Below are 235,112 nucleotides of genomic sequence, written 5' to 3' on the forward strand. Positions count from 1 at the left end.
CTCTGGAGCTTTGGGGAGACCATGGGGTGTGGAATGAGTAGCCAGAGTACAGCTCCCAGAAAGCACGGTCAGGACTTGGGGCCAGCATGGAACCTGGCCCAGAATTGATACTCAGAGCTTCAGAAAATTAATGTGGCCTGCAGCAGGACCAGAAAAGGGGACCAGTGCCTGATATGCTGTCAGGTCCTCATGACCCTAGGAAGCAAATCAAACCACCCCCAGGAACAGTCTGAGTAGCAGTGGGTATAAACACAGTGTCTGAGAGGAAAGCACAGATATAAATTCGGGTTTCAGAAACCAAACAAAAAGAAATGATAGTACCACCCTGGCCCTTTAATGAAAAATGTTCTAATGAGAAAAAAAAATGCTAATGGCACAGGTCAAGCGAAGCTTTCCTGCTCTATAAAAATAATGATGACGGTATAATTTGTTAACAATTAACATTTATGAACACCATGCACATGTGATATACAAGCATTGTTGAACATTGCATGATTAAATAAAATCTTACAGCCTTATGATGATGGTCCATTTTTTTTTTTGATAGTTGGTAGAGCTAGCTGAGGTTTTATTTTGGGGGAAAAAATGGAATTGTTTTGTAGCTGGAGATATGGGCAAAGGGGGTGCCCCAGGCAGTAAACTCCCCTGCAGGTGGGCTGAGGGCTAGGGCTCAGCCTCAGGTGGGTCTCCCATTCCCTGTGCTCCCCTGCACAGTGGCCTCCCTCCGGGGCTCTGGGGCAGCTGCAGAAGGGGCAGGCTGGGAGGGGCTGCCACAGCTGTTCACTTGGGCAGGACATCAGAGGACTCAAACACCAGCTTCCTATTTCCCATTGCGGGTCTCGATCTTCCCAACCACGGCCCTGGTGGAGCTGGTGCGGCTGAAGGAGCTGGAGCCCGTGCCAGAGCCAAAGCTGGAGCCCAGGCTGTAGCTGAGGCCGAGGGCTTGTGAGGCCCCCATAGGCTGAGCTCAGACCACCTGCATAGCCACTGGTGGTCTTCATATGGATACTCATGTTCTGCATCCCAGATTCCAGACGGCTCTCCTCGCCCTCCAGCAGCTTCCTGTAGGTGGCGATCTCGATGTCCAGGGCCAGCTTCTGGTACTCACCCAGCTGTGCGCCAGGTCCTGCTTGGCCCGCTGCAGGGCGGCCTCCAGCTCAGACAGCTTGGTGTTGGCATCCTTAATGGCCAGCTCCCTGCACTGCTTGGCATCTGCGATGGTGTCCTCCAGGGAAGCCCTCTGGCCTTTGAGGCCCTCAGTCTCAGCCTGGAGCCTGCTGATGTTCCAGTTCATCTTGGAGATCTGTCTTTGTACAACACAGGTCATCCCCATGCTTCCCAGCCAGTGTCTGCAGCTCGTCATACTTGATCTGGTACATGCTCTCAGCCTCAGCCGGGCTGTGGTTGGTGATCTCCTCCTACTGCGCCTTGGATGGTCCACTTTTATAGACCTCAGAAGAATTAAGAAACTTGCCCCAAGGGCCCCAGGTCATAAGTGGAGGGGCTGGATTTGAACATAGACCGAATGACCTCAGAACCCACATAGGAGACCCTGCACTGTCTGTCCCTCTTAAGGTAACAAACATTTTTTGTGCGACTTGTGAATGAGTGAGATTTCTTCTTTGCCCCTCCCTCTGCTGATAAAGGCAGCTGAGAAGGCTGGGTGAGGTGGCTCATACCTATAATCCTATCACTTTGAGGCTGAGGTGGGCAGATTGCTTGAGCCCAAGAGTTAGAGACCAGCCTGGGCAGCATGGTGAAACTCCATCTCTACAAAAAGTACAAAAATTAGCCAGGCCTGGTGATGCATGCCTGTGGTCCGAACTACTTGGGAGGCTGAGGTGGGAGGATCCCTTGAGCCCAGGAATGAGTGAAGATCATGCCACTGAATTTTAGCCTGGGCAAAAGAGTGAGACTTTGTCTCAGAAAAAAAAAAAAAAAAAGATGTGGGGAGGGATCTGGGTCAGCGAGCCCCTTGTTCTGGCCCAAAGGAGGCCTGGACTCCAGGGTTCAGCCGCTTTCAGGAGGCAGCTTCTGAAACTCTAGGGCCCCTGAGTGACTCCTGTAAATCAAGATAAGAAAGGCCTTCATGGTGGTGAATACAGTCTGGGGACTGAGTACCATGCAGGGGTTGTTGGGGGCAGATAAAAGAAGAGGGCCTTGGGGCAGAGAGGAGAGGGCTGTGTTCCACTCCAGGGAGCATCTGAGCTAGAGTTCTCAAAGGCCCTTCTTTCCCCCCAGAGCCTCCAGTGAGGTTTGCACACCTTCCTGGGGCTACACCTGATAGGCAGAGGAAACCTTCCACCCAGGGCACAAGGGTGGGAAGGCTGGACTCTCAGAGGGTCTGTGTTCATAGACGAAATCAAGATAGAGGAGGAAGGGACAGGATAAGGGATATGGAACTAGATGAAGACCCAGTCACAGTGGCAGTTTCTGGCAGCCACCTGCCTGGTTGAGATGGAAACGCTGATTCCAGCTCCAGCCCCCAGACAGGCTAAGAATATCCCAGAAAAGCAACAGCTACCACCCCCACCCTTCTTGATCTGCTCCTACATCTGTAGTGCTATGCTGGGCGCCAGTGGGGCCTGGGAGGAGAAGGAGTGGGGGACGAAAGGGAGGAGGCGAAAAGGGGGCTTGGTGGAGGCAGAAGGTGAACCAAGACTTAAAGCTTCTGGTGAGTGCTGGGAGGACTGGACAGAGAGAGCTGTTCTCAGGGGACAGTAAAGGAGGTGAAGGCAGGAGCCAGGGAGTTGGAGGGAGATCAGGACAGAGGATGGGAAAGGAAGAAATGCCCCCCCTTCCATCAAGGAAAGCAGCAGAGCTTATGGCAGGGAAAAGGAGTCATCAGCTCACCCCTGTCCTCTCTGTCCCCTTCACCCTGGGCCCTCCAGCATCTCAGCATTGGTCCCTTCTCTCCCAAGCCCAGAGCATCACATTCCTCATCTGTGCTCCCAGCCCTATTCACTGTTCAAAAGAAAGTATATTTGGGCTCCTTAATTAAGTCCTTCTAGCAAACAGCCTGTGAAATGGGAAAGACATGAGAATTCGGGTCTCCTTCCTGACAGCTAGCAGCACCTCCTCTGTCAATTCCTCTCTTCTCTCTGCTCACCCCCTCCCTCCTCCACTGTTATCTGTAGAGGGGTTCTGCTCCACTCCTTTGTTTTAGCCACCCACTTCTCCCCTGGGGTAAGGTCCTCAGGAGAGGGAGGGAAGGCTGGGCTGGTGCATATCCACCCCCTCTGCACACCTCAGGAGCTGAGACTGATAAGCAAGGGAGTTGGGGGTGCCGCGGGGGGGAGCAGCAGGATCCAGGCATTCAGATGCCCAGGCTGGGTCTCCATCCTGGCTGTTTTAAGAACCTGTGTCATCATTAGCCTCTTTGTAGGGGCCCCTTGGAGACAGGGAGGTGCAATGATCTTGGTTTCTGGGACCTTTGATGTTTACTGGGGATATCCGGGGCCTCAGCCATCTTGCCCTCCTCTTCTTTGCCTTCTCACCTTTCAGGGGCCCTTCTAAAGCTTGGAGGGACCTAGGGAGATTTACATTGCTGAGAGCCTAAGCTCCCCTCCCTTTCATCTCCTGGGCTGAACCGCAGAAGTGCAGGCCTCACATGGATGCTGTGCACACAAAGACTGAGCCCATCAGACAGAAACAGATTAGGGAGAAGCAGACAGGGCTGGAGCTGGAGAGTGAAACAGATTCACAGGACAGATTTTGTTTAGAATCACAACTGTGGAGTTGAAAGAGGCTTTAGGAATCCTCTTCTAGTCCAGTTCCTAAAATGTTATCTTATTCTTTTAATATTCATTTTTATCTGATAATAGGAGTCAAATCCATAGAATCCCTGCATTTTAATATGATGAAACCGAGTCCCAGAGAGCTGAAATTACTTCCCCAAGGTCATACAACTGGCAGCCATAGACTAGGACTCCTGTGTGCTGCCTCCCAGACTATGGCTTCTCAGAAGGGAGATAAGAAGAGCCAAAGGGAGGCAAAGTGTGAGCAGCATTGTCTGGAGATGTTCTCTTAAAAGATGTGGCCCGCCTGCCCAGGTGGGGTGAGTGAGAGGAGCATCTACGGTGAATCTGATGGTGATGCACTCATCAATAAGGCCAGATCCTACCCAGGCTAAAACCTCAGTCTAGGCCCTCCACTTCTTGGCTTGGGCCTAGAGTATTTGCCTTAGAGAGCCTTCAGGAATAACCAGTTATCTGAATAGGCACTGTTCTAGGTAACCTACAGAGCAATAAAGACAGACAAGGAGCCTGGCCTCAGGGGCTTTCCCATCTAAAGGAGTCTGATACAACCAGCACTGCCCCAGAGGAACGTAAGGGAGATGGACAGACGAGAAGCAACACAGAGATAATATTATAATGAAGATAGATGAATCTCAGAATATGAACCCAAACATAACCTAACCAGAAGAGTACACTTGCAAATGTGGGAAAGCCACCAACCTTCTATGAGCCCACCTCCTCCATGAAGTCTTTCTGGTCTCATAGGCTTATTCCCCTTGGTCTCCCTCTGCAAAAACATAATAACCCTCCCTCTCAGCTCTCAATGCCACCGGCTTATACACAACAGCAAAGTTGTTACTCTTTCTGGATCTCTTTGATTAGCTTGTCTGCTTGTCTTTAAGATTCCATCCATATCCATCTTGCACATCTTAGACCCAGAGCCCAGACCTTAACCAAGTTGTTATGTAGCCACTGTTGCTGATGGGAAGAGGCTGGGGAGGCTGAAGTCAGAAAGAGTATTAGGTCCCTTCCAATCTATCAAAAAAGCTTCTTGGAGGAAGTGGGATTTCAAGAGCTTGATATTCTGAGAGAGGGTTCCGGCCCAGTGGAAGGAGCTCAGAGATTCCGGAGAGATAACCAGAGCAGGAGGGTGGGGAGCATGTGAGCCAGAAAAAGGGTTGGAGGCAGAGCAAGGTGGAAAGTGAGGAGGGGGAGTAGGACCCTCTGAGGCACCTGGTTTGGGGTCCCTGAAGCAGAGGAGGAAATTCTTGGTTCTGACCAAGAGGACAATAGGAGGTCAGAGCTGGGCTGAGAATAGGGTACCACAGTGGTGACACTCTGTGGGTGCTGCTTAGAAGACGTGGTCCTAAATGACCTTAACAATAGGCCTTATGCCAGTGAGGGACTCCTGGGAGCAGCGCTGGAAGGACTCATGTGCCATTTAGATCCACATGCCCAGTGTTTCCGCCAGCGCAATTCAGTCTCTACAGGGCTTGTCCTTAACTACCCGTGAACTGACTATTCCTTGGTTGGCAGATAAAGAGTGACTCAGAACACCTTGTAGGAGGAAGTGGGGCCAATTGCAGGAGCTGTAAAGAGGGAACACTTTCCACAACTATGGGGAGAATGAGAGTTTGGGAAGGTCAGTTTGGGCTGCAAGAAAATAAAGATCAGATCCTAGGGAGCATAGACACCCTGTTGAAAAAGCACATATTGGGTGCTAAGTTAGGGAGAAGGTACAAGGCTGCATGCGCACGGTGGTAAAGAGGAGGGGAATGCAGACAGGCAGACCATAGGCCTCCAAGAGGGTGTGAGTGAGCAGGGGCTGTGGAATGGCTGGGAAATGCTGGTAGCTCTGGTAGCTGGAACTGCAGCCCAAGTGGATTCTAGAACAGCCTATCTGCAGTGACACACACACACATATATGCACAAACCAACCCTGACAGCAGTGGATCCTTGGAGCTATGTTTGTGGTCTGTTAGGAGCATGGAGGTGACTCCAAGGGCAATCCTGAGAATTTACTGAAATACATAGGCAGGGGTTTGTCTCCACATCGAACCCATGTGCACCTACAAGGTCCACTTAAGAAGCCTGAAGACTCTTGTGCTGGGGGAGCCATAGAGAGCAGGCTCCAAGAAGGGTGGACATGATCTAACAAGGCAGATAGAATAGATCCAGAACTAGCTGTGCTCAAGACCTGCAGGCAAGGCCTGGGGAGTCCAAAATCCAGGGCAAAGGGCTGATGGGTACTCAGGAGGGAACAGACAGACCCAGAGAGAAGTGGACAGGACTCAGACTAACAGCTTGCTCCTGGGAGTGGGGACAGCTGGAACCTGACGTGCAGGAAGCATTTAATGATGAAACCCACCTCAACCTGGACCCAGGGCTGGGCTGGAGGTTGGTCCAACCCTCTTGGGCTTCCGTCCACACCGGAGGCTTCGTTCACTATACAAGATTGGGTAGATCAAGTGATCCAATTTCCAGCGTTTCCCCAGGGACCAACCTTATCCATCATCCACCCAAGTATGAGATCTGTGTGTGTTAGTGGGGACAACCAACCGAGAGGAGCTGCCCAGGGACCAGAGCCAAGGGTCTGCCCCACAGGCTCAGTTGCAGAGAATCAGGACGGCAAGCAGAGGCCTCAGGGGCATATTTGAGACCTTGCTGCTCCCCCCTCCCCCTCAAGCTGGAACCCCCAAGGAGGCGGGTTGTGACCTGCAAGAAGGCTCTGCCAGGACTCCCAAACAGGCAGGGCAGAAATGTGCCTGCTGCAGCCCCCCTAGCGACCTGGGGGGTGGGGGGCGAGGTGGGGTCGCGAAGAGAAAACAGACCTGACAGTCACATTGGAGGAGCCAGTGCAACGCGACCCAGCTGGGACCTGGGCATCCGGTGAGGGCACTCACTGCTCACACTGGCCCCCCACACAAATTCAAAGGCAGAGGGAAGGAGAGCTGTTCCCATGGTTTATCTGCTACCGCGACCCAGTGCATCAGAACAAGCTGACCCAGGCCCTAGGATCCGGAGGAGGTAGGAGCAGCCACCACCCCTCAACTCTGACCCTGAGGAGGCCACTCGAACGACGACCACCGCCTTCCCCTTCCTCCGTTCGGGGGAAGGGAAAAGACCCAGGGCAGAGGGTGGGGATTGGGGCGGGACTTGAAATTGACGTGCGTGAGTCTATTGGTCATAGGAGCTGCCCATCAAGAGTGCAACTCGGGAGCGGATTGGCCGCGTGAGGCGGGGCACGGCGCGGCGAAAAAAGGGGCCCAAGGGGTGGGGCTGACGCTGCAGCTGGCGCAGCTCAGGCTCAGAGCAGCGGAGCCGCCTAGCAGCCACCTTCCCCCGCCAGTCCGTGCGCCCGGGCCGGGGCTAGGCCCCCCACCGCCGGGTCCCCCGGGGCTGCAGTAGCAGCGGCGCCGCCCGCGGCTCCCGCTGGGGCCTGGGCGCCGGCCCCGCTCTGCAGGATGGGCACGGTGCTGTCTCTTTCCCCTGCCTCCTCGGCCAAGGGCCGGAGGCCCGGCGGGCTGCCCGAGGAGAAGAAGAAGGCGCCGCCCGCGGGGGACGAGGCGCTGGGGGGCTACGGGGCGCCGCCAGTGGGCAAGGGCGGCAAAGGCGAGAGCCGACTCAAGCGGCCGTCCGTGCTCATCTCGGCGCTCACCTGGAAGCGCCTGGTGGCCGCGTCCGCCAAGAAGAAGAAAGGCAGCAAGAAGGTGACACCCAAGCCGGCATCCACGGGCCCAGACCCCCTGGTCCAGCAACGCAACCGCGAGAACCTTCTCCGCAAGGGCCGGGATCCCCCCGACGGCGGCATCACCGCCAAGCCCCTGGCGGTGCCAGTGCCCACCGTGCCCGCGGCCGCCGCCACCTGCGAGCCACCGTCGGGGGGCAGCGCGGCCGCTCAGCCGCCGGGCTCGGGCGGGGGAAAGCCTCCGCCGCCGCCTCCCCCAGCCCCTCAGGCTGCACCGCCGGTGCCTGGCGGCTCGCCGCGGCGGGTCATCGTGCAGGCGTCCACCGGCGAGCTGCTGCGCTGTCTGGGCGACTTCGTGTGCCGACGCTGCTACCGCCTCAAGGAGCTGAGCCCGGGCGAGCTGGTGGGCTGGTTCCGCGGTGTGGACCGCTCGCTGCTGCTGCAGGGCTGGCAAGACCAGGCCTTCATTACGCCTGCAAACCTGGTGTTCGTGTACCTGCTGTGCCGCGAGTCGCTGCGTGGGGACGAGCTGGCGTCGGCCGCCGAGCTGCAGGCCGCCTTCCTCACCTGCCTCTACCTCGCCTACTCCTACATGGGCAACGAGATCTCCTACCCACTCAAGCCCTTCCTCGTGGAGCCCGACAAGGAGCGCTTCTGGCAGCGCTGCCTGCGCCTCATTCAGCGGCTCAGCCCGCAGATGCTGCGGCTCAACGCCGACCCCCACTTCTTCACGCAGGTCTTTCAAGACCTCAAGAACGAGGGCGAGGCCGCCGCCAGCGGCGGGGGCCCACCGAGCGGGGGCGCGCCCGCCGCCTCCTCGGCCGCCAGGGACAGCTGCGCGGCCGGAACCAAGCACTGGACTATGAACCTGGACCGCTAGGGATACCCAGGGGCCGCGCCCATCCCCCGCCCCAGTCCCCGACACACACTCGGACCCCCCGGGACCACCAAGCCACCGCCGCTGTTACCGCCGCTCAGCGCCCCGGCTGGGCGGAGGAGGAGCCGCCCATGCCCCTCAGGGGAAAGTGGAGGCCGGGACACCAGAGGCCGCGGTGTTTGGATTTGCTGGGCGTGGAGTGGGGACGGAAGATGAGCGCGGGAAGGGCACTCCAACCTTACTCTTCCCGTCTGTCTGCGCCCCGATTTCTCCATTTCTGCCCCGGTCTTCCCCTTCCCTTCAGTCCATTCTCCCTCGGTTTTGTCCATTTCCTTGCCTCCTTTTTGTGTCTTCATTTTTCCTCCTGTCTTCATTCCTCTCTCTCTCTCCCTCTCTCTCCTGTTCCTCTCTTTCTTCCTCCCTCTCCCTGCCTTTCCATTTTCCGCTCCTTGGGTTTGTGTGTCTGCATCTCCATCTTACCCCTTGCCGACTGTACCCCGTAGACCCCCGTTTCTCCTCCTGCACCTGTGTCCCCATCTCCCCTTCTTGTTGCTCCTGTCGTGTGTCACCATCTTTCCTCCTGTCTGCCTTCTTCCTTCACTTGTGTCAGGTTGCATTTTTTATTCCTGACTGAGTCCCCACACCCCTCTCCCCTGATCAAAGGGAATATTAGTTTTTAATTTGGATCGACTGAGGTGCCAGGAGAAACTGCAGCCCCAGGCATCCAGACAGCCACCAGGATGGTCCCTCACCCCACCCCCACCGCCTCTCCCCACCTTTTCCAACGTGTTGCATGCTGGGAGCTGGGGGGTGTGGGGGAAGGGGCTGCCGGCTTCTTTCAGGAGGCTGAGGTTTGGAGGCAAAATCAACCTGGGAGACCACCCCGGCCGCGGCGCCTCAGTGGACAGGTGGGAGGAAAAGAAAACTTCTTACCTTGGAGGAGGGACATCCTGCTTCCTTATCCTTAGCTTTTTTGTCCCCCGCCCCACTGCCCCTTTTAATTTATTTGGTTGTTTGCGGGGGGAGGGGGGAGGGGGGAGGCTGGGCCGGGAACTGTCCGAGGTGCTGAGCTGGGGCGGGACCGGAATCCTCCCTGTAGAGTACCAGGGACTGGGTTGGGCCTGGGGCCGTGTCCAAGGTGCCAATGATGCGGGCCGACAGAGCGGGCCGCACTGTCTGTCTGTCCGTCTGTCCCGGAAAGAACTATAAAGCGCTGGAAGCGCCTGCAGATGGTTTTGCGCCGGTCTTTCTTTGGGCCCCGGGAGGGAGGGAGAGGGAGTGGTAGTGGAACTGTCACAGACAGGGCAGGAAGGCAAGAGATGGGGCTCTAGTAGGGAAGATCAAGTACCTGAGAACGTCTCCTCCTCTCCATCCCCACCCCCGCCATCGGCTTCCATTTTACAGAGGGTAAAGAGTAAAGCGAGGTAGCTGAGGGTGAGGCCTGGTGATAAAGCTGAATCCATCCCCCCACTTCCTCCTCCATCTTGTCTGACCTAGGTCCTCATCAATGCCCAGGCCACTTAGAGACCGAATGATGGGGACAGAGGAGTTGTGCCTTTTCTGTGATGAGATCCATTGAGGCAGAACTAGCTAGTCCTTATTGCTATTTTTCCCTTCCTCCCCATCTCTCCCCACCATATATCGGTCAAGAGTACAGTCGGGCCTAAGTCTGTGTTCACCACTCCCAAGTGGGGCCTGTCTGCCACACTTCTCTCCTCATCCCCCAGCCTCCATGGGGCTGCTTCAATGATGCCCTGGTCGCACGCCCACTCAGGAGTCTTGGGAGGTCCATCCCTGCTTGAGACTCAGACACTTGCCCTTTATCCCCAAGAAGGAGCAAACACGGGCAGCTGGGGAGAAGGAAGCCATTCTCTGAGATTGAAACAAGAGGGAAAATGGGCTATTTAGCCTGAGATCCCTGCTCGGTCCCCATTGCCTTCTTAGCCACGTGGCTAAGCGCCCTGTTCACTGTTTCATTGGCCCAAAGAGGCCTGGCTTCAACAGAGTGCCCGCAGCTCCAACCCTAGTCCGGCCGTGGCGGAGAAGATCCGGAAAGAACCCGGGGGGACCTGCCAAGACTAGGCCCGGGTTCGCTGTCCGTGGTGCTGAATGGCGCGCTCGGGCGGGGTCGGGGCTTGTAGGGGCAGGAAGAGTTGCAGACTCGGCCTCAACTAGGTCTTCCGGATAATTTGGGAATAGGGAGTCATCTATTCTGGCGGCGAGTTACAGAAGTCTGGCTCCAGAACCCAAGAATGTCGGTCCCCACTTGCCCTCCCGGGACGACAGGACTCGATTCCCCTAGCCTCAGCCCAGCGCCCTTGTAACCTGCCTGGAGCCGGAAATCCCCAGTCCAGATTTGTGAATCGAGTTCCCGGAGGGAGGGGGAGAGCTGGCGGAAGGGAAGGCTGGAGCAGCCGCTCATTGGCTGGAATTTGGCGCAGTCAGCGCGGTGCCGTCATCTCTCTTGGTTTGGGAGGAGGGAGGGAGGATCACTTGGGTCACCCCGCGGCTGTCGGCTGTCGCCATAGTAACCAGACCGAGCAGGCGGGGCAGCCGCTCTACTCTCCCACCTCTGGCTGGGGAAACAATCCTGGTCCACCTTATTTGGAACTAGCTAGTGAGACTAGCTATTTGATTAGAATTTCTGAATTAGAGGAGCCTAAAGGGGATGGGAAAGAGAGCAGAGACCCTACAGAGACGCCCCCCCTCAACCCCCAACAAACATGCTGCCTTTGGATACTGCCCCTGAACTCTTAGACACAGCACCCACCCTTTACTGCACACACACACCCCTCCAGGAACTTGTGGTCTGGCACCTGGAGACGTAGAATGAGAAAAAGGCCACAGTGAATAACATTTAGTTAAATCTCACTTTTGACATGCCCCAAGGCATGAAACACTGCCATAATCCGATTAGGAGGGGAGGGACTGGAGAAGGATCAACAAGAATACATGGAAGAATTAGCCTCCTGGGTCAGACTTATCAGAGTCCTGTTTTCTCAGGGATTGAGTGGGAGAAGTTGTAAGGAGAAGGACCCAGAACAGTCTTCTGAGAAGGCAAAGGGAGGAGGGAGTAAGTGCAGAAACAGAATAAGGTAACTTCTTTCCTGACCGAGAGTTAACCTGGGAAAACTGAGCCCAAGCTGCTGATAAGGTGATGAAGGGGGACCAGAGTTTTAGAGAGAAACCAGAAAGGAAGAGGGGTGGACTAAGGAAAAGACGGAGGTGGAGGAAAGGAGACAGAAACCCAGCTGGAGCAATGACTCAGCACTTCCCCTAAGCAAAGGGCTGGAGTGACTCTCCCAGCACAGGAGCAGCTGTGAGGGCAGGAAAGCAAATGGACAGATAACCGGTAATTCACCCCTTCACATGACACATGTTGATGCATACATTGACGCATAACCAAAGGCATACATTTTAACCCAGAAGTGGACACAAATGCATTTATACTGGTGAATCATAACATATACACACCTCTACTCCTTTCCTCCCTGTCCCCCTTCCTGGAACAGAGGACATTCTGTTTTGGAGCCATGTTCCCCTGTCCCTGGAATACCTTGCTACTTATTAGAAAAGCAGAAATGCAAAAAATCACAGACATGTGGGGGGAGTTGTCATGGTAACTGCTTTGCCTGCCAGGCGGGGTGCCCAGCAACCAGAGCATCTAACAGTATTCAAGAGGACATCCTGTGGTCTCCACTTACTGGGATCCTACCCCAGGCAACCAGATGGGCACCTTTTGAAGATGTCTGCAACAGAGGCTGCTGAAGAAGCCCCTCCAGTCACATCATCATGATCAGGGACAGCTGGAAGCCAGGTGTATGGGCCTGATCTTCTTTAGGTACCCCACTTTAAGTAGCATTTCTTGTCTCATTAAATATAGACGTTTGCTGTGAGTGGCTTCAAGACAGCAGGATTGACACTTCGAAGGCCTTTATTTAAGAACATGACCTGACTGGGAGTGGTGGTTCACACCTGTAATCCCAGCACTTTGGGAGGCCGAGGTGGGTGGATCACTTGAGGCCAGGAGTTTGAGACTAGCCTGGCCAACATGGTGAAACCCTGTCTCTACTAAAAATACAAAAATTAGCTGGGTGTGGTGTTGCGTGCCTGTACTCCCAGCTACTGGGGACTCAGGAGGTTGAGGCAGGAGAGTCTCTTAAACCCAGGAGGTGGAGGGTGCAGTGATCTGGGATCACGCCACTGCACTCCAGCCTGGGAAACAGAATGAGATCCTGTCAAAAAAAAAAAAAAAGTATGAGCTTCCCTCTCAGCATCTTGCCACAAACCCTACAAAGAAGGTCATATCTACACACACAGGATACGAGTGTATTTGAGGGGTAGAAAAGTTGCTTAGTTGGCCGGGCGCAGTGGCTCATGCCTGTAATCCCAACACTTTGGTAGACCAAGGTGGGCAGATCACTTGAAGTCAGGAGTTCGAGACCAGCTTGGCCAACATGGTAAAACCCCGTCTCTATTAAAAATATGAAAATTGGCCAGGTGTGGTGGCACATACCTGTAATACCAGCTACTCGGGAGGCTAAGGCAGGAGAATCACTTGAATCTGGGAGGTGGAGGTTGCAGTGAGCTGAGATCATGCCACTGCACTCCAGCCTGGGCAACAGAGCAAGACTCAATCTCAAAACAATAAGTAAGTAAATAAATAAATGCAAAAAATAAACAATTAGCTAAGCATGGTGGCACATATCTGTAGTCTTAACTACTTGGGAGACTGAGGCGGGAGGATCACTTGAGCCCAGGAATTTGAGGCTGTAGTGAGCTATGATCACACAATGGCACTCCAGGCTTGGTGACAGAGTGAGACCCTAATTCCAAAAAAGGAAACAAAACACCTGGAGAAAATATGGATTATTTATTGTTATTATTATTATTATATTGCATCTTGGGGTGGGTGGAGAATGTCTTTTTAGCAGTAAAAAGACCTTAAAGGAACAGATTGATTCATCTGAGACTCCATTTAAGCTTTTGAATGTCAGAGACATAGAGAAGAAAAAAGAAAAAAGTTCATCACATAACCCAATTTATTTTCTTCATAGCATTTGTTCCCACCTGATAATTTTTTTGTTATTGACTTATTTTGTATCCTTTTAATAAAAACAAGGTTGAAACACCAGTGACAAATGGAGAGAATGTATTTGCAACACAATATATTTTTCAATAAAAAAATAGCTAAAACCGGAAACAACTAATTCACAAAAAGAAACGTAAGCAGGCCAGGCACGGTGGCTCACGCCTGTAATCCCAGCACTTTGAGAGGCCAAGGTGGGCACATCAAAAGGTCAGGAGTTCAACACCAGCCTGGCCAACATGGTGAAACCCCGTCTCTACTAAAAATATAAAAAATTGGCTGGGCTTTGTGGCATGTGCCTGTAATCCCAGATACTTGGGAGGCTGAGGCAGGAGAACTGCTTGAACCTGGGAGTTGCAGTGAGCTGAGACTGCGCCACTGCACTCCAGCCTGGGCAATAGAGCAAGACTCCGTTTCTGGAAAAAAAAAAAGAAAGAAAGAAAAGAAATGTAAGCAAATGATTAACAAATAAAAAGATACTTACCTTTACTATTGACCAAAGAAATTCAAGTCGAAGCGGCAATGAGATATTACATCTCTTACACTGACACAGATTATCAAAATGGAAAAGTCCAACCATAGGGAAAGCATGGGAAAATGAACATGTTAGTTAATCTTTTGAGGAGATTTTCTGGATCAAAATGTGAAAGGCAGCATGCTCTTTGATCTAGCTACCACATTTCCAGAAATTTGCCCTAAGGAGATAAGTGGGAAAAGATCTGACGCATAGATGCCTGTCATACCATTGTTTATCATAACAAAAAATTGGATACAACCTAAATGAACATTAGAAGGAGATTAAGTAAATTGTGATAAAGTGATATTCACTGGGATATTATGGACCATTAAAAACTGTACATCAGGCCGGGCATGGTGGCTCAAGCCTGTAATCCCAGCACTTTGGGAGGCCGAGGAAGGCGGATCACGAGGTCAGGAGATTAAGATCATCCTGGCCAACATGGTGAAACCCCGTCTCTACTAAAATACAAAAAATTAGCCAGGCATGGTGGTGCACGCCTGTAGTCCCAGCTACTCGGGAGGCTGAGGGAGAGGAGTCGCTTGAACTCGGAAAGCGGAGTTTGCAGTGAGCCGAGACCACGCCACTGCACTCCAGCCTGGCCACAGAGCAAGACTCCGTCTCAAAAAAAAAAAAAAATTGTACATCAGTCTGGACATGGTGGCTCAAACCTGCAATCCCAGCACTTTGGGAGGCCGAGGCAGGTGTATCACCTGAGCTCAGGAGTTTGAGACGAGCCTCATGGTGAAACCTCGTCTCTACTAAAAATACAAAAATTAGTTGAGCATGGTGGCTGTGCCTGTAGTCTCAGCTACTGGGGGGCTGAGGAAGGAGGATCGCTTGAGCCCGGGAAGTGAAGGTTGCAGTGAGCTAAGATTGAGCCACTACACTCCAGCCTAGGCAGCAGAGTGAGACTCTGTCTAAAAAAAAAAAAAAAATTTACATCAATATATATTTATCGACATGACAAAAATGGCACGATGAAGTGGAAATAGGATATTGAAAACATTGTCATATCATCCTATTTCTGAGAGAGAGAGAGAGATTTAAACAGCTGTCTCCTTCTTGTCATTTAGATTTTGTCTTAATAGCCTCCTCCTTATCATCATCATCTCCTGAATTCATCTCAGTTTGTCCCACAGTTACCCTCAATCACATGGCCCTAATTGATTTTCTTCATAGCATTTATCTTCCTGAAAATATATTATTATAACCTAAAAAAGAAGAGAATTATAAGGAAAGAAAGAAAAAGAGAAAAATAGAGAGGGAGCAAGAGAGAGAGAGAAAGAGAGAGAGAGAAGGAAGAGAGAAAGAGAAAGAGATAAGGAAGTAGGAACAGGAAAAAAGTGACACAGGACAGTGTCTGGAAAAGGAGAAACACATTTCTGCAACCATGTCCCCCACTCCCCTCTCACACATCTCCAAAATCCCTTTGCTCCTTCCCCCAACCTCAGGCTGTTTCCAAATCCCTAGGGTTTAACAATGTCCGTTGTTGGATAAGGGGAGTTAAGCACCTATCCAGCCTGGCAGCCACGTCTATTACACACAAAGCACATATAAGGTGCATGCCCACACACAGAGCATGGACACACATATGTGCACACTCTTACAAGGATCCATCCAAGCGCATTTAAAAAACACTTCTCTATCTTTTTCATAAGTGCCATAGAAGATCCACTGTCCTTTATTCAAATAATAAAGCTAGTGGAAATTTTGCTCTTCACATTAACTTGTTCATATCCTTTGAATAACGAGAATTAGCACAGTGCCTGGCATGAGGTAGGCTCTCAATAAATAAGAGCTGATGTTTATTCAGGTAATAGCCATTTTTTATTATGATAAATGTTATGATAAGCTTTTGTGTGTCAGGTCTTTTCCCACTTATCTCCTTAGAACAAGGGATAAATAATAAATGGACTAAAAAGGGTGACAGCCTGCATGTTTACCTTTGGTTGCCAATAAGCGTGCCACCAAATACACATTTTTAGAACACAACTATGGTAACTAACTTCTCCTACATGTTTTATCTTTTCTTTTCTTTTCTTTCTTTTTTTTTTTTTTTTTGAGATGGAGTCTCGCTCTGTCGCCCAGGCTGGAGTGCAGTAGCGCGATCTCCGCTTACTGCACGCTCCGCCTCCTGGGTTTACGCCATTCTCCTGCCTCAGCCTCCCGAGTAGCTGGGACTACGGGCACCCACCACCATGCCCGGCTAACTTTTTGTATTTTTTAGTAGAGGCGGGGTTTCACCATGTTAGCCAGGATGGTCTCGAACTCCTGACCTCAGGTGATCCGCCCGCCTCAGCCTCCCAAAGTGCTGGGATTACAGGTGTCAGCCACCTCTCCCGGCCTCTCTTCTCTTTTCAATTGTTCTTGATTTATGCTAGGTTTTTGGTTGGCTTTACTTTGCATTTTAAAACACTTTGAATTTTATTCTGGTGCTTTTATAGTGTCTTCATTTCATTCTTTAATCTATTTTGGAATTCAGCTTTGTATGTGGTGAGAGGTAGAGATAGAATTATTTTCCCCAAATGACTACTAAGTTGTGCCAATCTTTGAACAGTCTTCCTTTACCCCCAGTAAATACCATCTTATTATTTATGAAATTCCCACACATATGAATCTATTTCAAGGCTTTACTCTGTTCCATTAGTCTACTTAATTATTGCTGTTTCAAACCACTTCTTTAATAACTAGTTTTGCAGCATGCTCATTCTTTTGCTAAAATTGTCTTTTTTTTTTTTTTTTTTTTTTTTTTTTTTTTTTTTTGAGATGGAGTCTCACTCTGTCACCCAGGCTGGAGTGCAGTGATGCAATCCTGGCTCACTGCAACTTCCACCTCCCAGGTACAAGTGATTGTCCTGCCTCAGCCTCCTGAGTACTGGAACTACAGGCATGTACCACTGTGCCTAGTTAATTTTTGTATTTTTAGTAAAGACAGGGTTTCACCATGTTGGCCAGGCTGGTCTCAAACTCCTGACCTCAAAAGATCCACCCACCTCAGCCTCCTGAATGCTGGGATTACAGGTGTGAGCCACAGTACCTGGTCGTGTCTTGTCTATTCTTAATCATAATACAGAAGAACTTGAGAACCAAGCCTGTCAAGTTCCATAAAATCCCTTTGTGATTTGAATTGGGACTGCATCACTTTTATAGATCAATCTAGAGATTTGGCAATTTTGCAATATTGAGTCATTCCACCCGGGAACGTGCTCAGTCTCTTCATTTACTCAAGTCTTCTTACTTCATTTCCTTAGTGAATATTTATAGTTTTCTTTATTTAGATGTTTCTCATGTTTTCATTAGGTTGATCTGGGAGCATATTTGTATTGCTGTTGTAAGCCTGTAATTCTCAATTCCTTTTCTTCTTTTTACAGGGTTATAGGGGAGCCGTATATATATTTTTTTTTTGGTATGTTGATCTTATACCTTACTGGAATTTTATTAGTTCTAATTGTGTTCTAGTTGAATCTCTTGGATTTTATAGGTAGGCAGTCATATCATCTGTAAACAAGGACATTTTAACATCGTCCATCTCAATATTTATACAGTGTATATCTTTTCCTGTCTTGTTGCATTGTCTAGGCTCTCCAGTACAATGTTGAGTGGTAGCAGTGATGACAAAATTAAAAGGGATAAAAAAGACATCTTTCCTTTTCCCTAACTTTTATAAGAATGCTTCTCATATTTTACCAAAGGCTTTTTAAATTTGTCTTTTAAATTTGAATATCTTCTTTTATGTACATTTTGATATGGTAAGTCATGTAAAATCATTTTCTGGAAGTTGATACAATTTTAATCAAAATAATTATTCAAATTGTCTGTCCTGTATAGAGCACCAGCTGAGCCATGCTGGACTACATGGTCCAGGGCATGTGCAATTTGGGGATATAGGAGTGGGAGGTGGCTGAATGTTCCCCTGGGGATCCTTTCTCCTCCCTGACATTCAAAGGTAGTGTGATGTGATGCACGGAACAAAAGACTATGAGTCAGAGGTTTGAGTCTCTCCTCTACCATATATTAGCTACTAATCTAAGACAGCAATCCAATCTCTTTGAATTTCAGTTTTCTCATCTATCAGATCGGAACAAGATCTTGGGTTAGTGTCTATCAGGTGCCTATGATAAGAGTGACATATTACTGTTGGTAGGGTAACAACGATTGCTATAGTAGTCAGCCCTATTAATAACTATTAACAGGGACTAAACAATGACCAGGACAGGGACAGAGTCCAGAATGGGGCCCTGGCGTGCTCTAACCAGCTTTGCTGGCCCCTGAGGTAGTGGGGAGCCCTGAAGGCCTGGGCCTCCCATGAGCTATCCTGTGACCTGGATGACTGTGTTTACTCCTTGCTGCCAGGCCTTGGTCCCAGTGTGACCCACATGCCTCTCTTTAGAATGCCAGCCAGGGGACTTGCTTCTGCTGTCAGTATGTAGATACTTTTGTCAGCCTGGCCTAGCATAGAAACACTCTTGAGTCTAGGTCTTTGGGCCAGCAGGCCAGGCCCCTTTTGGGACTCCCCACTCCAGGGATCCCCCCAGGCTGGTTGGAACCAACAGGGAAGAACAGCTGAGTCCTTCCTTCACAATTCACCTGCTGATCAGGGGTAAGAGGAGATGCATCTTGGGACACTAGGCCCTAAGAATGGCATGCACACATGTTGCTAATGCCTGCACTAATGTTCATGCATCAGGGTGTAGTAGAACTATCTTGAGATTTGCAGCAAATCTGGACTCTGCTATTTCCTCACTGTGGGATCTTGGGACTTTGTTTTCCTCATCTGTTATATAGGAATCATGATCATCTTCCCACTATATATATATATATATATAAAATATATTAATACATAATATATATAATAATATATAATATACAATAATATATATAATAATATATAATATACAATAATATATATTATATATATTTTTTGAGATGGAGTCTTGCTCTGTTGCTCAGGCTGGAGTTCAGTGGCATGATCTGGGCTCACTGCAACCTCCGCCTCCTGGGTTCAAGCGATTCCCCTGCCTCAGCCTCCCAAGTAACTGGAATTACAGGCACCTGCCACCATGACCAGCTAATTTTTGTATTTTTAGTAAAGACAGGGTTTCGCCATGTTGGCCAGGCTAGTCTTGAACTTCTGACCTCAGCTTATCTGCCCACCTTGGTCTCCCATAGTGCTGGGACTATAGGCATGAGCCACATGCCTGGCCTTTCCCCATGATTAATGAGGCTGCTGCAAGTATCATTTGAAATTGTGTCTATGATGTGATCTGTAAGTTGTAAAGCATAGAATAAATACAAGGTGGTCCTGAGTCTGGCCCTCATGTTGATGGTCATAGACATGGCCATTGCACAAATATGTGTGCAAGATGCCCTAGAACTGTGTGTCAAAAGTAGAAAACCAGGGGGAAAGGTTGGGGGATTGGGAAGGTGATCATAGGAAAGTAGTCTGAACCCAAGAGATTATCACTGGAGCCTGGGATCTTTCGTCACTTCTCCCATCCATCTCCCTATCTTGTGTTGCTCCAAATCTCTCCATGCTGCAGGATAAAAATGGACAGTGCTGCCTGAAGCCTCCCTGGCAACCTCCTGCTGTGTTGCTAAGCAACTTGACCTCCTCTTCCAAAAACGGAACCTAATGCTCAAGGTCTGGCCTTCCAGCCTCCTTTAGTTACTTCCTTCTTCTCCGACCTCAAGGAAGGAAGGAATCTCAATGAAAGAGCATCTCTGCCTCATGGAGGGAGAACTGGGTGTAGAATTGGAGGATTAGACTGGTGGGAAATGGGATGAACTTGCAAGGCAGGTCTTTGCTTCTGGGCTAATCAGTGTGGGGGATGACAGTTATAGAGCAGCTTTCTGTGCTGGACTCTCTAGGCACAGGCTCCATCCTTGCAGCAAACCAGTAAGGCAGGTATGATCAGTGTTTCCATTTTATGAGGTCACTGAGCCTCACAGAGAATAAGCAGCCTTCTCAGTCTCACAGGGAATAGGCAGAGGATGAGTCTGAAGCCATGCCCATCTGGGTTCCTTCTACTCCACCATGCTGTTCAAGATATTTGCAAGGGTCACGGTAGACCACAAGACTTCTAAAATGCATTTCTCACTTTGCTATTTGTCTGGAACCCCTGGTGAATGCTGGAATAGAGCACCTGGCTTGAGGTTGAGCTGGGGTTTGGGCATATAGTTCTGCTACTTCCTTGGCCTCTCAGAATCTCAGAATCTGCTCATTCTTCCAGTGGTGAAGATCAGAGAACAAGGGGTGGGGATAGAGTGAAAACTGGGCTGCCCAGGCTTGAAATGCATCTCTACCACTTGGCAGCTCTGCAATCCCGTGCAAGTTATTTGACATTTTGTGCCTCAATTTTCCTAATTTGTAGAATGGGAATAACACTAGAGCCAACTCCAGAGGGTTGTAAGAATTAAATGAATGTAAAGCTCTTTGAATAGTGCCTGGCACATAAAGATTCAGTAAGTATCAGCCCTTATTATTATTATTTCTAGGAGGCTTTAGCATATAAACCTCTTTCACATCCTTAGTGGTTAAGAGAATTCACTGCCACTGAAATCAAACTAGGTCCACATCCTGCACTACCCTTTCTCACTGTGTGACTTTAGACGAGTTTCTTAATCCTCTGTGGCTCAGTTTTCTAATCTATAAAATGAAGAAAATAATAATGTGTACTTCAGGGTATTATTGTAAAGATCAAATATAATATGGGTATCAGTTATGGTAATGTTAGTTGTTGTAACAAGAAAACTTCCCACTTCCAAATTTCATGTAATAGTCTACACAGAATCATGGGAAGTAAGCATTACTATTATCTACATTTTAGAGGAGAAAACTAAGTGTCAGAACGGTGTAGACATATTCCTAAAGTCACATAGCTAGTAGCTAGCTGAGATCTTATAATTTGAAATTCAATACATTCTTTTGTTACTTCATAAAGAAATGGAGGATGTTCTGAGTATAGGAGGCCAACCCATGTGATAGTGGTTGCAGAGCCATAGCCAGTCAAGAGGCTTGTTCTTGGTGAAGCTCACCATGTGGGCCCAGGACAAGGACTGGGCTGGCATGGAAAAGTAAGCCCAGGTTCCTTTCCAGGGCATGTGGAGGGCATCCGATGGGGATGAGAGGGAGAGGAGGCGGGTGCTTGCTTGGTTTTGGATTGTTTTGTCTGCTTGTTTAATAGAAAGCACTGATATATGTAGCAAGGTACTTAAATCATTATTTAATCTTTATAGCAACTCTATGAGGTAGGTTAAATGGATATTATCATTTTACAGATGAGGTAATTGAAGCACAAAGAAGTAAAGTAACTTGAATAACGTCACATAGCTTGCAAGTGTCAGAGCTTTCAAACCCTGGAAGTCCAGCCCAAAGCTCCAAACCACTAAGCTCTGTTGCCTTTTGTTTTCAAAGAAGGGTATGCTAGGAAAGAAACAGCAAACAGGACCCAGTGGGAGAGAATTCTCAGAAAGGGAAGAAGTCAGCTGGGGCCAGGCACAGTGGCTCATGCCTGTAATCCCAGCAATTTGGGAGGTCAAGGTGGGAGGATCACTTGAGTCAGGAGTTCAAGACAAGCCTTGCCGACATGGTGAAAATCCATCTCTACTAAAAATACAAAAATTAGCCGGGCATGGTGATGGGTGCCTGTAATTCCAGCTACATGGGAGGCTGAGGCAGGAGAATCACTTGAACCCGGGAGGTGGAGGTTGCAGAGAGCCAAGATTGCACCACAGCACTAGCCTGGACGACAGAGCAAGGCTCTGTCTCAAAAAAAAAAAAAGAAAAAGAAAAAAAGAAAAATTCATCCAGGCACAGTGTCTCATGCCTGTAATCCAAGCACTTTGGGAGGCCAAGGTGGGAGAATCATTTGCGGCTAGGAGTTTGAGACCAGCCGGGGCAACACAGTGAGACCCCTATCTCTACAAAAGCAAAATAAGATTAAAACAAGCTGGGCATGCTGGTGGATGCCTATAGTTTCAGTTACATGGGAGGCTGAGATGGGAAGATCTCTTGAGCCCAGGAGTTCAAGGCTGCAGTGAGCTGTGATCATGTCACTGTCCTCCAGCCTGGGCAACAGAGTGAGACTCTATCTCTAAATAAAGAAAACAAAAGAAATAGGAAACATCACAGTCAATGGGACATTGAACCATTCACCTCTAGACATGACATGTGTCATCCCAAGATGGAGGAGTGTCATGGAGAAATCCTGCTGACCAAACCAAAGTAGGAAATGCCACTTGAGTCAATATATAATCAGAGCCCCACCCCACCTCAGAGTACAGTGATCTCCAAGCCTGTAGCGCCTCAGTTAGGATAGTAAAAGCTTGCAAAAGGCATTGGGGCAACAAAACAGTCTCTATTTCTTATCAGGGACAAAATGTACTTCCTTATCAAACAGAGACCTCACCAAGGACACTCATAAGGCAAGCTGTCAGTTTGTCCTTTATAACCAATTGTAGGCGGTGTACTGGGCAAGCAGCAGGTCATGTTTACATGAGGAAGAAGCTATCCAGGAAGGCCAGCAAGAGGGGATCTAGCGGGATGGTAAGGATTTCAGTTGTCAGGTCATGGGCTGGCCCAGCCACTTCACTTCTCCAAGGCTTGGGTCCCTCGTTTGAAAATAGAGGTAACCATCCCCATCTGGCAAGGTTGTAGCCAGGTCAAAGGAAATACCACCTTAAAACATGAGCATAGGGCAGAGCCTGGCAGAGTCATGTTCAGTGAGTGGTAAGGCCTACTTTTATCATCAGCAGATCCACTTGACGTGGATTATAAACAGCTAAAGAAACAAGTTCATTGTGGTGCATTTCAAGGACATATTAAAGGAAAGGTGAAGGCCAGAAGAGCAGAAGGCTCTGAGAAAAGTGCACCACAGTGGCCCATTATGATGCCTGTCTATAGTCACATGAGCTGGCATATGGGAGTGCTCTGTGAGCCTCAGTGCCTTCAGTGGCATCATTGCACTGTGACTGTGCAGGTCCCAAACAGTATGGACATGAATGTCCTCAAGCTGCATGTTAGCAGGGCTTCTAATTCCATCTGCAAGTGATAGTGCATGGAGCTTAGTCGCACAGAGTGCCTGCTACATGGGTCTGTGTCATCCTGCATGGGAATGATCCTAAAAACAAAATGAACAGTGACTGCTCAGGGCTGTGGAAAGGTCACTTGGAGCAGTGAGAAAAGGTCTGGCGGAAGAATAAGAAGATACAGGTCTTAGAACAAGCCCTGGGACTTCAACCAAGTCATTTAACATCTGGGGCCTTGGTTTATTTATCCTCTCAGCAGATAAAGCAATACCTGCCCTGTCTTCCTAACCTTGGAGGAGTCAAAAAAGTGATGGGTGTGACAGCATTTTGTAAACTGTAGTGCAAGCATATGGCAGGGGAGTGAACCATACTTTCACTAGTGACTTGAATGAGGTGATAAAGAAAAGGCTCAGAACTTCAGAAAATGCGAGAGGGGCTTGACCCTGGATTGGGAGAGGAAAGCAATGGTGGGATCAATACCTTGGAGGGCCAAGGGCCAAGGGGTTAAGGGTCCATGAGGACAGGCCTGGATCATTAGGAAGCTGAGTGTGGTAAGAGTGTGGCTTCTTCAGGGATTGGGTGGAGTACAGTCCTGCCAAGACCACAGTAACTCAGGGCTTGGAGACATCACAAAGGCAGGGGCTCCCAGAGCTGAGATAATCTAGAGAACAGGATACCCATCTACTGCATTCTGAGGTCGGGTTCGACCTTGTAGGTCATCTTGGATAGACGTTTTCCAGCTCTTCTTTTTTTTTTTGGAACAGAGAGAACCTAATTGTCCTTAAAGTTCCACAGAGCAGAGTTTGCAAATCTCTGGTTCAGCCTTATTATTTTAATGAGAGGAGAATGAAATCCCAGAAAAGAGATGTGATTATGTGAAGGTCACACAGCAAGTTAGTTGCCAAGCTGCAACTGGAACTCAGATTTTCTGGTTCCCAGTTCTATATCTTAGCCTCCCAAACTGGCTATGTGGACAGGAAAGAACAGAGGCATGGGGTGAGCTTTAAGGATGCAATTTCATAGGTAAGAAGATCCCTTAATCTAACAATATCTCCCCCAGCTGCCCAACAATGACTAAAACCCCCCTTTATTGACTCCTTCACAGGATTCCAAGAGTCTCAAGGTTTGAGAAGTCGCCTAGTCCACCACCCCTCTCTGCTTCTCACAGAAGGGTCTGCTGAACACTCTGGTGACAGAGAACTCACCCAACCTGTTCCATGGCAGAGGCTCTTCATTAGATCAAGGTGAGGTCTGTTTTACTGGAGCTTCCAACCACGTGTCCCAGTACTGCCCTTAGTCACATGCATCCAGGTCCTCTCTCTCAGGACAGCACTTTGAATAAATGAGGACAGCTCCCATCCCCCTTTCTCCCAGTTGACTTTCCAGATACATCTCATATTGTTGTTGGCTTTCCACCGCTTTTCCTCTTCACTTCCTGGGCCTGCTACACTGTGTGTCCTCCACTTGGTTTCCTCCTGAAAGCAACACTGTGCACAATGTTCCTGGGGGAAGACTATTAAACCAAGTGGACCACTTCCTTCATCTTAGGTGTCATAGCTTCATCAATGCATCCTCAAATTACAATGATTTTTCTGCACTTCACCCTACAGGTTCCCATTTAACGTTGCATTGGCTAGGACATTACTCATTTACACACAGGCTCTGCTGAGCCCCACCTTTGCCAAGACTCTGACTTCTGTTGTTTCATTTAAAGATGTAAGAGCAGGGCCTCACAGTCCTTCCTAAGGAATTTTACTTTGTGGCTGGGTGCGGTGGCTCACACCTGTAATTCCAGCACTTTGGGAGGCCAAGTCAGGTGGATGACTTGAGGTCAGGAGTTCGAGACTAGCCTGGCCATCATAACGAAACCCCACCTCTACTAAAAATACAAAAATTAGCCGGGTGTGGTGGCAAGCGCCTATATCCCAGCTACTCGACAGGTTGAGGCAGGAGAATTGCTTGAGCCCGGGAGGCAGAAGTTGCAGTGAGCTGAGAACACTGCATTCCAGCCTGGGCAACAGAGTGAGACTCCATCTCAAAAAAACAAACGAACAACAACCAAAAAAACAAAAACAAAACAAAACAACAACAACAAAAAGAAAACCCAGAAATTTTCCTTTGTTACATTCAGCCCACAATTTTTAGCAACCCAGATCTTTCTGGATCCTGGCTGTATCTCCTCAGTGTGTTTCTTCTTCCTCCCAGCTTCCTGACCCCTGCAAATAGGGCTGTAAAGGGGCTCTCTGACGCTGCACCCCCTCCCTCACTGCCACCACGCAAATCACAGAGGACCCCCACCAGGCCAGACTGGCTCACCTGCTTGATGAATGCACCAGCCCACTCTCCCATCCCGGGAGGCATGTCGGGCATAATGATGTGGAACATACTAATTTTCTATTCAGCTACGAAAGCAGGGTATTTTCAAATTTTAAAGGCATCAGCCAGGCACCGTGGCGCATGCCTGTAATCCCAGGCACTTTGGGAGGCCGAAATGGGTGGATCGCTTGAGCCCAGGAGTTCAAGACCAGCCTGGGCAACATGGCAAAACCCCGTCCCCTCTACAAAACACATAAAAATTAGGCGGGGATGGTGGCACAGGCCTGTAGTCTCAGTTTCTCGAGAAGCTGAAGTGGAAAGATCAATTGAGCCCGGGAGGTGGAGGTTGCAGTGAGCTGAAATCCCACCACTGCACTTGGCCTGGCAGCCTGGGCAACAGAGAGAGACCCTGCCTCAAAAATAAATAAATAAATAAAAGGCATTGAGAAAAGAAAGGGAGGTTTTTGACAAAAAATTATCAATAGTAACAGTGGCGTCTGTGTAACAGGACTATAGGTTTGGCTTTTTTTTTTTTTTTTTTTTTTTTTTATGGAATCTTGCTGTGTCACCCAGGCTGGAGTGCAGTGGTGCGATCTCGGCTCACTGCAACCTCTGCCTCCCGATTCAAGCGATTCTCCTGCCTCAGCCTCCCAAGTAGCTGGGACTACAGGCGCCTGCCACCACGCTCGGCTAATTTTTTGTATTTTTAGTAGAGACGGGGTTTCCCTGTGTTAGCCAGGATGGTCTCAATCTCCTGACCTCCTGATCCGCCTGCCTCGGCCTCCCAAAGTGCTGGGATTACAGGCGTGAGCCACCGCGCCCGGCCCCTTCACGCGTCTTTACACGCTTCATCCAACCAATAGTTCATGGAGGAGGCCTTAGGTGTGTGTTTCCAAATTTTCTATGCTGAGTGTGTGTTCTTTGGAAAACTAGAAAAAAATAAAGCGAAAAATAAAATGAAAATGAATAAAGACTCTTTCCCTGGCTAAATTCTTTGGGAAGGGGCGTCAGGCCCACCCCACACCCCCAATTGCCCAGCCTCCCGCCTGCATTGCCCCTTCCTGTGCCCAAGAAGAGGTGTGCGCGTGGAAAAGAACAGCCAGGACGGTGGGGAAAAGGGGAGCCAGGGGCTTGCCTTGAGGAGCAGTTGCCTTGAGGTTGGGGACTGTCCCTTTAGGCACCTTCCCCAGTGTTGTTTTCCTCTAAGCGAAGGCGTTTAAGGCAGCTTTCCTGCCAACAGGTTTTGGAAAAGGTAGGAATAGAACTTAAGGGCAGTGGCCCTGGTGGGAGGGCGCAGTATTCAGAAGGGCCTCTAGGTGGTGAGTAAAGGGGCCCAGCCAGGAGAATAATCCACTCTACCTGCTTCCCGGGCTTCCAGAGGTCAGACCTGGGATGCAGAGTTCCCCTTTTCACCCTCCTCTCTGAAGACCGAAGGAGTACTGGAGACGACTGGGTCCTGCAGTCCTCAGTCTGGCCAGGCACATGGGGTTTGCACTGCGCGGCGCACAAAATCCTCTCCGGCTTAGGTACAAAGCTCTCCCCGGGGTACCCTCCTCCGACCAGCAGAGGGCGCGCACCGCCCGCGAGAAGGAGGTGCAGCAGCTAGACTCGGAGGGGAGGCTGCGAGCCGCGAGCGCAGGAGCCGGGTGGGAGACAGACCCCTCTTCTGCAAATGAGGAGGCCGAGCGGAAGAAAGACGGCGACAGATGTTGGGGGGAGGGGATGGTTTGTGAGGGATAGGGAGAGAAAGTCTAAGTGAGAGTAGGATGAGGAGGGGAGGGTGGTTGGGGAAGGGGATGAAATAAAGTGGCTGAGGGAAGGCTGAGGTGGGGTGAAGCTCAGCCAGGAGGGATGAAGGTTGGGAAGAGTTGAAGGGCGAGTGAAAGGATGGGCGAGAGGGGGAAGATGTGATATGAGTGCCTATTAGGATGGGGAGGGGTGAGGGGCGGGTGGAAGGATGGGTGAGATGGGGGGGTGGGGTGCGGGTGCCTATTGGGATAAGATGGCGTGAGGGGAGGGTGGAAGGATGGGTGAGAGGGGGAAGATGTGATGTGGGTGCCTGTTAGGATGGGGTGAGGTGAGGGGAGGGTGGAAGGGTGGGTGAGATGGGGAGGGTTGGGTGGGGTGGGGGTGGGGGTTGGGTGCCTACTGGGATGGGGTGGGGTGAGGGGTGGGTGGAAGGGTGAGTGAGATGGGGAGGGTGGGGTGCGGGTGTCTGCTGGGACGGAAGTAGGGATAGAGTGGGGTGAAGGGCAAGTGGAAGGGAGTGAGGTGAGCTGGGGTCGCCTGGCAGGGTGGGTGTGAGGCAAGGCGGCTCCCTCGGGCTGAGCCCACCATCCAGGCCTCTCGCTCCGCGCAGGCGGCGCCCAAGCCCGTGCCACCCTCCTTCTCGGGACCTCTTCCTTGGCAGTTCTCTGCTCTGGCCGGAGATGAGCCTCTCCCTTTCCCCTACACGGGTTCTGGCGCAGCAAAGAACAGAGAGAGAGGAGGCAGCGGAGAGCTCAGGAGCTTTAATGGGGAAAGGGTCAGAAACACACTGGGCCTTCCTGCGAGTGTGGGGACAGGAGGAAGGGGGCCGTGTGTCATGGAGGACGGTGGCTTTCACCAAACCTGCTCAGGTCACAGGAAGGAGGACCGTGAGAGGCCTCCACGTGCTGGGGTGGGAGCAGTTCCTTGGGGAAGAGCAAAAGTGGGAAAAGATTTGGCACTTGATAAAGAGAAGTGATATTGAATGGGGCTTCAAGGAGCCAGGCGGAAATGCACTGGAGTGGTGGGGAGACAACAGAGGCCCACAAATCCCCTCCGGGACCTGGAGACCGAGAAGAAAAAAAGTGAAAGAGGGCGCACATCGCCCTCCTCAGGGGACTGCGGGGTGGGACGGGAGCAAATCTAGTATCAGACAAGGATTGAGGGAGCTCCGGTCCCGTCCACCTGCTAAGTGCGGCAGGTGGAGTAAACTCTGGATTAGAGGACAGTTGGCGGAGGCTCCCGGGCCCCTCCCCGGGATGCAGATGGGATCGGGCGAGACTTTGGGAGTGCGGGCGAGGCCGCAGGCACCCGACCGCCCCGTCTAGTGGTAATGGCCCCCCAAGTGCGAGGCTGCGGCCACGGCCCCGAAGGGCCCGGGCGGGGGCTGCAAGCTGGGACTGGGGTAGAGCGCGGCGGTGGCGGCGGCAGCGGTGGCGGCGGGGCCTGGGCCCGGCCAGTAGGAGAAGCCGGCGGGCGCGACCCCGGCCGAGGCGGCCATGAGGTTGAGTTTGGAGAGGCCGGGGAAGGGCAGCGGGGCGAGGCCGGCGGGCAGCTTGTAGAGCGCGCCGTCCTGGGCGGCGGCGGCGGCGGCAGCAGCTGCGGCCGCGGCATGGGCGTGCGCGGGCGGCGGCTGGCAGGCCTGCGCCAGGCCCTGGAAGTCGAAGCGGTAGGCGTAGCGCTTGCCATGCACCTTGCTCATGATGTTCTTGTCGTAGTAGTAGCGCAGGGCGCGGCTCAGCTTGTCGTAGTTCATGTTGGGCTTGCTCTTGCGCTCGCCCCACCGCCGCGCCACCTCGTCCGGGTCCGTGAGCTTGAACTCGCCGTGACCGCCCTCCCACGCGATGCAGCCGGCGTTCGCGCGGTCAGCCAGCAGCTCCAGCAGAAACTGCCACAGCTGGATCTGTCCGCTGCCTGTGGGGAGGAGTGCGGTCAGCCACAGGCGGGAGCGGGGAGGCGGGAACTGGGGAAGAGTGCTGGCGGGATACCGACCCACCCCGGCAGGAACCGGCACTGGGGGAGGAAAAGTGCAAGTCAAACTGTGCAGCTGCGTTCATCAGGAGCGGCCGGCTCAGGAGGGGCTGATCAGCAGAGTGGTCTCTAGCCTTTACCGCGCTTTTGCACAATGGAAATGCGGCTTTCACTGAAGAGCACGTAGCTTTCCGGATGCTACGTGGGGGTTGGGGGGAAGGAGAAGCATTGCCTCCCCCACGTGAGCGCAGCGGCGCACCAAGGCACTTGGCTTTCCAAGGCAAGCAAGGACAGATATCCGCCGCCACTCGCCATCTCAGCCGGGCGCCCTTATTTAGGGAAAAGCCGCACAACCGTACAGGGCGGCCTTGGGCAGAATGATTGTACTGCCCCATCCCAGCTGGACCACATCCAGAGGTGGGAAGGGACAGGCGTGCAGCAGGACGACCCCAACCACTGCTGGACAAGGCCCAGCTAGTCCCGAGTCCCCAAAGACGTAGTTGGACAGGCTGCTCCTGAGGTGGAGTGGTGGCTGGCTTCCTTGGGACACCACATCCGACAGGAGTAGGAACAGTGGCCCCCTATACGTGACGGGAGGGGCAAGCTGTCATGAGCTCACTATCCTAGCCACCTTCGGGTGCGCAGGCCTCTGCGCTGGCCCTGAGAATTTGACCTCTTATTTTCGGAACAGGCGGGATTTCCTGCCTACGAAGGTGCCATCTTTCTCGGGGCCTGGTGGACAACTCTGAGGAGGCGAACGGACCGAGCAGCTGTTGTGCTTGGCTACCAACCTCCTCCTGTCTTTGTGTGATCTCCCTCCGAATTCGGTTGCTGGAGGCAGCAAGAAGGTTTTTTTCGGGATATGCGAGTGGTTAGAGAGTGGGGTCCCAGAATTCCTGCTCCCCTGTCTTAGAGCCTCAAGCAGACAGGCAGAGAAAAATCCCGATACAATTACCCCCACTCCCTTTTAGAATAAAACGGATTTTCCTCAAAGTGGTCTGCTTACTGCCTCAAATATAGTCTGGTGAACCCCTCTTCCTTTTTCAGCCACTGGCTTAGAATCCAGACGCTACCCTCCCCCATAATTTCAATCCCAATCCCTTCAAGCCAGCCCAGCAAAGAGCTTCCTGGTTTCTGGTCCCCAGAGTTAAGTTTTAGGGTCAGAAGCAAGAGAAGGTTTGGGTACAAAGGTGCACCTGGCACCAAAGGCGGAGCAACCTCAGCGGCTTGGATGCCCGTTCCTGTTGGGCATAGTTTCCCTCTGGATAAAACAGTCGCCAACCTCGTTTTTGTGGTTTCTGTCTCTTGGTGAGATCTAGGGTAACGACTGAGATGGGGACTGTGGGGAGACGCTGCTTGAAGAGTCCGCCGTCAAAAGGGTAATTTAGCGACTACCCGTGGAGCGCTGGTGGTGAACCTGGGAATCAATTGCAATCGTCTGGCAGACTTGGCCGGCAGAGATCAGCCGGCGTGAGTCAGCGCGGGAGGGTGAAGCAGGTGGCAGTAGCCAGGGTCTAGTGATTAGGAAGCCCGCTGTGTTTGGGGAGTAATTCCCCCGGTTCCATTGCCGGCTGGTGCTGCGGCCTTGAGCTCCTACTACCAGCAGGGAAAGGACGCTAAGTGTCCCAGCCCCTGCCCCAAAGCCTGGAAAACCATACACAGCAGCAAAAGGGCCTGGGGCTGGGATCCTCTCCATCTGCCTTGGCCTGCAAGTCTTTTCCTGGTGCTCAGGAGATGCAGGAGCCAAAAACCAAGTGAATGTCTTCCCAAGGCCTCCCCACAACCAGGCCAGGACTCCGGGCTTCAGTGTGAACCCTGGGTCCACACTGCTCCCACCTACTGTCCGCCTGTGCCTTGACCCCAACCAACCTCGCCTCCGCCGCCCAGCGCGCCGGCCATCTCACCTTTCTGAACCGCGGGGCTCAGCGGCCCCCAGCTCGGGTTCTTCCCTTCCTTGAAGAGACCGTCTCCGACGGGATCTGCAAGCAGCAGAAGAAAAGAATCAGGCGAACCCCGGGCGGAAGTTGTGGGCTTGACAAAAGGACCCCGGGCCAAGGCTCAAGGGGGGTGCTGTGGTCCCCAGGCGCGAGGCTGGGGGCCCGGGCCACCCGGCTCCTCCTCCCAGAGCCTGGTCCAGGCGCGCTGCGCGGAGCCCCTCCATAGAGCCCAAGTCAGGAAACGCGTCCAGGAAAAAGGAAATCCGCTTTCCGAAGGGGCCGGCTGGAGCCTTATAAAGCCGAGCAGGGAAATGCACCAGCCGAGCTGGAGCGCGGGGAGAGAAGAGGAGGGCGCCTGGAGGGCTGGCCCGAAGCTCGTAGCAGGACGGTGAGGAGCCGTGAGAGCGCAGGGGCGACGCCCGCGGACCACAGCCTTCTGGTACGGCTCGGCCACAGAGTACTCCACCACGCCAGAGACCCCTGCTTCCCCTCTCAGGCTCTTTCGGGTCCCTGAGTCCCGGCTCTTGGCCCCCAGGCTCCCAATCTGCTCATTTCAACTCCTCTAGACCCTGCACTGAAACCCAGAGCTCTCTATCTGCTTTTAGGTCTCCCCAATGCCCTAAATTACAACAATCGGCCCTCCATGCAATCCGAATCTCCGGACACTTCTCCTTCCCCCGGACCCCAGCACTCTCTTCCCATGCCTGAGCCTAGACTTCCCACCCCAAGTTCCGGTGCCACCAGCCTCCAGCTGGTCCCTGGTACCTGGCAGGTACATGTTGATCAGCAGGGGCTGGGAGGCGCCGCTCTGTCTCATCGCCGCCGGGGACTGGGCGGTGGGAGATGGGGGGGACGGGGAAGGGGGGCGAGGCAGGCTTTGCGCTCGGTGGCACCGATCCCCGCCCGAAGCGACCGCGGGTGACAAGGAGGAGAAGACGGCGCCGGGTCCTGCAGGGCCTGGCGGGAGGGGGCAGCCCGGGCGTGGCGGGGGTTGGGGGGGTCCTGGAGAAACGCTTCCAGCTAAGGGGCCGCTTGGAACCCTCCGGCCCCCGCGCGGCCAGGGGCCGCAATTTCCGTTTTAATTAAAGCGCTGCCGCCTCGGCCCCCAGGACCCCGCCCCCGCCCCTCTTATCGTCCCATCGCAATAAAGTCTCCAATGCGCCGCGCCACAGCCAAGCGCACCCGGCAGCCCCCCGCGCCCCGCAGCCGAGGAGACGCGCGGGGGATGGGCCCAGGCCATGCGCCCTGATGGGGACCTAGAGCGCGTGTCTTTTCCGCCTCCCTGACTCTCTGCAAACAGTGATGGGGCTGGTGTACCCGGCCCTACCTCGGACCCCAGCAGCCACAGCCCCCTCCCTAGTGCCCTTCTTCCAGTCGGCTCCCGCTCCACTCGCCGCTCACTCTCCTCCCCCTCCCTCCCTCTATCCCCACCCGGGTTCCCGTCTCCAGGCTGCGTTATCTGCATCTTCACTTTTAAATTTCCGCTTCCCTCCCTCTCGCCTGTCGCTGCGCGCCGGGCCCTGCAGCCGTTGCTCCCTTTATCTCTGCCCGCACCCCCGCTCCCTCCTCCTCTTCTCCCACTCTCTGCTCTTCCCTAGAGACCCGAACCCCTTCCCTGTCTCCTTCATGCTTTGGCCCGTTTCCTGCCTTTCTAGGGCCCCCAAGCCCCAGGCCTGGTGCTGGGCCATCTCTCCTGGCAACTTATGATGGGTGGCCCCCTCTTCTGTCCTCCCCGTCCCCCTATAGGTCTCTCTTTACCGGCTATTCTAGGCTTTTCTCTCCGACTCCCATCTCCCCTCCAGCCTTCTCTCTCCCTCTCATCCTTCTCCCTCCCTTCCTTTTCTCATTCATTCAGTCCCCACAAATTAGTAGTGGCCTGGACTGCTGAAGGCCTCTAAAGATGTTGAGAATCTGTCCTGGCTTTCCCTGATGGGTTCCTGAGCCCCCTCCTACTTCCCTGTACAACTATTCCGCTCCCATCCTTCCCCATCCCTTGTCCTCCCAGTCTGCCACCCACCCTCACCACTACTCCCATTCTGGCTATCCCTGAACCAGGCTGGAGAGCTGGAGGGGTTAAGACAGGGTTGTGCACTGTACAAGGCTGAAATCCACTCCAAGAAAAGGATTCCTATTTCTAACTCATGCAAAGATGTTGATGTGGTTCCCAAGTGGCCTAGAGTCTCTCTGGGTACCTATGGGGTTTCCTGGCTCTGGAGAGGCAGGCTAAGGAGGATGCCAGCTGAAGATGAGGCTCCAGCCCAGAAGCCCACCTTCTGCAGCCTTGCAGTATGGAATGGGTACTGTCAAAACTGGTATTCTCAAAGTCCTCTCTCACTGTTTGAGCCCAGGGGTGGTGGAGGCCTGAGAATGGGCAGGTCACCTGCTAAGTGCCTGGTCCTGGGGTGCCTGATTGAGGATGGCTGGAAACTCTTACTTCTGGGGTTCTACAGGGCCCATGTTCACCCTCATTTGCTGCAACTTCTGGAGTGTTCATCTTTGCTCGTGGAGGGTGCAAAGGAGCCAGGGAGAAGAGTGGGAGGCAGAGTGTGGAGGGAAAAATGAGGGATCCCAGGACCTGGGAGGATCCTAGTGGGACAGGGATGAAGCCTTCGGGATGTGGACCTGGAATCTGGTGGGAGCAAAGACTAGAGGTTGGAATGTTCCCTGTGGACCAAACTCAGGGATCCGCAGAAGGGGAGGGCCTTGAAGGTGGGGTCAAGATCCCAATCCCTCTCCTTCTCATTCCTCTTTCTGCTTCCCCCACCCACTGCGGACAGAAAACAAGGAGCAGGAGGTAAGAACAGAAAATAGCCAGGGGCAGGAGGTAAGAGCTGGGAAAGCTGGGAGGCATCAAAGTTCGCCCGCTTAATGCTGTCAGTGGGAGGCTAAGGTGTAAAGGAGAGGGTCCTAGAGAGGTCTACCCAAATATCCCAGCTGTGAGCTGGGCAAGGATCAACAGTACAGGATTTATGCCTCAGTCTTACCCAGAAGTCATTTGCTGAGGGGGTGGAGCACCAGGAAACGTGTGCATGGGGGGCAGTCATCTCCACCCACCTGAGTCTTGATCTTCTCCATCCCCTCCTGCTGCAAGTACAGCTAGGGAAGCCAACAGGAGAGTCCTTGGCAGTTTCCCTTTCATCCCCTTCCTACCCTGCTGAATGCTGGTCCCATGTGGTTCTACAGATGGCCAGCCTGCCCAGAATGAACAGAGGACCAGAAGGTGAAAGCATTCGAGTTTAGACTGGCCTCTGCGACCCCCACTCCTTAGCTGTAGATGGATGTAGGGAGCAGAACATGACCTCTAGGTCCAGAAAACCTAGAAGGTCCATGCTGGCAAAGGCTGCAGCAAATATTAGCTCCCCTGACTTCTGCATTGCAGAGATGGGGAAACGGAGACCTAGAGACCTGAGCCCAGTTCAGAGTCACACTTCTAGTTCCTAAAGCCATCTTGCTGATTCTTCCCAGCAACCACAGATACCCCTGTAGAGACAGCAGGTCAGTCAAGGGCAGATTCCAGATCTCCCTTTGCTCATTGCCTGCTCCCCAAAGCAAGCAGTGGGGAAGTGGCCTGCTGGGCTCTGAAGCCAGTTTGTCTGGGTTCTAGTTTCAACTCCTGACTCTCCCATTTCCTGGTTATGTGACTTGGGGGGAAGTAACATAACCTCTGTACTGTACTTGCATCTCCTCATTTGTAAAATGGGTATGGGCCAGCACAGTGGCTCATGCCAATAATCCCAGCACTTTGGGAGGCCAAGAAGGGCAGATCATCTGAGGTCAGGAGTTCAAGACCAGACTGGCCAACATGGTGAAACCCCATCTCTACAAAAATACAAAAATTAGCCTGGCATGATGGCAGGTGCCTGTAATCGCAGCTACTCGGGGGCTGAGATGGAAGAATTGCTTGAACCCGGGAGGAGGAGGTTGCAATGGGCTGAGATCACACCAACACACTCCATCCTGGGCAACAGAGCGAGACTCTGTCTCAAAATAAAAATAAAAATAAATAAAAATAAAATGGGTATGATAGTACCTGCCATACAGAATGATGAGGTTTATATGAGATAACACATGTGAAGGGCTTAGAACAGATTCTATACATGTAGCCATTGTAAATATTGCCATTCCACAAGGGGATGGGGAGGTGCCCATGACCAGCCAGGAACCCCAAGTTCCTCTGGGGCCCACAGAAGTTTGGGGCTCTGCCGAGGCCTGTGGCTTTTAGCCACAGCTCAGTTCAGCCTTCACCTAACAGCCTGGATTTAGGGCCAAGAACTCTGTGTTCAAATCCTGGTTTTGTCACCAATTAAGTGGGTGATGTCATCAAAGCTTCTCCTTGGACCCCCAGTTTGGTAAAATAGATGAAATTGGAGAGTATTAGGAGGATTGAATGCAACAAGGGCCATGGACTCCAGAGCTCATTCAAGTGTAAAGCAAAATTTATACCCTACCCAAAGCCCACTCCCTTGGTCCCCTGATCCAACCCTAGGATCCATAGGGGGGAGGTAGGGGAAGGAGGTCCCTACATTGGCTACCCCAGTGCTTTTCCATAACACCAAAAACAGTTGCAGGGGTTTCTCATGGAATCCTCCCAACAGCCCCTGTGAGACAGGCAGGACAGCGGTCAATAGCCCCAGTTGACAAGGTGAGTGAATTGGGTCCCAGGTGTTCTGACTTATGGTCCAAAGCTCTTCCCAAAGGAGCAGCTGCCTGACTTTGCACAGCTGAACCTCTGGGAATTTCAGGCCCAAGTCTGACTGCTCCCTGGCGTTGTTCTGCCCTGCCTGGCCTGGGGCAATAATCAGAGCCACCCTTCCCCACTGATCGGTACACTGGGGACTTGAAAACACAAGAATCCCTGAAGGACAGGATGAGGGGAGTCCCAAGAATCTTGAGAGGCTCTGTGTGGGGGTCGGGGAGCATAACCAACTGGACCGAAGAGGGAACTGGGAAAAAACCCATACTAGTGCCAGGGGCTCTAATGGCTGCCGCCATACTCAGCCCTGCCATGCCTGTGGGCACCTGCCACTTGCCCAGAATCCAGGCTTAGCAACTGAGGGGTGACTTCTACAGCTCACCAGTTTTCTGAAAGGTAGGGAGGGAAAGGAAGAGTGAAGAGGGGGTGATATGGAGCAGCTGAGAGGGGGGATATGAAGATGCTTTGTAAATGCTGGAGTTCAACACCACTGCAAGGGATTGTCATTGTTCAAAGTGTCTGGTGTCTGGGCTCAGAGGGTGGAAGTCTCCCCTTCAAAGGCCCTGGTAAGCAGTGGGGTTTCCCACTAACTCCCCTCCTGCGAATGGAGGAAAGAGGACAACGGCAGGAGGCTCAGGCTTCCCTGACTAGGCAGGGAACTGGGCCAAGATAAAGGTTGAAAATGCTCTGGGGTTACAGAGGAAGCCCAGAACTTCAGCGCATGGTAAGGAAGTTCTGCCCTGCATGATGGTACCTGGGCCAGGGGATGTGTGGAAGCTGCAATCCAGCTATGAGCCCTGCTGTGGGGGTGTGTCCACTCCACCCACAAGATAGCAAAGGTGCCATCTGAGCTAGCAGTACCCTGGGCCCATAGTGGTGGACCTTACCAAGGAGAGGTTCGGGACTGGTGCCATTTAACAGAATTGCTAAGGTTTTTTTTTTTTTTTCTTTTTTTTCGGAGTCTTGCTCTGTCGCCAGGCTGGAGTGCAGTGGCACGATCTCGGCTCTTGGCTCACTGCAGCCTCCGCCTCCCAAGTTCAAGCAATTCTCCTGCCTCAGCCTCCCAAGTAGCTGGGATTACAGGTGTGCACCACCACACCCAGCTAATTTTCGTATTTTTAGTAGAGATGGGGTTTCACCATGTTGACCAGGATGGTCTCAATCTCTTGACCTTGTGATCCACCTGCCTCAGCCTCCCAAAGTGCTGGGATTACAGGAATGAGCCACCGCGCCCAGCCAGAATTGCTAAGATTTTTACCAGCACTTTGCTGTCAGCCCCACCAGAGCCTACCCACACACAACCTCGGCCAGCTTACTCTTGGTAGCCAAGGATTCTGGAGGCTGTGGGGAGGGTCAGCTTGGCAGGGAGGGACCTTCAGAAAGATGAGGATGGAGATCACAAAGCAAGACACCAAGGAGGCAAGAGGGGCAGGAATATTCAGGAACCTTTATTGAGTGTCCTCAGGGAAGGTGTCTGGGGCCATGGAGCCTAGTGCTGGACTCTCCGGATGGACTGCAGCTGCCCAGTGTGGGCCTGTGTGCCGAACTCACTGTAAGTATGGAACTCTCCGCTGTGCCGGTCCCGCTCCAACACATACTGGTAGCCTCGGTAGCCTGGGTACTGGTAGGCCACCCACCTAGGCCAGTGAGGGTACAGGGGTGGGGAGTAAGCTCTGCCCCCACCCCCACCCTATGTTCTCCACTAGCAGCCACCCTTTTGTAGCTCCCAACCCCCAGCTCCAAAATCATTGCTTCAACTTTCCCTACGTGGCTCTCTCCCTCCCTTGCCCACTGCTTCCAGTCTTCCTATCACCGTTTTCATCCAGTCTCCTATACCCACCCCCTATTGCCTCCATCCCTTCATGTTCTCCAGCCCTTCATCTGTGCCCATATTGTCTGCTGCCCCCCATTCTCCTAGGACCTCCTCATTTCCTCCCTTCCAGTCTGACTCCATCATCTCACCTCCCCTTGCCCCCAGGTCCCCAATATCTCTCTTAGCGCCCTCCCCACATCGCTTTTCTCCACCCTCTTCCTTGGTCCCCATTGCTTCCCTGCTCTTCTGTCTCCCTGGTTCCAGTTCCAGGACTCACGCTCCGGAGCTGACTTTGAGGGAACCCACATCCTTGCTGGCCCAGCCCATGGAGGGCAGGGATGGGTAGTCATCAACGAGGTCAAACTTGCAGCCTTGGAAGTTGTCCCCCTCAAACAGTGTCACACGGCTGTCATTGTGGTTCTGAGGCACAGGAAGGTCGGGAAAGAAAGGTCATCTTCCAAAGGGTTAACGGATACATCCTCTGCCTCACTTCCCCCACCCACTGCCCACACAAGCTGTGCAGCTGTCTAGGACCCACAGGCACTCCCAGAGCTCACCCCATCAGCTCCCTGGCATCTGGGAAATGGATCGCTCAGAAGTTCCCCCGAACCTGGCCCTTCCTGTGGCTTTGAGATAAGGAGGTCATTGGGGGGATAGGATTTCCAGAGACCCTTTCAGGTCAAGACTAAAGAGCATCTTGTGACATTGGGCCCATTTTGCAGGAGCAAAATCAGAGGTCCTTAGAGAAATCTGTCCCATTCACCAAGACAGTTCCCTGAGGGCCTCATTGACTAACTACCCAATCCCCTGTCCAGCCCCTCCACACAGCCTCTCACAGATTAGTGCCCAGCTAAGAGGTACTGGATGGCAGAATCAGAATAGACATATCAGGGCATCAATACTGATTGCATCTTGGCTCCGGCCTTCCCACTGCAGGGTTCTTGAGCCTCTTGGAACAGAAGAACTGGACTGGCCTGGGCTGGGTCTTCTGCTCTCCACTTCCCAGCCCTACCAGTAACCAGGTCGGCACAAATGGAAAATGAGGTCCTCTCTTTTGGTGTATTTGATTCATTACCAACACCCTCACACACACAATAACACACACACAAACCCACACTGAGACTGACTCTTTTCAGTGACCCTGGGCAAGCCACTTTGTCCCTTTGAGCCCCATTTCCACACCTGTGTATGGGGCTAACAGCAGCCACCCTGACCTCACATGGCTGTGTGACGACAGAGGCACTCACTCACACGTGCGGAAGATTGAATGTGGGGGAACCCTGGGCGCTCAGGACTGGGATGGCCTCAGCGCTGTCCGTGGTGATGATTTCTGGACTCCGGGCCTATGCCCACGATCCCGACTTTGTTGGAGACACCCTTCTGATCCTGAGAAATAATGCTACTACCACCCATCTCGGAGTTTGTTTACACACCCCCCATGCAGGGCTTGAACAGCCATTCTAGGCGCCATGGTGAGGCCAGAGCCTGGAGCTAGTAGGCAGAGGAAGAGAAGTGGGCTATGCTCACCGCGCAGAGCACTGGCCGGAAGGACAGCAGCTGGTTGCTGTTGTGGCTGCTGCTGCCACTCCAGGCGCTCCAGCGAGGATAGTCTCCCTTCTCCAGAATGAACTGCTGTCCCTGGAAGTCGGGGTACTCAAAGGCCACCCAACTGGAAAAGGAGAAGAGCTGGGAGGTATCTGCCCCAGCCACACCCTCTCTGCCTCCCCCTTGCTGGCCATGATTGAAAAGACTGAGAAGCACAATGTTTTTCTCCAACCCCAAACCCTTCCCCTGACACCCCCATTGTATGGCAATCCAGCCCCTCTCGGGACTAAAGGTCGCAAACCTGCTGCTCTATAGGGTTTGAGGCACCCAGGCTTCCCCCTCAAGGACCCCAGGTTGGGAAAGAGTTTTCCTGGTTATGAAGATCTCCCTACCAAATGCTCCTGCCTCAAGGGTTTAGGCCTTTGCATAGGGACACATTGGGGGACCCCTCCCGAATATCACAGCAGAAACTGGGACCTCAGCTGGGGCAGGGGTAGGGGGCAGCAGGGTGGGAAAAGCTGGGCTCTGGGAGACTAGGGTGGGGCCAGGGAAAGGGACTGGGTTTCTTTTGTTAAGCCAAGTGCAGAGCCTTCTAATTGTGCACAGAGAAAAACTTTGGGAAGGATATAAGTACACTAGAAACCCCTTCACGGTGGGGTCCCATAGGGACCCTCAAGGGGTCGCTTCTCGCCTGTGTCTCTTTAGCTAGCACAAAAATACACACTTTCCCATGATTTATCTTGTCATGGGTGGGGAATTTTGGGGAGGCTATGGGGTTTCCCATGTTGGCAGGTCTCTCCAGGGCTCACAGGACAGGCGGCTGAGGCTCTGAGCCTGGGCCGGTGGAGCCCAGCACCCCTCAACCCAGCCCAGCCGCGGCCAGGCAATCACTCACACGCCGTTTTCCACCTTGACCGAGCGCACCCTGGGCAGGCCTCCGCGCTCGCAGACGTTCGCACAGTCGCTCAGCAGCCGACAGCGACGGCCCTGGAAGTCCTCCTCGTCCCAGAGCGTGAGGCTGGCGGGCGCCAGGCCCGGCGCGGGGGCGCTGCTCATGCGGCTGCGGACAGCAAGGGTGGAACCACGCGCTCAGCGTCTCAAGAGCCCGGTTTCGAGCCACAGCCTGCCCAACCTGGTTAGGGGTTGAAGAACCCGGGGGCTGGACCCGGCCTAGCTCTGGACCCAGCTGCCAGGGGCTCGCCTTCTTCCCGCGCTCCCCTCCCTTCCCCACCCCAGCAGCGGGCATTCACCGGGTGGGTGAGAACGGCACGCGAGGGAAATGGACGGGCTGCGAGGCTGCGCGCGGCCGGGTGGGCCGAGCTTTATACCCGGGCCTTGTCCCCCTGCCCGCACCCTTTCCGTCGGGGGTGGGGTCGCTGAGTCAGCAGGCAGGCTGCGATCCGCTCTGGTCTCCGCTGGGGAGCCGAGGCCTCTCCCGCAGCCGCCGCTGTGGCCCCAGCCCGCGGGGAAGACAACAGAAAGTGCTGAGGCGCGCACCCCGCGCCCGCCGCAGCCCAGGCTGACTCCGCGCTTTCTTTCTTTACAGCCTGAGCCAGGCAGGGCACGCCAGGCCTCGGGGCAGAACGCGCCCTCCCTGTCCCGGCCCTCAGGGATGAAGGGACCTGGCCTCCCGGGAGCCTCGGGCTAAGACTGCGCTGCTGACTCGCTGAGCGGAAGTTCTTCCCAGAGTCAAATCGCCAGCCTTCCTCGGACCTAGTCCAGGCCTCTCTTTTGGGCGATGCTAGGGCGGAGATAGAGAAGGCTCTGCCCAAAGGATTCGCTTCCTGTGCTCATTCCTCTTTTTCCTGGAGGATCGGTCCATCGCGGCCCCTTTCCTCCCAAGCGTGCGTTCCCAGATCCTGCGCCGCCTCCCCGGGGAGTCCTCGGGCCCGGGAAGGAGAGGAGGCGGTGGTCAGGACCCGCCACGCGGCGGCGCCGGGCGCTGGAAACGACCGCCCGAGGGCCGCGCGTTTACTCAGTGTTCAGGCGTAATAGCCACCCAGGGAGTGGCTCGCCGCGGGAGGTAGGAAGAATGTTGGGCTTTAGCTCGGCTCAACCCGTGCCGCTACGGGTCTCCCACAAAGCTCCAGGCTCTAAGGGTTCCAGCCCCGACGTCTGCCTGAGACTTAGCAGCTGAGGATGAAGCGCTTAGTTCAGGCCGAGCTCTCTGCTCAGGCTTTCGGGTGCGTGAACTCCATCAATTCGAACACTGACCTGTTAGGAAGATACTGTTATTGTCCTGCATTTTGCAGATGAAGAAGTGGAGGCCCAGAGTGCTTTGGAATGTGGTGCAGGGGTCACAGCTAAGAAATCTCCCAGGGCCGGGCGCAGTGGTTCAGGCCTGTGATCCCAGCACTTTGGGAGGCCCAGGTGGGAGGATCTCTTGAACCCAGGAATTTGAGACCAGCCTGGGCTACATGGTGAAACCCCTTCTCTGCAAAAACAAATAAACAAAAATTAGCCGGGCGTGTTGGCATGCGCCTGTAGTCCCAGCTACTTGGGAGCCTGAGATGGGAGAATTGCTTGAGCCCAGGAGGTGGAGGTTGCAGTGAGCCGAAATCAAGCCACTGCACTCCAGTCTGGGCGAGAGTGAGCTGGGGAAAGGCGGCGGTGGGGGTGGGGGGGTGTAGAGAAAGGGGGAGGGAGAGGAGGGAGAGGAAAAGGTTGGGAGCCCCAAAAAGGTTGGGAGTCCCAAGGGTTAGCTCCAGGTAGGAAATTTCCTCACCACTTGCGGTGGAATTTTCTAACCACAGCAAATGAGACACAAAGGCTTCTTGCAAAATTGTAGGTTTTTCTTAATGGTGGTGGGTGTGGGTGGGGATATTCCAGCAGAGATGAGAGGGGCGAGTGAGAAGGGAGCTAATATTTTGTTGCTCCCACGAGTCACATGCTTCCCTTATGAGTCCTCACAACAGTCCAGCGAGTTAGGTTTGAGTGTACCGATATGGAAACGGAGGGTCAAAGAGGTGCAGGGCCTTGTCCAAACTCACATGGCTAGCCAGTTTCAGAGCAAGAATCGAGCTCGGATCTTTGGAAGCCAAAGCCTGTGCTCCGCCACTGTCCATTGAAGCTCCTGTGCCAAAAAGTGCTCACAGGCCAGCTGTGGACACCTCAGCTCCCAGAAGCCTTGCCACACCAGCCTGCCTTCTAAGCCTTCTTCCCAGTGTTCCATGCTCAGCCCATCTCAGAGCCTTTGCATTTGTTGTTCCAGCTACCTGGAGTGTCTTGGTCACAAGATCGTAGCATGGCTGGCTCCTGTGTCACCTCCTCGGTGATGCTGTTCCAGGCACCCTTCCATCCATCACATCACCCTTTTTTCTTTCTAGCATTTATCACGCTGTAAAGTTATTTTTTTCATCTTGTGTTTATGGGTGTAGCAGCATCTCCCTTAACAGAGTGCAAGCTCCATTTAAAGGGGCAGGGACTGTGTCTTGTTCTCAGTTATCCTCAAACCTAGCACAGTGTTGGATGCATAGTAGGCACTCAATAAAACTTCTTGAACGAGTGAGTGAACAAGGTGGTCAGGCGTGGGCCAAATGTCCACGGGAAAAGGGGTGTAGAGAAAATTCTCCAATGGAAGTGGGGTGGTGGCAGCCTGCTCTCCCACCTCTGAAGTTCTGGGTTGCAGAGAGCAGGTGATGGGGGTAGACAGAGGCTCCCTTGGGCTCTCTTTTCCCTGGTGAGGAGTTACTGTTGGAGCTCGCAGTGTGTGTGAAGATGGGTGCCAACAGTACAGGGCCCTGGAACTTGGCATGGAGGTAGCGTCCGAGTGAGGAGGATATGGGTCAGAGATGGGACAACCTCAGGCAGGTTTGACTGGGGGTGAGGTCAGAACCGTGTCCTGATTCCCTACCCTAGCGGGGGTTTGAACAAACACAAACCTCAAGGAGGGAATACAAACTACAGAGTGGGGCACGAGCCAGTTCTGGACCCTTGGTGTCCCAGTCTTTGCCTTTAGTGTCACCAGCCCGGGCAGGGGTGAGGGGTGAAGAATCAGATCTCGCCTTCCTTCCTTCCCCCATCTCTATCCGACAATTCTGGATTCGGCCACCAGAGGGCAGGAGCAGACCGCGCTGGCCCGAAAGCTGGCGCGGAGGGCGGGGTGGAAGGGGAGGTCCAGGTCAGGAGGGGCCGCGGGCGCGGGTGGCTAGTGCGTCAGGCTGTGCGTCTGCGCTGTCCCTGACGCGGGCGCCAAGTGTTGGTCAGAGGGCGTGGGGGTGTCTGTCGGAGACTGGACACTATGCACCGAGCGGGGCTTGGGGGCTGGGCGTACTCTCGAGGGTCGGGCTCCACGTGTGGGTCCCACGGCTGCATTCTGCAGGAGTGGTGCGTCGCGCCTTTTCCAGGGTTAGGGGAGGAGGAAAAGCGGGGAGGCCGTCCAGCCGAGGTCCAGGTTAGAATTAGGAGTCCTGCTTGGAGTTGGGAAGGGGACCCCGTGTGTGAGAAGGGCCCCTGCTCCTCCTCCAGTGTGAAGCTCCGGTCTTGGCGGCAGCCAGCCTTTCCCCTTCTCTACTTTGTCCCTCCTCGTGGAAATGGTATGGAGGTACCCCCCCATCCCCTCACCCATGGCTTCTAGTTCTAGTAACTGCGACCAGCTCTCTCAGAAATGGGCATACCCACCACCACCACCCATAGTCACTGTCCCAGAAGACCCCTAAACATCTCAGGGTTCCCCAATGCCCTCAGGCCCCTCCTGACTTTAGGTCTCACAGTTATCTCCAAAGAGAAGAACCACTGAGGGGAAGGGGCTTCGAGGCAGCCCTGCCTACTGTGCCAGGAGATGACTCTGGGATCGATAATCCTCCTTGGGTACCACGGACCCCCTCCTGGTCTCCTCCTTTCCCTACTAGGCTGGTCCAGCTCTGCTCCTCTCCCCAGCTGCCGTGCCCCCCCACCCCTAGCAGCTGTTCCTGTTTGTTTTCCCAGATCAGTTGCGCCCAGAGCTTCCTGAAGGATGGGTGCCCAGGTGGCTTTGTTTGCCAGCTCAGCACAGTCACCCCTACCCCCTCCACATCCACAGCCTGGCCTTGGGGCATGGAGCGGGGAATTAGGTAGACAAAAACCAGCAACCCCGGTCGACACCTCACAGAGCCCTCAAAATCTCACAGAGATCTTATCACCCTCAGGGACCCCCACCCTGACCTCATTCAGTTTTCCATCTCACATTGGGACGTTTGAGTCCCACAAGGAAATCCTCAGGACCTCACCCCATCCCTAGCCACCATCTCCTGCCCTCTGATTTCACCGAAACCCCCATCCCATACAGACCCATAAGATCTCACCGAGAATCCTTTGAGCCTAAGTCCCCTCCATGAGGCCGTCAGATCCCACCCAGACCCCCATCCCATGTGGGGGCACGTAGATCCTGCAAGGAAGCCCTCAAACCCACTCCTAAGCTGCCGCCCAGATCTTCGTCCTAGGCAAAGGCCCTGAGAATCCCAAAGAAGTGGCAGCTCTCTCACCTAGAGCCCCACCCCAGGAACAGCCTGACTGCTCAGTACTGCTGGGCAGCAGAGAGGGGCTGGTGGCCAATGTCCCCTCCTCAAGTGGGTCACCTCCCAGCCCTCCCCTCTCATTTTACTGGGAAATCATCCAGGGGTTGGGTACTGAAGATGCAAATTCAGGGAAAGGTGCCTTCCCTCACCCTGCCACCATCACCAGCCCCTCCTTTCCACCCCTGCTTCTCTGGCCCCCGCCCCCACCCCCAGTCTGGAGCCCAGAACCAGCAGATGAGCACCTTCCCTGGGGCTGTGCAGGACTGGTCTCCTGGGAGACAGAGATAACGGGTACAGAGACCAGCCCAGTTTGGGCCAGTTAGGAGCGCCACCCACACAGACCCATTGTTCTATCCAGCTAGAAACAGAGCCCCTCTCTTCTGCCCCTCAGTGGGGTTAGAGAACTGGCCACCATCTAGGGAGCTGGCAGGAAGCTTTCACCATCACTCACATGCCCGGACACAAAGCCACAGGGCTGGCACAGGGTGACAGGGAGAGGGCACACACAGACACATGTTCAGTCAGATGGAGAAAGAGTCATCCACAGTTCCAGGCACATAGATGTGATCCCGCAAGCTTCGCGTGCAAATAATCTCATTCTAGGATTCGATAGAAACCTCAATGTCATATTCATGTATGGGCAGACACTTGGTCACTCATTTATTTCTCAAAGATTTAATACGATGTACTATGTGCCACGGACTGTGCTGGGCACTGGACTCACACATGAATATGCCCCATCACTTTCACATGTGCACATACCCACTCCACAGTCACCCAGGTAGGCATCAGCTCAGCCACCCACCCAGGGTCATACAGACATTGAAGGGTGAAGAGAGTGGGTTAAGAGGCTGTTGTGATGATTTAAATGCATGTAAAACAGAACAGGCCTGCAACGTCCACCCAATAAATGTCCGCTGCCGCTGTTGCCGTGGTTGTGGTTATAACTGGCTCTGATGCACCTGCTTCCCACCACCCCTGGGGCTGGCCTGGTTGGGGGGGTGGTCAGGCTGCAAGCATGGCTCTGGGAGCTGTACCCTCCTTCTCACCCTGGCCCCTGGCAGAAGCCAGCCTAGTGCTCAGGATGGAGCGCCTTCCTGCCTCACTCTATTTGAACCACTCCTCAGTTCATGACCTCAGTTTGGGAAGGTTGGGAGGGTCAGAGAGGAGTGTGCCAATTTCCTTTGTTCTTGCTCAGGCCTCTGCTCTCTAGGAAAAAATGCTTGGGAACAGAGCCGAGGACCTGGCTTCTGCTGTTGGTGCTTGTCCTGGCGCCATTTGGGGCTTTTGGTCAGTCAGTCTCCTCTTAAGGCCTCTGTTTTTTACCTGTAAACTAAGCTGGCTGTGGGTCCTGGAGGGGCCTCCCAGCCTTGACTCCTGTGATGCCTCTGGAAGGTTCCTTCCCCTCCCTATCCAGCGTCTGCCTGCCCCACCCACCCACCCATCTGGCCTGGCCAGAATGAGGGGGCGAGTTGCCATGGTCTCCATGGGGACTAATCTCCAAGAAGGTCAGTGAGGCTCTGGTACTGCCTTGGCCGGATGGGGATTAGCACCTGGGTACGAGCCTCCCCCCTGCCACCCAGTGCCTCCACTCCCAGGTCCCTCCACTCTCACACAGACCCTGGGCGGCCTCTAAGCCCAGAAATTCCAAGGCTAGGCCGGAATCATTGGGGTGGGTGGGGGCAGGGCAGCTGCCATAGCTGTTGGCTTGTCCATCTGTAGCCAAGAGGGAAACTGAGAGAGATGGAGTCAGATCTGTGCCCCTCACTGGCCCCCGGTGTCCAGCCAAGGCCTAGGCCTTGCCCCTCCCTCACGTTCTGTCCTTCAATGGGAGGAGATGGGCTTCCAAGATAAGGGTATCAGCCTCTCCCCACCTCCAAACCTGTCTGCCACGTAGAAATCACCTCTTTATCCTCTGCTGGGACTAATTCCCGCCCCAGTTTGGGGTGGGATGGGGCTGTTTTGCAGCTTCCCCCTTTCTCCATACACACAATGCCTCCCACCTCTGGTCCCCTGAGCCCTAACCCCATGTCTCCACATCCCCCATCTCTCTCAGTGTACATCTCTTGTTATCTTGAATTGTCTCCATGTGTCTCTGTTCCTCTTCCCTGGTTTCTCTCTGGTCATCTCTGCCTCTGGTCTCGCTCTCACAGTCTGGGGTCTGCAGCCTCTGCAGCCTGTGGGATCTCCCCTGCGTTCTCACACCCCTCTGTCCTTCAGCCTATGCTCTTGATCTCTTTCTCATCCTTCTCCATTTCTCTTCTGCTGTTTCTCAGCTGCTGCACTCCAACCGCTCAATCCGTTTTCCACTTCCCCCCACTACCTGGTCCCTCCCCCACCCAGGGTGCTGACAGGGACGACAGGAAGCAGGCTCCAGCTTTGAGCAGGAGGGGGAGGGGGCCTGCCTCGCACACCAGCTGCTGAGTGCCCCCCTCCCCAGGCAGCCCCGCACCTGCAGGCCTGCCCGGCACTGGGAGACTCCGCCCTGTGGCAGCGGAGCAGCAGAGGAGGGACCTGGATGAGAGGCCAGATCCCTGGTAATGACCAGCAAATGCAGTCTTAGGGATGGATGGGGGTGGGCGGGGGGACTGGGGAAATTAGGCCCTGGGGTGAAGGGGCAGTAATTCTCAGTCACCAGGAAAGATCCCAGCCCACTGGGTGGCTGCCTCCTTCTCACCACCCTCCCCTCAAGGCCGTGTGTGTGTGTGTGTGTGTGTGTGTGTGTGTGTGTGTGTGTGTATGTGTGTGTGTGTGTTTGGGAGGGGGTTGTTCCAGGCAGAACTCTTTGTTGTGCAGACCCAGGATGTGGAATCCTGGCCCCTGTCATGGTTGGGGAGAGAAGGGGAAACCCTCAAAGACCCAGGGAAGGTGCACCAGGACCATGCCAGGCCCCTGACAGTAAAATCTTTCAGTGCCAGGCAAAGAGTAAAGGGCTGGCCCAGGACAGAGCCTGGTCAGGGGGGCCAGGAGAGGGCTGCACACACCCTAGCCCAGGACCCAAGGACCTTCCCCTGCCCCTGGGGCTGCTCCATGAAGAGCCCTGCTGTAGTCTACCCTCTCCCCAGACCTGCCTGGGATCTGTCCAAGGCCATCTCACCCCTCCCCCTTCTCTCTCTGTGCAACGGACTCGGGCTCAGCAGATCCTTTGGGGCCTCTGGGTAGTTGGGTGACATAGGGGCACTAGAGCGGGTGGTGGTGGAGGGGACAATCCAGCGCCTCTAGGAACATGCAATTTGGAGGGACTTCTGACCCTGGTTCCCATCTCCCGGGGCTGCCTCTGCCTGAGCTGAGGGCTACCTACCTACCCCACCCCAGCTGATGGAAGTGAGGATGTGGGATTCTGAGGTTTGAGGAAGGTGGTGAACCCCTGTGCCTGAGGGCTTGTCCTTTTCAGTCAGTCTGACTGTCTCAGACGTGGTTAGACTGAAAGAGGGACCAAGGAGATGTCAGGGAGTGACATCTCAGGATGTCAGCAGCGCCAAAGAGATCCGAGGAGTGGATTTGAGGCTCCATGGCCGCCCTCAGCTTCCCCCGCCCAGATTTTCCACACCTCAGCCTTAGCTCCAACTCCGTGAGGGCCTTCCCCAGCATGGCCAGGAGCCCAGGAACCGGGACAGGAGGCTGGGGAGGCCCTAGCCCCTGCGGGAGGCCAGACCAACCGTTCACTGAGCAAATGGGAAAACCAAGAGGCCGGGAAATGACTTGCCCAAGGCCACAGAAGTCGCGGGGACTGAGGCGGACTAGAATCCGGGTTTCCACCTCCAGAAGGGTTTCTGTTCCGGGCCACGGCCCCCTTCGCCACCCGCTGGAGCCGCCTCAGCCCGTATTACAACGCAGAGTGGAGCCTGGCAGCCCAGAAGCTGCGGGCAGGGCAAGGCAGGGCGGGTGGGGCCGGATAGGAGCCGGATCTCCACTGGAGCGGCGCACAGCCTCTCCCACCCGTATGGTTGAGATGGCGGTGGCGGTGGCGGTGGCGGTGGCGGTGGCGGTGGCGGCGGCAGGTGCCTGCGTGGCGATCAGGCCGGCCCCCGGGCTGGTGCTGAGAGGCCGCCCCTGCCTCACGCGAGCCGAACGAACAAAACGCTCAGGTCCGGTTTGTGCGAGGGGCTCGTCGCGGGGCGGGAGCGGAGGGCCCGGGGCCTGGCGGTCGCCCTCGGTGATCTCCTGGTCCTGGTCTTCCGCGAGCTCAGTGCTGCACAGCGCCCCGCTAGCCTCCGCCCTCACCTGAGCGCATCTGCGGCTGACACGTCGGCGGCCGCGGCTGCCACCGCAGGTGCGCACCTGGCCCGCCCCTCCCTTCCCAGCCACCCTCCGCCCGGCTTTCCTGGCCCCTCCGCCCGGCCCAGCCTAGCTTGGCTTCGTCCCCAGCCCACGCCTTGGAGCTTGTCCCGGAGCCCGGGCTCAGTGTGCTCTTATACTGCCTGTTCAGTCCCCGCCCCCAGACACACACACTCACACCTGTCCAGGCGCCCGTTTGCTCGGGGCAAATATTGACTCATGGAGGCGGAGCGCCCCCTCCCTCCCCCGCCCGGGCTCTGAGACCGGAGCTTCTCCGAGGCCTTGGTGGCGGGGGCGGAGGGGAGGGTGCTGGGGACCTGGGCGCCTCTGGAACAACACCAGATGTCACTTTTCCACCCACCTGCCTCTGGGAGGGAGGAGCCGAGAAGCAGAGGACAGAAGCTCCCGGGCGGGGGTTAGAAGGAGCCGAGAGGTGGGTATCCATCCTCGTCTGAGGACTGATTCACAGTGGGAGTCACTTAGCAGGGTCTGTGGCCCGAAATCCAGTGGTGACCTCGACCCGCCCCAGCCTAGTTCCTGGCCCTCCGCGGCGTTATTCCTCCCCAGCCTCTTGGGCACTCGGAGCTCGGCGAAACCTAAGGGGCTGGCCCTGGGGTTGCTGAGCCTCCGAGCAGGCGCGGCGCAGAAAGGTGAGGGGTGGCCGCCCTGCCCAGTGGACACCTGCTTCGCTGGCCAGGCCTGGCACTCAGTTACTGTGCACCAAACTACGCTGGGGCAAAGGCCAGCCAGGCCCCGCCCGGAGCGCCCTCCACTGGCCAGACCCGGTCCAGCGGCCGGCAGCTAGCGGCTAGGTCTCAGTCCAGCTGCAGTGTGGGCGGAGAGGTGCATCCTCCCGGGCCCTAAGTTCCCGTCGCGCCTCTGCAGTCCGCCCGGGCTGCTCCCTGCCATCCTTCCCTCTCAGAGCTCGCGCGCGCGTTTCCCCCTCGTCGGGGAAATAAAGTCAAGGTAGATATAGAAAAAAGACTAGATGCTTTTACTGGCGGGGCGGTGGAGAGGGCGCCAGGCGTGACCTAGGGCGGCATGTCGGAGAGGCTGGGCGCAGGCATTTACGGAAGGTCGGTAGGAAGTGGCACCACCGGGTGGAGTACCTCTGCTTGCTGCGTCGGCAGCAGCGTGTCCGGGGTCAGAATCCTGGAAGACAAAAAGTCCCAGGTAGGCGTGGGGGCGAGGCTTCGGGCAGAGCCTGGCTGCCTCCGTCGCCCCTCTCGCGCGGTCTGCGCGGCCGCTGGCCCCGGCGCCCCTACCTGGGCACGCAGAACGGCGGCAGGGCGATGACGCGTGGCCGCGAGGTGAGCACCACCTCCCCGCGGCTCGCCTCCACCAGGATGTTCTGGATCATGTTCTCCAGCAGCGCCTCCTGCAGGTTGGCGAAGGCCGGGAGCCTGCGAGGGGGCGGGGGCTAGCATGAGCGCGGCCGCAGTGCCCGCGCGCCTCCTCGCTCGCCTGTCCGTGCGGTACAGTGTGCCGCGAGCTCTACGGAGATTCCCATTGACTCCCCTTATCCACTACACTATGGGGCATCCTTGTTTCAATGTTACGGACGTTCCAAGTGTGGCTAAAAGATTCCAAGTTGCCAAATATGGTGCTGGTTTAAGGGGTGGGATTCAAACCCAGGCGATGTAGTAGGCATCTCAGGGCCAAGTTTAGAGAAAGGTAAGGAAGTGATGAGAGGGCGCAGAATGCACTGGGTGGGGCTTAGGGAATCCCTACAGTGACATAAATCATCTGTAGGGCAGCCCCGGTGGGAAGTCCTGCCTGCAAGACAGGTGGTCCTTTTCTGGCTCTAGAAGCCCATTTACAAGACTTTGCAGACTATAACAATTCTCCTGGTAAGTTGGCAAATGTCAAAAACCAGTTCTCAGAGAAAAAAGAATAAAGTTCAGTGTTGGTGCCGGGCCGATACTCCCACAGAGGCCTTAAGCTACCAACATGACCTCACTAAGCACTGAATTAGGATGAGATGTGCATACAGGCAGCGGCCATCCTTGGCATCCCATTGCCTCCTAGGAACCTTCTGCACTTTGCCTCCCTCCCACCTCACTGGGGCCTGGCTGCTCACCTTCTGATGGCCTCCTTCTCATCCTGTTCTTGCTCCTCCTTCACCATGACTTTCAGCTGCTGTTGCCACTGCCATTGCATGGACTCCTGGGACTCAGGCTGTGGTGTGGGCCCAATGGCTGCCCAGCTCACTTTCTCTTCCTTCTCATCCCTCTCCTCCTCCTTCTCCTCTATCTCCTCCTCGCCCAACTCCTCCTCTTCTGTCTCCTCTTCTTCCTCCTCTTCCTCCTTCAACTCTTCTTCTTCCTCTTCGCCCTTCTCCTCCTCCTCCCCCTCTTCCTTCTTCCCCAACCCTGGATAGTGCTCTGGTCTGTCTTCCTTCAGCTGCTTGCCCTTCCCATCCTCCCAGCTGCTGGAGGGTACAGGCAGGACTGGCATTAAGTACAGGCTGTTTTTCTGGTCCATGAACTTAGTTGACTGCTCATTCCAGAACTGGCGGAAGTACGGCACCTGCTCCACCAGGCTTTGGTCCACAGCCTCATGGAAGTTCTTGTCTTCCAGCAGGCCCCTAGGTGGCAGGGAGAAGGAGAAGGCCCTTGCTGAGGGGCCCTGAAGCCCTGGGGAGCCCTGGTTTCAGAGCTACGTGCTAGGTGGGAAAGTGGCTGCTCGGTGGGGAGAGGGGAGCCCTTGGTCAGTTGTTCCTCCTGTCCCTTCTTTCAAGGAAGACATCTTTGAGCCTCACGGATTTTTAGAAGTGAACATGCTATGGTGGAGGCAGGGCAGGTCAGATTCACACACATGATGGGCAGGAACCCTGGGGAGATAGTGAACTGGCTCCAGACTCATCTGCCAGTCCTGGAATGGGGCAGAACTCAGGATCCAGACCTGAGAATCCCTCCAGCCAGCTCCATCAGAGCCCCACTGTCCTGGGGTCGGGAGGGGGGGGGCCGTGGCGGGATCTTGCAAAGAAGTTGTTTCTTTTTTTCTTTTTCTCTCTCTCTCTTTCTCTTTCTTTCTCTCTCTCTTTCTTTCTTCTTTCTTTCTCTCTCTCTCTTTCTCTCTTTGTCTCTTTCTTTCTTTCTCTTTTCTTTTCTTTTTTTGAGACAAAGTCTCACTCTCTCCCAGGCTGGAGTACAGTGATGTGATCATGGCTCACTGCAGCCTCAACCTCCCAGTTAATTAAGCTAATTAATGGTATCAAGCAATCCTTGCACCTCAGCCTCCCAAGTAGCTGGGACTACAGGCATGCACCACTATGTCCAGCTAATTTTTGTATTTTTTGTAGAGATGGGGTCTTCCTATGTTGCACAGGCTGGTCTCAAACTCCTGGGCTCAAGCCATCCTCCCACTTCTGCCTCCCAAAGTATTGGAATTACAGGCAAGAACCTCCATGCCCCACCAAGTTCTATTTCTCAAGAAAGGAAGAGTGCTGGAATGTAAGGGGCTCTGGCTGAGTGAGCTGGAGGGATGTGAAGGTGGCAATGAGGGCCAGGGTGTGAGCTGGTACCTGATTATGGTGGTGAGAATGTCAACCAGGAGCTGCTTCTTCTGCTTGGAGACAGGGCCCCACTTGTTAGGGGATATTTCCTCAGAAGTCTCTGACTCTTCCCTGGGGGCCTTCCTCTTTGGCAGCTCCCTGTGGCAGCCATGACATTCTGAGTGGCCTGGGCAAGCCACCATGCTGGGGTTGGGGGCACAAGCAGTGGTGGTAGCTGCCCAGTGATGAGGACACAGATAAGTTTGAGGCACTCCCAGCCTTAACCCAAATGTAGTGCTACTGGGTTCAGAGAACCAAGCTCAAACCCTCAGAGTTAGCACAGGAGCTAGAGAGACTCCCAGTTGGAAAAAGAAGGAACAAAGAGGGGTAGGGGCTGCCTAGGTGTGTTCCCCAGGGGGCTCTGGCTGCTTCGTTCCCCTCTCAAAAGGGCCTAAGCAGTAATGGGGCATCCTGGGCCCAGAGGCACTCAGTGAGTCCCACTGCCACTGCCCATGCTCCACCCCTCACCATGGGTTGGGTCTGAGCAGCCCCTGCTCTAGAGTGGAAGAGGGGACAGAGAGAAGAGGAAGGTGACCCCTGCCTTCCCAAGAGCTTACCGGTGCAAAAAGTGGCAGGGAAACTCTGAGAAGAAGTTAGCCAGAAAGTAGTCGGTGGCATGGGCTCGGGCGGTAAGGCCCAGGCAGAGCATGCCTGGCGAGGGTGGCTGGGGGCAGGGCCAGGACATCTCCTCCTTTGGGGTCTGCAGTTTCCAGCTGGCAGGCCGGCTGACAGACTGCTGGTTCTTGATGGGAGGCAGCGTCTTTGGGAAGGGAGGGACATGGATGACAAGGGTTTGCGCACCACACTCACATCACCAGTGGGGTCCCTTGACCTAGTTCCCCCATCAGGCTCTTTGGGCCACATAAGCATGTGACCCCACTCATTGGCACTTTCATCCCTCCTTTCTGGGAGGCTGGTCCAGGGGTTGGAGGTCTCCCTGGGAGCAAGCAAGGACCCTCCCAAGTTGTCCCAAGAAGATGGGCCTGGGGCTCGCCGCCTCACCTTGTACTTCCTCGCAGGTTCACAGGCTGTGCAGCATGTTCTCTTCTGTGGAAGAAGAGAGATTCTTGCTTAAGATACAAGAGGCCCAGCCGAGGGTGGTGCCTCACACCTGTAATCCCAGCACTTTGGGAGGCCAAGGTGGGCGGATCACCTGAGGTCAGAAGTTCGAGACCTGCCTAGCCAACATGGCGAAAGCCCGTCTCTACTAAAAATACAAAGATTAGCCAGATGCGGTAGCACGTGTCTGTAGTCTCAGCTGCTCAGGAGGCGGAGGTTGCAGTGAGCCAAGATGGTACCACTGTGCTCCAGCCTGGGCGACACAGCGAGACTCTGTCTCAAAAAAAAAAAAAAAAGATGTGAGAGGCCTAAAGAGACTCCCCTATTTTGATCCTCTCGCTGCCCTCTTGGTCCTGCCCAATTCCCAGTCACATTTTCCTCTAGAACCTTCCCTAGAGAAGTGCTGCCTGCAAACCAGGAAATTCTGGTTTCCTGAGTGAAGGAAATGCCATCAAATGTAGGCGGGCAGTTCCAAGGGTGCTTGCCCTGGTGCCCTGGAGATTTGTGGTTTGGTGAGATGAGAAATCAGTCTCCCTCATTAAGATTTAATTCAGAAATTCCTTCTCTCATGACCCCAAGAAGAGTTTTGTTGTTGTTGTTGTTGTTTTAGACAGGGTCTCACTCTGTCACCCAGGTTGGAGTGGAGTGACCCCATCATAGCTCACTGCAGCCTCAAACTCCTGCACTCAAGTGATTCTCCCAACTCAGCCTCCCAAGTAGCTGGGACTACAGGTGTGAGCCACCACACCCAGCCAGTTTTTAAACTTTTATTTCTGTAGTGCAGGGTCTCACTATGTTGTCCAGGGCTGGTTTTGATCTCCTAGGCTCAAGCAATCCTCATGCCTTGGCCACTCAGAGCACTAGGATTACAGGTGTGAGCCACCGCACCTGGCCTTAGGAAGTAATTTGTATCCACAGTTGGGCCACAGCTTCAGAGGGGAGCAGTGACTCCCTGGGGGTTCAGTGTGGCAGACACCAAGGTGATTGAGGAGCAAGAATACCAGCGTAGGAAGGTTGTGAAATTGGGGGAGGAACCAAGATGGAAGTGTTGTCTCGTGTTTATTGTCAGACCCTTCCCCTCCCAAAACACATACTAATAGCTCCCATTCAGTGAGCGCTTCCTGGGTGCCAGGCACTGTTCTAGGCACTTTACCAGTATTAACTCACTTAATCCTCACAACAATGTTATAAAGCAGATATCTCACTCACATTAAAAAATATTTTTAGACTTTTATCTTTTTTTTTTTTTGAGACAGAGTCTTGCTCTGTCACCCAGGCTGGAGTGCAGTGGTACGATCTCTGCTCACTGCAACCTCTGCCTCCCGGGTTCAAGTGATTCTTGTGCCTCAGCCTCCCAAGTAGCTGGGATTACAGGAACCTGCCACCATGGCCAGCTAATTTTTGTATTTTTAGTAGAGACGGGGTTTCACCATGTTGGCCAGGCTGGTCTTGAACTCCTGGCCTCAAGTGATCTACCCACCTTGGCCTCCCAAAGTGCTGGGATTACAGGCGTGAGCCACCAAGCCCAGCCTTGACTTTTATCTTTAACCTTTTTAATATGGAAAATTTCAAATGTATACAAAAGTGGAGGGGATGCTACAAAGAACTCACCGTTGCCCATTGCCCAGCTTCAACAACTAGCACCTCATAGCCAGTCTGGTCCGAGCTGTGCCCCACCTCTGGATTATATTGAAGCAAATCCCAGATGTCACAGTACCCACCCCCACGTCTTACAGCTGAAGGAACTGAGACGTTACATAGGTTGACTGAGATCACAGAGCTAGAAATCATTAACTCCAGGAATGAAACCTGCAATCTGTCTCCAGAGCCTGCCCCTGAAGCCACAGTGTCTTCCATCAGAAGGTGAACTCTAGGCTGGACACAGTGGCTCACGCCTGTAATCTCAGCACTTTGGGAGGCTGAGGTGGTCAGATCACCTAAGGTCAGGAGTTCGAGACCAGCCTGGCCAACATGGTGAAACCCCATCTCTACCAAAAATACAAAAACTAGTCAGGTATAGTGGTGGGCGCCTGAAGTCCCAGCTACTCAGGAGGCTGAGGCAGGAGAATTGCTTCAACCTGGGAGGTGGAGGTTACAGTAAGCCACTGCACTCTAGCCTGGGTGACAGAGCGAGACTCTGTCTCAAAAACAATAAATAAATAAAAATAAGGTGAGCTCTGCTTGTCTCCCCTGAATCTCCGGTGTGCAGCACACAACAGCCACTCATTAAATGCTGGCTACACGAGGCAGGGAATGGACAGCCAGCCTTTTCTACCCAGAGAGCCTCTCCAGATGGCTGTGAAGATGCTAAGCTGAGTCCAGAGAATGAAATCTAATCTCTTAGGGCAGGCTGGCTGGTTTGGCCTGGAGGGCCACCTTGCCCCACTACCTCTGTCCCCTCTGGTAAGGCCAGTCAGAAAGATCTGGGTGTTTGAGATCTACTCAGCCTTCCTCACCTTCACTTTCCGGTCGGTGATAGTGAACTCCACTTCCTGCCGCGCCTTCTCGTCCTTCCACTCCTGCAGCTCCTCGTGATACTGCCTCATGAGCTGCTGCGAGTACAGCTAATGGCCCAGGACAGAGAGAGAGAAGGCAAAGGTCTGGACCTTGCCCTGGGCCTATGCTGTGGGCCCTCTCCCTTCCAAGGGCTGACTTCTGCCTTTTGCTGGGGTCTGGGGATCTCACAGCCCATCTCACCCCACCCCAGCATTGGGAGCCATGCCTCCATCCCACCTTACCCCTGGGGCTGGTTCCTACCTTGCATACGAGGTCTACACTGTAGAAGCTGGCATGCACAGAGGCCGTCAAGGTCACCACAAATGGGACCGTCTCTTCAGGAGCCACCACCCCTATCATGGGACTCACGGACACCTGTTGATTTGGGGAAGGAGTCTTTGGAGATTCACAGGGATGGAATTGGATAGGATGGCATGGAATAAGATGGGATGAGGTGGGACAGGGTAAGATGAGATGGGATGGGATGGGATGGGATGGGATGGGATGGGATGGGATGGGATGGGACAAGATGGAATGGGATGGGATGGGATGGAGTGGGATGGGGTGGGGTGCGATAGGGTGGGATGGGGTGGGGTGGGGGTAGTGGGATGGGATGGAGTAGGGTGGGATGGAGTAGAATGGGGTGGGGTGGGGTGGGATGGGATGGGATGGGATGGAGTAGGGTGGGATGGGATGGGATGGAGTGGGGTGGGATGGGATGTGATGGAGTGGGGTGGGATGGGGTGGGATGGGATGGAGTGGGATGGGATGGGATGGATGGGATGGAATGGAGTGGGGTGGGATGGGATGGAGTGGGATGGGATGGGATGGAGTGGGGTGGGATGGGATGGAGTGGGGTGGGATGGGATGGAGTGGGGTGGGATGGGATGGGATGGAGTGGGATGGGATGGGATGGGATGGGATGGGATGGGATGGAGTGGGGTGGGATGGGATGGGATGGGATGGGATGGAGTGGGGTGGGATGGGATGGGATGGGATGGACTGGGGTGGGATGGGATGGGATGGAATAGGATGGGATGGGAAGGATGGGATGGGATGGAGTGGGATGGGATGGGATGGGATGGGATGAGATGGACTGGGGTGGGATGGGATGGGATGGGATGGGATGGAGTGGGATGGGATGGGATGGGATGGGACGGGATGGAGTGGGGTGGGATGGATGGATGGGATGGGATGGGATGGGATGGGATGGGATGGATGGGATGGGATGGGATGGGATGGAGTGGGGTGGGATGGGATGGGATGGACTGGGGTGGGATGGGATGGGATGGGGTGGGATGGGATGGGATGGGATGGGATGGGATGGAGTGGGATGGGATGGGATGGGATGGGGTTTTGTTGGGTGGGATGGGATGGAGTGGGGTGGTATGGGATGGGGTCAGGTGGGATTGGATGGGTCGGGAGCTCTGATGGAGGTTCCAGGGCTCAGGGGACTCTCACCTCCCCAAAATCTAGAGGACTTGGCTGCCAGGAGAAGGCAATTTCCTCATTCTTGGAGATGTTGTTGAGGAAGAGCAGGCGGCTGCACTTGCTCTGCACAGGGATGTTTCCCAGGGAAATATGAGACTGGGACAGGAAGACATTCTGTGGGTGGAGAGCGGAGGTAAAGAAATAAGAACCGGCCAGGCGTGGTGGCTCACGCCTGTAATCCCAGCACTTTGGGAGGCCAAGGCAGGCGGATCACGAGGTCAGAAAATCGAGACCACTGTGCCTGGCCCTTTTGACACCTTTCAACACCCCCACTCCTATACCATCTTTTAACATCCTCATCCCAGTGAAGAGGGTGGGATGGAGGGCCCTGAGGCAGGTGGAGCGGCTTGAGCAGGAACACCTGTGGGCACTAGGTGGCAGGGTAGACCTCTCATGGAGCTGGTGCCGCCTCCTGAATCTGGAGGAGGGTGAGTTCCAAGGCCTCATCTCTGCCTCTGTCCCTCCTCAACTACATCTCATGTCCCTCCCGGCCTCCCCATCCTTTGTTCTGGCCACCCTGGGCTCTGAGGATCTCCCCCAAGGCCTCAGGCCTTCCTAGCTCCCCTTTCCCCACCTGTCCAGGCACCACCAGCCTAGAGTGTATGGAACTGTTGTCCCACGAGGAGATGTTGTGGAATGGGGCTGTGTCCCCCATCATATGGGGGTCGTAGCCCACTCCCTGGAAGTGGATGAGGGCCGAGTTCCATCCCAGGATGTGTATGGGCACGTCCACCTGGGGAGTTAGGAGGTGGGGGTGGGGACTGGTCAGAGGGAGGCCTGCTGAGGGAGCCAGCACCACCCCGCCTCCCACGCCATTCAGGCTGCTGCTCACAGTGTAGGTCTTGGCCTCAATAGGTGAGAAGATCCACAAGACCCGTGCAGTGGTGCCTGGCTGGATCTCCCCTTTGGGGTTGAGGCAGCAAAAGATGGGGTGATCAAAATTTTTTTCCTGAACCTGTGACAGGACATCGGTCTGGACCTCATATGTCACGGGCACTGAGCCACCGTTATACAGCTCATAAATCTGCAGGGGGCAGGAATAGGAAAATTGCCACATCAGCTCAGGACTGCAAACCAGAAAGCCTGGGACACTATGCCCACTGTGGGAGGGCAGGCTGATCTCCATGATGTCACCCTTTCAGTCTGTGAGCTCCCGTGTGGCTTGATCACCCAAGAAGTATGTAACTGTATGTTCAGCCAGTGATATTTTAGGATAATCTGTAATCTTATTTGTAAAGGAGCAGCTTATTTTATTTGTCTTCAAATTAACTTCATCAAGTTTTTTTTTTCTTTTTCTTTTTTTTTTTGAGACAAGGTCTCACTTTGTCACACAGGCTGGAATGCAGTGGCATAATCATGGCTCACTGCCACCTCAACCTCCTGGGCTCAAGCAATCTTTCTACCTCAGCCTGCCAAGTAGCTAGGACCACAGGCATGCACTACCACACACAGCTGCTTCAAAAATATATATATTTTTAGAGATGGGGGTCTCACTGTGTTGGCCAGGCTGGTCTTGAACTCCTGGCCTCAAGCAATCCTCCTGCCTTGGCCTCCCACATTGCTGGGATTACAGGCTTGAGCCACTGCACCTGGCCAAAGGAGTTCTGCTTAAAGGCAAGTGTGGGGGCGGAAAGGTCTGAGGGACTAAAGACCAACTCCAAAGGTTGGGAATCATAGAATGTCCTAGAAGAAACCAGAGATCTTCTGATCCAATCCTTCCTTTTAGAGATGAGAAAATTGAAGCCAGAGAGAATAGAGTCCATCTGGATTCAGTCCCAGCCCCTTTTCCCCTTTCTGAGCACTCACTCCTGAGCATGCTGACTCTATTTCTCTAGCCTGGACCACCCTTTGAGCTCCAGACCTGGTACTATGGGTTGAATGCTTGTGTCCCCACAAAATCCATATGTTGAAACCTAATCCTCAATACAATAGTATTAAGAGATAATCAGGAGATGTTTCAGCCACAAGGGCGGAGCCCTCATAAGTGGGATTAGTACCCTTATAAAAGAGATCTATGGAAGCTTGTTTGCTCCCTCCACCATGTGAGGACACAGCAAGAAGCCACCGAACCAGGAAGTGGGCCCCCACCAGACACCAAATCTGCCCATGTCTTGATCTTGGGCTTCCCAGCCTTTTTAATTAAGATAAACTATAATAAATTAAATTACAATAAATTATAATAAATTTGTGGTCTTTATAAGCCACCCAATCTATGGTAACTTGTTTTAGCAGCCAGAATGGACTAAGACACTTGGTGTCCACCTTCTACCTGACAAGCCCTCTTGGTTGTCTCATTAGCATCTCAAACTTGGCCAGAACCAAACTCTTCATTCTAAAGCCTATTCCTGCTCCCAGTTTATCTCCTTTTAGCAAATGGCACTACATATTCCCAGTAGCTCAAACCAGCTTCACTGTTACAGCCCCTAGTGGGGCTGCTGGGAAGGCAGAGGGGTAGCGGGTGTGTACGGAAGTAAACAGAGTTGGGGATAGGAGACTCCCCTCTAGATCCAGGAAGCCCATTCCTTGGCCTCTAGGCTGAATGGCTGGAGGCCCCTGCTCAGAAACACATGGGCTTCTAAATGATTAGAAATTGCACAGCTGTGAAATGTTTGGGAAAATATTATGTCCCCCTCTTGGAGATTACCAATGTACATTTCCAGAGCAAGGAAACTGTATTGCCTTCAATCAATAAAGAAAGAAAGGTCTAAAGCTTCCCAAGAATTCACATTCTAGTTCTTCACATTCCAGAAGGACATCCTTTTTGGAGCAGCAATTTTCAAATTGTGGCTAAGACCTACTGGTGAGCAGATCTAAATCAATGTTGTGGGTCATGTCTAGCATTTAAAAAATTGGACAGAATAGAATAAAAAAAGAAAATATAGTATACTTTGCATGTAGTAGTATAATTATCAATTTGTGATAATTCTACTTTGGTTGTATGTTTATGTATATACTGGGGTATAAGCATATATAGCATCAAATATATTAGTATGGTTCATGATCAAATAAGTTTGAAGAACATTTTGCTAAAGGAAAAAAAAATCCTCATTTTTTAATTGGAACTGGGCCTGGCAAAGGGCTTAGCACCAGGCACCAGGCACCAGGACACTGCAGCCTCTCCCTTCAAGTCTCTCCCAGTTACCCAGTCTGGGGGTTCAACCTGCTGGCCCAGCCCCTCAAGTGCTTCCAGAGGGCCATGTCTTTGTCACCCTCTCAAGGGCTGACACTCATACCTAGAGATAAACATTTAGGCCTTCTTGGTCAACAGGACAACGTGGACCACTGACCTGCCGTGGGGGTAGTGTGTCACCAATGGGAACAGGGATGAACTGGTGGGTAGTAGAGGTGAAGTGCACATACTTCTGCTCCGGCTTCACTGTCACACCTATGAAATTTAGCTGGAAATAAAAGTTCCCCAGGAGGAACTGACACAGCCAGCGGAGATCTGGACCCCAGCTCCCCAGGAGAACACAGCTCCCTGCTCCTGTCCAGCCAGCCCCCTCCTCCAGCCTGAAACCAGGGCAGGGCCAGGGTGCTGGGGCCTCACCAGGATCTCCCGGCCATGGGACACCTTGAAGAGCACTGGAAGGTGATCAGTACCGATGAACAGGTGGCTAGAGAGAAACAGATAAGTCTGGGAGTGAGTTCTGGAGCCCTGGTACAAGTAGGAGAGCAAATGGACATGACATTTCTGTGGCTTTGAGCTGGCCAGCCCCTGGGAGCAACTCGCCCTCGAGTTGGGATGGGGCAAGAAGGAAATTAGACCTCCTCTGCAGGTGAGAAGGTGGTCCTCCCAGGGAATGGCCATTTGGGGTGCCCTGGAGTCATACAATGAAACGCCAGGGGTAGGAGTCTCTATGACTGGAAGTGCAGAGGGTTTGGGGGGTGGGGAACACCTGTATTTTAACTCCACCATCTGCTCCTGCCCGGGACTCAGGCTCCCGGCCTTGGGGCTGATGGAGAAGATGCAATTGTCCTGCACGCGCATCTGGTGGAGCTCAGTGGAATTCAACTCTGCTTGCTCTGCCCAGAGCTCCACATCGATCCGCTGGTCACTTGGAAAGAGGAAGGCCCTGGGAGAGGGGTGCAAAGCCATACAAAGAAACTGGTCAGGCAGAACAGAGAGGCAGGGGCTCTGAGGCCCCGATGGGCAGGTGGAGGCTTCTTCCATGACTCCCACACTTCGTGCCCCCATTTGGCAAACTGTCCCATGTGTGCCTGAGCAAATTTGGCTGTTGTGGATTCTCGTTTCATAATGGCCCCAAAACCCAGGAACAGACTCTGGGCCATGGCGGCTCAAGAAGTGAAGAGTGGGGCTCCCACTGTGGATGCCAGGAGTCGAGGTGTTGCTTGAATATGGGGGCCACTTTGAGCTGGCCATGAACCCTTCTGTGACAAAGCTCTTGGGAAAGGGCCATTTGGGACACCTAGGAAGGCTGGCAGCACCAACCAGCAGCCCCAAGGAGTGGGGTGTCCAGGCCAACTTGGGCACAGGGTGGAGAACAGATGCCCCAGCAGGGCTGGCACTCTTGAAACAGAAGCAAGGCTGTGCACAGAGTTAATGCCCCTGACATGCCTAGGACTGCGGTAAAGTAGATAATGCACCTTAAGTGGCCGACAAAACTAGTGACAAAGGGTCCTGAGGTCACAATCTGAAAGGAGAACCCATTTCACTCTCAGAGATGGCACATAACTGGTTCCAGCTGCAAACTGGGTAGAGGATACGACAGGGAGCATCCAGAAAAGGAAAAGAAAGTGCGCAACACACACCTGAGAGGAAGCGCACAACACACACCTGAGAGGAAGCGCACAACACACACCTGAGAGGAAGCGCACAACACACACCTGAAGAGAATGCACGCAACACACACCTGAAGAGAATGCACGCACAACACACACCTGAAGAGAATGTGCACAACACACACCTGACAGGAAGTGCACAACACACACCTGAAGAGAATGCACGCAACACACACCTGACAGGAAGTGCGCAACACACACCTGAGGAGAATGCACGCAACACACACCTGACAGGAAGTGCGCAACACACACCTGAGAGGAAGCGCACAACACGCACCTGAGAGGAAGCACGCGACACGCACCTGAAACAAAGCATGCAACGCACACCTGAGAGAAAGTGTGCAACACGCACCTGGAAGCCTCAGTAGGAGTCAGGGAGGCCTAAGTCCAAACCCTCAGAAGGAACCAGTCTTAAATTTTTTCACATCTGAAGATGAAGAATAGTAACATTCAACACTGGTAGGTTTAGAAAGAACAGACTCAAACATAGGTGGATGGAGAGGGAACTGCTCAACCTCTTGGATGGAATTTTGGCAGCATATGCCCTTTGACCTAGAAGTCTCTGTTTGGGAAACCAATTCGTAGGAATAAAAGCACATATGTGTGCATGCATATGTGCATGCAACGCACACCTTTGTGTGGATGTCTTTTTTTCCATGACCACTCCAAAGAAAGTGGTTCACTTTCTTTGGAGTGGTCATGGAAAAAAAGCAGCTGGGAACAATTAGAGTTTCCAATAAAGGAATGATTTAATGATTTAAAGTCCATCCATATTATGGCATATTATACAGCTATTTAAAAGAATGCGTTAGATATATGTATTGATCTAAAGGAGATGTTATTGATATCAAGGAGATTGATATTGATATAATGCTGAGTGAAAGCATCATTATTCCTGAAAGTAACAGGTATAGTATTGGGCCATTACTGTAAAAAAAAGAGAGAACCGCTCTGTAAATGTGTGTGTGTCTGTATGTTGTGCAAATGCTGAGTGTGAAAGGCACATTCCGAATCCTTATCACCCTAGCAGCTAGACTTGTAGAGGGGGCTGCGGAGCTTCTTACTTTTTTCCCATAGCTCCTATGTTGTCTGACTTGTTACAAGTGAGTAAACCACTGTTGTCATTTTATTGGGGATATTGAGCAGTGGCAAAATTGGAGACCTTGCTAGTTTGGGGTCCTTTAATATTTCAGCCTCTCCTTTGTCCTCACTGCCTTCTGCCCTGGTCCAGTCTCCCTCCTTTTTTTTTTTTTTTTTTTTTTTTGAGACAGTCTCACTCTGTCACCCAGGCTAGAGTGCAGTGGTGCAATCTCGGCTCACTGTAACCTCCACCTCCCAGGTTTAAGCAATTCTCCTGCCTCAGCCTCCTGAGTAGCTGGGATTACAGGTGTGCACCACCACATCTGGCTAATTTTTGTATTTTTAGTAGAGACAGAGTTTCACCATGTTGCCCAGGCTGGTCTCAAACTCCTGACCTCAAGTGATCTTCCCACCTCAGCCTCCCAAAGTGCTGAGATTACAGGCATGAGCCACCATGCCTGGCCCAGTCTCCCTCCTAAATAATTCCAACCCCTTTCCTTTCCAGCCCTCTAGTGTGGGCTTCTATGCCATCTTGCACCCCTCTATCTGGAGGACCACAACAGTCTCCCAACCTGTCCCCTTGCCTCAAGCTGCTAACCCATTCTCCTCCAGAGACCAGTGTGACAGGTCTTGAAAGCTGATCCTGTCTTTGCTCCTAACTCCCCAGTGCCCATCCCATGATGTCCTCAGGAAGAAGTCCAAACTCTCTGAAGGAGGATTCTAAGGCCCTGCGCGTCCTGGCCCCTGCCTGCCTCCTCAGCCTCATCTGAGACTCTCCACTCTCTCCCACTTGCTGCTCCCGCCATGCGGTGTACACACCAGGCCCTCTGTCTGGAAGGTGCTTCACAACCTTTCTGCCTTTTCCAGCCAGGCTGTAGGTCTAGCTTAGTTGTAGCTTTCTCCAGGAAGCCCTTCTGAAATGCTGCACACACCTCCTTCAAAGCACATATGACCCAGCAACACTGCAGCTCCTGGAAGGAAGGGACTGGGCCCATCCACATTTCTATCCTGAAGACCAGCCCAGAGCCAGCATCTAGGAAGCACCCAGTAAAGGTGTGGCCAACGAATTAAAGACTGGATGAATGAACAAATGACGTTAACCAGCATGTTTGATATCTGAAAAGAATCTCCCCTTAAATGCAAGACCCTACGAAGGCCAGGGCCGGGTAAAGCAGAGGCACGAAGGGGAGAAGGCGTGGAGGGAGTGGAGCGACTGCACGGTTCCCTGCTTCCCCTGGAGCTCCCCCTCCCACTTGGGGTTCCTGCCTGCTGCTGCCTCCTGGCCCTCTCTGACAGGCCTTGGCAGGAATAAAACCCTCCGTCTGTTCTTTATGAGCTCAGAAGAGACGGACTAGAATTTTCAAAAATAGCCTTCTAAGAAATTGAAAGGAAATACAACAACACAAAAAGCATAGGAAAGTCAATCTGCTTAGAATCCTGGAAGAGGCACGGACTGCCTTCCTGCACCTCAGATGATCTCCTGATGGATGGGCCCGGCTGGCCGGGCAAGCTGCCTGGGTTTCCCCCGCCTCTGTTTCCAGCAGCCTGGACCCTCTCCACAGAGAGTGTCAGCTGGTTGCTCCTACACAAACACCGGCGAGCGGTCCATGCCAGGACACAGGCCAACACCGCTTTTTCTGCCCCCACCCCTCTCCCTGGAGCCCTGTAGGGCCTGGCTCTGGGCCCATTCAGAGAGCCCAGTGAATGGCAAGTCTGGAGCTCAAGGCAGGCCCCGGCCTTCCCCACCAGGCTGGCAGCTCTGCCAAGCTTCCCAGTCATTCAGGGCTAGAAGACCTCAGTTACTCACAGTTCTGGCCCTTCTCAGACAGGAGCCCCCTAAAGAGCCAGTTTCCCCATCTTCCTCCACCATGGAGGAGAAACGGGACAGTCAGAGAGTGAGGGGCTGCTAGTGCCCGCCCCTCTCACTCCACATTCCCCAAGGCTCTCTCTGCTCAGGCCAGTGAGTTCCTGATCACAGAAGCCCCCACCTGCATATTTTCATTCTCCTCCACTCACTGCCATGCCCTGGCCAGACCCCTGGGTCCCTCTCCCAAGTCTGACCCAGATGGGGACACTTTTTTTTTCACCTCTCTTTAGCCAAGCAAAGTCGGAAGTCATCAAAAGGGAGTTTACTAGGAAACCAAGGCACATGGTGGAGGGAGGAAAAGTCCATGCATGGAAGCAGGATGTTTGCTGGGCACAAGTTCTGAGCCCCTGGGGGAGAAAAGCCCCTCAGCCAGGACCCGCGGGGGCAGCTCTGTCCCCAGCAGCAGGTCCCTGTCCTTCCCCACCAGAGACCCTCAACTTGCCCCCATTCAGGCCCAGCCTCCACTAAGCTGGGGCTCTGTCAGGTGGGCGCCAGCACTGAGGCAGTGCGTACTATGTAGAAGCAACTCAGCCTTCTTGCTGACTAACTGGGGTAGGCAAGGGCTCTGGACTGGACAAATCCAGCTTTGAACCTGGCTCTGTTCATTCATGGCTGAATGGTCTTCGCTGAGTCCTTAACCTTGCTGACCCTCAGCCTTCCTGTCCATGAAAGAGTCTAGAGAGGAGGAGTTTCCCACAGGATTGGAGGAGAAAAGGCTTGTAAAGCGCAGGTGCTGGCATGCAGCGGATGCCCAGCGAATGTGTCTCATTTGTTAAGTTATTAAGGCCACTATGCCCAGGCTCCATCAGGGCAGTCCCTCCACTTCTGAGCCTATCACCGTGTCTCAGTCGGTGACAGGCCCCAAGTCCTGCTGGCAACCCCAGTCCCACCCTCGCCTCCACAGCCGTCAATGCGAGGTCCACTCTTCACAGACAGCAAGCAGCCAGGCCACCACGGGCAAGAGAGTGCAGCTCTTGTTCTCCTTCAGCCTCTAGGCACTTGTCTCCCAGGCCCCCCAGTGGCCCCCTTCAAGCCATACCAGTCCAGGGACACCACTCCGCTGTTCTTCAGGGCCAGGAATACCACGGAAGGTGGGGCCTTGAATGGTGCGGCTCCGAAATTGAAGTCAAGCCTTAAAGGGGTGAGGACGGGGGGGATCTGGCTCATGCTGTGTGGAACAGAGAAAGGGGTTCAGAGATGGGGATGGGGCCAGGGCAGGGCCCTCCCAGGGATGGCTGGCTTTGGTACTCCCCTCCCTCCAGGTGGGAACTGGAGAATCTAGGACTCAGGGGCAAGGGTGGGCTGGCTCTTCAGACCTCAAGCCAATTCCTCCCTTCCCTGGGACCCTCCAGGGATGGGCGAGAACTGGGGAGCTCTTCCCTCAAAGAGATGGGAAACAGCTTCCTGGTTCTGGGGGTCTGGGCAGAAAGCTCCATGAACATCCCTAGATAGGCCCTGCCCCCAGCCCCCACCCCCACCCCAGGCTCAGCTCACCTGTGCCGGGTGGGCACCTTGTAGGTGAGCTCACAGGGGGTGGGGTCATGTTCCAAGTAGCTGTTAAGCAGGTCCAGAGAGAAGAGGCGCCACAGGTGCTTCCGGGTGATACCCTCAGCACTGCCCATGGAGCTGACATCCAGGATGGAAAGCAAGGGGTACACGGCCACCAGGGAGACGCAACACAGCTCCTGCTTCTCCCCAGCCTTGTTATCTGGGGAGGGGGGTGAGGAAGAGAGAAGTGGGCTTGCCTCCCATCTTCCCTGGAGGGGGCATGAAGGCCAAAGGTGCAGGAGTCCTGGGCAGTTGGCCCCAGGACCCTCATCAGGAGCAGTGGACCCCTCTCGGGCTCTAGGGCATTTCCAACAACAGCCAGCCCTTGTCTGACACTTTCTGTGTACTGGGTATTGTCCTCGGTGCCTTATACACATGCCTGCACTTAATGTGTACCGTGATTTGTTTTCAAACTAATTTTTAATAACAGCTTTATTGAGACACCATTATATACTAGGTAATTTACCCTTTTAACGCATACAATTCAGTTTTTTTTTGTATATTCAGAGTTGTGCAACCATCACCACTATCTAATTTTAGAAAATTTTCATCATCCCAAAAAGAAGCCTAGTACCAATTAGCCATCCCTCCCCATTCACCCTCCCGCTAATCTACTTTCTATCTCTCTCTGTCTATTCTGGACATTTCATATAAATGAAATTATTCAATATGTGGCTTTTTGTGACTGGCCTCTTTCACTTAGCATAATATTTTCAACGTTCATGCAAGTGGTGGCAGGTATTGTGACTTCACTTCCCTTTTCTGGCCTGTGTGACATTATGATCCCCATTTTTATTTATTTATTTAATTTCGTTTCATTTTTGAGATAGGGTCTCACTGTGTTGCCAGGCTGGAGAGCAGCGACACAATCACAGCTTATTCACTGCAACCTTTATCTCCTGGGCTCAAGCAATCCTCCTGCCTCAGCCTCCCAAGTAGCTAGGACTACAGGTGCATGCTACCACACCCAGCTAATACTTTTATTTTTGTAGAGATGGGGTCTTGCTATGTTGCCCAGGCTGGTCTCGAACTCCTGGCCTCAACCAATCCTCCCACCTCAGCTTCCCAAAATGCTGAGATTACAAGTGTGAGCCACCATGCTCAGCTTATTATCCCCATTTGAGACATGTGGAAACTGAGCACAGGGAGGTGAAGCAACTTGTTAAGGTTACAAGTGCTGGGGCCAGGATCCAGTTCCAGAGCCTCTGGCCCCAGTCCACACTCTTAATTTCCTCTCTGTGCTGCCCTGGACTCCTTCCAACCTGCCTGGGGCAGGCTAGTAAGAACTCCATTTTACGGAGAAGGAAGATGAGGCCCAGGGAGGCTTGGGAGCTAAGATTTCACAATAAGTCAGCACAGCTCCTAACTCTTTGCACTGGGCACATGCACATATGGACATTCATCTGGACAGACATGTCTGGTGTGTGGCATTTATGCCAGACACCAAAGGCACACTCCAGCACGCCCCACTCACCCTGCCAGCTCTGCCTGTGGCTTGGCATCCACTGCCTCACGCAGCCCTCCCCCTTCATCCTGCACTTCCCTGGCCCCGACTCTCTATGCCAGGCAGTCTAGGTACCTCTGTGGGAAAGGAGAGAGTAGCTGATGGTCCAGGAGTACTGGGACCGGTGCTCGGGACAGGCAGTCAGGCAGATGGTATCCTGGGACCGGGGTGGCATGCTCCCCTCTGTTCGGTCCAGCTGCAGAGCTGCTCAGGGATGATGCCGGAGGGTCAGTGGGTAGAGGAGGCCCAGCCTCTCCTCCTGCTCCTTTGTAGATACCCTGTCCTGGGCACCAGGGGAGGACAGCAGGCCCTGAGGCAGGAAACAGGGAGTGGAGCCCCTCCTCCCAGCCTGGGTCAGAGGGACCACACCTAACTTTGTGTCATTGGCACCTGCTAAGCACTTTTTCCCACCTAGCAGCCCCGTGAGGTAGGTGCCACCTGGTGCCTCTTTTAACAGAAGAGGAAGCTGAGGCTCAGAGATGGGGTCTCGCTCTGTTGCCCAGGCTAGAGGGCAGTGGCTCTTCACAGTTGTGATCACAGTGCACTGCAGCGTGGAACTTCTAGGCTCAAGCAATACTCCCACCTCAGCTTCTTGAAGAGCTGGGACTACAGGCGCGTGCCAGTGTGCCCAGCAGCTTAACCGGTCTTAATCAGTACCTCCTCCCACCAACCCTGGCCCCAGTCCCAGCTCAGGCCCAAGTACCGAGGGGGTGGTTGTCAACGGCCTCAGGGCTGCCCTGCTCCAGGTAGAGGCGGTAATAGAGGGTGCAGTTGCCGTCATTCAGGAGGACAAGGAACCTGGACTGCTTGCTGTTCACCAGCACGTTCCCAAAGGCCAGCTCCTTTTCCTTTGCCTGGAGGCCACGGTCAGCCAGCTGGGAGTGGGGGCTCCTCCAGGCCCACAGCCCCACTCTCCCAGCCCCATTTTCAGAGCATCCCCCAAGGAAGGGCAAGTTTGGGGTGTCCGGGGCAGAGGGCTCCTATCCCCTGCCCTCTTGGAGTGAGACTCCCTGGGGCCTTCCCTCCCACCTTCCGGGCCCCTCCCCCAGTGCCCTCCTGCCAGAGCCCTCCCACTCACAGAGAGGCTGCTGGTGAGCCCCACACCCACCAGCCGGAGCATGTAGTGGGTGGTGGCAGCGGGGTTGGCGTTTGGAGACAGGCCGGCTTCCCAGACCCACATCCCCACTTGGAACAGGTACTTGGTCTCCTCCAAAGGGCTGAAGGTCCACGTCAGCGTCTGGGGTCACAGAAATGATCCCTGCAGTGGCCTTCGGAAGTCCCTCCACGGGTACCTGGCCATCCGAGGCCCCACAGCAGGGCGTCATGCTACATTAGCCCTTTCTCAGAATCCACCTTGTGCCAGGCATTGTACATGGCACATGTATGGAGTCTCCCCAAGCCCTTCAATCCTATATCCCCAGGGGGTCAGTAGCATTATTTCCATGCCTCATTTTCTGATGAGAAACTGGAAGTTCAGAGAAGTGGGGTCCCTTGCCCAGGGTCAGACGGTAGTGAGGGTGGGAGTGGGGTGTCAACACTCCAGGCCAACTCCACAGGCTATAAGGCCTCTTGTCCCCCCGAGGGACTGTCCCCTGGGTTCTTACAGATGCCCGTGCTGGTGCTTCTTGTCCCAAGTTTGGCTTCCCCAACCCGTCTGTAAGGCTCTAGACTAGGAACAGGGTCTGCTATTTTGAATCCCAGCCAGCACCCCCACTGTGACTACAGTCCCCTTCCTCACCCTCACTGGTGGCTGGCCATTTGGGCCCAAATCCAGCTGCTGCAACCCACCCTCCCAATGACCTCCCAGCTTTGGGGACCATGGATGGGGAGGTGACATGGCCCTCGGCCCTGGCATCAGAAACACTGGTTCCAGTCTCAGCCCTGCATGGTCTAACTTATGATCTTAGTAAATGGCTTCCTCTCGTCAAGCCTCAATTATTTGTAAAATGGTGGGGGGATGGTGAGAGTAATAATAAAACCTCATCGCCAGGTGGGGGAGGTTACTGTGGATGGAATTTGGGGGTGCATATGGCAAGTCTGGGCTATGATAAGCACAAATAAGAGATGACAGAAGTGAAGGCTGCCGTCACTCGGCAGGAGGGGAGCCACTCACAAGTCTCTCGTTGGGCTGGATTAGCCCCCTGGAGGGCTGGACAGCCAGCAGCTTTCGATGCTGCTCAGAGACCCTCCACTCGAACTGCAGGGGCAGACGCGAGGGGTTGCGGAAGGTGAAGGGGCTGGTGGAGGAGCAGCCCACCCAGGTGGGCTTGAAGTAGAGGCTTTTGTGGGTGTCCAGCTTCAGCTGCAGTGGCTCCTCCCGGCTGTACATGCTCACCTCCTAGAGCCAGAGGAAGAAGGGCAGTGCCCTGACCTCACTCTGCAGCCCCAGCTCCCCCAACATGTCCAGGAAGCCATGGCTAGGCAGCTTTCCCCACTTGGAGCAGGCAGTCAAAGGCCCTCTGCCAGCCTGTGTACCGGCAGTTTCTGTCAAAAGCAGAGTCAGTGGTGACTGGCCCAGGAGATAATTCTTGAAAAGAACTCAGGGACTGAGAGAGGAGCTATAGACCATTTCAGGGGGCCAGACATGGGCCCACCACCCCAGAGCCTATTGTTGGCCTGGACCCAAATATCCCTCTACCACCTGCAGGTGTCTTTTGCCTCCCCCAGATCCTTCCTCTGAGTTCTCTGCACCCTCTTTCTTGGCCTCAGACCCTATGAGGTGGACAGGCAAGGTCCTGAGGGGTGGGAGAATTGTTCACAGATGTGGTCAAGCAGGTTCCTTCCCTACTATGCTACTTCCTGGAGGAGAAGTGACCCCCTGGAAATCTTAGGGGCCAACCCCGGAATGTGGCCTTGAAAAGGGTGGTTCAAGATTATGGCCCATTCCCAAGGACCCAGGTCCCCTCCCTCTGCCTCCTACCTTGAGATACTGGGGAGAAGCATTGCACTGCAGGTAGAAAGTGTGCTGCTTCCAGGAGCTGCCCTCGGGGTAGGTGCAGATGAGGAAGATCTGGTGGGCCCCGGGTGCCACAAGGCCCGAGGTGGGCCGAAGAATGACGTCTGAGCCTCTCTGGGGGGCCAGGCTGAAGGTCAGCAGCATGCAGTCTTTGTTGACCAGGAGCAGGCTGCGGTAGGTGGGCTCACCGGAGGACACTGCTGGAAATAGCTGGGGGTGGGAGAGGAGGAAAGCGGCCCCCCACTCAGAGCTCCACCCTGGGACGCACACTCGGGGGCCCTGTGGGGGCTTGGGAGGAGCTATCTCCAAGGAGATCTGAGGTGCTGCCCTGCAGCCCAGTCAAAGCCCTGGGAACGGGGAATTGAAGGAGACCACGAGCTGACACCAAAGAATGCTTTTGTTCTCCAGAGACCTCCAGACAGGGAGACGGGGGGCCACAGGCCCCTGGGAAACTCAGGCCTCCAAGGCCGCTCCTCAAGGATAAAGTAGAAGTTGTTTCATTTTAGGGTGTCTTTGCATCACCCTTTGGAGAACTCATTTTCAGAGAGCCTGGTCCAGAAGCTCTGGGGCTGCAGTAAGTAACCACTTCGGGCTGGGTGTAGTGGCTGTCACCTGTAATCCCAGCACTCTAGGAGGCTGAGGCAGGCGGATTACTTGTGGCAGGAGTTCAAGACCAGCCTGGCCAATATGGTGAAGCCCCATCTCTACTAAAAGTACAAAAATTAGCCAGTTGTAGTGGCATGCATCTGTAATCTCAGCTACATGGGAAGCTGAGGCTACAGAATCGCTTGAACCCAGGAGGCAGAGGTTGCAGTGAGCCAAGATTGCACCACTGCACTCCAGCCTTGGTGACAGAGCAAAATTCTATATCAGAAAATACAAAATAAAAAAGTAAGTAACCCCTTCTAGATAATTCTCATGCAGGTAACTGATGGAAACCGGCCCAGACAATCTCAGCTCCCAACACTCTTCAGGTATCCAGGGTGTGGCCAGCACCAGCTGAGAGCTGAGCAGGCTGCAAAACACAAAACCTGCAATCCCTGACCAGAGGTTCCCATCCAGCTGGGGTGACAGTGCCTGTGTGTGAGCCAGTAAGGGAGTGACGCCAGATCTTCTGGGCTGGATAAAGGCCACAACCCACCAGGAGGAACTGCCAAGGGAAGGGGGCCGAGGGAGACATCGAGGGGGACTCTGAGGCAGGAAGGCCTTTGGGAAGCAGCTGCCTCCAAGCTGAATCTTGGGGTGGTATAGGTTTGGGATAGGAGGGCAGAAGTGTAGGTGGTGGGGGGAGCAGAATCAACCCAAAGCACATTGTCCCAAAATGATGCTTTTCCAGCAACCAGAAGTCTAATGCAAAACCTCCAGGCGATGGAGACTGGAGGAGACATCGAAGGTGAAACTGGATTGGAAGCTGGCGGTCTGGCCCCAGGCTCTGTGCTTTTCAGCCCTATGTCCTCTTGCTTGTCGGGTCAGACAGGGCTTCTAAGGGCCTTGGGGCGGTCTGGGAATTATGATCTCCTGAGGATGGGGCTGGCTCTCCCTCTCATAGGGCAGGCTGCTTCCCAAAGGCAGGGGCTGCTGGTGCGGCTTTCTTATCCCTGGGCCCGAGCCCAGGACTTGGGGCACCCAGGCATTCAGTAAACAGGACACAAACAAATGCAGGAGCTGGAAGGTTTTGAACCTGAGAGTCACGGGAGCCAGTGAGTATTTCCAATGGAGCAGCAAGGGGCCAGCTGTCCAGGCTCCAGACTCTCCCAAGTCCCAGTGTCGGGGCCCAGGAGCAAGTCCTCAGCCAGCCCAGATACCCAGAATTGGTACAGCGGAGGTGGGGTCAGCCAGGGAGGGTGCAAAGATGTGTTTCTGAGGCTATCAGAGAATGGGAGAGGGATCCGCAGGCCAAGGCAGAAGCTAGGGCTCCCCTGTCTCCCTCCCACTGCTGTTGGGGCCACGCTTACCTTGGGGACATCTAGGGAATACTGGGGGATGTGGTGCTCAAAGCCAGCGAAATAGCTGTGGCCTCGTGCCCGCACCGTCAGGCACCAGGATGGGCACATGGTGCAGTCCTCCTCAATATTACTGTAGCTCTGCAGGACCTGCAGGGGGGCCAGACCCACGGAAAAGCTCAGAGTCCTGTGTCTGCCCTGTGGGGCACCCCACCTTGCCCCTCCCTGCCCTTGTGCTGCAGGAGTCCAACACTGGACACAGACAGGAGGGCCTCCCTGGGAAGACAATGCAGAGAACAAGAATCCCAACCCAGCCCTTCCTGCGGGGAGCTAGGCCCTGCATCCGTACAGCAATGCTCTCTTTAGGCCTCACAATCCAGGAGGAGGGTGGGGCTAGGATGTGAAAGCACCATTCACTCTGTAGGAACGAGCCTAGAGAAGCGCTGGCCAATAGAAATATCATGTGAGCCACAAATGCCAGCCGCAAATGTCATTTTAAATGTTCCAGTAGCCACATTAAAAAAGTAGAACACGTGAAGTTAATGTTAATGGTATATTTTATTTAACCCAATAGATCTAAAATCTTATCACTTTAACATATAACCAATATAAAATTAGTAACGAGATATTTTACTTTCTTTTCATACTAAGCCTTTGAAATCCAGGGTGCATTTTACACTCACAGCATGTCTCAGTTGGGACCAGCCACATATTAAGAGCTCAGTAGCCACGTGTGGCTGACAGTCGCTGTACTGGACTGTGCAGGTCTAGAGCCTGTAACCTAAATATCTGACAGGCTCAGCCTCAGCAGAGCCAGGCATCTACAACCTTATTCCTACAAACCTCGACATTACCCCACTGACAAGGCATTAGGACGGGGGCAACTAAAGCCTCCACTTTGGAAAGCCTCCTCAAAAGATCGGATGTGGTCCTAAGGTTAGAGATGAAAAGATCAGGACTCAGAGACATTAAGGAACTTGCCCAAGGTCACATAGCTGGTAAGTGACCCTGATCTTGACTGCACAGCTCTACTTTTCTCTGGGCCCCAACACCTTGGCCACTGGGCAAGGGCAGTGGGGTGGGCAGAGTCAAGAAGGAAGGGACGGGCAGGACTAATGGATGAGGAGGGGGCACCACGCATCTGGGGCCAGAACAGCAGGGCTGGGGACAGCCGGCACTCGGAGTTCCCTGACCCAGGGAAGCTGAGTCAGAAGCCCTTCTCATCACAATTACCTGGTGCTGCTGACTTTGTCTCTAGGCCCAGGTTCCTGCCCACTCAAAGCTCCTTTAGAGGGACCACTTCTTAATTCAAGGACTAATAGAGAAGCCAGGAAGCCTCCTAGTCAGGAGCCCCAGGGAGTATCTCCCTGTGCACCCAATTTTCCAAAACAGCTTGATCTCAGCTGAGTTCTCCCTTGGAGGGGAAGGGAGACTTACATAAGAATGAGAAAATCAGATGGGCCAAGCTGGGCCAGGAGCTTTGGAGGAGACAAACCCATAGGGGCCACTGTCCAGCCAAGAGAAAGCCTGGCACGCAGAGGATGGAGCCTGAAGCCACCCTTGGTCACCCCCTGCCACCTGACCCAGCCACTCAGGCTCCTAGCAGAGACCCCGCATTCCTCCCTCTCATTGCGTGCACACACCTTATAGATGGCGAAGGCTTCGAGCTCCACCATGTAAAGGCAATTGGGGTGAGGCGGCTGGAAGTGCAGGCGCATGGCCGTGGACTTGAGTGGGGGCACGTCACAGCTTTCTGGAGTCACCCAGAAGGGGCAGTCAGACCTTCGCGTCCAGACCACCATGATCTTGCCCTTGGTGTGGTTCATCAGGCACAGGGGTATAGGGTTGGGGGCCTCAGGCCCTGGGCAGGCACCAAAGTCTACCTCGACAGGCTCTATACTGACGGGCGGGGGGAAGATGGTCATGTCGCTGGTGCCGTCGAAGAAGAACTCGGCCATGGGGGGGATATAAGGGTACTGCGGGGCTGGCACGTCCTCCAGATCCTGCATGGGGAAAGACAGGTGGATAGGGCTCAACTGCCATTCCTCTTGCTGTTGCCACTCCTGGGCACACTCCTGTCTAGAAAGGCTGCACCAGTCACCCAGTCACCCCGACTACTAATGGTGCCCATGGGACCCTGGCGGCATGGGATTGCCCAAGAATCACTAGAGAAGGGATATGCAGCTGGGGAGGGCACTGTACCTGGATGGGAATCATGAGAGCCCCGTTCTGGTCCTGCGCCAGCTTCTTCTCCTTCAGCATGGCATCCAGGATGTCAGGGGGGTAGAGCGTCAGGCCCCGAGCCAGGTGTGTGCGGTACCAGGTGAGGTGCTGAGGCTTCAGGATGGCTGGCTTGGTGCTGTCCGAGTGGCAGGTCCCCATCAGGTCCAGGAACAGTGGGTCCTATGACATTTGTCTGTGTGTGATAGGGCATGGGAGGGGTGGTAGGGCAAGGGGGGCGCTGGGGGTTGAACTGAGGACAGAAGCTGGGCAGACAGAGTAACAGAGGCAGTGGGGCAGAAGCTCCAGATGGCCAGTGAGCGACCACTCAGCAGTGGTCTGGCTCAGCCAGGGCACAGCAGGAGTCCAGGGAAGGTCAGGAGAGAGCACCCCTGTCCTTAGGACACCCAGCCATTACCCACCCTTCCCCTCTGCCATGGCCCCTGGGCATTCTCCCACCCACTCTACTGCCAGCCCAGAGGCCTGCCAAACTAGAATTCAGGCCCTCCCAAGGGAGGAGAATATGGGGGCTGCCTCATCAGGCCTCCCCTTTGGGCTTCTGTTCTTTCCTCCATTTCCAAGGCCTCCCCCAGCCCATACTAAACTGTCACAAGAATTAGAGAAAGGCACCCATTCCTCCAGGTACACAGACACAGCCCAAGCCTGGGCACCAGCTCAGGGAGGGATCATGGGTTACATTTCAGCCCTGTTTGCCATCTTGGCCAGGCACCTGCTGGTCAGGGCACAATGTGTCTGATCATGTCCAGGGGCCTAGGGTTGGGGTCTAACTTGAAAGCTCTCTGCCCTATGCATGCTATGTGGGGTGGCTTCAGGGAAGAATTAGTCTGTGAAGTCATGGAAGGCAAAGAAAAGGCAAAGCCTGCAGGGCTCGGCGGGAGCGTGGGAGGCTGTGGGTCCAAACCTCCCTCTCCCAGCCCATGAGCACAGCAGCAGCAAAGTGCCTGGCCTGGTAGCAGGGCAAGACTGGCACAGAGTGATCTCCCCTGTGCCCAGGCCACACACTGGCTCCAAAAGCCAGGGCTGGGGCCTAGGAGTGGGAGACCACCAGGCAGACAGCCCTAGAAGTTCCAGAATACAGGGGAGTGCCCACCAAGCCTTGTCATCATCACTGGGCCCCAGGGAAGCCCCTCCTCCCTCAGCCTCACGCCCTCCCCACGACTCACCTGGTGGTGGATGAGACAGGCCACACGCCGAAAGCAGATGATGGGGTGAGTGGGCTGGAAGGCACAGTGCAGGGTCATACGGGCCTTGCCCACCAGGGTCCCAAAGGCAGGCCTGATGCTAAAGACACTCTCCAGGCAGTCGATGGCAAACTGGAAGTGGGCCGTGCAGTCCGACTGGTTCTCAATCCACAGGGGCTGCTCAGAGCGCTCCCCAAGGTTGACCCAGCTGAAGTTGACACAATAGTGCTGCAGGGACACAGCAGGGCCTGGACACAGGAGATGGGGTGTCAGCTTCCCCAAAAATGTCTTAGACAAGGTCCCACTGAAGGGAGGTGGTACTCTCAGGGCCAGGCTACAGGCCCAGAGCCCTGGCAGCCTGAGCAGATCTCCAGCACCACTAGGTGCAGGTGGGACTGGGATCTCCAGGTAGTCACAAATGATTCCTCATGGGGCCACCAGGGGGCAGCAGACACCCAGGCTGAGGCAAGGGGGCCCCGCCTCCTAGGAGCGGGGAAGGAGCTCTTCAGAATCTTCAGCATGGGCTGCTCCTGTCCCCAGGGGAGACCCCTGGGGTCACTGGTACCTCTACAGAAACCAACGACTTTAAGCAGGGTCTTGGAGGCACAGCCAGAAGGCATGATGGAGCAGTAGTCCACAGTTCTGGTGTCCAGAGTCTTGGGGCGGAAGAACACTGACACGCATTTCTTCTCTCCCGGGAGCACGATGCCATGGGCCGTGGGGCATGAGAAGGCCTGGTCTTCGGTCAGTTTATCCGGGGAAATTTCAATCCTGAAGGGGGCATTTACCTGTGGGGCCAGGCAGAAGGACAAAGCATCAGGTCACAGAGCGGAGCACTGGATGATGCGACAGTCTACGCATTGTACTGACGTGCCCAGCTAAGGGGGTGAGGGCAGCTGGCATCCAGCCTGTGCCCCACTAGCCAGACTGCCCTACCAGGAGGAGAGAAGGGGCGGAGTCGTGTGCCCTGCCCAAAGCGGGCACCTTTTAATTCTCCCCAGGGTACCATCACAGCTAACTGTGGTCCTGGGGTCAGGACAGTCTTAGGGCTGCTCGTGGCTCTAGGGAGCCGGAGTATACCCCAGCCCAGCCCCCAGCTGAGGAGAAGGACACACCTGTTGACAGCTGACATGGGTTACATGAGGCTTGGGGCCAAAGGCGTAGAGAGAAAAGGGGGCATTCTGTAAGGCGGTGATTTTAGGAAACTCCAGTCCTGGGGGCCGTGAGTCCCGCCGCCCCTCCTGCCTGGTGCCTACCGCCGACGGGTTGTGTAGCCTGATCTGCCTCTCCGAGGTGCAGCCCACAGCAACAGAGCCAAAGTACAACAGCTTCTGGAAGCCCTCGGCATCCTGGTCCTCCGGACACTTGTGCTTTATGCTCACCAGCAGCTGGGCGCACTTGGCTGGGGCAGAGATGGGGGAGTCTTGGGGGAACCCGCCAGGGCCTCTGTGGCCCCAGCTGAACAGCCTCTTGAAGAAAGCAGGTGGCCCCAGGGAAAATTTAGTCTGTAACATCATGGAAGACAAAAGGCAAAGCCTTCGGGGCTCGGGGGAGGGCAGGAGGCCGGTGGAGGCGGGGGCCAGGCCAGATGGGAGGTGGGGGACACTGAGGCCTGCCCCCAGAAGGTGCAGCAGGGGCCGGTCTGGGGACGGTGGGAGGTCGGGCCTCACCCACAGCCTGCAGCTGGATGCTGCTCCTCTGCCGGCTGCCCGCCCCGTACCAGCACGTGGCCTGCACCTCGTGGATGACAGCTGTAAGGGGCTGAAATGTCACCTTGATCTGAGAGGCCTGGCCTGGCTCCAGGAGCCCCATGGTGGGCAGCATCTGGAATGGGCTGGAGAACTCCCAGGTGAAGAAGGTGGGCAGGTCCCTGGGGGTGGGGGGCAGGTCAGGGCACTGGGCTCCCGGCCCCTGCTCCTGCAGTAGCAAGTCAGGGACGCTGGGCAGAACCTCAGACTATCCTACCCCCACAAGGGTATGCCTGTCTCTCCTGTGTCCAGACACCCTCCTCACAGCTCTTGCTCTCCCGCCCTGCACCTCAGCCTCTTCCTCACCCCACATTATCCAGGGCAAACCAGGCCTCGGTCGTGTCTCCCACAGCACATATGGGCAGCTGCAGGGATGGTGGGCAGATCAGCCTGTGGCAGGGCAGGGTGGCCCGCAGGCCCACACAGAACATCCCCTCAGCTTTCTCAAACCACAGCTGGTCCACGTACTCCTTCTGCAGTGTGAGGTGGGGCAGGGACAGTCATCCATCAGTGGCACTCAGGGACTGCACATCCCGCCCACCCTCAGCCACCCCCAACACAACCGCTGAGGGGAGGGCCGGGCCATGGCCCCCACGTCAGTCTCTGAGGGGAGCTGGGCACCTATGTTGTCTTGATCTCAAAGATTAGAGCCTCTTTTGTGGAAAAAGTATTTTGAGGAAATGTGGGTGGGGAGTGGCAGGAAGAGGCCAAGGAATGTAGAAGGGGTTTCTTTTCTTTTTTCTTTTTTTGAGTCTCGCTCTGTCACCCAGGCTGGAGTGCAGTGGTGAGATCTCAGCTCACTGCAACAGCCACCTCCTGGTTCAAGTGATTCTCCTGCCTCAGCCTCCCAAGTAGCTGGGACTACAGGCTTGTGCCACCATGCCTGGTTAACTTTTGTATTTTTTAGTAGAGGAGGGGTTTCGCCATGTTGGCCAGGCTGGTCTCGAACTCCTGGCCTCAAGTGACCTGCCTGCCTCGGCCTCCCAAAGTGCTGGGATTACAGAAGTGAGTCACCGTCCCCAGCCACGGAATGTAGGGCTTTCTGATGGTCAATATAATATCGCAGCCTTTACCCCCAGCATCCCATGGGGAACACCCTCTGTCTAAAGAGATAAGGGGCCAAGCCCTTGACGGGGCCTCCTAAGCTAGATTGCTGCTGGAGCGGGCAGCATGTGTGTGCGCAGGGGCGCTCCTGGTTGCTCTGTCCTGTTTTCTGAGGTCACTGTTCCCAGGTGCCTCCCTGCCCTCACTTGCTGTGGCAGACCTTACCGCCTCCAGAGGCCGGAAGACGATGGGGAGCGTGAGGGTTATGCCTGGGCTCAGGAAGATGGGCTGAGGGATGACCGTGAAGAAGAACTTGGTCTTGGGGGGCCTGCAGGAGAGAGCCGGGGGGAAGCACCTCAGATCAGGGCTCAGAACAACTGGAAGAGGCAGGAAACGAGGGAAGCCCTGCAGCCAAGGGAGCTTGAGTCCCTGAGACCACAGAGAAAGAGATCAGGAGATGAGCACGTGGAGGTGGAAACTCAGGGGTTTGGTCACAAGAGGACCCACACTCCTCCTCCCCTTCCTATTCTCAGAGATCTTCACTCTGAACAAAAAGGGAGTAGTGTTTGTACCTCTGATGAGCATGGAGGCCTGAGAGGGACAGGGACAGTGAAGGGTTACCCAGATTTTAAAGAGTCCCCAAGCACTGAGGTGGGGGAACCAAGGCTGAGGAGGGTGGGACTGGGGATGCTTTTCCAGAGACCTCAGCAGAGCTGTAGCATCCCACAGTGGGTCAGAACCACAGCTGCTGCAGACTTTCAAAACATTAATAAGACAATGACATTGTCAGCAACTTTACACCAACCAATGTTTAAATTTAGATGAAAAAAATTGCTATAAAATATAATTTACCAAAACTGACCCAAGAATTGTACAATAAATATTACGGCGGCTCTGCCTAAAAACATCAAAGAAATGGAATGAGTGGTCAAAAATCTTTCCACAGGCCAGGCACAGTGCCTCACATCTGGAATCCCAGCACTTTGAGAGCCTAAGGCGGGAGTATTATTTGAGCCCAGGTGTTCAAGACCACCCTGGGCAACATGGCAAGACGCTGTCTATACCAAAAAATTTTTAAAAATTAGCCAGGCATGGTGGTGCATGCCTATAGTCCCAGCTACCTGAGAGGCTGAGGTAGGAGGACTGCTTGAGCCCAGGAGGTCATGGCTACAGTGAGCCATGTTAATGCCACTATACTCCAGCCTGGGCAAGGGAGTGAGACCCTGTCTCAAAAAAACAAGAAAGAAGGAAAAGAAAGAAAAGAAAAGAAAGAGAAAGAGAGAGAGGATGAAAAGAAAGAAAAAAAAAGAAAGAAGAAATTAGATAAACTTTAATGTGTGTTTATGAGAAAAATTCTCAGCAAAGCAGGAATAGAAGAATATTCCCATAATCTGACAAGGTGTACACTTTTACAGAAATCCTACAGGAAATCAATCCTACCAGACAGCTTAATAGTGAAACATTGCAGTCCTTTACTCTGAGATGATAAACAAAACAAAGATGCCTCTATAACCACTTCTGTTCAGCACTTTTCTGTTTAACAATGCAGTAAGGAAAGACAAAAGGTGTAAGGACTAGAAAGAAAAAAAAATGTCATTTTCCATTTAAAATACAAATGTGTGCATGAAAAAACAAGAATATTAACAAATAAATTATTAGAATAAGAAGATTTGCCAAGATCACTGAACACAATACCTATATAAAAATGACATTTTAAAAACGAGCAACAAACAGAAATAAAACAACTAAAAAATGTCATATACAACAACAGCAAAAATATAAAATACTTATGAATAAGTCTAACTAAAGATGTGCTAAATGTCTATGGAGAAAACTTTACACTTTATTGAGAGACAGGAAAGATAACCTAATGAATATAGAGATAGCCCATGATAAAAAAAAAAAAAAAAAAAAAAAAAAAAAATTAATAAAGATGCTAAATGTCTATGGAGAAAACTTTACACTTTATTGAGAGACAGGAAAGATAACCTAATGAATACAGAAATAGCCCATGTTCATGGATTAAAAGACTCAATATTATAATGATATCATTTCTCCTCATATTCATCTATAGGTCCAATTAAATCCCAATCAAAATCTCAAGAACTGTTTTATGTGCATGTATGATAAGCTGATTTGAATATTTATACAAAAGATCAAAGGAAGGGCCAAGAATAGCCAAGACAATCTTGAAGAAGAATTAAGTAGGAGGATGTATACTACCAGCTATCAAGATTTACTATTCATAAAAATCAATTCCATATAGATAAAAGACAAATATAAAAGGCAAAAATATAAAGTCTTTAGAAGATACTAGAGGAAAATATCTTAATGACCTAGGGGTAGAGGAGGACTTCTTAGGAGAAGCATAAAAAAGCACCAATCATAAAATAAAAAGACTGATAAAGTTGATACCTTTAAAATTCAGAACTTTTATTCTTCAAAAGACACAATAAAGGGAGTAAAGACAAATCATAAGATGAGAGAAGATATCCACAACGCATAACTGACAAAGGGATTGTAATTGGGATAAGAATTTACACCAAAAAGAAAAAAGACAAGATAATGTAAGAGAAAAATGGCCACAGACTTGATCATAAATTTCACACATGAAGAAATGCAAAGTGTCAATAACCTACAAAAAGACACTCATCCTCATTCATCAGTAATCAAGGAAATGCAAATTAAAACCACAAGTTACCATTATTGGCAAAAATTTTAAATTCTGACAATAGCAGTTATTGGTAAGGATGTGGAGGAATGGGAACTCTCTAATGATGCTGGTGGGTGTCTAAAGAAATCCATGCACTCTGGGAAATAGTTTGGCTTATCTATAGTAAGTGAACAGGTACATGGCCCAAGCCTCAGCAATTCTATTCCTACGTCTATTCCCCAGAAAAGACAGAAGGTGGAGCAAGGTGGTGGAATAGAAGGCTCCATCCCGCAAGGTCACCAATTTAACAACTACGTAGAAAAACAAACAAACAAAAAAAACCTTCATAAGACTCCAAAATCACATGAGCCTTCATAGTACCTGGTATTCCCCAGAAAAACTCTTGTACTTATGTAACTGGACACATATACATGAATGTTGTTAACAGTCCCAAACTAGAAACAGCCCAAACTTCCTTCATTCTGGATGAATACACTGTGGTACAGGCACACATTGGGACACTACACCACAATGAAAAAGAATGGACTATAGCTGCACAATTATTCATACTGCACGTGTTTTAAACACTCACTGGCTTTTATATAGCATGTTAAAGGTTTTTTTGTTTGTTTTGTTTTGTTTTGAAGAGAGCCTGCTTTCGGGGCTCAAGGCTCTGGCGCTGGGTCCTTGATCCCTTATACTGGTACCTGTACTTCATCTTCTGGAGTTTCAAGGATCGATTTTTCAGAACCAGACTCCTTGTGGTCTCCTTTCCTAGCTCCCAGCCTTTCCAGTGCAGCTCCTCGGCCACCTCAATGCCCCAGATGACCCTCTTGTTCACTCTCTTCTGCTTCTTTGGGGAGTGCATCTGAGTGCCCATGGAGCTTGCAGGCTGTTCGGGTGGCAGGGAGAAGGGGGAGCAGAAAGGATGTATCAGCAGGGTGGGATGCCAAGACCCAGAGAACAGGTGAAGGTCTTCCTCCTCCACCACTAAGAAAATAAAAGACAAGACAGAAAAACAATGATTGACACCACCCCTCACCCCTGAGGGATGGTCTGGAGACAGATGGTGAGAGGCAGGTAGGCCCTGAAGTCAGACATCACCTCTTCCAAGACTGGAACTGTTTTGCAACTAGAGCCCCGGCCCCTGAAGCCTTCCCTGGGTGGCTCCATCAGCTACTCTGTGCAAACACACAAATGCAGGCTTCTGTTCTGTTCCTGAGTGCACCCTCAGATACCACCCCATCAGGTGCCTCCTCCCCTCTTCCTCCTCCCAGTCTTGCCCCTTGCTACAGATGCCTCTCCTAGCTAGAGCAGTCTATCCCAGGCCCTTTTCCAGACCACAGTTCCCTCTGCACCATTCCCTCTCCCATTCCTCAATTGGCTGGTGGGGTAGAGGAGGAGCCAATTTGCTTGCTGTTCACCCCACCTATCCCCTGACTTCTGGGGCCACTCCAAGTGCTGCTCCTGGTGATTGATGCTAGTGCTGCCATGTGCGGCGTTTCCATCTATAATGGAAAATCTTTCCATAGACTTATCCATCACCCCTTTCTAGATGAAGAAGGAGGGGGCGTGGAAACCCCCCTGGGGCGGTAAGGTGGAGGGAGGATGAACTGGATGCCTCCTCCTACCACGGTCATTGCCACGAGCACTCAACTCATTGGCATTTTATCTTTTTTTTTTTGTTTTTTGTTTTGTAAGAGTCTCGCTCTGTCGCCCAGGCTGCAGTATAATGGCACAATCTCGGCTCATTGCCTCCCAGGTTCAAGTGATTTTCTCGCCTTAGTTTCCTGAGTAGCTGGGATTACAGGCACCCGCCATGCCTGGCTGATTTTTGTATTTTTGTAGAGACAGGGTTTCACCATGTTGGTCAGGCAGGTCTTGAACTCCTGACCTCAGGTGATCCACCCACCTTGGCCTCCCAAAGTGCTGGGATTACAGGTGTGAGCCATCATGCACGGCCAGCATTTTATTTTATCTTTGACCAAGTATTGCTTTTATATTGTTGAATAATATAAGGATATAGTCATCTATTCAACAAATATTTTTTGAGTACCTATCATGCACCAGACACTGTGCTAGGTGCTGGGACTACAATGGTGAACAGGACTGACAAATCCCTTTTCTCTTGGAGCTTACATTCTCAGTTTCAATATTTACTGAGTGTGTCTGATGGCCAGTATACTATTTTCTTTCCTGAGTCACCTATGGAAGAAAGGTGACATGGATGATGGGAGGTAATTTACTGTAATATCATTTGGTGCATCAGTCAGTGTCCAGGCAGGAAAACAGAAGCCACTCTGAATGTTTAAAATAGGGAATTTACTGTGGCCAGGTGCAGTGGCTCACACCTGTAATCCCAGCACTTTGGGAGGCCAAGGTGGGCGGATCACGAAGTCAGGAGTTCGAGACCAGCCTGGCCAATATGGTGAAACCCCCGTCTCTACTAAAAATACAAAAAATTAGCCGGGCATGGTAGCAGGCGCCTGCAATCCCAGCTACTTGGGAGGCTGTGGCAGGAGAATCGCTTAAACCCGGGAGGCGGAGGTTGCAGTGAGCTGAGATTGCGCCATTGCACTCCAGCCCTGGTGACAGTGCGAGACTCTGTCTCAAAAAAAGAAAAACAAACAAACAAACAACAACAACAACAACAAGGAAATTTACTGCATAACCATGAGTAGTGAAGGAACCTGGGAGTTGGCAACATCAAGAAGCTGCCACCACACCTAGGTTGGAAGTGGTGGGGTCAATACAGCCTTGAGGCCTGTCTGGTGGGAACTGGAGCCACAGGGGAAATGCAGCTGCTGACAGAGACACTGTGAACAACAGAGAGAGGAAGAGAAATGCCCTGGCTTCTCCCTTCATCCCATCTTCCAATCTCCTCCTAGCTCAGAGCACAGCAGGGAAGGGCAGTGAGTGAACCCAAGGGCAAACAGGCCCAGAATGGCACAGAGGACAGAGATGTCTTTTAAAACACGACCCTCAGTCCACAAGGAGGCAAGGGCAGCACACCTAAGGAGGTGGGCACTGTACACCACACAACACAGACACACACTGCATCATACACAAAGCCATACCCATAGTTACACCCCTGGACAGCTGCATCATCACATAGAGAGAACTACAAAGAGCTGCAAAAAGTAAACAGTATCCATACATTATTGGTCAAACACAAAGTCCTAGGAGTCAAGGCCGGAAGAACTTTCTAGGAAAGAGAAATCCTGGCTATCCAACCAGCCTCTGACTCGTTCCTCCCTGGCACTCTCCTACCCCACGGCCTCTCAGGCACTCACTGCTCCCAGCACTGCAGTGTGCTTGGTGATACAATGGTGAACAGGACTGACAAATCCCTTTTCTCTTGGAGCTTACATTCTCAGTTTCAATATTTACTGAGTGTGTTCAATGGCCAATACAGTATTTTCTTTCCTGAGTGACTCATGGAAGAAAGGTGACAAGGAAAGTCTAGACAAGGTCTAGTGCTAAGATGCAGAGGGAAGAGTCAGGGCCTCTCAGATTCCCACCCCACTGCCCTGCCACCCATGCACCGCCCTGGCCCTGCCACACCCTGCTCTGCCTGCTCTGGCTGCATCCTTACCTGGGCGCTGATGGTGCTGCAGGCACTCATGGCTGCACTGCTGTCGTTGATGGCAGGGATGGCCACTGTACTGGCACTCAGGCAGGATCCACCAGAGTTCATGGTGTGGTCCCGGCTGTTCCTGGACCTCACGATGGAGCTTGGAGCTTGGGTTAGCATCAGGCCCTTGGGACACAGTCCAAAGGGAGCACTCTGAGTATGGAGCTGGGAAGAGAGCAGAGGGGAGGGGAAACAGGAGTGACATGAGAAAGAGAGGCTGAAGGAGGAGACTCTCATGGCCCTCTTTGTCATGGAGGAGAGGGTCTGCTTCCCAGCTCTGGCAACAGGTGCTAGCTGGCACCATGAGGAATGAGGCTGTACATGAGATCCAGGGCTTTGCCTAGGAGCCTAGGGACTCACCATCAGGAAAGGCACTCCAAAGACGGACTTGGGGACAGGGCCCACCCCACTATGCCCCTCTGTGGCCACACTTGGCACTGCTCAGCAAGCTCCAGTGGGTGTTACTGAAGTGTGTGCATTACCTTTATCTGGCTTTTACTCTCTGCTTGTTTCCTCTGAACACTCTTGCCTCTTGTGAGAAGAGAAATAAGGGGGAAAGAAGAGGCAAATGAGACTGACGGATTCTCTACCTTCTGGGTTTCCTCCACCAGTCTACAACCTGTTAAGGTAAACATCACTGAAATAGATCAATCAAAGCGTAAGTCAATCCATCTCTAGAGCAGAGGGATCCTCGATGACTGTAGCTGAAATCATATGCAAATATATGTGACACATATGTAAAGTATATGCCAGATGCTATGTATGCATACATGTCTGTTTTCCAGGAGGAATGGCCACAGTTTTCACCAAATGCTCAAAAGGATGCTTGACCTCGATCTAAGGGACACAAAGTATCTCAGACTAGCTCTGGCTCCATCACCTCGAATCCCCTCTTCCTTTAGCTGGCTTCCTTTAGCACACACACTCAAGTGTGACTTTGTTACCTCGACAAAAGGATAGCAATTTTCACACTCACACACCAAGACTAAGCCAACCCCACTCAGGCACATGTGGAAGTGGTTTGCAGATCCCTATAGTGACTTACCTCAAATGGTTCATCTCTGATTTCCCTTTACACTTGACACGAAGCCATCATGCATGAAATCATAGAACATGGCACTGCCCCCCAAAATATAATGCAATCCACATGTGTATTTTAAAACATTCTAGTAGCCACATTAAAAAAGTAAAAAGACACAAGTAAAATTAATTATAATGATACATTTTATTTAACCCATCATATCAAAAATGCTACATTGAATATGTATTCGATATGAAATTATTGAGGTACTTTACTATCTTATTTTGTATTAAGACTTTGAAATCTGGTGTGCATTTCACACTTACAGCACATCTCAATTTGGACTACCCATACTTTCAGTGCTGAATAGCTACATATGGCTATTGGCTACCACATTGGACAGCATCACTTTAATACCTTTTTTGAACGAATGTTTATTTTTCAGACTACTCAGTATCCTCCCCCACCTCCCCCACTTCTTCGAATAACAATCTCAAAAATAATAATGTCTATTAACATGTACTGAGAACCCAAGTGCCAGGCAGCAGTGTTGTAAAGTCTTTACAGGGATTTTATTTATTTATTTATTTATTTATTTATTTAAGACAGAGTCTCACTCTGTTGCCCAGGCTGGAGTGCAGTGGCAAGATCTCGGCTCACTGCAACCTGCACCTCCCGGGCTCAAGCAATTCTCCCTTACAGGTATTTTAATTCTTATAACAGTTTATGATTACGTGTGACTTGTCCATTTATTTGGCCTAAAATGATCCTTTTTAAAGTTTGTCGTTCAGTTCCTTATTTTAATGTATTCAGATTTAGCAAACAATTTCATGATCACCCTTTAGGAATTTCTACAGTTCCATCAGACACTCTCTTATCCCTCCCCCACCACCCACCAACACCCTTCCAAAGCGGAAGATTCTGTTGACCCTGGCTTTCCTAGTTGGCAACATGTCTAAACCCTCTGGAGGGGACTATCTAGATTCAGTCGTTCGTTCATTCACAAAGCACTTACTGAGTGCCTATTATGTACCAGGTACTGTGCTAGGCACCAGACAAAGCAGGCAAGGCTCCTACCTCCAATTGTGAACTGGACGTTCAGATGAAATCAAAGAAATGTAAGCTGAGGAGACACAGAGAGAGTCCATTACTTTTCTGCCACGGGATGGTCTTGCAGCCCTGTCCTGACTCATTAATGCCTCTGACCTCAGGGGATTGTACAGACAGCTCCTGCCTCAGAGCTCTGAAAAAGTCTCCACTCAACACATGAAACTATTCCAGAGAGTGCATAGAAGAGATGAGAGATGATGGGGTAGAAAGCTGGTCCAACCCAGGTCATGGGGCTAGGGAAGTGGTCCCAGGGCAAGGGATGCTGGGTGCCAGCATCTTCTCAGACTCTACAGGGATAGGCAAATTTCTCCATCTCCCGGAGCCTCAGTCTCCTCGCCTGTAAAATGTGGGTTAACCTGACGATTTCACAAAGTTGATGTGCAGCTCGAATGAAACAGAGGATTTGAAACAGCACTAAACAAACCCATGTTATAGTAATTAACAACCATAACTTTCCCACTAGCCTGCACTATTCTTCCAAAAGACTCACACATCTGCAGTCGTTGTGAAGAGACTGGGCAAGCGAGGTTTTTTGTTTTGTTTAGGATTTGTTTTGTTTTAAATTGAAGTTTCCAATTTCGAGGACTTTAAAAAATATATATCATGAGCTTCCTTTATTTGCCTAATTGCTGATCTAAAAATCTCCAAGATGACCACTAGAAAAAGTGGCAGGTCGTCGTATAGAGTCGAGGGAGAAAGAAATAGATGAAACAAAGGGGGACAAAATACACTTAGAGCTGTTTCTTCTTTCTCTTCGGAATCCTTAATCTGATTGATCTCGCCCAAGACTCAGTCCCATGGGGCTCTCTGAAGGGCATGGAGGGGACCTCTGGCCACGATTTTCCGAAGGATAGGGTCTCCCGGGACAGATACCTTCCCTGGCCACTCGCGCCGCTCCCTGGGACCCTGGGACCCTGGGACTAACGCTCAGAACTTACATCGCCTCCATATTGCCGTCTCCATAGATACAGGACGCGCAGGAAACGGCCTCTTCAGATATCCCAGGGCAACGACGGCAGCCCGAGTGAGTCAAGATTCGTAGAAGGCGAATGCGCCGCCCAATTTTATTTCCTATATTCAGTTTTGATTCCCTGACTTTTCCTGCTGGTAGTAACTGTGGGCTTCTACCTGTCGCGACATGGTAATGTAGAGCCTCCTAGTTGTCGTGACGTTCCAGCAATCATGACTTAGTTGACGACCAAATTCACAGGAAGCTACTCGGTGGGCTTGGCACTCTGACACGCATAGAGACAGAACCTCATTCTCTGTGATTGCATTTGTTAACTTCAAAGCAGCCCGCAGTTATTTCTTATTTGAATATTGCTTTGCAAATAGATCCCTTTTGCTGATGAGAGGGAATGTGTCCTCTGCTTTTTCTCCCGGCATTTCTTCTTGGTCAGCAACAAGAAAAATAACTCTTTTGAAGGGATCAGAAGGTTAACCTATAAAGGAATTATTATACATAATGTAGACTTCCGGAAGCCCATTGGTTCATTTCTTGGTATGTGTGTTGGAGGAAGGGTCCTATTTTGTGAAGACACCTTAGTAGGTGAAGCTGAAAGTCTCAAAGTTCAGTCTTGGATAACTAAGGATGTTTTGCTCCTCAAGACAGTGAACCGGTTTCCTTTCAGATGGAAGGGGGGATGTGACTAGGGGGAGAGAGCTTAGTGAGTCTAGGGATAAACACAGAAAATAAGCTATCATTTTGGGAGAGTTGGAGTTGACTTGTTAAAAGTGAAAGATGGACTGAGATGACAAAGTGGCCTCAGCTGGCCTGGGAGATCACATGGCCAGAGACTGGCAGGGCTGGAGGGAAGGGGCAGGCAAGGTGCCTGGTAAATTACGCCAGCAGGATCAGGAGTTTTCCGGGAATCAAAGAATGTGGAACTCAGTGAGCTTTTCCCTGGTTTTAACGGGATTCTCAGAATCTGAAACCTGCACTTTGGACATGACGACTTTTATGCTGTTTGTAGTTTCTATAATTATTTCCTTTTTGTTTTTCCCCAAATTCCTTTTGAAATGGTCAGCCTGGCTCAGCTGGACCTTAGGGACAAGGAAAGGAACTGGTTCATTCTTAGGCGAAAATGAAATAGGGACTTTGGGGGCAGGGTTTGGTGTTGGCCCCAGGAATCTCAGTGGGAAAACCCCAAGGAGGAAGAACAGCCCATGCTAAAGGCTTCCTTGTGCCTCTTCACTGGGGAATCTCCTTCCAGAGCTCTTGCCTGCTCAATGGTGGATTCTGGGTTTGGAAAAATTAAAGGGAATGGTTCCTCCTCTTAGCAGGGCCTCTGTAGGCTCTGTTTCTGTAGGCGTCTAGCTGCCTCCTAGAAGCCCTGATGCCTGGTGACTGCAACTGACATCAGTGGACTCCCAGGGAGAAGCCTGTGTGCTGGACTTTGCCCAGGGAGGCACACACATGGAAAGAGGCTTCACAAGGGATTGAGCATGAGGAGGGAAAAGAGGAAGCTGGATTTGCTTTGAAACTCTCCTTTTCCAGGAGCCCAGAACCAGTGGAATAGTGGGTCCTGGGACCTGTTGATCATATTTTCCCTGGACCCAAAAATAGATCATGGGGGCAGTGGCCAAGTGCGGTGGCTCACACCTGTAATGCCCACTCTGGGAGGCTGAAGCTAGTGGATCAGGAGTTTGATCAGGAGTTCAAGACCAGCCTGACCAACAGGGTGAAACCCTGCCTCTACTAAAAACATAAAAATTAGTCGGGCATGGTGGCTCATGCCTGTAATCCCAGTTACTTGAGAGGCTGAGGCAGGATAATTGCTCGAACCTGGGAGGTGGAGGTCGCAGTAAGCTGAGATTGCACCACTGCACTCCAGCCTGGGTGACAGAGCGAGACTCTATCTCAAAAAAAAAAAAAAAAAATCACTGGGGAGGGTTTGCTGTTTGGTTCAGGGCTGGGTGACAATACAGAAAATCGATTATCAGGATGTAGGAGGAGGGAGGAAGGATGGAAGGGAGACGGCCTCAGATCCTCCTGGCCTGGAAGCTGGCGTGAGGAATAATAAAGGTAAAAGCACACTCCGTGATTTGAACTTCGACACACATACAAACAAATACCTTTTCTAAGCTTCTTTTTCCCAGGTAACTTCCCACACCCCTATGCCCCCCATCATATAGAGAAGACCCTGGGCTGGGAAATCAGGCAGACCTGAGATTAATCCCGACTCTATTACTAACTGCCTGTGTGACCTTGGGCAAGTCACATGACCTCTCTGAGCTTCAGTTTCCTCATCTGTTACCTGGGGATAATTCTCAAAAGGCAGGTGGGAAAATTGGGTGATAAGGTATGTGTAAAGTACTTGACACATGGTAGGCAATCAAAACCTCTCTCTCTCTCTCACACACACACACATACACACACACACAGAGAACATTCACTAAATCGGAGGTCTCTGTAGGTAAGCCACTCAGCCTTCTGCGCACCTGCGCCTTCCATAAGCATCCAGCCTCTCGGCTGCATGCTGGAGAAGTGGGAAGTTTTTGCCTCCTTTGTTTCTCCAAGAAGGAGCCTACCTTGCTGCTCTGGATGGAAAAAGACAAAAGGAGACACCAGGGTGCCTTGCTATCCAGTTACAAGTCCACCCAGATCCAGCACTTAGAAAGCCCTCTCCTGCCTTTCTCCATCCTGAGATTCTGACTCCATTTTGAATGTTGGTTCTGGAATCAGTTTGCATTCAAGTTGTACTTGAGGGATGGAGGCAAAAAGGTCAGCTCTCCCCACAAAAAAGGATGAATTCATGTCCTTCGCAGGGACATGGATGAAGCTGGAAACCATCATTATAAGCAAACTATCACAAGGACAGAAAACCAAACACTGCATGTTCTCACTCATAGGTGGGAGCTGAACAACGAGAACACCTGGACACGGGGGGCCGGGGGGTACGTCACACCCTGGGGCCAGTCGGGAGGTGGGGAGCTGGAGGAGAGATAGCATTAGGAGAAATACCTAATGTAAATGATGAGTTGATGGGTGCAGCAAACCAACATGGCACATGTATACCTATGTAACAAACTTGCATGTTGTGCACATGTACCCTAGTACTTAAAGTATAATAAAAAATAAATAAAATAAAATAAAATGTAAACGTATACCTTTAAAAAAAAAACAGAAAAAGAAAAGGTAGGCCCTCCCACAGAAGCTCCTGTCCTCAGAAATGAGTGAGGTGAGTATTCTCAGCCCAGTCTGGGGTAGGGGATAGAGAGTGAGAAAAGGCTGTAGCTAAGAGGGCCACCGGGTAGTTTAGGGCTGGATCTAGGAGCAGACAGAGGACTTTCTGTGCATTAGAGGGTCATGGTCCCCTGCAGCTACTGTATTGGAGGGTGTTAAGAGACTGGTTGCAACTCCAGCCTGAAAGGACTGCCAGGACCCAAAACTGGCAGGGTTTGGGGATAGACTGCCAAATGGCAAGAAAATTTAAAGGAAAGCATTCCTTTCTGCCTGGGACCCCTATAGGATTTTCTTTTCTTTCTTTTTTTTTTTTTCTTTGAGATGGAGTCTCGCTCTGTCGCCCAGGCTGCTGGAGTGCAGTGGCGCAATTTCGGCTCACTGCAAGCCCCACTTCCCAGATTCACGCCATTCTCCTGCCCCAGCCTCCCCAGTAGCTAGGACTACAGGCGCCTGCCACCACGCCCGGCTATTTTTTGTGTGTGTGTGTATTTTTAGTAGAGACGGGGTTTCACCATGTTAGCCAGGATGGTCTCCATCTCCTGACCTCGTGATCCGCCCGCCTCGGCCTCCCAAAGTGCTGGGATTACAGACGTGAGCCACTGTGCCCAGCCAGGATTTTCTAACTCTCCTATGCAAACCAGGCCCCATAGATAACTTTCTCCCTCTATTCATTGTCTCCACCACAGGGTAGAAAGACATACAAGCTAATAGTAGGGGGATGGAGGAAAATGACATGAAGTCTAATCTCAGAAAACTCAAGTTCAAGTCCTGGTTCCAGTTTTTAATAGCTGAGCAATGTCAGGAAAACGGTTAAACCTCCCTAAACCTGACTTTCCTCATCTGTAAAATGGGAACAAACAGGAGTGTAATCAAAATACTTAACAATTGGGAAGGTGTGTAAACCTATGAGCATGAGAATGGACCTGTAAGCTGGACACCAGCTGGCCTTAGAGCCAGAGCCAGGGTCCTGGAAGCCCACATTGTGCCAGGGTCATAAGGAAGCATGAGTAGTTTAGGGAGGGGACCGGAAGAGCGTCCAGGGCAATGTAGGGCTCAGTAAGTGACTGACTGCCAACTGGCACAGAAGCATTTCCGGATATAAACAACCAGTATAGCCATACTGTACTGGGTGCAAGTCAGACTTAGGGGCAAATCCCTACCTTATTAGCTACTGCATACACGGTTATTTCAACTGGAAGTCTTTCCCCTTCTTGATCCTCCTCACTGGGGGAGGAATTGTGAGCACAACTAACTGCTTGTTTTCTTCTAGTCTAAGCATTGCTCCTTTTCTGTGGTAGCTCTCTCTGCTGCCTTCACCTACACAGTCTCCAGCTGGCTCTATGGACTATGGACTCTATGGCTCTCCAGCACCATGGACAGCTCCCGCTGGCCAGGCCATCCCCCTTCCTCCTTCCTCCAATCTTCTATCGCCTCTTTCTCCACTTACCCTAATGCAGAAATCCCGAGGTCCAAACTGAATAAGAACACCCCTGAGGAGACAGTACAGTGGAGTGGCTAGGAAAAAGACTCTGGAGCCAAGCAGACTGGAATTTTAATCCCAACACCATCAGCTATCAACTCTATAATCTTTTCCTTCATTTCTATGAGAATCAGGTTCCTCATCTGTAAACAGGCAAACCTATAACTGCTACCTCAAAGGTTATGAGGTTTATGGGAGACAAAAGAGTTAAGAAACTTAGCACAGTGCCTGGTCCATTACAGGTTCTGAGTAAATGAAAAACTCTATTATTCTGTGACTTTCCATCTCACTTAATTCCTCAAAACTTTTCCCAGTCCACTTCTGACTAGAGCCATCTCACCGGCTCAGCGTGGCTGGCCTTCCTTAGTGTGAAAGTCAGCCTGGACTCAGGTATGGCAAGAGAGCCCACCTTTGACTGATCCATGAGATTCTGTGTTTGTTAGTTATTTTTGCATTTTAAAAATTTCAAGTTAATTTTGTTATTTTTCTTTTTAAAATTATTATTATTGTTACCAAGATAGGGTCTTCTTCTGTTTCCCAGGCTGGAGTGCAGTGGCACAATTATGGCTCACTGCAGCCTTGACCTCCTGGGCTCAAGCGATCCTCCCACATCACCCCCCAACCCCCACCCAATCTGCCACCACCAGTAGCTGGGACTACAGGTGCGCACCACCATGCCAGACTAATTTTTTTTTTGTACTTTTGTTGTGGAGATGGAGTTTCGCCATGTTGCCCAGGCTGGTCTTCAACTCCTGGGCTCAAGTGATCTTCCTGTCTCGGCCTCTCAAAGTACTGAGATAACAGGAGTGAGCCACCACTCCAGCAGAGTTAATTTTAGATGTACCAAAGAGTCACAAAAACAGTACAGACAGCTTTCATAAACACTTCCCCCACCTTTCCCTTACATTAACGTCTTACATGACCATAGAACAAAACCAGGAAATTAATCTTGATATGTTGATACACAAACGCTATTAACAAAAGTTTGGCATTTAGATTTCTCAAGTTTGTCCATTAGTGTTCTATTCCTGTTCCAGTAGCTAACTGAGGATCCCACTTGGCAGTTAGTTTTCATGCCTACTTAGTATCCTTCACTGTATCCTGAGTGTTTCCTTGCCTTTCATGACTTAACTCTTTTCAAGAATACTGTCAATTATTTTGTAAAAGGTTCATTCTGGGTTTGTGTCATGATTTCTCATGATTAGAGTGAGGATAACACAGAGGTGATATGCCCTTCTCAGAGCACTATATCATAGTGTTGATAGGTATTATCAGTGATGCTAACTTGATAACTTGGCTAAAGTGGAATCTGCTGGGATTCTCCACTGTAAAGTTGCTATTTCTCTCTCTTTTTAGATTTTGATCATCTCCATCTTTTGCTTCTCTAGGATTAGTAGGTTGAAACCAAGAACCCTGTCCTCACGCTATCCTTTCCACCCCTACACTCCCAATCACTCTCCCAAGCCACACCCACTCCCTATCATCTACCTGGTTCCTTTCCTCCGAGTTTTTCCAAGTTGGCCACTCAGAGGTGTGTGCAGAAGCTGGATGCAGATGCACCTGGAGTTTGTTAGGGGAACAGGGTACTTTCTGAACCTTCTTGCTGAGGTCCTGCGTTTTCTGCTTGCAGGGACATTCTGAGCAAATGTGGCCAGCAATGGTCCACAGGCATGTCCAACCCCATTCCCAGCTCTGGCTGCAACCCTTGAGCACTTTCTTCAACATTTGACGTTTGGGTTTTAAAAATATCTAATCACATTTCTCTCAATCAGCCATGTATAACTTCTTGCTAATCACAAGCTTGTATCCATGAGCTTCCTTCCTTCTAGAATCACTGCAAAGCTCCTCGCTTCTGCGGAGGTCCTGCCAGAAGGGCAGACGTACAGTCAATTTTTTCAATCAACTGAATGTGCTCATCCAATCCTCCCCTTTGTCACCATCTCCATCTGCCCCAAGTTTATTCCATTTCAGAGTTTTCTTGTGCTGCCCCTTCAGATGACAAAGGGTTAGGCCATACCTCCTCCAGGCTCATGCAATCTCCATTTTTAAAAGCCTTTGTGCCAAATTGTGTTTTGAGGCTCTGGAAAGCCTCAGGAGATGCCTTCATTAGTCCACATTCCCTCTTTGCCCTTTGTCCTGGTTACTATCACTGTGTAAGGAGTCACTCCAAAACGTCAAGGTTCCAAACAGCCATTTTATTTTGTGGTTTTGTGAGTCAGGAATTCAGAAGCAGCTTGGCCATGTAGTTCTAGCTTGGGGTCTCTCATGTGGTTGCATTCAGAGGTTGGCCAGGGCTGCAGCCATCTGAAGGCCCAACTGGGCTGAATGTCCAATATGGCACACTCCCATGGCTGACAATTGGCTCTGGCTGTTAGCTGGGATGTCACCTGGACCATGGACTGGAACACCTCTCTATAGGTTAGGTGCACACACTCTCCAGCATGGCAGTCTTAGTGTAGAACCAGGCAGAAGCTGCATGGCCTTTCTGACCTAGCCTCAGACCAGATTTGAGGTAGACCCGGTATCTCTACAGGAGAAGTGTTAAAGAATTTGTGGACATATTTTGACTGTCTCCCCGCCCCGCCCCCATCCAACCCTATCCTGGATCTCCTCACAGCACCTAGAACATTATTCCTCCAGAACTCCGTTTTCTAACAGGGTTCTGGTTACTCCCAGGCTCATCAGCCCTTTAGGCTGAGGTGAGGAGTATGTCCCTCCCATCCCCTTGGTTTGCTGCTGCAGGAGACTCGGGTTCTGGTCTGCTAATGTTTGATTTTAGGAAAATGACTTCACCTCTCTGGGCCTCTGTTTCTTCAACTGCAAAGTAGGAATTAGGAACAACCTCATGTCACACACTGTTAGGATGAGAAAAGATCGTGTAAATACCACACGTAGCGCACCTAATCCATAGTAGGTGCATAGTGATTATGGAAGAAATGGCTGTGGGCAAGGCATTTTCCCTCTTGGGGCCTTGCTCTATTTATCTCTGAAATGGGGGTAAAAATTCCCCTATTCTGCTTCCCCATACGGACGAGAGAGCTCTTAAATAGGCTGCAGGGAAGGCCAGCCCAGAGGTCAAACTCTGGCCCAGCTGGGCAGAAGGCCCAGCTGGGGTAGATGGGATGTGCATGCGTGCCAGGCGGCAGGTGTGACTCAGGCCGGTGAGGCACTCAGGGCGGGGCTATATCTACCCAACTGAGCCTTATCAGATCCGGGCTCGCCACCACTTGGCCCCGTAAAACAAAGAGGCTTTGAGAACCAGGCTGAGGTGTGGGAGGTGGGGCTGAGCCTCAGAAGGCACAACCACCCAGGGGCCAGAGGGCACAGGCTGGGGAGCTGCCACCACCTACCCTGCCAAGGAGGTTTGCCCTAAAGGGGCGCCCCTCCAGGTGGGAAGCTGGGTCTGTGTTCTCCAGAGAAGGCCTCCATTGCTGGAGCCCAGCCCTCTTTGGGGCACTACCTGCTGGGGCATTTCCCTCCAGGCCCTCAACTCCACTCCTGCCATGGGATACAGCATTTCCCTCCCCTACCTCCCATTTTGAAGTCTCCCCTCCTCAAACTTCTAGCCCCAACTACACTGGCTCCCAGTCCCTGGGCATGCCCTGAACTTCCCCTCTGTACATCTGCTCCTGGTGATCCACCCACCTGCCCTTGCCCAAGTCACTCATACCCCTGAAGACCCAGACCAACACCAACCCCAGGAAGTCTCTGAGCATTGCGCGTCCTGCCCCCAGTCCTGTCTAATCGCTCTGCATTTCCTCTGGTGTCACACTGTATGGATCTTCTCTCTGAATCTTCATCCCTGGCAGAATCTGCTGAGCCTGGCAGAAGCCCAGGCCCACCAGGACCAGAATTGATGGTTGTAAAAGTTGTACACTGCGCAAGGGCTCTAGGCTGAGGGAGCAGGGGGACTGAAATCCAGACATGCTCTGAAAGCCCCAGCATATACCCTGCACTAGGGTCTCTTCTAAATGGACTTCCTGCTTCTGGCACCAGACCAGGAGGGCTGCCTTTTCTAGTTGAGTATCCCTGAGGGGGCACTTCTTACTAAATATTTCAATGGAGGGCTCCTATTTCCAGTTCCCACACAGGTGGCATAGGTGCTAGCAGTAGGCTCTGCTGCCTAAAGGACGTGTGCATTGGGTTCAGCCCTATCCAACACAGGACTACTCACTGTCAGAAGCCATTTCACCCTGAGACCTGTGTCTCTTAGGGAAGATGGCTGAGTGCAGGCCTGCAGGGCTTCCAAAGAGCCATGCCAGTGGTGAGTGGGGCTTTCCAAACAAAAGAGAGGAGGCTGTAAGGCCAGCTTGAGGAAGGGTACTTATGGAGAGGCCCCAGCACAGCCAGATAGGGGAACCAGGGTGCAGTGAGCTTCTATAGAAGGTAACTGGCCCAGGCAGCTCAGAAACCTCATAGCCAGGAAGTTTCCCCATTGTGACTCCTGGACCCCAACACTCCAGGTCCTCCCAGGGACCTGTGGACTTAGGCATAGGTCTTGCATTTTGCCTGGACTGGGATATCAGAGGCTACTCTGAATTTCTTTCCCATGCATTTCCAAGATAGAGCAGAGAGGCAGCCAGACAGAACAGGTGCCTGGAGGGTCCTTTGAACACAAGTAGACCCTTGGATGGCAGGGAGAGAGTATATCTATACAGGAAATCCCTGGATATCACCCTTACAGGTGCAGCCACTAAGGCCAAAGAAGACCAAGGATGCTGGTGGTGGGGGATCTGGATTTCCTACCTAAAACCCCTGAAGTTGACTTGGGCCCTTTTCTCATCCCCCTGGCTCATCCAACCCTGGCTTCCATCCTGGCCATTCTATTGCCTAAGTATCTACAATCCATCACCTTCTTTATGACCCTAAAGCCACTTCCCTAGTCTAGGACACCAACTCCCCAGTAGTGCTTCCATGATTGTCCTCTCTAGTCTGCCCTCCATACTGTAGCCAGATAAGCTTTTGGAAGCAACCTAGTCATGAGCTTCCCCTGTTTGAGGGCCCCCGGGATTGAGTCCTATTGCGTGCAACACAGGCTCTGTGTCACCTGCCTCCTGCCTACCTCTCCACTTTGGCTTTTGCTAAGCCCACGTGACCCACATAGCTTTACCATGCTGGCCTAATGGTGGTTCCTCTAAGCCCTCAAGCCTGCAAACCTTTGACTTAACTATGTCCTTAGCCTGGATCTCTTCCACATGCCTGCCAGGCAAACTCCTTCTTGCCCCATGTTGTAGCATCCTCGCCTTCAGGAAGTCTTCCTAGTCACCAGCCACTCCATGGTGCTTCAGTAGCCACTGTGAGGATGTCAGCCACAGCAGTTAGTGCACCATGTGGATATGCCTGTCTCCCACACTTCTCCCTCCCAACTTAGGAGTTCGCTGAGGGCAGGCACTGCCTCTTCCCCCAACTCGGGCACAGTGCCTGACATGGAGTGGCATCCATTACCATTGACTATGATATTGGCTGGCCACGGTGGCTCACATCTGTAATCTCAGCGCTTTGGGAGGCTGAGGTGGACAGATCATTTAAGGCTAGGAATTTGAGACCAGCCTGGCCAACATGGCAAAACCCCATCTCTACTAAAAATACAAAAAATTAACTGGGTTTGGTATGGCGCATGCCTGTAATCCCAGCTACTCGGGAGGTTGAGGCAGGAGAATTGCTTGAACCTAAGGCAGAGGCTGCAGTGAGCTGAGATCATGCCACTGCACTCCAGCCTGGGTGACAGAATGAGACCCTGTCTCAAAAAGTAAATAAAATAAAATAAAATAAGCATTGACGATGAGCGAACATCACAGCTGTGGATGCAGCAGCCTTGGGGGCTAAGGTTGGGCCCAAGTGGAGAAGCAGGCATTGGATCTGCACTGCCTGGGTCTGGGCAGTGCAAATGACCCTCCTCTGGGTCTCAGCACTGTACAGAGGATGGGAGAGATTTGGGCCACCACACTGCAGACATGAAAGATGATCTCCAGGCTGTCTCCTTGTTTCTTCATATCTGGGCCCAGAATTCCAGGAAAAGCTGTAGAGTCCCACTCCCACCCCAAATTTTTTCTTTTGAGGGCCTGAATTCGTACAAAGTTCTTTGCTGAATCTTTGCAATCTTTGTCTGAAGAATGAATTTGTTCCCTGAGGAGGCCCATCTAGAACAGAAAGGTCTAAGGACACCAAATGGCTCTGTGTCTACTGGACCACATGTGCCCAACCCCAGCAGGAGAGGCACCCCCTGACTCCTTCCCCCATGAGCTGGAGAGTCATCTACTGCATGCATCCACACTCACCAACAACTTGTCATTGCAATCTGATCTCCCAAGTAGAATGTCTACAGGGAGAGAATGTGTGAATGAATGGACAAGAGCATCTTGACCTTGGCCTGATATTTCTCACTGTGAATGAGTTCATGAACATTTTGGTCCCTGTGAGCCTGCTCAGTAAGAGTCTGCCACAGAGAGATGGGTCCACTCTAGATGTGTTGACAAAGCAGATTTCCAGACCTCAAATGCTGAGTGTGACCTTTCAGAGAGAAACTGAGTTCCCCAGGGGAAAAGCTTGGGGGTAAAAACAATGGACCCAAGAGCCAGTCTGGAAGGATTCAAATTCTGCTTCTGTCGCTTGCTGTGTAATCTTGGGCAAGTTTCTTAACCTCCCTGTGCCTGTGTGTTCTCTTCTGGAAAGTGGTACTATTAAATAAAGTGCACACCACATAGGGTCATTATGAGCATTAAGTGGGCTACTGAGGGTAAAGATCTAGAATAATGCCTAGCAATGGTTAGTCATCATTAAATGATAGCAGTTATCAGTACAGCCAGTGGGGCCCTATTTCTCCAGATAACACAGACCCCAGAATAATGGTTTTCTCTGGCATTTTCTTCAGTGGATGTGAGGAGAGGGTAAACTAAGAGTCTGAACAGTCATCCCCACCACTTCCAACACAGTCATCTGTGTAAGAGGACAGAGCCTGGGCAGTGGCACACTTCAACAACTGGCTCCCCAAGGTGGGGGGAAACCCTAATTGGTAGTCTCTGCCAGTTTCCAGTGTTCTATGGCCACTGTGCCTATTTCAACTGACTCACAAAACTCCTGAAAATTTTGTACCACTGGACCTAGAATCTCAGCTTATTTGTAGTGAGTATAGAAAAACTTGCCTTGGGATGGAGAGATGGAGGGAAAGTAAAGAAGGGGGTCATGCTGTCTTGGCAGTAAACCAGGCCTCCTCTGGACTAAGAAGCAGTTCTTGAGTATGGCCCATGGACCATCTGCCATGTTTAGGGTGTTTGCAAAACTAAGCTCCCGGGCTTTGCACTGGATCTATTAAAGTGGAATCCTGGGCCAGGCGCGGTGGCTCATGCCTGTAATCCCAGCACTTTGGGAGGCTGAGGTGGGTGGATCACGAGGACAGGAGATCAAGACCATCCTGGCTAACACGGTGAAACCCCATCTCTAGTAAAAATACAAATAAAAATTAGCCAGGCGTGGTGGCGGGTGCCTGTAGTCCCACCTACTCAGGAGGCTGAGGCAGGAGAATGGCGTGAACCCAGGAGGCAGAGCTTGCAGTGAGCCAAGATTGCGCCACTGCACTCCAGCCTGACCAATAGAGTGAGACTCTGTCTCAAAAAAAAAAAAAAAAAAGTGGAATCCTGGAAGTGGGGCCAGGAATCATCTTTAAACAAGCTTCCCAGGTGATCCTGACATTTGAGAACTGCTAGATTAGGGATCTCTGACCTGTCCGAGAAGTCAGAATAGCCCACAAGACAAATGTGAATTTTACAGAATCTTTTCCCACTGGGGTCCATTACCAACAGGGAAGAGTCAGAAGCCCAGGCCCTGAGAGCGCAAGCACATGGTTACAGATGGTGACCATGGACTAGTCACCTCTGTTCTCTCTCAGGTCCATCCTTGTTTGGGGTAAACAGTGAGGTCAGTGTGGGAGGGCCCTGCCTGGTGCAGAGCACAGCTCTCTGTAGGGGCTTTGCAGAGCTACTGGGTGGGAATGGACCTGCAGTGAGGGTGGGAGGTCTGGAATTTTTGTCCTTGGAGGAAGGTGAGCCAGGCCTTTCCGAGGAGGGGAGAAAACCCTGGACACACCCTTCCAGGGCTCCAAACTATCTGTGAGCATCCTGGACTCTGCGGCTCTAACAACTTAAATAATTTTTATTACAAAAGGAAGAAAAGACCAAAACATCCCCAAAATTCTCCCATGGGCTTCCCCCTCCGCGCCAATAAATAAGGTATGGGAGACTGACCGGCGGAGGGGGTGGGGATCATGGTTCAGCAGAAGGAGGAACTTAGCCGGGGGGGTGGCAAGCACATCCAACCCACCTCCCCCAGTCCCCAGCACTACGGTCACATTGGCCAGAACACAGAACTCTGCCCACAGACAGCAACAGTCTCTGGATGTGTCTTGAGGAGTGTGGCCGGGGAGGAATGTCATACCTCAGAATGGCCGGGATGGCTGCCCCACCCCTGCGGCCTTCCCAGTTCTGGACAGCATCGGGTCCAGGCAGCTCCATGCTGGCTCCCAGGGAATTTAGCAGCATCAACTGAGGTGCAAGCCCACCCAAAGGGGCCTTAGACAGATGGAATGCACCCTCCCCAATGGGGGAGGCAGAGTATGAAAACTCATAGTGAGAGCAGGCTGAGTTGGGAGTCGCCATGCCAGCCTCAAGGTCTCTAGGATAGAGGGGTCAACAACCACCCCCTCGCCAGCTCAGCTTGCAGCTCTGTGACTACACCAAGACGGGGGTGGGGGACACTGGTGTTGCCCAGTCAAGTCTCAATGGTGTATCTTCATGGCAGAGGAGATGGCAGGAGCCAGTGCCCCCCAGCTCAGGTCCCTTCCAGGGCCACCTCCCTCCTGGCTGAGAGGCTTCTGGACCCAGTACAGCAGTTCCAGGAGGGCAGCGGTGGAATCCTTTCAGCTCCCTGCCCCGGACATGCCCAGTGGGTGGAAGCTGCCCTCTTCTAGCAGGAGACACCCCAGGCGGTAGAGCAGCTGGGGGTACCAATGCACACCCTCCCCCGGGGTCCAGCTGCCCCACGCCAAGCTGTGAAAGAGTCTCAGGGGCCAGAAGGCCAACTGAGCCAGGTGGTGGTCAGCCACGGCCGCGAAGCAAGATGCCACCACATCCTCCACCACCAGTGTCCCGTGCCTTGTGAGCGGGGCGTAGGCCCCGAGAGCCACGTGTGTAGAGACAGCTGCTACGCGGGCAGGCTGCAGGCCTGGCACCCCAGCCACCAGCACGTACTGGCCAGGCTGCACGTGGCTGGCAAATGTGGCCCGGAAGTGGGCTGCTGGCTCTGTGTGATTGTCAGCCGTAAAGAGCAGGTGAGCGGGTGTGAGTGCCAGGCGGCGTGGGGGGTCCTGAGTCTCGATGACCTGGAAGGCTCTCAGCCTGTGGGGCTCACGGTCCAGGAAAATGAGCACATCGCTGAAGGTGGGGCTCCCGTCCTCGCCCATGGCCAGCACACGGTCTCCCGGCCTCACGGCTGACAAGGCCACACGCGCCCCACTCTCCAGGCGTACCTGGGCTCCGGCAGGGAAGCAGCCACCCGTCTTGGCTGCGGCCGAGTGCTCTGTGGAAGAAAGGGACGTGAAGGTGTTACTGCTGTGCAGCTCAGCCTCCCGGTCACAACGACCCTCCCTTTGCCACCCCAGCCAATCAGAGCTCCTCTTGCTCCCAGAGAGCCCCCGTCACCATATCCTGGCTCCTGCCCCCCGCTTCCTATGCAGGCTTGAACCCACACTTCACTGCCCCCATCCCCTTACTCCAGTGTGATCTTCTGTGACCCCCCTCCCCAGCCTAATACTTTGGCAACGAGAGGAGCATAGTGGGGCTCCAAGTCCCAGTGGATGAGAAGGAAAGGGCTGCCTCTTGAAGGGGGGAGGTTGCTTAGCTCCTCCGAGGCCTAGATGTTCTGTTATTTCTCACCCCTTGCTCAGACACTTCCCAAAAATTGCCCTCTCAGGCTGACTCCCCAGGTTCTGTAACAGAGCTGGACCTTTGAATGTAGGGATGTGAGAGGAGCCCACCCAGTGGGGTGAAGGCAGACTCCTGGGCAGCCTCGGAGTGAATGTTTGGGTCAGGAGCAGGCCAAGGGTGAGGACACAGTCACCATCTTCAGTTCATGTGCTGAGTCCCTGTGCAGGGACAGAACACTGCGGCATCAGCAGGTGAGCTGGAGAACAGTGTTTGGGGGTCAGGAGTAATGAATGGAAGTGGCTGTCGTGGGCCAATGTTTGCAGTGAAGGGTGGATGAGGCTTGCAGTAGACACAGTTGGCAGAGGAAGTATTGAGTGGAAGGTTCAGGGTGTGGTTGTGGGTCAGGGTAGGGTCAGGAATATCAAAATGTGGGCCTGGGCTCAGTGTGTGGGTCTATGAGAGTGCAACTACTACATGCTGCCAGTGTGAAAGGCTGAGCCGGCAGCCAGGTAGGGCTTGGCTGGGAGCCACACAGGAATCATTTGGAGCCTCCATGGCTGGGTTCAGTGTAGGTGACAGGGTGCTGACAAGACTTGAGGGAGGGGTGAGGCCCCAGTGCCTGCCAATTCTGATCAACAATACGGCCAATCTGGGAAAATCCACTTTATTGAGTCCACTTTGTTTAGTCTGGCTCTCCTGGCTGGCTTTGCCCCGAAATGTCCAGCTTCAGGGCACAAGGGGGAAGAGGTTGGGGACGCCTGCGCCCCAGGGAGGGCTGACCTGCAGCTGGGTGGTAGGTTCTGAGCCTCTGGGCTCCTGGTCAGGCATGCAGGTATCTGGGCATATCCCGGCCCCTGGCCCCACCACCCGCCTTGTTCTGTGCCAGGTGGGGTGGGGAGGCCTTGTCTGGCAGCCTGGCTTCCTCCATCTGTCCAGCTTGCTCTGTCTTGCACCTCCTGTGGCAGGCTCTGGACTGTGGGCCACCAGGTCAGGACCCAGCAGCCCTGGGATAGGGCCCTATCTCCCTAGGCTCCTACCATGACACTACTAGGCATGGGATGAGCAGGCAGTCACGGTCACGAGCGGTCTTGGAGAGCGCCACCGATGTCCTCTTCCCCAGGATCCCTGCCTCCATCCCCGGGCGGGCCTCTTCACCTCCTCGGCACTAGGCCTCCTGCCCACGCCCTGCGGCCCCGGCCCCGGGCCCAGCCCCCCGGCGGCGGCTCACCGGACTTGACGGAGCAATGCACGTGGGCCTTTGACTCGTAATACACCCAGTCAAAGCCGGCCTCCACTGCCAAACGCGCCAGCAGTCCATACTTATTGCGGTCGCGGTCTGATGTGGTGATGTCCACCGCGCGGCCCTCATAATGCAGGGACTCCTCTGAGTGGTGGCCGTCCTCGTCCCAGCCCTCGGTCACCCGCAGCTTCACACCGGGCCACTGGTTCATCACCGAGATAGCCAGCGAGTTCAGGCGGTCCTTGCAGCGCTGGGAGAGGAATGTGCGCGAAATCAGCGAGAGCGAAATCAGCCGGAGGAGCCGAGGTGCAGGTGTAGGCGCAGCCTCGCCCAGAACTCTCCCGCCACACTCACGGGAGCTGGAAGCCCGGGAGGGTGCTGTCCCTCTCCCTTAGGAACAGAGGGCCCTGAAGTGCTCCCTCCCTAGCATATAGCCGCCCCCGGGGATCTGGACCGCACGGCGGTATCACAAATCTGGAGGAGGCATGGAGGCAAGCGCCCTGGCGGCGCCTTCTCTGGTAGGTGGAGGTCCCCTCCCTCCTGTGCTGTCTTCAGCTCCGGTATCCATCCCGCCACAGACAACACTACACCTTTCAGCGCCCGGTCTCTCTGTGCCTCCACGGCAGGAGGGCCAGCCAGCGGCCGGGAGGGAGGAGTGGCCGCGGAGCCGACTGCCTGCGGCGGGCCTGCGAGGCGTGCAAGGCCCGAGGTGCCCAGTAGGTGTCACCGCAGCCTCAGGGCTGAGGCCTGGGGACGACGGGCTCTGGAGGCGCGGCAGGTGCAGAGCGTCTCCGTAGCTTCAGCGGGTGTGTTGGAGGGGAATCGCCGGCCTGCCTGGATCCCTCGAGCACCACCGAGGATTCCTGCCAGGATCCTCTTATAATCCCAAACCGGCCCACACCCCCGCCAGAGATGACAGGGCCAGGGAACCAGAAACCAGCGGACTAGCGCCAGGGCCGCCCAATGGGGGGCCACATGCGCGTCTTCCTCTGCAAGGCGCATAAGAGGCTGACAATCCCAGACCTCCAGGACCTCTGCACCGGTGCCCCGCCCCTATACTGTAGGAAGGAACTCCATAAACCAAGCTTCTGATCTCAGGGAGCCAGCTCCACCATCCTCCTCACGTGGAGTTGGGGTAGAGCCGCGCCCTGGGGAAAGGACCGAAGCCGTCATCCTTGGTTGCTGCCTCCTGGTGTGCCTGGGTCCTGAGAGCCCAAGAGACTGTGCAGCTAACTCTGAGAAGAAGAAGCTGGGGCCGGGGCCTTGGCTTGAGGGGAAAGGCCCTTCCACCAGTCCTCGACTCTGAGATTCGAGGCACCAACAAGTGCGGGCAGCCCAAGTCTCAACCTACCCCCACCCTGCAGATCCCGGGCCTCACAGACCCTTGGACTCAGCCTCCCAGGAGCCAATAGCAGCTACAACCCAGGGCCTCGCAGGTCCTCGCTGGTGCACAGCCTGGCTGGGGGTGCTTACTGCCCAGAGAGGGAGCTCCGCTTGCTCCTTCGTAGACCCTGCCGTCAGGCTTCTAGCCCCCCACCTATACCGGCCTACAGCCCTGCTTCCCCGCCTCTCTCCCTCACTGCCACCGCCCCCTCTCGGGTCCAGATCCCGGGCGTGCGCTGTCAATGATTGCCCAGCCCGTGGCCCGGATCCTTATCTGCATTCCTCGGCGCCCGGCCCGGCCCGGCCACCAGCCAACCTTCGGCCCCGACACTGGCCGGCCAGCCCCGGCGCCAGGGTGCATGCTGAGGGCCCTGAGTCTAGCTGCTCTTCCCAATGGATCTAGAAAGCCAGGGGCCTGCTTTCAGGGGGAAGCCTCGGGAGAACCCGAAGGAAGGGGGTGAAGGTCTCTCCCCTCGCGGACCTGCCTGCTGGGAAGGAATTTGCGCCTCTAAGCTTGGGTGGAGCGCGGGTCCTGCTCCCAGCATGCAGAGACTAGCGTCAGTCCTGGTCCCTGCCTCCCTCGGCATCTCAGCCCCTCTCTTCCACTCCTTCCCGTCCCCACCACCAAGCCCAGGAATCCCCTAAGCTCAGTCCCAGAGCCCGAAGGCCCCAATAACCCACCCTTCCACCGCAGTAGCACTCCTCAGCTCTCCGGACAGACACGTGGGCTCGCTGGGCGGGTTCCCTTTCCCACCTCCGCCTCCCTATTCAACTCTTCCTCGCTGTTCTTAACCCCAGACCCAGCCGGGACGCTGCTCCTGGAAGGGGCAGCCCATAGAACCAAGAGCGCACAGGGAGGAAAGGCCGTGGTGCCCCTACGCACCCAGAGATTCTTTGCCTCAGGGGTGCCGAAAGGTTTCAAAATGAAAGGGGCACAGCTGTGCAGAAGGTTAGGCCGGGAGGGACTGCGTGGGTCCTGGAGGCGCAGGAGGCAGCCGGGTAGAGGTACCTCCGGGTGCAGCGTCTGGCTGAGCTGCCAGTATTTTGGGGCAGAGGAGCCGCCGCCAACCTGCTGGGCTGTGGGGCTTGGCAGCGGGGAGCTCTTCTAGCAGTCTCCGCCGGGCTTGGGGATGCCGACACTCCTGCCTGGACCCCTGGCCAGCCCATCTTGGGCAGACGGCAGCAGGGCTTGGCGAGAGGGGCAGGTGCCAGGGAGCGTGCCAGCCAGTCGAGAAAAGGTGCCAGGGGGTGGGTAGGGCCGGGCAGGTGGCGGTGCTTCGGTGGCGGCGCGCTGGCAGGGCGGATCGCGCTCACCTGGGTCATGAGGCGGTCGGCGCCTGTGTTCTCCTCGTCCTTGAAGATGATGTCTGGATTGTAATTGGGGGTGAGCTCCTTGAAGCGCTCGGAGCTGCGAGCGATCTTGCCTTCATAGCGTCCGCTGGCGCCCAGGGTCTTCTCGGGCACGTTGGGGCTGAACTGCTTGTAGGCAAGCGGCACGAGTTTGCGCGGCGGTCGCCGGCGGCTGCCCACCACCCGGCCCGGCCCGCAGCCCCATGCCGCCGGCACCACCAGCAGCAGCAACAGGAGCAGGCAGAAGTGCAGTCGGGGCCGGAGCCGGGCGGGAGACATGGCCTGGGAGCCCGGGGGAGCGGCGGGCGAGGTCTCCTGGTGGGCTGATGGGCAGGCGCGTCGACGGGAGCGCTGCCGGGGCTCAGGCGTCCATGTGGCTCCGGGGGGCTCCAGGCGGGGGCGCCATGGGCGGCGCGGTGCGGCCAGGGCCGGCGGGACTCAAGTGCGGGGCGGGGGCCCGGGGCCCGAGCTGGTGGCGGCGCGCTGTCCCCCTCGGCGCCTCGACTCTGAGCTGCCGGGCTCGCCGGCCGCCAATAAATAGGCCGGCCCGTTTGTTTTGGCAACGCGGCGGCGGCGGGGGGCGGCGGGCGGCGGGGCTGCGGGCCGCCGGGCTGGGCTGGGCTGGCCGGGCCGGCGGGCTGCAGGGCCCCGCGGTTAGCACCCCGGCCCGGCGGTCAGGCGGCTCGGGCGGAGCGGGAGCTGCTGCCGTCTGCGGCGCAGCCCGGGGCCGAGTGAGAGGGGAAATGGAAGAGATCCGGGCTCGGGCCCCGCGCAGACCGCACCCTACCCATGTCCCTGCCTCCTGTGCGCTCGACAGCGAACCTGCAGCAAGGGCAGCACAGCCTCCTCCCCCTCGGGCGGGCGGCCCCGGCACTAGCCAGCCCTCGTCCCGCTCGCGCCTCCGCCGCGCGTCCGCCCGCCCGCTGCCCTCTGCGCCCCCTGCGCTGCCCGAGTTTGCCCTCCCCGCCTGGACGCGCCCCACCCCGCCCTGGCCTCGCCTACTGGCTCTTCGCGGCTCTGGGGTGCCCCGCCAGGCGCAAACCTCCCGGACAGGAGCTGCCACCCCCACGGAGACCGCAACCCACGGCGCGGCCGGACGCGAGGGGCGGGGGGCAGTGGCCGGACCGCACAGCCGCCTACGGTGTCCCCTGCGGGGAAGCAAACCCAAAAGGCAGGAGGCCGCTCATAACCTGGTGCCCCACCCTGGCCCAGGCGACGCGCCCTTTCAGCTTGGTGGAGCTGGGTTCTGTATCAACGTGGGGATGGAGAGTCTAGCCTTTAGAAGAGTCAAATAGGGGGTTTTAAGTTGGAAACACTGTTGAAAGTGACAATATGAAGTTGCAAACGGATAGGTCAATATGCAGAGAAGGGTAGCTAAAACGGTGACGTCAACAGAATACCGAGGAACCCCGACTGACCATGTTAAAGAGGAGCAGCAAAGGTCTCAGTAACGGGGGCTTGGTATGAATGCCAAAGTGATGCAAAGCCACCGGAACTGCTAAATAATTACTTGGTTCTATATTACACATTTAAAAGAGCAGAGAATATGTAGAAACAACTAGGAACGTGAACATGTGTTACGTGTTTTTATATGACATTCGGGAAAGCTGAATGAATTAGGATCCCATCTGCCAAAACAAGTAAAGGCAAGTGTGTTAAAAGCAAACAAAAAACATCACCACCACAACACCAAACTATATGATTTGACTGTAATAGATTCTACAAATCCCATAAAGGTAGAAATGAAAAGATGAGAAATAAAAAGACTTAAAAATTCTCACTCAAATGCTATTAATACAATAGGTACCATTTTATTGGTACTTATATTCCTGAACATGGGAGTTATTAGATATTATTGTACTACGTCTTCTACTTGCATTATCTAATTTAAACTCAAAACGGCCAAAGGAGCTATTACTGTCCACATTTTACCAATGAAGATATTGAAGTTCAGAGAAGATGAACAACTTGCTAGTGGCTGAAAAGCAGGGATTGAAGCCCATGACTCTGGCCCAGCCCCAGTTTTCGCCTATGCAGGTGCATTGTCCCTCTGTGCAGGACCAATCCACTCAACACCACTGGGTTCGGGGCTGAAGTAGTTGTTCACAGATTTACTCACACTCTCTGGATCAGTTTTATAAACACAAATTCAGGATTGGATGAGACTCAAGAGAGTGCTTAATCTAAGTGCTTGATATTACAGAAAAGGAAACTGAGGCCCACAGAAAGAAATTTAGGATTGCTCCACTAGGAGTGGAGTGGTGCCTGCAATGTGGAAACAAAATGGATCGCCTCCTTTCCTCCCCTTTGCCCGCACCTTCCCCCAACCCCACATGTTCTTTCTTGCATTAGCATTCAGATTCTGTTTCCTAGTCAAAGATGAATGTTGCTTCTTTTCCCTGAAAGCTTTCCAAGTGCTTTAACTTGTATTTTCCAGGGCTCAAGAACTATCTCTGCGATATTCTCCATCCCCTTTCCCTCCTGCCCCACTACCTCAGATTTCTGGAGCAGGGTCAGTACCTCTCACAAACCAGACAAACAGGGGCTCTCTGTTTTTATGGAGTTCCATGAAAGAAAATTCCATAGGCTTCTGCGGTCACCTATCCCAGTGTTTAATAATATTCTTCTCTATAGAGAAGTTTCGCCTTAAATTTAATCTACCTCCCTCCCTCTCTAATGCAAATTCAACTCGTTCCTCTTTTTCTGACCTTAGGGATTAGGGCCATTATCCTGCTGATTATCCTTCATGCATTGTCTTGAAGAGTTGTTAAATTGCTTTCAATCTTCTTTTCTCCAAGTAAAAGACAATTTCTTTAAGTTCTCTCAGAGGTTCTAATTTATAACCATTTATTAGCTTTTCCATTCTTCTCATTTCTCCTCTCTCAGACTGTAATTCTAACCTATTAAATACAAATCTGGTAAAGATCTGATCCATGTCAAATAAGTTTTTATGCTATAAGTACTCCCATAGCTTGCCATCAGGTGTGCCTCTGCAGCAGAGCTACCTCGTTGGTTGAGACTGGGCTTCACTAAGACCAGACCCTCCTCTGCCAGGCTAACTTAGGAACAGTGATTAGGGTGTGTGCTGGAGAAGCAGAGGGAGACCAGCGTGTATCAAGTCTTTTCTCTCTGCCAGGTGCTTTACACAATTAGTAAAATCTCCACAATAATCCTCTGTGCATGACATTATTCTCATTTTACAAATCTATAACTCCAAGATCTAGATGCCAAGTAACTTGCCTGGGGTCCCAGAGCTAAAATTTGAACCCAGAGCTTTTTCACTCCAAAGCTATACTCTTTTCTCAGGACATAATGGTGCTCCAAGATGTGAATTTCAAATTTGGGTCAACATCAGTCCAACCTCCTTCAGTGGAGGAAGGGTGGAGACTGGGAGCACAATAATTTCTACAGCAGTGACCTGGAGCACTTTAAATCCAACCTGGGACCTCAGTATCCGGGTCATTTCTTGGCTGCCTATGTTCTTAGCTGTTCAGTAGCTGTAGGGTGGCTTTTAAACTGGGCTAGTAGTTCCTTAGACCTATCAAACAAGGCCTGGTTCTTTTTCTGATCATTGCCAGCCTCTGTCAGCAGTATTAAAATTGGACGGGGGCAGAGTATGCCACTCTGGAAGCTCCAATGGCCTACAGCCTGGGACATGTGACCTCATTATCAGGAGAGAGATGCAGTGATCGAGCCTCACTGGGCTTGACCCTCCTGGGCCTGCTGGTAAAATCACTCTCTTCTCTCACCTTTAGATCTCTTCTATCCTTCAATCAGCTCTATTTTGAAGAGAACAAATTATCTATTGCTTTGGATAATATGATTAATTTTTTGTTTAGAAAAGTGAAAGTTAAAAAATAGGTTAGAAATGGAGGGAAATACATAATAGAACATAATTTAAATATCTACTTAGTAGACTACCATGTTAGTATTTTTAATCAATCTTAATTTAACACTATATAGTAGAAATACATTGTACTTACAGTATATACATGATATTCTATAGCATATCTTCACATCCACATACATAGTGCATAGGTCCGTACTTCTATAGTCAACTAATATTTTTTCTCCTAATCCTGCCACTTGACCGGATCAATCTAGCTCTAAATCCAGGGGTGGTAAGCCACAACCAGACAAGTTTCAGGAATGCAGTTAGTCCAACACCCTCCAGTGACCCAGTGCACAGCAACCCTGGCTCAGTAGAAACAGTAGACCTAGAGGTGGCAAACCCATGCCTGAACACCATCTTTGCTACCTTCTACCCGTGTGACCTTAGACATTACTCTGAGCTTCCATTTTCTCATCTATAACATGAAAATAATATCACATACCTCACAGAGTTGTTGAAAGGGTTAAAAAATATAAGCTTTAAAGTACAAATGTTACTTATAATTCACTTTTATCCTCTGCTGGATTCACTTAGGGACAGCAGCAGTTTTCTGATTCCTATTACTCACCTAGGGGGAATACATAAGGAGGCTCTTGTGTGGTGCCCCAAGACAGCAGTGGTGATTAGGAGCCACCGCCTCTTTCTGTTAGGGAATATCTACGTTGATGCTGTAGTATGATAGGCACATAAGAACACAGAATGCAAACAGAAAAGTAGAAGATACAGTTGTCCTTGAGGAATTTACTATTTAACCTTAAAGATAAATCACGAAAATAAAAGACAATTACAAAGCCACAAATGCTACTCATAAATGAATACAGAATAATGCATTATAAACTAGATAGGCTAATAGATTAGATGAATTTGGTCTAAGAGAATATGGAAATAAGAAGTGATTAACCTGGGGTTAGATCTCTTGGGTAAAATCAGTTCTGAAGGAGGGAAGGGAATGACTGAAAAGAATGAAGAGGATACTCAGGAAAGGGGAGTGTTACAGGCAAACATGATGGCCTAGTAATGATGAAGAGCCAAGTTAGATGATCTAAGAAAGAGAGGAAACCCTAATATCATCTCACAAACCTTCACAAAAACCTTATGAAGTTCACACTAATCTTGATTTTACAAATGTGGAAACTCAGGTTCAGAGCTTGTTCAATAGGGAGCTAGAGTTGGAATCCAGGCCCCTGTTGACTCCACGGTAACAGTTTCTTGGTGAATGATTCCCAGGGCAAGCATGCTGGGTTGTCCACCTCCGTTCAAGTCAACCATTTTCCTTCCTAAATCGAAGAAACTGTTTTCCTCCTTCTAGAACTGTTACCTTCTTCTTGGGCTTTTAACACCTTATACTTTATTTGACTGACCACTTCCCCAACAGGATGGTGTCACTCTGACTTCTACCGTTGATTTTTTGAAAAGGTAACCAACTCCGCCAAATTTGGCCCCTTTTGCAGAAATAAAAGCATACCTGTCTTTCAAGCCTCTGATCAGTCCAGGTCACATTTAGAGATCCAACTAGAGCCACTCAAAACTAACAATGCTTTGAAAGCTGGCTGTTGATTAGAAACGGGAATGTCAAGTTACCTTTGCTCAAACAATAAGCTCATTACAAGGTACTTCAGAGAGAGTCAGGCATTAAAGACCTTGCTTTGATGACTTTGAAAAGATAGGAAAAGGCAGAATTAGTTACAGAGTGTTTTTCCCTCAAATCAGAGACCAATGACTGTGGGAAACTCTTATCTTATAGAAAGACATTTACAGAAAAAAAGACAGACGTCTTTTTTTCTAGGGCTGGGCTCGGTGGCTCACACCTGTAATCCCAGCACTTTGGGAGGCCAAAGCCAGTGGATCACTTGAGGTCAAGAGTTCAAGACCAGCCTGGCCAACATGGCGAAACTCCTTCTCTACTAAATATACAAAATTTAGCTGGGCGTGGTGGTGCACGCCTATAATCCCAGCTATTCAGGTGACTGAGGCACGAGGATGGCTTGAACCCAGGAGGCAGAGGTTGTAGTGAGCCAAGATTGCACCACTGCACTCCAGCCTGGGCAACAGAGCAGGACTCTGTCAGAAGAAGAAGGAGGAGAGGAGAAGGACATGGATTATAACATATTGACTAACTAATGAGCTTTATTTCTGAGCCACCATGCCCAGCCTTTATTTCTACTCCAGTCTCTATTTGAGAAGAAATGAGTTGCTTAATAGAAAATCTTAGAAAAAATTAGTTCAGTGAATGTTCAATAATACTCAAGTGATTCCCTGGCACACCTATCATCTTTCTGTAACTGGGTTTGTACTAGTCTACCCACACTCTCTCACCCGGTCCCTCTGGGTAGAGATGGTACCCTAAGGATGCTGCAGATCTGTAGCCAAAGAAAGCAAGAAAGGATATAGTCAATTGCTTTCTAGTAACTTGTATTCTTAGCTTCTGCAAAATGACAAATTTATTCTATTACGGTTATAACTAACAAAAGGGTATTTAACACTCACTCCCACCCTACAACAGAGTGCCCCAAACAAAACAGACCTCATTTATATCCACAAATTCCTAAAACCACCCAAGATACTGCTGGTGTGAACAGGAGTGTCTTATGTGTGTGATAATCTTTCTTCACTTATTCACTAAACAAAAAAAATTTTTTTTGAGAGCCTACTAAGTGCCACACACTGTTCTAGGTGCTTGAAATGTGAGAGAACAAAAAACAAAACAAAACAAAATCCCTGTCCTCATGGAACTTTATTCTGGTAAAGAGGAGTTGAGGAGACAGACAATTAAAAACGAACATAAGAACAAACAACTGGCTGAGCGCCATGGCTCATGCCTGTAATCCCAGCACTTTTGGAGGCCGAGGCAGGCAGATCATCTGAGGTCAGGAGTTCGAGACCAGCATGGCCAACATGGTGAAACCCCGTCTCTACTAAAAATACAAAAATTAGCCAGGCATGGTGGTATCCACCTGTAATCCCAGCTATTCAAATGGCTGAGGCACCAGAATTGCTTGAACCAGGGAGGCACAGGTTGCAGTGAGCCAAGATCGCACCATTCCATTCCAGCCTGGGTGACAGAGCAAGACTCTGTCTCTAAATAAATAGGCTGGGCACGGTGGTTCACACCTGTAATCCCAGCACTTTGGGAGGCCGAGGTGGGTGGATCACCTGAGGTCAGGAGTTTGAGACCAGCCTAGCAAACATGGTGAAACCTCATCTCTACTAAAAATACAAAACTTAGCTGGGCATGGTGGTGCGTGCCTGTAATCTCAGCTACTAGGGAGGCTGAGGCAGGAGAATCACTTGAACTCAGGAGGGATGTTTCAGTAAGCCAAGATGACGCCACTGCACTCCAGCCTGGGCAACAAAGTGAGACTTCATCTCAAAAAATAAAATAAAATAAATAAAATAAAATAAAATAAAGTAAAATATATAGTTGCACTTCAGCTTACAATGGGGTTGTGTCCCGCTAAACCCACTGTAAGTTGACAATATCCTAAGTCGAAAACGCATTTAATACACCTAACCTAGCAAATGTCATATCCTAGCCTACCTTAAACATGCTCAGAACACTCACATTAGCCTACAGTTGGCCAATATCATCTAACACAAAACCTGTTTTATAATCCAGTGTTGAATATCTAATGAAATTTACTGAATACTATAGTGCAAGTGAAAAACAGAATGATTGTATGGGCACTCAAAGTACAGCTTCTACTGAATACAGATGGCTTTTGCACCATCATCAAGTCAAAAAATTGTAAGTTGAGCCATCGTACATTGGGGATCATCTGTAATAATAATAATGGGTTAGAAGGGAATAAGAAAGGACTATGGGCAAAACGCCACATTCCAAGCACCTAAAACAGGGTGAAAGGATTTGGGTGCAGCTAGCTTGTGGCAGGAGGGGGATGCAAGGTCAGAAGGCAGATTCCTCCGTTAAGTAGAGTGGTTAATGTTGGTCTCATTGAGAAGGTGCAATTTGAGCAAAGATCTGAAAGAGGTGAAGGTTTTGACCAAGCAGATACTTAGGGGAAGAGCGTTCTAGGCAGACAGAACCATGGCATGTCAGGGAAATAGCAAGGAGACCATTGTGACTAAAGAAAATAAAGCTAGGTGGGAGAGTCGCGGGAGAGGAGGATGGAGTGAGTGAGTTTAACTTTCTGCTTTCTGATCACGAGGCTGTTTTTCAAACTTTTTGTAAAGCTCAGAGTGAAGATAATTTACCCTTTAAAGAGATTTATGTATTGACATATAAATATAGACACAACATAATTAAGTAAAAGTAGGCAACAAAACAGTATTTACATATAGGATTCTTTTAAACTTTAAAAGAGAGAGAGAGAGAGACCAACCCTGTCATGGTTCTCACTTTCTCCTTCGTACACTTAAATTTTTTTTTCTTCTTCTGAGACAGAGTCTTGCTTTGTCGCCAGGCTGAAGTGCAGTGGCGCTATCACAGCTCACTGCAACCTCCACCTCCTGGGTTCAAGTGATTCTCCTGCCTCAGCCTCCCGAGTAGCTGGGACTACAGGTGTGTGCCGCCACGCCCAGCTAATTTTTGTAATTGTAGTAAAAACGGGGTTTCACCATGTTGGCCAGGATGGTCTTGATCTCTTGACCTCGTGATCCACCCAACTCAGCCTCCCAAAGTGCTGGGATTACAGGTGCGAGCCACCTCACCTAGCTCCCACACTTGAAAAATTTGAGAGGAATGCTGGGTGTGGAGGCACTCGCCTATTGTCCCAGCTACTCAGGAAGTTGAGGTAAGGAGATTGTTTGAGCCCAGAAGTTTGAGACCAGACTGGGCAACTTAGTGGGACCCCGTGGGGGAGAAAATAAAAAAAGAAACAATTTGGGGGAAAGAATCTATCTTTTAAATATCAACTTTGGGCTGGGCCTAATGGCTTTCCTTGAGCCCATGAAGTTGGGCTGCAGTAAGCCATGATTGTGCCACTGCACTACAGCCTGGGCGAATGAGTGAGATACCTCAAAAATAAATAAATGAAAATTTTAAAAATAAAGGGGAAACTTAACACGGTGATATTTTCAGCAAAAGGCAGAGAAGATTCCTCACTAGGACACCCAGCTTGTGAGGCAGCTGACTTCGAGTTTGTACTTGGCTGTCATGCACCCGGGATTCACCAGGCACAAGTCACAGCCACATTGTTTTTGGAGGTGTCACCAGTCAACGAGGTGAAGTACAGTGAGGCCCCAGTTCCTGCACTATGGACTAGTGAACGGTCAAAGTGTGTGTACATTTTTAGGGTTTGACAAATGAAAATAGCAGAACTGTGCCAAACGAAACTATTTAATCTGTTCATATAGGGTAGGGGTGGAGCAACAGCAGAGAACACTTCAGGGTTTCTCACCTAGGGTGCTCTGTGATGACTCAGGGACTGGCCTGGCTCCTTTGGGTCATTCATCAAAGCCATTTTGAAGCAAGGACTGCTTAGTAGGAGCTGAGCTTTCCACCAGAAAGACAACTTAGGAAATAGTTCCTGGCCGTGAGAACCTAAGAGGTATGCATTTTTCTGGATGGGAATCTCAAAGATAATGGCGGTCATCAAATGGAACTGTAGCAGGTAGAGAAAGTGGTTTCAAAAGGATCTAAAGATGATGGAAAACATTTCAACAGTTAAACCACTTAGATAACTAATAGGAAAAATTCAGTGGGAAGAAAAATCCCCACTGGAAGCTTCAGAGAATGGGCTATATTGCTGACCAGGAAGGGAGATACAGGAAGCCTATAAAGTTGGTTTAAACCTCATGTTGGTTAAACCTCATGGTGTTCACAGACTCGAACTGCAAATGAGAAAATCCGATGGGAAAACATTCTAGATCACTATAAAGCAATTCAAGGGAATGGCGCTGGCTTGTAGGAAATGTATTGGGAATGAGATAGAGAAATCCACATTCAACAAGAAACAGGAATCATTAAACAAGCATTAACTCAAATTATATACTTATTGACTACATTGAGTGCTTATTCACAATCACCACCAACAGGGGCATTATGCTTCTTGCTGAATGGCCACAAACTGCCTGTGTTCAATAAGCCCACAATCTGCCACAGCCTCCTGAGTACCTGGGACTACAGGCGCACATCACCACACTAATTTTTTTTTTTTGAGATGGAGTCTTGCTCTGTCGCCCAAGGTGGAGTGCAGTGGCGCAATCTCAGCTCACTGCAGCCTCTGCCTCCCGGGTTCCAGCGATTCTCCTGCCCCAGCCTCCTGAGTAGACTAGCTGGGATTACAGGCGTGTGCCACCACATCCAGCTAATTTTTGTATTTTTAGTAGAGACGGAGTTTCACCATATTGGTCAGGCTGGTCTCAAATTCCTGACCTCAGGTGATCCACCTGCCTCGGCCTCCCAAAGTGCTGGGATTACAGGCGTGAGCCACTGCGCCTGGCCCACCACACTAATTTTAAAAATGTTTTGCAAAGACAGGGTTTCGCCATGTTGCCTAGGCTGGTCTCAAACTCCTAGCCTCAAGCAATCCTCCCACCTCAGCCTCCCAAAGTGCTGGGATTACAGGTGTAAGCCATGGAGACCAGTCTTAAATTTCCCCTTTAGCACAATCCAGACACTCAATCTTTTTTTTTTTAATTCAAAATACCATTGTACAGCTTATCCTTCTGAAATGATGTATTCCCTTTGTCTTGCTATTCTAATTATGTAAATTTTCCTGCCAGATTTAATTCACACCTATGAAAGAGGGCAACACAACGGACATTACCACTATCAGAAAACCACTCAAGTCAGGCCATCAGTATCACCTTCAAATGTCATCACACCGTTATTAGTATTGCTGTTATCTATGAAACAAAATCTAAATTATTACCAGCTCTGCCTTCTGCAACTAGTGCCTCCCCATTCCTCCCACGTGACACAATGCCCTGAAATCCCCCCTAGGCAACAATGCTAAATGAAACTGGCAGTCTTTCCTTCTCATGTGGCATCAGGCTTTTTCTGTCTTGAGTAAGGGCTGTCTTTACCATGCATGATTCCCAACAGTACTGCTCTTGACCCGAGTGGAGACCCACACCCTATGGGGCTTCCCTACCAGCTCCAACCCCTTTCACCATCCCCTGCTCAGCCTTCAAGGCCTGAGGTAGGAGTGAAAAGCCAGGATGAAGTGCCAGTCAAGAGGATCACCCTTCCCCTACTCCATTCTCCCCTCTCCTGTCACCCATTTCTGACTGGCCGTCAATCCTATCAGGGGTCCATAAAGCTAGGAGGACTCTGGCCCGGGAGAGGGGGGTAGGGGTTAGGCAAACAGGCCAGGGAGGCAGTTGGTTGAAATTTAACCACAATATTCTCAGTCTCTATTGTTTTGAGTGAGGCCCAATATTTCCACAGCAGGATTATAGGATCTGATTAACCATGTTAGACAACAATGCTGAGCTGGGATGGGCTTCCCCTTCCAGCTGCCAATATGAAAAAGTAAATACAACACATTTCAGAAGGGACTCCCAGCAGCCCCTAAGCCCTACTCCCCAATTCTAACTCTGCTACTGTTTTGGGCCCCAGAGTAAGGGGAGAGAGGAAGAGTGTGGCACTGCATGCTCCTTTAACTACTGGCCCTTGGCCCAGCAGGTCAAGTAATCCTAGCACAATCTTCCCAGGTGAGTCAATGGCTGTGCGCTCCCCACACCCTGGAGCTCTTCCAGTGCTTCTTCCGGGTTCCCCTGGTAGGCTGGCCCAGACTCTCGAGAACCCATGAGAGTTGGGTGCTGAGTGGGTGGAAGGATAGCAAAATCTGTTGGGCTCCAAATAGAGAAACTGAGTGGGGTGGGACTTAATAGCTCAGAAGAGTGATGAAGCCTTTGCCAGAATACTTGGGTGCTACCTAATGGCTTCCTATGTGCTAGGATAGAGAACTGAGAGCCCAGAGCTGAGAGGATACATAAAAGGCCACCACAAAAAAAAGTCTCAGAAGATGGGATGAAAGATGAAGATGGACGGACTTCTAGATGCTCAAATAAAGAAGGATTCCCTATGGTCCCTCTTCCTCACATAAGACAAGCTACCTCATACCCTCCACGCACTGGATGTTCCGCTCACGGTGAGATCTTCTGAGGCCTTGGCCAAGAACACAAGGAAAAAACATAGAGCAATGAGTTGCCCTGGACAAGAGTACCCTGTAGCAGCTTCCAGGGCATCACTGCAGCTGGGAACCCCCCTCCTACAAAGTGTGGGCTTCCTTCTCTTCCTGCATTCCCCTCTGTATCTAAGGGCCTAGTGTAATCCATTACAATTTTGCTAGCCCATACATTTATGGATATTAGTAACAGAGACAAGGAACCAAGGTTCTTGAGCTCTGACTTTGGTGGCTTCCTTACAGTATGTCACTTATTCCTTTCGAACAGTTTTTTCTTCAAGAAAAATTAGAAGACAGAAACTACTTCACAGCAGAGCTTAGAAAAACATATCCTAATTGTATCAAAACCTAGTTAACATAAAATTATATTCGTTAATAGTGTAATACCCCTGCAGTGATATTTTCTGAGTTAGGGTTAAAACTGACCCTGTTCTCAAAGAGTATAACCTAATGAAAGGATGAAAACAGAAAAGTGCACAGGAAATGTGTCTATTAACACAGTCTACATCAACAGCATAAGCAGAACAGACAAAATGAGCTTACCATATCATGAGGAAGGGCTGTTAAGAGAATTTAGGCTTACTCTATACTCTTTGGAGCGAATCCGTGTAGTTTTGTAAGTAGGAGAAAATGAGAGACAGAATAAATGGAGAGAGGAAAATGCTCCTAGTGACAATGTAAGGAATGAAACCAGGAGGAGCAGCACAGCCTTTTCCATTCCCCACTCCTCCCGCCAGCTTTGTACAGAGTACACAAGGGGCCCCTGCTTATCTCCCAACAGATGTGGGCTAAGGAGGAGGTAAGGGCTTGGGAAAATGCGAGGTCTAAGTGAAAAGGAAGGAAAGAAAAGGGAGTCCAAATGTACCGCTGGATAAAAATGAGCAGCAGTAGGGCTGAGTATCAAGAGATGTGAGCATCTCTCCTTCCCCCAGTGCTCACTGTGGGTGCGCTGCACCAGGCTTGTGGAAGGATTTTGGTCTCAACAGGCTAGAATCTTTCCAGTTCAGAGCATAGAAGCACAGGTCTAACTCTTTGCCACCTTACACCATAGGAATTCGCTTCTCAGGAGTCAGGGAAAGATGGAGACTAGAAGCTTTCTTCCTGCCTTCTCAATAACTTTACTATCCGTTGGAAATTCTCCTTGATCTGGGAGACTGGCTGCCTGGTGACAAGAGAAGAGAATGACCCTAGTGATATCTTTTAGGACCCAGCCTGAGCTCTGCTTTTAAGGGTTGCTGGGGAAGCCCCCACTGAGGCATGAGAAAAGGAGGTGCTACCCAGCTAAAGTGGAAAGGGATGAGGCTTTCTCTCTAAGCAAAGAGCATGCCTGTCCTAGCTAACTATGGGGGACCAGCCGGCAAGGCCAAGTAGGCCTTGCAACCTAGGTGGCGCTATTTCTCTACTTTTTAGGTCAAGTTCCTGCAGGAACTTCCTCGAGGTCCCAAGTCCTGCTCCTGGTTTGCTGGCTTGCTCGTGTAAACCACCTTATATTATTTTTTTTTCTAAAAATACTCCAAAGCAATTGAAAGAGTCCCTTCTCCCACCAGCCAGCCCTGGCCCCAGCCCCAGCCCCGGGGAGCGGGCGGGTAGGCGGGGAGGTGGGCCACTGCTTTATTAAACACAGGGAAAACTAATATTTACGGAATAAAATTTATGGAGCAGCCACGAGAATTCGACCCTTTTATGTGCATGTAGAGTGGGGGTTGGGCCAGGCTGGGGGCCTCAGGGAGGGGCCCAAGCCAGGGGGCAGGGCTGGAATACAGCCTGGCTAGGCCAATTTGTCAAAGCAGGGATTTCCCTGGAGTTGCCTTAGGATGAATGATTCTCAACCACTACCCCTAGCTTTGGGGGGTAAGGGCTTTGGGGCAAGAATGCCTGCGGCAGGGCCTCTGGTAGCAATGTTTCTCTAAGGACGTATTTAAGCAATACCCCCATGGAGACAGCAACCTTTGGGGATGATGGGGGCAGTGGATGGAAGGTTACTAGCTATGTTCTTACTTAACCTTTTTAGAAAGTCACACATTCTTTTTGAGAACATCAACAAAATTTTGCTCTTAAGATTTTACCTACAATTTTGAGGGATTCACAGGCCTCTGGCCCCGCTGTGATGAAAACTGTCTTGAGTCTGTGCTCTTACAGTACAGGGAATGCCTAGGGTGAAGAACCCATATTTTCTCCAAGCTTGCTGGGGAAGCCTTTCCATTTTCCATGTGCCTTGTAGACACTGAAATTTGACTATCTAAATTATGCTGAAAAGAAACGAAAGATCGGCCGGGCACAGTGGCTCAAACCTGTAATCCCAGCACTTTGGGAGGCCGAGGCAGGTAGATCACTTGAGGTCAGGAGTTTGAGACCAGCCTAGCCAACATGATGAAACCCCATCTCTATAAAAAATACAAAAATTAGCTGGGCTTGGTGGCGAGCATCTAATCCTAGCTACTCAGGAGGCTGAGGCAGGAGAATCACTTGAACACAGGAGGTGGAGGTTGCAGTGAGCCAAAATTGTGCGATGGTACTCCAGCCTGGGCAACAAGAGCAAGACTCCATTAAAAAAAAAAAAAAAAAAAAAAAAGTAACGAAAGAGCAAAGTAAGCCAGCTGATAGGCTGTTTTTATATAGTTCCCAATTCACTTCAATGACAGTCACTACCACACAGCACACTCCAGGGTCCTGTGGTCTGGGGGTAAAGAAAAGTTATCAGCAGTGACTGGGAATGAGCCTTGGTGGAGCTCTCAGACTCTGCTAGCAGGAAAAAGCATGAGGGTAAGTCCTGGAGTCCTCAAGAGCTCCTTCCTTGAAGAGCCCCTGGGGAGTAGAGCATCCTGTTGAAAGGAGGCAAGGTCATGGGATAAGGAGGTTTACAGTGGGAGACTGGAAAGAAGGACCTAATGTCCTTTCTGGAAAATAAATGTTTTCATTAGTGTATAAAATAATGCTGTTAAGAACTCAGCTGTCTGGGCTTAAATTCTGGCTGTCACTTATTAGCTGTATGACCTTTGATAAGTCACTTACTCACTTCAAGACCCAATTTCTTAATGGGTTAACAGCATCTTCCTCATATGATGCTATGAGGATCAATGTCAGGTGCTCATTAGAGTACCTGGTATACATTAACTGCTCAATAAATGTTAGCTATTTATTATTGTTGTTATTATAATTATTTTATTATTGTTTGATCATCTTCTCTCAAGACTTGACATCAGGACAGAAACACCACTATATATACAGGATATATGAATAAGGAGGCATTTAACCATCAAAAGTAAATAAACCAGAAATGGGATAGGGGTGATGGCTCATGCCTGTAATCCCAGCACTTTGGGAGACTGAGGTGGGCAGATCACTAGAGCCCAGGAGTTCAAGACCAGCCTGTTCAACATGGCAAAGCCTTGTCTCCATACACAAAAAAATACAAAAATTAGCTATGTGTGGTGTGTGCGCCTTTAGTCCTAGTTACGCAGGAGGATGAGGCGGGAGGATCGATAAGCTACCCCACGTGGTAGTTTAACCTGTTGCCTATACTTTGGAAGCAAAGAGAAAAATGCATCCAAGTTTGGCAAAGGAAAGCAGCAATCATCTATCTGTCTTGTGCCCACCATCAAGAGAGTTCTTGAGATTGAAGTTTCCGAATGGAGGCTTAGCTCTGGCAACTGCAGAAAAGTTTACAAAGAATCTGAAGGACTGGACTGATGGCTAGACTTCATCCAGAGACAACAATGGGGTGGGACCCAGTGAAGGAAGTGAATTGGGTTATGAGTTCCACAGCATAAGTAATCCCAAAAGCAGAGAGTATGAGTGCTTTTTATTCCATGCAGAAGAGAGAAGTGGGTCTCTGAGGAGTATCTGGGGCTGGCTGGCTAGAGATGCTAGGGAAAGGTAGACAGGGCTTCCTGAGTGTGTGCTGCTTTCTTGCTGACTTGCCCTATATACCTAAAGTCCATGGTAGAAACTTGAACCTACAGAACCTCCACCAAAAGAGAGGAGAGCACGGGATTCTCAGAGACTGGCTTCCATTTGAAGAGGGAAGGCCAATTCCCTGTGGGCCTGTCAACATGAACTTCAGTTCTCTCGCCCTTACAGTAGCCCTCTGACTGTATCACTATTTTAGAAATATTGCTGCCATGTAAGCTTCTTTCAAGGTGAAGCTTGGAAGCCATTCTCCAAGTCCATCCTCAGCAGCTGAGGCCACCACAGGTTAACTGAAGAGCCCCCTTGGCTTCTTCCTCTTGACCTTTGACAGCTGAGGTCTATGCAGAGGGCCTGAAGTACCCTAGAAAAAAGGGAACCCAAGTTAGTAGGGGTTTTGAAATAGTTCTACTGAAATTAGGAAAGGAACTTTCTTCCTCTCATGGCTCCTGGTTAGGATGAGGCCTTTTTTTTTTTTTTTCACCCAGGCTGGAGTACACGGGCACAATCAGAGCTCACTGCAGCCTTGAACTCCTGGGCTCGAGCAATCTGCCTGCCTCAGCCTCCAAAGGAGCTGAGACCACAGGCACATGCTGCCATATCTGGCTAATTTTGTTTTTTGTAAAGATAGGGTTTCACTTTGTTGCCCAGGCTGGTATCAAACTCCTGGCTTCAAGTGATCCTCCTGCCTTGGCCTCCCACAGGTTGTGATAACAAGCATGAGTCACCATGCCCAGCTAGAAAGAAGAGGCATTCAGGAAGTGTCTGACATAGGTATTTTGAAGTCTATGTCAGACAGCAAATGTAATATAAGACTCTAAGCAGGAGATGTAGATTCCCTTCTCCCCCAAGGAATAGCCTCGCTGACTATCACTGGTCATCACTGGCCATCACCGGAAGTGGGATAAGGTGAAAGAGGAGTCAAGGCACATCATTCGTACAAGAACTACAGAGAAGGGACACCAAAGGAAGATGTGCAAGACCATGACTCTCCATCTAGACACATACAATTTGGAGCCTGGTCACAAATATCCCTCAACAGTGCCAATGAAGCAGCAATTCCAGGGACCACCGGCTTGGGGGCTATAGGTGCCAACTCTCAGAACACCAACCAGGAAGCTGCTCATGACTCACCGTGGACTCTTTCTCAGGCACTGAGAGGATTGGGGCTGAGGAGACCAGTTGTTCTGGCTGGTTTACACACTGCCTATCGATTCCTTGCAGGGAAGCACTGTTTGAGGTATGAGGATCTCCTGAAATCAGAAAGATCAAGAGAAGATAGTGATAAATGCCTTCTTCTTACCAGGAAGATATTAGCATTTACCAAGCATTCTGATAAAGGCCAGGGTTTGGTACAAATATATAAGCAGACAGAAGTAGCCACAAGTCCAACTTCCAGCTGACTTTCAGAAAGCCCTGTTTCTGCTATAAAGATTTCCCCAGGCCCACTTTCAGCAGGTAGGATGAGAGTTTCCTTGACTCAAAATAGCCAGCTGTTCTTCTACATATTCCCTGACATGTCTCAGGTATGGAGATTAATTTTTTTTTTTTAAAGAGATGAGGTTTTTGCTATGTTGTCCAGGCTGGTCTCAAACTCCTGGCCTTTCCCACCTCGGCCTCCCGAAGTGCTGGGGTTACTGGTGTGAGCCACTGCACCCAGCCAGGGAAACTAATCTTTCTCCTGGTTCTTTTGCTAACCCTTCTAAGTACCTAGACCAGTGCTATCCAATCGAACTTTCTGCAATGATGGAAATGTTCTGTGTCTGCACTAACTTGGTAGCCACCAGCTACATGCGGCTACTAATCACTTGAAATGTGGCTAGTGCAAAAAAGAAAATACATTTTCAGTTTTATTTGCTTTTTTATTAATTTAAACTTAAATAGTTATATGTGGCTAGAAAACTATCATATTGGACAGCATAAACCTAGATCCCAATTGTATCCTCACACAGACTGGGTACCTCTGGAGTGCTCACCAGTGCCTTGATGCTTCTGTTCCACTTGGACCTCTTGTTTGGTGACTGCCATATACAGATTCTGCAGATTCATGACAAAGGGCTTTCCATCACCAATGCTGCATGCCTCTGGCAGTTTCTGTAAGAGAGAGGAGATACTGTCATTGGTTACACTGTATTGCTAGAGAAGCGATCTAATACCCCACATGCAGAACTGGCATCAACCCCAAATGAATTAATATAAAGCAGTTAGATCCAATAGGGAGTGTCCATATCCAAGCCTGGTGGCACCACTATAAAGATTTCTTGAGACAGCTCCTCTGAAGGGCAACTCCAAATGTATATCTTATTTCCCCTAATCCTTAGGTCTATTATGTTTTCCCATGAATACCCTATAGATTTCTAGGCTCTTTTTCCAAAGGGATGATTTCTTAGGGGCTATTTTAGGAAATTATTTCCCCTAAATTTTCCCTGAGCTGAACAAATTACTATTTTCATTAAATTCATTCCTAAACTAGAGAAAAATGATAAAATTCAGGATAAAGGAGAGAGAGCAAAATGGTAATGACAGACTGAGAGGCAAGAAACAATTATGGAGCTGTGATGTTCAGGCAGAGGAGACAGGAAAAACAAAGCTGACAAAGCTTTTGAGGTCCCCAGCCATTTTCCATTCCCCACTGCTGTCCCACCCTCCTTTACTATCACCCACATGCTCACAGTGGGCTGAGATTCCCCCAAGGGGGTGAAAACCGTTCTTGAGGGGTAAAAAAAACTGACTCTTTTAAAGTATAAAGCGTGCACACACACACACACACACACACACACACACAGAATACATAAATAATTTTTTGGTATATCTGTGGCATTAAAATTTCCTGAGAGGGAGTGATTAGGCAAAAAATGTCTTAAAAGGTTCCTTAGGGAAGTGATAATTTTTAAAAGGCTGAGAAACACTGCTATGATTACATTATATTTATCTGTTTCCTTCACTACAGAATGAACTGTGGACTTATATCCACAGCAAAATACTTTGCCTAGTTGTAGTTTCATACACTTGGCTGAACTGGGTTAAGGTAATGGCTGAAGACTGAACAAAGTGCGATAAAAATGAGATGAAAGAGTAGAGTATCTAGTGGTCCCAAACCTGGCTGCACTTCGGAATCTTGGAAAGGGCCCAGAACTATTTCACCTGTCCCTAGGCGTGCAAATCACCATGGTTCCCAGCCAAGTTAGCAGGTCCCCAAGAGCAGCCATGCCAGCAGCTCACATGGGAACCAACCCAAGAATCCTGGATTGGCCCATATCTTGGGTCAGGGGCACCTTTTTGTGCTGTAAGGGCATTCATTTCTGAAAGCCCTCTCATGGGAGAAGAATAGAAAAGAGAAAGTGTGAGAAGCAGGAAAGCAGGTGCTGAACCAGTCAGGATAGCTGAAAACCTTGTTGATTACCAGGAAATGTCACATACATTTCTACTCCAACCCTATCCCCATAAAGACTATATCAGGCCTGGACTTTCACTGGAAACCACGGGCAATGAATCAGAGCCCCGAGTCCAAACTTTGCCTCTAGCCAGTAATCACACTAGAGTCTAACAGCCCTCTGGCAGCATTCCCTGAGGAATGAACTGAAACAGGGAAGGTAAACTATCAGGCCACACCACCTCTACCCTACCTCACTCTCCTTCCTAAGTTCAGCTCTCTTAACTCCCAAGACACCGCCTTCAAAGGAGGGTTCTCTCCTCCATAGACAGAGAGCCCTGATGGTGGGGAGGCAAACAGCTGCCCTCCTTCCTTATATATTGACCTCTAGCATCTCCCTTCATACTATCCAAGAAATGTAGCCTCTCTTAGGGTCACTCATACGTGACTTGGTAGGCACTGTGCTGTCTACACAAATGGGTTAGGTAGAATGAGGCAGTCTAGAGTCATTTCCTCCTGCCCTTTCCATGGAATCAAACAGATTCATCAGTTTTTCAGGGAGACCTTCACTCAGCTCAAGTATTTAACCTCAAAACGAAGTGCCAGAAATGCTGGACCTGAGTCTAAATGTGGAACCTAATCTAAGCCCTTCCTCTGTCCCGCCCCTTCTCAGAGAGATCTGGTCCTGCAGTTGCTGGCAAAGTTATTCCACCTGACTATCTATTCTCAGAAAAGTCCTAGGAACAGCATATTGCTAGAATTGTTGAATACTTAATATATGCTAGACATGGCCAGGCGTGGTGGCTCATGCCTGTAATCCCAGCACTTTGGGAGGCTGAGGCAGGCGGATCACGAGGTCAGGAGAACGAGACCACGGTGAAACCCCATCTCTACTAAAAAAGACAAAAAATTGGCCGGGCGCGGTGGCGGGCGCCTGTAGTCCCAGCTACTCGGGAGGCTGAGGCAGCAGAATGGCGTGAACCCAGCAGGCAGAGCTTGCAGTGAGCTGAGATTGCACCACTGCACTCCAGCCTGGGTGACAGAGCAAGACTCTGTCTAAAAAAAAAAAATATATATATATATATATATATGCTAATATATATATATGCTTATATATATGCTAATATATATATGTGCTTATATATATATGCTAGACATTGCTCTAAGTACTTAAAATGTATTAAACCATTTTTGTGTTTTCTACCACTACTTCCCTGGCATCTAGAAGAACCCTGAGCTCACGGTAGAGGCTCAGTACTATGTGTGAATGATTGAGCATGGTAGGCACTAGCATGACCCCGTTTGGCTGAGATGGTCCCAGCTAGTAAGTGGTGGCACAGGGTTAGAGTCTGGACAGTCTGGCTTCAGGGCCCACACATATAATTACTATCCTGTTTACTTCCCTGAACAGCAGAATTTTGGTCAAAAGGGCAATCCAGCTTCTCCCAGGATCACAACCTGCAATCCTTCACATCCCAGATCACCTGCCATCCAGCTGAGGAACAAGCTCCCCAAGGTGACAAGGGAGCAGATAAAAAGGAGACAACTGGACCAGATTGGAACCCATGGGGGCTGAGAGACCATACTCTTAATCCCATTCTAGCCATTCCCCATTATCACGGATTCCTTGGGCCTCATTCTCAGTATATACTAGGGAAGAGAGGTGGAGAGGCAGGAGCTTGGGAAACAGAAACATTAGCTCCTGGGGCAGGACAATGGTAGTGGCTACCTGGGGCAGGCGGCAGAGATCAAAGGGAGAATGCTGGAGTCAGGAGTAAGTAAAGTAAATAGTTCCCCCTGCTATAAGTGCAACTGAGCCAGGAGCACGATGTACCGGCCACAATGTGGGTCACTGCCCAAAGTGGGGACGGAAAGAAGAGTCAGGTCAGCCTACCTGTAGAACGTGTTCATCTGATTAACCCATAATCAATTCTAGTAGGCAAAAAAGTTACTGAGAGTCTACTATGTGCCAGGCACTACAGGATTCAAGGCAGGGGAAACAGATGCATCAGTCCTTCCCTCAAAACAGGTCTGAGTTAATACAAAGATAGTAACTCAGAGTCCCTACTTCAAAGAGTTCATATTTGCATGTGGGAGATAGGCAGACATATGTTGTTTTGTTTTATTTTTCAAGTGATTTGCTATAACAGAGTTCTCAACGAAGGGTAATAGGGAACCAGAGAAGAAAGGGATGAATTGAACACAAGAGTTCTGCAAAAAGCATCAGAGGTGGTGACATCAAGACAAGCATTGCAAAGTTAGACTTTGGATGTGCTGGAAGTAAGTGAAGCATAAAGGTGTGAAGACAGGGTATGTGGATGTGTCTCATGGGAAGCAAGACTAGAAGGCTAAGTTCACATTCACTGGTTTGCAAAGGACTTCATTTTCTGAATTAAGGTTATGCCCATGGGAATTTCCTTTTGTTTCATAAAGTGGCTTTCTCTACTCTACAACTGTTTGCCAAAGCTTCCTTGGCTCCAAACTAGTATTGATGGAACAATGAGGAATCCAGAGCTGCTTCCAGGCTTTCCTTTTTAGACTCTCTGTTACATTTACCTAAACTCTTAGTACTTCCTCATTACTTACTTCTAGTAGTGTGATTTTTCAACAGCCACAAGAGCTATATTACTCTCCCATCTCCAATGCACTGGGACTTTGGACCCTGGTATACAGCCATATCAGAAACTTTAGGCAAACCAAAGTGACAGAAACCCTGTAGGGCATTTTATTTCCCCTTCTTGTCCCTACTGCAGCCCATCTTCGTTCTGAGGGTCCAACCTCCCCTCTTTAGAGGTAACTCTTATCTTCATGAGGTCTAAACTCACTCCCAGTGGTCCAGAAAGCCCAAGACTCTCTCAGGATTTGCTGGAGAGCTTCCAATTAGCATTTTCAACTACAAATACGTAATCTGCCTCTCCTCCCTGCCTCACCCCTCCTTTCCTCTGAGACTGTTTCAGAAAAGAAACTTCTAGAATCCTGGGTAAGAAAGGCTAGATCTGATCTACTGCTTACCCTATAAATATGGGCCCACAGTCTGAGGATACAGGTTTAATGAAGAAAAAGGGAAAACGAGCTAACTGGAGCTCTCCAGAGTCAGCCTTTGAGCATGTCTTTGGTTCTGGCACCCGCCCCAGAAACTGGCACAGCCCCGAGACCCTGGCACTGACCATCACAATATCACAAGGACAGGGCCCACAACACGTGACTTCCCTAAGAGTAAGAACTCCGCTCCTCCCTCTTGCAATGTGGTAAACATTGCTGGTCTAGATACAAACTTCCTTCCCTCGGGAGCCCAGATCTCCATTTAGGGAATCATGGCAATGTTCACCATCAGCTTCCCTTAGGAATAAGAGCATATTAGAAAACTCTTCTAAGGTCTCAAATGGCCAGGGAGTTTGCCAGAATAAAGAGAAAGGTACAAGAAACATAATTTAGGAAGAAGACTCTAATGAGAAGGACTCTTCAAGAAACGTAACTCCCCCTTTGCCAATCCATTCATATTTAACAAATATTTGCTGATCATCTACTGTGGTGTTTGGGATTATTTAGATGCTGGGAATATGGTAGTGAACAAAAGAGATAAAATTCCCTGCCCTCTTGAAGTTTACATTCTAGAGGGGAGATTACCAACAAATATATAGCTAATTAAAATGTATACTCTGTGAGATGGTACTATTACCATCCAAACGAAATCCCTAAATCAAAGATAACCTGAAATGGCCCTGGGTCCATGACACAGACCCAACTGCAGTAGTAAAAGGCTGACAGTCAGAAGGAAAGATGAACCCAACGTGCGAGGATAGTATCAAGGTTTAAAAAAGAAAGTCCAAAGTAGGTTCTCACTCAAATAGGAAGAAGCAAGGCTATTCAGGAATTAGAAAAAAAATTACTAGAAAAAAAAAAAAGAAATACACTTTAAGTTCTGGCCCTAAGATCTCAAAGATGTGGATTTGTACCTAAGGTGGTCTTCTATTTGCTAGCTGTGACACTGTGGGCAAGCCATCATACTTAATGGTTTATTTTGAGAGAGAGAGGAGGGAAAAGAGAGAGACACTGAGTCAGGCACTGAGGGATCAAAACTAACAACATTTACATCACAGAATGTGTGAAAGGATTAAATGAGAAGATCGAGTAAATGCCCAAGAAATGTCTGTTCCTTCCCTTTGCAAGGCACACTGAGACTTTTCTTGCCTGGCCCTACTCCAGTGAGTGCTAAGTGGACTCAAGAAATGCCCTAATGATAAAGTACATAGAGAAACTAGGTCTGATCTAATTACAGATGGTCCCTGACTTAGGATTTTTCTATTTTACTGATGATGTGAAAGTGATAGGCATTCAATACACTCCTTGACCTATGATGGGGCTATCTTTGGATAGTCTCAGAAGTCAAAAACGCACTTACAACTCAGGATATTTTCTTTCTTTCTTTCCTTTTTTTTTTTTTTTTTTTTTGAGATGAAGTCTCACTCTGTCTCCCAGGCTGGAGTGCAGTGGTGTAATCTCTGCTCACTGCAACTTCTCTCTCCCAGGTTCAAGCGATTCTCCTGCCTCAGCCTCCTGAGTAGCTGGGACCATAGGCACCTGCCACCACGCCTGGCTAATTTTTGTATTTTTAGTAGAGATGGTGCTGCACCATGTTGGCCAGGATGGTCTCAAACTCCTGACCTCAGGTGATCCACCCACCATGGCCTCCCAAAGTGCTGGGGTTACAGGCGTGAGCCACCACGCCCGGCTCTGCTATTTTCAACTTAGGATGGATTTATTGGGATGCGGCCCCATCGTAAGTTGAGGAGCATCTGTATTAACTTCTCTTCACTGGCATCCCAAAGCATACTATTATCTAGTAATACAGTGACCAGTCAAGGTCCAGATCAGGGAGACACAGAAATCTACCCAGTAACCTGTGGGTAGTTCACTGTCCCCCATCACCACACTAGCCGACTCCTCGGTCTCTAGTAATGACTGAGGCAGCATGGCTTTTGCATCAGAAGGTCCTGGGTTTAAATCCTGGCTTTGCCAGTTACCAGGTGTGTTACTAACCCCTTTTAGCCTCTGTTCCCTTACCAGAAAAATGAGAAGACCAACAGCTACTTTGATGAGGCTAATGGAAGGATTCCATGGGATGATATGTTAAAGGGTGCCTACTCAGTAGGTATTGTCTCCCTACCTCCCCAAAATAGCCCCTGCTTCTCAAAGCTCTCCTTTACTCTCCAATTCTTCAGGACCTACCCAAGAGGCCAAAGTTTCATCTTCATTCTCTCCACCCTCTTTTTTGGGTGGCAAGTATAACAGTGAAGAGTAAAGCTGCTACTCTCTCCAGAAGCACACAAAGCACAAACAGCTTGCTTCCAACAACATTTTAGCAAGAGTATTCTGCACAGCCCAACTGATCCCGCAATGCTTGAACCAAGAACTCTCTCATCACCATTTCCTGCTTTCTAATGTGGCTTGTGCAAATGCTCTGCTATGTCATTTCCATTTTTAAGTAATATACACTCAATACGGGCTATCTGGAAAATACAAAAATACGACCTGCAGATATAGGCCATAAAAATAGCTAACAGTCAAATGGTTTTTGTTGGGATTAATTTCACAGTTTCCTCAGAGTCTGAGAGAAAAAACTACTAGGACAGAGAAAAGAGACAGGGTGGTGATATCTAGATTTTTAGAAGACAACTGTTTCATTCTCCTTTCTCCTCATTTCAAATTTTCCACAGCGGCTCACTTGGATGAGCTACCTCTGAGTTTCAGGCAATATCCAACCCTGATACTGGGTCTCTCTCTTTGTCCTCACAGAATACCCCTCTATCAGTTCACTGATCAGAAACCTTGGTGATTTGGGAGAAAATATAGTGCCCTAAATACACAAGGCACACTGCCCTTGAAGGTCCGAATATGAAACTGAAGACAGAGCTAACACTGCACTGTGTTTGGTCTGATTTAGCTTTGTTTGGGTCTGTGCCTGCAACAAGGCCTTCCCTGATTATTCTGCCCTGCTGCTGCTGACCTCGCCATGCTCTATGATTAGCCTCCAGCTCCTGAGCATCCACTCAGTGCTGGGCTATAAGGAAAAAGAACACAGAGAAACCCAAACTTAATCTTGTGTTTAGGGACCTTGCAAATTAATTAAACCATAGTCCAACTCACCCCCAACCCCCCACCACCTTTTTAAACAAGATGGGAGAATGGATGCAGCCATACAGTCATATACGCAAACATCCATGTATGCAATCTTGTCAAGTTACTGAATCACTTTCTTTGTGGCCTCCCTTCACAATGAGATAATTTTGCTGCCTCTCTCTCATGATGCTGGACATGCAATGGAGTAAGATAGGTGCAGAGTTCAAAACAGTTTGAGACAAAGTTCAGGTCCTATGTATACAATTCAGATTTTTCTGGTTCAGTCTGAGGTCTGGCTAGCTCTCTGGACTGCAGGGTCAGAAGAGGAGGGGGATGTGAAGAAAGACTATAAAAAGAGGTCCAGCTTCCTTCCTTCCCTCCCTCCCTCCCTCCCTCCTCCTTCCTTCCTTCCTCCTTCCTCCTCTTCCTTCCTTCCTCCTTCCCTCCCTCTTTCCTTCCTTCCTCCTTCCCTCCCTCTTTCCTTCCTTCCTCCTTCTCTCCCTCTTTCCTTCCTTCCTTTCTTTTCTTTCTTTCTTTCTTTCCTCTTTTCTTCCCTCTGTTGCCCAGGCTGGAGTGTAGTCGGCTCACTGCACACTCCCTGCCTCCGGCTCCCGCGATTCTCCTGCCTCGGCCTGCGGGCTGCTTCGGATTGCGGGCGCGCGCCACCACCCTTGCCTGGTTTTTGTCCTTTGGCTGGAGGCAGGGTATCGCCATGTTGGCCAGGCTGGTCTCCAGCTCCTGACCTCCAGTGGTCTGCCCGCCTCGGCCTCCCGAGGTGCTGGGACTCCAGACGGAGTCTCGCTCACTCGGTGCTCGGTGTTGCCCGGGCTGGAGTGTGGTGGCGTGGTCTTGGCTCGCTGCAGCCTCCGCCTCCCAGGGTGCTAGGATTGCAGCCTCTGCCCGGCCACCGCCCTGTCTGGGACGTGGGGAGCGTCTCCGCCTGGCCGCCTATCGTCTGGGATGTGAGGAGCGCCTCTGCCCGGCCGCCCAGTCTGGGAGGTGAGGAGCGCCTCTGCCCGGCCGCCGCCCCGTCTAGGAAGTGAGGAGCGTCTCTGCCTGGCCGCCCATCATCTGGGAAGTGAGGAGCGCCTCTGCCCGGCCGCCCCGTCTGGGAAGTGAGGAGGGTCTCTGCCCGGCCGCCCTGTCTGGGATGTGAGGAGCACCTCTGCCCGGCCGCCACCCCGTCCAGGAATGAGGAGCGCCTCTGCCCAGCCGCCCTGTCTGGGAAGTGAGGAGCACCTCTGCCTGGCCGCCCCATCTGGGAAGAAGTGAGGCGTGTCTCTGCCCAGCTGCCCCGTCTGGGAAGTGAGGAGCGTCTCTGCCCGGCCGCCCCGTCTGGGATGTGGGGAGCGTCTCTGCCCGGCCGCCACCCCATCTAGGAAGTGAGGAGCGCCTCTGCCCGGCCGCCACCCCATCTAGGAAGTGAGGAGCGCCTCTGCCCGGCCGCCCATCGTCTGGGATGTGAGGAGCACCTCTGCCCGGCCGCCCCGTCTGGGAAGTGAGGAGCGCCTCTGCCCGGCCGCCCCGTCTGGGATGTGAGGAGCGCCTCTGCCCGGCGGCCCCGTCTGGGAGTGAGGAGCGCCTCTGCCCGGCCACCCCGTCTGGGAAGTGAGGAGCGCCTCTGCCCGGCCGCCCCGTCTGGGATGTGAGGAGCGCCTCTGCCCGGCCGCCACCCCGTCTAGGAAGTGAGGAGCGCCTCTGCCCCGCCGCCCATTGAGGGCCCTGCCGCCCATCGTCTGGGATGTGAGGAGCGCCTCTGCCCAGCCGCCCCGTCTGGGATGTGAGGAGCGCCTCTGCCTGGCCGCCCCGTCTGGGAGTGAGGAGCGCCTCTGCCCGGCCCCCATCGTCTGGGAGTGAGGAGCGCCTCTGCCCGGCCCCCCGTCTGGGAGTGAGGAGCGCCTCTGCCCGGCCGCCCCGTCTGGGATGTGAGGAGCGCCTCTGCCCGGCCACCCCGTCTGGGAGGTCTACCACGGAGGCCAGACGCAATGGGGGGGTTGGATGTGGTAGCTCACGCCTGTAGTCCCGGCACTCTGGAAGGCCGAGGCGGGTTGATCACTTGAGGCTAGGAGTTCGAGACCAGCCTGGCCAACATGGCGAAACATATGAAAAACACAACAGACAAACCAACCAACCAACCCAGCAACAACAAAACAGGTCTACCCTGGAGTCATACTCTAATATTTCTATTTTCCTCCCTTTCTGATCCTTTATCCCACTTTCTTTTTCTTCCTCTTCCTTCTCCTTTTTCTTTGTCAAAGACATAGAGGATTGAGTTATTATCATTGATCCATACAAAGTCCCTCTCTCATTTATTTTCTTTAATTCCCACCCCCCATTTCTATTCCCCATCTTCCCATGTGCAACCTTCCTAATATGTTTGATATGCATCTTTTTGTTTGTATGTATTTTTAGAAAATGTTTATTGTTTTGTGTGCAAAAAAAAAATTAATAAAAAAAAAGAGGTCCAAACAGAAGGCTTGAATAATATTAGTAAGATTAACTTTGTAAATGCTTTCTATGTGCTAGGTACTAGGCTATGCATTTTGACACATTACTGCAATTAACCTCCACTGTTACCCTATCAGTTGGGCTCTAAAATCATTCTCATTTTATTTATTTTTGGGTTTTTTTCTTATTTACTTGTCATGACTTGAAGCCCAATCTCATTTTATATATAAGAAAACAAAGGCTTGAAGAGATTAAGTAACTTGACTAAGGTCACAGCAGAATGGGGAAACAGAAGGCCCAGGAAGTTGAACTCTAGAACCTACACTTGAATCTCTACACTATAATGCCTCTTACCAACGAGACATCCATTTCTCCTTCCCATCTCCTACCCCTGTAAGGAAGCTGGTCCCTGTTCTGAGGTCTAGTGGTACTAGAAGCTGGCTCTCACTTCCCTTCTTAAATCTCCAAATAGCTCAAGAGGCTGAAAGAGGGAAAAGACAAAATGCCCTCTAGAAAAGGAAAGCCTTACTTCACCCCTTGAGAGTCCTCCAAGTATACTGGAAAATCAGAAAAATGCATCTCTGGTATGGGAAGTCTCTAGACTTGAATCTCCTTTTAAAATAAGTACAGCCCCTCAGAGTCATAGCAGGAAGGCCCCTCAGCTCTGCCCCCAAAGAAAAATAATGGTAAAGGGAGTGGAAGTGAAGGTGGGGGCGGGGCAGCTGCTCTCATAAGAGCCCTTTGTGGTGGCTGCCTCTGAAAGGAGGTTTTGCTAGACAAGGTGGAACTTCTCAAGGTGACAAGCAAATGGTACAGACTGAGCTGTGACCCTCTGCTTGCTCTATAACCACCCCCTCCCCTTTGGAGGGCCAGAGCCTAAACTGTCCCTGAAGCCCCACCCAGCCCCAGCACAAACCATGGCTTTCTAGTCTGGAGGGCAACTAACGAGCAGCAGAGGGGCTCGGGGAACGAAAGTGGTTTCCTGGGGGGGACGGATCCTCAGAGCCCCTCAGAAAGTGTAGGAGCAACTCTCATTCCTTCTTTTCTCTACTCCCACTCCTTCTCCAAGAAGAACAAGCAGCTCCTGTCAGCTCTGGCTCAGGGAAGGGGCTCCGACCAGCCCAGCAGGGGAACAAGCAGTTTGAACATTATTTTAGCACCTCTCTCAAATACAGCCACCTCAACATTCTCTTCCCAAATGGACATGAAACAATGTGGTAGAAACTGGAAAGAACAAAAGCATCAGATTTAATAACAAAAAGAAAATCACAGCTATAAGATAGATAGTCTGGCTCTGAAAGCTCTTCATCCCCGCCCTGTGCTACTAGCACTGTGCAGGAGTGCAGATTCCTTTTTTTTTTCCCTGTCTTAGTGGAGAAGAGAGGACAGTCAACTGGGTGTGTAGGGCACAAAGTTGATTTAGAGTACCCTGCAGTATTCTCTGTAGGACCTCCACCACCAAAAGGATTCTCTTTCACTCCAGATTACACGCTTGACAGCTGGGAACACAGCCCACAGCAGCCAGGCTCTCATGGACTCCCTGCCCCCATCCCGCCTGCTGCCTGCCTCTCTGCAGGGTGACAGTGTCTTCTCTGCCCTGAGAAATCATACTCTATAGGGTGATGCACCACCTCCCCCACCTGCCACACACACTCGAAATAAGGTACTGATCTTCATGACCTTGAGGAGGTAAAGATTTCTTAACAGGACACAAACCATAAAGGAAAAGGTTGATAAATTGGACTAGATTAAAATTAAGAACTTCTGTTCATCTAAAGAGACACTTAAGAGAGCAAAAAAGCAAGCTATAATGTAGGAGAAAACACTTGCAATACATATAACCAACAAAGACCTCATTTCCAAAATATATTAAAAACTCTTAAAAATCAGTAAGAAAAAGACTTAGTCATACCTAAGGCTTAGTCATATTTAAATGACTGATAATTACATAAAAATGTATAGAATCTCATTGAGAAAATTAAAACCACAACAGGATATCTCTACATATTCATCATAATGGCTAGAAGGAAAAAGGATGATAATATCAAGTGTTGACAAAGGCATAGTACAACCAGAATTCTCCTAAACTGCTTGTGTGGTTATAAATTGATACAGTCATTTTGGAAAACAGTTTGGCAGTATCTATTAAATCTAAAAATATACACACCTATGACCTAGCCATTCCACTTCTATGTATTTCCCCAACACAAGTAGGTAAATAAGTTGTGGTATAGCTTTACAATAAAATATTACACAGAAGTGAAATGTTAAAAGTATGGCTACAAAGAGCAACATAGATGAATTTCATTAATATTTTGGGCCAGGTGCGTGGCTCACACCTGTAATCCCAGCACTTTGGGAGGCCGAGGCAGGAGGATTGCTTGAGCCCAGGAGTTCGAGGCTACAGTGAGCTCTGATTGTGCCACTGCAAGCCAGCCTGGGTGACAGAGTGAGATCCTGTCTCAAGAAAAGAAAAAAAAAAATTAACATTTTATTGAGTAAAAGAAGTCATACACAAAAGAGTATATACTATATTATTCCATTTCTATGAAGCTCAAAAACAGGCAAAATTAATGATTATATTAGAAGTCAGGATAGTGGTGTTACCCTTTGGAGGTGGTAGATATTGGCAGATAACAGGCAGGTACTTCTGAGTACTGGAAAATTTCTAGCTCTTGATTTGGGTGCTGGTTACACAGCTATGTTAATTTTGTAATAATTCTTTAAGCTGTACACTTCTGATGTGGGCACTTTCCTACATGCATTTTATACTTCAACTTTTTTTTTTTTTTGAGATGGAGTCTCACTCTGTCACCCAGGCTGGAGTGCAGTGGCGTGATCTCAGCTCACTGCAAGCTCCGCTTCCCGGGTTCATGCCGTTCTCCTGCCTCAGCCTCCCGAGTAGCTGGGACTACAGGTGACCGCCACCACACCTGGCTAATTTTTTTTTTTTTTGTATTTTTTAGTAGAGACAGGGTTTCACTGTGTTAGCCAGGATGGTCTCGATCTCCTGACCTCGTGATCCACCCGCCTCAGCCTCCCAAAGTGCTGAGATTACAGGCAAGAGCCACTGCGCCCAGCCTATACTTCAATTTTAAAAGTTTATTAATAAAAGATGAATCACTATGGAAAACAACGAGGTAGTTACTAAAAATGTTAAGCATAGAGTTACTATATGACCCAGCAATTCTACTCCTAGGTACATACCCAAGAGAACGGAAAACATATGTTAACACAAAAATGTGCACACAAATGTTCACAACAGCATTATTCATAACAGCCAAAAAGTAGAGACAACCCAAATGTCCATCAACAGATGAATGGATAAACAAAATGTGGTATATCTGTACAATGGCATATTGTTCTACCATAAGAAGGAATAAAGTACTGATATTCGCTTTAATACATGAACCTTGAGAACATAATGCTGAGTGAAAGAAGCCAGACACGAAAGACCACATATTGTATGATTCCATTTGTATGAAATATGCTGAATAGGCAAATCCATAAAGACAGAGAGTAGTGATTTCCAGGGGATAGGAGACAGGGTGAATGGAGAATGACTGCAAATAGGTATGGCATTTCTTTTCGGGGTGATGAAAATGTTCTGGAATTAGACAGTAGTTATGGTTGCATAACCTTGTGAATACACTAAAACCACTGAATTGTATATACTTTTGGTATATACTTTTTGGTATATTTCATGGTATGTAGATTATAGCTCTAATTTTAAAAACAAGTTTTAAAATAGATAAAGTTTCTATTCTCCCCGTCTTTTTTGCCTATTGTCCATTCTATTTCCTCTTTTAGGAATAGATGCTTAGGCTCCCAACAGGCTTGGACAACTTTTAAAGAACTTTAAGGCAGTCAGTGGAGCAGATACCTACCAGTGGCTGAGAGACTGGAGGTGGTGTGGAATGTTGAAAGACCACAGGATCTAGAGTCAGACAGACCTGGTTTTGAAAATAAGTCCACCACTTACATGTTTGTTTTATGATCTTGATCTTGGCCAAGTGACTTAATTTTTTGAGCCTCAATTCTCTCTCTATGAAATGAGTAAAGGAATTCCTACTAATGAGGGTTGTCCAAGGATTGTTAAATAAGACAACATATGTAACATATTAATTCTGTTCCCTTGAGAGTTCCATGCACTCTCAACTATTTGAAGGCAACTGGGAAAATCACTTTATTCCAGCAAAAACAGTGTGGGCTCTGGAGTTAAATTGCTTACACTCAAATCCCTGACCCACTACTTCGTCTTCATCTCTAAGCCTTAGTTTCTTCAACTGTGGAATGGGAATGATATTACTACCTGCACTACAGAGTTATTAAGAGGATTAAATGAGATAATGCATGTAAAGTTCTCCCTATAGTGCCTGGCACATAGGAAGTGCTCAATAAATATTAACTGTTATTATTAATTCAATCATTAAAATTGCCAAGGATACGCTATAGCATGCTGTGTCCTAAGGATAAGACAGGGTTCACTGCCCTCAAGGAGCTCATAGTCTGGTTGAAGAGTCAGACACATAAACGAATAATTGTTCTTCACATCTAGCCACACACGGGAGCCTTTGATTCCCAGTCAACAGCACTAGGTCTGAGGCCTTATTAAACAAAGCTGGATATGTAAGAACAGCGTGGGGTGGGGGCAGCAGTTAACAGACTAACCGTGAATCAACAGTGGGCCCTTCTTTTCCCACAAATAGCCTACAAAAATCTAGATAGGCATTAAGACTTTCCCCTCCAAATTACTACTAAGGGGCCATCTGTGTCCCCCAACTTCTTCAAGTGGTTGGTTTCTTCTCATCTTTCAAGTCTCAGTTTAAATGTCACTTCTTCTGGCCCCCTGACCATATCATCTGAAGTGCTTTTACAGCACTCTATTCATTTTCCTCAAGTAATTATACTTTTTAGTTATTCATTTACTCATTTCCTGTCTTCCCCATTCGGCTGTGAGCCCCAAGAGTTCAGGGACCATTCATCTAGCAAACATAAGTATCTACGATGTGCCAGGCACTGAAGTATGTGCTGGGAATTGAGTTTGGGGTCTAGACACATGGCCACTGCCTTCATAGAGCTTACAGTCTGTATCTGTGGAAAAAGTTTTGGGATGCAGGTTTATCCCAATTCCAGCTGAGGACTCTCTTATGACTAGCCCAGTTAGATAGGAGCCTTTGGCTGCCAATCTCTCACTGAGTTCAAAAAGCCAGAAGCTGAAACTCTGGTGACTTCTCAGTTCTTTTTTCCGCAGTCCTAGATTCCTGTGGAGTTTAAGCTAGGGTAAACAGCATAACCTCAGAGCCATTTCTGCAAGTTCTTTCCTGATAAAGCTATTTCTATCAGCATTCTAAGGGCAAGCATGGTGGGTATCAGGCAAGAAACACATTGGCTGGGGTGGAGGGTGGGGTAGGGCATGGGGATAGGGAGGCAAGAGTCTCCCTAAGTCCTGTAGAGATGAAATGACTGAACTGGAAGTGCTGAGCCCTCAGCGCCTTTCAAATTCTATGCCCTGAATTTCTCAGATGGCTGCTTCCCATAGTCTAAGCTTCTCTACCATTGAGTTTGACTTCGTCCTAAAGGCTACTTCCTGCTAAGCCAGCCTGAGGTCTAGGAATGCTGAATTCAACTCTAGGAAATATATTCTGCTGCAAACTCTCTGAGGAAACGTCAAGGGAACACTGTTTTCCAGGACTGGGAGATAACAAAATTCAAAGGATTGTTGAAAAAGCTTCTTTAAATTTGTTATTAAATGAACAAGGGTATGTGTATATATGAAGTATGTGTATATATAAAATTAATGAATAAATCTTTGCTTAATAGCAGGAGATAATGTCCTGAGAGCAGAATCAGGGACAAAGTTTCAAGCCACATAAGCAAACAGACCTATTCATTCAAGAACTATTTACTTGACACCTTCTCTGAGCCAGATTATTCTAGGTACAAAGAAATAAATGACTGATTGTGGGTTTAGCAAAATATGTTCAGTTCTATGATACAGTCTATGATACAGTTCTATGTACAGTCTGCTTTGAGAGAAGAGCAGACCAGCCTGGGCAACATAGTAAGACTCTGTCTCTATAAAAAATGAAAACTTAGCCAGGTGTAGTGAGTGGCATATGCCTATGGTCCCAGGCTAAGAAGGGAGGATTGCTTGAGCCTGGGAGTTCAAGGCTGCAGTGAGCTGTGATTGTGTCACTGCACTCCAGCCTAAGTGAGAGTGAGACACTGCCTCAAAAAAAAAAAAAAAAAAAAATTAAAGGATTACAAAGGAAACCAATTAACTGAAATGTTATTCAAATATTTTAAAACAAATCTGTAATATTATAACATATGAGCTTCTTTATTAACACATTAAATCACGAGATCTAGCAATGATGGTCTAATAATAATGATGGTCTAATAATTATGGTCTAATAACCATAATTTCAAGTAGTAATCAGCAAAAACTGTATTTCAAGATATCTGCAGCAGTATAAAATGATATGAAAGTATCTGTGATTTCTACTGGTGACAGATACTTCTAATATACAGTGTCTTTTGCTTACATTTACAATTGAAGGAAATGCTAAATTTCAGTTACAGGTTAATGAAATAAAGATGTAACTTTCCCTCTCATTCCATTCACGAAACCCTGAACTCACGAACCCAGGGTAAAAACCCCTGCTGTAAAGATGTAAAGGCTCTCATTGGGTAACAGTGGATGCATAATCAGAAAGACCACGTAGAGCCAGTTCAGAGTTAGCAGTAAGGGGAACCAAAGCCACATGCCAGTCAATGGTCTGCAGGAGTAAAAACAAATTGGCTGTGGGGGGCAGAGATAAGAGATCTTGAGATCCCAGAGAAAGCAGCTGCCTGTCCAGTTCCTGTGAGGCATGGGTAGCCATATGAAATTAGGTACCAAGAGACCTCCCTGTGCCTATTCAGTAAAACCCCTTTTTACTTAAGCTAATTAAGGGGATTTTTCTGCCTTACAATTAATTGCTGAGATAATACTTCAAACAAAAGTGCTCACTGAAACACGTTTGTAATAGACTATGTATATGTGTGTATATTAACAGCCTTCCAGATGAGAAATTCCTTAATTTATAATCGGTTCAGGGTATGTATACTCTAGATTCTGTAAAGCCCACAGCTGCTGATTTCCATAAACCTGCTGTAGAAGATACCACTGTCGAATACCTTAGGGAGGAGGGAAAGCCACCTGTCCTCTACACAGAGGGCTACCCTGGCAGGCAGCGCGACTCCATCAACAGGTAGACAGTGAACTCGTAGGAGCCAGAGGAAACGGAGCAGGATGAACAATCAATAAAGAAGTCAGGGCACTATCTGAAACTGCGCATCTTTAGGTTTAAGGAGGCAAGGACAAGAGGGACATATAAATGGCCAGAAGAAGAATCCTAAGCCATCAGAGGTCCTCTTACAAAATGTGTCTTAAACAGATTTTCGATATTATTGACAGGGGAAAATTGAGAGGGACAAACTGTGCCCTGAACACAGAATGGTCAGTGCCTAAACTCCCACAAGACAGATGTAGATCTGGGGCCACTTCTGTGGAGAAGGGAACAGAATGACCTTCCAGGCCTCTCCAGCTGCTCTTCCCATTGTTTTTAATACCACTAAGGGCAAACAGGAAAGGAGAAGTGACTGGGAAAGGAACTGAATGTTACTGTTAATTGTTTAAAAATGCAGTTGAATAGTGGGTATATAGTGTTTGTTTTATTATATGTTCTTTTGTGTGTATTAAATATTTTATAGTAAAAATATATTAAAAAGACACAGTGAAACCAAATCAAACCAAACACACAAATGGAAAATGAAATTACTTAACACAACATCAGCAGTGACTACTGAAGTCCAAGCATGGAACGTGTGTGGAGGAAATCTCCAGCCTGTGTCAATGCCTGGTCCCACTAGACTCCAAGTTTAAAGATGGGCAAGGATTCTGAGGAGAGGCTCTAGAGAAAAATAAGTAAGTTCTGGATACAAAGTCACTTTCCAGGAAATCAAGACTGGCAGGTTTTGAGGTGAGGAAGTCGAAGGGACAGAAGGTCAACTGCTAGGCTTATCTGCCACCAGTTTAACTTAAAAGACTCATTCTCAACAGGGTACCTGCCTAACCCATGGCTGGGGTGGTGATGGAGGGATCTGATCTGATCTAAAATGTTAGGATGACCCTAACATCCAGTGCCTGGGGAAAATTAAGCAGGACTTACTAGCCATTAAAAAGATCCCAGAAAAAGATGGAGGGTAGGGAGAAAAAAAGAACTGGAAATTAATATATACTTCAATTCAGACCTCCCACTCAGAGCAGGAGTCTGGCAGTACTGTGGAAGCGGAGGTTGTGGCTGGATGTTGGGAGAAGGGGACTGGAAAAAGAGAGAAGTATGAATCTGCAGAGGAGTCAAGACAGGCTTGATTTGGAAGAAGTTTTCCTAAATGGATATGATCAGGCTTGAGGCTAAGAGCTACTTCCTGAGACTTCTAGTTCCCCGGTTCAGAATTTCTTCATCCCTGTCCTCACTCCTGGCTATAGTCCAGGTACTCTAAAATGCCCAGATCATTTCTAGGTGTAGTACATCTCACACTCTTTTGGGTCTAGGTTTCACTAAGCAGGAGAGAATGCCCTGGTTACTTAATTTAGCATTTCCTAACTGATAATCTCTCCACTTCCTTGCAGGAAGTTATAGCTGTGGGTGTAGGATTCCCATTGAGTGTGCTAACCCCCTATCCTCAGGCTCACTTAGGAGGCACAAACAGGCAGCCCTGACACCAGGCTGACCCTAGGCAACAGAACAGCACTCCAGGGTTCATCTCCAGGTGAGGGGATGAAGGAAAGACCAAATCTAGGCTCTGGTTACAGGGCATCTTGAACACCTGCTAATAATAAAACATTATCTGTCAAGGCCTTGACCCTCCAAACCACCAAAACAGAGGAAGAGGGTGGGAGAGGAATTTTAGTCCCTCTGATTTTCACCCCAGGTAATAACAACCCCTCACTCCATCCCAAAGGCCACTAGCCAGAGTAGAAGAGCGCCTTGGAGGATCTAAAGAAAAGACTGACCAAGACATGTGGAAGACCACATTGGTCCCATCCTAGAAGGTGGGCAGTGCGTGTGGCTAACAAAACACTTGGCTAAATCAGCTTTCTTCCTTTCCCACTTCCATTCAGCCTAACTACCGAGGTGGCTTTTGTAAGATCTGTGAGAGAGTATGTCAGGGAAGACAATGGAAACAAAAGCCTACCATGATGAAAAGAGACCGACGCAGTGTGTAGAGTTCTAGGCCAATATGCCAGGTCTCCAGTTTTGATGGGTATATCTTTTAACTGAGAGATGATAAATTATTTAGTTACTAGTAGTCCTGACTGTTAAAAGATCTCACCATCAAGTTCTTAGCATGTGTTTCTGGGTGATATTGTACAATGCTTTAAACCTAATGGTCACTTAATAGCTGTCTCCTTCCCATATCATTCCCCATATAACTGAAACCTAAGTTAAAGACTCCTTAGCCTCTGCCAACTTCTTGTGGCCAGGCCTGGACTGCTTCAAGGAAGCCCTTACCACAGGGATGAGAGCTCACAGCCAATGGGGAGAGCACCATCCATAGCAGGGATTAGTTTCTTGATTAAATTCTTAAGAGCCTAGGATCTAATTCAGGGAGGAGGGGTATGGGCACTATTATAAATGCAATCACAGAGCTAAGGGGCAGGTTTCAAAGTACACAGGAAATTCAAAACATTTTCCAGGAGGTAATGAGGAGGACTGAAAGCAGAAAACCAGATAAAAGCTGGTGAAGAAATAAATGTATCAATTTGACAACATCTGAATTGGGCCTAGGTAGAGAAGCTTTAAAAAAAAAACTGGCAAAGGGTAAGAGGCTTGATAAACCAAAATTTAGATTCAGGGAGAGAGGCGGAGACTCATATTAAGGGGCTCCTAGATACAAAGCATTCTGCATCATCCAGAAACATTTCCTAAAACTCAACTTCAAAGCCCAGAAATCAAGGAATCAAACTTAGAGAGGGCCACTTGGAGAAAGGATACGTGGCTTTCTAAGATTTCCTTCTTTCTAAATAATTCAAGGCAGGCGGAAAGTGAGAGGACCTATCTCTTGCTATTTATGTATTTTTTAACTCTTTGAATTTTTATTGTATAAAGTTGATAGAACTTTGCAAGACTAATCCCTCAGGAGAAGAATACTTGAGGACGCAGGAGAAAAAGAGTTGGCAATGACCTGGGAAAGATTCTGTAAACATAAAGTGCTGTAGAGATATATGAAATTACTACTCAATTGACTCAGATTTTCAGTCATTTTTGCTCTGCAATCATGCCTAAAAGTAGACAAGTATTAATTCAACAGGTATTTATTGAGGCCCTACTATGTTTCAGGTACTGTTCTTGGCTACTGAGAAACAAAAGTCAACAGAACATACAAAAACCCCTGCCTGAGGAGCTTATATTGTAGCAGTTGAACGCCATCAATATTACAGTTATGTTAGGAAATGTTCAATGCAATGGGGGAAAAAAGAGTAGGGTAAAGGATTGGGGATGCAGGGGTGAAAAGGTGGGATGCAATTTTAAATAAAGTGATCAGGGTAGGCTTTGATGAGATGACATTTAGCAAATATTTGACAGTGTGGGAATTAGCCTATGGATATCTGGGGCACAAGTGTTGGGAGCAGAGGGCATAAGACAGGAGTGTGCCCTGGGTGTTAAACAAAATGGTAAGATGACCAATGTAGCTAGAGTGAAGTGAGGGACAGAAAGATGGTAAGAGATGAGGTCAGAAAGATTATAGGGATCAGATAAGAAGGGGCCTTGTGAGCCACTGTGACAACTGTTTTTACTTAGAGTAAAATGGAATCCCTTGCAGAGTTTTGAGCAAGGAAGTGGCATGAACTGACTCAGAACTTTAAAGAATCACTTCAGCTTCCAGGTTGAGAAGAGATTACAGACAGTTCCTGGCTTATGATATTTTTGGCTTTACAATGGTGTGAAAGTGATATGCATTCAGTAGATATTCAGGGATATTCAACATTTCATTATAAAATAGGCTTTGTGTTAGATGATTTTGCCCAATAGTAGGCTAATATAAGTGTTCTGAGCATGCTTAAGATAGGCTAAGCTATAATGTTCTGTAGGTTAAGTGTATTCAATACATTTTCAACTTATGATATTTTAAACTTCTGATGGGTTTATCAGGATGTGACCCCATCATAAGTTAAGGGACATCTGTATAGGAGAACAAGGATGGAAACCCAGAGACAACTGCAGTCCCCTAAGCAAGAAATGATGGTGGCTCAGACCAAGGTACTAGAGCAGAGGCAGATTCTGTATTTATTTTGAAAGAAGGGCCAATAGAATCTCTTGATGGATTGGATGTGGGGTATGAGAGAAAGACAACAGTCAAACATGACTCCAAGATTTATTTGTTTCAGACACAGAATCTTGCTATATTGTCCATGCTGGATTCAAACTCCTGGGCTCAAGAGATCCTCCTATCTTGGCCTTCCAAGTAACTGGGACTACCCATGTGCTCCACTATGTCTGGCTCAACTCCAAGGTTTTTAACCTGAGCAAGTCTGAAAGGATGAAGTTGCCATTAGTCAAGGAGAAGGCTATGGGATGAGCAGGCTTGATGTGGCGGTTGGGGGTAGAGGAGAAGAAACGAGAAGTTCAATATGAATATGTTGAGTTTGACCTATTAGACTTCCAGGTGGAAATGTTGAACAAGTAGTTGAATATACAAGTCTGGGGTTTGGGAGAAAGAACTGGGCTGAAGATACAGGGACAAAGATGATGTTTAAAGCCATGAGACTGAATATGATCACCAACAGAGCAAATGTGGGTAGAGAATAGAAGAGGGCCAAGGACTGAGCCTTGGAGGTAGTGCAGAAGAGATCAGCAAAGAAGATTGTGAAGAAGTAACTGATGAAGCAGAAAATAAAGCCAGGAAAGTGTATTGCTCTGGAAACCAAATGAAAGTATGTCGAGAAGGACTGGGCAACCAACTCTGTCAAATGCTGTTTGACCAAATAAGATGAGAGATGAGAACTATTTACTGGATTTTGCAACGAAAAAGTCATTAGTAACCTTTTCAAGAACAATTTCAATGGAGTGATGGGACCCAAAACCCCATTTAAATGGTTTTAAGATGGAACTGGAAGAAAAGGAAAGTAAGATCACAGTAAAAATAGACAACACTTGTAAGGAGTTTTGTAGTGAAGAGGAGTGAAGATGTAGGGTGGTAATGGTGTGGCAAACTGGGGTGTCAGAAGGATTTTTAAGGTGGAAGAATAACAGTACATTTGATTACTAATATAACAATCTTACAGAAAACAAAAACTTAGGGAGAGGAGAATTACCAGAGCAATTTCCTTGATAGGTGAGATAGAATCTAATGCACAAATAGAGAGACAGCCTTTAGACAGAGGCATGGCTACTTTATCTTTGCACACAGGTGGAAAGGCAGTGTCTGAGGGTACATATGTTAGTAGGAAGTAGAAGTATGGTTTAAGTCTGCAAAAGTTCATTTCTGACTGATTCTTCTTTTTTAGGGAAATTTAATTGCCTGGCAGCATTAAGGGTGCATTTGAGAGGCAGGGTCAAGAATTTAAATTGAAACTAGGCAGGCTGGGTCAGTGGCTCACTCCTGTAATTCCAGCACTTTGAGAGGCTGAGGTAGTAGGATTGCTTAAGCCCAGAAGTTTGAGACTAGCCTGGGCAACACAGTGAGACTCTGTCTCTAAAAATATTTTTTAAATAAATAAATAAAATGAAGAAACTAGTCAGCATGGTTTTATGTTTTGCTTTCTGACTATATTTGACTGCATAGGTATGGAGGAGGTAGAACGTTGAGTTTAACTATACACAAGAAATGGGCAATAAAATCAGAAGTGTGTGCAAGGGAGTGATTATAATTGACCATAGATGCTGGATAAGGAAGGGAGGCAGGATATCACAGGAGTCAGGACAATGAAAAGGAAGGTAAGATCAATGGGCTGGAGCTCTCTGTAGGATTAAAGGAATGTTGAGTCAAGGTAGAGGAAGAGAGCTGGAAAAACAGGATGGGGATGTGCTCAGAAAGTGGGATGTATAAAACTGAGAATATGGAGGAGTGCAATGATTGGTGATTACAAGGCCTAGAGCAGACTCTAGAACAGAGCTTCTCAACAGTGGCACTACTGCCACTTTGTGCTGGACAATTCCTCCTGCTGGAGGGCTGTCCTGTGCACTACAGGATGTTGAACAGTGTCCCTGGACTCTACTCACTACACCAGACGCCAATAGCACTTCTCAAGTTATGAGACCCAAAAATGTCTCTGGACCTTGCCAAATGTTCCCTGTGGGCAAAACCTCCCCTTGTTGAGAACCATTGCTCTAGGGTATGTCCAGAGAAGTTAGTGAATGAGATAGGGTAAGAGTCAACATAATTAGAGAAGTACTGGAGAAGGCAGTAGTGAGTCAGGAGCTAAACTCCTCAAGAAATGAGTAGGAATTACTCAGAGTCAGTGCATTTCGTAACAGTGAAGCATCCTGGGTGATAGGCTCAGATGCATCGGACTCAAAGCTGGGCTTTTTAAAGAGGGAGGGGACATGGTCAGAAACCAGCAATTAGAAATAAGGAAGACGTGTATCCCAGCTCCATACTCACTAGTAAGAGGACTATGAAAGAAGAAACAGCCACCGTGTGAGAGTGCGGCAGAAAAGACATGGGAAAAGGCAGAAAAGACATGGGAAAAGTCTTTAGGGGAAGGCCAGGTTTCTGACCAAGAAGGAGAAAGTAATGCTCGAGGAAGAGACTGAAGATAAAGAAGATTTGCTGATTACAAACTATGAATTTCAGAAGGTACAATGATAGGGCCCAGAAACCGGGGAAGGGTAGGAAAAGAGGACAGAATGGGGAAATGCAAGCTGTATTTCTGAAACTGGTAGGTGGCATCCAGTGGGAGGTCCACTGAAGGGAGGGGTGGTATAGTGGAGGCAGATCTTTAATACAGGAGAAGAAGGAAGCCTTCGGTTATTGTGGCAAGAAGGTGGACATAAAGTAAGAATCTTCACACTATAGTCAGGAATCACACAGTAATTACCAACCCTAGGCTAGAACTAGTTTAGAACAAAAAGGATAGTTTTCTAAGCTTCAACAGCTTTAATATGAGGAAGTCGACCAAACAGATACAAATCTATCAGGATGTAAGAACAGGGTCTTCAAAGGTCCAGGAGCTAAGGAAACCTTCAAGAATGGTGAAACTTGGCTGTGCATGGTGGCTCATGCCTGTAATTTCAGTACTATGGGAGTCTGAGGCAGGTGGATTGTTTGAGGCCAGGAGTTTGAGACTAGCTTGGCCAACATGGCAAAACTCGTTCTCTACTAAAAAGGAAAAAAAATAGCTGGGGATGGTAGCGCACACCTGTAATTCCACCTACTTGGGAGACTGAGGCATGAGAATCACTTGAATCCAGGAGTCTGAGGTTGCAGTGAGCTGAGACTGTGCCACTGAACTGGCACCTGGGCGACAGAACAAGACTGTCTTAAAAAAAAAAAAAAAGCAGCAATGAAATATGACTAAGAATCCAGAGAACTGGATCTAGTGCTTATACACTCTGGAAGAGAATTAGAAAGCAGATTCCCATAGGGACCAAGAATCCCACCAAGCCAGACAGGGTTGAGGAAAGTAATCTGGACCCAGGAAGCTAAACCAATTGAGCTAAGAAGTGGCAAAGAACTCTATCAAGATAAAGAATTGGTGCCGGAAAAATTCATCCATTTATATTTCTTCCTCTATGGGCATTTTACAAAATTATTTTTTAAATACTAATCAATGTAAACACTATAGATGTATATAAATAAAAGACTTCTTCTCGCCGGGCGCGGTGGCTCATGCCTGTAATCCCAGCACTTTGGGAGGCCGAGGCGGGTGGATCACAAGGTCAGGGGTTCGAGACTCAGCCTGACCAACATGGTGAAACCCCGTCTCGACTAAAAATACAAAAAATAGCTGGGCTTGGTGGCGGGTGCCTGTAATCCCAGCTACTCAGGAGGCTGAGGCAGGAGAATTGCTTGAACTCGGGAGGCAGAGGTTTCAGTGAGCCAAGATAGTGCCACTACACTCCAGCCTGGGCAACAGAGTGAGATCCTGTCTGAAAAAAAAAAAAAAAAAGACTTCTTCTCTTTAACCCCAATTCCCCCCTCAGAGGAAACCACCATGAACAATTTGATGTGTATCCTCCCAGACTTTTTTTCTATTTGGCATAAACAACCCAAATGGGATCACATTACATATATTCTTATGCATTTTGCCTTTTTTGCGTAACAGTATATCATGGCCATCTTTTCAAGGCTATTTATTTATTTATTTATTGGGGATGGAGTCTTGCTCTGTTGCCCAGGCTGGAGTGCAGTGGCACCATCTTGGCTCACTGCAACCTCTGCCTCCCGGGTTCAAGCGATTCTCGTGCCTCAGCCTACTGAGTAGCTGGGATTACAGGCGCATACCACCACATCTAGCTAATTTTTGTATTTTTAGTAGAGATGGCATTTTGCCACGTTGGCCAGGCTGGTCTCAAACTCCTGACCTCAGGTGATCTGCTTGCCTTGGCCTCTCAAAGTGCTGGAATTACAGGGGTGAGCCACCGCGCCTGGCCTATTTATTTATTTTTGAGACAGGGTCTTGCTCTGTTGCCAGGCTGAAGCACAGTGGTGGGATCATAGCTCACTGCAGCTTCAAACTCCTGGGCTCAAGCAATTCTCCCACCTCAGCCTCTTGAGTAGCTGGGACTACAGGAACTTGCCACTGTGCTTGGTTAACTTTTTAATTTTTTGTAGAGATGGAGTCTCGCTATGTTTCCCAGGCTGGTCTTGAACTCCGGGCCTCAAGTGATCTTCCCGCCTCGGCCTCCCAAAATGCTGGGATTACAGGCCTCAGCCACTGCACCCAAACTACCTCATTCTTTTTTCTTTTTTTTTTTTTTTTTGAGACAGAGTCTTGCTCTGTTGCCAGGCTGGAGTGCAGTGGCGCGATCTCAGCTCACTGCAACCTCTGCCTCCCGGGTTCAAGCAATTCTCCTGCCTCAGCCTCCCAAGTAGCTGAGATTACAGGCATGTGCCACCACGTCCAGCTAATTTTTTGTATTTTAGTAGAGATGGCGTTTCACCATGTTGGCCAAGATGGTCTCAATCTCCTGACCTCGTGATCCGCCTGCCTTGGCTTCCCAAAGTGCTGGAATTACAGGTGTAAGCCACCGCACCCGGCCCTCATTCTTTTTAATGGCTTCATTGTATTATATTATATGGATAAGCCATAATTTATTCATATTTCCATAATGATGGATTTTTAAACCGTTTCCAATTTTCTGTATTATAAACAATGCTGCGAGTGTTTTTGCATGTTTAATAATTTTATAGAGTACATTCCCACTGGCTAGATTAAAGGATATATTTGACACTGCCAAAAAAAATGCCCTCTAAAAATGTACCAATATACCTTCCAACCAAAATTGTATAAAGTGCCCAATTCCTCAACCTCTAGTCAAAGCTATAATAATCTTAATTTTTGCCAACTAATAGGAGAAGATCAACTCATTCTTGTTTTAATGTGAACTCTTTTTTTTGGTTTTCTTTATTTTGGTGGCAGGGGATATTTCAGTTTAAGAATACTGGAAACTTGCTGGGTGCAGCATGTGCCTGTAGTTCCAGATACCAGGAGGCTGAGGCAGGAGGATTGCTTGAGCCCAGGAGTTCTGGGCTGTAGTGCGCTATGCCAATCAGGTGTCCGCACTAAGTTCAGCATCAGTATGGTGACTCCTGGGAGCAGGGGACCACCAGATTGCCTAAGGAGGGGTGAACCAACCCAGGTTGTTAACAGAGCAGGTCAAAACTCCCATGCTGATCAGTAGTAGGATTGTGCCTGTGAATAGCTACTGCACTCCAGCCTGGGCAACATAAAAAAAAAAAAAAAAGCCGGGCACAGTGGTTCATGCCTGTAATCCCAGCACTTTGGGAGGCCAACAGAGGCAGATCACTTGAGGTCAGGAGTTCAAGATCAGCCTGGCCAATATGGTGAAACCCTGTCTCTACTAAAAATACAAAAATTAGCCAGGCTTGGTGGTGGGTGCCTGTAATCCCAGCTACTTGGGAGGATGAGCCAGGAGAATCTCTTGAACCTGGGAGGCAGAGGTTGCAGTGAGCTGAGATCGCACCATTGCACTCTTTATAAAAAAAAAAAGCAAAAACGAGAAAAAAAACCCTGAAAACTGTTTTCAGATTAGGTTATATGCATAAACATTGAACCAAGAGGATACTATTTTTATTTATTTATTTTTAACTTTTTTTTTTCTTTGAGACAGAGTCTCGATCTGTCACCCAGGCTGGAATGCAGTGGCGCCATCTAGGCTCACTGCAACCTCTGCCTCCCGGGTTCAAGCAATTCTCCTGCCTCAGCCTCCCAAGTAGCTAGGACTACAGGTGCGCACCACAATACCTGGCTAATTTTTGTATTTTTAGTAGAGACGGGGTTTCACCATGTTGGCCAGGATGGTCTCGATCTCCTGACCTCAAGTGATCCGTCCACCTCGGCCTCCCAAAGTGCTGGGATTACAGGCGTGAGCCACCGGGCCTGACCACCATTTTTTTTTTAAACAGAATGACTGCTAAATGGAAAGAAACCTAAGAATAACAACATTATACATATAACTAATACTTTCAAATGCTTCTAATGTGCCAGACACTACGAAAAGCACTCAAGTATATCTCACTGAGCTCTCACAACTCTAAAGAGAACATTATCCCTATTTTACACCAAAATAAACTGAAGCCAGGTAGATTAAGTAAGTTTCTCAAAGTCACACAGCTAGTAACTAAGTAGAGCCAGGTTTCAACTCAGATCACCAGACTCTGGAGCCTCCATTTAGACCAAAGTCAGCTCAACTGAAGTCAAATAGCTAGTAAGTGGTACAGTCAGGATTCAAACCCAGGTTTGCCTAACTCTACAGCACACACATGTAAGGTGTTTAATAGAATTTATATTATCTGTATTAATAATGTTATGATAGTGTTGGGAAGAATTTATTCTTACCCAAACATTTTTTTTGGTTCTGGTTTTGTTTTTTTGGTTTGTTTGTTTTATTTTGTCTCAGGTTTAAAAAACAAAATGACATTGCCTTGGTTGAACAAAGTCAGGGTCACTGCACTGCATGAATCCAGGAGCATCCTACTTCATGAGAATGGAACTCACTGAAGCTGTGCCATGCACAACCTGCAGGGCCAAACATGGTGGCCCCAGGACCAGGTACAGACTGAAGGAAAAAGGGGATTTCTGCCTGCAACTATGCCAAAAGAGCTAAGGGAAACAGTGTGTCCCCTAGTGGTTGAGAACAGTATTGACAGCTGCAAATGTCTAGCTAGAGAGCTCCAGAACTGACAGAATTAGGGTAGTTGCTGCAGTGAGATCAGCACACATGGAAACTTTAATTGCTGCTCTCTCTACCCAGGGTGTTCCCTTACAAGAGGGTGCAAGATCTATCAAGGCTACTTTGAAGAATCAGAGGTTCCCTAGGAAACAAAGGGGAAGAGAGGAGAAGTATCACCCACAACTTAAGTCTCAAGAATAAGATGCCTACATAGTAAATGAAGAGAACAACTTTTACTACATGACAGAAGGTGGTAGAGAAAGAGGGATATACATAAACAGACTCAAGACTAGATAATCAATGCTGGAAACTTCGCAGTAATCTTCCAAAAGGCACCCCCCCACACACACAAAAAAAGCAGAAACCACTAGAAAATTAAGAAAACCTTGAAAATGTTCTCAAGAGGGAAAATGATGCTAAAAGAAACCCAGATGTGGTGAATATAAAATGAATGGAATTTTGGACTCATTCCTACTGTCAGCCTCTCTTAGAATTGAGGCAAAGGCAATTGCAGACTTGGGAAGAAAGGCTTAACTTGACCAAATTAAAATGGCCTAAAGCCATGGAGAGACCATGGGTAAAACAGAAACACACATCAGCTGGGGTGGAAGGCAAGCACTCAGATGTATCACAGGAACTGAGGGAAATGAAGAGGATTCACCAAGGTAAACCTGATTATAGTTGAGTGCTGTCACTGCTTGATTGAGAGGGGGATATTCTGGTTAAACATATCTTCTAGTTTAGTATTTACCATTTGTTCCATAAGCAGATTACTAATTTTCAAATAATTAGAAAGTATATTATAAAATAAAAATAACACACCTCATAATCTTCCAGTAACATAGGGTGTTAATCAAAAGTATCAACTGTCACTATAGTCTAAGGTTTGTGCAGAATCTGGTCTGTTATTGACTTGTCAAAGATCTGGCTAAGAAGAAATATCTAGAAAGATGTAGGTGGCACCAGATTTCCATGGCCAGACAGGAAAGAGACTTTTTTTAGTTCAAAGAACTTGTACAGTAAGACATGTGGTTAATTATCACAGCAATGGGACAGAAGGGAAACCCTGCCACATCTGTTTTGACAGCTCACTAGACTGCAAGCTCTATGAGAACAAGGACTTTGCTTTGGTCGCTGCTCTGCCACTGCCTCTAGAACAGTGACTGGCACATAGGAGGTGTTCACAAAGTATTTAAAGAAGAAATATTAACAAATGCTGTTCCATTTAATATGCCCTTTTCTCATTCTTTCAAAAAAACCTCTTGAAATAAAGAATGAATTCTGTTCATTCTAATACACCGTCTTCCTATCCTCTAATTAGGGAAATCTCATTTATGAAGGTCCAACTCAAATTTCTTCTCTTCCTTAAAGTCTTCCCTGATCCCTTTCTGCTGCCTACAATCCTCCCTCCTTCAAATGGCCAGAATTAAATCTTCTTTATTCATTTTCCCATGGTACGTTACTTGGACCTATATTTGCTCTCATTTCGTTCTATACTGTATTTCAATTCAGTATTTACATGTCCAATTCTTCCATAGGGTTATAAGCTCCTTGAAGGCAAGGTTTCGGTTTCAGTTATCCTTGAAGATCCATCTTCTAACATAATGCCTTGCAAATAGTAACTACTTAAATGTCTTTTAAGTTTAATAAAATAGAATTATATTCTTGGTGTTTAATAAGGAACCAGCATATACTAAGTACTCACTAAACGTTCATTCCATGAATGAATGGAAAGAAAGGTAATACCAGCAAAACTAAGCTGCCTCAAATCCCAGGACTAGGAGGCATCATGCCTTGAAGACAGAGAAATGGTCTTTTTCTCTTGGGTCTAAGAAGACCTTGCCTGGCTCCTGCGCCCAATGTCAGGCACCCTGGCACCAAAACTGTAGAGATAAGTTTGAAGAAGTTCCAGGAAGGGTCACATAATTGACTTGGGGTGGGGGAGGAAAGGATAAAAAAGGAGCGATTAGGGGCTCAAGTTAGACAGATGGCCTAAGTGACGTCTGAGACTAGACACGATAACCTTCTGCTAACACTGGGAGAGTGTAAACACCCAAGAGGGGAGGAATTGTTTAGCCTGGTCCAGTGGGCTCAAAGTAGGAGAAAGGATGAGACAAGGGATGGGAGATCAAAGCCCTGCGACAGAAAGCCAAGCAAAAGAGACACTGCTCTCCTTGGACTCAGAGAAAACAAGGCCATATACATTTTCACAGATATCTACAAGTGTTATATCCTCATCTTCAGGCATAAAGGAGGCCTACAACAGATGGATTACTGAAACCTAATACAAAGAGCCTATGCTTGGAACAGAAAGCCCTTTTACCATTATGCAAAATGTAGCTCCATACTCAATGTTATTAAACAGTGCCCAAAAAACCCACAGATTCAGGCTGTGCTCATAAGTAAAAGCACCTTCAAGAGTAGATGAGAAAAGAAAAAGTACAGAGAGTCAGCAAAGCAGTGAACTGGAATCCCACAGTTTGGTAAAATGCATGAAATTTCTAACCTGTGTTCTCATTTGCTGTTTTCCATTTTACTCTAACAAAAACACCTCTCAAACTGGCATTTGCTGAAAAAATATTCATTTTTCCTATTTCCCATTCTACTCCAAGTCGGCCTACCTGCCTTCTAGTAAGCTTGAGTGGGCTTCAATGGTGCCCACAACATTGACAGTGAGTGCTGAGAGAGTGATATAGAAGATATGGTGTCCTGCTTCAACAAGCTTCTAATCTACTTGAAGAGAAAAAAGGTAATTATGTGAAAACAGCAAGAAAATAACTGCAAAGAGACATATGATATATGCAAGAGAAAGGAGGATAAATGAGCTCTATAACTGCTAATGATCTGTCAAATCAGGGGAAGATAACTGAACTGATCATTCAGGGAGGGCTTCCCAGCAGAAGCGAAATTTTCTTCCTAAAGAAGAAAAATAGAAATCGATTGATTGAAACCAATTTATGGTTTACAAAAGCTAGAAGGAACCTCAGGGTATATCTGATCAAAATTGCTCGCCTGACAGATGAAGCCCAGGGAGCATAATAATATGCCCAGGTGACAAATCAAAAAAGTGGAAGAACTGGAATTCAAATCAAAGTATTCTGAATTCAAACTCCAGGGCAGATGACAGGAACAAATGCAGAGAAGCAAGAAACAGCAATGTCTATCAGGAAGAAAGTACGCAGACTGGCATCGTGGGGACAGAGGAACTGTTTCATAGAGTAAGGAGAACTAAGAAGCCCCAGGCTGCTCCCAAATAATCTTAGTTGCTCCATATGGACCCCACTTCTCTCTCTCTCTTCAGGAACATCCACCATACCTTAAATTAGTGGCAGGTGCCCCACAGGACTTATGTATTTCCCATACCACATGCCCTGCTCTGGGGCCTAATCTCCCTCTAAGGGCCACAATTCTCACTCCCAGAGTCTGTACTGGTTCTAAGGGCCCTAGAAGCTCCAAGATATACATATGGCAAAACTAACCAAGAAGTTACTCCACATACAAACTTCTTGTTCTGCTTATAGCCCCACCCTCCTCTCTTGCCCCACCAACAATGAGGAAACCAGATGTACAAATGGTTAACAGAGAAAAAAAAAAATCCCACCCAGACCACTTGAAACGCGGCTAGTCTGGCTGGGCTTCGAGTCCGCTCAGCGACTGCGCCATGACTGCTATTTATAGCTTCTGGGTGCCCAGCCCAGCTTCCAGGTCACTAATTGTGGCCCAGCCCTGAGCCAACCCCCACACCTCCTCCCCTGCCCTGTAATACAGGGAACAAGAAGAAAATCTAGCTTTGTCCAGCCCAGGAAGAACAGCCAGGAGTGAGATCTGAATCCAAGACCCTGTATTATATGCCTTGTGAACAGTATCAAAACTGTCAGAAGGCTCTGCCCTCGTTCCACACATCTTGAAGAGCTGAGTGTCCCTCCTTCCACAGCAGCCTCCTTTCCTGAATTCTCTAAGTTCATCCAGAGTTGAATCCTGAGTTCAGTCTAACCCATCCAAATGCTAGAGAGCGAGAGACAGGTTTTGGTTATCAAGGACACCAGCCAACGGTTAAGTAAAGAGCATATGTCTTTGAACAAGCATCTAAGCACCCTTGGATTCATGTGTTTGCCTTTTCCTGGGGTCTATTTGTTAGATTATCTGTCCATTTATTTGTGTTACTACTCTAGTCACCCACAAAAAAAGTACCCAGGCAGGAGGCACGCTCAGAACTAAACTTATAAAAATTCTTTTCTAGCACTTACCAAATACATTTTAAATCCCACATATTCTTAGTTTCAGACAGAGGACCTGAATAAGATAGTTTTATAAGAGTGCTATAAATAATCCCTTCTGATTCCAAGATGCTATTATTTGAGTATTATTCTATAATACTGTTTTCCCCCTAGAGATACAGATTACTGAGATAGGCAATGACCCTTTTTTGGCATGTGAGGCTTCGTGAAGTTATCCTGGGTGGAAAAAAAAAGGTTTTTATAAGATATAAGAGTTAATGGCAAAAAGACTCAGTGAAGCTTACTCTGTTAGTTCTGTACCTGTGCTACAGTGGGGAAACCACCATGGGCCACATTCCCCTGTGAATTCTACATCTGAACCCTTGCTCCCATCCCAATTAAACTTAACCACTGTCAATGACATCTATATTCAGAACAAAGGACTGCGACTAGAGATGAAAGAAGAGTTAAGAGACTTAGAGTAAGAGTGAGATATCTCTTTCTTTTTCCAGTGCCCCAGCACCTAAACTATGGTTACCATTCTCAGACAGAACAAGCTCCCAACCCTCTATATCCTTGACTGATGCTGCCTAAGACTACACATTCCAATGCCAGTCTTTTCCTTCTCATTTTGGGGTTCATTTGGGCAACTGGATAATATGCCAGGGATTCTGGTTATTGGAGCCAGAACCAGAATGCTGCTGTGCTATCTCATCATCACCCACAAATACCAATTCCCAGCCCCAAATGGTCCCAAATCTTTCCTCCCAAGACCACAAAGGATAAAAAAAAAAAAGTTTCCAAATTAAAAAACTAAAACTGGCAACAAAGGTGCCCCATGGCAGTAACCTTTAAAACTGGCCATTAAAGTTTATAAGTCAGACGGGCACCAACGTGAAGGATCAAGAAGAGAAAAACAGCCCCCTCCCTTGGGGACCCGAAGCCACAGCCTTCCCCCTAAAGCCACAGAGCTGATGTCACAAGAAGTGCTTGCTGCATCAAGGGCTCTCTGTGTCCCAACTACAACCATTCACAATGTAGGCAGACTCTGTGTGCTGGAGGCGGGCTGGTGTCTGGCAGAGAATAAAGTTTAGGGGAGGGGCAAGGAGGCATGGATTGGGAGTATATATGAGGTAGGGAAAGGTGAGAAAGGAGAGAAAAACATCAAATCTCCTCCTAGCCCTCAGGACTGCCTACAATTCACAGGCCAGGAGGAAACAAGCCCTGTAAGACAGCCTAAGATAGTGGTTCTCTTTTTCCACCTAACACATAAAAGGTATACCACAGATTTTCATCAGTAAGGACAGTATATTATGCAATAATCCTTAGCTATCTTGGGGTGGATAGTTTTTTGATATGTGCATATCAAAAATTTTTTGGTAAGGGTATGAATTAGTTTGAAAAGGCTTCCAAATAATTCTAACCATCTCCCCGATTGGGTATGTACCCCCTATGAAGAATCATGAGCTTAAAGAGCCTACTTTTCCTTCCCTCCCTTCCTTCCTTCCATGTATTCAACAAATACATTTTGAGAGCTTACATGTGCCAAGCATTGTTCTATTGACACTGGAGAGACAGCAATGAACACACAGACAAAAATCCCTGCCCTCATTGAGAATCCATGTCTTCACAGGGGGTAAAATCAACGTAATTGAAAAGCAGAATCTAGGGGGTGCCCACTGCACCCTGTAATCCCAGCACTTTAGGATGCCAAGGCAAGAGGACTGCTTGAGCCCAGGAGTTCGAAACCAGCCTGCGTAACATGGAAAAATCCCGTCTCTACAAAAAAATACATATAAAAATTAGCCAGGTGTGGTAGGGTGCACCTGTAGTCCCAACTACTCGGGAGGCTAAGGTGAGAGGATCGCTTGAACCCCAGGAGGTTGAGGCTGCAGTGAGCTGTGTTTGCACCATTGCACTCCAGTCTGGGCAACAGAGCGAGATGCTGCCAAAAAAAAAAAAAAAGTAGAAATTTGTGGTATATTGGGTTATGGTAAGTGCTATGGAGAAAAGTAAAGCAGAGACAGAGACAGAAAGTACTGGTGGGGTGGGGGTGGAGGTGGGGCTGAAATTTTAGATGGGGTGGCCGGGAAGTCCTCAATTAGAAGGTATCACTTGAAAAAAGACCTGAAGGAAGTGAAGGAATGAATCATGCAGATATCTGGGAAAGACCATTCTTAGCAGAGGGAACGGCAAGTGAGAAGGTCCTGAGGTGGGGCACTGGTCTCAGATGTTCAAGGAACAGGAAGGAGGCGGCCACCGTGGATGGAGTCCATATGCTACTGTTCATCACAGCGCTCCTCCTCCATTTCAGATCCTTTGGCTCTGAAGAGTCTGGGCTGACTGCATGTTGGACTGAACTGTCCAAGCCAGGAACATGCTCCCAAGCAGAAAGAACTTAAATAGCTTGGTGAAAAGGGACATGGGTAGATAAGATGAGCTTAGTGTTAAAGTATTTCTCTTTACTGAAACAGCTCAAAGTTCCTTTAAATAAAACATCACCCATCCTCACAAAATCCTTGTAAGGAACAAAGGTCATATTCCTTAACTAAGGACCAGAGGGGAGAAAGTCATTTTAAAGATGATTTTAGAACTGGAATAGAATTTACTCTTGATACCCAGACCAACCCTCTATTATTCATAAAAGCATAGGCTACTAAAAGGTGGAAGCCAGATTTATCTCACCCATTCTCCTCATTTACTCAAAAGGCAGCTGACAAAATTAGAACCCAGGTTTCTTGGATAAGGGGTTAACACTCCTTAAAAAGCAAAGTAGGTGGATGGTACAGCTTTTAAAAGAGGGGACCAGTCCTCAAATCCTGCATTCTAGAAACTCTCCTACAAGGGAAAGATATGGTGATGACATTAGCATTACAGAATACTAATAAACAGCCTTCTCTGTCCCCTGACCCCTAGAAAAAATCTAGTTATCCCACACGCTTGGCCCACTCCCCTTATCTAGATCCCTTCAGCCCCAAATGTCTTTCATGAGACAGTGTGGCCAAGCCAGTGGGCTGCAGGTTCTGAAGACCAGAATTAAGTCTACAGTGTGAATACACACACACACACACACACACACACACACACACAGAGAGAGACACATACAGTCAGTGGGAAGGAAGGGGAAAGGAAAGCACACACAACACAACACACCAGGGCAGCTGCAGAAAACAACTGCTTGTTAAGTTAAAATTAAACTCTGTACAAATATTGACCTTTGGAGGGGACAGAAACCGGTCCCATATTTACCAGCTTTATAAATGGGACTGACCACAGCTGCCCCACGCGCTTGGCCAGCATCATGGCAGGATGGGGCGAGGCCACGCTTTAGGGGTGGGGGGATGAATGAGAGGGGCAGGAGACATTTTAAACACTCTCTTAAATGTAGTTACTACTGGTAGGTCAAAGTTCCCAAAAGCCTTAAAAGGGGAATTTCTAGGAAAGCAAATAAGGCAGTCTCTGAAAGTGGGGGTCAAAGAAATAGGAATAGAGTGGAAAAGGAAAGCTTCAGCAAGGAAAAATTGCTAAAAAGAATGAGAAATATAACAGAGATTGTAACTAAATGGTGAAAGCACTGGGGAGCTTATCCTTTTGAACCCTGGCCCTTGGTCAAAGCAAGAGTCATAAGGTAGAAGACCAGGTGACCAATTTAAGTAACCTAATGGAACAATTTAAACTGACCTGGTTTGAGTTTTGGCTCTGCGGCTTACTTGCTATGTTACCTTGGGAAACTCAAGGACCCCCAGTTTCCTCATCTATAAAATAGGGATAATAATACAAAAATATTGTCCTAATCCACAAAGACTAGGACCAACCATAAATATCACACATATATAAATCATCATTATTATTAATTCTATTCCAGCTAACTGTGCCTTTTACACTCCAAACTGGCCAACAAACTGCAGTCTCTCCAGGAACAAAGTCAAGGGCTAGAAAGGAGAGCTTGACCTTGCCTTGAACTTGTAAAAGTCTCCTAGGGGCACACACCTAGACCCTTCTCTTGTTGCAGGATAACAGGGAGGCCAACCTGCTGAAACAGGCCCCAAAAGTCATACTCAGATTGCAAAAGGTCCAGATATGAAGGAGGAGAAAGGATTCATCAATACTACTTCCCTGAAAGCTGATCTCTAGCAACCTGAAGTTTTTCAGGAACAAACATCACAGATGCTGGGCAACTTAGTTCTGTTCCAAACCCCTGAAACTTCGCCCTCTTTTATGCCCTCCTTTACACTCATGACTTTCACAATAAGAGTAAGCAGAAAAAGACCAGATCCATCTCCACATGATAGGACATGACACATGCACACACACACACACACGCACTGTGCCACCAAGAATCACAATTCTGAAAGTATTTCCAATAAAAACACATGAAAAGATTTTGCTGAAATTAGTTGCCCAGATTTACAGAAAGCTCTTATGCCTTTATGTGGTATGTTGTTTATGCTATACATCTTAAAATCATGGGGTAGGCAGGCAACTATCACGGCATATGAAAAAGGCAACGACTAAGTCAAAGTACTTTACCTCCTCAGTGCTAACCAAACATGTGTCACCAGCATCTTTCGACTCTGCTTCACTTGTTCAATGTTTTACCTTAATATATTACAGTTTATATTGTTAAACGTGTGTCATGAAATATAAACAATGTACAGCAGAACCAGGTCAGCAATTCAGGAAGAATTTCCAACGCTGCAGTCTCTGTGGTCACAGGGCAAGATGATTTGCATTTGGTGCACCAAATACTTGCTGAAGCACAAACTCAAAACAAATTGAGGAGGGAGAGATGAACAGGAATAGAAAAAGGGAGAAAAATGGAGAAACTATCCTCCAGGTAGGGACCAGCTTCCTTGAATTCTGATTCAATATATTTTTTTTTTGTAATCTGATATTTTTACCATCAAGAACTTAGCTTAAAATGTAATCATTATTTATCTCTATAACCCTCTTTCTCTGGCTTTGTCCTTCTTCAGAGGCTCCAGATAAGTGATAAGCCTCCAAGTTTAGCCACTCAGAGACTCCAAGGCTTTTGTTCTGACATACAAAAGAGCCCTTTCCTCAGTCCACTCTCATTTTTCTCCCCCTCCATGTCTTAGTGTCACCTTCTATAAACTATAGAGAAGTGGAGTTAGCTGGCCTTACCTGCATGAGCCTAAGATCCTTGGCAAACCTATTAAGCTACAGACAGAATTGCTATCATTTCCAAGGTATTCCATACTTGGAATACCTTTCTAGAAAAGGGAGAGTTATCATAATGATGACCATCATCCATTTAATATTCCAAAAAAAGTTCATCCCTCTCATTCTCAGCTACAATGCTCACAGGAGAAGCCCGAAACAGAACTCAATCTATCATTCTTTAGGATCCTCCTCCCACAATATTCTCATCCAAACAAAACCAATGCCTTAGACAGGGAGGTTTCTAGGCTAGGAAAGTGGGGCAGGGGCTGAAAACAAGCATCTTTCAAAGCAAAATATTCTCAGGGAGAAGTTCACGGCTTTGAGCATGTTAAGGAAATCTCCAAAAACACACACACACCAGCCCACAAGGGGACAAACAATTGTCATCCAGCAATTAGAAGTGACATGTCCAAGGATACTTCGTTTATGAAGGGGTCTCCTGACTCTCCACCCATAGCTCCAACTGTGAGACCCTGCTGATTGCCTCCCAGACTAAATTCAGGCTGCCTACATTCAACTCGATTCAGCAAAATGCAACCCCACATAGGATTTCTAGTTGAATATTGTTTGTTTCAGTGATCTCGTACTCTCTCCTAGCCAAGCTGGTATATCAGTCTCAGAGAAGTCCCTAAGCAGATCATGTGCCTGGACTGATTCCTTTTAGAATGTCTTGGCCTAAGCAAGCAAAATATTCTCGGGGGCTTCCAGACAGAAGGGCACTCCAATATTGAAGATGACAGCAGCATAAGTACTCCACAGGCCTACAAGAGGTAATGCTTACATGGGCCTAAGAAATAGAAAATGGAAGCCAAGATCCCAGGAAAATGCTCTGATGCAGCCCAACAAGAAGGACGAGAAGGGGACTCTTACACAGAAACTGGGTAAGGCTGGGAGCAGACTGCAAGCACGAAGTGACCCACAGACCTGGAGAACATCTCCATACACCAGTGCCCATCTAATTCTGTTAACTGGGGCCCAGACATGGCAGAAGTTTCTGATTTTATAACTATAACTGTAATCCAGAAACAACTAAATTTCAAGCATGCTAGGAAGCATCCCTCTACTGTAGTCTCTGAAGCCCCTAGAGAGGCAAATAAGGAAACACTGCTACCGGGTACCAGTGAGTGCTGCCGACTTACCAGGCCTAGGAAATGTCTGAACAGAGTCTTATTCAAGCCAAGGGAAAACGCTGTTAAAACACACAAAACTCCTTTGACTAATGTGAGAGGGGGAAAGAGCCTCTATAATTAACAGAAACTGTCACAGGCATTGGGGGCCTCCGACGTGTTCAATGCAAACCACTTGAAAAGACCCGGTCTTCTAGGAGGTTGGGGTTTGTGAGTGGGGCTCCAACGGACTGAGGACAGCTTTTCCAAAAGAATCCCACCATATTTTAAAAAAAAGAAGAAGAAGAAAGGGGGGCAGGGGGAGGAAAAACCCAAACCTCAGCTTAATGTTTTTCCACCAGTGGAACTAAAAAGCAAAAAAGAAGAAGAAAAGTCCAAATGTAACCAGTTTTCAATTAGGGCCTAATTAGAAAGAAAAATGGCCATGCTATTACAGATCTAGGAAGGAAGAAATGCAGTCAATGACTTTAGTTTGGGCTGAGCCATCCACTTGAAAGCTATGATGATTAGAGGGATAATTTATGGTGAGAGATGGTAGAGGGGAAGGGAGGAACAGAAGAAGAGAGCCTGGGGGCTGACTGATCATGCAAGTCAAGAGCCTGGGCAAATAGTCAAAAATATGTATTGATCAGCCACAATCTGCAAAGCATTACACAAAGGGCTAGAAGGAGAAACAAAGATCACAACAGATATAACTCTGACCTAAAGAGGCTTATAAACACTGTCCCTGCAATAAGCATCCACCTCTTAACACTCAACCACTGTATACACATGCACAAGTCTTCAGAGAAAATTCAACCTCAACTTCTTTTCATACACAAAGTCCACTCCGACAACTCATGTGGGCTGTCTCTGCATTTTCCCCAGCTCCCTACTCGTTTGCAATTATGACATACAGAGATCCCATAAGAAAAAGATGTTATCACATCAAATATAATTCCTGGCCTGGCCTGGTGGCTCACACCTGTAATCCCAGCAATTTGGGAGGCCGAGGCGGGCAGATCACGAGGTCAAGAGATCGAGACCATCCTGGCCAACACGGTGAAACTCTGCCTCTACTAAAAATACGAAAATTCGCTGGGCGTGGGGGCACGTGCCTGTAGTCCCAGCTACTCAGGGGGCTGAGGCAGGAGAATCACTTGAACCTGGGAGGCGGAGGTTGCAGTGAGCCCAGATCACACCACTGCACTCCAGCCTGGCAACAGAGCAAGACTCCATCTCAAACAACAACATCAAAAATATATAATTCCTGAATGAAGTGATTGGATTTGCCTCTGCCCTCAAAACAAGCCAGTCAAGGCCTATACCCTGGCTCAGGCAGGCTGAGACACTGCATCAAAACCGAGAATCTGAGAACAGCTGAAAGAGCATTTCTTGATTTCTTTTTTCTTTTTTTAATTAAAAATAAAAAAGATCCAAGTAAGGTTTATACATTGCAATTGGTGGATATATCTCTTAGGATTTTTTTTTTTTCTTTTTGAAACAGGTCTCACTCTGTAGCCCAGGCTGGAGTGCAGTGGCGTGAACACAGCTCACAGCAGCCTTGACCTCCCAGGCTCAAGCAATCCTTCCACCTCAGCCTCCTCAGTAGCTGGGACTACAGGCATGCACCACCACACCTGGCTAATTTTTGTCTTTTTTTGTAGAGATGGGGTTTCACCATGTTGCCCAGGCTGTCTTGAACTCCTGGACTCAAGCGATCAGCCTGCCTTGGCCTCCCAAAGTACTGGGAATATAGGTGTAAGCTACCATACCCAGCCTTTCTGCTTTCTTTATGATCCCAAAGGATTCAGGTCCATTTTCTGTGTAAAGGCCATAATACATGAGAACAAGCAGAAAGAAACTGGGGATGGGCACCCTCGTATATGGCTATAGGAAGGAAAAGATCAGCTGGTTCCATTCCACATTTGCAATAAACAAACCAGTTTGATTGGGAGAGGCATAGAATACTTTCTTCCCCTTGCTCTGGGGTACCCTCTCCTTTGTTGATTTAGTTCAGGCAACTTGGAGGAGGGACAGGAAGGGCTAGGGCAAACATGTCACAGCCTGCAGTGAATAGAGCCAACAGAAAGGAGAGGCAAAGAACAGAGCTGAGAGGAGAGGAAAAGAGGAGAGGCCTCTCTTCCCATCCCACAACCTGGGCTCCATCCAACACAAAGTTAATTCCTAACCTCGGCTTCACCACCCTGCCCACTGCTTGCATGATTTATCCCCCTATCTGCCTGCATCGCCTTTACAAGCCTCCCAGCCCTGCAGACCATTATAAAAGCTGTCTGTGCTACTGGCTCGACCTGGCCTGGCCCGGGCTCCTGCCACGGTAACCCTTCTCCACCCCTTCATTTTACAAGCCTTCCACCATCATGGAAATCTGAAATCCCACGAAAGAACAGTAAACATCGCAGGAGAAAGAAAATACCTAGCCAGGCTACTCTGGACAGCAGAGTCACAAATAGACTGATGTCTCTAAGCGAGGGATGAAGGCCTCTAGGCAACAGTGAACTACCTTCTTGCCTGGACTCACCTGGTCAGTAACAAAGAGATGCACACACAGATGCCAATCCTTCATAGGGCACAGCCAAGTATCCTGGTGCCCTGGGAGTTCCCAGGCTCAGAGAATCAGCCAGAATGTTGGGGAAAATCACAAGTAAACACAGGTGTCAGGTTCAGAGAACCATGTGGAAATGTGAAATTTTAAATAACAGAGACTAAACATTTTTCAAACCACGAAATCAAAATCAGCTCTGTCGCCTTCTTATGGGCTCCAAAGGGAGGTGACATGGTGTAGTGGAAAGAGCATAGGCTTTCAATTCAGCTGACTGGGTCTGAAACCTGGCTTCATCACTTATTTATTAGCTGTGTGACTTTGGACAACTCATATTTTCTGAATCTCAGTTTTACTCTGTATCATAGAAAAATACCAACTTGTAAAAAGGTTGTGAAGATTAACAATAAGATTTATAGCCAGGATGCCTGGCATACAATAGATACAAAAAGTTGTAGCTATTATTGTTATTTGGGATGTTAGACATCCTCAAATGCGGGTGTGGTAATTCCTTCTCCATGCAAATATGGCCTTTTTAATAGGTTTCCCCTTTATTCTATGCAGTTCCCTTTCTACACCAGATTCCACTGTTTGATCTCCTGGCCAGGGAAAGAGCCAAAGATAATTTCCTAGGGGAGTATTCTTTCCTACCCACTGCCATGAGGACCCCTGCCCCTTCATGACTTTGAACTCACATAACCTAGCTCTGCTCCTGGCCCTTCTCACTAGGCCCCCATTGGCTTCTTCAGCCTCAGTTTATAAAGGCTCTTCTTTCTCTTCAGACGCCTCAAGAGAACCTGCCAGCACCCAATGGATTTCATTCTTTTCACGAAATGTTGGACTGCCCTATTACAACAGACCCTAAGCCAGAAGTGAGGGTTCATACCTTCCCGAACTAACATAGTGGAGAATGGACACTAAGGAATTCTCCAGTCTCTGGGGGTCCAAAATGCTCTGCCAAGGAGACTGAGTGCTCCCCAGAGCTCTGTTATTCACTTGGGGGTAGGCAGTGGGAAGATGGAGGGGGAGGGACAGGGAGGGCAGGAAGAGAAGAGAGCCTTGATTCAGGGGGCCAGACTGAGTCCGCTACAGGCCAGGCTCCGCTGAGGTTTCTCGGGTGAAACACGCCTCTGTGATGGCTGTGTCTGTAAAGCGGATGGAAATGCCCATAAAGCCGTATCAAACCCTGTGCAGAGAAGGACAGGGATATATATAGAACCAGGAACCAAAGGGGCCACAGGGGATTCAGGCGGACAGCTCCGCCCAGCCCTTAAACTCGCCCCAGGGAAGGGGGAGGCCCAAGGAACAAGCTGAAGGAATGAAGGCTGGAGACAGCCCGGCGGGCTTACGAAGGGAGTGGGGAAATTAGGGGCGTCGGAGACAATGCTGGAAGAGAGCTAACGACTGAGCTGTGGGAATCAATGGCGGCTGGTGGGAGCTGGGGCCCGCTCCAGCACACAGATAGATGCTAAAGGGCAGACTCTGAGTTTCAGCAGATCCTGGGTGGACTTGAACCATCTGCTTTGGTGTCCCACAGTCTTGACAGTGCTCTGCTTCCTTCTCAGGACCAACAAGCCTCTAACAAACCACTTTCCCTGTCTTCCTCTGCATCCCAACCAGTACCTGAAGTTTAAATTAGTCGAGGAAGCAATGTTTTCCATACCTCACTCCCTTAACCCCACTCCCAGTCTCCCGGAGAAATAAGAGTTGGGGGCAAATGAAAAAAAGAAACCTATCTGTAAAGAAGTGTCCCGAAGCAAGAAAAGTATTTCAAGATGGAAATCTGTCAAAAGACAGAAATAAATTCACAGAAAAGAAAAAGAGGCTTACAGAATAAGACAATAGTGTAGAAACTATGGCATCTTGTGGAATTGGCCCTAAAGGAGTCTTGCCAGGGACAGAAAGTGAACTGTCTTCCACTCTGGTTTGCTGGGATCCCCCTCTCCCCATCAACCTTCCTGTCAAATCAAGACATTAAGGGTAGAGATTCCAGTGATGGGGAGCTAGAAGACATTAAGCCCACAAGAATTTCTTACCTGAGCAACAGCCAGGGTAACCAATCCTCCACTCCCCCATCCCTATTTCAGAAGAGAATCCCTCCCCCTCACAAACTTGAGTCCTTCCCGCCACCCTGCCCCTGGCCCAGCACAAGTAGGACAATGTTTTGGCGCCACCTGCTGTCCTTTCATGACAACTGAGTAGAATAAATTTTTGAATTGAGTGGACCTCAAGCTACCTTCCTTAATTCACCATAAATCCTAAAGGAATTTAATCCAAGAGAACAGAAACCATAATTTCTATTAAAGAGAGTATTCCTGTGGAGCATACTGGAGAAATCCAGTGCTCCAATCTTCTCCTGTTTCTTTGGACCCTAACTAGCCAGAACATTCTCATAGGATTTTTATAACCAGTCCTACAGCTCTTTGTGAAGTTCCTTCTCCAAGAGTCTGGCCGATTTGAGAAAGACAAATACTCAACAAACCCTTTCTCTACTTTAATAGAGTCCACATATTTTGAAATTACTATATCACGCTGCTTTGGTTTTCTTGGTTTGGGGCAGAAATTCTAATTTAGCACCGAGAGGACATGATCTAGTGTTTGTCATCAAACATTAATGAACGCAGTATCACCCAAAAAGCAATGACTTAGATATATTATGCTGCTGTACCATTCCTATGGTCTTCACTCTGGGCAAACATTCTAATACGTAGTAAGTTCATTGAGCAGTCACTTCATCTCACAAAGATACTTTTTCATTCATTTAACAATTTCTACAGTCCCTATTATATGCCAGCCACAAACTGGAGGTACAGTGGTGAGTGAGTCACACAGGTCCATACTCTCAGAAAGGCTACATTCTAGGATCATTTATCTGACTCAATAAGGTAGTGTAGCAATTTCTCATTCATCTTAAAGAAAATCTATGTGAATAGCAAAGATCAAGACAAAAATATAAACAGGCTTTGGAAAAAGGCAAAATGAAGAAATGTAAGAAGAAGGAATCAGAGTAGGGGGCAATGAATGAGTATATTAAAAAAGTGTTAATATTATTCTTTCTGGCTATGTTTTTTCCCTAAACCCCATTCCTGGACCTAACTCTAGGAACTGCGTGCCAGTGTCCAAGGTCAGCTTCCTCAGACCTCAAGATTTACAGGTCTTTGTAGAAAGAATGAAGAAGAGGCGATATTTATTCAATACCTAGGATTGCTAGCTTAAATTATATGCAAGTATTTCCCCCAAATGTAATTTGGGAAATATGTGGGGCTCCATCAAGTATACTGCCATTTGTAGAAGACAGAAAAGTCTCTGATCGGCCCTAGTATGAGCCAATAAATCTAGGGGAATAGAGAGCTACCAAATCTTAAGGCTAGCCATGTCCTCTCCTAACCTCGTCCTCTAATTGTTCCAAGCAGGACTCTACTATATCGATCATTACGTAAAGAATCTTAAGGAAACAGCCCAGGCACAGTGGCTCATGCCTGTAATCCCAGCACTTTGGGAGGTTGAGGCGGGTGGATCACTTGAGGTCAGGAGTTCGAGACCAGCCTGACCAACATGGTGAAACCTCATCTCTACTAAAAATACAAAATTAGCCAGGCATGGTGGCGCATGCCTATACTCCCAGCTACGTGGGAGGCTAAGGCACCAGAATCGCTTGAACCCGGGAGGCTGAGGTTGCAGTAAGCCAAGAATGCGCCATTGCACTCCAGCCTGGGCAACAAGAGCAAAACTCCGTCTCAAAAAAAAAAAAAAAAAAAAAGAAATCTAGGAAAGGAGTTCCCAAAGCTTCCCTAGTAACATAATCTAGTCAGGTAAAAATTCTCTCTACTTCAACTACATCCTTATAATTCAAGTTTATCCCTTCTTGTACTATCTTGAGTGAAATGCAGGAAAGCTATTTACTATCGTACATGTGTTAATTTTCCATATTTAGAAGAATGAACTACCATTCAATCTACTCTCTGAATTAAATAATTCCATTGTCCTTGGATTTTTCTTACTTATTCTATGTCCACCTCTTTTACTATTGTTCTGATTTTTTCTATGGGCATTAAGGCCCCCATGCATCTTTCACATGTGACATCAAAACCTCAAGAGCAGCTGGGCACAGTGTCTCATACCTGTAATCCTGGCACTTTGGAAGGCCGAGGCAGGTGGATCGTTTAAGTCCAGGAGTTTGAGACCAGCCTGGGCAACATGGTGAAACCCCATCTCTACTAAGAATACAAAAAATCAGCTGGACATGGTGGCGTGTGCCTATGCTCCTAGCTACTTGAGAGGCTGAGGTGGAAGGATCAGTTGAGCCTGGGAGGTTGAGGCTGCAGTGAGCCCTGATTGCGCCACTGCACTCCAGCCTGGGCAACAGACCCTATCTTAAAAAAAAAAAAAAAAAAAAAAAAATTAAATTAATGAAAATTGTTTAAAAACCTGAAGAGCTCAACTAATGCTAAATACAATAGTAGGGTGGCTTGGGGTTTTCATGCTATTCTTTTAATTATAGTCTGGAATTACATTCATCTTTTTAAATACTCAAAATACACCAAGAACTATATCGCAATTGGGAGCTCTTACTAGTTAAATCTTTCAAGAAAAAAGGTGGGGCAACATCTCCCACCTAAGGAGTAGAAGACCACTTTATAAGCAAGAAGTTCTATTCAACAAGAGACTAGACCACAGGGGAACCATCTGACAGCAGGAGCAGCAGCCACGGCTGGTAAGTAGGGAGCCCAAGAGGGTATTTACAGCCTTGTGGAGGGTTATTCAAGAAGTCACAAAAATTTTACTTTACTTTCTTTAGATCCACGCACCTTTCAAGAGCTCCCTGGGAATCTTTCACTAATTTCCCCACCAGGGAATGACTTCCTCATCTGTCCTCACTGAGTACTTCATGTTTGTCTTTATTACAGCACTCTTACTTTGGTAAGATAAGTGTGTGTACACCTATCTCCTTTTCTGAGCCATATGCTTCTTGGGGGCAGGAATCATGTTAGTTATCTCTGTACCCTTGGCACAGTAAGTACTTAAATATGCTAGTTTCCTATCCCCCATAGTACTGGTACAAGAACCTAAACCCAGTGGTATTCAATAAATGCTGGATAAGGATGATAACATTAATAACAGCCATTCAGCACAACTCCACTAAGTTGTCAGACCAGTTTAGGATATTGGCATGAAAAATGCTTTTTCTCCTGGCCCAGACATTTACTCTTAAGATTTGCCTCCTCCTCAATAGACTCCAGGAAATAGGGTTAGTTTTAAGTTCTAGAAACTCTAATCATTCCTGTTTTCTCCAAACTAAGGGCCTGAAGGAAGACTGCAGATACCTCATGAATATTGATGAGCCTCTGCGGTCACATGAATATTAACAACACCCTGTGGCTTTCGGGAACAGCAGCCCAGCTAGAAGGTCTAATATTAACCTTGGCTAGGCCCAAAAAGTAGAAAGCGCATATGCCCATACATCCCCATGGGGAGTAAAGAGTGGATAGTGGAGGCCAGTTTTGAGCTTGGCCCCTATGCAAACACTGGGCACACAGGCAGTTAAGAAAGAACTAAACATTGTGTCCTACGTCCCTGGCACTGGGGGGCTCTGTTAGTAGCTACCCAGGCAGGAATCCCCAATTCTCAAGCTTTGCAGAAGTTTGGATGTAGAGGCTAAATCATACTCAATTCAGAAAAACACTGGTAGGGATATACTGACCTAGTTCAATAGCTACAGTAGAGGGGTAGGAAAGGTTGACAGTCAGATCACATAGGACAAAAACCAGAATCAAATTATAAGGCTCAATTAGGCAACAAAGACATATTTTGTAGATCACGCATTAACAGTAAGTAAAGTTCTATAGACTGGAGTTTCCAGCCCCATACCCTCCCATGAGACTAGTGGACACAGAGAACAATGACTGAGACTTAAGTGGAAAGCTATTCTAGGATTGATGCAGTGAGAGACAGAAGGAGTCAGATTCTTTTTGCACCTACAGATCCTCAACCCAGGAAATATCAGAAAGAATGATGATCATTATTAAAAACAAACAAAAACAACAAAACAAAAAGTACCGTGAATCAGAGTTAACCAAAGAAACCCATGTACTCCTAGCCCTGGGTCTAAGTTCAAAATCTACTTCTATGTCACATGACAGAACTATTAAAAGGAAAGGCAGGTTAAGTAACCCCATGCAGTGGCTGGAATTAATGCTAATAAGATTCCTGCTGTACTCATCCACCAAGGCAGACTACATTTAAAACTAGAAAAGTGCCTCTTTACTCCTCTAGCCTGATCCTGCTCAAAGGCCTTCATCCCTTAGCTCTGCCTGAAAAGCTGATCTGACCCCCTTCACCCACAGTCAAGAGGAACAGAGAGGCCTGTAGGCCTAGCCCAAGCTGAGGTGGTGAGAGGCCACACCTAGGAAGAGGGTGGGGCCTACTCTCAGGCGCTGTGTTCTGTCACACAATTACCATATTATGTAGCTCTAATAAAAAGAAATACTTGAAGTTTTATTAGTGCCATATAATAAAGTATTTATAGAATCCGGGCGGTGGGGGCAGAGGTAGAGAGAGGGAGAAGGAAATAGGAGGAATCGAAATTGTTAGCAATAACCCTAGCAATGGCAGCCCCCAGCATTCACCACCCCGGGTAAACCTCAAAGCCTTCAGCCTGGGACATCAGGCCAGCTGTCATCAACCTAGATCAGCATGCCTTACTGTTCACTACCTCTACAACAGTTTGTCTCTGACTTCTTCCTGGTTAACAAAGAAAGAGGTGAGGAACTGGGAGGAGTAGGGAAGAGGAATAAAGAATTGATATCAGCAAAACTGTGGAGCCTAGGCCTGAAAAGGCTGGGAAGCAGAGGAAAGTGGGCATCAATTGAAAGAATGAGTGGAATGTAAGCTTTAAAAGGTTCCATTCTGGAGCTAAATTTGAGTTCTCACCATCCAGCATATCTGACCGTTTTGAAATTTGCCCAAACAGGGTTTTCCATTACTGCACTGGCCCCTTCTGCACACCTCTCATACCCCCACTCCAACCACACTCTCCACTCACCACCACCACCACGAGAGGAGTGCACCCCACACCTAGTCCAACCACACGACACACACCCACAGCTTCTCCCACACCGCCCCTCCTTACACATGGTCCTCACAGCCACAGTGCACACACATACAACACGCTCACCACAGCACACTTCTTCTTAAGGCCACGGGCTGCCTGCATTTCCTGGGCATCTTCCCAACTTGACACATCCTAGAAAAAAACATTTTCAGAGTCTACAACACTCTTTAACATTTTAAAATTTTCTATTACCCAGAAAATCTCCCCAAAGAGAGAGAGAAGTGAGGGCTGTGACATTATTACAGAGAAGACTATAAACAGAACAAATATAGTGCTGCTTTATTACAAGGCAGTGTGGGGTTGGTGGCTGGCTGATTACAGGGCCACTCCCCAGAGCTCTCTACAGTCCCAGACCTCAATAAAGGCCAGACTTGAGCTGCCTTCAACTGAGGGGCCCCCTAGAATCCCTTCAGATTCCAGTCCAGGATGTGCTATCTGCCTTGGTTGAAGATAAGGAGGAAAGCAAACACAATCTAAGAACGACCATGCTTGGCAAAGAGCCACTTGACCATCTTCTCAAAGGCAAACACAATTAGGATGGTTTGGGTTTCTTGGAATCAATAGATTCCAAACTTTGGAAATTAAAAAAAAAAAACCTAGAGAGATCAAGAACTGATAGACTTAAAAAATCCATACACATCATAGGTAGTGCAGAGTAAGGGGGAGGAATGGATTAGAGGACAGAAAGAGAAGCAGCGCAGCTCGAGTGACTAAAGCAACCCGTATTACGCATAAAATCATAGAAGGAAAGAGTGGGAAATCCACAAGTCCTCTCTTCTGGGCTCTGGGCACACAGCGTCCCTTCTTGGGTGACTCACACTGGGATCACCTTCACCCCTGCTTCATGTGGTAAGGGCCTCTTTATAAGGAGACATACCACGAGCCTTCTCCTCCTCCACCCCTGCGAGCCAGGGCAATTGCGTCACTGACCTCCACACACACTCACTCCCTCCTCTTTCCAGCCGGCCACCACACAAGGGATCTTGTCTTGTGGTCCCTGCGATCCTTTCATCTGGGCTCCAAACCCACTGTCACCTTGGCCCTGAATCACTCCCCAGGAGACACTGGGAAAACAGAGCTGGACAAAGAGTGTCTGGGTCCTGTATGGCTAGAATTTACTGATCCCTGCCGGTGAGAGAACCCAGGCTATGCTCTTCTCTGCCCAAAGGCAGGGCACAGGAGTAATTTTTAACTTGGCCTTGTGGTCAGCCCTGCCTACAGACTAGGTGTCCACTGATTTGGGTGATACCCAGCCCCCAACAGCTGAAGGATAAAAAGGGTTGAGAGGCAGTCCTAAAGGTTCTAGCTCCTCTGCTTTACTTGTTCAGTGGCTGAGGAATTGCTAGAGTTGGAAGAGTGCCAGCAAGTATCCCCCCAGTTCTGCTCTCATCCCACTTGGCTATTCTGCTCTGAGGGTAGCCCCAAGGAAAACATTTTGGCAGCTGAAAATGTCACTGTTTCTTAGATCCTTCTCCAAGATAGAGGATTCCCTCCAACTGTGTCTTAGCTCATTTCCATGTTTCATGGTCCTAACATTTTTCCTTGACCTTCTGTGTAATGATATTCCACTTTGGGGCTTTGCCATTTTTCTGTAATTTCAGAACCTGTGGTTCAATGGGCAGATTTTAGGATGAGTTACAGGAATGCTGTTTACTCTCTGAGTTTTCTCCCTTTTCAAATATATTTCGTTAGAACAAAGCCTCTAAGATAGCATGGGATAATGGGGAAAAGCTCTGCACTAGAAAGTCAAAGGACAAGGTTCTGTTTTCTACCAATTACTTGTGCAACTCGAGGCCATTCAATTTCTCTGAGCCAACCCGTCGTATCTCCTAATCCTTAAGTGGCCCTACTGGGCTTTCAAAACAACAAACAAATCCTCAAAACAATAATTATGTCAATTTGGTCTTCTTTTTATCTGAGTAGGTGATCAATATATTTGTGTTGAATTTTACCCAAGGAAGCCTGCTCATTTTACCAGGCAGTTATGCGAATCAAATGAAATCAGAAAGGCAAAAGTTCTCTGCAGAATTCATAGTAGCACAAAAATTTACCGAGTGTCTACAATGGATCAGACAAGTTAAACAAGACATAATATCCCTGCCCTTGGGGAACTTACCACCTAGTAGGAGGAGCCAGAAAAACCAGTAATTATAGTACAGTGTTGATATGGCCTACGATAGAGCAAACAGAATAGCACGTAAGAAGGGCAAGTAAACTGAACTAAGAGGGCCAGGGAGAATTCCCTAGAGGAAGTAACATATTCACTGAAATCCAAACAATGAACAGGAGTTACCCAAGTGAAAAGGTGGAAGGGGGTTTCCAGAGGGAATGGCATGTGCCAAGGACTAGAGGTAACAGAATGAGGGGCTCTAGCAACTGATAGCAGTTCACTGTAACAAAAGTGTAGATCTGAGAAGCAAGGTGGAGAGTGTGGATGGGGTTGGGGAGGAGGGGGTTAGTGTGGCCTAGCAGAAGAGTAGCAGATGAAGCTGAAGATGTAAGTAGCGGCCAGATCATAAGGGCATTAACGATCTTTTTAAGAAGTTTGGACTTTATCCTAAGGACAGCAGGAAGCCACTGAACAGTTTTAAGCAGGGATACATGACCAGATTTACATTGATCAGCAGGTTCCATTTGGTTTCTTTTCCTGATTGTAGATCCCTGGGGCTAGGGAGGTGTCAAAAAGAAAAGAACCAGAGGTTCAGACATGGCCTACTTCTTTTCTTTCCATGGAACCCGGCAGGTTCCCACTCCCTTCCTCCTGGGACTCTCCAGTCCTTTAAGTGCTTAGCTCAGTTTCCAAACAGTCTTCCCTCTCAGTCAGTCCCCTTACTCCTCCCTCTCTCTCTGGCAAAGAAAAACCTTTTATGATGTGGCAAGTCCTTTCCAATCAGCTGTCCTATTGACCTGGGATATTAGCCTCTTTTCTTGAAGATTATCCCCTCACCAGCAACCTCCAAAGAGGGCTGTCAAGTAACCCTGCCAGTAATCCACATTTCTAATCCAAGGCCCATTTCTTATCTCTTACTTAAATTCCACCAACTCTGCCAATATTTACTTTTCTCCTCAATCCAAGATCTCTCAACCTCTAAAAACAATTTGGTGGCCTCCTAACAGAAGACCAAGATATGCTGACCAAACAGGTGATCAATCTGAAAGGCCTCATAAGAAAGACCTTATATCTAGATGATAATGATAAACCAGCAAATGAACTCTATGAAAACATTCATTCCTTTTCTTTCTTCCTTATCTCCTCTTAAACTGCAGTTTAAGGTTTAGAATCAATCCCATACAGGAAAAGCATCATGGTCATTAATTTTATCTCCTGGCATTACCATTTAACCTTAGAATCAAAGAACCTTGGCACTGGAAAATAAACCTTTAGTCCAATCTTCTACCTCAGTGTCAGAGCTCTTTGGTATGACTTGGCAATTGAGATTGGATTGCTTTTTACTGCCTGAAATTTCCTGAGAATTCCTTTTTCTACTCATCCCCACTGAACAGGTTTAGAGCAAGACCTCTATATCCATTAGGAAATAGCTCAACTCATCAGGTCTTAAGGTTCTAGAACAATGCTATTCAAAGTATGATCAGCAAACTGGTTAGTGCTGGTCTGTGAACTCTTTGTAACCAGCCCATGATGCGATAAGTATAGAAATTGAGTGTAAGCATTTTAAAACTTTTAAAGCAACTTGACATTACCAGGACATCAAAACATGTGTTCAGAGGACTTATCTCAATGAACAGGGTATAAAACAGTTTGAGTACTATTGAACTTGTATGGTAAGTCACATATGGTACATGCTGCATACTAGTTAGGCACCTTAAGACCAGATGTCAGATTACTTTGAAAAGCACTATTCTAGAAAGTTTTCAGAAGGGAAGAGGATAGGTCTGGTGGTAGGGGGGCTAGCTCTCTTTTTTTCCCCCTTCTGGGTACAATAGAGAGTGAATCTGCTACCTCGGATGAGGAACAGGAAGCTGCTCCCACCAAGCCACTGACTGTATGGGGTGAAGAGGAGGGCAGGAGTTGGTGGCCAGGTTATCAGGCAATAACAAACTCAGCATCCAAGCACGCGACTTCCAGCAATGCAAGGAGCTTCCTTTGTTTTGGGAAAACAAGAGCTGCAAGAAGCCTCTCCTTGACACGTTCTTGCCTGGCCTCAGGAGAAGCCCAACCACCCCTGACACACAAATAGGAGAGTCCTGGCCAATGACCGGCCAGCCAGAATCCTGACCACAACCCCTGTTTGCTTTTCCTTTTCCACTACTTCCTCAGTTCGAGGGCCACTGTGGGGCCATAGGTAGCTGCCAGCCTAGGTCACCCTTCAAGAACTTCACCCCCAGTGACCCAGTACCTAGTCCATACAACTCTTCTAATGCACTTCCTATAGCCTACTTTCTATCCCCCATATGGTTTGGTCTGAAGCAAGGGCTTTTGGCCCCTTCCCTAAAGTTGTAGGTAAAATTAAGTCTCGGAATACCACTCTAACAAAGGCCATGGTATGCTGTACCAAACTAAATCCAAGAAGATCATCATCTAGTCAAGTGCCCAAGAAGAACAATATTTGAGGCTTCAATAGAATATTCTGAACAACTATTTTTACCTAAACAGGCTTACTTGATTGCATTAGATCCTCAGCTTCAAGAATCCAGTTATCATCAAGACTAAAATATGTAAAACAATGCACCCATACATGATGCAGAATGTCAAAACTAAACTTCCAAGGAGTTAGCTAGGAAGTTTAGAACCAAAGACGAAAAATCCAACATCTGGGAGCCTAGTTCTTGGAGGTATAAACAGAATAAGAGTCTCAACTCTCAGACTCACATGAAGGTGCCATCTAATCTAAGACGAAAGACTTTGGGACATTTTCTCCAAGAGCTCTGAGAAGTGGGACTAGCAAGTCCCACCTATGACTTTGCTCTGATAAATCAACAGCCTTGGGGACCAGCAAAGCTTCCTCCCTCTCTGATTAATCAAGGGAGCTTACTCTTTATCCTGATGGTCCAAGAGCCCAAGTTTCTATGAAGACTAATTTGTCCTGTAAGGGGAGGGACGTGGGGGCGGGACTCCCCCCACTCCAGGCCTCCTTCATGCCAAAGAAGGAGGAAACAGAATAAGCAAAATAAAATTCATAAAGCGAAGCAGTAATTATGGTGTGGTCAACAAGAGGCTGCTCCTCAGGCCCATCATTATGTGGCTAAATTTAACGCCCTGCGCGGCCAGGGGAGCCGTGCGCCCCGGGCACCGTGTGTCCACACAGACGCCAGCTCCGCCACCTTCACCCGTTCGACAGCCGCCAGGGCTGCCAGAAAGCAGGTCACAATTTTTTTTATAGTCTGTTTACCAAGATGCTGTTTTTACTGCCGAGGTTTCTCTCATTTTATCTCTTTTTCCCTTTTCCCCAAACAGACTGGCCTGTATTTTCTGTCCTGTTTTTTTTTTTCTTTCTCCCTCTCTCAGTTCTATTTTCAGAACTCTAATTTTATATGGTATGTCCCTTCTTTTTTTTTTGGTAAATATTTGCCATAACTAAGCCAGGCACATCCAGTTTAAAAGGCTCCGTCCCACAAAACATCAGGCCTTTAATGATATGCATCTCATTAGCGTGTCCTATGAAAGGGGGTATAGAAAAAAAATGCAACTTACAGACTTTCTCACTTTTTATATCTAGAGAGACCTATATTTATATATGAGGACAAGCTGACAACGGACATTCTGAGCCCCAATACAAGGCTAGTACAATGGTCATTTGATTCAGGCTTTGAGACCTCAGAAGCCGTTTCAGGAGAGCGGGGCTACTGGTCTGTAATAGTGCTGGTCCTCCCAGGTGGTTCTGACAAGGTAAGTACAGCTAGAACCATTCCTCAGACCCAGAGGTATTAGGGCTTTCTAGATCAGAGGAACAAAACTCTGGGAAGTCCTCTGACACAAAATTTCCAAAAATGGCTGTAAGAAAACAGAGCAGCAATAGGGCATCAATATTTCCCTCCTTCTCTGGCCGATAAGTTAAAGAAACGAAAGTTATGAGTTAAGAGTGCTTGGAGAGATCCTTTCCAAGCTAGAACTTCCACATCTCCCACTTACTGTCCAAAGGCTTCTCCAGCTGTGCAAAGCCCCAGAATTGAAGGGAAGATTTCTTTCTGTACATGTTAGGTTGGATGAAATGTGTTGTATGGTTGAGTCCACTTATGGTACTGAACAAAAGACACAGCATCAAAAAAGCACTCTCCAAATACTTGTCTGTGATGTGCTTTTAAATCCAGTTTGAGGCTGGGTGCAGTGCCTCAGGAGTGTAATCCCAGCACTTTGGGAGGCTGAGGCAGGAGTATCGCTTGAGGCCAGCCTGGGCAAAATAGCGAGACCCAGGATCTACTAAAAATAACAAAAACATCAGCTAGGCATGGTGGTACATGCCTATTGTCCCAGCTACTCGGGAGGCTGAGGTGGGAGGATCACTTGAGCCTGGGACATCAAGTCTGCAGTGAGCAATGATCTCACCACTGCACTCCAGCCTGGGCAACAGAGCAAGACTCTGTCTCAAAAAGAAAAAAAAAAAAAACTGCAGCTTGACATTCTAAGATGGTGTTAGAGGAGGCCCCAGCATTCAGTGTTTTTGATAAGACATGCTGGGGGAGGGAAATAGATACATGAATTGAAAGACCCTGCATGGCTGTTCAGGTAGCACCTCCTGGGGACTCTATACATTGCAGGGGTCACCAAAGGTCCAGAGTCTCTAACTCAGTTTTTATTAGTTCATTTAGGGATGTTCAGAGTTTAGAAGATTGGCTGATGTTAACTAAAAACTATAAGAGACTAATTTCGAAATTAAAATGCCAATTTATTAGTTTACAAGGTGAAGTCTAGTCCAGTTACTAAAATATCTTCGGCTGCTTTTTCCTGGGAAGCTGAATAAATATTGAGAGTGCTACTTGTTAAACACAGGAAAAGGGCAAAAATCGGCAAATAGCTTTAGGGGATAGTTTACATACATTGTGCGAGCTAGACATTCATCTTGTTCTACTGTATCACTGTTTTGGCATTGTGCTAGATAAATTAATAAATAGTTACTCCTTGGTTTTTCTTTTTTTGGATTCTATACAACTCTGTTCCTCTGTTAGTACATTTCCTCACACATCATGAATTAATTACATAAACGTTTTTCTTTAATTGCTTGTAAGAGTCTAGAGGTGTACAAGACTAAAAGTGGCAAGAAAGGAATGTGGAATAAGAAAAGAGGCAGTACTTGGGGCAGAGCACTCTAGCTTTGAACCATTTTCCCATATTTTAAGTTAGGTCTCTATACTGCTCACAAATTGGTCTCAATCTTGCCTACTGCCCACAAAACTTCCAACACTATAACACGTGGCAAGGCAATCGGACGGACATGATGGAAGAATATTGGACCGGAAGGTCAGAGTCCTGGGCTCTGGTGCCAAATTCTACAATTGTTTGTCTATGTAGAGTTATTTTATCCTTATGGACCCCAATTTCCACATAAGTAAAAGAGAGTGGCTTGATATAGCCTTAGACTGATAAGGTCACTTCAAAATTCCGTGGCTCTAATCTGGACAAAATATTTAAGAGGCTATAATTTCCTTCATTGAGATACTGGCCCAGGCCCTTGAGATTTGTAATCTAGTTTCATGAGCAATGTATTTATAAACTGTTGGATAGATTACTCAGTAGATAGCTAATCTTATCCATTTTATATTGATTCTTCTTTATACCTCAGTATGACAGGTTACTCCAAATTAAGGGGGGATACTCTGCTTAAGACTTGCATTTCCTATGTACTCACTAAACTCAGCAATTTCGCTATGCTCTTTCCCTAGCTGCTAGGGGCTGCAGAAAACAGAATGCAGTTGCCATCAACTATTCCTTCTTTAAACCAAGCAGTATTATCCCATCTCAAAATTTCTCTTCATTGTTAGCTTTATCCATATCAAATTAGAAGGGGTTCTTTGGAGTAAAAGATTCTAAGAGAGCAATGCATAGCATCAGAATTGCTCAGGCTTCAAGCATAAGATTAACAAAAGCCAAAGAGCTTTTAAAGGATTCCCTCAAACCACCACACTTCAGGAAAGCCCCTTAGATTGTGTAACTCAGTGAAAGATCTAGCTGTGTCTTTTCCTTCAGCAGCCATTCTCCATACAATATTCCTCTGAACTCTTACCTCAAGAGTAACTTCTTCCAAAAATACTTTTCCCAAACTGGCCTGCTATGAACCCCAGATCCCATCCAAATGAATCCGTTTCTTCCTCCTCTCAGGTACTATATATATATAATGTATTTAGAATATTCTTTGTAGATACGTAAATTCCAGCAGTTTAATCTCTATCAAAAGTCCATTTTTTAAGGGCAGCAAACATGTTTTAACTTTTCAGTATAATTCCATCAAGTTTCGTATCTTCAATGGGCTTCATAAGTACTGTCCACAAGGAGTTTAAACTTCTAAATAGAAAAACAAATAGACCAAAGATCTCCCACACTGAATGAAAAAAATTCTTCTGGGACCTTCTGGCAATTTCTCCCTTCACAATTTCCTTATGGAAGATAACAAGGATGCCCGTGAATCCTGCAGTCTCATTTCCTAAATACCGGACAGCTAAGCTGCTAACCTACAGGACTCAGCCTTTATAGAACTCTCACTTTTCAATGTGGCCCACTATGCAAAAGAAGTATCACCTGTAAGTGAAGGATGTAAGAGAACGCTCTGGGTATACAGCTAAAATTATGAAGCCAACAGACCAGGTAAAACTTAGAGGTCAGTTGTTTGATACTTTGTTTTCTCCTAATTTCTATAACCAGAGGCAACATGTCCCAATGTGAGAGAGTCCTCTCATGCCACGACATTTAAAAAGGCTACAACCAGGTACTCCTATCTCCAAGGCCCTGAGGTAGAGTTAGAAGAAACAAAATGAGCAAGACAGTTCTGCTCTTAAGAACTCTGTAAGGTAACAGGGAGATAAGTATAGCAATTCTTAGAATACAAGGCAAAAGTGATAAGTGACACAGGAAAGAGAAAGCATTGAGAGTTCAGAAGAGGAAAATAATATAGCTTGTGCTTTCACTTCTGTCCCTTTCACTATTTCTGTCATAACAGAAAGGTCATTGTAACCATCTGACTCTCTTTCTAAGTCAGGGAAATTAAATGCCCTTAGAAAAGACTTTAAAAATTATTGGATGGAAAGGCTGCATCTCCTGGGGGAAAGAAGCTGGAAGTATGCAGAAATCTACTAATCTATCTTCAAAATATCACCTATCCCTTCATGCCATCCACAAATCCCAGAGAAAGAACTAATGCTTCCACTTGGCTCAACTCCACAGGTCCCTGCTTCCACATCATTCCTTTCCCTTCATCGGCATAAGTTTTTCCTTTTCCGCTGGTTTCTCCTTTGCCTTCAAACACATGTGCATCTTTCCATCTTATTTCGTTTAAACTACTTCTAGCTCTCCAGCTATCTCTCATTTATTTCCTTCTCATTGTGAAACTTCTCTGGTGAAGAGTTCTACACTCATTGTCTCCATTGCCTTATCCATTGATTGTTCTTTAACAGCCAGCTTTCTTCTGTTATTGCCCAAGACCATGAATTGCCTAATGGCCTTTCCTCTGTCAGTCAGTTACTCCTTCTCTTTGGCCTCTCTCCTGCACATGACTGTGGCCATCCTTGGTGATGGAAATAGCACGGGATTTGAGTCAAGACAAATATGGGTAAATCAACGGAATGGCCTTAGGCAAATTAGTTCACCACTGAGCCTCTGCTTCTTTATCCTTCACATGAAGATATCACCTAGCTCATAGGTTTGTTGTAAGGATTAAGTTATAACTTAGATAAAGCACCTGTGTCTAGCACACACAGAGTACAGACTTTATATTTGTTAGTTACCCTTTCTTGGCTAATCTACTATGCTATCCTGATTATCTTCCTGTCTGACATTTCCATCACTGGCTATTACTCCTTCCAGTTATGACTATTCCCCATATCTCAATCTTTGGGCCTTTGTTCTTTTTTCCATACTCTTCCCACCTAAAGATCCATCCATTCTCATGGCATCAAATATCATTTCTTTGTAGAAGATTCTCAAATCTATTTTCTGTAGACCCTTTTTTTCGACCTGAGCTTCAACCCTAGTTTTTCAACTCTTTGCTAGGCATTCTCACTTGTATGTCCCATAATCAATTTAAATTCAAAATGCAGCCGGGCACGGTGGCTCACGCCTGTAATCCCAGCACTTTGGGAGGCCGAGGTGGGTGGATCACAAGGTCAGGAGTTCGAGAACAGCCTGGCCAACATGGTGAAACCCCGTCTCTACTAAAAATACAAAAATTAGCCAGGTGTGGTGTGGTGGGCTCCTGTAATCCCAGCTACTTGGGATGCTGAGGCAGAAGAATTGCTTGAAACTGAAAGGCGGAGGTTGCAGTGAGCCAACATTGCGCCATTGCACTCCAGCCGGGCAACAAGAGTGAAACTCCGTCTCAATAATAAAAAAAAAAAATTCAACATGTATGTGAAAAAGATCTTCATCTTATGTTTTTAAATTAACTCTAATTATAAATAAGCCATTGATTTTGTAAAAAACAGGCTAAGGCATTGTTAAATTACCATACTGTAACAAATGGATTTTTATGAAACCCTTCTTCTACTAGGGGGAAGAGGAGGGAGACTCAACTGTGTAAATCTTCACAAAAAGCTCTGGAGGTACATGAAGCTTATAGGTTAGGCCCAAAAGGGCTAGGTATTTGTCAGAAGTAACACATCAAGGCCGGGCACAGTGGCTCATGCCTGTCATCCCAGCACTTTGGGAGGCCGAGGTGGGTGGTTCACTCAAGGTCAGGAGTTTGAGACCAGCCTGGCCAACATGGTGAAACCTTGTCTCTACTAAAAATACAAAAAATTTAGCCAGGCGTGGTGGCAGGTGCCTGTAATACTAGCAATTCAGGAGGCTGAGGCAGGAGAATGGCTTGAACCCAGGAGGCGGAGGTTGCAGTGAGCTGAGATCACCCCACTGCACTCCAGCCTAGAGGACAGAGTGAGATTCCCTCTCAAAAGAAAAGAAGTAAGACATCAAACATCTGCCGGGGGCAGTGGCTCACGCCTGTAATCCCAGCACTTTGGGAGGCCCAGGGGGGTGGATCACGAGATCAGGAGATCGAGACCATCCTGGCTAACACAGTGAAACCCCGTCTCTACTAAAAATACAAAAAAAAATTAGCCGGGCGTGGTGGTGGGCGCCTGTAGTCCCAGCTACTAGGGAGGCTGAGGCAGGAGAATGGCGTGAACCTGGGAGGTGGAGCCTGCAGTGAGCTGAGATTGCGCCACTGCACTCTAGACTGGGCAACAGAGCAAGACTCCGTCTCAAAAAAAAACAAAAAACAAACAAACAAAAAAGACATCAAACATCAATCATCACTGCCTCACAAATCAAATCTGAACCAAATGGATTTCTTAGACTGGAGATTTAAAGCAAGTAAGTGTGGCTCATGCCTTTAATCCCAGCACTTTGGGAGGCTGTGGCAGGCAAACTGCTTAAGCCCAGGAGTTCAAGACCAGCCCTCGGCTACGTAGTGAGATCCTGTCTCTATTGGAAAACAAATAAATAAATAAATAAATAAATAAACCAAATGAGAGACTAATGGTGGATTTGGTTGAGGAAAACAGAGGAAAAAATAGTTTTCATTTTGGCAGAGTTGGTAACTTCCTTTGAGTAAAGTAAGATATACAACCCCCTGGAGCGGAGTCTGTTAAACTGTGCTAGCCTATCCGGGTCTAGATACAGGGACATGCATGATTTCGTTTTCCACAGGCCCCTACAACTCTCTATTGTCTTCTATGCAGCCTGATATCCATGTTTATATAATATGACTGGCCCCTGTAGATACCTGATTTTGTAATATCTGGTTTTGAGATTTTTTAGGATAAGAGAATTTGAGATATGGGAAACTCCTTTGCTATTGGGATTCTTAGAATCAGAAACCCAAAATGGATAATTTTTACCCCCTTTGTACTCTTTCTTTCTTTTTTTGAGACAGTGTCTTTCTCATAATGTATTCCCACTTGGTTTTTTTTTTTTTTTTTTTGAGACAAGGTCTCACTTTGTTGCTTAGGCTGGAGTGCAGTGATGCAATCTCAGCTCACTGTAACCTCAGCCTCCAGAGTTCAAGTGATTCTCCTGCCTCAGTCTCCCAAGTAGCTGGGATCACAGGCCTGTGCCACCAAGCCCAGCTGATTTTTGTATTTTTAGTAGAGATGGAGTTTCTCCATGTTAGCCAGGCTGGTCTCGAACTCCTGACCTCTGGTGATCCACCCACTTCAGCCTCTCAAACTGTTGGGATTATAGGCATGAGCCACCACACCTAGCCCCTACTTGGTTTCTTGATTTGTTTGTTTCTTTGAGATGGAGTCTTGCTCTGTTGCCCAGGCTGGAGTGCAGTGGCACAATCTTGGCTCACTGCAACCTCCGCCTCCCAGATTCAAGTGATTCTCCTGCTTCAGCCTCCCGAGTAGCTGGGATTACAGGCACCCACCATTGCACCCAGCTAGTTTTCTTATTTTTAGTACAGATGGGGTTTTGCCATGTTGGCCAGGCTGATCTCAAACTCCCGACCTCAACTGATCTGCCCGCCTCAGCCTCCCAAAGTGCTGGGATTACAGACCTGAGCCACCACACCCGGCCCCATTTGTATTTTCTATATTGATTTCCTTTTTTTCTCTCTCAAAATTTTAACAATTTTTTTTTAAATTACTTTAAAACTTTTAATAAATTTCCTTTTGAAAACATAAGCCCTTATAAACCTTTGCAAAAGGAAAATAAAGAGGTCTTTTTAGCTCTTCTTGAGAAAAAAAAAAAAGAAGAAGTGGTGCCCCCTGGTCACTACAGGATTCACAGTGAGAAAACCCCAAAGAGAAGGTGAAATTCAGAAAAAAAATATAGTTGAGAAACATGCACAGCCATACCTTCCTCCCTGGAGATTTTCATTCCAGAGCTCAAATACTGGTACATTCATATTTTCAGTAAGGAAAACCATTCTTTTATATGCCCACAGTTAAACCGACCCCACCCATGATCTTCCTAGTCTATCAATGGCATCACTATTCTTCAAATCACATAAGCATATGACCAAGAGCCTAATCTTCCTAAAGATCACCTTCATATGTCAATTCTCCAGTCAAAACTTTCAATGGCTTCCCACTATCTGCAACAGTAATTAATAAGTGCAAGGAGAATGTGCCCCATCTCCTTCCTAGGAGATGTGTCCCCGCTTGAGAATCACAGCATATAATGACAGTTGTTAACAATTGAACTAAATGTAGAAATAAATGTGTTACAAGCAAAAAAAAAAATAAAAAAAAAGCTGAAAACCACCTTCAGAATAAAACACTAATCTGCCAGCCCAACATTTAAGGCCCCCACAATTTAGCCTCAAGTTATTATCTTGCTAACTTTATTTTCTACTAATCCTCATCCATTCTTATTCTTATTTTCCATCCTTTGCCCACGTGCTTCCCACCTAAAATGTCTTCCACATAGTTTTCAATCAAAGCCTAAATCAAAGCCCAGTTCAAGTCCTGCCATTTATAGAAAGCTTTTTCTAATCACTCCATTACTATGGCCCTTATTATCATTCACTAAGCACTGTAAGCTCTTTGATGGCAATATTATCATACCTTATATGCTCACAGAACCTCATTCAGCTCACGTGCACCTGACCGAATACTGAAAGGATGAATTAACTGCAAGTTTTTCTAGGTCGGAGAACTGATGCACACAAGAGGAGGGAGCATATTCTCATGCATCTAGACTTACCCTTTTTTACAATGCCCACATGGACACTAAAAGAAAAACACCCTGAATCCTATGGCTTGCTCTACATATTGAACAACAGGTACATGGTAAAAGGGTAGCCCTTCTAACTGTGGAAGTGGAGCCCTTGTGACTCTATGACTAATTTTCTTTCCAGGATTTTGTTAGGTACTTATTCTTTTGACTTTTGAGTTGTTAGTCTCTTAACTGGCTCTAAAAAAAGAGAGGTTCTGGGATTTCTCAATAATAAAAGATTCAAGGTTTATATACACTTCATCCCGAAGTTGGGACTGCCTTTCAGAAAACATAAATGTCAAAGAAATAAGGCAGGTAGTAGAATGGGAATATAGGCTACTCATCTATTTACATGTAAGGCTGCCTATGTCTAAGGCTACCAACAGGTGATTATTTGATGGCCTATTCATAAGACGAGGAAAATAAAAAAGAGCAGGAAGATACGATTCCTTCATCTATTCAACAAATACTTACAGAGTGCCTACTATGTGTGGAGGCACTGTTCTAGGCACTTAGGCTAGACCAGTGCACAAAACATACATCTTTGTCCTTGTTGAGCTTACATTCTAACAGACAGGAGATAGACCATAAACAATAAGTATAATAAAATAAGTAAATTTTATGGCAATATGTTGGAAACTAGGTGCTATGGAAAAAATAAAAAGTAGAGGATGGTAAGATGAAATGGGAGTGCTAAGGTGCAGGGGGGAGAAATGGAGCTTACAACTTTAAATGAGTAGTCAGGGTAAACTCTATTGGGAAGGTAACATTTGAAGAAAGACATTGTTGTAGTCCATGTAGATGAATATAGTCTATGTAGATATGTCTCCACATTCTTTGACACAGCTCCCCTTAAGAGGTGAAGTTTAATTAATTACCTTCCACTTAAGTGTGACCTAGACTTAGTGACTCATTTCTAATAAAAAGAATACAGTGAGACAGTGATAGAATGTAACTTCTGAAATTAGGTTATAAAAGGACTGCAGGTCCATTTGGTCTTGGTTTCATTTCTCATTTTCTTTTCTTTTTCTTTTTTTTTTTTTTTGAGACAGAGTCTCATTCTGTTGCCCAGGCTGGAGTGCAGTGGCGTGATCTCAGCTCACTGCAACCTCTGCTTCCCGGGTTCAAGCAATTCTCCCACCTCAGCTTCCTGAGTAGCTGGTATTACAGGTGCATGCCACCACATCCAGCTAATTTTTGTATTTTTAGTATAGACAGAGTTTCACCGTGTTGGCCAGGCTGGTCTTGAACTCCTGACCTCAGGTGATCTGCCCGCCTCAGCCTCTGAAAGTGCTGGGATTACAGGCATGAGCCACCACACCTGGCCTTGGTCTTTGTCTCTTGGATCACTGGCTCTGGAGGAAACCAGGTCCTATGAGTAGCCCTATGGACAGGCCACATGGCAAGAAATGGCACCTTCTGCCAATAGCCACATGAGAAAGCTTGGATATGAATTATCCAGATCTTACAATGACTGCATTACCAGCTGACATATTGACTGCAACTTCATGAGAGACACTGAGCCAGAACCACACTCACTAAGCTGCTCCCAGATTCCTGACTCTCAGAAACCATGCAAGATAATAAATGTGTCTTTGGGTTTTTTTGGGTTTTTGTTTTTGTTTTCATTTTCTGAGACAGGGTCTCACTCTTTCACCCAGGCTGGAGTGCAGTGGCACGATCTCGGCTCACTGCAAGCTCTGAGACCTCCCGGGTTCACACCATTCTCCGGCTTCAGCCTCCCAAGTAGCTGGGACTACAGGCGCCTGCCACCACACCCGGCTAATTTTTTGTATTTTTATTAGAGACGGGGTTTCACCGTGTTAGCCAGGATGGTCTTGATTTCCTGACCTCGTGATCCACCCGCCTCAGCCTCCCAAAGTGCTGCGATTACAGACGTGAGCCACTGCGCCCAGCCTGTTATTTTAAGCCATTACATTTTGGGACAATTTGTTACACAGCAATGGATAACTAATACAGACTTTAAGGAAGTGAGGAAGTTGGCCACACAAATATCTGAAGAAAGAACATTCCAGGCAATGGGAACAGCCAATGTAAAGGCCTAAAGGCAGGGCATGCTTAGAGTGTTAGAAAAACAGCAAGAGGCCAGTGTGGCTGCAGTGGAGTGAACGAGGGAGACAGTTGTAGGAGATGAGGTCAGAAAGGTAAGAGAGTTCTATAAGATCATATAGAGTTTTATAGGCCATGGTAAAGTCTTTGGATTTTACTCTATACATGAAGTGCTAAGCCAGTGAAGGGTTTTGAGCAGAAGAATATCATGATATGCCTTGTAACTTAACAAGACTGCTTTGTTGATAATAGGCCAGGAGGGGGTAGGAGTAGCTGCAGGATACAAATAAGGAGGCTTTTGCCATAATGCAGGTAGGAGATGATGGTGGCTCCAGTATGGTAGCAGCAGAGGTGAGATTATGGGCATAGTTTTAAGGTAGAGCCAACAGGATTTCCTGATGGACTGGCTGTAGGAAGTGAGAGGACAGCAGTCAGGATGACTCCAAGGTTTTTTCACCCAACTAAAAGTGAAAGAATGAACCTCCCATCAACTTAGATGGGAGGGGGTTGTTGGAAAAGCAAATCTGGGCATACGACTGGAAGTTCAATTTTGGACGTGCTGAATTTAAGATATTTTTTAGACTTCTTCATGAAAATGTTGAACAAGCAGTCTGGAGTTTCAGGGTAAGATCTACAGTGAAGAATAAATGTGGGATTTATCCACAAGGTGGTATTTAAAGGTGCTATAGTGGAATGCCAGAGGAGCAGGATGAAGACGTCAACAGGATCAAATCATAAATGATCATGTGTGGCGTGCAAGGAGTTTGAACTTTATCCTGTAGGAAACTGGGAGCCACTAAAGGACTCTAAGCAAAAAAGTGTCATAATTGGCCGGGTGCGGTGGCTCACACTTGTAATCCCAGCACTTTGGGAGGCCGAGGTGGGTGGATCTCGAGGTCAGGAGATCAAGACCACGGTGAAACCCCGTCTCTACTAAAAATACAAAAAAATTAGCCGGGCGTGGTGGCGGGCGCCTGTAGTCCCAGCTACTCGGAGAGGCTGAGGCAGAAGAATGGCGTGAACCCGGGAGACGGAGCTTGCAGTGAGCCGAGATTGCGCCACTGCACTCCAGCCTGGGCGACAGAGTGAGACTCCATCTCAAAAAAAATAAAAAAATAAAAAAAAGTGTCATAATCAAGTTTCGGTTTCAAAGACATCACTCTGACAAAACTATAAGTTCAACTGCAGGGTTAATAAGAACTGACCAGGAGACAAGTTAGGAGGCTGTTGCATGGTCAAGCCAAAAAAGGGACAGAAAGTCCAGGAACAGTGGCTCACACCTGTAATCCCAACACTTTGGGAGGCCAAGGCAGGTGGATCACCTGAGGTCGGGAGTTCAAGACCAGCCTGGCCAACATGGTGAAACTCCATCTCTACAAAAAATACAAAAATTAGCCAGGCGTGGTGGCTCAAACCTGTAGTCCCAGCTACTTAGGAGGCTGAGGCATGAGAATCGCTTGAACCCAGGAGGCAGAGGTTACAGTAAGCCGAGATCATGCCACTGCACTCCAGCCTGGGCAACAGAGTGAGACTTGGTCTCAAAAAACAAAGGCAGGGGGGAGTGGGGGGAAAGGGAGAGAAAAATGGCTAATTTCAGACAACGGGAGCTGGAATAGAGAAGATAGGCAGATTCAAAAGACGGTCAATAAATTAGGCTTTGAAAGTAAGGACAAAGAGGAAAGTGGGTGACTCCAAAATTTCTAGCTTAGAAAACCGAACGGATGATGGTATAATTCCCCAAGATAAGGAATATAAGAGAAATAGTCTGGGGGAGTAGATAAGTCATTTTGGACATGTTTAGGATGTGCTTTATGTGGGACATCCAGGTGGAAATGCCAAATATGCAGAAAGAAATATGGACCTAAAACTCAGTGGAGATATAAAATTGGTATTCGGTGATGTACCAACAATAGTTGACACTGGGGTCTAGATGAGACGACCCAGAGGAAGGAAAGTGAAGTGTCAGAGGATCAGGGACCTGATCCTGGGAAACACTAACCTTTAAGAGGCAGGCAGAAGATGGAGAGCCAGCCAAAGAAACCAAGTAGAAGTGTCAACAAGCTTAACAGGATGGCAATTTTCAAGTTAAAGCATTGCCCATCTTCCCCAGGCGATATAAGCTCTAGCTTCATAAAAGCAGCAGTGACTATCTTCATAGCTTAAAGTATCTGCTCTAGAATCAGGCTGCAACCAGACAGGAGCTGAAGACAGTAACTAAAACTAGGCAGAATATAACAACCATGGCTGCGTTTAGGATGCTAAGTCAAATCAATGTTAACTATAGCCCCCTAATTTCTTAGCTAAGGTATTATACTGAACAGATTAAGACTTATAAGGCATTCAGAATGCAGCAGTAAGAACGACTGCAGAGAAAAGAAGAGAAGAGAAGAGAAGAGAAGAGAAGAGAAGAGAAGAGAAGAGAAGAGAGGAGAAGAGAAGGAGAGAACTGCAAAATCTCCATCTCTGCTAAGGGACCCCTACCAAAGGAAGCCAACTTCACGCAACTGCCCAGGTTTTGGTGTCAAGGGCTGATTCCTAGCCAGGGGTTGCCAGCTGTAGAGGGCGGGGCTCTATTTTGGGCTGCCTGCTGTCCCTGAGCCTGGCCGCGTCTGGTTTGAGCAGCATGCAGCCCCAGTGACTCACACACCCATGCAAACCGCCTGTGGCTCAGTGGCATGGCCTTGGAATGCCAGCCTTAGGCCAGCTCCCTCCTCACCCCATTACTCTGGGATAAATAAATAAAAAGCCCGCCAGCAGCCACACAGCCTGATGGCAACCAGATGGAGAGAGCGAGGCATGGACAGGGCCAGGGGATGGAACTCCCTCCAGTGGACTAGACTGAGAGTGGGCTCTGCCCAGTCATCCTAAACTTCCTTTTTCATACAGTTCCTACTGCCGTGTAACAACAGTCCCTAAGTCCCTGACTCTTCTTTCACTCCTAAAGATGCCTCTCAACCCCCAGTCCTACAAAATGCCCTATATAGGGTTCTTGGCCTCCATGAAGATCATGCCAACAGGCACCCCACCCAGCCTTGACTTGAGTCAATATTTTCAGCATCCCCCTCTAGTTAGGCCACTATCAATTGGCTCCTTGGGTTCCCCAGAATTGAGAAATCAGAGGCTCTTAGACACAGTGGAAAAACAAAAGGACCAAATAGGGAGAAGTAACCCCTGTTCAATTCTTATTTTCCCGAGCCTTAGTATCCTAGCCACCTGCCTGGCCTACTGCCCCCTGTGCCTTATTGTCTATAGCCTCTTGCCTAGTAATAATCCCAATGAGAATTTTTAAAACTGACCCCAGGCAATGACCGCATGGCCCTCTGACAGCAGCCCTGGCCCCCCTGCGCCTTCATCCAGAGCTCTCTCCCTGGTTTGTTTATCTTCCTATTCCATCTTGCTTATTTTGATGGCACATCCTTTCAGTTCAGTCTTGGGTGACCCCATGACCCTTCTGTGTCCTGTTTGTAGGACCCCGGGCAAGCAGAGTAACTAAAAAGATGCAGTAGTCATAAGTTCTACAGCCCCAGTAGGAAACCTTTCAGTTCTAGCAGCTATACAGGACATTCTGAGAACAGTGCAATGACCCCAGAGGTCACAAGAATTCCATATTACCCCAGCCCTTATGTCTCCCCTAACTGGTGTGTACAACCAGTTAAAGCAGCAAAACAAAACAGGGATAATCCTAGACTATGTGTCAAGAAATGTGGGAAGTCCTAAACATAAAGCTACAGCTATATGACCTTAGGCAAGTCACTTAACCTCTCTGAGGCTCAACTTCTTCATCTATAAAATAGAAAGCTGTAACTACAACTACCTCTCGCTTCCTTTCCAGATATAAGAAAATTCTACAAGTCTATGAGGTTGATCCACCCAGAACCTACAGGACCAGTATTCTTGAAGTAGCTGGTTCCAAAACACTGATACTCTTCCTGTGCTGCCACCTAAATTCTATATGCTTTCTCATTCAATTCCGCAGGGCTCCTCCCAACCCCATAGTATGAAAATGATGAGCCTCTAATTTTACAAATGAGAAGTGATTTATCCAAAGCTGCAAAATGAGCCATGAGAATAACCGAAGACCCCAAATACAGGTCTAGTAAGCAACACTGAGCCAGGTGCAGTGGCTCACGTTTGTAATCTCAGCACTTTGAGAGGCCAAGGTGGGCGGACCACATGAGGCCAGGCATTCAAAACCAGCCTGGCCAACATGGTAAAACCCTGTCTCTACTAAAACTACAAAAATTAGCCAGGTGTGGTGGCGCATACCTGTAATCCCAGCTACTCAGGAGGCTGAGGCACAAGAATCTCTTGAACCCGGGAGGCAGAGATTACAGTGAGCCGAGATCACCCCACTGCACTCCAGCCAAAAAAAAACAACACTGTATCCACAGGCCACAATGTCATAATTTGTATAAAATCCCCCTAGCACAGACTTATCAAAATATTAATCCAGACTTATTGAAGAGTTAACCTGTAGGCAGCACGCACAGTGCTGGGGATATAGAAATGCATTCAGCATGGTCCTTGCCTCAGAGAGTCCACAGATCAGTGGAGGAGAAAGCCATAGTCTTGCAGGCATACAAACAGTAATATTACAGTGTTACAAGTGGTAAAACAGAGGTATAATCCAAGGTACTATAGTAGCAGGGAAGAAGAATAGTCTTTACAAGCAGAGTACAGAAAGGTCTCCCAAACAAAGTGAAGCTGACATCTAGAAGATTAATAGAAGTTTACAAGTTAGATAAGGCCAGAACATTGGACATTCTAGATCATGGGAAGAACGTGTATCTAAAGATAAGATGAAACAGCACTGGGGGAAATTAAAAGTCATTCCATATAGCTAAGGCATAAAGTACATAGAGAAAAATGTCAAGAAGTCAAGCTGGATAGGTATGCAGGCACTAGATCAGGAAGAGACCTCTCCACTGAGCTAAGAACAAGCCTTGCACTGTTTAACTAAGGGAATGAGGCAGGGAACCAGTATGTTATCCCCAGCCTTGATACCTAAACTTATAGACAGGGGAAGCTATCTAAGAGAAAAATGGCCTAAGAAATCTCTCTCAGTCACAAGTTTAGGTTTAATGGTCTCTCTTTACCCATAAAAACTTGAAACCTTTTCTAGGCTGGGCATGGTGGCTCACATCTATAATCCCAAGACTTTGGGAGGTCAAGGAGGGTGGATCACTTGAGGCCAGGTGTTCAAGACCAGCCTGATCAACATGGCGAAACCCTGTTTCTACTAAAAATACAAAAATTAGCTGGGTGTGGTGGCACGCACCTGTAATCCCAGCTACTTGGGAGGCTGAGGCAGGAGAATTGCTTGAACCTGGGAGAGGGAGGTTGCAGTGAGCCAAGATTGTGCCATGGCACTCCAATCTGGGTGACAGAGCAAGTGAGGCTTTGTTTCAAAAACAACAACAACAACAACAACAACAACAACAAAAAAGACTTGAAACCTTTTCTCCTTCAGGACTTAGCAATACAAGTTTTCCTTCTTCTCCAGACTTACAATTGCTTCAGTACCTGGACTGAGCACCTACCTCACATTTTTTGCTTTTAGTGTTTAGACCCCAAGCACTGTAGCTCAGTCAATGCACAGAGGCAGAATGGGAGGTTCCAAATAAAGAATACCTGCTTTATGCCTAGCCCTTTAAAAAGTGCTAATTTAGGGTTCAAAAGAGGTATGGGGGCCGGGTGCGGTGGCTCACGCTTGTAATCCCAGCACTTTGGGAGGCCGAGGCGGGCGGATCACGAGGTCAGGAGATCGAGACCACGGTGAAACCCCGTCTCTACTAAAAATACAAAAAAATTAGCCGGGCGTGGTGGCGGGTGCCTGTAGTCCCAGCTACTCGGAGAGGCTGAGGCAGGAGAATGGCGTGAACCCAGGAGGCGGAGCTTGCAGTGAGCCGAGATTGCGCCACTGCACTCCAGCCTGGGCGACAGAGCGAGACTCCGTCTCAAAAAAAAAAAAACAAAAAAAAACAAAAAAAAAAAAAAAAAAGAGGTATGGGACACAGACCCTGTCCACAAAGAGCTTACAAATTAATCTATAAGACAATAAAGAAATACAAATAATCTATACATAATACCATATTATAATAGCATTGTTTACTTACATGATAAAGTACCAACTTGGGTAACATATATAATTAGAAAATGGGGCAATAGGCCAGGCACAGTGGCTCACACTTGTAATCCCAGCACTTTGGGAGGCCGAGGCGGGTGGTCACCTGAGGTCGGGAGTTCCAGCCCAGCCTGACCAACATGGAGAAATCCCATCTCTACTAAAAATACAAAATTAGCTGGGTGTGGTGGCACATGCCTGTAATCCCAGCTACTCAGGAGGTTGAGGCAGGATAATCGCTTGAACCCGGGAGGCGGAGGTTGCTGTGAGCCGAGATCACACCACTGCACTCCAGCCTGGACAACAGGAGTGAAACTCCATCTCAAAAAAAGAAAATGGGGCAATAATACTAAGGTACTAACTGTACAACCAACAAGTCACAGAGGAAGGAGAGAAGGAGAAGATCAATATTGACTGGCATTATCAAAGGTCACTATTATTAATACTTTCCCTATTTGGCATTTAATAGATGTTTCTTTTGGCTGAGCTCAATCCTTAGAAGGGAAACCTAGGCAGGAGCTTCTGACAGGCCACAATTATCTTCTCCCCATTCATTCCTTTGCCAGTCCCCTTGTATAAACACTGTGATTTTCCACAACCTACTGTGCCCACAAGACAGCCCCCAAATGGTAGCCCTAAGCTTTTTACCTTCCTGTCCTGCTGGATCCTGAAAGGGCCTAGACAAGTAATGATGCCTACCCTTCTGCTCCACAGTCCAGAGCTTATGACCAGATCTCAACAAGCAAAAATTTAATAACTGGTCAACCAACCTTTCCAAGGTTAGAGAATTCCAAATGAAATCCCTGGTACTTTAACAGAGATGTTTTATAAATATCAATCAGCCCACTTCCGCCTCTTACGTTCTTTCCCTGTTTTTTCCCTCATCCTCCCTAAGTACATCTTAAGCCTTATCAGACTTTCTATGGGCAATTTTTTCGGACAAAGGGCATTCCAACCACACAAGCCACCTAACACCCAAAACACAAGTGGCCACTCAGGCACCTGGAAAGAGGAAGTAGGGCAAAGACACACAAGAAAATAACAAATACCTTACCTCTATCATAAATTGTTCCAAGAAGGAATTTTCTTCAAATGGTTCTGTCTTCAATCGATCTGTAATAAGAAGGAACAGAAAAAAGAAATATGAGTCATATAGGATGAGTTTCTTACCTGATGGAAAGGGAACAGAACAGGGCTACTTAGGAAAGAGGAGGAAGGTGTATCATGCACAGACACCTAGTTCAGTGGGAGAAGAAGGGCTGAGAGCATGTGGGCAAACAGTAGTGGGAGAGGGTGATTAGCAACAAATGGCAGGTTTGGTGGCAGCATCTTCTCTAGGAGTTTTTCCTGCCACAAAAACAAAGGCCAAATTGAATTTTTATTCTGAAGTTGGAGCCATGAAGCTTCCTAAACTCCCAAGTCCATGTTGCTCTGGTACAATTCTGTATAGCTATTGGCTCCTCTCCAAAGTCTTTCCCTGCCATTGCCTAGGGCATGCCTGGACTCGGTTACAGCTTCTATTGGTCACTTGGGCTCCAGCCAGGTACTCGAGGCAGAAGAAAAGTGTCGCCTAGGCCAGGCACGGTGGCTCACGCCTGTAATCCCAGCACTTTGGGAGGCCAAGGCAGGCAGATCACTTGAGGTCAGGAGTTCGAGACCAGCCGACCAACATGGTGAAACCCCGTCTCTATTAAAAATACAAAAAAATTAGCCAGGCGTGGTGGCGTGCGTCTACAATCCCAGCTACTCGGGAGGCTGAGGCAGGAGAATCACTTGAGCCCAGGAGGCGGAAGTTGCAGTGAGCTGAGATCATACCACTACACTACAGCCTAGTTGACAGAGCGAGACTCCATCTCCAAAACAAACAAACAAAAAAGAGTCACCTAATATCAAGACTCCAGTTTCTGGTTAGTATTCAGCACCCATCCTGGGGGAGGCACTTCTCTAATGCAAATGAGTCTCCCTCTTTGTTAAGACCCTTTGACTATTTTTAACACTCCCCACCCAACTCCTCCAAGCATGTCCTCTCACCTCGAATCAGCGTAGCCCCACTCTCCTGGTAGTCTTGGATCTCTAGGTCTTTCATATGAAGTAATGTTGCTAGCTCCCTCACTTGGCACTGTAATGCCAGACTCATGCCCATCAGAGGACGAATCAAATGTTGGGAGACCTTTGATGGAAGAGATATCAATTAGCCAAAAGACTCTTATAAAGTACTTTCCAACTCGGTATTAGGTACTAGAAAAAATACTGAAAAATAAATGTTCTTACAGAAACTTATAGTTTCATAGGCAAGGAACCCATTTACATGAATGTAAACACAAATACAATAATTAAATATATTAAGAAGGTGGCTGGTGCAGTGGCTAACATCTGTAATCCCAACACTTTGGGAGGCCAGGGCGGGTGGGAGACTTGAGGTCAGGAGTTCGACACAAGCACGGCCAACATGGCCAAACACTATCTCTACTAAAAATACAAAAATTAACTGGGCGTGGTGGCAGGCGCTTGTAATCCCAGCCACTCGAGAGGCTGAGGAACAAGAATCGTTTGAACCCAGGAGGCAGACGTTGCAGTGAGCCAAGATTGCACCACTGCATTCTAGCCTGGGTGACAGAGTGAGACTCTTTCTCAAAAACAAGATCCCACCAGCTGAGATGGCTCATGTCTGTAATCCCAGCACTCTGGGAGGCCCAAGTAGGAACTCACTTGAGCCCAGGAGTTCAAGAGCAGCCTGAGAAACATAGTGAGACCCCATCTCTACCAAAAAAAAATTTTTTAACATTAGCCAGGCACAGTAGCATGCATCTGTAATCCCAACTACTGGGGAGGCTGAGGTGGGAGGATCCCTTGAGCCAAGGAGGTCAAGGCTGCAGTGAGCTGTGATCATGCCACTGTATTCCAGCCTGGGCAACAGAGCAAGACTGCATCTCAAAACAACAAGAAAACAAACAAACAAACAAACAAACAAACAAGAAAAGCCGAAGATCCAAGTAGCCCTCAAGAAAATAAGTGTGGCAAAAACAGAATACACTAGCTAAAGTGTAACAGAAGACAAAAATCAACAGAAAGTAAAGACCCTTGAAGGTCAAATTAGATCCAGACACTAAGAGCCATTTCAGGGCTCATGATAGCCCAGAAGGAGCCTGGAATTTCAATCTGTTCCCACAAATGCAGCATAGTCTAAGGTTATTGTTATAATAGAAGCAAGCCAGCTACCAAGAACTAGCCTAGGAAGGTATAAGCCAACTCACTCTACACACAACACCCCCCTTTTTTTTTGAGAAGGAGTTTCGCTGTGTTGCCCAGGCTAGAGTACAATAGCACGATCTCGGTTCAGTGCAACCTCCACCTCCCAAGTTCAAGCGATTCTCCTGCCTCAGCCTCCCGAGTAGCTGAGATTACAGGCATGCACCATGATGCCTGGCTAATTTTTGTATTTTTAGTAGAGACAGGGTTTCACCATGTTGGTCAGGCTGGTCTCGAACTCCTGACCTCAGGTGATCTGCCTGCCTCGGCCTCCCAAAGTGCTGGGATTACAGGCGTGAGCCACCGTGCCCAGCCCACACACCCCATTTTTAACAAGAGGTAAGAAGAATGCAAACACAGCCATACTGCTGTACAAATAGGGTGATACTCTCATATGATAATGTATAGCTATATAGAATAATCATTTAATTCACCTACACAAGGTGTCCATTAACCTGTCAAAAAAATAACTAGGCCAGCATGGTGGCTCATGCTGTAATCCCAGCATTTTGGGAGGCCAAGGTTGGAGGATTGCTTGAGTCCAAGAGTTCGAGTCCAGCCTGGGAAACATGATGAAATCCAGTCTCTACAAAAAATACAAAAATTAGCCAGGCATGGTGGCACACGCCTGTAATCCCAGCTACTCGGGAGACTGAGGCACGAGAATCGCTTGAATCCAGGAGGCAGAGGTTGCAGTGAGCCAAGATCATGCCACTACATTCCAGCCTGGGTGACAGAACGAGATCCTGTCTCAAAATAAAATAAAATAATTCAAATTAATAATCTATCTGTGACTAAGGGACGTTATCAGACTTCCTTTCCCTTCCCTTAAGGAGATGAACTAAGGAAGGCACTAAAAAGAAGAAATGCCCTAGATCAGAGGTCAGCAAACTTTTTCTATAAAGGGCCAGATAGTCAACATTTTTGGCTTTGTGGCCTATCCAGTCCCTGTTGCAACTACTTGACTCTCCTGTTATAGCACAAAAGCAGCCACAGACAATATGTAAACAAATCAAGTGGCTGTGTTCCAACAGAGCTTTACAAAAACAGGCAGCAAGCCAGAATTGGCCCATGGCCATAGTATGCCAACCCCTGTCCTAGACCTGAAAAAGGATTACTTTTAGACAAGATACCCCAACAGGCTTGAAATGAGGAAAAGGTACTAGAGTGTCCCATAATATGTGCAAGCCAGACTCATCTGGATCCAGATCAGACGTCTGGACTCTTTCAGACCTTTGTGTTTTCATTTTCCATTCATTTTCTAGGTAAAAGTTACTACTAAAAGTTCTAATTGTGCTTTGGCTCAAATTAAGAGGAAAAGACTTTTTCCACATTTCTGCTAGATTAGAAAAGACTGGATGTGGGGAGGTGGGAAGAAAGGAAGTTAGTGGCGGCAGCTTTTGTCCCAGAACCAAGGACCAAGAAATGGAAGGGTTCTGGCACAGAGGGGAAAGCCAGAAATAAAGTCTAGCTATAGATACTAGAGTCTTCCTTCTACCACACAGCACATCCCAACCTGGCACTGACTCCCAATTGAGGTCCTTAGCAAAAACTTAACCCTCTAGGAAGTACTGTTCAGAATGTGGCAGAAGTTCAGCTTTGGAAAAATTTATCTGCTCTACCCTCGATCTTCTTTCCTAGGAATTGTTTTGTTAAATTTGGTCCTACTGGGTGGGCATGGTGGCTCACACCTATAATCCCAGCACTTTGGGAGGCCAAGGCAGGCGGATCGCTTGAGCTTAGGAATTTGAGACCAGCCTGGGCAACATGGTGAAACCTCATCTCTACTAAAAATACAAAAAATTGGCCGGACGCAGTCTCACGCCTGTAATCCCAGCACTGTGGGAGGCCGAGGCAGGTGGATCACCTGAGGTCAGGAGTGCGAGATCAGCCTGGCCAACATGGTGAAACCCTGTCTCTACTAAAAATACAAAAATTAGCTGGGCATGGTGGCGGGCATCTGTAATTCCAGCTACTCGGGAGGCTGAGACAGAAGAATCGCCTGAACCCGGGAGGCAGAGGTTGCAGTGGGCTGAGACTGCGCCATTGCACTCCAGCCTGAGTAACAGGGCGAGACTCCATCTCAAAAAAAAAAAAAAGAAAAAAAAAAATTAGCCAGGTGTGGTGAGGCGTGCCTGTATTTTCAGCTACTTGGGAGGCTGAGGTGGGAGAATTGCTTGAGCCCAGGGGGTGGAGGTTGCAGTGAGCCGAGATTGCACCACTGCACTCCAGCCTGGGTGATGGAGTGAGACCTTATCTCAAAAAAAAAAAAAAAAAAAAAGTTTGGTACTGTTTAAGGTAGATCAGGAGGAAAACAGGCAAATACTTGTATAAATGACAGTGAATATTTGATGAGTTCAACTGAAATAATTGTCATTACTACCCAAGCTGCAACACTATCCAATTGGTGGCAGCACTGAAACAACAGAAACTCCTAAATTAATAACCAGCTTCCCTCTGGATGGCTACCTCAATAGCAATTTCCTTGAGTGACAGTAAATATTATATAAAAACATGAAACATGACAAGGAACAGCTTTTAATTAATGTCATGCCTAATTAAATATGATAATGCCATACCAGGCAACTGAAATTATCTATCAGACCCCAATGTCTATTTGGTTTAAAAAAAGTTTTTTTATCAGTAAATATTGTAACTGCTAAAATAATTTCATAGGATTGGGTTACAGCATTTTGATTTATTGAGGTATAATTCATTTCAAAGTTAGATGAACACTAAAATGATTTCCCTCAGACCAGATAGCTTTAAATTAATGCTCAGTAGAAATTTTGAAAATATGTGTTGATGGGCATATGAGAGACTAGATAAAATGTGTAAAAACGTCCCAGCACTTTGGGAGGCTGAGGTGGGCAGATGACCCGAAGCCAGGAATGTGATATCAGCCTGGCCAACATGGTGAAACCCTGTCTCTACAAAAAACACAAAAAATTAGCCAGACATGGTGGCACGCACCTGTAATCCCAGCTATTCGGGAGGCTGAGGCACAAGAATCACTTGAACCTGAGAAGCAGAGGCTGCAGTGAGCTGAGATCATGCCACTGCACTCCAGCCTGGGTGACAGAGAAAGACTCCATCTCAAATAACAATAATAATAATAATGTGTAAATAGTTCAAAGCAAATCCACAGACACTATAAGGAAAAATTTTGAAGGGCTTTAGGATGTCAGGGACACTCCCCGTAATTTATAGACAGCAATATATGAAGATATACGTTCATTAGTCAATTCAACAGATATCTACTGGGTTCCTAATATGTGCTCTGACCCTATGAGGTCTCTGCCATCAAAGAGCTTACAACAGTTAAGGAGGTTAGGAAGTGTAATAGATACACAAACAGGAGTTGCTAATCTTTTTCAGAGGAAAAGCTATTTATAATTTTCTCCAAAGTCTTCAGATTTTCCATAGAAATGTTCATAAGTCATGAGCAGGGGAGCAGAATGACAGGTCTCAACCTCAAGATGAATCAAGCTGGAGGCTAAAGGGGGAGAATCACTTAGGCCCAGGAGTTCAAGACCAGCCTGGGCAACATAGTAAGACCCCCATCTCATAAACAAACAAACAAACAAAAAAGATCAAGATGAATCATATCAGGAGATACAGTGAAGGCTGGAGTACAGTAGCACAATCACAGCTTACTGCAGCCTTGAACTCCTGGGCTCAAGTGATTCTCCCACTTCAGCCTTCCAAGTAGCTAGGACTACAGGCACATGCCACCACACCCAGCTATTTTTTTTATTTTTTTGTAGCTATGGGTTTCACTGTGTTGCCCAGGCTGGTCCCAAACTCCTGGTCTCAAGTAATCCTCCTGTCTTGGCCTCCCAAATTGGTGGGACTACAAGCATGAGCCATCATCCCCAGCATCTCTTTCATTTATTTATTTATTTTTATTTATATATTTATTTATTTATTTTGAGAGAGTCTCGCTGTGCCAGGCTAGAGTGCAATGGCGCAATCTCAGCTCACTGCAACCTCCACCTCCTGGGTTCAAGCAATTCTCTTGCCTCAGCCTCCTGAGCAGCTGAGATTACAGGCATACACCACCATGCCCGGCTAATTTTTGTATTTTTAGTAGAGACAGGGTTTCGCTATGTTGGCCAGGCTGGTTTCGAACTCCTGACCTCAGGTGATCTGCCCGCCTCGGCCTCCCAAAGTGTTGGGATTACAGGCCTGAGCCACTGTGCCTGGCCCCAGCATCTCTTTTAAAACGAAAAATTATGGAGTTGAAATATTTGCCCTCACAGGTCCACTATAATGCTAAACATAAGTAATATTACATATGTTCTTTTATTTAATCCTCACGACTAGACAGTAAGGTTGTGGTTGATTTATTTTACAGATGAAGAAACTGAATCATAAAAATTCAGTACTTATCCAAATTAATACAAGTAGTCTCAAAGTGGTGGAGTTGAGTTACAAATTCAAGTCTGCTGGTTCCAAAACCTATCTCTTTCTGCCACTAAGAAACCTTTGGATATAGCTCCTAGGAATCATAAAATGTCCAAAGATATCACAAATCTGAAAGCTAAAATGTAGAATATCAAGAATTATATTAGATATTAGAAGGAACAGACAACAGGAAAGAGTAAGAGATGAACACTGTCCTAAATGAAGATGGACTCAGTGTTAGAACGCAAAGACCTGGGGCCAAGCGTGGAGGCTTACGCCTATAATTCCAACTCTTTGGGAAGCCAAAGTGAGAGGATCACTTGAGCTGAGGAATTCAAGACCAACCTGGGCAATATCATGAGACTTCATCTCAAAAGAAAAAGAAAGAAAAGGAGGGGGTGGGGGGGAAGACAGAGAGAGAGAGCAAGCAAGCAAACAGAGACCCAAAACCTAATATATTCCACAATACCCTTGCAGACTTAGAAACCATTAGCTTGTTAATGTGAGTATGTTATGCTGGAGAAGTATGAGGAACAGGTATTCTCCTCTTTCCTGTACAGCTGGAAGGAGTTAAGCTGCATAATGTCTCTGAAAGACAATTTGGCATTATGTTATGTGGCAAGATTAAAAGATACAAATATTCCTTGACCCAGCTATTCCACTCAGGGGAATTTATTCACACATTTACATGCAGAAAAAGTAAATACAAGGATAGTTACCATATATAACAACAAAAGACTTAGGTGTCTACTAATACCAGATCAATTAAATATATGATACATTCATTAAATACAATGCTATGTTGCAATTAAAAAACACAGAGGCAGGTCCTCTGAATGTGTTGATATGAATAATCTCTAAATTCTTTTTTTTAAGGCTCATCAAGTGAAGCAGTGGGTAAGTTCTACAACTAAGTGAAAAAAGGAAGGTACTAAACAGTGTGTACAGCATGATACTATTTGTCAAAAAATATACATATACACAGATATATATGTGGTCATATGAAGATATAGATACAGTATATACATATATAGCTTTAATCATTCACAAGAAGCTGATATTGGTAGTTGCTTTGCAAAAGGAAAAGGAGGGACTAGGGAACGGGGTAGAAAGATCTATTTTTTCACTGTATACACTTAAATGCTGTTTGAAATGTTTGCCTTTTTCAAGAATTACTCATTCAAAAAAATTAAATGAAAACGATCACAAGAATGAGTTACAAAAATTATGACTGTGTGACCTTACAGACATACACACAAGCCTGAAATAGTATCCACCTACATCCTTACCCGTGTCCACTGGCTCTAACTTTTTCTATATAAAGCTCTCTCAGGTTCAGGCGTTTCCCTAGGAGGGCATTCTTCTTTTAATGATGAGTATTTTATTTTAACTTAAAGCACAATTGTTCATGAATTGCTCAAATCTAATTTCTTCCTATGGCAAACCAAGACTCAACCCTCCCTAAACACTGTTGTCTCTTTCCTTTAATGTAGTTCCCCAATTAGGGAAATTTGCCTAGAATAGCTATTTTTTCTTTACATACTTTTATATTATACTGTATTATATATCTATCATATAATATATTATATAATATATATTATATTATGTCACTACATATTATATTAATATAGATTAACATAACATATATGTTAATATAATATGTTATATATTACATATATTTATATATTAATCTATATTATAATATATACTATATATATTATAATTGTAATATCATTATATTAGTGTTCCTTACTGTATTCTTTTGAAAGAAGAAACTTTTAGAGCCCATCAGCCTCCAAGGAGAACTGTCTCCACAATCACACTACATATTCCGCATTTCTAGGTCCATGTAATGCAAAATGAGATTAGCTATTGCTAGGGATTCCCAAAGGCCGCCCAAATGGTTTGGTCCCAGAACAAACATTATTGAGGAAACACTGCCCCCTGGTGTTACTTAGAAAGTTTAAATGTTTTAAACGAAATAGATAAAGTATGGAATGGGGCCAGGCTCCTGCTTGTAATCCCAACACCTTGGGAGGCCAAGGCAGGAGGATTGCTTGATGTGAGGAACTCGGGACCACCCTGGTCAACACAGAGAGACCCCCCATCTCTACAAAGAAACTTTTTAAATTTTATTTATTTTTTGATTTTATTTTTTAAATTTATTTTTTAAATTTTATTTATGTATTTTTATTTATTTGCAAGATGGAAAAGTTCACAAGAAATTCATTTAAAATAAACAAATGTGAGTATATGCTAAGCACTGTTGATAGGCCTTAGAAGTTAATAAATGAATAAGTAATTCTCTCAGCACTCAGTTCTAGTTTTACTGGGCTCCAGATCAAAAATTAACATCAGGGCCGGGCGCGGTGGCTCACGCCTGTAATCCCAGCACTTTGGGAGGCCGAGGTGAGCGGATCACGAGGTCAGGAAATCGAGACCAAACTGGCTAACACGGTGAAACCCTGTCTCTACTAAAAAATACAACAAAAATTAGCCGGGCGTGGTGGTGTGCGCCTGTAGTCCCAGCTACGGGGGGCGCTGAGGCAGGAGAATGGCATGAACCCGGGAGGCGGGGCTTGTAGTGAGCCGAGATCACGCCACTGCACTCCAGCCTGGGCGACAGAGCGAGACTCCGTCTCAAAAAATAAAAATAAAAATAAAATTAAAATAAAAATAAACATCAGGCCAGGCGCGGTGGCTCACGCCTGTAATCCCAGCACTTTGGGAGGCCGAGGTGGGCGGATCACGAGGTCAGGAGATCGAGACCATCCTGGCTAACACGGTGAAACCTGTCTCTGCTAAAAAATAGAAAAAATTATCCGGGGCCGGGCACGGTGACTCACGCTTGTAATCCCAGCACTTTGGGAGGCCGAGGCGGGCGGATTACGAGGTCAGGAGATCGAGACCACGGTGAAACCCCGTCTCTACTAAAAATACAAAAAAAAAAAATTAGCCGGGCGTGGTGGCGGGCGCCTGTAGTACCAGCTACTCGGAGAGGCTGAGGCAGGAGAATGGCGTGAACCCGGGAGGCGGAGCTTGCAGTGAGCCGAGATCGCGCCACTGCACTCCAGCCTAGGTGACAGAGCGAGACTCCGTCTCAAAAAAAAAAAAAAAAAGAAAGAAAAAATTATCCGGGCATGGTGGCAGGCACCTGTAGTCTCAGCTACTCGGGAGGCTGAGGCAGGAGAATGGCATGAACCTGGGAGGCAGAGCTTGCAGTGAGCCGAGATCGCACCACTGCACTCAAACCTGGGTGACAGGGTGAAACTCCGTCTCAAAAAAAATTAATAAAATAAAATAAACATCAGCAAACAGTTTCTCAAAAAGTCTTTCTATCCAGTCATCTATTGATGCCAAAGCATCACATCCCCTGTGGGAGACTAAGGAAGAGAGAAAAAAATGATGTCCTCTTGTCTTCGGATCCCTCTGCTAACAAATCTATACTCTTAGGCTTCCCAAAGAAGACCCTGTCCCCTAAGTGCTACTGACTGAAACCGTGTCTGTTATTCCAGAAAACTAGTCTTTAACGTCCACTCTTAATTTCTAATAAAATCTCCTGGGAAACATAGCTATGAGTGAGTAGAGGATATTATCCCCCTAGTCTCTGAAAATGAGGCTTTGGACCAGACTCATCTGGGATTCAAATTCCAGCTCATTTACTCATAAGCTGATGGCTTTGGACAAGTTATTTTCAATCTCAGTATTCTACTCTGAAAAACAGGGATAATAATACTTATCCTGAAGGACAGTTGTAAGGATTAAAAGATGAGATAATGTTTAGAAAGGTACCTAACACTGGTACATATTCTACCCTGTTGCCAGAATAATCTTGATGAACCACGAATTGGATCATGTTAAATTCCTGTTTAAAGTTTTTCAGTGAATCCTGTTGCCTTTGAGATAAAATCCAAACTCATTAGAATCCTTCAAGATCTGGCCACTGCCTCCCTCATTTCTCATGCCTTCCTATCTACACAGCAGTCATGAAGTCCCCGAACTTGCCCCTCACTTACACATCTTTACATCTCTTGCCTACAATGACTTTTCTATTTATTTTCTCCTACTCATCTTCAAAACTCAGCTCAGTAACAGTCTCTTCAAAGAGGTTTTCTCCAATCCTCAACCATCCAGGGTTTACCTCAATCAAAGAACCTATCATACTTTATCATAATTTCCTGTTTGTCTGTCTTCTCACTAGATTATGAACTCCAGGAAGAGGCTACATTGTTTCAGGTCTGGATAACCAACAATTAGCCCATAGTAGATGCTTTTAAAATGCTGAATAAATTAATTAATGCATAAAGACACTCAATACTCTGCTCCTTTTGCAAGGAAAGGATGTAACAGTCAAGAATCCTTTTTGCCAGGCTGGGCGCAGGGGCTCATGCCTGTAATCCCAGCACTTTGGGAGGCCAAGGTGGGCAGATCACCTGAGGTTGGGAGTTCGAGACCAGCCTGACTAACATGGAGAAACCTCATCTCTACTAAAAATACAAAATTAGCGGGGCGTGGTGGTGTGTGCCTGTAATCCCAGCTTCTCGGGGGGCTGAGGCAGGAGAATCGCTTGAACCCGGGAAGCAGAGGTTGCGGTGAGCCGAGATCGTGCCATTGCACTCCAGCCTGGGCAACAAGAGCAAAACTCCATCTCAAAAAAAAAAAAAAAAAAAAAAAAAAAGAATCCTTTTTGCCTTCTGTCTAGTCAAGGAAAGTTTTCTGATTGGAGAAGAATTTCAAACAAGGTTTGCAAAAAAATAAAAGCACCTAAAGCTTCATCTCAAAGCAACTGGCATCCCTCCCCCAACCCCATATTCGAATTACACTTACCAGGGAAGGACTAGCTAGGATGCAGTGGAAATTCCAATAGAAGGGGAGGCCAGAGAGCTCACTTCGCACCCGTAAAATCAGTGCATCTGCCACACAATCACAGGAGAAGGTAGCTTCGCTAGGGTGAGCAGCGTCCTTCAACAATGGGCGAAGCAGATTATCCAAATGACACAGGAAAGCTGCAGGAGGAGCAGTGAGCCGCTTGTTCAGCTCCTAAAGAGAGAGCAGTGGTACAGAGTAAGGGTGCTAAAAGGAAACTAATTCCCCCATAAGTAACAGCAAAGGAAAGCCCTGGTTAACTCAAAGACAATGGACATGAGAGGAAGGGGAAAGAAGAAAACAAAAAGAAGAGAGTCACAAAGATCAATTGGCCTACTTCACAGTTCTGCCTTGGGCAAGATTAATTTACAAAAGGCCTATCTAGGTCAAATAATATATTCATTACCATGCATAGGGTAGGGAAACTAACTTTCTCTCTCTCTCTCTCTCTCTGTCTCTCTCTCACACACACACACACACACACACACACACGAAGATTCCAGGGCTACAGGCAGAAGTAAAGGACATTAACTGGAATTGTCTCAACCCGATTCAACCTTCCTTGGGAAACTACAGGCCAGCAAGCTGGTTGATGTTCACATCCCCAACACAGCAGTACTTCTCCTCATACTTACCTTGGCTCGCTGGCTGACCACACTAGTGTCCACCTGTTCATGCCACACCTGTTGAAGATCTGAAACCAACAAGGCATAGCCCTGCTTGGTGATAAAAACCTTGGCCAAGAGGGAGTTCTCCGAAAGCTGTAGCCGCGCCCACGGCTGCATCAACAGGCCTTGCTCCAGTTCTTCCATCTGCAAAAAAGTCTTCATTTAGTAAAGTGCCTCAGGGTCATGCTGGCCTAGGGAGGGCACCACCCAAACCAGTCTGTATCAACTAAAATCTCATGAAAATCCTCCCTGATAAAATAGAAGGCATGGATTTATGTTCTCCCAGTATACAACCAGCTGAGCACCAACTTTACTACCTCTTGGCCACTAAAAGTATATTTAAAATCTTGAGGGTTTTTTTTTCCCATATTACATTCCTAGAGGACAGAAAATCTTTCCTCCATAGTGTTTAAGCCTCAGCATATTGCTGTTAGTATTTCTGCTTTCTAATACTATAACATAATGTGGAAACCCTTCTTGTTCCATCTTTATCACATTCCTAATAAATATGTTACTGCTATCCTTTCCCAGAACTAGAAGAGAAGGAATAGTTCTTGTCTTATAAAACATCGTAAGTCATAGTGTCAGGGCCAGGAAATTCGAAGTATTTGATCATTATCTAAAAACAAAGTTTAGGAAGCTCTCAGAATTTTTTTTTTTTAATCCCTAAAACAGATTCTTAATCTAGAGTCAATGCATGGGAATCCTCTAGAATCATATGAAAATGTTATACGTACACACATATATGCATGGGGAGGGGGAAGAGGTCTACAGCTATTATCAAACTCTCAAAGAGATCAATGACACAAAAAAGAGCTAAGAACCTGTGTCCAGGAGCAATAGAAAAGACCTAAATTTCATTTCAACAAGAACCAGAATGACTAGGAAATCATGAATACAAGGCAGAGCACATCACAGAGGTAAAGACTGAATTAACTTCCACTTAACTCATCCTCCACATTCCGACTCCAGTGCACTGCCACCAATGACAACATGCCCAGCCTGGAACCCCTGCAAAACAACTTTTCTATCTCAGCAGCTAAAGTAGTAGGCTTAACCTAGTAGACAATCAGAACTACGGCTGCTTGACAGAGAACGTGATTGTTTTTCCTGTGGGGGAGAAAAAAAAGATGACAATTTCCTTCATTATTCCAGTCTACAAATATAAAATGAAGAGAAGTACCAGGAAGGAAAAATTTAGAATGTAAATAAGGAAATTCCTTATTAAGTCTGATTAACACAGTCATTTCCCCTAGTTTTTGAAGTGTGCCCTTGTGACTTGTGACATAACTTATATATACATATATGTGGCGATCTTTCTTTATGGCATCCTCAAAGCCTTGTGTTTGGAGGATGGTGTTTCCGTCACATTTCCCACATGCTGCTCTTATGGGGACAGAAGTGGTCATGGGATGATTAAGCTAGTCCTATAGTCCTAGCTGGACAAGAGCTCCACATTGCCAAAGGTCACAAACGCAAATAAAGTGGCCAAACACTTTCATCTCCCTTATAGGCACTCCCCAGTGTACTCTAACAGTTGCCAAAATTGGGTTTACTATTCTAGCCCGTTCCTTCGGAAAGCCCGGAAGCTCAGAACCCTCAAATTGATGGGTTTTGTTTGTTTGTTGGGTAAAGGGGGAGGAGTTTAAAATGTGGCCAGGAGTAACCGGCCCTATAAAAAGGCCTGACACATTGGGCACCAGACCCCGGCTGCCTGCTCCCACCACACGCGTCCCGTTCTGCGTCCGAGGCCTCTACACTTCACCCTTTTCTTTTTTCCTTCAAGCCTGCCTTTAACATTCACATTAACCAGATTCACGGGTTTATTTCTCTTGAGTGGAGGGGCGCCGAGGGGCATCCCGGCGGAGGAGTCCCTTGAGAACCTTTATCTGCACCGAGTTCCGCTCCTCAGCAGTGACCCCTCTGGGCAGTTCCTCCGACGCCCTGCAGAGGGCAGTAGGGGCCCAGAGAGCATTCCGGCTGGGCCCCGCCCGGTCCCCCTGGGACGGCGCGAACCCTAGGTCCCACAACCACAGCCCCACCCCAGGAGCCGCCGGGCGTCCCACTTCCACCCGCCCCAGCTAGAAGAGGCTTCGCCGTCCGCCTTCCCATTTCTACAGCACTGGCTGCGCTGGGGCGCGGCTTCGACGGGCAACAAAGCCGGCCACCAGCGGTTTCGTCGCACCAAACAGGCGACCAAGGAGTACCTTCACTCGAGCGCTACCATCCACGCCGGGCAGCAGTCAGCGGACTGCGCACGCGCGGCCCCTCCCACCCCCGGAGGCCTGCCCTGGTCCCAGACAGCGCGCGCTCCCTCCAGGGAGAAAAGGCCAGAGCCAGCGCCAACCCGCAGCGTCTGTGCAGCCCCTCGCTGGCTTGCTCCTGCCCGGACTCGAGCGCGATTCCACCTACCGTCAGCGGCCGCGAGAGCGCCCACCCTCCTAGTCGCATGCACGCTTTCCTGCCCGCTCGCGCAAACCGAAAGGCCTAGAGTAAGAGGCCAATTCCCCCCCCTCCGCCAGAGGAGGCAGGGTCTGGGGACACAGGGGCGGGGCCTATGCCTGGCGTGGGCGGGGCTTCTAGGCCTGGGACGCTGATGAGAGGAGCGCCGCAGTGGCCAGGGTAACTGGAGGAGAGGCCGGGCGGCCGGCTAGTAGAGGGGTAGTGGCGCGTCTTGGAGTCACGCTGGCCGAGTAGAAAGAATAGCGTGCGAGGCGCAGGAGAGGGGATCCCAGGTTTGGATTTGTCAAACTTGAGTCACCTCTCCTCCCTTCCCTACCTGTCCGGTCTCTTTTTAACAAAATAAGGGATTGAACTTCTGTAGATAATCTCTCAGGTCCTCCACCAGCACTAGAGTTGTTGAAGGAAGGAGTCTCCCAGGCATAAGTCCCATAGTCTGACCTCATCCTTTACCTCTCCTGCCTCATTTCTCCATCATCCCCGTACTTATACTCCCTCACTACTGAGAAATTTGAAACCCCTCAGCTATCTTGGACTTTGTACAACCCATGGCTTTGCTCAAGCTGGACCCCGAACCAGAAAACTTCTCTGCATCCATTTTCCAAAACCAAAAATCATCCTCATTTGTCAAGGCCATCCTCATTGCTTCTTGCATAAAGCCTTTCCCACTGTCCCCAATCAGAATTCATTATCGCTTCCTCTTTGCTCCCACGGCATTATTTAATCTTTATTACAGACTGCTTTCTGCTTTGCATTTTCGTTAGTAATTACAAAGGTCTTTTTAAACCGTAAATGCCTTGAGAGGGCATGGACCCTGTCTTATCCCTGTAGTTCCAGGACCTTGCACATGGGAGATGCTCAATAAATATTAAAGTGAATGCTGGAGTTCAAGTGGCATTGCTAGTACACAGGCAAAATCTCATTCATTCATGGTCCACTAAATCATGGTCTCTGCTCTGGAACAGTTAGGCCTAATTAAGACAAGGAAAGGCAACCCACCCTATTGGGAAATGGAACCTCTAGATGGGCCCATGTAATACACACACACATACCCTCTGCCTACGAGAAAGAACAGTTTGGGAGCTGACTCTCCAGCAGATGAGAGTTAGGGCTAAATTAACCAGGGCAGCAGTAGGCGTGCTGGTCATTTCTGGGACCTAAACTCTTCTCTGCTAGATTCAGGGCACGGCTCCCCAGAGCCAGGCAGCAAGTCTGCCATCTCTTCTGGCTCAGAGGAGCCTCCTTCCTCATCCCCAGGGTCTTCAGGCAGTGGGCAGAGGCAGCGGAGAGGCTGGGGGATGCAGGGACAGAGGTTTTGGATGAGGAAAGGAAGTCTGTACACTTCAGCAGCCTTCTCCCTGGGCTTCTGAGGCATTCGAGCCTCTTGGGCAGTGAAAGGAGATGGTAGCCCTTGACCTAGGCCTCGCTCAAGCTGTGTGCCTGCAAAAGAGAGGTTTGTCAGGCTATTGCCCATCCCAGGGAGGGATGGCTTCCTGGCCACTCCCCAGTCTGCTAGGGCCTAGCCTCAACTTACCAGGAATCGTGTTCTCTAGTAGGAAGCCTGAGAGTCCAGCCAGGAAGATGGGCTGTGTCAGCAGTGAGTGCAGTAATACATCCAAGGGGCTCCAGCCTATGAAGGGTTGGGGCCAGGCAGGAAGGGAACTCTGATCCTATATCCAAGCCCAGGAGTCTCACCCTCCCAGACCTAAACCCACGTCTTGGACTAAGGACAGATCTTTCTGAATTGTCATTTCATCCCTCTCACCCTGTCTTTCTACTCTCCACTTTCCAAATCCAGGCCTTTCCCACAGGATTCCTGCTCAACACCCTGTGTTCTGATCATCCACACACCCTCCATATATGCTTTGACTATTCCAGGTTCCCTTTCTCTAGAAAGCTTAGTATTTAAGCCCCAACCTCATCTCCCATTTTTCACCTCTATGCTCTATCCTGGGTTTTTCAACCTCAGTCCTACTGACATCTTGGACCAGATAATTCTTTGTTGGGGGTGGTGGTGCAGGGGGGATGTCCTGTACAGTGTAGGATGTTTAGCAGCATCTTTCTATCCACTAAACCCTAGTAACAACTCCCTCTTCCTCCATTTGTAACAGCCAAAAATGTCTCCAGACATTGCCAAATGTCCCCATGGGGGCAAAATCACCCAGTTGAGAACTGGGTGAGACAAATTAAGCAATTTACTGCTCTCAGGACATATCCTAAGACTTCCCACTTCTGTGTCTTTGCGTAAATGATGGTTCCTCCATCAGGAATGACCTTCTCACCAAAGATGTTTAAAACTTACCATCCTTCAAGACCAGCTCTGTTACTGGATCACCTCAAACAGAAGCTATCTCTCTTGCCACTGAGCACCGTAGCTCTTTATCTGAACCTTTCCTTTATTTTTCTACACATCTCATCTCTTCTACTACGCTGTAATAAAGGGAGGCACCTTTGTATTCCAAATGGCTAGCATAGTGCTCAATAAATATCTGTTAAACAAATGGATGAGGTGTTTACACCAAAGCCCAGAGAAGGCTGTGGGGCCAGGAATCCCGGCAGCCTGAAGCCTCAACTCCTCGCTTTCCTGCTACTGAGCAACACCTCTTCCTTTCCACCTACCTGTGCTGAACAGGACCGGGGCTTCCCGAAACCATCTTGGCAGCAGCAAAGCCATGAAGATGGAGAAGCCCACAATGAAGATATTTCGCCCAGAGTCTATGTCAGCCAGGTAGAAGCTGGAGAATCCAGCAGACAAAACCACAGCCTGGGTCACCCCCAGCACCCCACCTGTCTCATACAGAAGAAATCAAGGGGGTCAGGAGGAGTCAAGGGGGCTCACATAGCGTGGAGTATTGCAGGGCAAGCAGGTTGTAATGGGAAAAAAAAATAAAACCCAAGAGACTGATTTTTGTTTGTTTGTTTGTTTTTGTTTTTTGAGAACAAGTCTCACTCTATCGCCCAGGCTGGAGTGCAGTGGTGGTGCAATCTCGGCTCACTGCAACCTCCGCCTCACTCCTGGATTCAAGCGATTTCTCCTACCTCAGCCTCCCGAGTAGCTGGGATTACAGGCATGCGCCACCATGCCCGGCCAATTTTTGCACTTTTAGTAGAGACAGGTTTCGTCATGTTGGCCAGGCTGATCTCGAACTCCTGACCTCAAGTGATCTGCCTGTCTGGGCCTCCCAAAGTGCTGGGATTACAGGTGTGAGCCACCATGCCCAGCCCGAGGCTGATTTCTGATTCTTCAGGAAGCCCAGAAGCCCAATCAAGAGAAGACCAAGATGTTGGGCTGAGAAATTGAGGCTGACACATGCCCATATCCATCCATCCATCCATCCATCCATCCATCCATCCATCCATCCATCCATCCAGGAAAGCTATTTAGAAGGAAAGGGTGCCATCCTAAAGAACTGATCGGGCCACACTGGGGAGTAGCAGTTCAATACCAGCCCTGCTGATACATCCACTCACCAACCACAGGCATTGGGATGGTGGTGAGGAGCTGAGCCAACCTGGGGGAGAGTCCAAGCCCCACGCAGAGTAGCCCCACTAAGTGAGCCACTTGCTGAGATCCAGCCTGCATGAAGAAAAGACACTGGAAAACACAGCCACTTCCTCAGACTGTCCCAGGTCTTTGCCTTACTGGTTCCTTCTCATCATTTGGATCCCAGTTCAAATGTTACTCTTCCAAGAAGCCTCCCTGGCCAGTCTATCTAAACGTGCCTCCTTTCCATCCTACTACCCTGATTTTTTTATATGGCACTTATCGCCTTCTGAAATTTTCTTCACTTTTTTTAATTTTTAATTTTTTGAGATGGAGTCTTGCTCTGTTGCCCATGCTAGAGTGCAGTGGTGCGGTCTCTGCTCACAGCAACCTCTGCCTCCCAGGCTCAAGCGATTCTCCTGCCTCAGCCTCCTGAGTAGCTGGAATTATAGGTGCACACCACCACGCCCAGCTAATTTTTGTATTTTTAGTAGAGACAGGGTTTCACCATGTTGGCCTGGCTGGTCTTGAATTCCTAGCCTAAGTGACCTGCCTGCCTCAGCCTCCCCACGTGCTAGGATTACAGGTGTGAGCCACCATGCCTGGCCCACTTTTTTAAAAAGATACTTTTTTCATTTTTCTTTTTTTTTATTTTTTGAGACGGAGTCTCGCTCTGTCACCCAGGCTGGAGTGCAGTGGCGCAATCTCGGCTCACTGCAAGCTCCACCTCCTGGGTTCACGCCATTCTCCTGCCTCAGCCTCTCTGAATAGCTGGGACTACAGGCGCCCGCCACCACGCCCGGCTAATTTTTTGTATTTTTAGTAGAGACGGGGTTTCACCGTGGTTTCGATCTCCTGACCTCGTGATCCGCCCGCCTCGGCCTCCCAAATTGCTGGGATTACAAGTGTGAGCCACTGCGCCCGGCCTAAAAAGATACTTTTTTCCTTCAACTGTCTGCCTCTCCCTCTATGAAGTCCCCAAGAGAGCAGAACTTTATGTGACTGGTTCTTTGCACCAGCCTTGATACAGTGTCTCATGCACAGGAGTTCCGTGGTGATTTGTTCACTTCCCCACTCTCTTAGCCCAAAGTCTAATCCTAGGCACCTCCCCAAGTAAGATAGTTGATGTGAAGTGCTGGGCACACCTGGCAATCAATCGGTGTAAGTTCCTGTCCTTCTCCTTCCCCTCTAGCTCCACCCCACCCCACTCCCATCTCAGATCCACGTACCTGGATAAGACCCACTTTGCCCACGTTGGGGAAGCTGGATGCAGTGCCCATGGGGCTTCCCAGTAGCCCGGCCAGCACACTGCCCAGCCCCTCCAGGCTCAGCCCTCGACTGCAGGCATGTGGAGGTGGGGGAGGCAAATGCAGCAGCCGGCCACACAGGGCATAGCAGCCCAGGGAACTGGTGGAGGCTGCCAAGGCCATGGAGATGCCTGCAGCCAGAGCTCTGGTCGTCAGCAAAGGCCAGTTCCACTCACCTGGGGAGGGAGAAGAAGCCACTTTGGGGCCAGACTCAAGTCAGGAGTACCCCCTGCCTCCAACAGCCTGTGCCACAAGAATCCTAGATGCCTCAATGTCTTTGAAGATAATGTCTTGGGACAAAACTACTGAACTCTAAGGAGAAAGACCCATCCCTTTACCATGGTCTCCAAGGTCCTCTTTGGTCTGGCCCTTCCCTCTCTCTGCAGCCTCATCTCCCAGCACACTCTGCCTCACTTCCTTCACTCCTGCCACACTGGCCTTGTTGTAGGCCTTTGTACATGCTGTGCTCCCAGCCACCACAGGGCCTTTGCATATGCAGTTTCCTGCAACTAGAATGTGCTTCCCTCCTGCCTTTGTCTAGTTAGCTCCTACTTATCTCTTCCATCTCAACTCAGTGGCCCCATCCTCAAGAATATCTTTACTTAGGCCAGGTGCAGTGGCTCACACCTGTAATCCCAGCACTTTGGGAGGCTGAGGCAGGTGGATCACCTGAGGTCAGGAGTTTGTGACCAGCCTGGCCAACATGGTGAAACCCCATCTCTACTAAAAATATAAAATTGGCCAGGCATGGTGGTGCATGCCTGTAATCCCAGCCACTTGGGAGGTGGAAGCAGGAGAATCACTTGAACCCAGAAGGTGGAGGTTGCAGTTAGCCAAGATCACACCATTGCACTCCAGCCTGGGCGACAAGAGTGAAACTCCATCTCAAAAAAAAAAAAAAAAAAAAAAATTTTTACTGACCTCCCTGATAAATTCAAATTCCCCATTATAAGTTTTTTGGTTGGTTTGTTTGTTTTGAGACAGGTCCTTTCTCTGTTACCCAGGCTGAAGTGCAGTGATGCAATCATAGCTCACTGCAGCCTCAATCTCCTGGGCTCAAGCGATCCTCCCACCTCAGCCTCCCAAGTAGCTGGGACTAAAGGTGCATGCCACCATATCTGGCTAATTTTTTTTTACTGTTAATAGAGACAAGGTCTCACTATGTTGCCCAGGCTGGTCTCTAACTCCTGAGCTCAAGCAATCCTCCCACCTCAGCCTCCCAAAGTGCTGGAATTTCAGGTGTGAGCCATGGTGCCTGGCATTTTATTTTATTATTTTATTTTACTTTTATTTTATTTTATTATTTTATTTTTATAAACAAGGTCTCACTCTTGTCGCCTGGGCTAGAATGCAGTGGTGCGATCATAGCACACTGCAGCCTCCAACTCCTGGGCTCAAGTGATCCTCCTGCCTCAGTCTCCTGAGTAGCTAGGCCTACAAGCATGTACCACTAGGCCCAGCTAATTTTTTTATGTTTTGTAGAGTGGAGTCTTGCTTTATTACCCAGGCTGCTCTCGAAATCCTTGCCTCAAGCAGTCTTCCTGCTTCTGCCTCCCAAAGTGCTGGGATTATAGGTGTGAGCCACTGTGCCTGGCCTCCATTATAAGCTCTTAGGACACAATGTATCTCCCTTTGGTTACACTTCCCACAATGGCAATTTTATATTTCCTTGGGTGACTCTTTAATTAGTATCTGTATTCCCCAATAGACTGTAAGCTCCCTGAAGGCAAGTACTGTGTCTGTCACGTTCATCACTATGTCCTCTACCATGCGCCTAGCACATAATCAGCAGTCAACAGATCCTTATTAAATTAATGAACGACCAGCCTGGACAACATGGCGAAATCCCGTCTCAACAAAACAACACAAAAATTAGCCAGGCATGGTGGTGCACACTTGTAATCCCAGCTACTTGTGGGGCTGAGGCACAAGGATAGCTTGAGCCAAGGAGGTTGAGGCTGCAGTGAGCCATGTTTGCATCAATGCTCTCAGCCTGGGTAACGCAGCAAGACCATGTCCCAAAAAGTAAATTAAATAAATAAATAAATTGAAGAATGAGCAAATTTAACATACAATGCCTCAGAAGCAATCTTTATACATAGGTTGCCAAGTCAAATGCCCATAGGGGCTGGTAACGTAAATGTGTTCATTGGGTAAGGAGTATTGGTAGTGAGTATCAGGGGTTACAGAAACAACAGATGTCTGTCTCCTAACACTGACCCAAATAAAACAATTGCAGTGGGATGGAGCAGAGTGGCTCATGCCTGTAATCCCAGCATTTAATCAGGCAGATCACTTGAGCCCCGTAGTTTGAGACCAGCCTGGGCAACACGGTGAAACCCTGTCTCTACAAAAAAAAAAAAAAGCCGGCATGGTGACACACACCTGTAGTCCCAGCTACTCCAGAGGCTTAGGTGGGAGGATCACCTGGGCCTGGGAGGTTGAGGCTGCAGTGAGCCATGACCACGCCATGCACTCCAGCCTGTATGACAGAGTGAGACCCTGTCTCAAACAAACAAACAAACAAAAAACACCTACAGTGAGGGGCTAGCATTGTCTGTCTCTCAGACTGGTAATTTCTCCCACCTATATGTTTTCAAAAAACGCAGGATTTAACTCAGAAATAAAATCCATTAAGTTATTTGAGTTCAAATAAATAGATACCTTTATTTGAACAAGAGAATGGAGGACTAGGAGAAAACCTACCTGGATGAGGCAGCCAAATCCACGGTGCCTTGGTGGGGGCAGACAGTTCCTGGGGGATAACACTGAATCCCACAAAGGCAGAAACAATCCACACACAGGCCACTGGGATCAGCACCTGAGGGGCGAGACTGAGAAGAGAACTCCTCCCCCAGAACCTTCTGAGCCAGCTTTGCTGGGGTAGACAGAAGCCAAAAGGTAGGGGATGGAGTGAGCACTCCAGGCCAGCCCTTCTGACCTCTACTGCCCTGCCCAGACCCACACATACTGAGAGGAGCCGGAAGGCAGGGAGAGGAGTGTGAGTTGATGAAGTTGAAGCTCGCCTCCAGGGGCACACATGAAACTGGCAGGAGCCCAGGTGCTGAGAACAGACCACCATGAGCAGGATAACCCTAGGAGAGAGAAGGCTTTAGGAGCAATAGGCAGTGGGTATCCTGAGGGATGGGAAAGGAGGTGGGAGTGGGCAGAATACCATAGAAGCGGGGGGTGATCCCACAGAAGGAAAATCCCATGGAAGGAATAGGAAGTCACCTTGGGGGACTGCAGAAAACAGTGTGAAAGTCAGGGAGACCAGATGAATCAAGGAAAAGTCTTGGATTCCAAATATAAAACATGTCCCTATTCCAGTCGCTGCTGAATATGATAGGACCAGCAGCTCTGCCCCCCCCACTGGGCACCATCCCATGCCTCTCAGGACTCACGTACAGCAAGGCCAACCCCCAGTGAGTGGAGCAGAACTGGGCTACCTCCCTGTGGGCAGACAGCCCTGCCACAACCAGGCTGGGAGCCAGCACCAGGGGCCCACAGTGGGGGAACACGCGGCCGGGACTCCCCAGCAGCCCCATCATGCCCTGCAGCAGCCCAGATACTACCACTGCCCCGGACACCTGGTAGAAGAGAGGAGAGGATGGAGAGAAAACATTCTGCTCAATCAAACTGGCCTCAGCCTGGTCTTCCTAATTCTAGGTATGGGTTCCTCCCAAAACTCCTTTCCAGGAGCATCTCAGTCTCTGCATAATGGAAACAAGAACCCCCCCACCCAAAGCCTGGCACCACCCTTATCCCTTCTCACCTCCAGACACCCACCTCCTGGAGAGAAGTGTTCCACTGCCCCAGGCCATGGCAGCTAGGTCCCCTACACAGGTGCAGCATGAGGGAGGCTAGGAAAAGTTTGGGGCATGGAGAAGAGAAAGATGAATGGGATGGAGACCCATTGCTCTACAGTCCCACTCCTGGCACCGGTCCAAGCCCCCTACAGTGTCACAGTCTCACCACTGCCCAATCTCAATTCTGCACCCACCTACACCTGCACGCTCAGATGAGAACCCAACCCCACCCTTACCCCTTGCCCTTGCTCTGTGCTCACAGTTTCCAGGTGTCTGGATGGCCAGAGGTAGCTTCTGGCTGGTCAGCACCAGAGCAGGGATAAGGAACTCTAAGGATGGAGCCTGGATAAGAGGCAGCCTGTAGGAACAGCAGCCCCAGCAGGTCTGGAAGTATGTGGCAGCCAGCAAGGCTCCCCCAAACCTCTCCTACCCTCCAGGACTCTGCCCCCTCTCCAGGGAGGTTCCTCTCACCTGCTGCCCATCCAAGTTTGCAGGATGGTAGACACACCACATGAAAAGAAGCTGGAGGCCAGGAGCTGAGAAGGGGAGTAAGAGAGTCCTCCTGGGGAGAGACTGCAAAGCAGGAGCAGGTGGGAGACACAGAGCAGAGAAGCCATGACCAAGACATGCTGCAGGTGGAGGAATGGGGAGGGCAGTCTTCAGAGAAGTGGAAATACCTACAATACTTCCAGAGGCTTTCACATGCCACATCTACGTCTACTTCCCCACACACACCATCAGGCAGCACCAACTCCTGCACCTCTGCCTCCTACCTGCAGAGCCAGAAGACAGCTGAGGCCCCAAGGCAGAGATCCACACAAAGGGTCCCAAGAGTGGGTGGAGGGAATCTGGGGAGCAGGTGGAGGCAAGGGGGCCAGGGCATCCTGGGAGCCCACTGATTGGAGTTGGCTGGGATTGAGGGGTGATCGGCTCATGCTGCCTTGCCTTTCGCTTTGTCTTGGCTGCCCGGGACCAGAGTTAAGTAGAGAGAGTAAGAGGTCAGAGTTTGGGTGAAGTCTGGGGTGGGGAGAAGGTGGGGGTGTCAATGAAGCGGAGCAAAGGTATAAGGAATTTGGGGCAGGGCACCGCCCCTTCACCTTTGCCCAGCTGTTGTGCAAATTCCATCAGCCATTAACTGGGGAGCTGAGTTCTGGGGCCCTCCCCCGAGAATCTTCTTCCAGATTTCCTGCCCCTAGACCAGGCTGTAGAAAGTAGGATAGGAGGGGTGGGGAGGAGAGGAGCTCTTCAAAATAATCCGGGGAAATTTTGCAGACTTTATTCCCTCCCATTTAAAACCATCACTATTTGATACACAGTCCTCACCCCTTTCAGAACCAAGGCCCCTGGACTACTTCAAAATGAAACTTGTGGGCTCAGTGTGGTGGCTCATGCCTGTAATCCCAACACTTTGGGAGGCCGAACTGGGTGTATCACTTGAGATGAGGAGTTCAAGACCAGCCTGGCAACATGGTGAAACCATCTCTACTAAAAATACAAAACTTAGCTGGATGTGGTGGCACATCCCTGTAATCCCACCTACTCGGGAGGCTGAGGCACAAGAATTGCTTGAACCCAGAAGGCGGAGGTTGCAGTGAGCTGAGACCGTGCCACTGCACTCCAGCCTGGGTGACAGAGTGAGACTGTGTCAAAAAAAAAAGAAAGAAACTTGTGGATAATATATCCTACATCACACGTGACAACCACAACTACCTGAAACGTGCTCACTGTAAAGAATAAAATTCATAACAACATGTATTTCATTATGTGAAGGCTTAAGCACAACTAAATCAGAAGACAATAAAGTACAATGAAGTAGTCCAATCCCACACCCCATGAGAATCGCTGTGGTTGCAATAGCTGCAATGCCAGCTGATATCGGTGCTTTATCGGTGACTCTGATGTTGGTAACCCGATTTCCCAAAATGGCAAACAAACTCTTGGTTAAGGTGCCAAGCAAAACAAAGTCGTTTTAATTTACATGGGAATAAATTCCTAGCAAACTGAGTCTTTTCAAAACGCACAAACACTATTTTACGTTTACATGTGCAAAGATAGTTCTAGGCTCAGATAAACAAGGTTTTCATATACATAAAGCTGGTCATTCAAAAGTTGTCTTGGGAATTCTTCACAGTAAGGGAGGTCTGAGCATTTCAGGATGTCTAGCATCCCGCCCAGGTTGATGAAATGCCAGTAGCACCCCATCCCCTCGAATCCTTTTGACAAAGAAAAAATGGCCCATAAATTTCCAAAATGCCCCCTAGGGGGCAGAACCACTTCTTCTGTGAAGGATCCTCAGCAGTCCCAAATACCCTCAGTCAAGCTGCCCAGACTGTTTGCCTTCCTCCAGTGATGACCCAGCCTTGGAGTTCTTCAAGTTCTTGGAATTGTTAAGCACCATGTGACCATCACCATGTGTCAGACCAGTGAGGAGGTCAGGAGAGAGAAGCGTCCTCGTGGCTTGCCCTCAGGAGCTCACAAGGCTCTGCTGGATATAAGGCCTGGCCCCTCTCCACGAGATGTGCTTCGGGATCCACGAGGAGAGTGCTCACCCACAACAAGTGACAGACAGGGCCAACTCAGGCACAGGACAGTCACCGTTTGTGTCCCATGGCATCCCAAGTTGAGCAGTGCTAGGGCCCAGGGTCCTGGGAGCAGGAACAAAGTTGGAAATGGAAGCCTATGCCTATCAAACAATAGGAAAGTCCTGAGATGAGGCTGAGAAAACGGTTTGTGAGATGACAGGATCAGGAAGCAGGGAGGCTTGGAAGGCAGATACAGGGAAGAAAAAACTTGAAGGGCTGCCGCAGAAGGAAAAGTCCAGGCCATGCAACTGAAACTGTTTATTGAAACCTCAGTTCTACAAAAGCGTGAAAAACCCTGATACAAAGCAGTGGCCAGAGAGGCCTGGGAAGAGAATACCCGGGAGAAGAACCAGAAGAGAGGGAAACCTAGGAGCAGGACACTAAGAGAAGACTGGAAGACAAAAGGTCAGGGTTGAAGGTCCCAGCAGTCCTTGGCTCCATTAGACTAAAGCTAAGGAATGGGAGTGAAGAGGGTTCCCTGCCTTACCCAGCAGCTCCCACCTGACCCCATCAGTCCCTGGCTCTTCTGCCTCAGGGACATCACACAGGCCCATGCCAACATTTCCTTTCTCCTCTCACCCCACTTCCCTTATCTCCCACCTATACTCTTCCATCCTAGGGAAATCAAAAGTCAAGAAAATCCCAGGGAGGCAGAGAGGGGCCTCTCCTACGTCCATCTGGGACATGTCCCTGGTCACCAAGCGGAAGTTCTCCCTGGTGGCATCACTGTCCTGGCCAAGCAGCCAGCCACTGAGATCTAGGAGTGAATGACCTTCAGTCCTGCTGCCCCACCACCCCATAAGCTCCCACCCAGGATGACAGGGGACCTGCCAAGGACCCAAAGAGGCAGACAGGATCTAAATCAAGCTTTGCTCCTCCAGGTTCTCAGAAACTCCCAAACCCTCTTAATGCATTCCTCGCAGCCCTACCTAGCCTGGAAAAATGAAAGACTTGAGGCGAGCCAGCTCCATGACACTGAAAAGGGAACACTGCTGAGGCTGAGGAAGTGAAGGGGGCACCGGGCTCCAAGGCCAGCGGGGAGCCAGGCCATAGGTATGGTACCAGGGGCTGGACAGCACAGTGGGGACTGTATGGTTGAGGCGGTGGCAGGCATGGCAGGTTGGGGAGTCTCTCTGGAGCTTCTGGCAAAGGTGGCAGTTATGAAGAAGAGTGGGAGGGGCAGGGGGGTCTGGGGGAGGCAATGGTGGAGGAGTTAGTGAGGCCAGAAGACTGCCCCAGAGTGACCGCAGCCCTATGCTGCCTTCCAGGCAGCTGGAGACATTAGCGGGAGACGGCAGGCATTGTGGCACAGAAGGTATGCAGGGCTCCAGGAGGCAACGGGAGGTCAGTCCAAGGTCAGGCGGCCCAGGTGTAGGGGTGCAGGACAGCCCCAAGGACTGATGTATTACGGCCACCGATGCCACAGCCAGGGCCACACTGCTCACATATGCCACAGCTAACAGGCAGGACAGCTGCAGGAGAGGAGGTAAGAAAGAAGGATTCTGTCTTTAACACATTCACCCCTTATCTCTAGAAACTTGTGTTCCAGTTGGAGGTCTCTATAGCCATTTACACCCCACTCTGCCCATCTATTCCCAACCCCATCTCCTGGGCCTTTCGGCAATCACTTCACACCGTCCCACCCTACACACCGGCCTGCTCAAGCTCCCTATCATTCTGAGCCCCTCCTCACCTTTACCAGCCGCTGGCAGAGGGAGCCCAGGGCCAACTGCCAGGTCGGCTGCTCCAGCAGCACACACAGGTCTGTGTAGGTGTACCAGCCTCGCCGCCGTCCCTGCTGCTCAGCCACACTGGGGGAAGTGGAGAAATGACAGAGTATGCAACTCTCCTGCAGCCAGTCCAGTGGCACCCTCATACCACTCAGGACCCACCAGGAAACACTGGGAAGCTTGTTAAACCCAGATTCCTAGGCTATCTGCTGATCTAGAAACTCAGGGTGAGACCAAGGCCTATATTTCATTTATTTTTATTTATTTATTTTGTTAAGACAGGATCTTGCTGTCTCCCAGGCTGGAGTGCGGTAGTGCAATCATAGCTCACTGCAGACTCAACATCCTGGACTCAAATGATCCTCTCGCCTCAGCCTCCTGAGTAGCTGGGATTATGGGTGTACACCACTGCATCTGGCTAGTATTATTTTCTGGTAGGGTCAGGCATCTTGCTATATTGCCCAGGCTGTCTTGAACTCCTAGACTCAAGCAATCCTCCAGCCTCGCCCTTCCAGAGTGCTAGGATTATAGACATAACTACCATACCCGCCCAATACATGTATTTTAAATAAGCTGCTTCTCACCTTCCCAAAGGTGATGAAGAAGAGGACAGACAGGTCTGGGAACCACTATCTGGGCAATTCTCTTTCTTGTCTCCTCCCTCCCGCAGTTACACAGACTCTCATCTCTAGCTCCTATGGCTGAGGCCTCAGCCCCCAAATCCCTCGAGCTCTTCTTCCCAACTCTGAGAACCTACCAGCTCTCCAACCAGCTCAGCACCTCAAAGATCTCCCGAGGGTCAGTGTAGAGATGCCAATCCTGTAAGTAAGAAGAGAGGACATCAAACCAGACTTGGATGAGCCACAGTCATTTAATAATAAGAGCCATAGCAGCAACTACAACCGCCCCTATGGCTAATGCATATTTGGCACTTACCATGTGCCAGATACTGTCTCAAAAGTTTTTACACATTAACTCATTGAATCACCACCTGCCTGGTTTCACATTATACTCTCCACTAAGCAAGAGGGGAGAAAATGACCCTGAGAATGGTCTGTGTCCACAGGGAGCTAAACGTCTAGGGGCAGAGAAAGTATGGACACAAATACTCAGAACCCAATAGGATAAACTCTGACTCAGAGTGTACCCTGTGGGGCCCTGGAGGAATAGAGGAGGCGAGGAAATGTTCCACTCCTGGCCTCACTGCTCTGCTCTACGAATCTCCAAAAACTGTGGTTAGTACTGAAGAGATAGGAAAGGAAGACACTAACACAAAGGCACGAGGAGGACAGGAAGAGAAATGATGAACCAACAGAAGACTGAGAGAGAACAAAGGACTAAAGGACAGTTAAAGATGGGCCAGGGAAACTGAGCAAGAGAGAGAACAGCTGCTCACCATGGCACTCAGGAAGCCCCTCTCCAAGGCATTGAGAGTGGACACGGCCACACCCCCAGCAGCTCCCCATTCGTCATTGAAGACCTCCTCCTCCTCCCCTTCATCATAGAGGTACTTACTGGCCACCATCTGCAGAGGAACCAGAAGTGGTGGAGCAGAGCTCATAGCAGGCTCTTGGCTCTTTAGGGAGACGGGGAGGGGGTGTCTTACCATGGAGATCAGGAACAAGTCAGAGGATGACACATGCTGCAGGTAGTCTGGGTTTCGGTGCCGGAGCCGTTCAATGTACACCAGAGCCAGCATCATAGCACATGGGGAGATACATGCCTCCCTGGGTGGTAGAAAGGATCACTAATTAAACCCAAGGGTCCTTCAGCTCTTGCAAGTCTTATGATGCTCGCTCCTGTCTTTACCTCTTATCTTTGGAAAAAAACTATTCCTGGCTGGGCACGGTGGCTCATGTCTGTAATCCCAGCACTTTGGAAGACCAAGGTGGGTGGACTGACACCAGGAGTTTGACACCAGCCTGGCCAACATGGTGAAACCCCGTCTTTACTAAAAATACAAAAATTGACCAGGGGCGGTGGCATGTGCCTGTAGTCCCAGCTACTGGGGAGACTGAGGCACAAGAATCACTGGAACCCAGGAGGCGGAGGTTGCAGTGAGCCAAGATTGTGCCACTGCACTCCAGCCTGGGTGACAGAGCGAGACTGTCTCAAAAAAAAAAAAAAAAAGAAAGAAAAGAAAGAAAAAACGATTCCCCTTTCTCTAGGGCCCAAACACTCTCATCCTATCCTCATTTCCAGGCTCACCGGGACACATGAGCTACGTATTTCTTCTGGAGTCGGCGAATAGGGCTGGGGGCTGCCTTCTGGAGCAGTTCCACAGCAATGTCTGCAAGGGACAGAAGGAAGGCTGAGTGAGCAAACAAGCACCCACACCCAACACACCAGTCCCCACTGCTAGCAGAAGACCCAGATCTGTATTTTCTGAGGCCTTGGGGACAGGGCCATAGTAACAAAATAGAGATCAAATTCTCCCACACTGAGACAAAAAGTCCATTCCAAGTTTGAATTTCAGCTCACTCTAACAGGAAAGCTTATTGCCCTGTCACGTCAAACTATCCAGATTTGTCTGTCACTGCTGTTCATCTGTGGCATAAACGTGCCTTGTTTACTTGGGGAACATATGATGGATATCCTTGGAAAATTAACTTTTCAATATATAAATCAAGAGTGATTTGTATAGATATATGTGGTAGCAATGTTTTTTATTCATTTGGGCTAAAAGAATGGGAAATGCAAACTGCCCTCTTGAACCAAGTAGCAACAAGCTAGCAATGAAGAAGACAGTGCAGCCACGGGGCAAACCTCTAGTCATTTTAGTGGCTGATGACAATCCCATTTTCATGCTTCTCACTTGTCCAGTCACACAACACTGCCTAACCTGCCACCGGGCTGGAGAGCTCCTCCAGGCTACAGTCGGCTTCCCAGTCCCAGCCATAGTACAGCCTCCTTCGGATCCGGGCACTCAGCTTCTGGTGTCCTGGGAGGAACTGAAACAGGGCAGGGGCAGCGGAGGGTGAAGGGCAGGGAAAGGTATAATGCAGATCCTGGCTCTGGGCTGGAAGGCGGGGCGGCGGACAGGCCGGCCTTGTTGCTAGGGGGCCCGTGCGTTACCCAGACCCGCGTTCTGTGAATCGCTTGCCAATGGCAGCCTGGTCCATAGAGGCAGGAATGCCCCCACCCCCATCGAGGGCTCCCCGGGAGAAGTACTCCGAGAAGGGCCCTCGTGTGGCCACCTCTACCCCCATTCCTATACTCCGCGGCTCTCCCTCCCGGCTCAAGCGGCCGCGGCCTCAAGGAAGCACTGCTCGAGCAGCTGCCGCCCAATCCCGGCACAGCAGTCAGGCGAGCTCGCAGCGCCGCTCAGGCCCGGAGGGGCGCGCCGGGAGGCTGGGGAGGGGGCGGGCCGCCCACTCACCGTGAAGTCCTGGAAGCCGGCGAGGGAGAAGGTGCCTTCTTCGTCCAGCAGGAGCCCGGTCAGGTCCATCGCGCCGCCAGTCGCCGCCCTGCGAAGGTGAACGGAAAGAAACGAGTTGTAGGGGGCTCGCAGAGCTGTCCTTGCCCGCCTGTCCACCTGCCCGCCTGCCTCCCCGGGGCGGGCCGCCGCCCTCGCCCTCGCCCTGGCAGCTCCCTCCCACCGGCGGCGGAAGGCGGGGCCCGGGCTGGCGGGCGCCTCTTCCTGTTCCGCCCCGCGCTTGGCGCGGCGCGCGGGGCCCTAGGCCCGGGAAGTGAGGTGTCGAGCGTCCGTGCGGCGCTCACCTCGCGGAGCAGAAAGGAGACGCGACTGCGAGGCGCGTACTCCGCCTGTGCCGCGTCCACCCGGCGTTTACAAGCCGCGGGGATGCCACCCGCAAGTCAGCGCCTGGTACTTCCTGCCGCTCGTCTAGCCCAGCCTCCCGCCCCGACCCGCGGGCAGGAGCCGGACTCGAACTCCTGGTCTCACGGAACGTGGCCAAGCCCCAGGCGCCCCATCCTAGGGGACCACGCCGCACTGAGGATGAACAAGCCAGGCGTAGCAATGGAGAAGTTAATGTGAATAAGACGAAACGCACAACAGGAAGTTGTTCCCAGTTGCTTTTTAGAAGGAGAGATTATACATACTCAGCAATGCATATGAAAAGCGTCTGAAAGGACACACAAGAAATTTAGCAGTGGGTGAACTATGAAAAGGAAGAGAAACTCAGGGGTTTTTTTTAAGTGTAATTTGAACTTTTAAACCTAAGGCTACTGCGGAAATTCTGTGATCTTAAGCGAATGTAAGGCCTCAAAACGTGTCAACACGTCCACCCAAAAGTAAACTGCATCTACCCAAGGTTTTGTTTTGAAACCCACCTCCCGCCTCCGATCTCATGCTTGAGTAGGCCGAGGTGGGAAGAAGCTCCGATATGTGGAAGTGGGAAAGTTTAAGGAGATAGGAAAGAAAGAACTATTCTGAGTAGATGTTGTTTTCGAGTCTGTCGAGTCACGCGCTGGTGTGTTTGTTTACCCACTGAGGGGAGGGAACTGGGAGGACCAGTGCGTTGAGGGTTGAGTAATGGGACGGCCACCGCCCTTCCTGAGCGAGCAGAAGCGGATCCTACGGGTATACTGGGAATCTGGAAGCCCACTTCCTGCCCCACACAGGGACACCGGGGCGGCACCACACTCCCTAGCCGCCCTGCCCACTGTGGAATAAGAAAACGGGCTGGACTGCCTGGACCGGGACCCGGACTCGGACCCCAGGTGACTTCAGCAACCAGAAAACGAAGCTGTGTAGGCGCAGGGTCAGCGGCAGCCGCCGGCGCGCATGCGCGGGCCGCCCTATCCAGGCGGCGAGGCCGCGTCACGTGACGGGCTCAGCGCTCCGCCGTCACGTGACGCCCGTCCGTAGCCTCTGCTGTCCTCCGCGGCGCCCCCTTCCGCCTGACGCGCCCCCAGCGGCGGCCGCGCAGCCCTGGCTCCTCGCGGGCTCGGGCGGCGGCTGCGGCGGGGCTATGGCGAGCGGCGGTGGCGGGGGTAACACCGGCGCGGGTGGGGGGCCGGGGATGGGCCTGAGCCTGGGCCTGGGTCTGGGTCTGAGCCTAGGCATGAGTGAGGCCACCAGTGAGGCAGAGGAGGAGGCGGCCACGGCCGAGGCGGTGGGACGCCTGGCCACGACGCTGTGGCTGCGGCTCCGCGGCTGGGAGGCGGTGCTGGCGACGGCGCAGCGGTTGCTGGTGTGGGAGAAGCCGCTGCACAGCCTGGTCACGGCTGCCGCGCTCAACGGCCTCTTCTGGTAACCCCCGCGGAGGAGGGGGCGGGGCCGGGATGAGCGGGGGAGGGAGGGGTCGAGAGCACCATTCCCCTTTCTGGGTTATCACTTGGCCTGGGGGCATGACCCATCCCCAGTTTTTGCAGGCTGACATCCGCTTAAATTGCCCATTTTTTCTATCTCTGAGTCGTGAGTCGCGAGTTAGGCCTGGAGGTGCCATTGCCCGATCAGTAGGCGCCTTTCCACCTTCTGAGATGGATGCGTGAGCCTGTCTCACCCACTCACTGCTGAGGTGCCTGTCTCTCCCTAAGGTTGCTGTCTTCCTCGTCCCTCCGGCCCTTCTTCCTACTCAGCGTCTCACTTTTGGCCTATTTTCTGCTGGATCTCTGGCAGCCTCGCTTTCTCCCTGACGTTTCAGGTGAGTGTTTCTTCATTCAGTAAGCACCCATTGGGCACTTGCTTGGTGCCTGATTCCGCTGGGTGTGGTTAAGTGGCGAGGGGAACGTACAGCAGGCCACCTGCCTCCCAGGCATAGCCCACTTCCTTTTTGTACGGAATTCCCTAAAATGAGAATTGCCCCTTTCGCAAACTAATACTACTGTAGGTGCAGTGGTTAAGATGGTGAAGTCTGCAGCCATATTGCCTGGGTTCCATTCCCTGTTCTGCCACTTACCATGTCTGTGACCTTGTAAAAGTAGCTCAATTTCTGTTTGCCTCAATTTCGTTATCTGTAAAACAGAGATGATAGAACTGCATAGAGAGGTGAGAAGAGGATTAATGAGTTAGTACACATGCTATGCTTATGATAGTGCTTCACATATAAGCCTTATAAATAGAAAGTCAGTGTTGTTTTTCTTGTTCTCCGTATAATTTACTTAGTAGGTGACAGGCTGTGTGTGAGTTGCTTGGGAGATAAGCATGAGTAAAATGTAGTTCTTATGTTGGAGAAGGGTAATGTCTAAAGAAGGAGACAGACGCAAACAAAAACATGTAACAGCTCCCCCATTGGCATCTGAAGAAAGTGCTCTGGGGCTGCAGAGGAGGGACAACTATTTCTGCCTTGGGGAGTGTCTCCCAGGGCCCCTACCACTCAATGATTTGCCCCTCTCTTTCTAGCATCATCCCCAGAAGAGCCACACTCTGACAGGTGAGTACAGGCCACCTCTTGAAGACAAATGCCCACATCCTGTCCCGCTTGCCGGTGCTGGTGTCACCATGGAGCAGGGCAGTGCCCCAGCATTGTGAATGAACTGGTAACAAGCCATGGGTTTTTCATGGTCCTAGGCTCCTGTGTAGGTGTTTGTGTGCCTGCTCCTTTTAGGGCAGAGGGTTGGGTCCTTCTGGCTTTGCTTCCTAAGACCAGGACAGCCTCCTTTTGGGAGGTGGGGTCATTTGCTTTTTTAGACTAAAGATATCGTTGGCATTCTCAGAGGGATTTAAGTGTCTAGGTATCTGAGGCCTCCAGGGGTCATGTCATGTCTCCCCAGTGAGGGTGCGGGGTCAGGCGCCCGGCCGCACCTGCTGAGTGTGCCCGAGTTGTGCAGATACCTGGCTGAGAGCTGGCTCACCTTCCAGATTCACCTGCAGGAGCTGCTGCAGTACAAGAGGCAGAATCCAGCTCAGGTAACCTCCCCTACATCATACAACAGTTCACTACACTGAAGGGGATGGGACGGGAGTGGAGTGATATAAACTCCCTGCTTGGAGACCCTGAAAGAAGAGGCCTGGGTGCCTTCTTGAGGCAACGTTCACAGCTAGTCCCTGGTGCAGGAGGCAGTCTCACCTCAGGAAATAAGCTTTTGATAGCCTGGCACTTTCTCCTGCCAAGGCAGACCAGTGTGAATTACAGGTGGTCGGCATTATCTATTGCCAGCTTCCTGAATTGGTGGTCTTGAGCATCCTCTTAACCAAACTGGACCACCCCATTCCTTGAGTACATACATCCTTCTACCAGCTGAGCAGTAGTTTCTTGCCCAGCTGAGTGGGGTGCATATCTCAGCGTGCTGTTCTTAGACTTACGCTCTTCTCTGCAGTTCTGCGTTCGAGTCTGCTCTGGCTGTGCTGTGTTGGCTGTGCTGGGACACTATGTTCCAGGGATTATGATTTCCTACATTGTCTGTGAGTAGGGTCGGTCCTTGCCCTATTTAAAGCCCTCTCCTTTCTTCTTTCCTTGGACTGACCCAGAGGGAAGACTATGCTCTCCCTGCTCAGTTTCTGATTTGTGGAGATCTCCAGGGATGCTTTAGTATTAGTGACTGTGGAAGACTTACCGGGGGAGGAGGGCAGTGGATGCGGCAAGAAGAGGTTGGCACAGCCTTGGGAAAGGACCTTGCCTACCTTCAGCACTTCAGTTTAGGGACCAGTGGAATGGGGGCTCTTAGGAATTTGGCGTAGGGAGCTCTTAGTTGACGTTCTTAACCCATAGTGTTGAGTATACTGCTGTGGCCCCTGGTGGTTTATCATGAGCTGATCCAGAGGATGTACACTCGCCTGGAGCCCCTGCTCATGCAGCTGGACTACAGCATGAAGGCAGAAGCCAATGCCCTGCATCACAAACACGACAAGAGGAGTAAGGGGCTGCCCTAATCCAGGAGGGTGAAAGGGTGGGAGGGCCTTGGGTTGGGGTTCGTGAGATGCCCTGGAATTGAGATCTTCTCCAGTTCTTTAGCTGTGTTTGTCTCCCTTCCCATCATTCATGCTTGGTCATTGCTCTACTACTCTTGCTTTTCTAGAGCGTCAGGGAAAGAATGCACCCCCAGGAGGTGATGAGCCACTGGCAGAGACAGAGAGTGAAAGCGAGGCAGAGCTGGCTGGCTTCTCCCCAGTGGTGAGGTCCAGGGAAGACAGGGGTTTCAAATCGAAAGCCAGAGGAAAAATCTTTGCTTTGGAGCTGCCACCTCCAAAGGAGGTGGAAGCCAGAGGTTTTGGGAGAGGGGATACTCCTCATAAATTGGTTCTCTTATCCCCTCACATGTCGTGTTCATCCTGGTTCTCCTGCTAGGTGGATGTGAAGAAAACAGCATTGGCCTTGGCCATTACAGACTCAGAGCTGTCAGATGAGGAGGCTTCTATCTTGGAGAGTGGTGGCTTCTCCGTATCCCGGGCCACAACTCCGCAGCTGACTGATGTCTCCGAGGGTATGGGGAGCCCTTTGCTGCCCTGCTCCCCACCACAATCTTTGTGTTCCCTACCGTGGGTACTTGCTGTGCTCTCTGGCCCACTCACTCTAATTCTACTCAGCTCCTAAAAGACCTTTACACCTAAGGTTTGGCCCAGCTTTCCATGTCTTGAGTTCTCATCCTTGAACTCATTGGCTGTTGTGGCTAATCAGAGCAGCAGCAGGCCCATTCTTAATTCTTTGTTCTCTGCACAGATTTGGACCAGCAGAGCCTGCCAAGTGAACCAGAGGAAACCCTAAGCCGGGACCTAGGGGAGGGAGAGGAGGGAGAGCTGGCCCCTCCCGAAGACCTACTAGGCCGTCCTCAAGCCCTGTCAAGGCAAGCCCTGGACTCGGAGGAAGAGGAAGAAGATGTGGCAGCTAAGGAAACCTTGCTGCGGCTCTCATCCCCCCTCCACTTTGTGAACACGCACTTCAATGGGGCAGGGTCCCCCCCAGATGGAGAGAAATGCTCCCCTGGAGGACCAGTGGAGACACTGAGCCCCAAGACAGTGAGTGGTGGCCTCACTGCTCTGCCCGGCACCCTGTCACCTCCACTTTGCCTTGTTGGAAGTGACCCGGCCCCCTCCCCTTCCATTCTCCCACCTGTTCCCCAGGACTCACCCAAGCCCCTGCCTGCCCCTGAGGAAGAAGAGGCACTCACCACTGAGGACTTTGAGTTGCTGGATCAGGGGGAGCTGGAGCAGCTGAATGCAGAGCTGGGCTTGGAGCCAGAGACATCCCCAAAACCCCCTGATGCTCCACCCCTGGGGCCCGACATGCATTCTCTGGTACAGTCAGACCAAGAAGCTCAGGCCGTGGCAGAGCCATGAGCCACTGGGGAAGGAGCTGCAGGCACAGTAGGGCTTCCTGGCTAGGAGTGTTGCTGTTTCCTCCTTTGCCTACCACTCTGGGGAGGGGCAGTGCATGGGGAAGCTGGCTGTCGGATGGTAGCCATTCCACCCTCTGCCTGCCTGCCTGCCTGCTGTCCTGGGCATGGTGTAGTACCTGTGCCTAGGATTGGTTTTAAATTTGTAAATAATTTTCCATTTGGGTTAGTGGATGTGAACAGGGCTAGGGAAGTCCTTCCCACAGCCTGCGCTTGCCTCCCTGCCTCATCTCTATTTTCATTCCACTATACCCCAAGCCCTGGTGGTCTGGCCCTTTCTTTTTCCTCCTATCCTCAGGGACCTGTGCTGCTCTGCCCTCATGTCCCACTTGGTTGTTTAGTTCAGGCACTTTATTTTTCTCTCGTCTTGTGTTCCTTTCTGCTTTGTTTCCCTGCTGTGTCTGTCCTTAGCAGCTTAACCCCATCCTTTGCCAGCTCCTCCTATCCCGTGGGCACTGGCCAAGCTTTAGGGAGGCTCCTGGTCTGGGAAGTAAAGAGTAAACCTGGGGCGGTGGGTCAGGCCAGTAGTTACACTCTTAGGTCACTGTAGTCTGTGTAACCTTCACTGCATCCTTGCCCCATTCAGCCCGGCCTTTCATGATGCAGGAGAGCAGGGATCCCACAGTACATGGCGCCAGCACTGGAGTTGGTGAGCATGCACTCTCTTGAGATGAGGAGCTTCCTTACTGCTCCTCTGGGTGATCCAAGTGTAGTGGGACCCCCTACTAGGGTCAGAAAGTGGACACTAACATCTGTGCAGGTGTTGACTTGAAAAATAAAGTGTTGATTGGCTAGAACTGCTGCCTCCCTGACTGTGAGCTGCCTTCCACACCCTGCACTGCACTGCATTCTCTCCTCACCCTTAAACTGCTTCACTCCAGTCTGTTCTGGCTGTTTATTACCTTGTTGCAAAACAGGGCCGAAGCAAGGATTACCTTGACAACCCTAGCTTCTCCTTAGCCATCTTCCCTGACAGTGTGATCTGTTTAGTGAGATTTAGCATGTGTGAATAAAGTGTATGCAGGAGGAAATTGCTTTGTCTTCCCAATCCGTAGAAATGTGGGACCATATAAATTGTGTTTTACCATGTGGCCTACAACCTTAACACTATTTTGTTAAGAAGTCTTCACCCATCTACATGCTAACAACTCACTCAGCCCAGATTTATCTATACTGGGGAAGCCAAACAAGCAATAGAGGACCTTTACCTGTGTTAGAAGTGAGTTGGAGCCAAGGAGCACTGCAGAAATAGTATCTTAACAGTTACTGAGTCCATTGTATGTGCTTGGCTCTGCTCTGAGTGATCTATATGTAGTATTAAGATTTTTGCTCACAGCTCAGATATATACTGTTACTAACTTCATTTTATAGACAGGTTAAGTTTCCTGAAGGCCACAGGTCCCAGCAAATTGTGGAGCCAGAACCCAAACCCAAGAAGTTTTGGCTTCGGCAAATGCATGAAACGGCCCCTGTCCATTAATAGGGCACAGGTAGGAAGATGCACAAGGATGTGGGAACTATAGAGAACCAATCTGATACCTTGGCTTAACAAAGAGTGGACATGGCAAGCCTTCCTCTTCGGGGAAGAAAAGCCCAGAACTGAGCAGATGGCCTCATTTATGAGTTCATGTCCTCCGCCTTCAGCTGGAGG

The 235,112-nt window shown here is 49.1% G+C and overlaps 9 protein-coding genes and 1 long non-coding RNA gene across 17 annotated transcripts; 3 read left to right on the plus strand and 7 right to left on the minus strand.

Moving 5' to 3' along the window:
- The first annotated feature begins 6,997 nt into the window (after positions 1-6,997).
- CDK5R2 (cyclin dependent kinase 5 regulatory subunit 2) lies at positions 6,998-9,535 on the plus strand. The gene has a single exon (XM_003272380.4). It carries the CDS (start codon positions 7,202-7,204, stop codon positions 8,303-8,305), a length of 1,104 nt encoding a protein of 367 aa, XP_003272428.1. The 5' UTR covers positions 6,998-7,201; the 3' UTR covers positions 8,306-9,535.
- A 13,325-nt stretch (positions 9,536-22,860) lies between these two features.
- Positions 22,861-24,296, plus strand: LOC100579400. Its single transcript, XR_122380.4, has 2 exons — positions 22,861-23,961; positions 24,044-24,296. It is a non-coding gene; the product is annotated as an uncharacterized LOC100579400 (long non-coding RNA).
- Positions 24,297-27,749: 3,453 nt separating this feature from the next.
- FEV (FEV transcription factor, ETS family member) lies at positions 27,750-32,305 on the minus strand. Its single transcript, XM_003272381.2, has 3 exons — positions 31,674-32,305; positions 30,876-30,950; positions 27,750-28,914 (listed from the first exon to the last, which is right to left on the minus strand). Exons 1-3 carry the CDS (start codon positions 31,723-31,725, stop codon positions 28,325-28,327), a joined length of 717 nt encoding a protein of 238 aa, XP_003272429.2. The 5' UTR covers positions 31,726-32,305; the 3' UTR covers positions 27,750-28,324.
- A 4,723-nt stretch (positions 32,306-37,028) lies between these two features.
- CRYBA2 (crystallin beta A2) lies at positions 37,029-40,251 on the minus strand. The gene is made up of 5 exons (XM_012509603.2): positions 40,210-40,251; positions 39,855-40,019; positions 38,942-39,083; positions 37,692-37,834; positions 37,029-37,238 (listed from the first exon to the last, which is right to left on the minus strand). The coding sequence occupies exons 2-5, from the start codon at positions 40,013-40,015 to the stop codon at positions 37,091-37,093; spliced, it is 594 nt and encodes a 197-aa protein (XP_012365057.2). The 5' UTR covers positions 40,016-40,019; positions 40,210-40,251; the 3' UTR covers positions 37,029-37,090.
- A 9,455-nt stretch (positions 40,252-49,706) lies between these two features.
- On the minus strand, positions 49,707-88,664 carry CFAP65 (cilia and flagella associated protein 65). 2 transcript variants are annotated; one of them, XM_030803623.1, is made up of 33 exons: positions 86,016-86,415; positions 85,495-85,698; positions 82,607-82,791; positions 79,472-79,574; positions 78,509-78,675; positions 78,125-78,324; positions 77,711-77,856; positions 77,020-77,242; positions 76,437-76,702; positions 75,235-75,435; positions 74,676-75,035; positions 73,045-73,182; positions 71,054-71,299; positions 70,247-70,471; positions 69,212-69,370; positions 68,837-68,987; positions 68,209-68,337; positions 66,576-66,789; positions 66,121-66,249; positions 61,231-61,407; positions 60,882-60,948; positions 60,622-60,732; positions 58,167-58,358; positions 57,909-58,067; positions 57,305-57,448; positions 56,105-56,218; positions 55,804-55,911; positions 53,291-53,335; positions 52,846-53,048; positions 52,259-52,387; positions 50,813-51,319; positions 49,998-50,135; positions 49,707-49,884 (listed from the first exon to the last, which is right to left on the minus strand). In XM_030803623.1, exons 1-33 carry the CDS (start codon positions 86,166-86,168, stop codon positions 49,800-49,802), a joined length of 5,778 nt encoding a protein of 1,925 aa, XP_030659483.1. In that variant the 5' UTR covers positions 86,169-86,415; the 3' UTR covers positions 49,707-49,799. The 2 variants fall into 2 exon arrangements, with proteins under 2 accessions (XP_030659483.1, XP_030659482.1); XM_030803622.1 differs by lacking the exons at positions 49,707-49,884; positions 49,998-50,135; positions 50,813-51,319; ... (17 more) ...; positions 71,054-71,299; positions 73,045-73,182 and adding exons at positions 87,632-87,677; positions 88,603-88,664 and having other exon boundaries at positions 73,572-75,035; positions 86,016-86,064.
- A 12,794-nt stretch (positions 88,665-101,458) lies between these two features.
- On the minus strand, positions 101,459-107,953 carry IHH (Indian hedgehog signaling molecule). The gene is made up of 3 exons (XM_030803137.1): positions 107,185-107,953; positions 104,476-104,737; positions 101,459-102,900 (listed from the first exon to the last, which is right to left on the minus strand). Exons 1-3 carry the CDS (start codon positions 107,497-107,499, stop codon positions 102,242-102,244), a joined length of 1,236 nt encoding a protein of 411 aa, XP_030658997.1. The 5' UTR covers positions 107,500-107,953; the 3' UTR covers positions 101,459-102,241.
- A 14,387-nt stretch (positions 107,954-122,340) lies between these two features.
- On the minus strand, positions 122,341-211,411 carry NHEJ1 (non-homologous end joining factor 1). Of its 2 annotated transcripts, none has more exons than XM_003272388.4 (8): positions 211,265-211,411; positions 208,820-208,996; positions 208,146-208,358; positions 197,694-197,832; positions 196,717-196,775; positions 125,088-125,205; positions 124,246-124,364; positions 122,341-123,475 (listed from the first exon to the last, which is right to left on the minus strand). In XM_003272388.4, the coding sequence occupies exons 1-8, from the start codon at positions 211,301-211,303 to the stop codon at positions 123,401-123,403; spliced, it is 939 nt and encodes a 312-aa protein (XP_003272436.1). In that variant the 5' UTR covers positions 211,304-211,411; the 3' UTR covers positions 122,341-123,400. The 2 variants fall into 2 exon arrangements, with proteins under 2 accessions (XP_003272436.1, XP_030659504.1); XM_030803644.1 differs by lacking the exon at positions 211,265-211,411 and adding an exon at positions 211,060-211,105 and having other exon boundaries at positions 122,977-123,475.
- A 602-nt stretch (positions 211,412-212,013) lies between these two features.
- SLC23A3 (solute carrier family 23 member 3) lies at positions 212,014-221,294 on the minus strand. 3 transcript variants are annotated; one of them, XM_003272385.3, is made up of 12 exons: positions 220,686-221,294; positions 220,384-220,541; positions 220,173-220,270; positions 219,893-219,966; positions 219,512-219,693; positions 219,075-219,198; positions 218,810-218,924; positions 216,026-216,279; positions 214,784-214,889; positions 213,932-214,099; positions 212,847-212,942; positions 212,014-212,752 (listed from the first exon to the last, which is right to left on the minus strand). In XM_003272385.3, exons 1-12 carry the CDS (start codon positions 220,845-220,847, stop codon positions 212,457-212,459), a joined length of 1,833 nt encoding a protein of 610 aa, XP_003272433.2. In that variant the 5' UTR covers positions 220,848-221,294; the 3' UTR covers positions 212,014-212,456. The 3 variants fall into 3 exon arrangements, with proteins under 3 accessions (XP_003272433.2, XP_003272435.2, XP_003272434.2); XM_003272387.4 differs by having other exon boundaries at positions 220,149-220,270; XM_003272386.3 differs by lacking the exon at positions 216,026-216,279 and having other exon boundaries at positions 218,810-218,858; positions 219,075-219,167.
- A 1,443-nt stretch (positions 221,295-222,737) lies between these two features.
- Positions 222,738-228,101, minus strand: CNPPD1 (cyclin Pas1/PHO80 domain containing 1). 3 transcript variants are annotated; one of them, XM_030802398.1, is made up of 9 exons: positions 227,945-228,101; positions 227,604-227,691; positions 227,067-227,175; positions 226,433-226,514; positions 225,831-225,951; positions 225,621-225,749; positions 224,982-225,043; positions 224,188-224,305; positions 222,738-223,966 (listed from the first exon to the last, which is right to left on the minus strand). In XM_030802398.1, exons 2-9 carry the CDS (start codon positions 227,670-227,672, stop codon positions 223,424-223,426), a joined length of 1,233 nt encoding a protein of 410 aa, XP_030658258.1. In that variant the 5' UTR covers positions 227,673-227,691; positions 227,945-228,101; the 3' UTR covers positions 222,738-223,423. The 3 variants fall into 3 exon arrangements, with proteins under 3 accessions (XP_030658258.1, XP_030658259.1, XP_030658257.1); XM_030802399.1 differs by lacking the exon at positions 227,945-228,101 and adding an exon at positions 227,824-227,873; XM_030802397.1 differs by lacking the exon at positions 227,945-228,101 and having other exon boundaries at positions 225,621-225,951; positions 227,604-227,831.
- Positions 228,102-228,977: 876 nt separating this feature from the next.
- On the plus strand, positions 228,978-234,492 carry RETREG2 (reticulophagy regulator family member 2). 2 transcript variants are annotated; one of them, XM_003272390.4, is made up of 9 exons: positions 228,978-229,439; positions 229,727-229,833; positions 230,532-230,562; positions 230,903-231,038; positions 231,449-231,533; positions 231,841-231,984; positions 232,148-232,242; positions 232,417-232,552; positions 232,789-234,492. In XM_003272390.4, exons 1-9 carry the CDS (start codon positions 229,159-229,161, stop codon positions 233,403-233,405), a joined length of 1,632 nt encoding a protein of 543 aa, XP_003272438.2. In that variant the 5' UTR covers positions 228,978-229,158; the 3' UTR covers positions 233,406-234,492. The 2 variants fall into 2 exon arrangements, with proteins under 2 accessions (XP_003272438.2, XP_030658260.1); XM_030802400.1 differs by having other exon boundaries at positions 229,034-229,439; positions 230,991-231,038.
- Positions 234,493-235,112: the final 620 nt, after the last annotated feature.

This window comes from Nomascus leucogenys, chromosome 22a (genome assembly GCF_006542625.1).
Source record: "Nomascus leucogenys isolate Asia chromosome 22a, Asia_NLE_v1, whole genome shotgun sequence".
Taxonomy (NCBI): domain Eukaryota; kingdom Metazoa; phylum Chordata; class Mammalia; order Primates; family Hylobatidae; genus Nomascus; species Nomascus leucogenys.

Coding starts and splice junctions, on each gene's coding strand:
- CNPPD1 (XM_030802397.1), bottom strand. CDS start 227,672: ATGGACCTGACCGGGCTCCTGCTGGACGAAGAAGGCACCTTCTCCCTC. Junction 226,515..227,066: donor GCTCTCCAGCCCGGTGGCAG/GTTAGGCAGTGT, acceptor TGTCCCTTGCAG/ACATTGCTGTGGAACTGCTC. Junction 225,952..226,432: donor TACGTAGCTCATGTGTCCCG/GTGAGCCTGGAA, acceptor TCTACCACCCAG/GGAGGCATGTATCTCCCCAT.
- CDK5R2 (XM_003272380.4), top strand. CDS start 7,202: ATGGGCACGGTGCTGTCTCTTTCCCCTGCCTCCTCGGCCAAGGGCCGG.
- RETREG2 (XM_003272390.4), top strand. CDS start 229,159: ATGGCGAGCGGCGGTGGCGGGGGTAACACCGGCGCGGGTGGGGGGCCG. Junction 229,834..230,531: donor CTTTCTCCCTGACGTTTCAG/GTGAGTGTTTCT, acceptor CTCTCTTTCTAG/CATCATCCCCAGAAGAGCCA. Junction 230,563..230,902: donor GAAGAGCCACACTCTGACAG/GTGAGTACAGGC, acceptor ATGTCTCCCCAG/TGAGGGTGCGGGGTCAGGCG.
- IHH (XM_030803137.1), bottom strand. CDS start 107,499: ATGTCTCCCGCCCGGCTCCGGCCCCGACTGCACTTCTGCCTGCTCCTG. Junction 104,738..107,184: donor CCGACCGCCTCATGACCCAG/GTGAGCGCGATC, acceptor TTCCTCTCCCAG/CGCTGCAAGGACCGCCTGAA. Junction 102,901..104,475: donor GCATTGCTCCGTCAAGTCCG/GTGAGCCGCCGC, acceptor TTTCTTCCACAG/AGCACTCGGCCGCAGCCAAG.
- CRYBA2 (XM_012509603.2), bottom strand. CDS start 40,015: ATGAGCAGCGCCCCCGCGCCGGGCCTGGCGCCCGCCAGCCTCACGCTC. Junction 37,835..38,941: donor TCCGGCCAGTGCTCTGCGCG/GTGAGCATAGCC, acceptor CCTGTGCCTCAG/AACCACAATGACAGCCGTGT. Junction 37,239..37,691: donor CTCAAAGTCAGCTCCGGAGC/GTGAGTCCTGGA, acceptor TCACTGGCCTAG/GTGGGTGGCCTACCAGTACC.
- FEV (XM_003272381.2), bottom strand. CDS start 31,725: ATGAGACAGAGCGGCGCCTCCCAGCCCCTGCTGATCAACATGTACCTG. Junction 30,951..31,673: donor GATCAACATGTACCTGCCAG/GTACCAGGGACC, acceptor TGCTGCTTGCAG/ATCCCGTCGGAGACGGTCTC. Junction 28,915..30,875: donor GAGCCCCGCGGTTCAGAAAG/GTGAGATGGCCG, acceptor TCCTCCCCACAG/GCAGCGGACAGATCCAGCTG.
- SLC23A3 (XM_003272387.4), bottom strand. CDS start 220,847: ATGAGCCGATCACCCCTCAATCCCAGCCAACTCCAATCAGTGGGCTCC. Junction 219,694..219,892: donor GGAACACTTCTCTCCAGGAG/GTGGGTGTCTGG, acceptor CTCTTCTACCAG/GTGTCCGGGGCAGTGGTAGT. Junction 214,100..214,783: donor CATCCCAATGCCTGTGGTTG/GTGAGTGGATGT, acceptor TGTATGAGACAG/GTGGGGTGCTGGGGGTGACC.
- NHEJ1 (XM_003272388.4), bottom strand. CDS start 211,303: ATGCGACTAGGAGGGTGGGCGCTCTCGCGGCCGCTGACG. Junction 197,833..208,145: donor TCCTAGCTAGTCCTTCCCTG/GTAAGTGTAATT, acceptor CTTCCATCAAAG/GTCTCCCAACATTTGATTCG. Junction 124,365..125,087: donor ACAGAAGCATCAAGGCACTG/GTGAGCACTCCA, acceptor TTCTGATTTCAG/GAGATCCTCATACCTCAAAC.
- CFAP65 (XM_030803623.1), bottom strand. CDS start 86,168: ATGTTTACCTTAACAGGTTGTAGACTGGTGGAGGAAACCCAGAAGGTA. Junction 79,575..82,606: donor CTCCAGAAGATGAAGTACAG/GTACCAGTATAA, acceptor TCTCTCCTGCAG/GCCCCCCAAGACCAAGTTCT. Junction 55,912..56,104: donor GTGTAGACCTCGTATGCAAG/GTAGGAACCAGC, acceptor CTGGGCCATTAG/CTGTACTCGCAGCAGCTCAT.